The following is a 269,646-nucleotide window of genomic DNA, read 5'->3' on the forward strand; positions in this document are numbered from 1 at the left end:
GATGGTGTTTGTTTTCTCGTGCACTGTAGGATTGCTTTTGGGTTCACCGTGTTAAAGCTGTTTTTAATACATGGTCGTACAAGACTAGTAAGGATGAAATAGCCTTGACATATTTTATTACTTCACTGAAAAGTATAGCAGTAATTTCCAATGATACTAAATTACCAGTAGAATAGTTGATAGATGGATTTACCTACTGAAAATTGTATATTAATTTGTTCCTTTACAGTTTTAGCTAAAATATTCACTCAACATTACCATCTATCACATCCATCCATCATCTGTACACACTAATTTTTTCAGGGTCATGGGGGCGCTGGAGTCTATCCTGACAGTGTTTACAATGCAGAAACACACTCACTGCTGGAATGGACAATATATTTACTCATTCCAAAAGTTGTGATTCATGTCTTTATAACAAAAGTTCCACATGCTCCAAATCAGCATTTTCTAGCACATATGCAGTATATTGCCCATGTAAGTCACTGGTGGAATTATCTCGACTTGCATCTGTTTGTACTATATTTATAATGATCATGATTTGTCAAATGAAAGAATGTCACCCTGTACTTAAGTTTTGAAAATGTTTTGGACAATTGAGCTCTTTGGCACAGGTAAGCAAGCTAATCCAGACTACTAGCTGAGTAAAGAAAATTCTGTGTTGCTTTGAGCATCTGTGGTGATTGGACAGTATGATTCATTTTGAAAATGACTGAAATTTTTAACCATGTGCTGTATACACTTACTTTTAAGTAGACTAGAAGTGAGCAGCAGAGTTGGTTAGTGGTGCCACCTCACAGATAGAAGGTCCACACATCAAAACACCCTGCTAGTTGTGGCCTTTCTGCAAGTTTGCACGTTCTCCCTTTGCTTGTGTGGGTTTTATCCTACAGTCCAAAGACATGGATGATAGGTTAATTGGGAACTCTTTATGTCCTCTTCTGTTGGCCCTGACATAGACTGGTGTGTGGACATAGTGTGTGACCTGCGTCCTGCCCAATGACAGCTGGGATAGGCTCCATACCTCCGTGATCCTCAACAGGATAACGCAGTAAGGTATTACAGATAGTGGACAGTTGTGCAGCTTGGTGGGGAGATGCAGAGTTGAAAGTCCTGGCAAGACCGACAGCTACATCCAAAATAAGGTTGAAGAACTCATCTAAAGCTACTGGAAGCTTTAAGGGATTTGATGTTTTACTTCCCCATCATTCCTGGTTGACAGACTGAGTCTGACACTGCTCTGGTCACTGTGCCAACTTGCATAAATGAATCATCCTGAAAAGCCTGAAAATCTCACTTCTTGGCAAACAGGAAGCCCCCCAAAAAAGAGGGGGGAAACATTGCAGCCGTCCAATAAACCTTCATAGTTAAAAATGACAAACTCTTCCCTATTTTAGAAGAAATATAGGTGGCAGATTCTGAAAGTTCAAAAGGCAGCTAACAAAACAATCAATATCAAGTCTTAGTACCAGTTTCAGAGCGTTTAGCTATGTGACTCCATCTTCCTAAGCAGATGGGAGTAAAATCTAAATATAATCCTCTCAATGCTATGGAAACATAGATGGGAAGTCCTTAAAAGGGCTAAAAGAAATAATTTTCATGTTATATTTATGTCTTTTAAAAAGTGAATCCAACCATACAAGAATTCTCATGGGTATCTGTATCATAGGCAAATAAAGTAGTGGCAGAAATTTAATCTGCTCAACTGAATTTCTTCTATTACTCAGTTAATGTCTTTACTAATGTTTCAGTTAATTTGTATCAGTGATATGGTCATTTAATGTTTTGAGCTTCGCATGTTGCATGTCAAGTCATTTCGGTCCAGGAAGTTACAACCGGTGAGATGTCTATTTAAACTTCTGTCAAACCAACAAACAACCAACCTGCCAGTCGACATCTAAGAAGGTCACAACTAGGTTGTTTATTTTATGATAACTGGTACAGGATAAATGTTATACATTCTATTTTAACACTGATATTTTGCTTTTATTTTCAATGTCAGTATGCAAAAAAAGACAATGCAAAGTAAACATTTGGTGAAATCATGAATGTAATACATAATCTGACTTTATCAATATTAAACCAAATTATTTTAAGGACTCATTGCCCTGGTGATATATTGTTTAGCTACAACACAAAAAAAGAAAAAATACAAAAAACAAAATGCAAACATCAAAAGTTGGCTGACAGCAAACACGGTAAAGAACCACGTGATCTTTAGATGTATCAATCAACTCATGTAGATGCATATATAAAACGACAGGAACCCTTGTTGTATATATGCACATACAGTAATAATGCAATTACTAGAGTTGTAGAGCCTGTACTGGGCATACAAAAGGACAAAATGAAGAGAGCAGGATACACATACATACACACATTTACCATAATCTCTCCATATAAACACACATAAACCAACAAGCAAGCAGAAGGCTCTCTGGCTTTAGAAGCTAAAAACTACACTTGACTTAAAAGAAACAAAACATTCACATTTCTGAAACAAATTTCATGATCTTATAATTCTCACCTGATTAACCATCTCTGTCCATCAGTCTTTTCAACTTTTAGTGCTGCCAGAGAAGCTAGAATGATGATGATGCTGAGGAGCTGTTTGTGCCATTGTGTCCAACTCGATTCATCCATCAGGGCTGAGCTCAGTCCGATTACTGCACTGCCTGTGGAGGTCCTTTCCTTCCCATCACTCCTCTGTGTGCACTCATTCACTCACTGCTTTTCTGCCACTTTCTAGCATCCATGAGTGAAAGCGAATGAGTGAACATGTTGTGAAGGAGGGTGGAGAAGTGGGACTGCAGCTGTTTGTATGTGTTTAGTGTATAAGTGTCCTGTAAGTCCATGCATTTACCTGTGTGTGTGTGTGTCTGTGTGTAGGTTTAGGAGTGCATACTGCATGTCCATCTTTATACAGGTCTCTAAGGTGAGGCGGGGGCTTTGCTACCACTGTAATGAACTTGGTATCTGTTGACAGTCTGCCCTTTCACCTCAGTCGACAGGCAGATGGTCTTGCAGGGGATCATGTCCTCTTCCTCCTCGCCCATGAGCCAGTTCTGCACAGAGCGTTCAGCTGAGGTTGTAACATGATTGGCAAGCCACCCCTGGTGCCACTTGTCAAAGCGTTCATGCTGGCTTGATGCCACTCTGTGCTGCGACTGTGGAGGAAGGGGGGAAAAATAAAATACCATCAGAGCCTCGTCCTCAGGATTTACCTAACAAAAAAAATGTACAAGCAATTTCATTTTCCACAACCGGATTTTAAATGTCACAGCTATTGTTGGAACCACCCTACCTTCCTGGCCTTGACCAGTGCTCCTCTGCGATACATGTAATCCTCAGAGTTCATGACAAACACCATCTTGTGAGTGTTCAGTTTAAATCGACAGTCCAGGCTCCCAGCGTTCTCTACACCCAGCTGGCGATGCCACTCTCTCCTGCAGCGCATTGCCTCCACCTGACGCACCTGCCACCGACGGAAACGTCGCAGGTTCCTGCAAAGAGTCGCATTTAATACGTTTATTAGATCATGAAAATGCTGGTTGGATTACAGTATTAGTCTGATGAAGTGCAATAACAACTGAAATAATAAGACCATGTTGATTTTACTGTTGGATGACCGATAGTTCTTTCAGCCGATTGAGACGATCTTTGGCATTTTTATTTAATTGCTGTTGATTAATTTCTGCACTCATGCTGGCCAATGAACAGAAATTTCTGCAGCCTACACTTCCAGGATTTTACTTTCATACAGTACTGAGAATTAGACTATACTTATGTGTAAAATGATTTGGCCGCATTGTCAGTAATAAACCAGATGCATTTTATTGGCACAAGAAGAAGGCGTGAGTGAGATTAGCGGACCTGAAAATCTAGTTGTGTTCATGCTGTAGTCTCCCCAGTGAGTCTACTTTCTGTGACTGAGGATGGAGCTCTGCTGTTCATCATGCACAGAGCAGATGGGAGGAAGGAGAACTGAGGGAGCCCAGGAGAGATTAGACTTCATGTTGCTACACTTGACTTGTTACTGTACGCGCATTAGAGCAAAAGTGAGAAAAAGGCCAATTTAATAGTTTTAGCACACATCCTGAAAACTCATTAATGGTGATATCAGCTCTGCCTGTGTTCTCCTCTTCAGACATGTCACTCACAAAAAACTTGTTGGCCAATCATTAATTACTGTAAATGTGCTAAAGCACAAGCTGTCAGCCATCAGCTCCCCTGCTCTCTAAAGATTGGCACTGAAAAACTCAAAGGGTTGACCACTAATCTTTACAAAATCATACTGAAGTCACATCAGGAAGTCTCATAATGAGGAAACACAAACAGCCAGACTTAAAACATGCAATGTCCTCAACTACAGTGGCAGATTCTCTGTTGTGCAAATTTAACCTAAAGCTGATATTTTCTGTAATGTCCACTTTGATAATACATACCAGTGATGCTGTCATCACATTTTTTAAAACAACACTGAATCATGGTCTGTTTAATTTGGAGGGCTGAAATTTTTGTCAAAGCATCAAAATGAAAACCGATCTCTACCAAGTAATTGAAATATAAAACAAAGTAACTGACAATATAAATATTAACCCCTTTAAAGTAAGGGACACCGCAATTAAAATTAATTATAATTGAAAAAGGTCATCAAGTGTTCCTTTATTTATAGTTTGTGTATACAATCACTGGCCACTTTATTAGGTACACCTGTACATTCTAATGCAATCCAAAACAGCAGCTCTGCCATGAATTTTACAATGTTATTTCTCAGTCTTTAGATTGAAACAGTCAGAAACGTGATAATTCTACTGTTTATTATTGAAGCCAAAGTGGGTAGTGCATTATATGAAGAGATGGCTCTAATGTTTTGGCCACCTCATTCATTTTAAATAGGGTGGTCATAGAGCTACCTCTTCTTATAATGCACTCCATTAATCACTTCAACCTCGATAATAAACAGTAGAATTGCCGCCTTTCTGACAGCTTAAAAACTGAGAAATAACATGGTAAAAGTACAATTCATGGCAGAGTTGCTGTATTGGATTCCATTCGATTGTCTTCATTATGTTGTTTTTGACCAGGATTCTAATTCACTAATAACTGAATCTTTCAGATACAGGTGTATTTATACTACAGTTCTTGAAACACAGTTAATGCACTCAAGTAAAATCTTTTTAACCTCTTCCATTTTTCCTGTGGCTAATGTAATGCATTTAACTGTTTGTTGTATATTAGTGTGGTATACTACATCTGTGCAACCTAACTATCGGCACTAAACTCATATACGTGGTATCATCACGACTGTGTTAGAAACCTGCTGATCTAACGTTTATGGTGTAATAGATTAGATAGCTATGATAGATATTTCCTTGATCCTGAGAGAAATTACGAAGGAAATTTAAGCTGTAATAATGTTCTTTAGTTGCTGTCGAACACAGAAGGGTGCAGAGTAAAATTGAAGCATGAACTTTTACACACTGAATTGCTACAAATTAGTCATGTAAAAAAGTTTCACATTAAATGTATTGCTGAAAGTGAGCAAGAGTTAAAAATCTAATTTGGTGTTCACTTGTTGAATGAACAAGAAGAAAAGAACTTAAAATGAGAAATAGTGACATTTAACCCTTTAAAAATATGTATCAGATGTTCAAACCTGGGCAGAAATACTGGTTTGAAGAAGTAACCCTCTGCTTGAGAACAAAGACTGGATTCTGTTCCTACAAACTGCTCCATGTAACTCGACAGGCACTGAAAGAGGAAGAGCACAGACTTTAATAACTACACAGCAACGTACATCAATGTTTAACATCAGACAAAACAAAGATTTCAAATGATTCCTACATATGCATTTACCTGTACATCTAGAGGGTCGTCAGCCTGGGCCTCCTCAGTGTCCAGCAGCTCAATAGTCATTGTCACGTGACCCTTGTTTTGGATAAACATCACCTGATGTTTTTTTTTTAAATGCAAAAAAGAACAAGTAAGATTAACTCAAATCAACATTAGGGCTAAATCAAACCAGAATCAAGCTTTTATTAAATAACGAATAGACAGAAGCTCCTTTTCTACAGTTATAGTCAACATGTTCCCGAAAACATCAATTATAAAATACGTTTTAAAATGGCTCTTGGCTTTTCTTGGTTGGATTCAGTTGAGATTTATTTACTAGGAAATTCTTTTACTCTTTCAAAACAGCAAAATGACAGGGTCAAACATTTAATCCAGTACTACTGTGCTCACTTTGAAGCAGTTCTCCTCAGCCATGACTCTCTCAGCTTTCCACTGGTAGCTCGTCTCCCAAGCAGCTCTAACGCACTGTGAGGACAGGTTCCCCCCTGCTGCTCCCCGCTTTCTCTCAGCCAGGTAAAGATCAACCACCTGCAGACACACCTCATCACTCACGAGGTGCTGCAGCTGAAGATAGAGAAGGTGGACAGTTAGAAATTGATGAAGGAGAAGTGTGGAAGAGGAGAAAAGTCAGAGTCAAGTTTGCTTACCTGTCGAATGATGTTGTGGATGACCTTGTCAATAGTGAAGCCTATGTAGGCGTGAATGGTGAACATCTCTCTCAGTGTGTCTTCATACTGTGTAGAGTCCAGGTTGCCATCAAGCAGACTCCGTACCATATCTAGAAAGGCTGGGTAATACTCTTCCAACTCCACCTCACCTATGGGAGAAAGGGACATTGCATCTGTCTCCATATCATTAAGTCATCAGCACAGAGATGAGCATCACTGTGGATCTGTTGAACAAAAAAACCTTGGATAGGATTTGGACAACTGTCTCTACATCCTGTATGAACAAAATCATTGAACTGAAATGCATGTTTAGTTGTTTGTTTACGGCACATGATTAACCTGCAGTCTAATGGACTATAACAAAGAAATAATCTAAAACTGATCAAACAGACAACATACAAATTAAAATGCAATGGCTTTGTAACTAATCTTTCATTTGGCTCAGGACAACAACAAAATGTAGGCACCAAAACAAAACTAGTAACCATGGTCAGTCAGATAAATACCAACTGAGCAGCAAATCTTTAACACCATGAACTCTCAGCACTGGCAAGGCAAAGAATCTGATTTATTTTAGTATTTCCTTTTATCATGCAATACAACTGCAACTCAACATAAAATGATCGATGTATATAATCACTGACTGTTAAAGAAAACTCCTTTTCCGGAGGAGGTAATATTTATATCTTAGTGACAGTTCACGGAAATAAAACATGCCCTCCTTCACAGAACTTACATCGATCTGAAACTGTCAATACATAACTCAGTAGAATTATAACCCATCTAAAATGAATGAGTGGGGCCGAAACATCGGAACGACCTCCTCTTTAACGCATTCCAGTTTAACTCCACTAGCCACTTTGACCTTAATAAACATAGTAGAATTATCACTTGACAGTGTCAATCTAAAAACTGAGAAATTATAACCTTGTAAATGTAGAACTCATGTCGGAGCCACTGTACTGGATTGCATTAAATTGCACAGGTGGTCATAATGTTATTCCTGATTGCAGTTGTGCACATTGAGAGCTAGTTGAACTCTGGTAAAGTATTTAACAGACTTTTCACTTCTATACACCATCATTCTTCTAACTGATCAGCAGCTGAACTTACTTGGCTGTTTGAGGCGTAGCTCCATGGCTAGGTCACACGCCTTCTCCCTCCTTCCCTCAGCCATCAGCAGCCTCTCTCTGCTCTGCTCCGCCCGGTGGTCTAGCAGCTGTCGCTCGGCCTGTCGGTAAACTCGCAGAAGCCGTGAACACAGAGTTTGGTGCAGCCGCAAGAAGAAATACCAGTTGTTGTTGACAAAGAAAAGGTTGTAGACGCCATCAAGCTCCTTCTGGTGCTCTGCTTCAGGGTCACGCAGGTCCACCTTTTCTCCAGCGGCACCTGAGCCCGTCTCCATAGGTGTAGATCCAGGGTTGGATGTAGTGGTCCCTGCCGGCTGGCTCATGCTACTAGAGGTGGTGGAGGCCTCTGTGTCTGCAGGTTGGGATGGGCTGCAGCGCCTTCTTCTGGACTCACCATTCAGCTGTTGCTGGGGCTGGGGCTGGATTTGGTTCTGGGACTGGGAAGGCTGGGGTTGAGACAGACTACCTGCAGCTACTGCTGCATTATTAGAATTTCCATTCCCCCCTCCTGTTGCTGGCACTCCCCCTCTCTCTCCTCCCTCCTCAGGTTCAGCCTCCTCATCCGTCCAATCTTCAGTATCACTAAGCTCGCCGCGGCGGGAGAAGAACAGGTCAGGGACAAAGTGCTGGATGATGCGCTTGATGTGGTCCTTGTCATCTTTGTGGATGGTAGGCTGACGTTTGACATGGTAGATGATGAGTGAGGCAGCGTCCTCTAAAATCTGTTTGTCCTCATATTTAAACACCATGTGAGGCTCACTGGATGAGGCTGAACCAGAGCCGTTACGGTTTTGATGACCAACTCCACCTTCTTCTGTGTTTTGCTCCTGACGCTGAAACAAACATAAAAGTGCAACAAGAATAATGAAAGAAAACTCAGGAAGAGACAAAACATCAAAAGAGTTGTAAACGTTTTCATCCAGTGATTTGACAGTTGCAGTTGCAGTTACTTGCTTCTTCTGGAGCTTTAAAACATATCAAACAATGCTTGTCAGCAGACCGAGTGTAATTGATTAGTATGTACTAAAATATTTGTTTTCAGGATTGTGATCCATCCTTGTGATTGGACTGAGTTGAGGTGGTCATGTGAACTGCTGTTTCAAAGTCAAGAATGATCTGTTAAATTCAACTACTCAAACAGAGCAGGTAATAAAGGGAGAGATCAAATGATTACTTGGTATAAACTCACCCAATCATCACTAATCACCAACAACCACAATGAGGTCAATCCTTTTTGTTTAGTACGATCTGGTTTTAAATGGGGCTTTGGACTTTGGTCGTATTCTAATAAAAAAAAAATATGTAAAAAGTTGCTCTTTAAAATTGGCTATTTTATTGTGTCCACCCATCACACTGTACAAAGTAAAAGTCTAGAATTATAAAAAAAAAAAAAAAAAGAGTGCAATCACACTACAAATCTAATGATCTTTTTATGTCATGGGAGCTCAAATGCTACGTTGCAAAATGGCTTGAAAAGAGGTTGGAAAAGAGGTTTTACCTCATCATAGACACTCTCAATCTCATTGAGAAGACTCTTTGACCGCAGAGCCTTCATGTCATTCTGTTTGAAGTTGACTCCTTGGTGGTCGAGGGACTTCAGGTAGGCCTTCTCATACTGCTCTCTCCATATCTTATTGAAACCCTGCTGAGCCTCTCTCCACTCCTCCTCCTTGGCTTTCAACCTGGAGAGAATGGCACACCTCTGATGTAGATACTTCCCATAATACAGCTGCATTTAATAACGCATCAGTAATGTTACAAAAGTGTTTGTGTACTTGTGGTCATGGCACATTGACTTTAGGGATTAAAGTGCGAGTCTGTGGAAGGTAATGCAAGTTGCTCAGAGCGTAGAATAAAAATACAATTCATTTTTGACATGACTGTTACTTTTGCCACTCAAACGTCACTATTTGTTTATATAGGGATCCTCCTTACGAAGTCAGCAAACCAACATTTCTATCCTACAGTTATCTGGTTAAACCTACCTACTAATGTAATGTAAAAGAGATATGCTCTCTCACTCCAAGTCAGGCACAATATGTATTGACATTGATTGAATTAGGTATATCATATTGTTATAGAATATTTTGCAGTGAGGTTTTTATGGCAGATGCCCTTCATAATGCAACCCTCCTTAATTTGTTTTTTGAGCTTTGGGCTGCTGCATCTTGAGGAACCTTAGCAGCTGGGTATGGTCAGTTTAGGGCTCAAACTACGGGCCCTTCAGTTGACAGGCAGCCACTCTATTACACCCTACGTTATGGCATGTAACTATTATCAATATCACACATTCTTATCATGGGGAAAAAAATTATAATATACTGTAGACAATACATGTGACTTTGCCTACAAGCAGGTGACGTCTTCTGATAATAATCTCAATCTTCCAATTAATTCAATCAGAAACAGAAATTCAGCCTTTGAATTTCTTACATTAAATGCTTAACCAATGACGTAATTCCAAAAACATACAAAATGAAGTCCCAACCTCTTAAGCACCACAGGAACAGCGGTAGCGGGACTCCTCTTCAGTCCCTCAATGATCTCAGGGGCTTTGTCTCCATAGATACGATACACAGCACGACGCTGGATGACCTCAGAGGTGCCCCCCAGACAGTCATCTAATCTGAATCTGTCCTGGTCCTCTGGTGAGAGGCGAGACAGCTTCTTCTGGACACTCTCTAGCACCCGGATGGTGGCTAAATTAGTCTCCAGAACCACATCCAACTGAAAGTGGAGAGTTGGATGTGAAGCATAAGGAAGGCAAAGTTGTAGAGTCAAGTGCTGTATGTGTATGTGTCCTCTTTTACAAGACCAATGACACAAAAAACATTCTGTCATATCAAGTTTTTATGTTTAGTAGGGTGTGGGACCAAAAATAAAAAAGTTTTGATATCCTATGATTTTTCAGTTTGCAAGATGTAATTGATACACTGCCACCAAGTATCAATCTTTTCTTAAGCATACAGTTGATCTTAAGTTAGGCTAAGCCTGCATTTTGGCTTACTGAAGCAGCACCAACAGTGGAGTCCTTGTGGGGGTGCATAACTGACTGGAGACAGATGAACGTCAGATGCAACTGGCAGCAAAGAAGAAATACATGCACAAACAACCTAGCAAAACGAAAACAAATCAGTGATGCAGCAGCGTCTTGTAAAGTTTGGACCCACTTTACAGCGACAAGATTAGGACAATCGCTAAAGATTATTTGTTGTTGAAAAAAAAAATTTATAAAAAAAAAAAAAAAAAAAAAAAAACAATGCTGGCAACGTAACTAATATGGTCACTTGCTCATCCTGGTTTGACTGATAAAACAACCGAACAAATCTGCACTGCAGCCTCAACCTACACTGGTATTTATGCAAGATTCAATACCAGACCCAACATATGCAACTCCCAGTAGGAAATAATTCAAAGAAACTGTTCTTACAGCGTTGTACACAAGCAAAAAAGCAAAAAGGAGAAGGTGCTGAGATCTGCTGTAAGAGCTGCCAAGGTGGATTTAAAGAAGATAACATTAAAATGACATGACAATCACATTTCATTTGTTAAGTAAGGTGAAAATGTAAGCTTATATTCAATAAACTGGAACAATGCATAGGGACACTGGAGCTTTTATGATTAAAGGCTCAGTTATCAAAAAAGATTTTGCAATTTCTTTCTTTTAAAATGCTGTCTATTCCACACAATTTCTATATTAATGTAAACATATTCAGGTTAAAGCTGAGAGTTATATAAAAGTAAACAGAAAACATGTGCCCATAGTTTCCTCTTATATAAATAGAGGACATTTTAGTTTGACAGCTGTCTGTGCTTGTAATGCACAGATTAACTGTTAATATGCATGTTATCAGACCATTGTGATTTTTAAGAAGTACGTGTTTTTTAAAGATACCTTTTTTTTTTCATAATTTGCAGGTATTGTCTTTTTTTTTTTTTTTAAATCAGTGTTATGCATCGATATCATGGTAAATTATCCCAAATGTATCACATCATGAGCTGACCTGCCATTTTTTCCCCAAGTCTTTACAAACCTTTACAAGAAGTGTAAAAACAATCCTTGTTAAAATGTCCAGTACGAACCTCAAATCTTTCATCCTCACAGCGATGCAGCTGTTCTTCGTATGGAGTCTTCTTCGAGCTGACAAAGGTGGAGTCCTCTGACCAGGAGGGGAATGACACCCAGGTGTCATTCAACACCTACACACAAAATTAGTAATAGTAATTAGTATTAGTAAAATTTGTAATTTAGTCAAAATAGACTCCACTCCACATGCACAAGTAAATATCAGTATATCAGGAAAATAAAAGTGGGTTTACCTCCTTGCACAGAGCTGTGCGCCCACTGCATTTTGGCTGCTGGTACGTCTTGGGCAGTGCTCTATAGCTGGACCCCAGGCGCTTGCAAGAGGCATAATCTACCTCCCTGCCCCCTCCCCCCTCCATATAGCGATCTGACAGCCCTGACACTGCATGAGAGAGTTCTTTGTCCCCCAGAAATGACTTGAACTGTGTGTACAGTTCAGGAAACTTCCTGAAAGGAGAAGGATGCAGTCCTTATTGACATAAATCAGGAGAAGAAGGGTTAACCAAAGAACAGAATAAACTTCCTTCAGCTTAATGCAAAAAAATCCCAATGAGCTGTGGATAAATATCTGTTATATAATGCTTTGATAATGGCAACATCATTACCATTCAGATACAATTTTAAAACTTATTATTAATGGAGCTAAAAGTCGGTTACCAAAAAAATAAATAAAATAAAAAATGTGTGCACTGATATCAGAAAGTCTATAGTAATTATAATAAAAAATGTAAAGAAATTAATAAAATCTACACTTCGGTCCCAACGCTACCCATTCTATTGTGCATCTATTTTATCACTTTCTCCAGGCATTTCACACATTTACGCAAATCAGTCACCTCTCCATCAACTCACCCTAGGAAAGGAGTGACTAGTTGGAGCAGCTCTGCTCCTGAAACAACTTCCTGGTTAAACAAGGCGATGCAGCGCAGGAAGTTCTCATACACTTCCTGGCTTTTAAACAGGCGTCGAACCTTAAAGTTGGGTGGGTATGATAAGAAAACCAATTAGATTACAAAGATATGAAAACATGCTAAGTCTGCAATTGAAGAAAAGAGGGAAAAATAAAATACAGTTGCAGTGAGTAACATAACAGTATGAATCACCAGTGCTGGAGCAGAAAAGTATGTCTCACCTTATCAAAGAAGGAGAATTCTCTTAACACTCCATGTTTTCCAACTGAAGCAAAAGACTGATCTTTGGTACATGAATACTTCATCTTTTTCTACATTACAAAAACAAAACAAACAAACAAATAAAACAACATACTTGATATTTTCAAATGTTATTAAAATAATTGTAATTGAAGCAATTTAATTACAATTTTGGGGACAGTACAACATCTTATTAAACAAAGATCAGAATGTGTAGTAATACAAACACTGAGTAGCCACAACATTAGTACTGGTGGTCTTAAAGTCAGGGGGGACAAGGATCAGCATGGCCACTCTGAGCAGTCTGCATTTACGCAGCCCAATACACAGCAAACGTTTGATATACCCTGTGCAGAGGCGGTAGATGTACACAAACGTAATACTCAAGTAAAAATCCAAGTTTTGGCCTAAGTAAATTCTCCACTACAAGTACCATTGCAAATCTTTTACTCAAGTAAAACTACTAAGCAGACCAAGTACAAAAGTAAAATACTCCACTAATAAAACAATATTGAACATTAATCACTATAGTAAAACGTGTAATCAATAAAATCATTGTTGATAAAGGTACAGTTGATTTTAACCACTGTATGTGCTGACAGGTTGTTAACCCATTTTGATACATGGGCATTTATTAATTCATAATACTTTCATAAAAAGCATTTTCTATGAAAACCACCAGGTGGTATTAATTTTGTGGCTGATCAGTGTAAAATGCAATGCCTAAGGGCAAGTATTTTAAATAGAGAGTTTACTTTGAGCAGTGGGGACATGTGCTGCAGTAGTATGGGCCTGGGCCTCTTTTTGTTCTGTTTGGTTACTGTGTCCTCTTCCTCCGGCCTTTTAAGCTGCTCCTTCCCACCTGTCAATGAGCTGCCCGTGAACTACAAGAGACAAAGTCATCTGATGTATTAAGTGTCACATTGTGCAGTTCAAAAACTAAAACTATTCAATTTGCTTTCATTGAAGAGAGGGGTTTTAAAATAATATTAACATAGTAAGTAATATCTTGTCAACTGAAAGTTTATATTTTCAGCTCTACTTTGTATGGCTCTATAATACTTTTGTACTCAGACAAATATGAATATTACAGTTATAATATTTCTGAGCTTTACCATAAAATTACAAATTGTCATTAACATCTCAGCTGTGAGGAGCTTTAGGTCAGATGCCAAGGCTGCCAGATCATTTATGTCCCAGCTATATCAATTGGTTTGTAAATTACATCATTATCTTTTTCTGTGTATCAGAGGTTGACTGACCAGTGATCTCTTGGCATCAGGCAGGAATTGTCCAAACTCAGCCAGCAGGTCTTCTTGTCCCTTAAAGAGACTGGCAACTTTAGAAAACACCTCATCTTCTGTCATCCCGCTGCTGCCACGGGTGCCTCGACTCTCCTTAACCTCCAACTGCTCCTTCTAAAGGGTAGTGTTAAGGGAAGAAAGAAAAATAAGAAAGGTGATCAGTTGTTAATTTAGATGAAACAGAACAAAGATGAAATTAGTTGACCTGGCTTCACAAGGTCAATAGTCTAGCTGCAAAAGCCAAACTGTTCTACAAGACGTGATTAATCTTATACTGGACAGTAAAACTGAAATCATGATCTTTATTTTCTTGGTTAATTCTTAATTGAAGTACCTCTCTACCTCTGCTGAGCTAAAACCCTACAATAAGACTCAACATTTCTAAAGGTGGAATGAAAAAAAATGAAAATGTAATTGAAAGAAATACTTCTATTGCAAGTACCATATGCTAATGAAAAGCAACTTTAATTATCTCAACTGTACCTGATATGTGTGAAGAATCTCTAGAAAGGCTCTGTATATCTCTGGATGATCTAGGAAACGGTTTTTGATCTTGTTAACATAACTGATAGCACTGTCAAACTCTACAGGGCTCGTCTCAGAGGCAGGTGGGGACACCGATGAGGTGTTTGCCTGATTCTGGATTTCTCTGCTGCTCAGTGGAAGAGAGAGTTTGCTGGGAGGCTCTGGAGTTCCTGTTGACGTTGAGGAAGATTGGGACTCTGAAGAGGCCACCTTGGCTTCACTGGTCTGGGTAGCTCCAGCTTCAATGTGTGTGGCAGTGGCACTACCTGAGGTTGCAGACACTCCAGATGCTGCAGGACTCTTCCCCTGTTGGCCTGGGGATACCTACACAGACAAAAAGTAGTAGAAAGAAATGAGCTGGACAATTACAGGACCATTTGCAGCAGTAAAGGTATAGTTCAGTTAAGCTTTTGGTGAAAACATTTGCTAGTAAATGCAAGCCCAGATGGTGGTAAGCAATGATAATGCAATGCTGTCACTACAAGACACCGAATTGTCTTAAATAGGTAAGTCCTAAATAATTTCCTTACTTGCTAATCTCTCTATAACCCACCATGCTAAGCAGTAAGTTGAACTTTTTGACACAATTCATAAATCACTGTTTTGAGATATCAAAGTGCGCTTATTTTCTCATCTCTTTTAAAACATAAAATATTAGTTGCTTTGAAGGTAATGGTAGATAATCTGAAAACAAACTAGTTTTTACTGGGCCCCGCAGCTCATCTTTTAACCATGCAGATTTGGCGTCTCAAACATCAGACCCTTCCTTCGTGAATATGCTACCCAACTCCTTGTGTAGGCTCTATTGACTACTGCAATGCCTACTAACAGGGTTACAAGCTGCACAGTCAAACCCATCCAGAGGATTAAAACTGCAGCTGCATGTATCCTATTTTATTCGCCAAAAGGTGTGCATGTCTCACCTCTGATCATTTCTGCTCTGGCTTCCTGTAGCTCACATCAGGGTCAAAATGTAATACTCCTCTACATAGGGGTCGACTCAACAGCAACTTCCCACCTGAGCACCCACATCTATGTCTACAATATCTTTCGCTTACTGTGCTGTGTCAACCAACAGCCTCAAATTGTTCCTTTAATGGTGAAAGCATTTAAACCCAACAACTATCTAACTGTTAAAGACTGAACTCTTCTGCAACTTCCAATGCACTGCTTGCCATCACTGTAAATTGAAACATTTCTTCTCTCTGCATTTTGCTTTACATGTATTTCTCCCACTTAGGCTGTTTGCTTGCAATTGTATCTTACATTTAAGTTACTTGGATGCGAGCACCTTCCAAAAAAACTCACGCACCACAAATAGGGGAGGGATCTCTCTTCCCATACACTAAACTAAAATAGCAGACAGTAAATGCAGATAAAGTGCGTTCGTGCATGCATTAGGCGACTTACGGTTAGTCAAAAGGTAAAACACTTTAACATACAGTCATTTCATACATATCAGTATGCATCAAACTGTCTAAAAATGATAATTACCACTAGCGATCAATTTTAAATACTTTATATAGAGCATTATACGAATCATATCCATTATTTATGCTAATTTTACTTAAAACATTTAAAACAACAGCTAGCTTGACTTGGTTTCTGTTTTTATCATAGCAATTGTTTGAGGCAAAGTCTCAACTCTGAGTGCAGAAATGGTCTGTGGACATCAAAATATAGTAGTATTCAACACTCCACAAGTCTGTAATGAGCTTGCTGAAGCTTTCATAGGTCTGAACATAAATAAAGCACTAGTTGAAAATTTGTTAACTTTAGCAATTAGGACTGACCTGTGTAGAAAACGGAGACTGGAGAAAAGCCATTCCGTTCTTGGGGATCTCTATCCGATATCCTGGTGGGAGGAAGGCATTAAAGCCTAAGACTAGATCTGGGTGTCCATGGAAGAGTTGTGACACACGGTTTATCACCCCTGGTGTGTCGATGCTAATCAGAAGACCGGACAGAAAATACATTTTATTTATGTGGTTAAAAGAGGCGAACAAAGATTGGTGTCCTGTGCTGCATAAAGACAACCACCTGCCTTAAAAAAACACACTGATCTAAAAGCTTGGATTTGAAGGAAACAGATGGATCACTAATTCTAGCTTTACAATATATGTCACTCCACTGTTACACTTCTAGATAACATGATATTTGCAGAATAAGAGTATGGTGCTAGGTATAACTTCTTACTTCCTGGTAAAAACTTCATGAAGTTTGGTTAATCCCTGGGTAGGTGCATTTTTGCAAACTAATCCAACTCCACACATAAGGTCAATAAGCTATCATCTCAAGAGTATGTATGAGAATACACCTCATTAAAATTGTTTAACTAAAACTATACTGCTGATTACTCTTGCATGGAGGGTGCCAAGTATAAATAGAGTGTAGTATAAGTATAAACCAATAAATACCTCTGTGACTTGAACTCTTTCATGATGTCGAGAAACTTGTTGTATATGCCAGGATCATTTGCAAAACGAATTTTGACTTGGTCCAAATATGACAAGGCATCTTCAACCTAAACACAAACAGAAAAAAATGTAAAGAATAGAACACAATTAGTGTCACCTGGAATTGACAGCATCCTGTGCACGTGTTGATCAATCTACAAAGTGTAGATTCTTTGTGTCTTTACGGATTATATTTGTGCGAGTGTTACTGACGTTATTGATTTCATAGGATTGTTTTGAAATAGGTTATCGTTTTTGGGTGGAGGTTTGGAGGATGTGGACCCTCAGAAAGACTGGCAACAGCAGTGGGGAAGCTAAAAGGGGATACTAACGATTAAACAAATAGTAGTATAATCTTATATTGGCAAGTCTACTATCAACTTCGGTGATGCTACTAACGGTTATACTAGATATCCGCATCACAGAATTACATATTAACACTCTGTGGACATTTGTTGGACTGAGTTATATAAATAGGCGAGGTTTTCTTGCTTTAAGCTTAAGTGCCGTACCAACAAATGCACTAGTTAGCTACACAAGTACGGCTTAATAAATAAATAAAGAAATGGGCGAATACAAGAAAGCCCTAGCAGATTTTGTCCAGTGGACCAGCGCTTCCTTTGAACACAGGATCCTAGCTAGAATGAGGTACAATAAATACGCGTCTAAACAGACCACTGTCAGAAAACATGTCCACATCTGAAGAGGGTTGTTGCAGCTAACGTTAGCCAACAGCCGATAATAAACTCCACTAACACTTAACTACAACACCTACCCACACACAGATTTATACAATAGTTACAGCTGGTCTGTGGCCAACATTGTCGTGTTGGCAAACCCAGGATGAAAATACTGAACGAGTGCGATAACAAAGACATGTGTAATGAAGCTGCTAGTGAACCGAAATAGCCGTTCTTGGCTAGCCTGGCTGACGTCCTCCACTTTGTTCGGGGTGGCTGAAAAAACGAACAAGGAGGAACTTCCCACAGCCGCGGCTTGAGTTACCGTATGCTCACTGTAGCTTTTATTGACATGGCAAATTAGAAACTGCCGCTAACTGTACCTCTCGATTGTCTCTCAGACGTTCGTTACTGAAATACAGTTTACACGTCTAATGTTCGGCTGTTTAGCGATGAATTACTTTTAAAAGGCCAGCGAGCTAACTAACGTTAGCCAGCCGTTTCTTTCACTACTCTCGACGTAGTGCAGAAAGAGAAAAGCCTCAAATCCAGTGCAATGATCAGACAAACAAAATGGTTCTGACTCTCTGGGACTTTTCCCCTGTCGTGTTCGTTGTCTTCTTACCTTCAGCTTCTGGAAGTGCTGCTGCTGCACTTGCTTTTGTGTTATAACGTAAGGCTTGTCTTGAATTTGGTTTATTTGCTTCGCGGTGCTGTGTGCCTGAATCTTCGCCATTATCCCGACGAAAGGAGGCTTGAGAGCCACTACCACACAACTTGAGAGGGAAGCTTTGGTGTTACCTCCAGTTGTTGGCTAGCCGACAAATCTTCCTCTCGGTCGGGAAGCCAGCCTGCCAGCGAGCAACCCTACTTTGCCTGGCTGGACAGTCTCGGCTCAGCGCAGAAAGGACGGAAAATACAGCAGAGTGGACGGTGATGACAGACAAGCTGCTATTCGCTGCGACTTTGAGTAAACATCACCATCGAAATAAATAAGCAGAGGCGAGAAGCGTCGGAAAATAAGCAAAGAGACAATGGTTGCCGTTTATCTTATTTAAAATAACTATTGCCTGTCTCTTTAAATTCGGCGGCAGCGGTCTGTCTTGGCGTCCGGAAGCCAGAGTAGGAGTGAAAACCTGAGAAATAAAAAAAAAAGAAAAAAAAAGTGAAAAATCTAACTGCGCAGCCGCGACGATGGGAGGAGCTAAGCACACAAGAATCAGATTGCTCCACTCCCCCTTCACTGCTACAAAGAAACAACGTTACTCTGTGTAAAACTGTGGCCACATACTTCACTTTATCTACAACTACTATATAAGATCAAAGGTGGCGTGAGCGCCTAGTGTGACAGATCAGCACTAGATGATTTATATATACCTGCATCTCATAAAAAAGGCAGCATCAATAGTTTGTTCTCAAATACAAGCAGCCAGAGAAGCACTTTGCAGCAACTTTGTAATGCATTTTAATGGACGTCTGAAGCGGAAATTTTGATTTAAAATGATTTATTATTGACTAACATCACATGGTAATACATCCAGAGTAGTGATAAAAAACACACCACAGAAAACAGCAGGGTTATTTAATAATAACCACTGCAACGTTACAGTAGGGCTGCAAAAAACAATTATTATTGTTTGTTCTATAAAGTGATAAACAGTTATCGCAATGTCATTCAACACCATGTGATACCGTTTAATGTCTTTTTTTTGTCCAACCAGCATAAAAAACAATGTGTTTCAAAGAAAAACAACACATTCTCACATTTAAGGTGAGTCACATAATAAACTTTTATTAACAGGATCCCAATCACTTCAACAATAGTCAATAAAACAGGTTTTGGTCACTGCAATAATTCCTCCTCCAATAATTCACATTGGTTCATGCTTAATGTACTTTAGCAGTAGCAATGTGGGAAAACTTTCAGTCTTTGTTTATTGCTCGAATGTATTTATTAGTGTATCTGAAGTTCATACAAGGTTAAAACAGGTTGGGTTAATTAAATTGGCAAATTTTTAAGTTAGTCATTTTTTAGCACATAAACTGATCAGACAACAATATGATGGATGTATTTCAATCTTTGTGTTTCTATGTTGAGCTGCAGTGTTATTAATGTACTTGAAAGGCCACAACTTTAGAAAACAGGCACTGAACCCAATAAGCTTAAGCATGACATTACATGGAATTTATTTTAACAAAAAACAATGAAGTGTGTCCTCTGTCAGTTTCAAATTTTTAAATGTACATTAGGACGGGGTGTTTTAATGACTAGCGTATCCGGGACAATAACGGCTAGCAAAACCTGTTTCACTTCTCTTGTGTTAAAGGATAGGTTCACAACATTTACAACTAATTAAATTGCCAAACCATTGAATATGAATGAACACCTTGCATTTGGGGTGTCTCATGGTCTGGAAACTCTGGGCAGTTGCCCACTTTGGCGTTGTGGTACTACAGCCTTAACGGCATGGTTGTTTTGCCAATGAAAAGTGCTGAAAGAATCTCTTTGAGCTGTAAGGTTTCCTTCAAGATGATTTGGGAGCAAGTCTCCACCTTTGTAGCCACTGCTGGAAAGTAAGTCCTTCTTTGGTGAGCTCAGAAAGGACATGCTGTGCCGGCTGATCCCACCTACACGTATGAACACACACAAAAAAAAAGGTCAAACAGAAAGCAAGACTCCTTAATGCTGGAGTGAAGGTATTAAACAAACAAAAAAAAAAATGTATGTTTACAAAAAATAAAAAATAATTCAAATACAATGAAAGCAGCAAAGGCTTAAAGCAAGAATATACTACTATTGACAATGAAAGAAAAGAAGCAGGTTCACTTCACTCAGCATGGGGCTGACCAAAAGGTCTATTTTGGTTCTAAAATACTTTATTATTACAAATAAATGTTTTTTAAAAATTCACATGAAACAATTAAGGTCACTTTTATTTTCACTTGCAGATGTAGTTTAAGGTAACTCAGGTTATACGTGTGTAAAATCTGTTCCTTTACACCATGAACTCCACTGTAAAACTGTGTTAATGTCTGGATGTCACTAATGAATGATCTGATAATAAACAACAACAACAAAAAAAAATCCAAGAAAATAACAAATATATGCTGCTAACTGTTAAATCTGACGCATTTCTTTGGTTTTCTACGTTGTAAATGTGCCTCACCAATAACAGATGGCAGTCTTAACTTGGTCCCCATAAGCAAGGCCCTGTGCACAGCGTTGGGTGAGTCCCCTGACTCTTGGTACTAGAGACTTCATAAGCTTCTGATCTTCCTCCATGACTCTGGACAGCAAGGCTAACAAGCACAGTGAGGACAAACAGTATCTTTGTTGTGACCAACAAGGATCACAGTTCTTAAAAGATATTTTTTGCACAAGTAACAAATTTGTCATCATACACAACCTATACAAACAGCCACATAAAGTATCTGTAATTAATATATTAAACATAACAAGATCTCCACTTCCGATCCATTTTCCAATTACCTTTTTGATCAGATATGTGCAGGAGCTCTGCTTCATTCTGTATTTTCTGAAGTGTAGCAGAATGAAGTTGAAGTAACTGACGGAGAAAACACAACTCAAGTTTCTGAGAGCGGGCATGGGAACACAACTCCTCTGGAGCCTTAAGTATAAAAAGAGAAAGTAATTTCTGTCAAAGTCAGGTAAAAAAGAAAAAACAAATACTATGAAATGACATGCATAGTAAATAATAAAATTACTTAGTGGGTGCATGTAAAACTGGTAAATATTCCTAAAATGAAAACTCAAAATGCCTCAACTGCAGTAAAAGTAATTTTCATGCAGAGAACTGGGGTCCAGTGATGGCAGTGACAATCAACTTAGTAGTCAAAGTCACAATAGAAAATTACGAATAAAGAGCAGGGAGAACTGTGGGAGCTGCAAGCACAACATTTATTTAAATATAGCTAGTGCCCACAGGCAAGCTTCACATGCAAAGTTAGGTGTTAAAATGACAATAAAATAGGAAGTTAAATGCATATACAGTTAAAACGTCACAGTGTGAGATGTGATAAAATACTGGACTTCAGAACTGGTCAGCTACTTCAAGAAAACAGTTTTATATTCTTTTAATAATTCAACACAAACATGTTTTGTTGTTTTTCTTCAGATTTTTTTATTCATATAAAATGAAATGTATTATTTTGTAAATGTATTCAAAAAGTAATTGTCTTGGAAATTACCACTGAGATATATGTAATGTTTCACTGGGCAATAACACAAAGTAGGAGGGCATATAACTTATATACAACAAACTGAAATTATGCCCCGACACTCACCCTGTACAGTGGGAATTCCAGGCTCTGACACAAGTTGCTGAAGGTTGGCGACTTCAAGCGATGGATGGACAATGCTGAAGCAGGGATTCTTTGCATTCTGAAACCGAAGAAATGTCACTTTTTTACGCAATTCTCACCACTTGCTGATAAATACATGCTGACAGATATTTTCAGTCCACTCAGGTGGACTACCTTCTGTGAATTTGTAATTCATCATCAAATGCAACAGTACAATTAAGAGAGAAAAAGTTGGCAGCATCTTTACTGTAACTGTTTTTCATTATTCCCAAATACAACACATAAGGACATGTTGCTGAAGGGAACTGAGGGGGATAAGAATGTGATTGGCAGTTTTGGTCTTAAGGACAGGAACAAATAAGGACAGATGGAGGCAGAAAGCAGAAAGCAAAAAGCATGGAATACTTTCTTTCAGAAGAGGCAGGAGCATAGGGTGACACGTGAGAGCGGAGGTAGAAGCACTCAGGCGGACTACATCTTGTGCCAACATTGTAAAGTAAAAGATCAGTGACTGCAGTCAAGTATTGGTAGGTGTAGCCAAACAACACAGGATGGTGGTGTGTAAAATGACTCTGGTGAGGTGACGAAGATCAAGGAAACTAAGGCAGAGCAGAGGATAAAGCGGTGCAAGTTGAAAAAGGAAGAATGTTGCATAGTTTTCAGGGAGGAGTTGAGACAGGCCCTGGGTGGTCAGGAGGTGCTTGCAAATGACTGGACATCTACAGCTACAGTGATCAGGGAGACAGATAGGAGGGTACTCTGTGTATCATAAGGAAAGAGTAGAGTGGACAAGGAGACTCAGTGGTGGAACGAGGAATTTCAGGAGTGTATACAGAGAAAGAGGTTAGCTAAGGAGAAGTGGGACACAGAGGACTGAAAAGAGTAGACAGGAGTACAGGGAGATGCAGCATAAGGTGAAGGTAGAGGTGGCAAAGGCCAAACAAAGAGCATATGAGGACTTGTATGTTAGGTTGGACAGTAAGGATGGAGGTGGATTTGTACAGAGTGGCGAGGCAGAGAGATAAAGATGGGAAGGATGTGCAGCAGGTTAAGGTGATTAAAGATAAGGATGGAAATGTATTGACAGGTGCCAGGAGTGTGATGGGAAGATGGAAGCAGAACTTTGAAGAGTTGATGAATGAGGAAAATGAAAAGGAACAAAGAGTAGAAGAGGTGACTGGTGTGGAGCAGGAAGTCGCAAAGATTAGTAAGTGTGAAGTGAGGAGGGCGATATAGAGGATTAAGAGTGGAAAGACAGTTGGTCCTGATGACATACCTGTGGAGGTATGAAAGTGTCTAGGAGAGGTGGCAGTAGAGTTTTTGACTAGTTTGTTTAACAAGAGAGTCATGGGGAGTGAGAGGATGCCGAGGAATGGAAAAGAAGTGTAATGGCGCCCATTTTTAAGAACAAGGGAGATGTGCAGAGCTGTGGCAACTACAGAGGAAAAAAGTTGATGAGTCACACAATGAAGCTGTGGGAAAGAGTAGTGGAAGCTAGGGTAAGGGCAGAGGTGAGCAGCAATATGGTTTCATTCTAGAAAGTGTACAACAGATGCAGTATTTGCTTTGAGGATAATGATGGAGAAGCACAGAGAAGGTCATAGGGAGTTGCATTGTGTCTTAGTAAATTCAGAGAAAGCATATGACAGGGTGCAGAGAGAGGAGTTGTGGTATTGTATGAGGGAGTCTGGAGTGGCAGAGAAGTATGTTAGAGTGGTGCAGGACATGTATGAGAGCTGTAAGACCGTGGTGAGGTGTGCTGTAGGTGTGAAAGAGGAATTCAAGGTGGAGGTGGATCTGCATCAAGGATTGGCCCTTAGCTCCTTTTTTGCTCTGGTGATGGACAGGCTGACAGATGAGGTTAGACAGGATATCGCTGTGGTCTATGATGTTTGCAGACCACATCGTGACCTGTAGCGTGTGCAGGGACTTTATGCCCATCCACATAAAATCAGAGAGGCCAGATTAAAGTGGTTTGGACATGTTCAGAAGAGAGATTGTGAATATATCTGTAGGAGGTTGCGGAGATTGGAGCTGCCAGGCAGGAGGTCCAGAGGAAGACCCAAGAGGAGGTTTATGGATGTAGTGAGAGAGGACTTGAAGTTAGTTGGTGCAAGAGAAGAGGACGCAGAGGACAGGGTTAGATGGAGGCAATTTTTTTTTTTTTACCCTTCAATTGTCCTGCGGTCCAGAGCAAAAAGAGAAACAGTTCCCAGCTGTTTGACCTCCTTGGAAATTGAATTTCTTAAACGGCTGGCTGCAGTGGTGAAGTCTTCAAATTGAGGCTGCAACTTCTCCTGAACAAATTCCTGCAACTGCAACAACAGAAATATCTTGAGAAATCCTCACGATATGTTCAAAAAGTTTTTAAAGCATAAAGACATCAAACCAGTGGTAGCCAACTCCTCTATTTCAGTGTGTTAGGTGGAGAACATCCTAACCTCTTTGTGCAGATGCATCAACTCTGTCTTAGCCGTGGAGTTCCCCTTAATCAGGCCTCTGATCTGCTCCTGTTTGAGAACCTGAAAAGGCAAAACATGGCATGTTAAATAATATGCTACAGAGATTATGGCTTCTCTGAAATTTAAGATCTCAATGGTTTGGCCAGTTATTGTTCCAACAAAAATCATGTGAATCACGTTTTTTCTAAGTTCATATAAAATCTGAAACATGATGCAAATGCTTGAACTAAATGTGACATTAGCAAAATGTATGAGAGTCTCATGTTTTCAGTTCACTCTCACCACTAGTTGTCTGAAGTTAAGAATGCTCTGCCACTTGCTGCGGAGGTGTCTAAGAGCCTCTTGTCGACTTCTGGCATTTTGGTCAAGTTGGGTACACCAATCTCTAATGTAATCTCTGGCTGCTGTCTGCATCACACACTGGAGTTCCAGCTCTAATCCTGACCTGACAGTGCAAGAAAACATAAAATGCTGACCTCAGGGTTTCAACTGCCCACATCAAATCTAATTTATGATTAGAATTTTTAGCTAAAATGTGTTTGCAACAAACCTACTGTAAACAAAACAAAGAATAACCAACTATACATAGAATAATTTTTAAAAAAGGAGAATAAATTCATCAAATAACAAAAAGATGAATTAACACTGCCTGATAACTGTCAATAATTCAGTAGCTGTTTTTGAAGTTCCTAGATTATTGTTATAAGACACATTACTGTACATGAATTATAAGTCTCTTTTGACTACTGTTGAGTCAATGTAGAAAAAAATAGTATTATTCCTGAAATTCCTCAAATTCTGTGCATTCCCTCTAAACTACACATTGAGTAAACTCACAATGCCAAGGTATCATCATGTACATCTGCAAGACCAGAGACCTCCTGCTCAGCCTCCTTCTTGCGGGCCAGCAGCTGGTGTTTAAGCTGCTGAACTCTGGCACGAGTCTGTGTCAGTTCCAGTAAGTTCTCTTCCACCTCTTCCCAAGCAGCCTGGAACAACACAAACATATAAAATGAAAATTAAAAATGTCACCAATGACATAAAAACGTTTTCTCCTTCTGTGAATTTCGTAAGTAGTATATGTATCACCTGTAAGAGAGTCTTAACTGGTGGCAACTCATTCTCTTCTTCGGCTGACATGTCCAAGAGGTGACTGCTTTCAAAGCGGTATCTGCAATTAAAAAGCCAGATAAACACTAACACTAAAACCTTTGAGGTCTGAGTCAAAGTGAGAGCACTGTAATAATGTTCAAGTTCGCTATACCGTAGAGCTGTCACATCCCGTGTCACATCCAGAGAAGCTAGTTTGTCCTCTAGTTCCTTCTGTTCTCTTGAAGCTAAATACTGTAATGCTGAAAGGATGTGGTTGGGGGGATATCCACTCAATAGGTTCTAATGCCATGACAAGAAGTGCAAATTAAAGATAGTGTAAACACACAGGTACCAAAATATTTAGTGAAATTGACTGAAATACCAACCTTCACAGAGCTCAACCAGTACTGAAACATAGCAGTCCTCTGTTCATGGGTCATACTGAAATAAAAGAAATTTAAAAAAAATTAAGAAGCCATGAATCTAAAAACATTAAATCTGACGAAATATTCTGAAAAACTGAACAGCTGATTTCACAAAATTATGTCCACTGTATTCCTTACTGTTTGGCTGCAGAGTGTGCTGTTTTTAGTTCACTCTCTTGTAAAGACTGAAAGAAGTGGACCCTGTCATTACAAAGTGCTCGCACTTCACACTGTCAAGAGAAAAACAATTATATTTTTCAATTAGCAGCTGGTGTATTACTGGCATCCTAACTTGTATGATATGTGTAAATAAAGACCAACAAGCTGGTGTATTATCTTTCAGATAATAAAAAAAGAAAGCTATGAGTATGCCTTCACTACCTGTAGTACTATTATCAATATAGCGCAACAAGATAAAAAACAAAACAAAAAGAAACGCAGTAATACACTGGTAATTTAAAAAAAAAGTTTTATTACCATAACCAATTAACATGCTTACCTAACTACACACAATGTGTGGTATTATAAAATCTACCAAATAAAACAGGCCAGATTTAGGCAGTTCTTACCAGGACTTGAGCCTCTGTTGTGGCTTTGGAACTGAGGTTGTTGTCATCACTGCCACCAGAAGACTTGTCATCAAACAGCACTTCAATCTCTGCTTTCCTGCAATACAAAATCCAGTTCCCTATTTTCAAGTTTAACCTACTATAGTACTATAGTAGTATATAGTATAAGTATAAGTACTATATTATGAATTTTGGTGTTTAAATCTAAATTCCCAAAATTCTATTTTGTTTCAGTTAAAGTTTCTGTCTGACCTGACCATCTGTTCCAGCACCTGGCAGTGCTCACTGATGTTTTGTATGTCATCAGATAGCACTTTACGGGCTAAGATGCAATGCTTCCTGAAGGCCTGTAAAAGTAGTGCTCTGCGCTGGCAGTCTTCCACCTGGGTCCAGGTATGGCTGATAGACTTCTCTGTAAAATAATGAGTAAAAAAAAACAATGCATGAGTTCACTAGATGTCCCACGGAAACAGCAAATGGCAACAATAATCTGGTTTTACTCCTAATAATCCTATCAACAGTTAAAGGAAAAATTTGGTCATAACATTTTAAAAAAAAATTGTTGCCAAAAACAATGCAACATTTATACACGGTAGGAATAGTATTTTCACTTATACGCTAGAAATTTAGTGTTGATGCAGTCCAAATACTTCCCAGCCAATACTGTATATAAGACTTACCTTGTGTGGCCAACTGTTCCTCTGTTCCATTGATCTGAAAGTCCAGGTGAATGACTTCAGCTCTCAGCTGCTCTATCTTCCTCCGAAGCTCTTTTTTCTTTGCAGCTTCACTCTGGCCCTCAACCTGCTTCAACTGAGCATGCATAATATAAAGAGATTTAAAATACTTACTCAGTGGTTTTCTTAATGCAATACTTCTTGTCATGTATTATTAGCATGATCACTTAGAGAAGAAAATTACAGCCTACCTCTTTGTCTTGAAGAACTTTGTACCTTAGAAATAATACTGTCAAGGCAATTCCCAAAAAATAGTAAACATGGGGGCATCTAGGTATTCAGCATGCACTGAGCAATACCATAAATACCAACACCAAGACATTTAAAAAATATTTCTCAGGGACTCCAAGACAGCACAGAAGATGCTTTTGTAAGAGAGGATATTGATAGGATTCTATGCATGTCTCCATCTGGGGCTGAAACTGGGATAAGAGGAAAGCATACGGAGACCCCTAAAAAGCACACATGAAGTCGTCATTAGAGCCCATATAATGCAGTTGGTGGCCAATATGGATATTCAAATTTTATAGTTAAAAAAACCCAGTAGTGATATATTTGTTGTAGATACTCAGTAGTCACAGCCATAAATGAACTGGTCAGAACATTTTATGATTGAAAAATAAATTTATCACTATGCCTTGTTGAACATTCTTTAGAATGGTGACATATCTTTAGATTTCCTGCACTTCAATTGCTTGTCATTCTCAGCTGACATATAGGGCAATATAAATGCATCGAGCTAACATCCACTAATATATGTGCCAGGACTATTTAACAGATTCCATCTGCTGTAGCCCGACAAAAGTGTCTTTTCAATCTTCACCCAGGCCAGAAAGGATACCATTGGAGATTGCCACGCATGATCCTCACGTTCCTGTTGTGAACAGATACAGTTAAAATGACTATTTGTTTGTGTTATCCAAAAATGATAAAGACTGACCAGAGGCTACTTACTGTATTTATTATCTATTAGAAATAATTATTAACTATTATTAATAATAGTTAGCGCAGAGCAAGGGCGTACTGACTAACCTCTGCTGAAACACATGCTGGATGACATATTTCCATATTGACTTCCCTGTCCCAACGCAGAGCCTGGAAAACAAATAGTCAGCAATAACGTGAGTTTATTGCTGCAAAAGCTTGACGGCTAGTAGAGGGAAATAAACAAGAAAATACCAACGTTTTGAAATAGCTGTCATTTGGCAGGCTCTCCGGAGGCAGATTGAACTCCTTTGTCGCCCAGCGTTTTAACTCCTGTACTAGATTTCTGTCCGCCATCCTAACAAGCGTTTTGTAACTAGCGAATTAGCGAGCTAGCAGTAACAACCGTGTTAGTTCAACAAATATTAGAGTTAGCTGACCTGAGTCGTTAGCCGCGCTAAGCTACTCACAGTCCTTTAATTTACTCTACTTGAGTGCGAGTTGTTTCTTACTTTAATAGGAATAAATTAACTTGTTAATTTTTTTTCTTTAATCTGAAATATTTAACTTTTCTGTTCCCGCCCGTTGACGACATTTCCGGACAGTACATCCGTTTACGTACCGCCGCCGTTGCCGTAAAGTTTTACCCGTCAACGTTTTGGATTTCTATGGGTGCCATGTAGGGGCAATATACTCAGTTGCAAGTTTATAAGGCATATCTGAGTTTAATTCATTCATTTAGTCCACCCTAATGACAGTTCAGATGTGTAGTTAGTTAGTTTTAGATATTAGTTTTAGGTATTTAGGTATATTTTTTAGATACTAGATTTTAGTTTTAGGTATTAATTCAACCGGATATTTAGACGGCAGTTGTTTCTTATCTTACCTAATTATAAATGGGGTAGACAAACTAATATAAACACCTGTCAGACCACAGCCTTCAGTTCACTCAGCATTTCTCAAAAAAAAAAAAAACTGACGATGATATCTAGGAGGGCAGGATTTATTGCAGGATTAATGTATTAAGTAGCTAAAGCTAGGTACAGTATGTGCTCGCTATAAACTGTAAACTTTATGATGAATTTAGTTCAACTGTATTTTTCAAACTTCTCGTTATTTATATGGACTCGGCTTTGCTTTACATTTAGTTAAATTGTGAAAATAGATTTAAGCATGTTGCATCACACAAAAGCTTCACTTCACAAGAAGTGCTGTGAATAAACCAGAAAATGCAATGCAATGTCGGAAGAACCTGCGGTGCGATTGCTGAAGTCTGAAAAAAGCTTGGCCCAAACTGTGTTGCTGGCTGCTAAAACACTATAGCTGACCTGGAAAAGGTAGGACAAGCAGAAAATGTAAGTGCACTGATGTCTTAACTTTGGAGGAGGAGCAGTGAAGAGCGTTGGAAATTGGAGAGGGGATGTGATTGCAGACCATTTGCAATAAAAATGTGTTTATATGGCAGTCATAGTGAAGACACAGGGGAACCAAATTCTATTGGCTGCTGTGTAGCATAAGCTAAAGTCCAGTGCTTGTACTACCAAAAATGTGAATGCAACTTGGATCCAAGAATGAAGTATTTGTGAAGTGTGAAGGAGCTGAATTCTGTGACTTTTAAGGTATTTAGAGTCCAATTAGCTGAAATCAGATCGTCTGTTCAACTGAAGTTAAACACCGATGACTATGGTGATGGGAAGTGCTTAGTTGCAGCTATCTTATATTGTGTGAGAAATCGTGTGAGAAAAGGAGATAGTTAGTGGTGTGAAAAATGTGGGAGTCAGACAGAAGCCAGTGGGTAAGTGCATTTTTACCAGGATACGGCGAAAGTGCATTTACTTTTCTCCTGGAAAATCATGGTTTAATTTACCACTGGAATAAAATATTTGAGTTGCTTGGTACTTTAATCACTCTGAGGCTCGTAGCACATCCTGTGTGATTCAGTTTGTTTTAAATGGTCTGCACTTATAAAGTGCTTTACACTGCGTCATTCACCTTTTCGCACTCACAATCACACACGCACTCTCACACTGATGGGAGACCTGACCTACACTCACCGGGAGCAACTAAGTTGAGGTTCAGTGTCTTGCTCAAAGACACGTAGACATGTGACCGGATGAGACGGGGATCGTCTCAGACACAAAGCAAGTACTGCACAAACAAGTGCCAGTGGAGAGTCAATAAAAACATACAAACACATAAAAACTATATTAATTATATTGATAGATTTGATTGGTCGGGTCTTGGAGTCTTGACTTGATCTCGCTATGCCTTGAACTTTGAGAGTGCAAATTGCAAGTATGAAAAATATGAATATTTTGCAAAGTACAGTATAAAAGCTATTAACATCAAGGGTAACAGCTCGGTTTGAAATATTCAAAAGTTTTGAGAAATTTTCTAATTTCTTATTTTATATTTGCAAGTTGCATCTCACTGCTAGCGGCTAAAAGTTGGAGCAATCACGCTGTAAATTGCTGGAAAAGCTGGCAGTAGCTCAGTAAAAACAGCTGAATAATGCAAAACATGGTAGAAGTAAATAAAGGTTTTTAAATAATTTGACCTGATGAGAAATTAACTTAATGTAATGGTTGGCTGGAGCTAATCACTACTTCATGGTTAGCTGGTCCAACCTGCATTACCTCATGATTAAATAGTCCAAACTGCACAGGTGGCAAAGAGCTAAACTGCAATTGTGTCTTGATTGCATGGAAATCCCAATAATAAAAAAATATTTTTTAACCTGAGAAGAACATATAAAAGGGAATTGCTAAAACCTAAAAAGGCTCTCTCCACATTTTATATTTGAAAACAATGAAAAATGTATTAATATTTTCAGATACGATCTATGATTGGTTCTCATTGCAAAAGTTTTTTTAAAAAGCTCAACAATGTCGTCGAAAGTAACTGTTGTTCTCACTGCTGTTTCCTCTATGAGACATATCAGAAAGTGTCTTCAATCGTCCTGTATGTCCTTAGAACCATGTTTATGAACTGTCCAGTGATGATGCAGGAGTATTGTATTTGCCTAAAGTTACCGTATCCTGGTGAATAGATTTAAAACTGATACAGATTCCTGAAACAAAAGACGAAGAAAGTTGGTTAATTATTTTGCACACATGACAGGGTCTGTGATGGGAGAAAAGCTATTCCCAAAAGGTGATTTCTCACCTTTGTTGACCTTGTTTTACTAAATACATTCCAGAACCGTAGAGTCTCGTCTCCAGCGCCTGTCACTATTGCCTCACCATCTGGGGACATTGCCTAATATTAAAAAAAATTATGACTTTGAGAATTGTTTTTTCAGTTCTGGCCAGCTTGTCTGTTAACATAATAAACAGCAAGATCACATTTTCATTAGAAAAATAACATACTTAACATATTTACCAAATAGAGTACTCTGTATGAGTGTCCTGTGAGCTTGGCCACTTGAGTAAGAGCTGGGTATTTCCACACCAGGATCTGGTTCTGAGAGTAACCATGGGTGCTCACCTGGCAAAACAGACAGCATAATAATTTAAAGAGCCACATTTATGTTGTGTTGTTTCTTTATAACGTCACTGAATACAGCAAGCAAATCTGTAGTCACTCACCAGCTCATTAGCATGTTTGGACCAGGCCAGGTTGCAGACCTGAGAGCCAGTGTCCATACACTGTAGGGGCTGTGACGTCAGGGTGTTCCAAAATCGAATACACCGGTCAGCAGTGCCACCTCCAGAGGCTAGAAGGCCATGCTGGTGAGGGGACCAGGCAATGGCTTTAACTGCAGCCAGGTGATCCATGTATGTCTGCACTGGGCTCAGCGAGTAGTGGTTCCAAACCAGCAGCTGGGAAAACAAATGAAACACTGACCGATCAACAAAATAAATAAATTGACGTATATGGAAGCAGGTTTAATGAAAACATTGAACTGCACCTTGTTATCATTGCCTCCAGACGCAAGAAGCTGATGATCAGTGCTCCACTTTAAGCCACACACTTCCTGTCTGTGTCCCTGTAGCCTTCTCTCTGAATGCAGTGAAGGTGTCCTCACATCCCTTTGAAGAATCATACGATCACGGCTTCCTGAAGACAACTGGTCTGCACTCCATGCTAATGCTCCTGTACAGAAAGTCAAGTTTAATTCAGGCCTGCTCATATTCTCAACATTTCTCTTAAATGAATAATTTGACTCATTTTATCACAATTGAAAATGTCAAGCTTAGTTCATCTTAATCCTAAATAAGTCTTCTGTTCATTTGTATTAATAATTCCTGTTAAACCACTTTAACGAATGTCAGAGTTTAACACAGCAAAAGTTCTCACCAACTCTTGCAGTGTGTCCCTCCAAAGATAGCAGTCTTTTGCCAGCACCAGCATCCCAGATCTGAATATAACCCTTGTGAGTCCCCACTGCCACCAGGTTACCCTAAAATAAGAATAATCTTTTATTAAGAACAATTACTATAGCTCAACCAAAAACCCAATGTAAGTTTTGAAGGCAGTAAGATTTGTGTACATACCCTTTCAGACCACCCAACCGATGTGACTGAGTCTCCCTCCACTGACAGATCACACAATCTTGTTACCTGGGGAAAAGACAGTTCAAGTTTTTAACTGTTACATTATTTCCAAAAAGCCACAAATATTCATAACAATATACACACATCAAATTGTTCAAAACTGGGTTCACAAAATTTGAAATTTCAAAAGATTATATATAAAAAAAACAGACACACACTGCAGTACCTGACTGGTACAGGCACTCCACAGGTAAACACATGTACCCAGGCCAACACTGAGCACATTGAGAGACGACCAGTCCACTAGATTAAGGTAAAAGTCATCCTGCAGTTCTGGAGCATCAAGGACTTTAAAGGGTATTTTTGAGATCTTGCGAGTTGGCTTCCTTGGTGAACGTAACAACTTTTGACTGCAAAAAGAAAAACATTTTGAAACCCTGATATGGAAATGTACTGTTACGTTTAGGGTGAGCTTCTTTGTTGTGGAAGCAATACTACACGCTCTTGTTTTGTGCTTCTACCTTTTGTTGCTGACAGGTGAGAGCGAATAGGGGGAGATGCTAATGCCATCATCCGGAGACAGCGTTTTGGGATTGTGTGAATACTGTAATAATGCAGACAGAAACCAAATGATCTAGCAACTTTATTAAAATGACATAAACCACTTAAAAAAAAGTACTCTTATTGATTAGTTGTGTTCTGCTCTGTGGCCTGTTAAAGCATTTTGTTAGCATTCTGTGTTCTCTGTTCTGACATTGTCTAAATGTGTTTGGTATGTGTGCGATATTATTTTTGTAAAAGAAGTGTGAAATTAAATGTTTATACAGTGAACAGACTCCTCCTGAATAGCTGTGAACCTCGGTCTTCTGTCTGGGGGTCCTGAATCTTTTCTATTCCTGCTCCCAGCAGTTCATTTTCCAGTAAAGCAGAGTAGGCCAGCCCATCTGCTATGTGCACAAAAGTATAAATTTTATATAAATAAAATCTTAAAACTAAAAGTGCACATACTGTATTGAAAACCAAACAGACTTTTTTTAGAATAACTTCAAAAGGCAAATTAAAAATTAATTTACCTTTGATATTATCAGAAGAGGCATCCTTTGGTTTTCTGTTATGACTTGGTGACTTCTCATTTTCCTAAATAAAAATCACAAACACTATGGTAAATGGTCTGCACTATCACTAATTTGAGGCATAAATTTGTCTCACATCATTCACAGTGTAACTTAAAAACTTCGTCTGCATGTACTGTAACATTTTAAATGTTATAATAAACATAAACACTATTTTTCTTTCCAACGCACAGACAATCGACAAATTCACCCAAAACAAGACAATCATTCATTAACCTTGTGGAAGTTAATATTCCATTTGGCCCCTGCTCTGGTTGGAATGAATCTGTCTCCAAGCTTACTGGGTGAGAATAACTGGGAACCAGTAGATGTTCGAGTGTGCAGGCTCTGTCAATTAAAAAAAAACAAACAAATGTAATTTAAAAATCAGTTTTAATACATATTATTTAACATAATCTGAATACAGGTATGCTAAATTTACATTAATAAGGACGACAGAAAAACAACTAATACGTCAAATTAAAAAAGATCGACAGGACTCACAACAAGATTCACATTGTCACTTTGAATTTTGATTTGGCGAAAGAGGCGATGTTCATACGCTGGATCCATCCTATGCTAAAATCCAGTTCCCATGCCACAGGCTGGAAGAACAAAGACCTGGTCAATAAAGAGACGTTGTTTGTATCAATGTATGTCTGCAAGCGGTTCACAAAGGTTTGTGGGATCAATGGTAGGGTGACTGCTGCATGGTCCAACATGCATGCCTGTGCGGAAATATACATTCTTTCATCACTGTATTACTAATATTACACTCTATGTGAACTGTTGTGAGGCGTATACGCTACAAATGGCCTTATGTGCTGCCTGTTTTCCTTTCGGCCCCCTGGGTACTGGTTCGATGTGCAGGTCTTGTCCCGACCCAGACCATGGTTCATTAAGGAAATTCCTTCCTATGTTTGTTGGTAAGCATTATCTATGTGGACATATAGAATTGAAGTACTGATTATCTTTATAATGTACATATGCTGTTTCTTCAGTATTATTTTACTGACTCTCGATCCAAAACCTTTCTACAACATTTCGTTATATGGTTTGTGTCAATGTTATAACAGTTTCTGTACAGTCTGTTGTAGAGCTTTTTCTTTTAAGGATAACAGTTATCGTATCATGAAGTCTTGTCAAGTTACCAAAGGTTTGCAGTAACTTATTTCGGGGTTTCAAAATATATTCGTTTACCCAATTATGACATGCCTGTCAATTTAGTCGACAAAAGGCAAAACCCTTAATATGTCATAAAAGCGGCGTGTTCGTTGTTCTGTTTAGGTTACAAAAACAAACGCTAAGTAATGAAAACTAGCATTAGCTAACTTAGCTAGTGGCTAACATCTTTAATTATATTTAAAGTAGACAACATTTGTACAACAACCTGCCTGTCTCGGACTACCAACGCCCAAATGCAAGAAGACGGTAGCAGCTCTCGTAGGAGATATCAACTGAATTTATGCCATAAATGTAAAGATATTTACTCTCTGGTTTATGTGTTTTCATGTTAGCTAAGTCGAATAATATTGCATTGTGGGATTGCTAGTGACGTACGTTTGTTGGTCCCCGATCAAAACACGGAAATGCCACCTTTTTTTTAACATGTGCTGTTAGTTGATCACAAACATTTAATTAATGCTGCATATTAATTTTTATGGTATATTATATTTGTTTTCCAAGTTACAGTGCACAGTTTAATTAGTAAATTGGATCAGCATGGACAAATTGTTTCATAGCTTACTTGTTTCCCGTATGTGTCCAAAATTGCAAAAGTATAAAATACAAAAGTGCTCTTAAAGCCACTAAGATTATTAGAAGGTTTAGGTAAATATGTAATGTAAATACTAATAGAGTCTAAAAGAGAACATCCAAGAACAAGCATGTGTTGGCTGAAGTGAGTCCTCCACAAGGAGCATAGGCATGAAGCAAGTCAGACAGGAATTCAGGTGCCTGACTGTGAAGTACTGTAGAAGTAATAATCAGAATTTTAAAGTTAATTCTAAAACTAACAAGGAGCTAATGTAAGGAATCCAAAATTGGGGTAATGTTACAATGTTGTTGTGATTTCTTCAGCATCCTGGTAGCAGCAGCATTGTGCAGCAGCTGGAGATGCTTTATTGATGTGAAAAGAGAATTACAATATTCAAGTCGCAATGATACAAAAGCATGAATAACCGTTTCAACTACAGAGTGTGATACAATAGACCTAAGTTTGGTAATATTTGTACAGACAAGGACTTGATTTTCTTTTCTGAATGCAGTAGCAAGGATGACCATGCTACAAGTGTTTTTTCGAGTCTGTTGTGTCATAACTTTTGTTCCAATCTATGTTCTTCACTCAGACTCAAGCCCCTATGTGTTCATGTATTGACCCGAGCTGACCTGGATTTTATCTAACTGTCACTTGTCTGCTCTTATTTTTATTAAAATGTAATTAAATGTCATCACTGTTAATACATTCACAGCATGATCAAAACACCTGTAACTACAGTTGCGTCTTTAAGGACAAACCCTTGTTATTATTATAGTTATTAATTTTACTAACTCTACTTTCCAGTGCTTGTTTTATGACCAAATGTATAAAACAAAACAAATCACATTTTTTTACATGATTAGTTAGAAATTATTTTAATACTTTACATCCCTAACATTACATCACTTACATATTCAGTCATTGTATGAGCAATAGATGATTTACTAATAACATTACACATACAAATAACATTTTATTCCAAAATCAATGTTTCAATCTGACCTTCCATCTATCCTTTTTACTGTTGAATCTCAGTGTTACTTCCTTTGTGTCTTTGGGGCAATAGGGGTGAAAAAACCAATGTAGTAAATTAATTTCTGGTTCTTCTGATGTTGTTTTTCCCCCCTCTGTTTTCCTCTTTACAATTTGAACCTTCGGGCAATATTTGCTTGGGCATTTTTAAAGGCCTAACCTGGTTCCAGTATTCAGTCCTCTTTTCAGACATGTCTTTAAGACATTTACTTCCCTACCTTTCTGTGTGGGCACGGACCATTGATGTCCAGTTTCTCTGATCACTTTGACACTGCTGGTGCCCTATAGTTGTGCTGTGTGCACAGCTATGTGGGGGGGAGGGAAGTGTGAACTTGTTACATCATTGATTGATGTTAAAACTGTGATGGATCTCTTTGTTGTCCAGTTTGTGTTAGTCAGTCACCCAATTGTATGATGTAGGAAATTCTGAATCATAAAGTTTCCAGATTTCCACAACATCATGGTCTTGACCTTCATGTCATGTCCAAGATTCAAACATAGAGGGCGTACTAGATCTGTTTTCAAACTCACCTAGCATTGCTTAACCTGTACACTTTTTTCATGTATCTTCACATTCTTGGACCTTCTTCTTTATAAATGAACTCAATTTAATCAACAGTTACCTTGCACCCCACCACTTGACTGCAGTGTGACAAACATACATTTCTTTTATGCCACAAACAAAATGCTAGGCTTGTTACACTCTTGTTATATGTATAAATTCAGGTAATCAAAAAAAAATATGTCAAAAGAAACCAAAACAAATGTATACAATACGTGTAAGCAGCTCAAAAATACCTAATGTCCAGCAATATTTATTGTCTTTACCTTTTTTAAAATCTAAAAGGCCATTAAGGTTAGTCATGTCTTTTTCAAATGTTTCCAGGTCCGCTAGGACATGTATAGTGAAACACATTAGTAAAGTCTTAAAGCACAGAAATTGTATTCATCCAGGATAGGTTTTTAATAAGGATCTAGTAAAGAGTAGGAACCTTGAATCCAGGTAGATCTAAGCTCCTGGACAAACTGCTTTTTTTAAGGAAACAAAACGTTTACTTTTTAACTTGATCTATGTTAAACCTCCTGTAACGCAGTAGTATATTTTCAAAGGGGTTTTTGCTAGTTCCAAAAGCAAATAACAGTTTTATAGAGCTATGGTGGCCTTTGATAAACTACTGGCACAGTGATCTAAGTGACTTAATCCAAAGGTGAATGGCCCCATTGGACTCTGGTGTGACTCAAAAACAGATTAGCCGGTACACGATAGAAAATGTGGAATAGAGGATGTATATGTATACAATGTTTTGTCTGTAATTCCCCCAACTACTTCTTGGTCTATGATCTATATTAAAATTACACTGTGAAACACTGAATTCCTGACTTTTCTACAGAGAGGAATCTGATAATGTAATCAGTATTCAAACCTGTTTTTTGGTTCATGACAGGCTAGATACTTTTAGATCTCATGCATGCCCTCCCTCATAATTTAGATTATACTATAACAGGATTATAAATTGTGTGTGTGTATGTGTGTGTGTGAGTTTATCTAAAATGTTGATTGCACTCCCCTGTCAACACCTTCATCTGTATAAGTAGTCTCTGCTCTGTTAACGACATGTAGCTATAACAAAAGACCAAGCACTCTGTCTTCAATACTGGCAAGTGTAGTGGTAATAATCACACACTGAGCACACAGAGAGCCCCCTGTGAACTTTACTGTGTTTTCTGGTGAGTGAGCCTATAGAAACTTACTAAATTAGACACACAACATAGTTCTGCGAGAGTGAAGGAAGCACCCCCCTTAACACACACACACACACACACACACACACACACACACACACACTTGCACACACACCACACACTGTCTGTCTGTCTCTCTCACACAGGCACACCCACATAACACTGGCGCCAACAACCAAATCCCCCCCCACCTCACTCCCCCCCAACTGACCTCTAATTATGTCATGCGAAAAAGCTGTGTCCTATTGAAAAGCTCTCTTAATCAAACCCAATTAATTCTGCTATTTTCCCTTATTATTCTTTGCAGGGATCGCTTCTTTCCAATAAGACTGTTAACTACAGCCATGGCTCTTTCAGATTTACTGGGGTGCAGGAGCGAAATAATAGACTTCACAATTAAACAATTAGTCATTATGGACTCAGTTGTTCTTAATGAATAAAGGAACTGTGTAGTAGTGGTGAGTTAGAATTTCCTTCATCATTTTCATTGTTTGTAAGTAAACAATATCTAACATTAAAGCCATGAAAACAAGGTGCAAATGCTACATTTGTTCACATTTATGATTTATTATTATTATTATTATTATTTATATTTCCAGAGCTACTTGAAATGTCCTTACTTACGTGTTGTTTTTAAGTTTTCAGGGGGTAAGTAGCAAATTTGAAGTCTTTCAGAACAACAGAGAACAGATTATCGTATAGCCAGTTGTTTAAAAACAATTGTCAATCGTTAAAAATTCAATTAGTCCCATTTAATGTGTTTTGTAAGCTCATTCAAAGTCCATTCAGTCTATAAATAAAAGTTTCGAATATTTAAGCTGTGATGCTTGTGTGCTGCAAAGCATTTCTGGTGCTGCAATCGGATTTTATACAAAAAAAAAAAAAGCTTTTATTTTTAGTCTCAAGTCAGGTCTGCTCCCATGGTCTGAAAATTTTAACAGGTAAGTATTTATATATATATTTGTGTATTCCTTTTCGTCGCTTACTTATATGTGACTACCATATAAAAAGCAAAATGCTTTTTTTGTTTGTTTTGTTTTTAGCGGTAATCACTTCACTGTTGTGTGAAAAGACAAATTGATGTTCTAACGAGTCAGGTCAGGAGGATTAACATCTGTTACCACCACAAGACTGAGCATTTTTGCCATCAATTAATATGTGAACAGATTGGGTTTCTGTAAAATCCAGATGTCCAAATTAGATAGGGTTATGTTTTTGGTGAGCACATGTATAATGCTATGGGCTCAGATGATTTGTACTCATAACCCATGTACAAGCTGAATTAATTATGACATTTATTTTTACCCAGATACTTTCTAGAAAATAGGAACTATTTGTAGGTAGTATTGTTTTTTTGTTGTTGTTGTTTTAATCCTATGAGTTCAGGGTTGCCACAGCAGATCACTGTCTGCATGTTTATTTGGCACAGTTTTTACATCGGATGCCCTTCCTGACGCAACCCTCCCAAATTTCTACTGGGCTTGGACCGGCACTGCACGGCTGGGGATGGGAATGGGCTGTTAGGGGTTGAGTGTTTAGCCCAGAGAAACCTTGGCATATAGCCGGGGATCGAACCACTGGGTACTATTTGATAAATATTACGGTAAAACATAATGTACAAAAACAGCACTGCAAATCTCATTTGGTTCACCTTTTAATAAATGGTAAATTGTGCAGGAGACAAACTCTCCCCAGATCTGTTTTTCATGTTGATCTGCTGCTCCTTTTCCCATGCTTTTCATTTGTGCCACTCACTCTAGCTCAACGCATGCCTACCCTGGCCCCTGGCTGTGGCTATAACCCTGACTCGGCCTCAGCTGAGCAGTGCCAAGCAGTCCAGCAGTTAGTTCTGTAAGCGTCTGTTCAGGCTCAGCTCAGTTCAGCCTGGCCCGGGTATTAATCCTTGTGCTGTCAGTGAAGCCCGCTCTGAACTCATCCTGCAACACAGGGAAACGCTCTAATTGGGGGATTTTCTACATCATTAACTCTGATGACCAGCCATCTCACCCTCTCTCTCTCTCTCTCTCTTCACTCTTACTCTCCCTCACTTCATCTCACGCACTCCCACACTTTTCTTTTCTCTGTCTTAATCTCTTTCTTAATGTCTCTCTTTTTTATTTCTCCCACTCTGACTTCCTCACATTCTCTGTCTCATTTCATGGTTTCTTGTCTAATGCATTTTTCCTTCACACAGTATAAGGTTTGTTGAGTTATTCAACAATACCATTGAGACATGACTCCATGAAAAAATAATGCACATGCACTTTTTTCCTTTGAAATATTTAGTTACATGATTCTTACCTGCTATACTAACCCCAGTCTGTAACTATATTTAATTCTAAGAGCTAAGCAATCAAATATTGGAGGATATTTCTTTTTGAGAAAATTGGATGGTTAGCTCTGTGACACGAATGTAAAACTGAGGGTAAACATCAACTCCTAAGTTAGTATGATATAACTTTAGGAGATGTTAAAAAACCTTCAGTGTTACTTCTACTGATCTAAACATATGGCTTTTAAAGTGAGGTCTGTCCAGGCCTCCATCTGTCCAGTAAAGTGACTCACACACTGAGGAGGACAGCTAGCATGGCAGCACAGGTCCCTCTCTAAACATGTGTTACAGTGGCTGAGGCTGTGTGCTGGCTTGGAGGCAATTAAGGAGTTGGGCCCTGTGGTCAGAGGCCCCCCTGGGAAGCCCTGATTGATTGGATTCTCATCTTCCTAACAGGCTGGCACCCTGCCACCAAACAATGGAACAGCAGAGATGATTGGGAGGGGTAACAAAGAGAGTAAGAGCACTTTTATGACAGAGTCACAGAGCACAAGTGTTAGCGAAAAGGAAAGAAAAATGTCTCCCCTCATGTATGTCAGATGATAACGATTAAACTGCAGTAATCTTCATTCTGCCAACCCAAGGACTCTGTGGGAATGAACGCACAGGTCAAAATGAATGAAAGCACTGCAGTGAAAAGGTGGAAATACATTTTCTATCAAACTATATTTATTTACAGTGGATCTTCATTCTTTGCAGAACATGAACATACATTATTCAGTCAAAATAAAAAATGAAGAAAACAATGATATCACTACAACAGGTACTGTATACAATAACTACAACATTTAAGAAACAAATCAGCCATACAGGAAATAATATTCTGTTCGAATTGACATAAAAAACAAAAACATCTAGTGCAGTTTTGTCCATTATCTAACCTTTGGCTTATTCTTGGTCCAAAATCACATTTATGTAGCATCCTAAGCAGCTCTTTATGCAAGGTAATCCTCATTTCCTTTATGGTGCTAGGTCCTGGGATTGTCTATCAAGGAGTCTAGACATAACTAACATGAATAAAATGGAGACGACATAGGAGTAGCAGACATTACACTGCATTTTCCCTCTCTAAGCAGTATAATAATGGACTTTTTTGTTTTTGATGCTGTTGCACCTATAATTACAACAGCATCATTATGTTATATTAAAGTAAAATATATCACAACCACAATATGGGCAGTTGTGAGGAAATTAGCCTAAGTTTTTAGAGAAGTATGGAAAGTAAAAAGGATTTGGAAATTGCACTTCGACATAATTTTATCCCACTTACTTTATAAACAAGAAAAAAATACCATATTCTTTTTTATTACATGCTACTTGTTTATGCTAAAATATCCAAATATCATATACTAATCTATTTAGCTCTACTGTCCATATAAGAAATATTGTGGTTAGATTTGATCTTCCCTACCTTTAAGACAATTAGAGCTTAACTGTGAAACAGATGATAAACAACCAACATTGTGTCACTAGTGACAATACCAGCTATGATCCGTGTTTCTTCTCCTTTGATTGAGAAACAAAACTTTCCATGGCAAAATGTTACTTACTTATTTAGAGCAGCCTGAGACCGTTTCCCCCCCTTCAGCTTCAGACAAAGAGCATACACTTGGATCAATTGGGCCAAACAAAGAGTAAACTATATGGGGTGATGCATCACACAGGGCTCTTTCTGCTGCCCTGCACGTACCCGCAGCCACCCAACACTGAGCTGCCAACAGGTTTTCTACTCCAACAGCCACTCAAGCAAAAGGAGGATTACTCTGCTCACTATTCCTTATTTTTTATTTCAGTTCCTCACATCCTCCCTTCCTTCCTTCTTTAAAGCATCTCAGCACATATCAGAAAAGATTGGGATTGTGCAGCATCATATTTGGTATATTCTTAACCGGTCCATTTAGAAAGTGCCATCATATCTCAGACTCTATTTAATAAACTACCACCAGACAAGTTTCTGTTTTACACTTTGTGATTAAGAGGCTGTTCTTCCCCGTAAACTGAAAATCCTGACACCTCAACAGTCCAACCACTTTTCTTCATTTATAAAAGACTATGTGTTAGCTACAGGCTCAAATTTCTAAAGGAGGCTTCCAGTAAGCAGCAAAAACGTAAACTATAAATAAGAGATGAACTGAAAACCAGTTACACAGCTGTGTAAATAGGAAATCAATCAGTGAGATGTATGTGCATTTACAGTCAAAGCTGCTCTGACATTAAACTGAGACTGGACTTTAATTCAAAAAATTCTCTGAGGCTCTTATCATCTAACCCATGATTTGACCTAAATTTGACACCAACATTTTTATTAATTATTTAAAACACAAACTTACTGATAAAAATGGAGAACAAATAATGGAAAAACAAGATGAGAACAATAATAATAACAACAATGATTTCTATGTTAGTTAGTTAGTGGATGGTCATAAAAATAAACAAAAACAGTGATTTGTTTTAGTAGACAGAAAATAATTGTTTTTCCATGTTCAGAGCTTGTTTGTGGCTGACCTGCCAGGATCAGAAGATATGGTGTTTCTGAAACCATGCAGATTCATCTAATTATATAGAAGCATGCCAGAGAAGATACTGTACAAAACGTGGTTAATAAATAAAGAGTTTTGTGAGCAGCAGCTCCTGGGCTGTAAGTAGTGATTAGAGAAATGTGTCACATTTGCATTTACAGCACCCAAGGTGATGCTAAACACCTAAAAACTGGAGGGGGAACAGATGTCTGGAAGTTTATAGTTAACATGAGCAACTTATCAAGAATGGTCACTTGTCTGCTTCATGTCCTTAAGATGAGAAAAACAGGTAAAATAAAAACAAAGTCCAAAATAAAAGTCCTATAATCCTCAGTTTTCACAGTTCAAAATCCATTTCCTATGCTCATCGCAGCCTTTTGCAATAAGAAAGAAAATTTTCAAGAAGAAACAAGTTCAACATCTCCCTTTCCCAACATCACTCACATGGACCACCATGTTTGTTAGTCACATGGGTTGCCAGGTCTTGTCCATAGATTGGATGTGTTCCTTGGCTTTCATTCTCAGTGCGGCAATACTAGAGCTGCGCTGGTCCATGTCCTCCAGAGGGTATTTATCAGAATATTGTGCTGGACACTGGTAAGGAGGAGGAGCCATATTCTGGATCCCTTGACCCATGGATGGATGAGAATGAGAGTGAGGATGAGAATGAGGATGAGGAGGATGTGGAGAGGAGTTGAGGAAGCTATGGCTGTGGTAGGTTGGCTGTAGGCCTTGAGCTGGGCCCATGAAACCAGGAATGCTGTGGATTGGTGTGGCACTGGACAGGGGTGAGGTCAGCCACGGGTCCAAGGGGAGGGAATTGGTCATTGGACCCATGCTGGTGTGAACCGGTGCCTGGCGGTTAAACGAAAGCATCGGCGAGTCGTGGAGTTTCATGGTGCTGGCATCCATTTTCTCCTGCCGACGCCATTTTGCTCTGCGGTTCTGAAACCAGACCTGGAGAACAACATCATGTTATAATCAAACTATAAGGGCAAAAGAAGGAAAGATACAAAGAAAATACATTATCAATATTACATCACAGTATGTTTTTAACAGTCTGGTCTGAAGCTTCAGTATGTGTCGAAGATCTAAAGATCTGATTGACCATAAATAAATTTGTTGTTTGGGCTCAGGAGTCCCTCTTTACATCAGTGCTGTTTCTCTGACATGATCAGCATCTCAATGAAACATTCTCAGAGAATCACTATTGAAACCAATGTTTTTAGACTGAAATGAGATTCTTATACTACAGGTAGTTGTTACAGTACATGTACATCACCATATTTAGGAGACTATGAGGAGATGAGAATGTTCATTATGTACGGACAAAAACTCTGACCATTGCTATAACATAATTTTTGGTCATATTCTCTGATAATATTGTTGTTCTGCTTTAAGTTACCAACCAGCCTCCTATTGTCAGCTTCAGCTGCTTCTTTCCACACTTTAAGATGTGTCCAGTTTTAAGCCTTGTCATTTTGTTCTGGTTTATTGCAATGCTACATGACTGAAAAACACATCGTAGTTGAGCAACTATTTAGCTCATTATCTTCACCTAAATACTGACAAGCTCAGGGCTTAGTGTCGTTCTTCTGTCCCTTAGTGCACGTCATGATTTGGAGACACACCAATTTAACTCTTGAGGCTAACTGCCAGCAGGTGCTCTGAGTGAGAAGGAAAGATGAATACCTTTTTGAGTTTTAACATAACATGACAACAAAAACTAAATTTATTGCTGTAATCCTAAACTGATTGTAATTGTTGTGGGTAAACTGACTACATTTCTTGAGCTTTAGTAATAAGACCACTCACTTAAGGCTACATGCTATATGTCACAGGCCATGTCTGACAAACTCTGAAGTGTTAGCTCTTCTTACCTGAACTCTGACTTCAGGGAGGTTCACCTTCATGGCCAGCTCCTCTCGGCTGTATACATCTGGGTAGTGGGACTTCTCAAAGGCACGCTCCAGCTCATGCAGCTGGTAGGTGGTGAAGGTGGTGCGGTTGCGTCTGTGTTTCTTCTTGGGCTGAACGTCTTTACATGGCTCTGGAGATTTGCTTTCATCACTGTCTACACTCTTCCTCAGCTCGCTCAGGTCCTCATCACACTTGTTTGTGTATAAGCCAGTGTCTGTTCAGCAAAAACACCAACAGTAGAGAGTATGAAAAATTGTTTATTTGTGCAAATTCAACCAACTACACAGTAAGTGTTGATGCAGTCTGAATATATTGTTAAAATGTAGAAGAAAGGGAAATCAGAATGATTAGCTGATATAAAGAATGTGGATTCACTTTCCGGTAGAGCAGACATTAATTTGACACCTGCAACAATAGGCTACTGTAGGTCAGTGAAGCAAGCAATCCCCTGAACTTCAATGAAGCTCAAAAACATTCCTAATCGGATTTAGCAAAGTTGTTTCCAGTGTTTATCTTCTCCAAAGTTAAACTGTCTTTAAAAAGAAACAAAAGTGTTTCCTTTTTTTTTCAAGCTGAGCTATAAATCACATCACTCTTTCCACTGCATCACACACAGTATGTAACAGTACATTTATAATTAAAGCATTATATACACAACTGTATATATAGCATTTCACATTCATAAAATGCATCCAATAAATGAAAATGTCCACAGCTCTATGAACATTTGACAGCCTCAGCTACTAAGTTACTGTTTAATGACTCAAAACATTTTTATTGCTTTCCCTACTCATAATCCATAAGGTTCAGCTTGTTCTTAATCTTCAGTAGTATATTTTTATATTGCTTCCCCTGCCCATCCACTCTCAAAAAATTAAAAAGCAGACATTTTGACAGAGATCCGAACAAAGTCTTAAACTGTACTGTTGGCTAGACTAGAATAAGTTTTACCAGCGCATAATTTAACTATTAAAGGCAATTCTCTTGGAAATTTTGTGGGAGAAATGAAACCCTGCCAAAACAACTCTGTTTGCTCAGAAGTTGCCAAGTGCTGACATGTTTGTGTATTTGAAGCTAGAAAAACACTTGTTTAGAAGCAGAACAGCACGACAGAAAGAAAGTAACAAAGAAGAAATTGAAAGATAACAAAAAATGAGAGAAGAAAGACTAGAAAGCTTTTAGAGAGTTTTCAATTTACTGATGCTTTCATCACTAAATTCAAATCCTTTCATTTTGTAAATCCAGTGATTTCACAGTATCCTATCAACATCCAGTTGCTCACTATGGCTTTTAGTTTGAAAATCTGTCACATTTACCAAAATCGTAATAACATTGTCACTCAGCAGTATTTCTTTTCAGGTACATTTCACAGCACCCTGTTGCTCACTGGTACTTTTTTTCTGAAAATCTGGCATACTTTGTAACATCTTAGTAACATCTTCTTGGTAATGAGTGCTTTTATTTTGAAGGTCTATGGTATTTTATCTCTTCTTGTGAGTAAGTCAAAGGGCTTGTAATTTGAAATGAAAATCAGAATGTAATTCTGAAGACAGACTCACAAAGTGGAGAAGTAGTATTAGTAGCAGATACATTAGCAATGACAGCGTCGTAGCAGTAACTACATAGATAATACTCCAGAAGTAATAGCTCATTTGAATTATTATATTATACACCAGTTGCTGTAAGTGTTGCTGTAAGTGTCTGTCTGCTGTCTGGTGCTGAGTATAGTGGGTGTTCAGCTTTACTTAAATCCAAAAGCTGCCATCTACAGCCTTAAAACAAGCTGAGCAGAAGACAGTTAGTAAAAACAGTTAAGTGGCTGCAAGAAAGTTGAACAATGAGCTGAAACTCGTTAGGAAGCTCTGTCAGCTGCTGGGGCTGGGGGGGTGGCGGGCTGCAGATTTAAGCTTTATCACTACGATCATTCCCTTTCATGCTACGCTTAATTTTTTAAATTTCAATTGACTTTCTGAAGTCAAGAACAAGCCTTTATGCTCATTCACTGTAGACGTGAATGTTAACATTTTTGATCACTGTAGGTTGACCACGTACACATGAACTACGCTGTCCTTTTATGTCTTCATGAATGTAAATGTGTGCTTGTTTCTGTTAATAGGATGTGTTGATGGAGATGAAGGAGGGGGTCATCGTGGTCTTTCAACTGACAAATGAGACCATAGGCAAATGCAAAGCAGGTTTTTGTAGGTTCATTTATCCACTTCTCATTAAGCAGCTATGACAAAGGCCAGGCTCTGACAAAGGCGGAGGTCAAGTCTGGTTCATTGACCAGCTCTTGGTCTGTCAGCCCATCACAGCCGCTGGTCTGAAGGCTGCCTACTGTTTAGCAGCTAGCAGAACATCTCAGCACAGAGAGGGAGGCCGAATGACACCGACTGTAAAGTTGCTTATTCAGGGGGAACTAAGCAGACTTCACAGGATAGTTACATACAAAAGGGTGATGTCATTGGTGTTGATGTACGTTAATCAAGGACAAAATAGAGTCCTCCTGAATTAATCGCCTGAATCTGAATAACATACTGTATAATAATCTTTCTAGTGGGGATACACCACCTGCCAGATCCTCCATGTGAAAATAGCTTCAGATTAAATGTGATAAATTTGATTTGGACACAGAATGATAACAATACAACCCGAATGAACTACTGTACAATCTAATCTGCACAGAAGAGAAGATTAGGGGAATTCCACAAGGGGATGGGATTGAGCTTGGACACACACCCCTTGCACCATCTTGTTCAGTGATTTATTTCTCAATCTCAGTCCACACAAGCTCTACATGAGCTCTACATAGACATGTAACAAACAGATTCTGAACGTGCTTGTTTAATATTGATGTAAAATGCTACACCAACACATAAACATAACATGCTGTTAAAATGGCCACATTAGAAAATGGTTAGGATTTCAGATTTATTAGCTGCCTTAGTCCAACAAACAATAACCCAAATAACAAGCCATTTAGCAACTACATGACATAACCTGACACCTAAGTGCTAAATAATAATAATGCTGAATGTGCCATAATGCACTGAATATACACTCCACTGTTTGGTTTGTCAATGTGAGTTGTATTTTTTTAAGTAGTTGTTTATGATTTGTTTCAGATCTGTGTTTGATCATTTTTAGAAATAGCATTATCGATAGCACAAAAATGTGTGGCAGTAACATAAAAAAAACTGACTTCCACCTTCTCATAGGCAGGGGTTTTCGGAAATGAACTGCTGTATCCCCTTAGAAAAAAATCACACACAGTCTCAGAAGGAGATACAATACATTTATAAACATTTAGCAGCTTTATTTGGATAATATGGATGCTCTACCTACATTTTACTTACATCAGATATAGAGATATGGCTGCTGAGTCAGACTAAGTGTCTGAACTTGGAAACTTTGTAATGACTCCAGTTTGTTTTTTTCATTATTATTTATTTGTATGTGTGTATTTTTTTCCTGTAATAATTGCTCACTTACTTTGATTGTTTGACAGTGGGTTGTTAGGTAGGTGGAATTTTTGTTCACTGTAAAACCTAAAATAAAATAAAAAAGTGAACTATGTTTTAGCAGATATTTCAGCAGAAACTGCTCTTAAGGAGCCTTAAGTTTTAAAAATGTGTGGATTATTTTGGCTTTGCATTATTTTTCCCAGTTATCCATATCACCAAAATTATGAGTTTGTACTACTACTACTAATACTACGAATTGGTTACAGTTCCTGAAAAGGTTTAGTTTGGACTAGGTTTCAACCTGTGTTGGTGGCCAAAAACTTCCGCATCAGTGTTCAAGTTGTTTGAACTTTTATGATGTTTGCTCAGAGATATCGATATCTTACCTTCAGTGCAGCAATATCAGTTCTGTCCTACCTAAATCAAATGTGTGAAAGATTAAACCTAGAGCTTATATAAATCCAGCCTTTAAAGACCAGCAGTGCTGCCATGTGATCAATATCATTGACTGTTCAAATGTTAGGAGGCAAAAAAGTCCAAGGTTTACCTCTAAGGATATTGACCAGCAACTCACAAGCACAGAATCCAGAGCAAAATTACTATCTGGGGGTGAAATCAAGTGCTCTTAAATGACATATTGCTATAAAGATACTTCAGGGTGGAGGCCTACATCCCCAGGATGACTCACCATGGAACTGCTCCTGCTGGTCTGTGCTGCTGTTTCTCAGAGAAGACAGGTGCCCACTGTAGGACGGGTGTGATGAAGGCTCGTGCTGCTTTCCAGGCTCCGTCAGACCATCTATGTCCACTTTGTGGGGTACGGAGGCCCCAGCAGGACTGAGCAGGGGGTCCTGGTCTTTACTGAAACCTAAAATGACATCAATGCTGTGGACGCGGCCCCCTGCAGCGATGCCCCCACCTTTTCCCATTTCGTGGAAGTTGCTGGGTGAGAGGCAGCTGTCATCCACCATGCTCATGGTATCCAGTGATAAATGCATTCGAGCGTCTGGTAACGGACCCACGCCTGAGGTCATAAGAAAAGAGGTTTAAGTAAAGGTACAGTAGCAAGTTAGAAGCCACCCAGTTGCCTTAGATGACTCTAGATTATCCACTATAGAGGGGGTCGAGAGTTTATCCCTCAGACTCTGAAGGCCACAGTGCATAATGAAAAGTGTGCTGAATGAAAGTATGTGCACACAAGTTATGTCTCATTTCACTTTTTAATGAATGAACAGCACTAGCAGTTATAAAGTGTTAAGTTGTGAATATTAAACACATCCATTAATATTCATATACATTACATTTTGAAATCAAAATTTAAAATTGTTATTGTCTGTATCTCAAAGTCTCTTAGTGTTAGTAAAGAGGTAGTAAGTCATTCAACTGATGTCAGCTTTCTAACGTTTTTCAGACTTTAGCAACAAATCAGTCTCAGTGGTGTCACAACTACATCATTTAAGTTAAAATACTAGAAGAGGGATATCTACCGTTTTAAACGTGTTAAATTCTTGTGTTAGAAACAATAAGTCTCTTTTTTTTGGCCCAAACTGGTACATTTGTTTGATCAAACCAATTATATATGTGTGTCATATACCAAATAAAGTTAAAAGGTAAGCAGGTTAATTTACTGTTCTGGCAGCAAAACGGTTTCTTATTCTTTTACCTATTATTTGTGTTTTGCTGTGTAAGATGAAAACGCAACTCCACAGACGTAGATTTGACACTCCTGCAGGGAGCAGCAGATGATAAAATGTCTTTATTAGATTTATAAGTACTAGCATTTGTTCAGATTCACCTACTGATCACACCACAATCACATCTCCATTTTAGGTACTTTTTGACAAGCTGCAGTGTCAGTGAGCAGTGTGACAGCCTGTGGCAGAGCCTACCTCTTGGAAGTAAATATGTTGAACTGTCGAAGTTGCTGATGCCAATGCTCCACCTGTTCCTCTCAGCGGCTCACCCTCCAACTTCACCCTGCAAGGATCTGTTATATGCTCCGCGTCCAGTCACTCAGCCAGCTTTGCTTATCTCGCATTTCTCTAAAGAATTTCTTTATGTGGGACAAACTGTCCTGACATTAACTCTCCAGTAAAGTACACTTGAATAAAGCAAACCAGTGCAAAGAACATTCAACAACTGAGATTAGACGCCATGCGCTCTGGCTCAGAGAGGAGAGTGTAAGAGGAGAGAGCTGGAGGAGGAGAGGTGGACAAAGCTGAGGGGGCGTAGGAGGTGAAACAAGGGGATTAGGAGAGGGTTATTAATTGGAATCCTTCCCCTTTAAGAGTGATTGGCAGCTGTTCAAATAATTGTTTTTAATGTCATTTCCATTCACCCCCACAGGAGGAGGCCCTAGCTAATGAAGTCTGGACAGGACTTTCTTTTATAAATTTGTTGTTTTAAAGACAAAAGAAAGTTTTCACAAAGCACACCCAGCCCTCCGGCTGTGGAAACTTTAGGATAACATATATAAATAAAGTAAAAACTAATGCAGGAGACAAAAGCTGTTGATTTGGTTTATTACATGTTTTTACTTAACATTACTATGTAAAATAGTCTTTAGTTTCCCACAAAAGTCTCTCAATCTCTGTCCAATTTTATATGCTGGTGTAATGAGAAAAATGTTTTTGTAATACATTTACATACATTATCATTGTTGTAATGTATGTCATGTTGCTACCCTTTCTTATTTGTAAACAAACCCCCAAAATGCCAAACACAACAACATATAGATAAATTCCAGGTGCAGTGGACAATGTAATAAATACCTTTGTTGAATTACCATACTTACAGGGAAACCTATACTATTTCATTAAGTTTACTTGCTCTGTTAATTGTGTATTTATATGCATGATGTTCTTTCCCTCTATTACAATAAATTGTATCTTGTCTTAACTACAATTTGCCTAATGTGAAGTTTCTAATGTTAATTGTGATAAGAATGAATTCATGTAAAGCTGATATGACTTGCTTTTTACGAAAAAATAACACTATTAATAACGAACAGGTTCTTTAACATTGTTATGTTTGATGCTGACTAGGAACAAAACAAAGTCCTACCTGGTCATATTATTATCACTAAATTAGTTTGTCACACCGATTGTTGGGATGTTGTTTCTTTGTGTACCGAAGCACAGAAATGTCTGCTTGTGGCTTTAAATCCGCAGAGGCAGCAGAGTTCAAAGTTGACCTTGGCTTAGTGTCACAGAAATCAGCCACAACTCTAAAGACACTAAAGAGATTTCCTGTGCCCTCGAACATGTCTAAAGTTAGAGAAAGATTGATTTAAAAACACATAGTCTTTAACTGTGAGAATATAATATGTGAAACAGAGGCTACCAAGAGCAAAAAGGTAGTAGTTATAGTAAAAATACGTTTATAACAATATCAACAAAAATAATAATAATAACACTAATAATGATAATAATAATAATAATGATGATGATGATGATGATGATGATGATAAACAGGTAGCAATATACCTTACAGTAATAAGGTAACAGTGGGGTAATATTTCAAATGTAACAAGATATTGGGGTGTAATAGCTAGATAATAACAATTTAACAGGGCGGTGTCAATAATGGGGAATGATTTAGGTGCTATTAAGCAACAGATAAATCTAAGTAATAGGATGCCAAAATAAAAAAATAAAACACATAGGTCATAACACATAAGCCAAAAGCAGGAGTAATTACCCGGAAACACTTCTTGTAGACTCTGTGTCATAAACATGAAACAGAGGTGTAAAATGTTAAAATACCTCTCTTCTTCATTTCATAGTAACATCTGTAACAGTAAAGATGGAAAACAGCTCCCCAAAAGTGAGGCCATCTTAAGCCATGGTTTCAGAATAGGTAAGTGGCTCTACATATCCAGTTTTGTAAGTGTTTCAAATACAAAAATAGCAATTTGGTCTGATAGTTAGGCCTAGTATTACAATCCTATGTGAAAAGAATACATAGAGGAGGAATCTCATTGATTAAGTAGGTTTCAGATGTTAGGGAGTTTCACTTTTTTTTGAAAAATTATGTATAAAGGTATAAATCTGATGAAGTTAAGTTGTAAAGAGTCTTATAAGTCTCTTATAAAGAGCAACAGTTGAGTTTGAAGTTTAAAAAATCTGAGCGTGTGGATTTAGAAAGTCATCGTCAGCAGATATATAGTGCCTACTTCTTATTCATGCAGGAGCTTGAGGCTTGTGGGATATGCAGACATTAGGATATATAACCATAACTTCATTATAACAATGAAGAAGGATCAACAAATAAAAACAAAAATACTGTACTGTTATTTATAAATATGTGCATAGATACACTGGACAAGTGCAAAGTTAAACCGTGCTCTTTGACCTCAAGCCCTTTTGCGCGAGGCGGTTTTGTACATGTGGACTGGAGGAGCTGGGGCTCCACCTCTTAGCCACCATCCTAAACCATCATTCAAAAAGCCACACTGCTCCGATCTATTAAACACAGGACTATCTAAAGCAATGGTGTAAATGCATGAAAGTTAAATAAATAACACAAATTAGATAATTATTATGAACTCATGTAGTGTCACTGAGGATAATCATCTAAATTTCAAACCAGAACAAAAAACTTTTATTCCTCATTATTTCTAAACTCCAACCACCAGACTCCTTGCAAAATGACTCTTACTGCCAATGAGCATCTGGACAAATGAGAGTCAAAGATGCTTGTTGATTGCCATATACATTTATTGCAAATACATTTCTGTCCTTCCAATGTTAATCCTAATTGAGCATGAATTGGTTAAGAAGGAGCAGTGTAGTTATCAAGCTGCTTAGATTTATCAGATGACAATGTAAGTCCCCCTGATCCTATTAGAGGTAAAAGCAGCTAACGTGTAAAGGCGCAGTGTCAGCTTACTGAGGGGGTGGAGATAGACGAAGAGGGAGAGAGAGAGAGAGAGAGGAAGGTTGAGGCAGAAAGAAGAAGGTGGTGGTGTGACAGGGAAGGTGAATTCATGAGGTTCTGCAGTTCATGCACACACACACTCGCACACACACACACACAAACACATTCCATTGCCCTACACTCAATTTGGAGTGTTATCCTAACATAAAGCATGTCACCACTGTAAAACTAACTTCTGAAAAATTTCAGTTCCTCAATATATGTGCACCACAACACTGAAGTCCCCACAAGTGTGCAAATGAAAAATAAAAAAAGAGTTTTGACTTTGGGGTCCCGCCATGTAACAAGCACACACATACACACACATTTCTTACGTTAAAGTTAACTTTTATTACCGTTCAAAACATTCACACAGGAGGTGCAGCAGAACAAAAACTGTAGAACTGGTAAAAACTGTTAAAAAGTAATGAAAACAAACATAATAACAGAATATTAAATGATTGTGAACAGCACTTAGATCTGATGTCACTCGGTAATAATCATATTGAGCAACATCACAAGCTCAGTTTAGGCTCTTTATCTTCCACACTGTGTGACTACGAGGTTTATACAAAGGCCAATGTGTGAACATCACAAATTTGGGTTTATTTTCAAATTTTTCATAATTCCACCTTAGGAGGGTTGGTCACTTGGTTTGTTAGCAAGTGAAACTAGATATAAACTAACTCTATAAAGCCTCTAATTAGCTGCTGTATTAATGTTGATTGTTATTTGGCCATAACTAATGTCTCTTTATCTGGTAAACACCCACTTTTTTATAAATGTTTAACTTTCAGGTCTTGTTTAATAATTACATTTTGTAAAATTTCAGCCACTAAATGATTAACATCCAAGCTTTGGCCAAAACAACTTACGTGTATATGAGAGCAGTCATTAGATCCACTTTCATGGTTATGTTGAACTCTGTTTTATTTTGAAAGCAATTCTGCTTCCTGTCTGTGTCTGCTTCCTACTTGAACTGTAAGTCGCTTGGGATAATTTTTTTTAGCCAGTTTTAAGAAATGGTTCAATACGTAGCACATTTAATTCATGTTTGACTTAGGGAAGTGCAGACAAAAAAGCCATTATTAGACATCTTTGGTAAATACCTTGTCAAACGAGCACTTTCAACATCAGACTTTGATAAAGGGACAGACGGCTGCTCCTAAACTTATTTTCGTAATTGAATTACTGCTGCTCCCAAGCAGATTAAGTTTTGTGTAGATTCATCTTGACTGTTGGGTTAACTGATATATTAGCTGTCTGCACCAACATATCTGCTGCTGTTGTATGGTGATGCGATAGGTTTCATTTGAAAAATGTGTATTCATTTTGCTCTAGCAATATTTTGTCTTTACAGTTAGAGTTTAAGATGTTTCCACACTATAAAGAATTAACCAACTGAAGTTCTACTACTTTTAATATTCTGAGCAAATGATTTTGAAACGCAGTTTTTGACAGACAGTTTTGTGAAAACCAAAATTACCAAAATACTGTCTCAGAGAATTGAACTGCTAAGTTGATCTTGACCTCAGCTCTTCTGATGTGATCACAATCTACTTAAAACTGGCCAAGATTAGCCCTGTTAGGTCAATCTATACCATTCCTCTTCACACTGCCAGGTGTAGCACTGGCATATTTATTAGAAACCCATTAATGTGTTAATCTTATACATAAATGCCAGGTTGTAATACACCCAGTCGGACTCTAATAAATAATTTGGTGAAATTACAATAATGTGTTAGACTTATCTGTTTGGAATATCTTTGTGTTCCCCATTCTGGAGAGAGGCCTAAAAACACTTTAATGCCACTAAGTACGATATCGCCAAGTGCTGGGACGTGTAATTTTTGTTAAAACCTATGAAATTTAATTTAAGAGGAAACTTTTGATTTTCAGCAACAATTTCAGGGCATTTACATCCACATTCAACTGTTACCGGATGTTTGCTTGCCCAGCTGGTTTTTCAATGCAATACTGTCAGTGGCTCTCATTTCATTAGAGGTGAGGAGAAAGTGTAGAGTTGATTCTCAATATGTACATCAAAGGTTTTTTCTTGTTGCAGCACCTGATAAGCCAGGAAAACCAGAAGAAATTAAAAAAGCAAAGGCATACAGATCCAAGATCAGACTGGAGGCATTAAAGCCTCAAAAGTTGTATAAGCCATCATCACCAGTAAGGAAAGTGTACTTTCTATGTTTTTTTTTATTTTTTATTTATTTTGTCCTTTCAGCTTATCATGTGAGTTCAGGAACGCAACAGCCCAACATTGTCCGCATGTTGATTAGGCACAGTTTTTACACTGGATGCCCTTCCTGATGAAACCCCCCCTAATTTCTAACAGGCTTGGACTGGTACTGCACAGCTGGGGATGGGAATGGGTTGCTGGGGGTTCAGTGTTTTGTCCACAGACACTTCGACATATAGCTGGGACCAGGGATTGAACCACTGACCCTGTGTCCCCTGGACAACTGCCTTCACCAACTGACCAATTAAATGTTAAATATTAGAGTTCTAATTATGGTTTAATGTCCAACATGTATGTAAAAAGAGAACATCAGGTGTAAAATGTGAAAATATTATACATAGATTTTATTGAAATATAAATTGGTCCCTGTGACATGACAGCAAACTTGGCTTCACTTTTTGATGAGTTCAAAATATCAGAAAGGTTAATATTTCACTGTGTTATCATTAAATGTAATACTGTGAGCTGGAGTAAAAATATGTAAAGTATTATTCTGCAGTCTGAAACATTTTTTTTAAGAAACATCCTGTTTTTGGAAAAGATCTCAAGAGGACAGTAAATAACACAAAGTCCACCCTAAAATCGCAAGATTAGGAGAGAAAGAAAAGTAGCAATGAATGCCATATTTGAAAAAACGTACATTTGGATTAACTGATTCAAAGCCCAACATGAGTGTGCTGATCAGCAAAGTGAAGTGTGATGAACAAAGTGGCCAAAACATCATCAGAGACAGGTGTTCGCTAATGTCTACGGGTCATAAAGAAAATATTTAGCAAATATCAAAGACAAAGCTGAAAGGCATAAAAATACATCATGATTTTTTTTGCTCCACAAGCAAAATTCTGGACTGTAGCATCCAAATAACAATGTCTAACTTCCCTGCTACTTACAAACTACACTAAATATCTGCCTCTGTCTTGTCTTTCTTTAGTAACAGCTGAAAGCACTAGCTGATAGCTCATTGTTTGCTTCAGCAGATTAGCTCTTCACTAAGCACTGGTAGAAAACACACCTTAGAAGCTATTAGACCTGAGGAAAACATCTCAGCTCAGCTGTTAACATATGGATGACAGGAAAAAAGCTTTGTCCTTAGATCCCTACATCCACACTACAAAACCAAACACTGACAAACAGCATGGAACTAACCACTGATTATCTGAAATCCTTCACTTAATAACGCATTCCTATCAAACACAGCAAATCTTTTATTATGTTTTCTACATTTTTTGTAACATTTGATTCCTTTATAAATCCGTTTGCAGAAAATTGCTGCTCATCCCATTAGAGAGCTTTAAGAAAACACATGGCAGACTGAACAAATCATGGAGGACCTCATTCAAACAGTGATAACAACAGACAGAGGATCAAGCCTCAATTTGGGAACGTCTCCTGGGACATTAAAGACTTAAATCAAATGGTATTTCTAATGTGGACTTGTGATGTGACATCAATCCAGAAGACGCTGTGTTGACTATTAAGATGTTTTAGATGGACCAATATGAAAATTTTACAACATATAAAAAGAACATCTTCAGTTTATAAACCATTTCCCTAGATGAGGAGGGCAGAAAAACCTGCCTGCAAAACTATGTAGTTCAGATCTGTTGTTAGTGCCCGCAATCAATGCATAATGTTGCCATTCTGATTGACCACAGTGTAAGTCTAGGGTGGTGTTGTACACATTATGGGGAGTTCATCTTTATTTGATTCTAGGTTATAATGACAGATACAAATCTAGGGAAGCAAATTTACAATTTGTGAAATATAAACCAAATTTTATTTCATTTGGAAAGCCCGACAGATCCCAAGAGGTAAGTGGATAGCACAAAGTCGATCCTATAATCTCAAACTACTAACCAAGAGGGAAAAGAAACTGGTAATAAACCCCATACTCTTCATGAATTGGTTTTTACAAAACAAATTAAATGTTATTAAATTGAATCTGGGCATAAAATAAATGTAAATAAGATAATGCAAAATTTTGTCCTCATTGTACGTACAGTAGAAGTAGAAGCCTGCACTCTAACACCAATATTCTCTGCAAACAAGTAAAATGTTGGCCAATGTAAACATGAAAAAATCTTAACTTACAATATTGTTGCATTTCAATATATTTTTTAACAGTAAGCCCTTAGTCAGTGACATATTGCTGGGATACAACCAGATTTGGGTGATCTGTGATTAAACCCAAGATAAAGATTTCCCCTACTCCATCTCTCTTCTGTCATCCTCTTTTCTATATATTTGTTTAATCATTTTCAGACATTTCTTGTGAAACACTACATTTTTTGATCATATGGTAATAAACAGACAGAAAAAAAAATCAAGTTGCTGTAACCTGACTGACTTTTTTTCTGTCATTCAGGAAATTTAAAAATCAGTGTACAAAACCATTAAATCACTCTACTGCATCTCATCAGCATGCTTCACATAATGGTTAGGAATAAGACAACAAATCCCATGAAAAGACCAAAGCTAACAATGTGACTAATAAATATGTTTTTATTGTTTTGGACAATAATAAAAATCAATTGCACAGAGTAATACATCATTTCATGCTGGGGTTAGACAGTCAATACTTATTGAAGGAATCCATTCATTTTAGTTTTGGTATTATGGGTGTTTTGTTGCCTATAATAAAATACGTGACTAGACTCACCCTTTAAGCTCACTGAACAGTTAAGACCATGTTGCTTCCTCTGGTATGTCACTACTATACTTTCCAGACATCACAAATAGTATTTGTGTGTGCATTATCAGGTGAGATAGTTTTTAAAAGTGTGGTGTTCTAGTGCTTTGGCTCCACAAGAAGAGTCTCTGTGTATATAGGCACAGTGGTGCTTTGGGCAACATGTTGGCAGGAGCATATTAACACGCTCTTAGCAGCAAAAGTAACATGGTGAGCAGGTGTTTTCCATATCCCAGTCTCATGTAGGTACGCTAAACATTTGCTACTTAGCTGATCAGCCTCATGGCGGTAGATAATCAAATGTAAAGCTTCACAGAGAACAGCTTTCATCTCAATGGAAAGAGGAATATTCGTAAAACAAATCATGACAACCCATCCAACATTTGCTGCAACATTACATTCAAAACTACAATTCTCAACATGCTGATGGCACTGAGGGAGAAGTCAGGACATCATCAAAGTCTGTGAATTATGCCCTTGGGAACATGAATGTCTGTACAAGATTTCATGGAAATGTATGCAGGTGTTTTAGAGTTATGTCGCTCTGGATCAAATTGGTGGATGTGGTCAAAAAGTCATATGAAAAACTCTTTGCTCAGACCCATTAAAGCAAAGTTTATTATGATAATGGCTTTAACAATTAAACCATTAGCTGGTAACCAGAGTCACAGAGCTATCATCCCTTGGACTGGGTCAAAGTTGTGCAGCTGAACTGAGCACTAGAACATTTACACCATTGGTCCATCTTGTGTGATACACACCATCACAGGTGGAGGACATATCTGTGTGTGGACTATATCAGCACTTCATCCAGTGTGAATTCAGGACTCCCAACTATGATCAACATCCAGATCCTGACCTGATCTCACCCTGAGGCTCTGACCCAGGACCAGGAGTGCATTTACCTATTTCCTGCTCAAGTTTCTCCCTCAGTTTGTGGAAGGCGGGCCGTTTGCGTGGCTCCTGCTCCCAGCAAACCCTCATGAGGGCGTAGGCACCGGGAGGACAGTCTTCTGGAGCCTCCATGCGATAACCCCCCTCTACTTTCTCTTTCACCTCCATCAGAGGCTACATGAAGAGAAAAATGAGAGAGGAATGAGGCAGTGGGGACAGAGTTTGTTTGTGAATACTAACTAAGGTTTTATGAGTCTGGCTATTTTGGAAATAAAATAAAACAAAATTAATCAAACACATCCAGATCACAATACGAGAAATTATTTAAAATTAATTATTAATCATAAACACGCACACACAAAGTTCTCTCTCTCTCTGACAGCAGAAAACAAATGATAAGGTGTAGAGTTTAATTGAGGGTAAAATAAACTTAATCCAAATATATCAACCTGTGAATGCGTTAAAGAGGCCGTAATTATGAAGTAATTATCCACATTTAAAGAGACACCAGCTGATGTGAGGTGAAAAAGACACACACACACACACACACACACACACAAGGCTGAGTGTGAGAATCATCCCTTCTTTAATGCTGCATGAGCCTGTCCTCATAGAAACCCCAGCCAAGACACAAATCAGCACTGACTGTCACAAATGCTGCTGCGTTAAGGTGGCATGGCTTCTTCTTCATGCCCCTTTTATCATACGTTTTGTTCTTTACAATAGAGTTAAAGTCCAACTTCTTCCTTCTACTAACACAAACAGTTCAGAAATCAGTTTACACACTAAGAGCAGTGAGATGATGCCCTGTTACAATGCACAGTGAGCTGCCTCTCTGTGCTGAACCACACTGATGCACTACCATGGTCTGAGTGGCCTGTAGTCAATCCACTGAGGATGGCCTAATGACAAATCAACCCCTGCGCTTTTCCAGTGACACACTTGCAATGCAATAGAAATATGAGTCCTTCAATTATGTAACAAGTCTGATACTCTTTACTGGCAGTTTGAGCTGTGAGGGAGGACAGCAGATGACAAATATTCATCAGAAGTCAAGTCTGTTATAAGGTGATCTTTCTCAACACCAGCCTACATAAACAAGTAAGATACAAACAAGATAGCCTACGCTTACTCAGACAAAAATACATTGCAGGTGTTTGACTATGTAGGTTTCAAACTTCAATAAGGTAATATAACTCACATTAATTAAATCTGAAGTGCAAAAGATAAAATAAGTAATAAGGTAAATAAAACTAAATCTGGAGCTAGAAAATCCGATTAGTCCACCGTGTAAACCTCCAAGCAATTCATTTATTTTTACATTTTGGTTGTGTTATAGATTTCCAAACAAGTTATGAAGTGTTAACTTGTGAGCATTAGAGCTGCTGCAAGCTGATTCTGTTAAGTTGGGGAAAGCACAGGCCCTTTCACCTGTTTCAGCTTGTTTCAGGCCTTTATGCTTAACTAATTTAGCTTACCATAAAATAGTATTAATCTTAAAAAAATAAATAAATGTGATAAGCATATTTCCAAAAGATGTTGAACTACTGACACAGGCAATAAACAGAGTTAGGGTTATACATACAATCTTGGGGTAAGGTTGACGACCATAAGAGAAGATTTCCCACAGAAGAACACCGTAGCTCCAAACATCAGACTTTGTAGAGAATTTCTGCATAATGGGAACAAATGCATGTAAATATATATATATATATATATATATATATATATATATATATATATATATATATATATATATATATATATATATATATATATATATATAAACTGAAACCATTCTTTGTGCGGGTTATAAAATGTTATACACTCTAACTTCCTGAGGAATTAAAGAACCAAATAAGATATGAATAAGATTTTTGCACCATCCTGGTCCTTGTTAAAGGATTGTTACTGATTATACAGCATTATACAGCATTCAGAGATGATTAATGAAGCAAATATTGGAACAAGCAAAAACTGAATTAAATCTGAAAAATTAAGCCATGAATTGTTTTATTTTACTTTCAAATTACATTAACTATCTGTGTTAAAGCTAAATGTTGTAACAAGTTAATAAGATAATAACCGCATAACAACAAATTTTTTTTATATTTATTTACTAAATGAAAGTGTTGTGTTGAAGGCTCAAAGAGTAGGACATTACAGTTCAATTCAGATAGTAAGTGAAAACCAACCTCTTTCTTCAGAGCCTCAGGGGCAGTCCATTTAATAGGTAGTTTGGCCTTATCTGACACCTTAGAGTCCAACTTGGTCAGGCCAAAGTCGCTGACCTTGGCCACGTGATCATCAGAGACCAGGACGTTACGAGCGGCCAAATCTCTGTGAACCAGCTTCTTAGACTCCAAGTACTCCATCCCCTCACACACATCCCTGCCCACAAACATACAAATGCATGCCAATAGTTACCATTTAAATTTCATACAACACAAAATTAAAGACACAAGAAAGAGTAATGCAGTTGTAGAGACCATTTGAACCATTATAGACGATTTTTGATGTTTGGACTCACAGTGCAAAGTGGAGTAGCTGAACTGAGTTTACAACCGAACGTCCCCTTGTTCTGAGAAAGTTAACAAGGTTTCCCTGCAACACAAAAACACATATTAAATTTTGTGAACAGGGACCTATAAGAGCATCTCTAAGACAGTCTGTGAGCAATAATACACTTAACAAGAACCAGTGACACTGTGGTGCCACAGCATAACATAAGGAAAACACGTTTAATCATCACCTACAGGAAAGATTTCATACTAATATAGTTAAAGATGAGTCACCAGGGGACTTCTGGATTTTAGTGAAATGTCATTAAAATTGGGAAACCCTGAATCTGACAATGGTTGAAGCTAAATATGACTACCTAAAATCAAAATTAAACCACTCTAGTGAACAAAAGTTCAAATAACTATTCTTTTCTCACAAACCACTTATGTTGAATTATCATAGGAAAAGCAGATTTAATTTTTACAGGTGAGCTTTCTGTTCAGGCAGAGGGTTTCCTTGCAGCTGGAAACACATCTGAAATCATTCTGGTCAAGCAGTGCCAACAAATGGGGCTTCAACTGCTCCATGTGGTTTTATTTTGGGCTGCGCTGTTACATAACAACAGAGTTTCAGTCTACGCTCATTATTTATTTACTGTTACCTACTTGTATAATTATATTCTTGATATAGGAACATATATTATCTACTCTGAGAAAAGTAGATAAGTCAAGTGTTCACTGTACCTTACTCATGAGCTCTGTGACAATTTGAAGACCTTTGTGAAGAATGACACCCAACAACCGCACCAGGTTTTTATGCTGCAGCTTCCTGGATGAATTTAATTTAATAATTAAATGAGCGACAGCAAGTAATAAAATGATGTGATCTGCTACACAGATACTGTACAGCACATGCATACTGGTATTATCACTATGAGATAAAAACGAAGAGCAGTCAAAACAAATTCAACATGATGAAATCCTCAGACTCACGTCATAACTGTGGTCTCCTGCAGAAAGGCCTGAGCCGTAACATCACATTTAATAGTTTTTACTGCCACCCTCTGGCCCATATAGTCTCCTTCATACACAGCTGAAGATGAGAAACAGGCAACGTTTTTTTTTTTATCAGAGTATTTCCTCACTAACTACAACAGCCTTTTTACTTCTTCTGGAATACGTACCATTTTTTTAATTCGAACTCTTAGACAGCTACATTAAGACAGGCCATTTCAAAGAAGAAGAGTAGAGAAAGAAAAAAAAAAGACTTACCACCAAACTCCCCTTCTCCAATGTTCTCTCCTAGTGTGAGTTTTGTAATGTCCAGCAGCCAACCAGCTGGAGAGGAACGAGACATGAAAAACACATTAAATCTGTGATTTACCAGTTTGATAATCATTATTGCATTAAATTATTTCACAGAATCATCTTGTTCAGTCCTACACCAAAGACACACGGGTTGTGGAGATAAAGTTTTGTTCAGACACGTCAAACTTACTCTTAGACAGCTCCAACTCAGCTGACTTAGTTCCTTGTTTCTGTTTGGGCTTCAGAAGAATTGTAGCAATTGAGCCTTTGTTGTTTGAGTAGAACTGCAAAGATTAAAACACAATAACACATGTCCATCAAACACAGTTATTAATAGTATTTTATTTGTAACAGAGGAGTTCCTCTAGTTTGGTCTTACCTGTGTTCTGAAGAATATAGTAACTGCTTTGCTTTTATATATAAGGCTTATAAACGAGCAGCACATTGCTGTTTTCTGAAGCTCTAGAGAGAATATCGAGTTCATTGACACACTGACACAATGCAACTGAGGGGGCGTTGTGTACTCAGGAAGACATTTGAACATTGTGGTCAGGGCTGTGAATTGATGAGAGTACATACAGTAGAGCACTGCAGACAATATGGAGAGATACTCTGGCCCATTGCTCTAAGTTACAAAGTACAAACTGAATTCATGTGTTCATCTGCAGCGTCACATTAAGCCATGTTTTATACGGTAGACAGTCTCAAGCATAAGTACAGAAAAGCTGTGTATAAAGTGATGCCACTCAAACATTTATCGGAACTTTCCTCACTGTGTTTCTCCGCAGCACCTCTCAGTGAGCCCCTCTGACTAAGACCTGAAGACATCTGTGGCTTGCTGATAAGATGCTGCAGAACAAGAGCTGCCATCTTTGTGCTGGCTATCTCCAGCTCTCACTGCACCAAAGCTGCTGGTGCACCATCACACAAACAGGCGAAAGACAGATAAGCAGTGCAAGGGCTGGTTTTCCTGTAACTGTTTCAGTTTGAACTATATATATATAAATATATTTTAGTCTGCTGTCAGTTAAAATGTTATACTGCTTTTTGCAGGCTGGCAAACACTCACAGCAGACAGAGTTGCGCTTTCTCACATGGATTACATATTCTGCTTTGTCTGTTTCTTCTCATTCATGTCCACCTTGACTTTGCTGACTTTCTTATATAGACATAATTTCCCCCTTTTTAAAATGTGTGTTCACTGTCCTGTTGGCTAAAACTTGGCTGGAAATGTTTTCAGTCTGTCTCTATATCACTTGGGTTGAGAGTGGACTTCTACTGAGTTTTTATGAAGACATTCATGGTCCGCAGAGGATGAATCCCACCAGCTTTGGTGACTCCCTTGATTTTTGAGATTGTTATTTGTGGTTTTTCATCAAAAACATATTCATATCAGCCCCTGCTGTGCTTTGTCTTCAACGCTGATTAAAAAGATGCCGTTGGTATTCACGGTCTCGCAGATGACTGTGTTGAATAGTCACTCTCAGGCTTTTTGTTATGATAATATTCTTCAAGAGTAAGAGCAAAATGCTAAGTATGTCTACCTTCTCTTACCTCTATCATGTCAATAAGGTTGTAGAAATACTGTGTGTTATCAATGGTCAGTTTGTTGTCCTGGTAAATCACCCGATAGTGGATGACTCCTCCAGAGACACTGACACACAGGACATAGTCGCCGGGATGGCGGATGGATTCTCGCACCAGGAACAGGCCGTCCTCGGCTGGCTGCAGCTTACCCACTGCTTCTGGCCCAGAGATCTTCCCATGAAACCAACTGATAAAAGACATCATGAGATGACCCACATTACAAAAACCCCACAACAATCTATGAGCTTGTCGTTAACAAATCATGTTGATACAATGAGCATGTGGGATCCTAAACAAGTCTCATGAAGTGAATGTATTGAACTAGTGAAAATTCATAGGCTAATAAATAAATAAAATAAAAAAAGCTGGCCTGATTAATCTTTCTGAGACTAAATGTGTTTCACATGATCAACATCAGCCCACAGTGTTAACAGGATGCATAAATAACAGCTAAATTTAGGATTTAGTACGCCTTTCTGTCACACTCATTTTGCAGGTGAACATTTGTAAAAATAAAGGTGCGAAAAAAACGTAAATGTGTACAAGTTGCAAGAGAAGACGTACGGCATGAGGCTGAGCCTGGGGTCGACACGTAGAGCGTCTCTTTCACGAACACTGCTGGAGTTTATGAGTCCTTCCTCTCCTGAGGTGTTGTGTCTTGCCTTATAATAACCCTTCCTCTGCAAAAGTACAAATGCAGTGTCACATGAATTGGTGACCACTGACAGAGCTTTGGCTAAAAGATCAGTTGCTCAGTGTAAATAGAAATGTCATTAAAACATGGCGTTACCGGGCTTATGTCAACAATAGTCAGGATGTCTCCTTTGTTGTACACCAGCTCCCCAGATCTGGGCTTTCTGTGGTCCCCCTTGGCTACACACTGCGTACCGGCAGGCCAACTCATCTGAGGGGCAAGGAACAGGAATGAAAGAGAATTCGACCCTGGATCTCAGAGTCAGCCTTACATACTGTACCAGGCTTTAATAACCATATTAAACAGCAGCACATGATGATTACTGGCCCAGTAACTGGATTACTGGATTATTTGGTTTAAGTTTAAACAGGAGCATTTACTTCTAAAGAAAGTATCTTGAAAGGAAATCTAAACTTAAACCCATGTAAAGTCAACATAATAGTCATGAATTTTTATATTACACTTTCGTCTTGAATAGCGAAATGTTTCCAACCAAGAAAGAAAGAAGTCCAGATGACATGACTCAACCTTGGGATAACTAAACCTGGAAGACTAAGTACCTTCACAGACACAGACTTCAGATTTTAAAAGTGACTAGATTTTCATTTAATTGGAATTAAGACATTTGAGCTGTAACTTTTAATAAAATCTCTTTCACCTAGAATTAGTGCCCAAGCCCATAGTTCTGATACATTCCTGCTTTTCCCAAGTTACTAAAAAAAAAAAATCACAACGAAAGTTTCAGTGTTTGTTATTGTGTCTCTTTGGACACTTCATGTTTGACCAGACACTTGCAGAAATACACATAGTATACATAATATACATATCAGACATGACTATTTGAATGTAAAAAAAAAAAAAAAACTTGACAGAATTAACTTCAGATTGCAGACTAGGTTTTTAATTTTTAGTAAAGTCACAGCTACTTATAATGTACCACAGCAAAGGAAAATGAATCGGCATGTTTTTTTTTTTTAATCCAGCCAGTCATCTTGTTGTACACATGGGCCTACCTTTGTCACGAGCAGAGCAGCAGTGTTGGATATTTCTGTTTAACTCCTGTCAAAGAGAAATATTTATCTGAATAACAAGATAACATTTGTGTATAGGTTTGTTATTGTCCCTATATGCAAAGGTCTTATTATGGACACTGATGTTGGCTTCTGCCGATCAAACTAGTGCAAACATACCAAAACATTAGGATGAGAAGCAGGTAAAAAGCTGAATCGGTCGTAGGCTTCTGCTTCTGAGCAAACGCCTGAAGAGAAGCGGTGTGAATGTTTCAGTATCTGCGACGTTGTGCCAGATGTTGACCGTCTTTTCACACCTGCGAGAAAACAGCCCGAGGACCACCTGCAGTCATGTGCAGCTGCCGTTCCTCTTTGTTTAAGGCAGCGGTGACATTTTCGGCCAAATTTCTTCATTAAAACTTAGCAGCAGCCGACTGTGTATATTCCTGTGTCAGACACCAGAGCTGAAATCCATCTGAATAGCACTTCCTCAATGTCCGGGAAAATGATGATCGGCGACGCAAGAAGTGACGCTGAAGGTGGCACACACGACTTCTTAATTTTTTTATTTATTTTTTTTAAATCACGTCTCTTAATTTATAAACTGGCTGAAATTTAACAAAGACACACACACAGACACACACACCAAAACTGGAGACAAAATGGCTTAAGTGATTTATTATCTCCCCTTAGTCTTAGGCAACACTACAAAGACATTCAAATAATAGGACAGCAACGCTCACACTTTACGTTTAAACAATACAAAAGAGATTTCAACATCCTTCGGAAATAAAATAAGCAATACTAGTATGATGAATGAAATTCAAACTAAAACTGCACAGTAAGCCTCTCACTTCAGCTTTTATGCCAAAGACTTGTGCAACTGTCCCTTCCTCCCCTTACATCTTTTTGAAACAAGATTAACAATATTAAACCACAACAACAGAGCACATACATGTTTCCCTTACTTCTTGAGCACAAGACATGATGCAGGCACAAGGAAGAAAGTCAATGGGCTTTAACCATTTGATCATTACAGTAGATATTCAGTCTTATTTTCTGACTAAAGTGTCTCTTCTGTTAAACATGGTCTGGAAGAAAAAAAAAAGTTACTAGGCATATTATTCAAATGTTAAAATAATGGCTGCATACAGTAACATTGTCATTTTTTAAGTGCTTCATATCCTCAGCATGCTACAGACTGTGCAACATAAGACTAATCTCATCAAAGACAGATTGACTTTACAGTGTGACCTCCACAGCAAACCTCACGAGGGATGCTGAACAAAGCAAAGCTTCTTTGTCAGTTTTTGATAAAACCCTAATGACACATTTTTAAGGAGGAGTTACTTTAGTGTCACCTTTTAAAGGTGTGATGGCAGAGACTAATGACTAGATTTCATGATTCTTTTTGTCTAAACTCCTTCAAGTTTTTAAAAAGTACCATGAACTAGTGACCACTGGGACATGTCCACAAAGCCTCAGAAGAGACTTTAGATGGAGCAAAAATAATGTCAAGAGTTCAAGGAGGACTGTGTGCCTATAATGTGATATTTTAGGCATACAGTCTAAAATGTGACATTTTAGGCACAATAAAAGTCACAGTACTGTATATATGAAGGTCCTAAATCCATTCAGTCTTCTCTGACGCCCCCCCCCACAAATTTAAGTGTACAAATGCAATAAACCAATGTTGAATCAGTGGCTCAGGAGCTGGGTGGTAGATCTGCACTGGCCTGAGGAGCAGCAGAGTTCAGACTCCTCTTCAAAGAGAAAAGACAGAAATAAAGCTTAAGGTGCTGATTATTTAACGGTACTGAAGGCTTTAATACCATATAAAAACTACATAACTGTAGGCGAAGTTGGCGATTCAAAAAAGGGCAGGGGCATCAGTAGTTAGTGTGCAATTGTACTGAAGTGGAATGACGCAATAAGCATTTTCACGTTTTGCCTTTTAACAGCCAATTTTGTGTGCACACTTGCAAAAAATAAAAATTGAAAATAAAACAAAATCTCAAATGTCAGTCCAGGGTAGACATGTAACAAGTAAAGTCAGTTATAGCTATATGTGTGTAGCTGCATGTTAAGATTGTTTTATTCTACCAGTCTCTATACTAGCAAACTCCTACGTTCTGCGGGCAGAGGTCAAGCATTTCCAGCTTCTTCCTTTTTGTCTTTTTTTCCCTCTCCCTCTCTCTCTCCCTCCCCTGTGTCGCTGACATCCCGTCGACGCTTGCGGTTGCGAGCACCGGCCTTTGATGCTGGCAGGGACTCCATGCCGAGAACCTTGTGGATCTGACGGAAAGCAAGCAGCCGCAAAGCATGCTGGGAACAGAAAAAAAACAGGTGAGAAATTACATGTGTTTGTAGAGCTTTATCTTTGTCTATCGAAAGTTAATGTTAGCGGTCGAACAAGATCAGGTTGGTGTGACATGCAACAAAGTTCCCCCCAGGTAAAATAAAGCTTACAGATGCAAAAAGATGTTGCCAAAACTGTCCAATTGAGATAATGTTAACAAAGCTCTCTCTCTATGACACAGTGTGCACTATGTCAAAGAAATGTCAGCCATCCCATAGTACAAATACCATATATAGGTACCTGTGCACTGGCAGTAATGTCCTCTCTAGCTTGAAACGTCAAACTTTCCAAAGCATCTGTTGGCTCCTTCTCACAAGGGTCCATGAACCCTGGTCCATCTGAGTGAGAGGGAGCAGAACAAAAGAAAATATTAAATCAAATCCAGAAAATAGTGAATCATTCCTCTTTCAAAAGGTTCAGGTTTAACTCCTTGGTTAGCACCACAGGCAGAGACTCACCCAAAAACTGTTTTGGGTGGGTTATGATTAGTTGTGCTACTTTTTAAAACTTTTGACCATTTTTCAGCCAACGTCCCACCTGAGCAGTATGACAACAGTACGGCAGTATGGAAAAAGTAAAAACTGATTAACGCTAAAGCTGCTTCATTTTACTTTTAACTAAAATAAACCTTTTTAAAACTTTATTATTTCACACCTGTGTGAGGACTCCTAATGTATGCCACTACAATTACCATATTCACAGATCATGACAGTTGCCCAACCTGACAGCAGAATGCCTGTGGAGATGCACTCCAGGACTCTGCGCATGGCCTCCCCTGGGCTGAGTGGGCCGGTCGCACTGCTGATCACCTTCTCCACCAGCAGCTCCATCGCCTGAAGGAAAAAATGCACAAAGAGAAAAAGATATGATGACATGAAGACAGGTTCCCTGACGAGATTAATTTTCTATTATAAAAAGAAATACACTTTTTCAAAATTTTATGTCTTAAATTAACTTTACAGTGCAGAAAAGCATAAAACAAAAATTATATTAAAAAGCCAACAGATAACAGACAGAAGAAGCAATTACCCAGCTTGGCATCTTCCCCCAGGTGGGCACCCGTTGACATAAATCTCTCAGCACCCGAATGATGATCACACAGGACTGCAGTCCGTTAGCACGAGCCTTCAGTCATGAATGTAAATAAAGACATTAATAAAAAATACTTAAGGACATTTATTCTAGAGAGAAAACTCAGTTTAAACTTTTCAAAACACAGTTGTAAATGTTAAGTGTAAATCTGGGGGAAAAAAATAAATAAATATGTATAAAAAAGTCAGGCCCACACGACTGTGATATTTTTAATAGCCAGAACTAGCACAGCGATTAAAATGACATGACAAAAATGAATATTTTCTGATTCTGGCAAGAGGGTTTTCTGGTTATAACGTTTTTGGTTATAGGACTCTATTACACTTATGAATGGAGGTTTGGCAGAAAATCTAAACATAACACATAAAGCAGTGCCCTGAGAAAAAAGGAAACTGGAGTAAACTTGAATGTCATAAGAAAACCAACATTTTGTTCTACAGAGACAAACACTGTAACTTCTGCTTAAAAATGTTAACCCTGTAAGTATTTCTTAAATATATTACTCCACAGTTTACGGTTGGCCTAAAAGAAAGAGATACACATGCCCACATATGTATAATAGTCCAGCATAAGCACAATATTTAGCCGGTCTCATTGAAACGCCTTAATGAAACGCAGTCATTATTCATAACTATGTTATCAGTTATGACTAGAGATGTCCCAAATGAATATAAAGCATCAGTATTGGGCTGGTTCAGGTATATTTAAAATATTAGCTAAAAAGGTCTGCGGATGAAACAACAGCTGTCAATCTCATTGAGGTTGAAACGATTCAGGAAACCAACACAAAGTTGAACATCTGGTGTTCTAGTTAAGCCTAAACTGGAGCTAAAAACTCAAGATTGTGGAAATGTGTATTTCACAACTCCCCTCATCATATTCAGCCCTGTGCAAACCTTCAGGTTTCAAGGGGTCCACCACTACCTAAGACTCCGGGTAGGAGAACAACACAATCCTCAACATAGCCCAACAGGGGATGTCCTTTGTGCGGCAGTTTTAATTTATTCTACAACAGGAGCTGTTAATAAAGTTCTACTCTGCTTGATGTCACTGGCGAACCTCTGCCCACTCTCTAGAAAGTGAAGAACTCAGCCAGGAAACGGAAAAGGAAAAGCGCCACAGACCCCTCTCATCATGAAGCCAACCTCTTTGCAGGCATTACAGAGCAAGACACAGTGACACAGTCACAGCTGTGTAAATTGTATTCCAGTATGTAGTAGTAGTAGTAGTAGTAGTAGTAGTAGTATTCTAAAATACAGGTGATTCTGTTTTGCTAAGAAATTCCCAAATGACATATTTCTTAAGCTATGTTTCAATGACAAAAACAGCAAAGATGGGGCTTAAACTCTTGATGCATTTACCTGAAACCATTTGGCATGACGGAGAGCAGCCAGGTATTCCAGACATTTTTTCTTATTCAGAAGATCTTGGGGGTCCTTCTCAGCCACACCTGCCGGAGACAACATGTACTGGCTCACAACTTAAAGTCAAAATTAGGCTAAACCCAAATGATGACTGCAATACATAGCAAGTGCTTTTAGTGAAGATGTACAGTCACTGATTGTTTAGATGTTTGGCACCAGACAATTTCTTGTATCCTAAAACTTTGGGCTTGTGGTCTGTGAAAAATAAGGGGGAAGAGTGTAAAATAGGAAATAAAAGGGAGGGATGTGGCCATCAAATAAACAAAAGACACATTTTCCATGTAAAAAAACTTGCAAAAAAATTATTAAATAGTACCAGTGTAGAGTGGAGGGTTAAAGGCACATGCAAAACAGAAATAAAGTCAAGGCACTTAAAGAGAAGAGTGCCGGTTTTTTGTTTTTATTAATGCTTTTGTACATGCAAAATGACCTAAAAAATTGATCTTTTTCTATGAAATTGATAATAATAGGAGGTGTAACTAATACTTTTTAAAGCTGTCCATATTCCATCTGTGTGTTTTATGCTAGAGCTGAGCACACTGACTATCATGGCTTAGTGGGAAACATCAGTGACACCTATGTTTTTTCTGATACGACAGGTCAAAATTTCCTTTTTCAAAGGCTTTAAAGATTCCTTTGGTACAATAAGGTTTCATCATCACATTATAAACATTTATTAGTTCAGGAACTGAACAACTGTTTTTTAGAAATACACATGGCCAAATTCAGTTTCTTCACTCCACAACTCCCGTTGGACCTATGATTTTTAATTTTATTTCACTTGTATTGCTTTCTAAATGTTTAGAAAAATTAAATAAAATTCTCTCTGCTCTAAACTTCGCAAACAGGCAAAGGTAACAAATCTCTAATTAATGGCTTTACATTTTAAAACTATTAACCTAAAACCTTTTAAGCTCATCTTTAAACAATAAATATAAATAAATGACAATTTCCTTTTTATGTGCAGTTACTTCTTCGTATAAAAAGTCCCTCTTTTTGTTACCTTGTTTAGATGCTCTTTAGGAAGTAGGAAGAGGAAATTCTATGAGAAAAGTGTTTTAACTTTGGGTTGGTACACACTTGGTTTAACTAATCTGGATGTATGGCGCCTCAGTTAACTTCAGATAAACATCAATAGTTTTATCAGTTTTTCCATGGAATGTGGATTTTGGTCCCCTTCACTTAGATTGAAATCACATTAGAAGATCTAACATCCAGTACAAACAGGAGGAATGATTACAGCAGCCAAAACCTGTCTCAATAATGACCGTTTTGAGACAGGCTGGAATAATAATGAACCTACCCTATAAAGCAGCCATAACACAGAAATTCCAACCAATTACAGTGAAGTCAGATATAGTCAATACAATTTGAAGTCAAAAGTGAAATAAATGTTTTTGAAATAGATTTTTTTGTGTGTGAAATGGCATTTATAAAAAGAGCCAAACGTCTGTGGGCAGATTTAAGACATATTTACAACACTGGTGACCTAACAATGACATGGTTCTCCAAAGTATTCAGAGCAGCTATTAGTGACTGTGATGAGGTAATATTTCACAAGATTAGACTCGGGGCTTTCCACACTTCCATATTCACTAAAACTTTAGCAACAACAAACATTATGACATTAGCTTTGTTACAGTGGAAATACACAACAATAACAAAGCCACTTGTTTGAAGTCTACACTACCATACCACTTAGAATCAAAGAGCCAAATTCATAACCACTTTTAATTTAGCAACAACTAAGCCCCTCCGATAATGGTGAACATAAGGGGTTTCCTACTCTGAAAGCTCAATAAACATGGGCAACCTGTTTTAATATGCATTTCTTTACTATTCTTAGTGGTATGTGTACAAGTGTGGCCTTCAGATCAGTTTTTGGCTTGCCTAGGTCTGCTGATACAGAATTCGGGGCACTGATCAACAAACCCAAACAAAATCAAATACAAAAAAAAAGCCACAGAAAACATCTCTACCATGTTTTCCAAATGGGAAAAACACATTAAAATGCTGACAGTTACTGGAGCAGATGTAGGAGTGCTTGCAACACAATGATCTCTCAATTACCAGCATGTTGGGAAATCATAGCAATGGCTTAACTAATGTTATATTATCATGTCAAAACCGATCATTGTGAGGCCCAAAGATTTACACTCCAACACCTTAACGCAGATAATGCCACGTTACATTGCAGGGATGAGAGACAAAGGGATGGGAAGTCACTGAACCTCAAAATCCCCTCATAGGTCTCGTCACCAAAAATTCTACACAAAGGAAAAATATAGTTTTATTTGATTTGTAAAATAATTCAACATTTGATGCGTTTCCATCCCTGGGCATTATCTGAACACTGATCATAACGTCTCTACAATTACAGGTTTTACCTGAGCGTGTGTTCATAAAATAAACACACACCCTGGTGGCACAGAAAGGTCGGAGAGCCCGGCTTTTGATTCCCATGTTGTGGAAAACAAAGAAATTGGGGACGAATGTAACTGCAAAAAATAGGGCAAATGAAAGAAAGTGGGACAAATAAATGTGAGTCAATTCTTATTTAGGGGGTTAAAGAAGAAACCTCTTAAATGTGGGCTTAGTTTAAGTCCCACCTCTTATTCTGTGTGGTTAAAGAGCTTTCAGCCTAAAATGTAGGCTGCTAATGGGTGGAAAGGTGGAGCAAGGCGTGTGTGTATATATAAGTGTATTACACACATTGCTGACATTTCGTAATTTGGTACTGAAAGCTTTGGCTTCTCTAACCTTTCTCAGCCGCTTTTCCTCCTGCCTGCTTGTCCTTCTCAGCAGCAGGGTCCTCCCTCATCAGCGGCGAGGTGAGAGAAATGGTCACCTGCATTTTGGGCTCGTTGCTTGAAACTATCACGATGTTCGCCTCCTCGGGGTGAGCCTGCACCTCATACTGATCTTCAGAAAAAGTCTGCCGGTTAAAAGGACACTCGGGATTACGCACTACAGAGGAGGGGTGTAGGGGCAAAGAACAGCCTTTTTTGGCAGGGTTACAGGGCAATACTGGTATATTCTTAACGTGGAATTTTTTTCTCCAGGCTATTGAGATTTTAGTTCCCTTATTTAAACAGGGCAAAAGCATTTCTCAATGGTATCTTTGCAATAGTCAGGTTAGGAAGAGAAATTGGGGAGGTTGAGGAAATAAAATCCCCACCTCACTCTGTAGGATTCAGGTGTCATAACCAGGCAGTAAATCTAAAGATCAGTGAAAAGCACCTTTAATGAAACACTCAGCTAAAGCAGGAGGGAGGAAGAGTGAGGACACAGGACAACCTTGTATTTGGTACCAAACTTGCTCTGTAGACCTTAAATGGAAATCATATTCATTTTAAGAATTCCCATACGTTTTGTTTTTAAGTCAAGTGGCAGTTTAGTCATTTGTGAACATGGAGGGAAAAAAATAAAATTTAATGTTACAGTTATAATCATTAGAACAAAAAAACCCTTATAATTCTGGCTCTGGGGGGGAAGTGTGTTTGTCTCTCTCGCTCTCCCACTATATATATATTTATCCATACATCTATATAAATATATGTTCACAAATGATGAATTAACTTCTATTCACTCTAGATTATGAGATAACCCCAACTAGTACAATGTGCTAAAACATGTAGAATTACTGTAATTATTGTGTCATGGCATTCAGTTATTGTATTTACATAGCTCTCCTGTATTGCTTTAGGAGAAGAAACCTCTGATTACCATTCCATTTGTTGGTACATAACAAGAATATTGGTGACACACCAAGAATCTGGCTCTTATGACAAGTCACAAGGCTGCGGATGTCAAAGAAGGAGTTCCTCTTTTTAAAATGTCTACTGCACCTGACAAGATGCTATTTTTGTAAACATTTTAATTTCAGTTCTTCTGTATAACCTCACAAAGAATAAATTTAAAAAAAAAAATTATTTTAGGTGTTGTTATTTTTCAGTACAGCACTATGCCTCCCTCCCAGAGAAACTCACACAAAACATGAAAAGTTCCAAATACTACAGTTTCCATTTTATATTACTTACCGCCAGTTCTTTGGGCAGCTGCTTGGTGATACTCTTCAGTAAAGAGATGGTGGGTTTCTTGGCAGTCAGCAGGATGAGCTCTACATTTCTGTCCCCACGAAGAAGCAGGCCTTTGGCCAGGATTCCCACCCTCATCACACCCTTTAGCAGCCGGACTGAGTTCTCAGGACTGTGCAGGGAGAAGAGGCCACATAAAGATGTTCAAGCCTCACAGACAATTTATTAATTTAGATCCCCAGTGGATCTGTTGATCAAACCCAAGTTACTTGCCAGCTGAAGTTGCTGAATTTGCAGCAACATGATGGATCTTCAGAGTCACAATGACCATTTTTGTACGCAAGGCTTTTATTATGGCTTTTAGATTTGATACCTTTGATCTGTATTAGCTCTTCAGTTAAGATGGTACAACAAAAGGGCTGCTCTTCTTAATCTGAGAGGGAAAAATGTTATTTATCTGCCAAAAGTCACTTTTTACCCTTTTTCGTCTCCTTCAGTAGCAGCAGCTGGTGTGTCCTTCTCCAGCAGGGAGTCAGAGACCAGCTTTAGGGCTCTCTCAGAGTGGGAGACAATCCTCTGAACAGCCTGTAGCTCCTCTTCAACTGGATAAATAGTAGAGTGTTTAGCCATGATGTGACGATCGTCAGGAGAGTCAGGCCGACGCACACACGTCGCCTTAAATGGAAAAAAGGAAAATAAAGTGGTACAAGGCTCAATTTTAATTGCATTTTTCATAGCACAAAAAATATTTACTGCAAATGTAACACTTACCAGGAGAGGGGGCACTGGCATACCAGGACGGCTCATCAGTGGTGGGGGAACCATCCTGCGTCTCTGCTCCCCCCAGTACATCTGTTCCTCCTCCATCCTCCTCCAATACATATCTTCCTCATATCGCCTGCGGGGAGGGTTAAAGTGATTCATTAAATCATTTATTCCCACAGGGAATGTTAATGCAGTTGTAGTCTCTAAAAAAACAATACACACTTTAAACGATTTACTGTGAGCTACCTTTCATCACCCAAAATAATTGTTACACAAAAGGTTATTTGCCAAAAGTAGTGGGCTACAAACAAAAATCACAAACCCTGCATGTTATCTTGAAAAATAATTTAATACAGACCTGATATTTCAAAGATTCTTTGTGTAGGAAGCCTACGTGGTAAAACATTTACATTTAATTCATTTAATGATCATCTTCTTGCTGTTGAAAGACTGTATTTTATCAAGCAATCAATACAAATGAACAATTGTGAGGAAAATGAGGCATGAATTTTCCTCTTGTGTGTACGTGTCAGTCTAATAATCAGCTGAACAATGTTACTATTTAAGTCTATTCTTTGCCAACTACTAAAACACGTGTTACTTAACGTCAAAGGGGAAGAAATTTCTGACTAAAGATATCTGACCATGAGTCTGACCTCATCTCCATGTGCCAGTGCTGCTCATCGTCTCTCTGTCTCTTCAGCACCGCTTTCTGCTTTTGCTTCTTCAGCTTGCTCTCTTGCAGCTTCCTGGCTCGGTTACTGGGCTTAATCTCCACAGGAAGCTCCGGATTCACTTTCTTCTACAGAGTGTGATAGGAGGGGAGAGCAAACAGAGAAATATGAAGAGATGATGACAGAATGCACATAGGAATGTGTACTTTGTCATCCCCCCCCATTCGCCCCTGTACTTTATCAAATTATGGTTCAAAATTTTTGTTGCATTCCAAACAAATCTGGAAGAATATTTAGATATTCAGCTGGTTTTCTATTGCTTCAGTGTGGACCTTAAAGCATCTTAATCATACTCATCCTGAATAAGTCAGTATGCAACTCTGGAAAAACCAGTCAGACAGGAATCAGCTCAGTGATATTTCAATTCTCTCACCTTGTATTGCAGTCTGTGCCTTCTTCCCTTCAGGTGCATGTCTTTAGCGTTTGGGTCATTGAAGCTGCACTCACATAGTTTACAGTGGAATCTAATCACTTTGTGGTCTTCATTGCGGACCTGAAATGAACATAAATACATAATAATTGACTGTGGATTATAGGCTTTTCATTTTTAATTTTAATAGTTTAGATCTCTCTTTCTATATCTATCTCCATCTAGATATATACATTTAAGTATATAAACAGGTACAGTATTAGAATCCTGTTTATTATATTATGCATTAATAGACAGTGTACAAATATGTACAGTTTTGAAAAGATGCAAGCAGAGTTCTATAAAAATGTACAATGACATTATTAATTTTAAGACAATTTATTTTTTAAATTTGAAGTCTTGGAAATAAAAGCTGGAGGGCAGACCATGCTAGACGTATTAATTGTACAATAATAATGATAATCATAATCCAAAAGATTTTGAAACTAATCTTCTGTATGAAAGTTTATATTGAATATTATGGTCATTTTCTTCTCATTTCATGCATATTTTACCTCCTCTACATAATCATGTCCCACTGGCTGGATGTCACTCTGGCCTCGAGCTCTGTCTCCATCCTCGTCATCACTGGGCGGCTCGATCTTCTGTAGTGTCTGTTTCATGGGTTCCTCAATCTTTACTGCCACCACAGATGCTGATGTTGCAGTAACTACTGGAGTGCTGGCTGGCCTATTAGCTGTGAGGCAAGAAGGTACGTTATATGTCCATTTTTTAAAAAGCTCCCACTAAACCCTTTACTTCAGTTGTTGATGCAAGTATTTCAGACAATATTAACTTCCAATTCAATTCCACTGTTTAAGTGTTGGGGCCCTGATACACCGAGCCAAAGCCAAACAACTACTAGCGACTTAGACCCACTGCTGTGTAGACTCGATGTTGAATTACTTTTTTTTTTAACCGGATCTCATGCCAATACAACATGTTAAAATGCCTGAAAAGCCACCAACAGGGGTCTGACTAGTGCCAAAGGTGTGGGACACATTATAAAATGTCGGATGACCTGACAGCCAACCATGACCTGGCACATCACAGGCCTTAAAAGGACAGGAAATCCACCTTAAAGAGGATTTCATAGTATTTATGAGAACTAGTTATTTGATTTGTTTGACATTTGTGACATTGCAACATTTTGCTCTACCTAAAAGTGTGTGTATGTTGTTGTTTAAATGCTGTTTTCACTCCAATATGAACACTAGACTACACTCATGAAACATGGTGATATTTATTGTAGTTAGCATGTGAGCTGCATTATGGGCTTGAATTATGAGGTTAAAGTTTAAGTTTAAATCTTGATGACCCAGGAAAGCAAGCAAGAAGAAAAACAGTACCCTGCACTTTTAATTTAGGAAAGTGAAGCAGGAAAAACGCTGCATTTTAAATAACTAATTCAAGTAGTTATGCTAAACTGTATATATATATATCCCTTTGTTAGGAAAAACAAGTAGACTGAAAGCCCATTCTGCAGGTGCACAGTGCTTATCAAGTCCTTCTGGGTTACAAAAATTGCATTAGAATTTTGTTTATGCTGGTCGGTTTGAACCTTACTTATTGTACTGTTTAAGACCAACACTTCTCTCATGAGAAAACAAAAATCATACAAATGATGTGGGCTATAACTGTGACAATTTGAATTTAATGTGCCTAATGGTGCACTGTGTTGTGGGGTAAACTATCAGATTGGTGGTTTGGATTAGTAGTTATTCAATATTAAATGAGTAAGACCCAAATTAAACATATTTCTAGTTATCAACAAACCCACAAACTTACACAAGACAATTATTTTGGAGGGAGCTGGTTTCTTGACTGGCGGTGTAGTTTTAGATGTAGCTGTAGGGTTTACTGTTACGTGTTTGGGTGTCACAATGGAAGGTGATGTGGTTGAGACAGAAGCAGGAGTGGAGACTGGAGGTTTCCCAGCTGTCGAGGTTGTGACAACGGGAACAGAATTTACCAACACAGGCTCAGTGGAGGGTATAGGTTTGCCCAGCTTGGTGTGAAGTTTCACCACCTTTCCAAGGTTGAAAAGGAGAGAAACAGACAGTTAAGACCGCTGATACTTAATCCCATCCCAAATCCCTCAGGGAGGTTTTGTTCCAAGACCTGGCAGCTCAGTTGGAACATTATGAGCAGACCACAGCCATGTCTACTAATGAAAGAATGTCGCCATCCTCTACATCTGCCGTTATTTTCTTAAACAACAAATGCTGAAAGAATGCAGAACTGAAAAGGCATCACAGCTGTGCTAACCTTCTGGTGTTTGGATCCACGGATATGAGCAGCATAGGCATCCACTCCAGTGCAGGAAACATCACATAACTCGCATCGTAACTGAGTCTGTGCCCCTCTGGGCCCATTGCTGGTCCCCGTTTGCCCCCCAGACTTCATGGCTGCCTCTTTTTTTTTATGCTTCTGGCCTTCCAGGTGTTCCCTGTACGTCTGGTGGAGCAAATCAAAGCAGTTAGCAAGATGAAACTTTCGAACCTGTACAAATAAATACATAAATAAAAATAATAAAATAATGATAGCAATAACAGGGATATTATACAGAGTCAATACTATCAAATCAGAACAGAATCACTATTTTATAGACAAATACATACGTCTCAAATGTTAAACAAATACAAAAATGTATGTGTTATGTCTTTAAGTACTCTGTATTACACAACACACTGGTGCCGTGTAGTTCAATGCCCTTTAGAAATTATTCTTCAACCTCTTTTCATTTATAACTCCCTACCTGAGGGCCTGCACAGCTGATCTTGCAAATGTCACAGTAGTGGAGCTGTGGCTGCTTAGGAGGGCCTTTAGGCTTCTGTATCTTGTTCTGGTGAAACGTCTGCTTTTTGTAGGCATTTCCAGCTGGAGCAGTAACCATGTTACTGCCCGAGTTGCTCCAGGATGAGCTGGTCAGTTGCTTGGGTGGTGGCTGGATGGGGGGCTGGGGGGGCTGAGGCTGCTGAGGCTGCTGAGGTGACGGCTGCGGCTGGTTCAGAGTCTGCTGGGCTGGCTGATAATAGGAAGGGGTGGATGTGGATGTATAGCCAGTTGAATCATAACTGGAGTAGTTAATGCCTAAGGAAGAGAGAGCAAAGAAAAGAGAGTGAGGGCAGAGAGTTATTAAAGAAAAGAAAAGCGAGCAACACTCAGCAGTCATGTAAGGTGCACTTTAATTTCACCAGGGGCAATACCCAGACCAAATAAAGACTTGAACAAATTGTACTCTAAAGAACACATGTATCACAGATGTGCAAGTAAATGTGCCATAATAAAATAAGGGGTTTACTGAAATATAGATCATCAGTACATCTAGTTCAAAAGTGTTTTTTACTATTTAAGAGTGTTACATGTATCTTTCTTCAGGGAAGCAATAAAAGCAGGTTCGAGTTTTCAGTATGTTCAGAGTTTAAAAATGTGCGTTATACTAATTACAAAGTATAGATTGAAATACTGCCCTTATCCACTCAGTTCAGACCTTTTCTAACAAATCTGGGTTGCATTATTTGAAATATTCTGTTGCATAAAAAAATTTTTTTTATGACTGTGTGTTTCTTCTTTGGTTTGTTTAAGGGTATCCTAGATTTTGTCCACTTCTGAATATGCCCAAAAAACTAAAATACATTGGGATTTAAGAACAGGAAGTCCTCCTGTTAAAAAGTTTATTTTTGAAATAAGAAAGATAGAACTCTGAGATTTAATTTGTATGGTAAGTACCATTTTACTCTGGGGGGCATAATTGAAAAGGAAAGTTATACGATTATAAGGAAAAACATGGTATAACTTAATTTCAAGACAAGCAAGATTGTTCTGACTTGTGTATACTGTATTATAGTTATTTTATTTTTGTATGCCTAGTATGCTGATATGTTTTGTGGTTGTTGTTGTAAACAGTTATATACAGTATGTATATACTGTTATATACAGTATGTATTGAAAAAAATGTAAATGTTCATTTACATGGATGAATATTTCATTTTGTCCACTCCCTTTGTATTAATTTAGCTAGACCAAAAAGCAATTGTATAATACAATACAGACCAACAACAGACATTCTTCAAAAAAGACCTAACAGTTGAATCAACATACCTGTCAATCGTTTTGAGAAAAAAAGTCAACATTATCACCTTTGAGAAGGAGGATTTATTAAACAAGTGCTGTATTAGACTACATTTGTTTTAGCTAGATATATCTAATAAACAGCCAGCTGAAAATCATAAAGATAAAATAAAACATTCGATAATGTCTTGCCCCTGCCACACTTGTAATACATTTGGGAAGATTTAACTCATCTATTCTCTTGTCCTATATTACCTGAGTAGGAGGTGGCTGAGACGGTGGAACTGAAGGAGGAGCCAAGGGTATAGGATGAAATGGGTGTTGGAGGCTGCTGGACAGTAGTGGACGCTGGGTAGAGGTTGTAGCTGGTGGACACATTGCTGGAGGGGGCCAGAGGCTTCAGGGCAGTTACCTGCCTCTGGGGAGGAGGCTGGTTGTACACAGTTGAGGGTGCTGGACTGTATGCACATTTCACTCCTACAGATGCACAGGGGTGGGGGTAGGGGGAAGAGGAGAGAAAGAAAAGGGAGGACATCAGAGCAAGGAGAGACAAAAACCAAAAAGATTTGAAACACTGAATCCAAAGGGACAGTCTGTCAAAGAGGGTTTTGGCAGGGCAGCAGGATCCTAATTTCACTGGCAAATGATAAGCAGACAAATTTCTCATGTTACGAGTAAATAAATCCACGACTGACATGAAGAGCGTTTGAGCTGCTGTTCTGTCCTCCTATCCTCTTAATACAAGAAAAGTAAAAATATTAGGTTTCTGGGATATTGTACTGTTATTAATATGCTTTAGGCTTGCCGAAATTTTAGAAGAGGAAAGATGTCTGCAATAGGATAGGAGTGGGTTGATGAAGTGGGGGGGCTGCAGTTCTGCCTTACAGAACCGTAAGATGAGAGTTTGGGCTCAGTTTCAAAACCATTACAACCCTCTAATCACTAGATCATGAACATGGAATAAAGTGGTTTTGTTGAGAGAAAAACGTGTAAAACTTTTACTCCTAGTTATACAAACAGAATTTATTTTTGTTCATTTAAAATATGACTTGTACAGTTGGGTGCAAATTTTCACATCCCCTTATTTTGAGAAGGCAAAATAGAGTAAAATAAAGACACATAATAACAAAGCACATTCAGTTGTATAAACGTTCTTTTATCATCAGAAGGAGCAAAAATGGTCAGGGAGTGCTTAAAAATAGTTACCACTAAAAAATGAAGCCAGTATTACTCAAACATAAACCAACCTACCTGTCTGGTAATAATTTTCTGTAGGTGTCCTTTGAGCAGAAGCTATACTTGTTGGGTAGTATTGTTTATTGTCATAGGTAGTCACCGTAGCAGGACGCCCGTAGCTGTAGTTGTCCTGCTGTGTTTGTAAAAGAACATCTCAAATCAAATAGGAAAGCAGTACGTTTTTTATATATATATTTTATTTTTTTATTTTTTTTTTTAAAGCACCGATTTATGACATTACTGGAAAATCAGAAATCAAAAGAGAAGCAGGAAGAGACTGACCGTGTCTGGGTATACCTTGTACGTCTGTGGGGTGGTGGTGGGCTGTGGGGGTGCAGGGGGGTCTGGCTGCCTGTAGGCATAGTCTGGGGGAGGCTGGTGGCTCTGATAGGCAGGGTAAGGGGCAGAGGCCACAGGCCGTGCTGCAGGGACTGGAGCTGGGGAGTAGGACGCAGTTACTGCATGAGCCACAGCAGGAGCCTGCTGGACACTGTAGCTGGCCGTTGAGGGGTGGGAGTAAGCCAGCGGGGGCTGAGTACTGAGAAAGAAGAGAAAGGGGGGAAACAACGAGGTAGTTTTTAAATTTATGAGCTGAAATGAACATAAAAAAAACATGTTGTGCAGATAAACTTTTAAGCTTTGCTCAAAGTAGTATGAAAACCCATTAATTACAATAATACATTTTGAATTAATCGTATACCTAGTCTCTGGGATATTTAAAAGCTGTGCTTCCTAAGGGCAGCTACACACAAACATGACTGAGTTTTTCAAATACAGCATCTTTCCAGTCTGTGAAATCAGCTGAGGATCCCAAACCCATTTGCTACTGCTTTTTAGTCCTTGGTATTGCACAACTCACTGTAGAATGGATTTATAATATATTAAATGTCTTCTGTGTCCGTTAAAAGCAACTCTATAGGGGAAACAGCAAATCCTGCTACAAGCAGCTTTAATCTAGAAAACGTGAAGCTCTAAATTTGTAAAACCTATAACAGGTAAGACCTGGAAATGTTAAACTTGCCTTTGAGCGGCTCCGGAATGCTCACTTAATCGTTTATTCAGCAGACAACTCATTCCTGTGACAAGATTACATACCTTAGCAGGCCCTGAAACTGCTGGATCTCAAGTATTTAAACCACAGCCAACCTGATTTCTAATTAACGGCAGAGCTGGTCATCCATGTACTGCACTAAAAGCAAAAATGAATACTGATTAACTGTATAAATTTTTATGCCCTGACTTTTCTCTCACCTTTAATGTCAAAACACAGAAATACCAAGCAGCAGACTTGTTTAGGATGTACATAGCAGTTACTGGAAACGATGACAGTAAATGATACTATCAGCATCTGTATTGGGCTTTCAGTGTCAAGATGTGCAAGAACATGTGAAGACTACAAGTAGGCTAACAAATGCGTCAATGTCATAAAAGATCACGCAGAGTGACAATATTGCTAATTTATCGTATATAAATATACAAAATCCAGTGCAAATAAAAAACAGCTGCAAAAAAAAAACTGTGTCTGACTAATATATCCAGGGAAACATGTTCTCCAATGTTAGCTTGTCTGTGCTTTGTCCAATAGGCAGCTGAATAATTCCTTCATAGCAATGCCTGTAATTCTACCATGTTATGGAAAGGTTGAGAAAACTAAAGTTAAATTACTTGGATTCCCAAGATCAGATAATTGCATTCTGAGCACTACACTGCGACTAATTTCTAAACATAAGGGTCAGAAGCCATCACAAATACTTCAGATGAAAAAATAAAACCAATCAATAAGTTGGTCACTCATTGTTTGACCTACATGTCTGCTCTGGTTCATCCCTGCTCCCACACAAACTGCGGTGTGAAGCTGTTTAAATAATGCCTAAGCTTTCATACCCTTACTCAGAGGTATTAAAGTTGTCAGTTCACATGCATTTAATCTGCTGGATTCCTGTCAATTTTAACACCATGATAGAAGATTTTATCTATACTGTCTACATGTGCAAGCAGAGATTCCAAACTTCGTGAGCATCACGTAACCATTATAATGCGAGCTGCATTGATTGGTTGTATGGTTTGGTTATTTTCTTAATAATTTACATTTTGTAATATACATCTTTTTAGTAATTACCTAAGAAGACTCTCATATATAAAGATTTCCTAAGTTCATTTTATATAACAGCAAACCAAATATACAGTATTACAGTTTGGACTGCTCGTTGGATAAAACAATATGTTGACAGAAATGATTCTAGAGTTTAGGAAGGAGGAAATAATTATTAATTATAAATTAAATAATTAATTATAAAACCTGTCAGTCACAGGTTTCATTATTCACCTGTCAAACTTGGCAAACACCAAACCATTGTGTGTGTGCTTTCACCTCTGAAGCATCATGTCCCTGTTCAACATATAACCACAACCCATGCGCTGTCTGTAAGGATACGTTTGGATGTTTAGTAATGCGGTTAAATTATTCCTCCTAATCCCAAACACCGGCCAAACTCCCAGCGGTCATCTTTGCAGACAGCTCGGTTAATTTCTCCAGCATTCAGCTGTGGCGTATAGGTTTCTTTTTTATTTATTATTTTTATTTTTTTAAGTACACAGAGTGGTAAAATATTCAGCCATCCGTAGCAGCTTTCCCGGTAAATGTGACCGCACTGGGATTCACTTAATGCCAGGCAGCATGCCATGGAGCGCTGGCCTGCGGTGAGAGCTAGCTAACCTGAGCTAACACAACTAGCGGGTCAGGTTAGCTTGGTCTGCACCGCCACGCAGTGAAGTCACTCCCGAGAGCGTGTCCCCGCCGAGACACACCGCCGACTAATAAATGGAGCACAACCGACACGCTGACAGCACTTAACTTACCTGTATTGCGGACCTGCACCATGTGTAAAGCCGAAGTAATTGCTTGCAGCCATCTTGGTATACAGTAATCTCAGGCAGCAGCAAAGAAGAAGCCGAGCGTCAAGATAGTTCACCCCCTCCCGCAACCACTGCTCAAACACCGGAACTGCGTAACACAAAATTATCTTCCGCATACATTGTGAGAATTAAGTGATGCCTTATTTTTTTCTTTACTCCATCTAATTGATTTGATACTCGCACTTGACATGAAATTACATTTTCAACCGAACCTTGACGTTTATATACTTAGATGAAATATTAGAACATGTAAGGAAATATGTAGTGAATATAAAGATAGGTTGAGTAAATTAACTCAAACCACACATCTTTTGCAGGTCCAAAATCTAAATTATAAATGCAGTGATTAATATTTTTTAAATTAAAAATATAGGAAAATCTAATAAAGTGTATTTTGTTGTCTCTTCCATGTATTTTGTTATCTCCTCTGTGACTAGCAAAAAGTGATAGCTGAACAGTCATTGTTTGACCTATTTGTCCGCGCTTGTTTAAACGAAGACGGAAGTAGATTGAAGCGAATCATCTCGCTCTGTTTAAAAGTCTCTTTTGCGGTATCTTTAGAATGTCAGTGAGGCGTGCAACGATGATAAAGATACAATGCACAGTAGGGAGTCAGATGCCAAAAGGTTTTGACAGGACATCATATTCAGATCCCCGGCGCTGTGTTATCAAACTGCATTCATATGATAATCTCCTTACTGCGGAGGCAAGAACGACCTTGGCAGTACTGCAAGAGTAACGCAAAAAATAGTATAAAGGAGAAGTAGCTGCTATGACTCGTAGAGTGATAGGTATGTTACGTAAAAAAGAAATCTACAAATAACTAATTCTGATCCACCACCACCAGAGGCCCCAAAACCTAAATTAATAAGAGGACTGTTACATGAACCATGCAGAGTAAGTCAGCACAAATGCAAGGAAACTGTACTGATGATATGATTGGTTGAGTGCAAGTAAGGTAGGACTGAATTTTTAATGTGTGTGGGGAGATTGGGGTACAGTGGGTATGAAAGAGACCAGGGTGTGGAGACAGAGAGGTAGGGTGTTGCAGTGGATGGAGGGAGTGATAGATGCTGTTGCCAGGGAACAAGAGCCACATTGAGGACCACTGAAAACAATACCAAAATTATCTAATGGAGTAACGAGACACAGAGATGTGTGCTTGCTTTACATAGGTGCTGTAGGAATAATTATGCTGCTTCCATGGAGAGATTTGGATACAAGAAAATTAAAAGAAGAATTTGACTTGGTTCTGAGGTGAGGGAATACACATTCCAACCACAAGCAGAGAAAAGGGGGAGATAGAGAGGGATCATGTGGGTTGCTTGATCATGATGCCAGGCCAGATGCATTTTCATTAAAGGAATTTTTGTGTCTTGGTGTCGTGAACTAGGAGCTGAGAGGCAGCCTGTCAGCTCACTCTTCACGGCCAGTCTTTCCCCCAACAAAGGTAGCAGAGGCAGAGGAGAGGAGAGGGGAGTTTAGCACAGAGGTGCCCCCTGTCTTCACACACCTGCTGCTGGTTAGTCGCTGCCATTGAGGACACTGTATGTTTGTGTCTGTGCATGAGCGTGTATGTGCACAGGAATTAATGAAAGACAGCGAGAGAAGGGAAAGATTTCCGCTGCCCCCATGCTTTTTTGCTGGTGCAGTGGATCAGGACTTTCTTTCCTCACATCTTTTCATTTGTGACTGAGGAGGAGGGAGGACGTCCAGGCACAGACCAGCAACGTCTTTTGAGGGGATCTCACAATCGCTCATGTAAGTATAACCATTGACATAACGTCCTTACACTTCTGTTCTGCTTGGTGCACAAGGCAGATGCCTCAAACCGGCTGCATTAGACCATCCAGTAACACATGAAGTTGATTTTTTCTTTCATTTGGTCCATTTGGGGTGACCTAGAAATACTCTGGGGCCACTGTACTCTGTGATTATTATGAGCTAAGCCTTTGCAACCCAATACGGCTTTAAAAATCTATTTTTTGCAGAATTTCCCAACCAACAAAGGGAACTGATATATCCATATAACACACATACACACATTTGTGCAGAAATAGGGACTTAGAGCACATGTGTAAGGGGTTTCAGATTTGTATGTCTGCCTTTTTCCATAATATAGTCTCAAGGTTAAAGGTCAATTCCTCTGTACAGCAAATTACATAAATAATAAATGTCACACCTAATGTTTTATCCAGTTATTAAAAGCCCACCAGACATGGTGAGAAGAAGCGACTTCTACAAAATAGTGGTGATGATTTATTCTCTTCTGCCTTTACTCTTGCTGAACTGACACTGGGCACTTCTTTTGTTTTTTCTGGGTTTCATCAAATTTGATAAATGATTGTGACCTGCTGCTATTTGATAAATGAGTTTGAAAGATAAGAATTTGTGGTATCTTTGTGGCTTAAACAACATGCTACAATCTCTTTGCTTGGTTAGCTGTGTAAGTTAAAACCCAAACACATTAATTATTTCCTCTGTGTGAACCATGGTTGTCTAGTTAATACTCGGCCATAAGTGTCACTGACCAAACCACCATAATCAATTATTTCTAATTATATCAAAGCAATCTACTGAATATTACATTTTTTCTCACTGTCATCATTCTGCTGGCAAGCTTTTCATAATCATACATCTCCATGTTTTGGGGTCACAAACCTGATGCACACCATCCTCCTGAGTCTCTGTTTCTAAGTATAACCTTCAGCATGTACTGGGAATCTTCTGTCTCTCAGGAGAACCTGCTCAGACATAGAGGATTTCATCCATAAGTGAAGAGCTACAAAGACAACTGTGATGAACTGTGATGGATTTGGATTTTAGTAGTGAGTCCTGCAATTTAGAAGTTTGGAGTGCGTCCTGAAAATGCCCCTGATTTTGAATTTTCATTGGTATATAAATTCTCTGCAAACTGTTGAGCACAGTTGAGAATGAATACTACTAAAGTGAGGATTTCTGTTAATGCTACTACTAATACAAAGTGTCTTTGTGAATACAGATCAAAAAGGCAGCAGTCACACCACTGAGTTAGGATTAAGGAGCCGTGGGGGGCGATTAGCTCTGAATGTAGTTCTCCACCTTGGCCTCTTGAATTCCTTCCTGTAGCAAATTTCTACATTACATTTGACTATAAGGAGAGCTTAGCTCAGAAAATGGGCTCTTTCTGACTCAGTCACATGCCTCTCACTTTTGCTCCTGGTGGCAGGGGGGAGAAGAACCATGTGACCAACAATGGTTTTAGCTTCTGAATTGTGGTAAAAGAGAGGAAATAATTTTTATAAAATTTCCGTTTCAGTCAAACACGTGTTCCTGCTGTGCAGAATTTCTAGTAAGTACACTCATTTCATGAGACAGTTTTTCGCTGTGATTGTAAAGGAGATTTAGAGTGAAATATTTCTTCTCACATCTGCAGGCCCCTGCTCTCCTCTCTGAGGAATGGGCACCACAGAAGCAACTCTACGAATGGAGAACATGGAAGTGAAAGATGAGTGGCAGGATGAAGACTTCCCAAGGTGGGGTTCCTTTCCTTTTTCCTGATAATCGACGAATAATCTGTTCTACTTATGTCAAATATAGCCACTTCATTTTTGCTAACAATGAATATCTATGAAAATTAAACATCTGTATAGCATCTCTTAGTTTTTTTTGTATTTGTGTTTATGTGTGTCTTTGTGTGTGTGTGTGTGTGTGTACATGTCTGTGTGTGTATCTGTAGGTATATAGTATATTCTCATTAACAGTATTTGTGTGCTAATGAATATGCAGTGCATTTCAATTTACTGATATATATAATATTTTGTTTATCAGCCGGCTGCAACATATTCATTTTAATTCAGTTTACTCTAGTTGGACCATTCATGTTAATCAGCATTTCTTCAATACTCACGAGTGTTCATTTTACAACAGCTGACGTAATAGCCTCCTTATTAATGTGCCATTGTATCTAATGGTTAAATAATTATTGTGTTCATGTAAGAATTATTTGCACAATAAGCTTTGAGCACAGTGTGACATTTAATTTAACTTCACAGTGAGAGGCTTTGAAATGAGACAGCAGATTGATGATCTGCCACAAGATGAAAATAACCAGAGACAAAGGAAAAAAATTTAAATCTAAAGGCAGAAAACTGTGTGCATTTAGTGCAACAAGGACAGCCAAGAATTGTGAGCACTGGGCTCCCTCCTCCCTCCTCTGTCAGATGGGGAGGCAGGAAGCCAGACAGCAGGTGCAGCTCTGTCTGTAAATGGTCTCATGCTACATCATATGACACAACAGCGGTCACCGATCAACAACACAGCATCACCAGGAAAATGGTGGCAGGTTTTGGATAAAGGCAGACAGAGACGAAGGACTAAACAGCAGCAAAGGGATTATTAAGGCAGCCTTTGAGAGATACTCTGTACAAAACTGTCAGTTATAAGCTGAGAAGACAGGGAATGAATAAGCAAACCAAATCTAAACGTGCGTGAGGTGTAAAAGCTAATCGGCTTTGACAAAAGCAGCTCGTTGCTCTCTTCAAAAGGTAAGCATTGTTGGTTCATGCAGATATTGACTTTGTAGCTGGAGGACAGTGTTCCAACAAAGAGAAACAAAAGAGATTATCTTGCTTTTGTTCAGTCTGTTATAAAACGGCCTTCATTTCTGACAAAAGAAGCTTTGGGCTATTGACCAATGCAGGGGTCCTCAGGGAATAGATTCAGAGCGATATATCAGTGCCCTGTTTTTAAATCAGTGTTGTTGCTGCAGTAAGAGCACTCACCGTTACACACTGTTCCCCGGCAGATGGAGAATAAAGCAGCTGGCTTTCACACAAATGCAGTTTACACCCTCTGTGCTGAGCAACACTGCGCTAGAGCACTCTTAAACCTGTGCTTCCTCATCCACAAGCGCACGCGTGCATGTGTGTGAGCACACTTGCTCTTGTGTGCATAGATAGTATACTCTCAAATGACAACACACACATGGGCACGTGCTACTAAAAGACACACAAACGCACACCAAACAAGAGTTGGACCTCCTGTTTGCTTCTGCATAGCGCGTCAACAGTAAATAAGATGCAGCGTGAAGATAAACAGAGCTGGTCCAAAGATTCTCCTTTCCTCTCTCCTCTTCTTCACTCATTCTCTGTCTTACATTCCTCCCCCATTTCTGCTTCTCTTCCTCGGCCCGAAAACCCTGTAATCTTTATGTGTCGCCGAAAGAAGCTAATTATATCTGTGTCATTTTCTGCTTGCTCCTCTTTTTCTCGTTTAGCCAGATCAGTGACGACACCCATGCCTTGAAAGGTCTATTGAACACATTACTAAATTAAAATGTGAGGCAATAGTTATGAACTTTTACATGACAGAGAATATAAATCAGAAAAATGGGAAAGTCTCAGATATATTTACCAAATAATAAAAATGATGGACTGAGTAAGACTTATTATTGTTTGGCTCAGCTCTCAGGAGCATCATGACTTGCTTTATTTTAAATATTTTACAAAGCTGAGTACTATACCTTTGTGTGGTTCCCTTCAGACCACTACCAGAATACGGAGACATGGATTCCTCTTGTGGTCTCACAGATGACAGAACCTGTAAGTATCTGAAGACTCAGTGATCGTTGCTTGGTCAGTAATGAAACGACCACAGCACCCCTGCTCAGTGACATCAGTTCCAGTTGGTCTCTTCTCTTCTGGTCTTCCTGCTGTAGCTCCCCCTAATTCCCTGAACGTGAGCCCACCTGGAGGAGGAGGCAGCGGCATGTCTTCATCACACCATAAACGGCGTACCTTGATTGCTCCAGAGATAAATTTGTCTCTGGATCAGAGTGAGGGTTCACTGCTGTCAGACGACCTCCTAGACACACCAGATGACCTGGACATTAATGTCGATGACATCGATACGCCAGATGAGACAGATTCACTGGAGTTTATCAGCAATGGAAACGACCTGGAGTGGGAAGGTCAAGGATGCATGAAAATAAACATGCTCGTAACATGCTCGTGCATGACTGTCTGTTTTTTTAACCCTGGACTTTATCGTCCAAAACTATTGTAAAAAATATAACATACATACATTGTAAAAGTATAACTCATGGCAAAGCTGCTGTATTGGATTACTTTAGATTGTACAGGTGTACATAATGAAGTGGCCAGTGAGTGTACTTTATAGTAACCAGCAGCAGCATGGTGCAGAATCTGAAACCATCTCTGGCTTTATGTGCAGATGATACACCTGTGGCTTCAGCCAAAGCAGGTCCTGGTGACGGTTCAGGACAAGCTGAGGAGGACAGGAGTGCCAACAACGGACGCCTCTGGAGAACAGTGATCATTGGAGAACAGGAGCATCGTATTGACATGCAGGTCATCAGACCTTATCTCCGGGTCATCACACATGGAGGTCAGTGAAAAGAAACGATGATTTCAAGGTTAAAAACAATTGTATTAATATAAAAAAGTGACAAGGTAAACTGTGTCTCATCCCACTATTCACCAGGATCTATTCACTGTTATCTGAACTTGTGTCTCCCTCATCAGGTTATTATGGCGAAGGCCTTAATGCCATCATTGTGTTCTCTCCCTGTTACCTGCCTGACAGCAACTGTCCAGACTACCACTACATTATGGAGAACCTCTTCCTGTGAGTGGCTGAATTTGATTTTCGAAGCATAGGGTTTGATGATGTACATGAGATTATTACTAAGTGTGCACACTGGGCACAGCCTGCTAAGTCACTATCATCTTAGTGGGATGTGACATAGCTCAGTCAAATCTAGACATGTTGGATCATGTTGTATTGGGTTCCCAGTCCCTACATGTATCTTTACCAAGGGGCCTATTATCTAACAATGCTTCTGCGATGCTGTGTGATTTAATATCACTCATTAACAAATATCCACTTCGCTGCTCCTCTAGATATGTAGTGAGCAGTCTGGAGATGCTGGTGGCTGAAGATTACCTAATCATCTACATGAATGGAGCCACTCCTCGGAGTAAGATGCCTGGGATAAGCTGGCTCAAGAAATGCTACCAAATGATCGACAGAAGGTAGGTTAAAAAAATTTCAGGAGAAACTATGAGAAACTACTAATTGATTTTGTCTGTATACAAACATGTGTAAATATTTACAGTATTCCTTGCTGCTCGGTCCTGTCAGCATAGAAATGTGTGACATCAGTACTGAGGTCCTGACAGATACAGAGAGGGAAGTTGTTTTTAGCTGTCAGTCCGTTGGATGACTCATGGCGCACATTTACATTTTTCTTTAGGCATTATTTTAAAAGATTTTCAATGTTGTGTATTGCACTGCAATCATATTTGTTTTTATATAGAAACAATCAATTAGCACTGACTGTTACAGTATCTGTGTTGTGATGGTAGATTGAGGAAGAACCTGAAGTCTCTGGTCATCGCTCATCCTACATGGTTTATACGCACAGTCCTAGCTATATCCAGGCCCTTTATCAGGTAATATGCACAAACCGGAGGTTAACCAATCAACAAGGTATCTTACAAGGTGACAAATCCACAAAACGTGTTGAACAAGTCTAAGTGCATTTTTAGGAGCTAATTAGAGTACACAAGTTTATTACTATTATTATTTTTTATTTCTAATTGCCACAGCATTATACAAACATAGGTTATAAGCTTTGACCTGAGAAAAACTTTGAATCAGATGACACAAAGAGCACTTCCTGGTTTGCAAACAATGTTTGATGAAATACACAAATGAGCTCCGTTTCACTGACACAAATGTTGTGAAATTTGATGAATTTAGGAGGATTTAACATGCACTGGACAATATGTGTTTCACTGTGTATTAATAGACTCAGTATACTGCTTGTATTGATCTTTAACAAAACCCGGTGAAATATCATTGATGTGGATAATATTTGATATGAGTGGGAAAAAGACGTAGATTGTAAGTGTGACATTTACAACGCATTGTAACTGAAAGTTAGTTTGGGTTGTTATCTCTTTCTCCACAGTGTGAAGTTCATGAACAAGATCCAGTATGTCCACAGCCTGGATGAACTGGCAGAGATTGTCCCTATGGAGCACGTCCATGTGCCTGAGTGTGTTATGCAGTAAGTGTTTTTAACCACAAGATGGAGAAAACGAGCTGCAGATTTGTCTCCCAACCTGCTGCTGTCTGTCTAAAAAAAAATGATAATCCATTCAGCAGAGCATAGGTCTAATGTCACTGTATTTGAATAAATATGACAATATGAAATTGTTGCTCTAATTCTTGAAATGTGAACAGAGTTTGATGGCCTGGATTCATTTTATAGTTGAAAATATAATAATTTTACTCATTTTCAGATTTGATGAGGAGAGGATAAAAGCCCGTAGAGAAAGGTAATATGGACCCATCGCTGCTTGTCAGACTTAGATAACATTATTCACCAGCTGTCACACATTTGTAGTCAAAATTAACTTACTACAGGATTACTGTGTGGCGAATGTAGGATGGAGCAGGAGCAGAGACAGCAGGAGCAGCATCAGTCAGTCCCACAGGAGCCAATTAAAAAGTCTGAGAGGTACTGGATTTTAAAACCGTACTTTATAGGTCATATTTTCACTTAGGACACGACTATTTGACATATTTATATATTTTTGCTTCATTGTTGTTCTAACATTTTGAAATGTTCTGATCATGTTTTGTCTCGTTTCCAGGCCAAAGTCAATGATTGTCAATCAAGGCTCATGAGATCAGATCCGGGTGAGAGTAATATGTATTATTAGCCAAAAGATGGCTCAGTGCTTTGATTTGCATCCACAACACTGGCCTTAATATGTATCCTTAAGTTTTCTTCCTATTCGGAACTATTCAAAGATTGAAAGTGCTAGGTTCCCAGAGTTTAAAAAGTGTTTGTTTGGCTGTATGACATTATTTTGAACTAAGAGGTTACTACAATGCTTTTTATTTAAGACTGCATGTTCTTGACCTAGTAAAAGTGTTCAACAAAAGCTGAAGAGTCTCTATGCATTATTGTTAGCATTATTGTTAACAAAAAGTTAGATTACTGCCTTCACTTAATTTTAAATTTAAGCTGGGAATGACTGCAGTTCATTGTTACATGTTAGGGTCAATAGATTTACTCTGTACGTGATTCCTTCAAGGTAAATCAAGCAGTTTTTCAATTTTAAACAGATTTCGTATTTTGAGGTTTATTGCCATAAAATTGTTAAAAAGCACATACTAACATTTAGATTCATAAAACGATTTTTTATAACACATTGGATTTAATTCTCAAATATATTGATATTAAAGATATTTTAACTACATTTTTGTATCTCTAGGCCTTATAATGTTTAACCCGATCATAGTATTGTTGCATTTATTTACATTTAAAAAGACCAACAGATATGTTTTTGTATCCCTATTATCCCTCAAAAAACATTTTCTTCTCTTAATGCAGGGCGTGACAGAAGTATGGAGCATTAAACCCTAGTAAGCCTTTATATCCATAAGAAGCATCCATAAGCAGCAGCAGTTCAGCAACTCTACGTGTGCTTCCTTGTTTTATTGACAGTCAGCTGACAGTCTGTGCCATCAGTTTCCAATCAAAACACTCCTTTTTAGAGGTGGTTCCCATATATTGGGAACCACCTCTTCCTCTCTCTCAGAGGGATTTATATGGCAACTTGAAGATGTACAATGGAAGATGCTGCTCTGTTGACTAAACGAGTTTGCGAGAACTGTTTCTTATTAGAAACTGTTGCTGAGTTCATTTATTCATTAACCTTCTGTCTGTAGGACCTGTTGTATAGACCATGTTTAAAAGTTTAGTCATTCTCTGTCAGACCAGGACAATGACAGTAAGTCACACTTTAAGATATAATTCAAAATCAATAGCAGAAAGAAGTTGTTTTTTTTTGTTGTTGTTGTTCAGTGAATCTATGCTCTTTCATGCCATATGCACGTTTTTGGGTTTCTACAAGTCTGCAGCTTCTAAATTACAAGCTACATCATCTGAATTACCTAACAAATGCTCATTTCTTAGTGCAAAAAACAGTTTTTATCAATTCAGAACATCTTTTGAAGGTTTCAACACTGGGCAGGATTAGAGCTGTGAACTCAATTTTTATGCTGGTCGATGGTATTAATATGTGCGTTGGCTGTAAATAGCAAGTTTTCATTTTAGTGAACAGATGCCTTCATCCTTAATGTATTTGTTGCCTCATTACTGCTGTATTATAAGGCTTTTTCCAATTGTCCTATGCTGTTCTGATATTTTGAAAATGTCTAACATCACCAACGTAGGCATTATTTGTCCTTTCTGATCCAATCTGCTCTGTGATAGTTTTCCTTGCATCCTTCCATGTGTAATGTACCATGACTCATGGCTTGGCCTTCTTGTATGTGTAATGCAGAGTCAAATTGATAGGCCATTCAAAAACATTTCATACCTGACAGGATTTGTTTATGGCAGTTTCACACAATACTAGACTATATTGTATATTCTTTAAGCATGCAGAATAATATATGAAGTATATAGGAAATTGACTAGAATCAAAACAAATTTCACTAATAATGTACATAAATTTATTTTAGAAAGTTCCTAAAACAAACATTTCAAAAATGTCTCTTACCTAATAACCTATGGTCTGTCAGTGAGCAAAAATTTGTGTTTCTCTTGCATAATTTAATTTTCCTAACCACATATACATCCAGTGTGGATTAGACAAACAAAATTTTTCCTGCTCATATAATATAAACACATATTTCTTTTCAGCTCAGATTGAGAACACATGTTCTAAGCAGCGTCTGGGTCACACTTAAAAAATTCAGATCTTAATACAGACGGACAAGGCTAATGTAGCATAATTGAAGCATTATTTTTTTGTACGTCGTAAAGGATATATTTTAGCAGAATTACGTTGCTCTCTGATTGATTCTTTGATTTTTACTTGTGAATTCCATGTGTTCAGTAGTCACTCAACAGGTAGCAGGAGGGTAGAGGAATAAGAAATTTTATTTTTTTAAAGAGCTTCATACATGTATTGATACTATACTGTTGATATTGTTTACACTATTGAATATGGTTGTCACCTTTGAATGTTATAGGTTTATGCTGTAATTTGTGATTAATGACATGCAGTAGCTGTTCTTTTGCTTGTTTGTTACAGAAAGTAGAATTCAAGAAAGGCCTGTTTCTAAAGTGCCCTCTCACCTCTGATTTTTCACTTTATTTTTACAGGAATGTTACAGATGAGGTTTAACTTTTCATCAGCTCTCAGTCATCTGTGCTTGTTGAAGCACTCCCACATCCACTGCTGCAACTTGTCACTTTTTGTTGTAGGTTGAGTGTCTTTTTTTGAGCCAAATGTCAGAAATACTGAAAATCCTAATAAATGTAAAGCGTAACTGTTCAAGGATTTACAGGTTTGCTATATTAAATTATACTGACCCAGTATTACACACACTTTGGAAATATTTGGCTGATTTGACATTTCACAAATCAAAATGTTCATTTTGACTTCAAAAGCACAATTGGGCTGTAAAGTCTATGCCTACCATTTGCTGTAAAATGTTTCCTCATATTTAAGATGGATTTATCACTTCTTGTGGTTCTTCCATTACTGTTCCTGCCTTGTAAATTTAACGGAATAAATTGTTCCTCCCCAGGGTTTGTTTTTGTTTTCTGTTCACTCACAGGGAGACAATAGGGAAAAAACTATTGTAATTTGGCACATTTTATGCCTGCCTAAAACAGGGTGGGTGCACAGTAAAAGCTTTGAGAGGAGTAACATCATATATGACTGAGCTAAAGTCTTAAACCTGTCTTCTCTTTATTGTAATGTTTTGCGTCTAATAATTCTACAATACATTTAGCAGCCTATTCACAATCCTACATGGAGTTGTAAGCTTTAAATAACTAAAGAGCCTTACAATCACAATGTGAAAGGTAACAAATTTGTGAAATTGACCCAAAAGAAATTTTTAAGTACCAATTAGATTTTCTGTTGCAAACCATTACATGCGTTCGCTTTGCATTTTTCAATTTTATTTAATATTATTTCTATACATACAATTATAGTAGAGACACAGTACTTGTATAATAAAACACAAAGAACATTTCTAATAATAATAATAATAATGATGATGATCTCTGCTGTAATGTAGCAAATGCTAGAATCTATTGCTATTAGTCAAATCTGTGTTTTTCTGTCTGTCATGAGAAAATGTCTTTGAAAAAGGTTTGGTTGATTCATCTGGGGATGTGAAGTGACATGTGAAGCACAAGATGAAAAGTCAAGTCAGTTTTATTTATAGTCTGTGTCCCAAAATGTCAAATTTGCTTCAAAGGGCTTTACAGTCTGCAAGCAACTCCTGTCATTCTCAAAACTCAGAGGGATGAACAGATTTTTGGCAGAGAGAAAAAGAAAAGCTAGTAATGCTCATCAAATAAAACATGACAGTTACATCCAAAATATGAGTTGAATAAGCCTGACCTGTCAAATATCTTTCAAAGAAAAGTCATTTTATAGGCACAAGCCATTTTTAACAGTCCTTTTCATCTTCTGTGTGGAGAATTTGAGCTGTTCCCCTCCTGATTGAGGTTCAAAATGCTGGAGGCTAGGTCCAACCTGGTCAAAATTCTTTTATCTCTCAATTTATGTTTAAATGGTACTGTGGCGCAGTAGTGGCAGTGATCTTGTTGACTGGGGTGATTATACTGGAACCGCAGTTCACAAAACTGCAGCAACTGGCAACTTTTATGTGAGCTGGTGATTGAGATTCAAGAACATGTGTGTATATGGGTATTTGTTCTATGTTTTATGCTTATGTTTTGTGTTTTACACTCCTATGAAAAAGTAAGTAAACCCTTATATTTAAATCACAAAAAAACTAAAACAAAGCCTTTTTCAACATAATATTTAATGCACAATTAGCTATTTCAAAAAATTCTTCATCATCAATGTATTATATGGTGGTATGAATATTTTTCTTTAAACTGTCCACAATGCATTAAACTAGTCTGGTGGAAAATCAGGGGGAATGAGAAAAGGGCTCTGGTCAGATGCGAAGCCCATAATACTCAGAAAAAATGTTTCTGGTTTTTCTTGGATTACGGGAGTCCTGTGGCATCCAAAGCATTACATGAGTCAACACTGGGGCCTTCTCCCTTACACACTAATAGGAGGGAGAGCCACTGACTGTTGACCTCTCATACCTAATGGTTGTGACATAATTCATATTGCACACGGACACATACACAAATAGAAACATGCTTAACACACACAGACTGGAAAGAAGAAGGTCACTTTAGGCATTGTCCACACGGGAATTTACATGAATGCATTATACTATTGAAGCCACACTCAGTTCTATCATAATATTTATCTGATTCATGAATACTACCCCAGTTGGAACGTTAGTGGCAAAATCAAGCATGCAGTAAATTGTCTGATTCTGTTTTGAACTCATGACATCTGTCCCATTTGGATAGTTTTGTTTTAAATTTAGGCTCCATTTGCTGGCTCACACTGGCATGTATACTGCCCTCATACTCCTGACATACTAACACATATTTATTATCCCTACGATGCGATTATATATTTAGATAAAATTCTCATGATCTTTTAGGAGACTACTGACATTTCAACATTAGGTCAAATATAAATACTAAATTGTTGAGATTTTGGCCTTGTGCTAGGACCGACTGGTCATACTTATACTGAGTCCCCATGATCTCAATAAAATGTCTTGCTGACACTGTCTGCAGACTCTGCAGATTTGAATTTAAGATGTGTAACTAAAGTTTTGACCTTGTGACAAAACAACCAAGCTGGAACAAGTTGGTTCAGTCCAGTGTTTGGAAATTAACCTTTCAATAAAATGAAGAAATTCAATTTTTTAACTTTCATTTTACCATTTATAGCCAAACATCAACAGATAAACACTTCTAGACCTACTTGGTTGGTACTTTTCTTGCATTTGTGCTTTTTCCTAAACTTATATTGGCTTCTTGGTTTACTTGCATTTAATGTAATCTTTTCATTATTGACGTAATTTATAGCTTTTTTAAAATAGAGGCCAAAGATAGCTAAATTAATATTTTCTGATTAATGTAGTGCTGTTACCAGCCAGTTAATGTATAAAAAAGAGATGTAGTAGTTGTTGTAACGTATAGTAGTTTTCCACAGTGGATGTGTGATCAGGTGCATTTGCTGATGGACGAGGGTTGACCATTTATCCTTATGACGGGACACAACAGCTGCGGAAATATATAAAGATTAGCGTGATGTGATTGGCTGGTGGCCGCCGCTCAGTTGCGTCTGATTGGCTGCTGGCTAAAGGAACGCAGAACCAGTGGAAAAGAACAAGAGCACAGCCGACCACGAGACCGTCCAGAGCGTACGTGTCTGGTGACGACACCCGACGTAAGTTGTATATAAACCAAACCGCCACGCTCTCACTCAGCACATGGAGTAGTGGTTCAGAAAGGAGGAAGGGAGAAGCTACAAGTTGAATGTATAACTTGTTTGAGTGTTTAATTTCTTGACGTTCTTATCGTCTACGTTTTGAGAAAAGTAGCTTTAGCTTTTTCTTCAGCTGACGTTGCGACCCAGTTGTCAAAAAGCCACAAAAAGATGAAGTACATTATAGGAGTTGGCGGGTAAGTAACGTTAACGTTTTAACATTACTCTTAATTTTGATGACGTCGATTAATTGATTAGGAGAATGTTTGCTAACATCTGATTCTGTATGAAGATAATTTTATCTTTGCCGGAACGCAAGTTTCTATCAGACTTGGCGAAACGTATAAGTCAGTCAAAGACGAAACTACGAATAACGTTAAATCATATCGGTTCTTGTTGTCGGTATGTTGTCGCAGCAGCCCGCCAGAAAGCTGTACCGCAACGTTAAACCAGCTTAAAGCTGCCTCCGCTGTGGGTGGTTTGTTGTCATGAATCGAGCGGGACATTTGAAATTCACCGCGAGTCTCAGTTCAGAAGTGGAGGGAGATCCAGTGTTGTGCCAAACCACAAACACTAGTTACCAACTTTATACAAAAGACCCATTTAATTGCAGCTAATCTCAACCAGAGCCGCGTAGTTTAACTTTTATTTTATTATGTGTACCAAAATAATAAAATGTAATTGAAGATAAAGGAAATCTCATTACTTTTGGATGTTTTAACTTGTGCTTTCTTTCTAATCACAATAATTAACATTTGAGACCTAATGACAGTTGATTTATTTTTTTTCATTATTAATGGTTATCACTTTTAGAGTCACTAATGGTGGCAAAACCACCCTGACGAATAAATTGATCAAGACATTGCCAAACTGCTGTGTGGTGCACCAAGATGACTTTTTCAAGGTGAGTCTTAGCCAATACATGATAAGAGTTTTATATTTTTCCTAGTTGGCTCCCTTTTCTCTGCCACGATTAACATCCCATCCCCCCATACTTACTTCCCAGTCATCTGGTCTTCAGGTCTGTGAAGAGTAGTTTCTTTACCCCATTGTTTTCTTCAATTTCTTTCTTTACCGATTGCCTTCATAACTGTCTAACACTCTTTAAAGAACTGCACATAACCTTTCTTTGGACTTCTCATTTCAAATTTTTTATTAATCTCCTTCAGCACATTTCCTCTATACTGTACAGCCGTTTGCTATGTTTTCCCCTTTAAATAAATCAGCATAGTTTTGCTTGCTTTATTTTATTTTTTATTTTTTTTTCTGTGTATATTCTGGCATGTGAGTGGGACATGCTAGTGTTCGAGCTGTGAGGCTGCAGCAGTGTTTTATTGGTGACTGTTATTTCAGAAACCCGATCAGATAGAAGTCGGGGAGGACGGCTTTAGACAATGGGATGGTAAGCCATCACTGAAGACTACCTGTGAATAGTTTATCCTAAATTCACATACCTGTCCGTTAATGTAATACGCATCACACTCCAAGATTACATACATTATAGCCCTTCAACATGAACACCATTATACTATTGAACTCATAATAATCTCCAGTCACTTGGCAAATGGCACACATTCCCAGTATATTACATTCTTAGCTTGTGTCTATTCTAATGGTTGTCTTTTCCATCATCTATGTTTCTACCAATTTTGGTCTACAGTGATCACAGCTTTGGATATGGAGGCCATGACCAACACAGTAAAAGGCTGGATTGAGAACCCAGTAAAATTTGCCCGTTCTCACGGCGTTCCTCTGTCCCCTGCTTCTGATGTGGACAACCCTGATGAGCAGATCCACATCCTGATTGTGGAGGGCTTTCTGCTGTATAACTATCCGTAAGCTGGCTTTAAAATCATGGTTTGAGGAGAGTTCACTGATGTAGAACATTGTGTTTGCACTCATTGAATGTGGCTCTGAAATTCATGAGTAGCCCTTAATCTCTTCAAATTTCAGTGAATGGGTACATTCTGTCTCGTTCCTCGTAAAGTGATGTAATTTCAGTAGTGTCATGTGATTAAATTTGCACATTTTCCACTGGCCCATACACAAGAGCTCCTTTCTGCAATCTTCAGCAAGTCCTGCAGACAGAGATAAGAGGTTCAGTAGAAAGAGGCTCCTGGAGTTGAATTAAAAGCTGGGTGATTGGCACTCTGTGTGCTATGTATGTTAGGCATACTGCAGGGAATTAGATAAGATAATAACATAGTTGCATAACTATACTCCTTCACTCTGGTTTGGTTGAAGACCTCAGGTGTAGTTGTTGACCTTGTTAAACCTTTGCATCTCCCTTCCAGACCCCTGTGGGATGTTTTCAACAAGTGCTATTACATCGCAATACCCTACGAGGAGTGCAAGAGAAGAAGAAGGTAAATGAACCTTTTTTGTGTGTGTGTTTTACCACTTCACATTATCAGGTTGCAGTTATTTTTTTATTTATTTTCTCTTAAGTGCATGTTTCATAACTTATTTTCAGTACAAGGCAGTACACGGTTCCTGACCCTCCCGGTCTGTTTGATGGTCACGTGTGGCCAATGTACCTAAAGCACAGGAGAGAAATGGAGAACAGCAACTTGAACATTGGTATGCTACAAGTGGGGTTTTATTTTTGTTTTATTGTCAGAATTATTTTTTAAAATGTACTTTTCATTTATTTGGCAATTAAATGTAATACACTTTAGATAAGAATTCTACATTGTACATTTTTCTCTTCAAACTCAGTATGGTATTCAAACATCTGACTAGACAAATTGTATATTGTAGAGTACCTGGACGGTTTGAAATCCAAAGAGGAGATCTACAACAAAGTGTATGAGGACATTCAGAACAACTTGCTAAATCGTTTATAGGTAAGAAAGCAAAGATTTTATGCTTCCTACAAAAGTTACACATTATTGTTTCAAATCCTTCTTTTCTACAGCTAGCATATTTAGCTTTTGTATATTTAATGCATAGGATGCCTGTTATTGTAGGTTTGGTAACTATTGGTAAACTGATGTCTAAACTAAACAAACTTGTCTAACAATACATTTGTTTCTTGCAGCAGGAAGATGCCTCCTCATCCCTGTACAGAATTTGTAAATAGTTCTAAGGATTTTTTTAATTTTTTTTTTTTTTTTTTTTTTTTTTTGTAAATGGAACAAAACAATGTTAACTTATCATTTTTGTTATCATCAATAGATGAGCGGTGTTGTGGAGTTTGTTTCTCATTAAAAAGTAGATTTGAAATGATACTATGTTAAACCCCGGTTTTGTACTGGACCATATTGCATTTGCAAATAAATGTATTCATTGATTTTAAGAAACCTCTGAAAATTGTCTTGGATTTTTGACACATGGTATATGCAGCTAACATAAAGTTTGTATTGAATGTCATAAGTGACATGATGCTAAGTCAAGCTTGAAGTTTAATTTCTGTAATATCACTGTCACATGTAGAGGTGTTCATATTGGTTTATAAATTATATAGGCAGGCAAAGAATTGTGTTCTAGTAGGAATACTTGTACCGGTTTCTTAGAATATAGTACTATTAAATTGTTGACATTATAGTGTACCTAGCTGAATTAAGCTATACAAATGTATAATGTCATTTCTTTATGAATTGATTTTATTAAAGTCCCACAGAACACTGAAGAGGTGCTGTCAAAGCCTCCTGATTTAAAACCACTGGGTGCAGAGCATGGTGTAGGGAGAGGAGTGCATGAAGCAGTTATCTGTCTTGAGTCATGGTAGCACTAGCTTCATATCTTTGCTTTAGGAAGTGTTTTCATTCTCATGTAACATCTGTGAACAGAGGCAAGTGGTTTTCATTCAGGGTGTCTACATTCTTTAAACATTAAAACTACTGGATTTTATATCTGAGGTTTTTCTTGTTAAACTTTCTAATATGAAAGAACACTCTTCATAGCTAACACACTGATTTGATGAGGACATTGCTCAGAGGTACAGTCCAAGCTGGCACGCACTGATAACGATGTTGACCACAGCCTCTTGTGTCAAGGACAAGATGGGTGATATATGGGCAGTTGTGGACTTAGTACAGCTCTGTCTCAAGTGGATCTAATTCAGATGACCTAAATGGTGTGAAGGTCAATAACTTAAGGTTATGGTTCCCTGAAATGCAGTATATAAAGAAGCCATGTGAACTAATAAGTTCAGCTAATTTTACTTATCTATTTTGGAATGAGAAAACTGTCTTCGTGGGCATTGTGATGCGAATTAGCCACCCTCACGTGCCTCAAGTAGATTCCTCAATAGGTCACAAGCTAACCACAAACTTTAGGCTATTAGCACTGGATTTGTCTCACACGAGGAACGTGCTCATATCCTATAACTTATCCAGTTGCACAGACGTTAGTGTGATCTTCAGCTCATCATTCCAACTCTAAATAAAGAACAGGTCAGGTAGGTGTATCTATTTTTAACGATCTTTGTTTCCAAAGTTGATGGGAGTCCAATATTGGAGGAGGACACACTGAGCTAGAGGTCCAACGAATGTTTGTGGAGCATAAAGTATGAGCGACCCCCCCATCTCTGATGACAGATAATCCTCAAACAATTGTTAATCCCTGCTTTCATTTCCTGTTCTGATGAATATATTTGCAAAAATAACCTCACTGTACCCGTATTTTTTTCTTTTGGTTTGTCATGAATTGCACATCTGTTGTGTGTGTGTGTCATGTAGAAATGGAGGGACAAGGTAATTGTTGTGACGCACTAACAGGTGGACGTGGACTACACCACAGTGGCCTCTCCTCCCAGTGCAAAAAATGACAGCAGTATGTTTGACGGATCTTAAAACCATGCTCCCTGTTCAGGGACAAACATGAACCAGAGAAAAGACTTGAATATAGATTATACTATTTGTCTAATTCTGTCATTAACGCAATTGTTACAAACAAACCCAAATAATTTTCAAACATTGTGTCTGCACATATTGTACAATCATCAACTCGTGCACATATAACCAAGCTCAAATTGAAACAGTGAAAACAAATCCAGTTTAAACATCTTTCCTGGAGAAACTTGGCCTCACTACTCATCAGCACCGTGGGCCTGTCTGAGGTTAGTAACATCGGGTATGTAATCTGGCAGAGAGCAGTGTTACACTGAGGATGTCTGCTGGTTTCCCATGTTGTGTTGGCAGTGCCAAGATGATTTTTCATACACAGTGTTTCTACGCACATGCAGAACATGTGAACTATAGGTGGGTTCATGTGAAAGAAATCATTTTGTACCTACTTTGATATCTTAAATACATTGTGTGATTACTGAAGGAGCACAAGGCCAGCAACTACTGTAATTAAGCACTGAAAAAGATCTTCAACCAAACAAAATCATCAAGCACTGAAACAAAGCAACAATTCTGCCAAGTATTTTTGATTTGTTATCATACAGCTGCGCTTTTCAAGGTCAAGAATAAACCTCCGCTTGTGATTTGGTTTCCACTTAAGTGCATAATAAGATATAGAATCGATGTTTTGGTTGTTTTTGATTTACGACCCTGTTCAGCGTGTGTTTATTATGGACAAGCTCTCACGTAGTTGTAGCATGTCATCTTAAGTTCACATTCAGACCCAGTGGTATAATGTAATATAGTACATTTGTCTTTTGTTTTGTCCTTTTTTACTATTATAGCCTTTACTATTATAGCCTCTACATCGTCCACTGTTTTCGCTAAAGCAGTGGTTAAAGAAGTATTTACTTCAGGAATAGTTGAAGGTGTCAGGTATCAGATGTGAGATATTAGGTGGTTTAAATCATGTAGTGACACTGGCTGAGAGATTTTAAGTGCTTACCCAATGAGATACCACCTGACACAGAGGAATGACACTCATTCAGAGTCAGCTTTCCAGAGCCAACTTGACCAGGACCCTGTAATTACCTTCCACAACTCTAACACAACTCTCACACACACAAACAATCTCCTACTTCTGTTTCTCACACTCTCTTATTGATACAGATTGCTGAAAGACTCATAAGTGTTTGCCAATTAATGTTGAATTATTGTTATGCTGGTATAGGAGCAGATAGAGGGGGGTTTATACCCTCTGGCCTCCTCTAATCCTTAGTGCTTGGCACTGCCTTTCTGGCTACCAGTTTGTCAGCACGTCCCTGTGGGCACAGTGGCTGTAGCAGAGGATGAATAAGATAAATGTGGGCAAAGGCAACTCACCTAGTTTAAGGCAACTGGCAACCTCTTCATCATGTGTAATGAGAATGGAGGCATATATTTTAGATGCCCAAATTAATTCCCAGATGCCTGTGACTGGACTTTAGTGAAGATGTTTTCTGTGCTTTGTATTGGGACTGTAAATTGGTTCTGCAGGAACTCAAAAGTATGCGCACTTGAAGAAAGTTTACTTCATGTTATTGTTTTTTTTATACAGAATTGACTTCACTCAACCGGCTCAACTTCTTTTGTGCAAACCAACGTGTTGGAAAGTTAATCATAGAATACACAACAGAGTTGATGTGAAGATCTCTGTAATATGTTTCATATTACACATGCTCCCATGTTGGAGGCTATTTTAAATAAAGGTTCTAAATGAATGATGTTAAATTTGACCTGACTTTGAAGTGTCACAACATAGGGAGGAGATATGAAGTGTATTCATCCCTGTGGCGATATGATAGACTTATTTGGGTGTTCCACCTCTTAAATATACGTTGTCTGATCTCATGCGAGTTTACAAATGAACACAGCTTTGACGAGTAGTCAAGTTCATAGTGGCTTTCGTTTGAACTAAAGAAAAAAGTTTATCTTGATCCCAAATTTCGCAGTATCACCCTGTAACCACCTCATCTCTGTCTTATCTTCATTCATGTTTAAATGCTGACACGTTACGTACTGGCACCAGCAAGACTTCAAATAGCTTTGAGTATCTCGCTGCACTTTGTGTGGGGACTCAGCGCCCCTGTGTGGTGAAGGGGTCATTGGGAATTCAACAGGTTGGATGCGGACTAATGTGGTGCTAAAGACTCCCAACATTGATCCATGTAGTAAACGCAGTGTGCCAAATATAAGCAAATAAAATGTCCTATAGATGGTAATGGACAATTTAACCGTTGGGCAACAGACTGTCATGTGACAATGTGGTCAACAATGCGCCCCCCCTACATCAATATTTCCACATGTGTCATCTTCATACACTGAAAGAGTCATGGAGCTCATATATAATCACTGGAGTTATGATAGATGAAGTTAATAAGTCCATGCTCTGTTGCAAGGTGTTCATGTGAAAGTGAGGTGGATATTTTGGAGAATTTCTCGTTCCTACCTTGTGACTCTTATAAATTTAAAATGCAAACTGCTGAAATAGTCATGTTATGACAAGAGACGGTGAGTGCAGCTACAGCGGATGATTGGATATATATATTTTTTTCCAGAAGCAACTCGCATTAAGCTGCGCTGTGCGCGACTGCGTGACGGAGGAAAGGCTTCTGAAAACACCTCCTTGCCACCCACGCCAGGTTCAAATGTTCGTATAGTTAATGTCTCACACTGAAGCTCTTCAGACACAGACAGCATTGCCTTAAGTCATGGGGAAGCTTGCGTTAACACTCTTTCTACTTGATGTTCTGGTGTATTTGGGAACCGGTCAACAGAATGTACATGTTGGACCGTGGAGACACCGGATTCAGTGGGAGAATAACGGCCAACTATACAGTTTACTGAGCACGGGGACTCAATACCGCTCACCTGCACACACCAGAAGACGCACCCAGCTCTTACTGACATCTAAAAACAGCCGAGTAAACTCTCCTGTTGCACTTAGTAGACCCACCAGATCCCGATCTGAAGATCTTGAGGATGCAAACAGAGCTCGTTCTCAACGAAACGAGCTCAATCAAATAGACACCTCGGTTCTTGGTGCTGATGCGGCTCAGTATTTACTCGCCTTGGGTCGACCTGGGACATCCAGTCAGTCCCTCCCGCGCATCGCCTCTGCCAGAGAGGTTGTGCGTTTGCAATATCGGTCACACCAGGCTTTGTCTAACGGCAGTACAGCCGCTTTCAACACTATCCAGGAGTTTTCCGGCAGCGGAGTCCCACGAGGAGGCCGGAGTACACCTGGAGAGGACCCTGGTGAGCAACAAGCCGTTGCCTCTCCGGTAAGATTGCCGGACTTGACTCAAAGCCGAGGCGGCGGCACGATGTCTGTAAACGCGTTATCAACAGTCCCAACACCTGTCACATCTGGATTCGACATTATGGCCGAGGATAGTGGGAATGCACGGAGAATCGGGCAGCAAACCAGTCTCGGTGATGCTCTCAGCGCACGCAGGGCGCACACACTCACCACACTTACACTGGAGTCAAATGTTTCTCCAACAGCGCTGCCCAGTAACGTTGTAGAAATACGCTTTCCTCGTTCAAGGCCTGGTACAACACGGACTGCCGACACGAGTGACCCACGAAATCCACACAGTATTCATCACAGGAACTCGGTTTTCTATAATATATACCCTGCAGACCGCAGAAATAGGATCGCTGCAGGCCTTCCAGGACCGGGCTACGGGACCAGGATCTTCCACAATGGTGAGGCGGACAGACAAGGCAAAGACACCTTCGGGTATAAAAAGTACAGATAGCAGCAGACCCACAGTTTCAGCCAGTTTAATACAGTGTTTGTTAATTAATAACAAGCCCCACACCAATGAAATTCAAAATAATCATCAAGGACAATCCATTTATGTGAAAAGTTCTGTGTGGAGCTTTGCTGAAGCACAGATGCCCCATAGTCATTTCCAAACACAAATATACCCGCACCCCTTTTTTTCTTAATGCACAGTTTAATGCATTTTTAATGAGAGTCCGAGTTAATGCCCCCTAATGACAAAACTAATGTCGCCAGTTCTAAAGCCTCTGAGAAAAATAAAATTAAATGGTTGATTGAGAGTCATTAGTACTTTGCCAGGAGTGATGGAAAAATTACCTCTTTAAGTTATGACAGAGCAATCTATCCAAAGTTGTCTATTTAATATTCTGCTCAAGTAGGTAGATTATGCTATTAAATTATTTAGTGCAGAATGCAGTTCGGTATGAAAACAACAAATAACATTATGCAGTTATATAATGTGCATAAACGATTCAAATTCACACATAGATCTTTTACTTTAACTGTACAGATACGGGTAAGATATATTAATGTCCACATCTTGACTTCACTTTTCACTTTATTAATTTATGTGTAATGCCCCAACTTTCTGGGAAGCTTCTAATGTGAAAACAAGTCGATGACCCAATGTTTGTGGTTGATTCATAGCACATTTCAGTGATTTATGGTTTGCTTTTCCGCAGGGCTGCCAGACTTAGTTCCTGATCCTTATTACATCCAAGCTGCCTCGTACATTCAGAGAATGCAGATGTATGCACTTCGCTGTGCTGCTGAGGAGAACTGTCTTTCCAGGTGCTCTTTTTTATTTGCCATTAAACTGTGTTCAGTCATCTGTGAGGAAAAAAACTTTTGATATCTGTTATTTTATTAATTTTTAAATCTACATAATGTTAAAGGAATCTTGACTGACATTTGAAATGCATTAGCACTTTACTGGGTAACAAATGATGTTTCTAGATGCAAAGGTCAATGGCTTATAAATGTATAAATAAATAAAAAATCCTCTGAGGTTGCCACATTAGGATGTGTGTTGGCCTCTGTCCCATCTGGAAGCCACAGCTGAGTGACAGAGTGGCTGGACATAAATCTGGCAACCGCCTGAGATTCTCCCCTCTGATCTGAGCAGCCAGTTTGCAGCCAATTTGCCAAATAAAATAAGCTCTGAAATGAATAGCAAAGGATTCCTGAGGTGAATGCAAAAACTACTGAGGCAAGACCAGAGACCACCTCTGTCACTTTGAGAGTAAATCACTAACGCCATTTCTGATGGTCAGAGGAGGCGAAAACAAGTATGATGTGTGGCGAAGTACATGCATGTAGCATGTTTAGTGTCACATAAAGGTGTGTTACAAGCCAAAACCAGCTGTGTGTGATCGACTCATAGTGAAGACACATTATGTTATCAGAGCTCACTCCTTTGCTGCTCAATTTTCTCTCAGGTCTGCTTATCATCCGAGTGTGAGTGACCTCGACTACAGAGTCCTACTTCGGTTCCCACAGCGAGTGAAGAATCAAGGAACAGCAGACTTCCTCCCAGTAAAGCCCAGACATGAGTGGGAATGGCACAGCTGTCACCAGTAAGTTCCCACATATACACGTGAATAAGCACACAACTCAAAACCTCTGTGAGACAATGAAAGGAACCAAAATAGTTGAAGGAAATCCAATATTTACACGCAATGTGCTAAATATTACACACTATTCCTTAAAATTGCAGCTTCAAACACAGTAGCAGCCTGAGCTTAAGTAGCTGGTTCTGAAGAAGAGCACAGTTATTAATCAGCCCCCATTAAGTGAAATAGATACAACTACCTTTTAATGCACATCAACTGATGAACAACAAATGGAAAGCAAAACATTTCTGAATTATATTTCTGACAATCTACCAGCCTGTCAAGTAGCTCTATATTGTCACAGTAAAATGTCCAGGTTGTTTTTTGTGCTCATCTGTGGACAATTAAACTATATTTTAGATGTGGGATATGAGCCAAATCATTTTGGCCTCAAACCATCAGTGTAGGCTGACAAAGACAAAACCAAAGTACTGTCCAGAATATAGCTGTGGTTGGTTACTGTAGTTCTATTTCTCCCTCTGCCCAGACACTATCACAGTATGGATGCCTTTAGTAACTACGACCTGCTGGATATCTCCACTGGACAGAAGGTTGCTGAGGGACACAAGGCCAGTTTCTGTCTGGAGGACACGTCATGTGACCCGGGGATACACCGACGCTTTGCCTGCACTGCACACACACAGGTTAGTCTGCACTGTTTATGATTTATTTCTTTTTTCCCTTTGATGCATGAGTCTGTTATTTTTATTTATTCTTGAGATATTATACGTAGGTTTGGCTGTTTAATTGTTTACATGTGACTGGATGATTTATTACTGTATTTGTAAGTTAGTGACATATTTAGACAAACTTTTCTCAGGGTCTTGGTCCTGGTTGCTACGATACGTATCATGCAAACATCGACTGCCAGTGGATCGACATCACTGATGTACCACCTGGAAACTACATGCTCAAAGTGGGTCTGCTTTAATCAGTAGGACATGATACAGAGCAGTAACAGATCAGCCACAATTGCAAATCGGATTTCTAATTCACATGAGCAGAATTGACAACTTTTAGTTTTTTTATAACTTAATTTGGTTATTTTCCAGGTGACAGTGAACCCCTCTCAGCTTGTCCAGGAGTCAGATTTTTCCAACAATGAGGTGCGGTGTGACATAAGGTACACAGGGAGCTACGTGCAGGCAAGAAACTGCCGAATTACTGTGTAAGTAAAAAATTTATGTCTTCTCCTTATAACTCAGATTGGGCAAAAAATAAAAGCTGACCAGTATTCTTTGTTTTGGCAGAAGCTGACCTGACTGACAACAAACATTTTCCTGCTCAAATATATATTTAATACATTGGTTTTGCTTTTAATGTATGGATGCTCTGTTGTGCAGCGGTTACCTGTTACAGTTACCTGTTATCTTACATTTGTTTGCATTTGTTAAATTTATTGTAGCTGCAGCTGTGCTGACAGATGTTTAGTCATCTTTTTTGTAATAATATGCATTTTCAGCAGATATTTAAGCTGCTAAATACAAAATGATTTTCGATTTCTATGATTATTGTTGTTATTATTATTATTATCATTGTTGTTGTTGCTATTATTATTATTATTGTATTAAAGTTTGTTTCTAAAATTTGCTATTATTTGAATAATCACCAGTGATGGAACAAATATTTTTCCATTTGATGTCATTCTACTGCCCATTTACAGCCTGTCTGTTCACTCCTGACGGTGGAGATGTAGATTTCTTAAATACTGGGAATAACACACCTTAGAGAAATGTGTGAAGTGATTCAACTTAGCACATTCATGTCTCTCGGAAATACCTGCAGCTTCACACCATGAGTCTGATGTTGCTGCATGTTTGTCAAGTTGAGTTATAGCAAATGATTGATTGGGAAAACATTTATTCACCTGGCAATAACTCCACATGCGGTGTTGGGGAACGTCTCACTCTATTTACACTTTGTCACCAGATTTATTAGGGACACTGTGTGAATGGTAGGTGGAAATGTGTAAATAAACAACACAGTCATTTTTTTTCAACAGCTCATTCGTTTTGCACTTTTTTGACAGGGCCGTTTGCTGCCCAGCACAAATACATGGCCTCATATTCTTCTAATGTCAAAAATATAGCATAAAAGGTTTTACTGTTTTTGCTATTTGTTACAGTGGCACATTCCTTTCTTATGATTAACATCACTACTGCAAAGAAAGCCTTGGTGACAAAAGGAAACAGTTCCAGGATGTTTGTTTGATGAATTTGCAGGCAATTAGGAGCTGAGGTCATGGAGGTTGTTCTCTCTACTGCTGTACCTCATCTGTTAGTTTACTCTGAATGCTCTCCTGTTTACACAGCCTGCCTTATAGCATCATACTGATGAGCACCATGCAACAGGGAACCACAGGGTAAAGCTACTTTGTCTGTTTTTTTGGCAGGTTTGCTGTTTTGTTTATGTTTGGTGTTTGCTGTAAAGAGTGGTTGGTGTTGACAATGTGATGTTTCTATTGGTTTTGCATTTTTATAAAGGCATGCAGAAAATTAAAAGAAACTCTTAAGGTTTCTGAAATGAGCGCCAGAGCACGCAGATAAACTGCGACTAAAACTGACCAGAAGAATATAGTTCTTCCACAATAACAGGAAGAAAATGTTCTGCAGCAGTACATTTGTTTCAAGTTATCAATACATTGGACAGTTTTATTCGGTTAGGTCCTAAATTCTGTATTCTATTTAACATTGACGTTTAGTGAAGAAATATTTATTGCTGGAACTGAACACCTGAACCATCTAACAATAGTATCCTGTAAGCTTATATAATTTTTAGGTGAAACCCTAAGTATTAAGTAACTTTATGCCAGAAAAAAAAATGTATGATTACTTTCCATTACTGCACTGATAAAGGTGAATGGTATTAGAGAGTATTAAAGTAATTAGCAATTAAATGAAAACTTCAGTGCACCACATTCTGAATATCCACATCACAATGGGCTGAATACCATTTTACAAAACCCCCAGATCTGATTAATCATCTTAACATGGCCTCTCTGTCAAGCCCACACCATCTTTGGTCAGGGAGACCTCGATGCAAGCCCCTGATGTGAATTTAAGTGTGACAGAGGGTCAAGGCAGAGACTCCTCCACTTCTCCAGGTGCTGTTTGCTCAAGGCAGGTCGACGTGCTAATCCCGCAGGGGCGTGCGGGACGGGCAGAGCTGAGATGGCGTGGAGGAGAGAAATTCCACAGATCCGCAGATGGCCAGGAAAACCTGACTGCAAACTGCTGACATCAGCAGCATCTTATCATGGGCTTAAGCGTCTGTGAGGCTCTGCCCAAAAGGCCCGACTGTCTGAGACGCCAGTCAACAAGAGCCAGAGCCAAGAGGCTAGACTGAAGTAACACGTGTGGTGGTCAGATTGTTTCTTTTGCACAAACTGACCCCTTCAACTTAATCACTCCTGTTGGTCCTCTTAAATCTGATTTCTTTTTAATTTTCAGAACTGAAGTCAAAGTATACGAAGGCTTTTCTTTATTCAGCATTTTCAAATAAAGTAGTCCCATAATTCTACACCTGCTTATTCTAGCACTTTACTAAAATGCACAGTTACAGAACATTAAACCTGCATTAATTGGTTTCTTTGGCCATGGGGCAAAGCAAATGAAGCTATAAAGACACTAGTGATGCATTATCACCATACAGAGCTGTTACAGTGAAACCAGTTCTTATTCACACATTTACATTTATTATGAGCTGTAGTTATGGCCAGTTTTTTATTGGTTCTATTTCATGTCCGCTAAGTCCTGAAGGAGTTGAGTGCTTTTAAGATATTGGGGTGTTTTGTTTGATTAAAACTGTTGTAAATTGTTGTGAAGTGATACGAGTGAAAAACAGTAAGGTAATGACCCAGAAAATCCAAACAATGTGCTGAAAGATGTTAAAATGCTTTACAGATGTTAAAGTCACTGTAGAACAAAGTGATAATTCACTGTGGGTTCAGCTCTGAAAGTGTCTTCTTTAACCTTCCATTCATCTATTATCTGTAACTGCTTATCCTTTTTGGGGTCACATGGGCCCTGGAGCCTATCCCAATAGGGTGAGAGGCAGTGTAAACCCTGGACAGGTCACCAGTCTATCTCAGGGGACAGACAGACAGAAAACCACTCATGCTGTCATTCTGTCAAATTCTTGAGGCTGGCCCTTGTTGCCCTGGTGATCATTGCTTTTCCTCCCTGCTCTGATTCTCTTCTGCCTCCTTCTCTCTCCTGGCTCTTAATCAGCCTCACGGTGTTCACCTGTTGGCTTCCTCATATAAACCCTATTCACCTGTTCCCCTCTGCTAGGTCATCTTCTTGCTGTTCCTGAGTGACCGGTCACTACTCCCAGACCAGTAAGCCATTGTATTGTCCCCAGAAAGTTCTTGTGTCTCTACCTTTACTCACCCTGTCTCTTATCCCCCCTCAGATCGCCCAACTCCCTCCCAGGCCATCTCCTCAGTGTACTCCCATCTGAACCACCACACATGCTGTCCCATCTGTTAAACATATCACCAAATAAACAGTAGTTTGCCTTCCTACCCCTCTGTGTTTTGGTCCTTTCTGGGTCAGAAAAATCCCTCCTTGATGAATTCACACATACAGGCAATTTAGAGTCACGCATTAACCTAACATGCATGTCTTTAGACTGTGGGAAGAAACTGGAGTACCCGGAGGAAACAAACGCCAGGAAAGGGAGATCATGCAAACTCCACCCAGAAAGACAAAGATAGTCGGGATGCAAACACACAACTTCCTAACTGTGTAGCAGCAGTGCTAACCACTCCACCACTGTGCTCTTCTTTAACCTCAAACATTTATAATTAAATCCATTGTTATCCATTGGGTTTTGATCAAAGCTTGCTCATGTGATATACGTTTATGATGATTCACATGCAGAAGAGTCTGTATACGGTTGAATAAGTGAATCTGACACTGTAATCTAGTGTTTACAAGCATTCGTATGAATTAATAATCAAATAAAAATGAACTAATCCTCCTATGTAACAATCACTTAAAGATGTAAAGTCATGGTTTTAATCAATCAGGTAGAAAGCCCACATAGCCAAATCAGATCTAAAGCAGCTGTTTGAAACTATGAAATATGTAAATTAACTTGTAACATAAATCTGTGTATATATAAAACCAGTGACACACTGAAGTGTTGACTTCGACTTTGCTTGACTTTAATGCTTGTAAAGTGTAGAATCTGAACTTGCATCACCAGGGAAATGATTTGTAGCCAACTCTGTGCTTATTTCCTGTTTCTCTGTCTGGATCTTTGGCCTGTATTTACTTTTTTGTTGAATTATTGGTTTAAAGCAAAGAAAGGAAGCTATTTGTGCATGCACAGCACAAATAACTGAATATTTTTCTCTCCTCTTGGTAATACAGACAGCCAAGTGTCTGACATCCTGAGAGAGGGAAAATGTTTACTTGGGCAGGACAGGGACTCCCTGACTCTGACAGTTTACACATCATTACAAATTTAACAGCTTTCCCTGTTTGAAATAGAAGAACATGTGCCTAATGACCCCTGCACTTTCCCTTGAGGAGCTGCAGTATAAATAATAAAATACTCAAGAGGTTGTGTGAATACACGCTCGTATTATTCCTGTTATTGTATTATGTTTGGGCTGGGAAGTGAGATTGGGCAGGAGGACAGTCAGGGTGAGACAAGGGGGCAGATGTGTCGTTCAACTAAAATCCTCCAGAGTTTTTTGCTGCGTTTGGTTCTCATTTGTTTTACAGGTTTTACACATGAGTGTCAGAGAGTGTTCAGGGGTCTCCTCTCATAGTGTAGCACCTGTCACGCTCTATGGCTCCACAGACATGTACACAAACACATTTGGGTCATGTACATAGTAGCAGACAGGAGACTGTTTGTCTATTTTGTAACACAAAATACTGTTTTACACAAGACTGATGTATATTAGAGCTGATGTTGTTACTTACATTTGCTTGCAGACTTGTGTGGTTTTGAGAGTATTTGTTTAAGTAGATGAATCTGTACTACCATTCTGTCCAATGGACCTGAATGCATAAAGCACTCATATCCAGAGCCAGTCATTCATTTAAGTTGTATTATGTTATTTCATACCTCAGAGGAGCAGAGCTTGGTATTTTGATGGTGCTTCATAAAAACAGCCTTGTGTTATGTTTTTTTTAAGAATGTGCACAAAGGGCATTTCCAAATCCATAGTAAATGGTCTGCACTTATATAGCACTTTTCTACCTATTGGCACTCAAAGTACTTTACACTGCTTCTTATTCACCCATTCACACACACATACACTCATACTCATACACCAATGGGGGAGCTGCTATGCAGCTAGCCAACACACAACTAAGTTGGGGTTCAGTGTCTTGCTCAAGGACACTTCAACATATGACTGGAGGAGGTGGGGACTGAACCAACAACTGTGAGATTGGTGGACAACTGCTCCCGCGCCACAGTCGCCCACACATAGTCCTCACCGCTACTAGACCATTTATTATCAGGTTTTATTCAAATATTTCATTTTTTGACAAACCACTATACACCCATTCTGTGTCATTCTGTATGCTTGTGTAGTTATCTGTGTTATCCAGCTAGGATATTGTTTGGGTTTAGGTAAGAGAGTTAGAGGTTGAATATTAAATCTGCTGAGTACAAATTTACTGTAATTTAAAAAACAAAACTTTGTGTACCACATCATCTAAAATGCAATTATGTATAAATATTATTGTAAATGTTGTCAGTATTGTTAAGCATTAATTCACCTATGTTAAATTGTATATGTATTAGTATCAAAATATACTCAAAATACCACAAGTAAAATGACTTAATATGTAAGATGGCCAAATTTAGAATTACACAAATTGTTGAATTATAATTATCAACCCCATTATGTAGCTATTTTGTGTACTACATGGTAGTTTAGTCTAGAATAACAGGTTATATAGGTGATTTTGTCACTTCCAAGGTGTCTGACTTTTACGGGACTGATCTAACATAAAAAACAGCTTTAAAATATACCTTAGCCCACTGAAGCAGCGCTGCACAGTGTGGCCAGGGAAGGTAACGTTACAATAATGTTGCAGTACAAGAATAACAAATAATTATATGTACAGGATGTATACGAATAAATTAGTATGATTTAAAAGCTGAAAAAAGAGCTTTTTTGCTTTTCAGTTTGCTTGCTATGTCAGTGTGCGTGACGACTATCACAAGCGACCGCACACCTGGTTGCCAGGGCTGCCACTCACAGCGAATCACCAGCACACTTCAGCAGAGGAAAACATGGCCAGTCTAACGAAGATTTGTGTTTTTAACTCGGCATTTCTGCTTGTATTCGTGTTGATTTCAGTAGTTGTCCCCAGTGATGCTTCGACTGATCGGACGAAGACAGTGGAGTTCAACGTTAAACCGGGAGGAGTTGTGCACACTTTCACAGAAGGGATTGTAAGTGCTAATTGTTCTTACTTTAAACTGCAACTTTCTTATTTATCAACCATTAGTTGACACACATCTACCGGTAGAATCTTATCGTGTAACATTTACAGTCCTCTGTTTGAATGTAACGTTGGTCTACATTACCGAGTGTTCTGCTGTAAATGTCTCCATTGTTATTGAATAGTTATTAGTTGAGAGAACAGTAAAAGAATTAAACACGCAATTATTTATTTTTTTACTGTGTGAGAGGGGGAGCTACTTCATTTATTAAAGAGTGTTCATTAAACATTTTGATATGTCTAGAATTTTAAAGTGGAAAAACTACATTCCGCTGGTCAGTTTTAGTCGCAGTGTGATGACGACACAGCCTGTGAGATGCTGACACGTCGTTGCCACCACGGGAACAGGGATTGGCTGACAATTGGCTCTGTTCAAAAATCACGTTTGAGCCTATGACTTTGTGATTATTATATCTTAAAATAAAATAAATTAATCATATATTAATAAAAATAAACTAAAATATTAATAATCAAAAAATGTCTTTAAGAACACATTATGTATATACAAAATAAAAACATAACAATACAGATAATTCCCCCTAAGGAGCATTGCATACACAAACACACACCAACATACATTAAAACAATTACAAGTAATACAGTTTTAACTTCTGTCATATAAATTTGTGTTTTTAACATGCTAGTATTAAGGTGTAGAGCAATGGTCTTTCCAGTTCAGAGATGGTATGAGTAACTCTTAAACTTTCAAAACCAGTTCCTTCTGATCTAATTTCATGTTTGTGAGCTCTGATCTCAACCAGGGATGTGCTTCACAAAAATGTGCAATAAACATAAAAATTTGATCATATTAAATTTGGTGTGACCACCCTTTATAAAATCATTTATAACAACACCAACTCTTCTTTTCTTTTAAAGGCAGTTCGCAGGTTAATTCTCCTAAGCACATTGTAAAACTAACAAAAAGCCACAGCTCTTCGTAATGTTATGAATTTGTCTGTCCAATATCACAATGCTGATATCTGTATGATGCATGATTCTTGTTTCAGAAGATAGTTCCTAATGACTCAGGCTATATGTTTGCAGTCATTGCCATGCTGCAAATAATTTCTAAAAATAGTAGAAGTTGTTATTCCCTATAGCTTGAACACCAACTAAGATCAATGTTTCCCTGTCTTATTACAGAGTGAGTACAAATGCTCATTTACTTATGCTTCACAAGGGGGAACCAATGAGGTGAGTTCCTCTCTCTCTCTGTCAGTCTGTTATTGCATTTTAATTTAAGCTGGTTTTAAGCAAAACTATTATTCTGTTTTTGTGCCAAACAGCAATGGCTGATGAGTGTGGGCCTGAGTGACGATGACAAGCTGTTTTCCTGCTCTGTGTGGAGGTTAGACACACACACACACACACACACACACACACACACACACACACACACACACACACACACACACACACACACACACACACACACACACACACACACACACACACACACACAACTCGCTCACTCTGTAAGCCTGATGTTCCAAAAGTTTTAATGTTTTCATGTTTGACTCTAAATGGGTGAGTGAATGCAAATGACCGAAAGCTGATAACAAAAATTTATTTTTCATTTCTGCAGACCTCAGGGAAAATCATACCTGTTTTTCACTCAGTTCAAAGCTGAAATGAAGGGAACCAAAATTGAATATGCCAACGCATATGTAAGTATTAAGGAACATGACCCTCTCAACTGTTATATGCAATTGTTGTCCATCTTGTTCTTGTTTTTATGTTGCGAACTGATGTTAGTCTGCAACAGTGATTGCCAGTTTGACTGTTGGCAGCTTACCATCAGTCCTAGTGTCATTTGGGCAAATTGTGTTTTTTTTCTTCCAACTGCAGCTGAGTTCAATGTAACAAAATATAGGGATTAAGGAAACTATAAAATCATACAAGATGACTTGTGTATTAGTCAGTTACAGGTTAGTCTTCTTTTCCTCTTGGCTGTTCCCTTTCAGGGGTCGCCATAGCGAATCATCTTCCTCCATCTAACCCTGTCCTCTGCATCCTCTTCTCTCACACCAACTAACTTCATGTCCTCTCTCACTACATCCATAAATCTCCATTGAGGTGTCCAAACCACCTCAATCTGTCCTCTCTGACTTTATCCCCGAAACATCTAACATGAGCTGTCCCTCTGATGTCCTCATTCCTGATCCTTTCCATCCTCGTCACTCCCAAAAATAACCTCAACATCTTAAGCTCTGCTACCTCCAGCTCTGGCTCCTGTCTTTTTTTCAGTGCTACTGTCTCTAAGCCGAACAACATCGCTGGTCTCACCACCATCTTGAACACATTTCCTTTCATTCTCGCTGATACTCTTTTATCACACAACACACCTGACACTTTTCACCACCCATTCCAACCTGCTTCACCTCTTCACCTCTTTTTCACACTTTCTGTTGCTCTGAACCGTTGACCCTAAGTACTTAAAGTCCTGCACCTTTTTCACCTCGCTACATATCACAAAGTCCTCTGCAAACATCATAGTCCACAGAAATTCCTGTCTAACCTCATCTGTCAGCCTCCCATAACCAGAGCAAAAGAGAAGGGGCTCAGAGCCAATCCTTGCTGCAGACCCACCTCCACCTTGAGCTCCTCTATCAAACCCACAGCACACTTCACCACGGTCTTACAGCTCTCATACATGTCCTGCACCACTCTAACATACTTCTCTGCCAATCCAGACGTCCTCATACAATACCAAAGCTCCTTTCTCTGCACCCTGTCACACACTTTCTCTAAATCTATGAAGACACAATGCAACTCCCTATGACCTTCTCTGCATCTGTTGTCTCTTTCTAGGCATGTAACCATATTGCTGCTCACAAATGCTCTCTGCCCGGAGCCTAGCTTCCACTACTCTTTCCCACGGCCTCATTGTTTGGCTCATTAACTTTATTCCTCTGTAGTTGCCACAGCTCTGCACATCTCCCTTGTTCTTAAAAATCAGCACCGGTACACTTCTCCTCCAGTCCTCGGATATCCTCTCACTCTCCATGACTCCCTATTTAAACAAACTAGTCAGAAACTCTACTGCCACCTCTCCTAGACACTTCCATACCTCCACAGGTATGTTGTCAGGACCAACTGTCTTTCCACTCTTCATCCTCTTCATCGCCCTCCTCACTTCACTCTTACTAATCTTTGCTACTTCCTGCTCCACACCAGTCACATCTTCTACTCTTTGTTCCATTTCGTTTTCCTCATTCATCAACTCTTCAAAGCTCTCCTTCCATCTTCCCATCACATTCCTGGCACCTTTCAATACATGTCCATCCTTATCTTTAATCACCCTAACCTCCTGCACATCCTTCCTATCTCTATCTCTATCTCTCTGCCTCGCCTCTCGAATACAAATCCACTTCTCCCTCCTTAGTGTCCAACCTAACATACAAGTCCTCTTATGCTCTTTGTTTGGCCTTTGCCACCTCAACCTTCACTTTACGCTGCATCTTCCTGTACTCCTGCCTACTCTCTTCAGTCCTCTCAGTGTCCCACTTCTTCTCAACTGACCTCTTTCTCAGTATAAATTCCTGAAATTCCTCGTTCCACCACCTGCGTTCCACTTTCTTCTTTCCTGATGACACACCGAGTACCATTCTACCTGCGTCCCTGATCACTGTAGCTGTAGTGGTCCAGTCACCTGTCTCAGCTCCTGACTGAAAGCTACACAACATTATTCCTTTATCAACATCCACCACTTAGTCCTCTGTTCTGCCTTAGCCTTCTTCATCTTCCTTACCACCAGAGTCATTTTACACACAACTATCCTGTGTTGTCTGGCTACACTCTCCCCTACCAATATTTTGCAGTCACTAATCTCTTTCAGATTACAACATCTACACAAGATGCAGTCCACCTTTGTGGAGTGTTTCTACCTCTGCTCTTATATGTTCCCTATGTTCCTGTAAACACTTTCTTCTGGAAGAAAGTGTTTACTACAGCCATTTTACATTTAGTCTAACACCATCTGTCCTTCTGTGTTACTGTCCTGGAGATCAAACCTGCCAATCACATTCTCATCACCTCTGTTCTCTTAATCAACATGTCCATTGAAATCTCTTAAATGCTGAATGGTCTGCACTTATATAGCCCTTTTCTACCTATTGGCACTCAAAGCACTTTACACTGCTCCTCATTCACCCATTCGCACTCACACTCATACACTGATGTGGCAGCTGCATCAGCTCACCGGGAGCAACAAAGTTGGGGTTCAGTGTCTTGCTCAAGGACGCTTCAACATGTTACCGGAGGAGCCGGGTTTGAACCAACAACTGTGAGATTGTTGGACAACCCCCCCAGAACATTCCTCACAAACTCTCCCTCTTTCAGGGTAAGTCTTACTCCATTTCTCTTCCTATCTGACCCATAATAAAACAGCTTGAACCATGCTCCTAAGCTTTGAGCCTTACTACCTTTCCATCTGGTCTCCTGGACACACAGTATATCCACTTTCCTTCTCTACATCATCTCAATCAACTCTCTAGTCATAGTCCCAACATTCAAGTCCCTACTGTCAGTCCTACACTCTTGGCTTTCCTCCTCTCTCTTTGCCTACAAATACGCCTTCCTCCTCTCATACTTCGACCAATAGTAGCCCAATTTCCACTGGCACCCTATAGGTCAACAGCACCGGTGGCAGTCGTCGTTAACCGGCCTGCGACCAGTATTGAAGTCTCGATTTGCATGTTTAGTTTAGCATGTGTTTTATGTCAGATGCCCTTTCTTACACAACCCTCTGCATTTATCCAGACTTGGGAATGGCTTAAGAAGATACTGGATTGTGCCCCCTTGCAGTTGAATTAGTCAGTTACAGCTTGGTATTGTTGTGAAATTTTCAGTTTGAGATGCAACTTTATTGTTATTTAGATTTATTTAGTTGTATAATAAAAAGAGTTACGTTGGGAACTTTATTAAACTTAAACATGACAAAAAGAAATTCTTGTCATGTTTAAGTTTAGAAATCTTTAACACGTAAAATACTCTTCTTCTAGCTAATTTAAAATGAAAACCGCACTTTCAGTGCAAGTTCTTTAAAATATCACAGTAACCAATTCACTGTTATGTAGTTAACCTAAAAAAACCAAAAAAAAAACCCAAAATCAATAGTTTTTGGTGTTGTAATTTGTTGAAAGCCCTGGACATGCACAGTATAGTTACAATACTGTTGGTGCAATGGATGATAAACCACTTCCTCAGCTTTTCTCCTGCTGAGTGATTAGATGGAGTATAGCATGTGTTGGACAGAAAGCTCTCAGGACTTTACTACCTAACAAAGATTAAACTGTAGTAAAGGTTTTTTCTTGATACTACTTTGCTGTTTCAGGCCTCCTGTCAGTGCAGAGATGAAAGCTTTTTGGTGTGAGCCCGTCATTTTAGAGGGTACAATTTACAGTGTCTGCACAAATGTCAAAAAATCAAGTCAAAAATATTGTTGACAAATATTTTTGCATAGCCGGCAAGTGAAAACCATGCACCTATGTACCAGCAATACATCAAATACATTTGTCAAGCTAAAGCATTACATTATAGGGAGATTTTTCTGCCTTGCTGTTTACTTTTTAAACTCCATAGCTGTGAGATAGAAACCACTTTCATTGTGTTATATTGGGATCTGATACAGGAAAATGTGCATCACCTGTAATGACACAATTGGTTTGCCACTGTTGGCCTCGGAGTATGCATGCAGCATTTATGTATAAATCCGGTTGGGGTGAATATCAGCACAGCTGCACCTTACTGTTCATCAGATAATTTATTATTTATTTTTGTAATAAGCAATTGGTTGACAGGTTAAGAAAATTTTTGTAGCTCTCGAATCTGTCGACTGACCGACTTCATTGCTTAAGCACAGTAGCCAGTTGGAAAAAGGGGGTGAGAGTTGTCAGTCCTAATACAGATACAGTTTGAGTCTGTCTTTTGCACAATGCCCTCCACTAATACTTATGTCTCCATGGAAACCCGTCACATGCTGCTGTACATTTTTAGATCCATTGTCCTTTAACGGCAATTTGAGCTACATCCCAAATAGTTGCAACTCTGACAAACTAACACAGGCAGAAACAGTCAAAGTAAAAACTTTATTTCTCCTGGAAGTCAAATTTTGCATCATCATTTCTTTGCTCATAATGTTTCATGGAAGGTTAATGTCTGGCCGAGTCACTTAGTGGAGGTCTTCTGTGTTTTCTATGTCTGATGTGGTTGTCGGTGAAGTGAAGCAACACCTTGATACACTTCCTTCCCCCAGCAAGGGCAGTCCTAACACTCTGTCATTAGTGAGAGCATGTGTTTCCTCCTCATTCTCTGCCTCCATTTCTGTGATCTGCAAGTAGAAGACAAACATGAAGAAAATAACTCCACTCAATGATGGGACAAAAATAACCACATACACACAAACAAATGCACCTGCCACCCACACACAGCATCTACTTGACCTTGTTGTCACATCCTCCTACCTCCCTGGCCCATCTGTTGTAAAAAAATTGTCATCTCTTGTGCCGCCTCTCATCCTGTTTTGTTTATTTTTGTCTCTTTCTCCTTGTTTATTCTCCTTTCCTCCTCCACTTCACCACTACTGCGGTATTTGTCTCCAGTCACAGACAGCGGCAGGAGGACAGAGTGACGTGCCTTTGAAGCGGGAGGAAATCACCATAGGAGACTCAACAGGTGAGAAACTGATTGTATTTCTAAGTATTCAATCAACTCCCTCTGCATGTCATGTCAATCTCCCTCTTTCTATGCCTCCCTCCCTCTTGCCGTCACGTTGCGACTTCCCTGCTGATTTCCCTCTAAAGCATATGCTCCAGCTATGAGTGGGTTGCCATTTGTCCCTGTAGCATTTTTTGTTGTTATTCAGTTTCTGCACAAATCCCCACTGTGGCTTCAGTTCCAGACTGTGATTAGCACGATTTGACAAGTCTCACCAAATAGCAATTTACTGTAGCTGTCATTTTTAGCAGTTTACACACCACAGTACAGAAGCTTACAGACCCCAACTATCAGAGACTTAAGGGTAATCTCATCTCTGGATACACCTCTAGTCATAATTTATAGGGATAAACTCCTCAACAGCACTTGCAAAGTACATAAATGAACTCACTTATACACTAAGTCACCTTCAAAACAAAAATATGTTTAAGCTCAGTAGGGGCAGAGCTCAGTAGGTAGCTCAGTTGGTAAGACATTCGTCCACGGACCACAGGGTCAGTGGTTTGATCCCCGGTCCCGGCTATATGTCGAAGTGTCTCTGGGCAGGACACTGAACCCCTAACAGCCCATTCCCATCCCCAGCTGTGCAGTGCCGGTCCAAGCACGGTAGAAATTGGGGAGGGTTGCGTCAGGAAGGGCATCCGGCGTAAAAACTGTGCCAAATCAACATGCGGGCAAAGATCTGCTGTGGCTACCCTGAAATCACGGGATATGCCGAAAAGGACAAAAAGAAACCAAAAAAAAGGCTACAAATTTGCCACAACACCAAGCTGTTGACAAACCAGTTCTGAATATGCAAATCAGCAAATCCCTATAAATATGCAAATCAGCACCACCCATGAGAGAGAGAGATGTACCAGCAGATAAAGACTCATGGGTAGTGCCACCTTCAGGAAAAGAGTAATAGAGAAATGGTTGTTGCTGAACTAAACAAGGAAATAGCTAAACCCCATAACCTCGTAAAACCCACAAAGTAATGTTTCTGCGTATGTGTATGGGTCAAACAAACAACCCCCAGGCCTTTAAGGAATTGGTATGCTGGCAGTATTCTTATGCTAGGTTAACCATGTCTATGAACCTCTTTTTTTATCTCAAAAATGCTGAATTATTCAATTTCAGAAATTGGGCATTAGACTGGTGTTGTTGGACTCAGTAATCACCTGTTCAAAGCTAATCGGTTCTTCTAATAAACAGATGTATATGAATTAATGCAGTAACACCCATATTCAAATTCATGCTCAGCTTACATTACTATATCCGACAAATTTCATGTTTTTTTTCATGGAATAAAACAACTGGTTAGGACTTCCTGCCACTTTCATCTAAAATAATCTGAACACAATATTAGCAGAATGAACACAAAGGCCGTCCTTATTCAGCAAAATATATGCGCTAGTGAACAAAACTATTATATTTTTTTGGGTGAGTAAACGCACAAACAGCAGGTTTAATGAGGAAACAAAGGCAGTTGTACTGCTGTAGCTGTAGCACTTGTTGCCTCCAGGTGGCATAAGTGTCAAAACTGCAGCAGCTGTAGATTGTGCACATTGATGTCTTCAGCCCTCATTTCCTACTGCTGTTACTATTCTTGCCAATATGCACTGCAGGTTCGACTGGACTGCAGGTTTGAAGCTACGACCACTGCAGCTCTCTGTTTAGATGATGTGCTGGTTTCACGTGCATCAGTCACACTGTGTTTTGCTTTTTAACAGTCTGTGAATGTAATTTTCTTTCCCGTCTCATCTGTAGTGACCCATACTGATGGAAAGTTCAACGCCCAGCTATCCAAACTGACTGTGATTGGACGGACAAGACACGATGAGCTGTAATTCGTCTGAAGCTTGATTCGGCTTTGGTCATGTTTTGACCAATCGGAGCAACTTGCTGAGCTCTGAGTCTGGACTCTGTATGGTTCAGCTCACTTAATGAAGGATGGATACTGATATATCAGTACATAGATTACCTGGTACCTTCTTAGCACAATGGATTTATGATACGTGGGACAAAAAGAAAAAAACAGTAAAGTATCCTTTTTTTGTTACATCATGTCCTAATTAAAATTCTGCCATATGATAAAGTGCTTCCATATTTTTTTCTATTCTGATCCTGTAACATCTACAGTATAAATCTTCTCTGATCCACTCAGGTTGTATATGAATATATAGTGGGTTTGTGTCTTGGGTCCTGTAAAGTATAGACAACATTATTGGAGTAGAAAGGGATTTCTCTATGTTTAATCCTGTAAGGACAGTGAGTAATGCCTGATATTGTCATCATAAACACACAAATGATCACATTTTTCTCAGTGTCATTCTGCTTTCAGCTACGGCTTAGCTGAATGCCTCGGTCTCTGTCTTTATCTCTCTGTCTGTTTATCTGTTCCAGATAACTAAGCATCACATTTGATCCCCCCCATATCACGAATCAGTACTATTTGTGATAAGTTTCTTTTCCTTGGCCATAAGCGATACTTGTAATAGAGCAGATGGCAGTTTCATCACATAGTATTAAGAGAAGGATATACAGAATTTCCTTCAGTTTTTGGACAAACTGTATTAAAAGTTTTGATAAAGTCTCTCAAATTAAAGAAAAAGAAGGAAAGTGTGTAACTCACTCTGTCTCAAAACATATTTATCCTTCTGTGTGCACAAAAAAACGCACACCAAAAAATCTTATTGGCATGTTCGATAAAAGACTAAGATAAAAAGAATCATTGTTTAGGACACTTGGGGGGCTCAGGAAAGAAGAAAAAAATGACATTTATTAAAAATTACACTTTCATTGCAAACCTGTAGCTGGTACTGCACTGTCACAAACCTTATTTTGTCCGATTTCCGGTTTAATTTTAGGTTCAGTAAACTTTCAATTACATCATATAAAAATGTTATGAAAAAAATTAAAACGTAGTGCGTGCATGCAGACATTTGGCTGGTAGACAATATGGTTCGAGATGCAGCGACATTCCTCAACCCTTTTTGAACCTTTTGTTTCATCCTTCACTGGCACATGTGTGGATCAGGCAGGATATAGTGCAGGTTTCAGAAGTACGTCATTATTATACGTCCTCTTTTCTCTGCCGGCTTGTGTAGCAAGCAGGATTGCATTTATCTTCCTTCCATTGATCCAGCCCTCCTCGATCCACACAAGTGTCCAGAGGATGAGTTGTGAGAATTGATTTCAGATTGGAGGATTGTGCTGATTCGATTTTGTGGTCGGATTATTTTCAGATTACTCTCTGCAGCTTTTTTACCTTTGGTTTGGTTTCTGTTTGGTTTCTCTCATCTGTCTGATCCTCTGGAATTGAGGAAATTCTCCACAGAGATGTTATGTATCCCCCTGTCACCACTGAGAATCCCTCTGGGGTCACACCAGGAAATAATCACATCCAGATCCTGACCCAGGAAAAAAAAAACATGATGTTATTTATTTTATACGTGTTTCCTTTTTCTACTTGATGATTATTCTGATTCATGATGAAATATGATGGATGTTTCAATAAAGACGTTGTCACTGTTCTGGCGATAACTATGCTTTTTTATCTTGTTGTGTCAGTCATGATCTCCCACAGCCTCATTAGAGGGCAAACATAAGAAGACGGGGAAATTTGAGTGCCAGCATAGAGGCATTTAATATTCTAAGCACCGTCGGGACACAGCGAACATGGTGGAGAGCATTTTTATGCCCCGTCACATCTGACTAATATAATTTTAGTCCCATCACTAATTTATTCCTAATTTAAAGTCCTCTTGTTTGCTTAAATTAATATGAGATTATTAAAATAGGCATTATTAAAAAAATTACTTTAAAATGTATTCTGTAAATGTACTAAATTAACATATAATGTCCTTGGATAAATGATGAAATGAGCTGAGATAAAGAGCTTCCATTATTTCTCCTTAATTTCTTGAATAGAAAGACTTTGCAGAGAGGATGTATTAAAACCAGAGGCACATAGGAGAATGTAAACACATGTATAAGACAAAAAAGTGTTGATTATAATTTTCATCATTGTTTGTAATTCTATGATTCAAGAAATACCCACAAACTGTCTTTTAATGCAAAATATAGACTGTAACTGTATGTCACATCTCAATTTCATGCAAAGAGAATCTGTTGTATAGTAGCACTTTGGCAGAACTGAGTTTCAACAAGATCATAACAAACAGTGCCAGGAAACTCCCACAGACTCTGCTACTTGTAATTAAAGCATTTTATAGCAAAGCTGTGACTATTTCAAAATATAATTTCCTGTTTTTTTCTACTTTTTTTTGGCCTTGTGGAAAAAACGTGGATACTTTGTTCTCAAGATGGTTGTTCCATTGAGTAATATGTCTCTGTAGCACAATAAGTCTTTGTTTATCATTACTTCACTCTGTCTCTGAGACTCAGAGCTGCCTTTATGCTGTTATTCAAGGCCTGAACATGTAAAACTATTGTTTATCATCTAGGCCCACAAGAGATGTTTACTCTACATCCTATAATAAACAATCAGAAAATATAGAAAGTCCAGACCATGGCTCAGATTATAATTACATGCATTTAGGAGCTTTGAACAGAAACTTCTTTAGTCATGCGAAATGCAGATAACTGTTCACCATGTTGGCTCAGCTAGAAGTAGCTCAACAATTGTTGAAATAACTGTTGAATAAAATTATATACAGATGCTCATGGTGCCCACAGGAAGAATCCTGATGCTCTAGTGATTCCATGACTTTCCCAATAGTGTAATGGTTCCTAAACTTGTGACTCACGTTATAAATACCAGAAACATGTAAACCTGTTAGTACAGCAGCGTTAACCTACTTGTACATATTGTTTGTACTGAGAGAGAGTACTGTGTTTTTTTTATCTTTTTAAAAGATTTATTTACAGTTAGAAGTATAGAGAATAACCCAGATACCAGATGGCACTAAAGTACCATAACAAATGAGTAATCAATTTGCTGTGCCTTATTGATTTGATCATTCCATTTCCTCTGTAACACACACCTTCCCTCTACTTCTCTCTTTTGCATCTAATGACATTTGGAGGGGAACAGATGGAAATTGTGACCTGGTGGGTCAAGTGATAGGCAGCATAGGAGATGAGATTTTTGTAACACCAGCAGCCCAGTCAAGGATACAACGAATGGCCAGCTGCCCCTTGTCTCCCCTGATGCGCGCCCCAGTGCTAGGGTGCTGACCCACTCAGCACAGAATGGACTCAGCCTGTTCACTTCTTATTTGGCCTTTCTTCTCGTCATAAGTTTCTCATAAGATGAAACCTTTTCTGTCTCCACATCTATCACAGATCTCTGGTCTCACTTTCTGTTCACTTTTCACACTGCTGAGCCAAAGTAGACTGAGCTGCACTGAGTTCTCATTATACAATCACGACTCCTGACAGCAATTATCTAACCCAGACAAAATACATGTGAGTGGACTTGTTTTGCTGCATGGGGTGAAGTGCATCAGTTCTTACCTTGTCTTTTCATCTTGCGATAATTATACTTTCCCACATATTCCTATATAATTAGGCCTTCTCTTTTGCCCTTTAACGGTGCAGTCTGTGGGAGTCTGAGAGCTTGGGAGCAAAGTGAGCATCTGTAATAGAAGCTCTTGTTACCGGAGCAGTAACCCAGACAGATGTTGTAATGCCCTGTGTATGTTCACTGTATGTACTCAAGAGATTTATCTAAAAGGTGAGAGGGGAAAGGAGGACTGCATTGCCAACCTGTTCTTACTGACATACTCACCCAAGTTTCCTCTACATCCTGTCACCTTGGAAACTTGTTCTAAGCTCAACTTGGCGAGCCTTAAATCACTCTCCGCTCTTGCAGTCTCGTGGCTGGTGCTGTGAATGTGGCTCTGTTTCGATCGGCCTCCCCCCTGCCTCATTGTCTCACACGGTAGTTGAGAGCAGCCTTCTCTTCTCTGGATAAGGAGGAGCTTTCCGGGGCTCCTTCAATTTTTTTGTGTGCTCAGAGAGTCTGTGGTGGGGGTAAGGTGGTGGTTTGCGACCTCTGTGGCCTTGTTTTGAAGGTGGTTTAGCTTTATCTGCAGTGGTTGTGCACAACTTTGGAATTGCACCAACAGACCCTATTGGGGACGCTTGCCTCTCTCTCTCAGCGTTGGACACAGTTTGAGTTTCTATGTCGGTGGGTGGGCAGCTGGCAGACGGAGGCTTGGTTGAAGGGAAGAGTGGGCCAGCAGATGGATGGTGGCTTCGTGGGGTCTGATAAGACCCGACTTTGGTCTCTATAATGACAGAAGGACTAAGGGCTGGAGGTGGGTGAGGCTTTGGAGGCAGAGGGGAGGGAGGAGAGATGGGGCTGAGCCTGATGGAGGAGGAAGACGCAGAAGAGTGAGGCTGAGAGCCAGGACTGCTGGGGGGCTGGAGCTTTACTGTTAGAGGGGAGAGACCAGGAGTGGGAGGACGAGTAGGAAGGCTTCTTTGGGGAGACAAAGTAAAGTCATGGGTGGTGAGGTTCTGAAGTTGAGGTGAGTTGAATAAAGTGAGTGTCTTTTTGTGAGGCCTGGAGGAAGAACCAATACTACAGGTGAACCGAAGAGTTCGGCTCCTCTCTGATGAAAACCCAGAGCTCAGTGGACACAGCTGCACACTATGCTGACCTCCTCTGAGTGTGTTGGATGAGTCTGTGGCTCCTGGCTGCTCTTTAGGTTCTGAAGGCCTGTGGACGGTGCTCCCCACTGTCAACTCGCTGGAGCTGGATCCTGAACTGGAGCTGCTGTTACTGGGAGGCCTTGTGCTGTTGTCTCCTCTGGTCCCCTGATGCTCCTCCTCATTCAGATCAATAGACGAGGTTAGATAGTCAATCTGCTGCACCACCTATAAAACACACACAAGGATGAAGAAATTAATATGGTGACCAATGTAGCACCCTCTCAGATAAACAATATATTCCATTTACAACAATGTTACAAAAAAATTTAAATAACATTAAAGAAATGTTCACATCTGAGAAGCTAGGACCAGAGAATACTTGATATCTCTTCATTCTAAATAAGCCGCTCTATTATGAAAGTTAAAGACAATACATTTTTAGATGATTTCTTTCATCTAAAACTGGCTGATCTTAATAGTAAAAAGAGCAGAGTTTTCTTCGAGCTGGAGACATAACAGTTTGAGAAAAACTCTTAATAACATTAAAAAACTGGTACTTTATCCTTTGCATAATATGGACATCTTAAATTATACCGTTTTAGATAATTCATTTTTCAGCATCTGTATGCATTTATAATTTACAGCATTTCAGAAGTGAACCCCCACCAGATATATAGCTCTAAACCCTAAGCTAAGTATGTCACGTGAGCTTGTACCACTTGGTGCAAAAATGTTTATCTCTGCCTAGAAAGGAGGATATTACTGTTGTGGGAAATGTGTAAAGTGAATGCAGGTTCATTTCCCTTCTGCTAATTCTCTAAATGGTACAAGCACAGTATAAAAGATGCTATAAAAAATGCATACGTTTGGATGCATGTATTGAAATGCCTGCAACGGCTGTGATGTGAAGTGTCTACACAGCACACACAAACACACACACACATAAATGCTTGTAATAAACACACAATCATGTACGTGGACACATACATACTTACAATGACAAAGGCTAAAGAGATTGGAGAAAATTACACTGGGGAAAATGTTTGACCCATCTCTCCACCTGCTCTATGTGCACAGATAAATCCTCAGCCCCCGCTGGAACAGATAAATTATTGTTTTGTTCTCTGTGTTCAACAACATCATTGCTGATGTCATGAGATGGTTTGAATTGTTTTGTTTTTTTTATGCTGTAGCTTTTTGGGCGAGGCATTTCACATTACTTTGAAATACAGTGTGTATGTGCACATTGAGTGGCTCTGGGCAGGTGCTGCTTGATAATGTCAGGAATCAGAGGAGATAAAAGAGCAGAGGACTCTGGTTTTTATCTCCTGCTCCCAAGAGTGTTTATTAAACACATTGTTTTCTGACCCGTCTGGTCCTCACACAGATCACCGACGAGTGCTTAAAGATGTTTGTCGTAAAGCTCAGTTGTTTTAGTTTCACGTAACTCTTCCAGGTTAACTGAGACGTTTTTTTGCTGAAGTTCAGAGTCATAGTGAAATTTTTCATCATCCAACATGCCTTTGTAGTAGATTGTTTTTTTGTGAGAGCTAGCTTTTATGATGATTTTTTTCTCTTGTTGCATGACAGAGAGCTCTTTAGTGTTACTCTAATATTAGTATAGTGTTTATTTGAAATGTTTTAAAGGCTCATTCTAAATCTTTTTTATTACAGGGATTGTTATTAAATAAAAGTGAGGGCGGCTGCTCATTTAAAAAGAATGATAAAAGTCTTTGAAATAAATATGCTGTCACAGACTTCTCTAGTTTCTTATCTTCCTTTGATCTGTTGTCTCTGTTGTGAAAATGTTGGATTTTCTATCACAGTGTCTGCTTGCTACCCCTCCTCCTTAACCTCATTTTGTGTAGCTTATGTGCTCTTTCATCAGTCTTATATTAATACAGTCACACAAAACCTCACAGCCGGGATGAGGAGGTCACTACCTCGGGTTTAGCTGTGACCCTGTAGATACTGATCAAATGCTGAGATGTGAGTTTTACGTGTCACTTTTACTGGATGAGGAATACGAGGCAAGACACTCAAAAATAAATGGATTATAAAAACACGTTATCCAGCTGTGCCTGGAGCAGCATCTGTCCATAAGGAGGGAGAGTGGGGGAGGAGATGGGAGGGGAGAAAAGACAGAAGGAGAGATGCAGAGAGGAAGGTTTGCCTAATGGCAAACAGCATCATCTCAACAACCTCTGAATGCATCAGGCAAATGGGGCATAACTATTTTCACATTCACCTCTATGAAAATTGACACATGAATTGAGCCTGAGTGCTAAAGATGAAAGAGGAGAGGTTGAGAAACACTGCAGACTGTAGTGGATTGTACACTGTATTCTACAACTCTGCAACTGACTTTTAATGCATGTAATATTCTGCTGAGGACATGTATTTGTGGCCTGCATTGTTATCTGTAAGAGTACAAGCCCTCCAGTTATTTTTTTTTTTTTAGAAAAAAGTATGAACATTTCCTGCATGCAGAAATTGTCTAAGCTAATGAGGGAGGTGCACTCGGTCCCTGTTATTTTCAGTCCTGTAAAAGAAATTTGATGATTCAGTCAGCGAAATGTTTGAAAATGCATTGAACTCCTTTTGTTTTGTTGTCTTTATTGTTTCTTCTGCAGAAACAACAAAAGTCTGTCATCTCACCTCTTTCATTTCCTGCTGAACGTCCCTCAGTGCGGTAAGGACCTGTTCCAGGTTGCCCACCACACGTTTAATCTGGTTTCGAACCACCTTCATGCTGCTGACAGCCTCCTTCCTCTGTGAGTCCCCTTCACTATGTTTTCTGTGCTGGACCCACGTCTGGTTCTGGCCCAGAATTGAAATGCGCTCCGAGTTAGTTCTGTGTTTCCTGGGTGCTCCTGGAGTTGCGGTGCAGCTCGGACCTGTCTGAGGAACCTCAGTAGACACAATGACTCCATTGAGGGACCCATTAAAACCCTCCACAGGTGGTTTCCTCAGCACCGTCAGGTCTCTCTGGCTCTGACAGTTACTGCTCTGTTGTTTGATGTAGCTAAAGCTGGAGCTGAACTCACACTGCCTCTCTGTTGGTCCCTGAGTGTCTGAGCTGAGCCAGCTGGATGAATGGAGGTCTCTCTGATTGTAGGTGGTGTGACTGGTGCAGTCCCACGCCTTTCCCCTCCTGTCCTCCATGCACATCACAACAGGCACCTTAGAGTTTGGCTCCTCAGTGAGCACTACATGAACAGGAACAGGTACAGAAGGGGGTCCCGCTAATGGCCCATATTTCCTCACTGGGGGGCTACTCCCATCATTCTTGGACTGAAGGAGACTTGGCTGGTTGTTCCGAACAAAGCTGTGGTTGTCCTGAGCACAGGTGGAGCTGTTGACCCGGCTCTGTGACTCGTCCCCTGGGCTAATCTGTGTGTTAGGGTCGGGTTCCAGCTCTGCAGACTGGTTCCACCTGGCAGGAATGTCCCCCTTTTGCTTTTCCAGGCTCCCTGGCAGGATGTGCTGCCCCCTCAGCACCACTGGCAGCATCCTTGCCATCCCCACGCCATTACAGCGAAGTTCACCCTTTTTTGCTCGGTCCTTTCCCTGGATGGAAAATAATCCAATCCCTTTGGGTCTCTCCAATGGGATCAGGGTGTTTCGGACCTCAGATCCTGATTTGTATGGTCCATTGAGCCCCAGGTCACTGCTGTGGTGGGGCTTTAGATTATTGCGCAGCCATGGGATGAAGTGAGGGGCGTGGGGCTTGAAGCTCTTTTGCTCCCCAGGTGCTGAAGCCCTGCTGTCAGAAAACATGTTGATGGATGACGTCCAGCAGCCTCACAGAAAGAAGAAGGAGCAGAAGAGGAACACGAGGACCCCTGACACACAGAGAGCTTCCTCCTCTTTTTCCATGAATCTCCTCCTATCTTTGCCATTAACATAGACTCTATCTGCTCTGACTTTAGTTGCTTTTCTCCTTCCCTCGCTCTACAAATCTGTCTCAAAAACTTTTATCTGCTTTTCCCCTGCTCAGCTCAGGTCCCACCCACCCACTCCCCTTTTCCTGCTGAACGTCGTCTCTGATTTTATCGCCCTTGCTTTTCCCCTCTGTTGCTTCTTCGCCTCCCACTATCCTCTTCGTTGTAGTGCTCTTGAGCCCCTCACCCCCTCATTGGTCTGGCCTTGGAGATGCCGAGGGTCTCTCTCTCTCTCTGTCTTTGCTCTCTGCCTTCCTGCGTCTCACTGGCTCAGAAGCCGTAGAGGCTTCCTGTCTCTACATCTCTCCCTCTCTCTCTCCCCACACTGCACTGCGCTGCCTATCCTCGCTCTTTCTTCCTCCCACACTCCCTCTCACTGCTCTAACTCCCTTTCTCTATTTCCCTCTCCTCTCCACATCACTGTCTCTTCTCTGTTTTACTCTACTCTCTTCTAAGAACCCTTTATCGTCCTCGCTTTACAACTCCCTGTGTTTTCCTCCTCTTTCTGTGACTCTTTTTCTTTACCCTGTCTTCACTTCCCAATTGCCAGGGAGAGTAGCTGAACTTCAATCAAGACGCCAGTGTTATTAATCTCCCATTAGCCAATGTATACCCACGTGATTCCCCCTGCTTCCATTCTCATCTGATTACTCCTTCCCCCGCTCAGCCCCTCAAATGAAATGCTGCTTAAGATACCAGAGGGGGTTTAAAAAAGTAGCAGGGGAGGACGGCAGCAGGAAGGGATGGAGGAGGAATGTAAAAAGGGCATAATTGTGACCTACAAGATCAGGGATCAGCACCAGTTTGACAGAAACTAACAACAGCCTGTCTGTGGTATGACTCTCCCCAGCTTATTGTAACTGTCAGCAAATAGTGTCATGTTACATCCCAGTTGTTTTCTTGGTTTATTTTCAGCCGCAGATCCAACTTTCATTTGTTCCAATTATGCAGAGACAGCTGCTATTTTCAGGATTCTCATTCAAATTCCAATTCTTGCCTGTCTGGATTAGATTTCTTGTGTCTGACAAGCCCAAATATGCCTCCTAGGTGCTTTTTCACTCATCTGCAGATGCATGGATGGCTCCCTCCCTCTCTGCCAGCATCTGAAATGAAAAGACGGCAGGAGAGCCACACAAAAGCCCTGACAGTTTGCTGTCACTCAGCAGCGAGACACTCAAAGCATCTGTCATTCTGTTAGTCAGTATGGCAATCTATTCCTCTGGTAGTGCCCTGTTAAAATATGACTTCATTCACTTCATTCGTCACTGACATAGCCTACTACACAGGTATACAGAGGGAGGGAAAACAGACACAGGCTTGTGTAATCTGCGGGCTAAGAAGATTCCTGCCTACATGTCGACAGATTGCAGTCAGCCTGTAATGACCACTAGTCTGGATAAAGAAAAAACAATAAAGGTCGGAAGTAATAGAGCAGCCACAGTTAATCCTTTAGAGCTTCTTTTTCCTCACGACATCCTGGTGCACACAACCAAAGACTATCCATGCTCTCACAGGGCTGATTTTGTATTTAAAATATTATCTATATTTATTTATGTCTGGTTTAGGTTTTGAATAATGAGGAACTGCATTTAAATTGAGAATGTAACAAAAGAGCATTCAAAGTGCTGTACAAATAAAATACAAACAGTATAACACACATACATAAATATGCATGTGGACTTTTATTAAAGGTTATACTAAACATATGGGTTGTTTACTTCACAGGATAAATTATCTTTCATTTCTCTTTCAACTTAAACTAAATAAACTAACCAGAACACACCAGTTTTTTTAGATCACAAGAATGTGATGTTTTAGGGAATGCCAAAATGTTTCCCGTTCCCTTTTTTGTACTTAGACCAACACAACTAAATTATTTTGCATTTCAATAACCTTCTAATAGGAATAATTAATTAAAAACAACCTTCCTGAATGTGTTCCTGTCCGAAACCCGTGTCTCTTAAAAGTCTCAGTTTTCTTTCAATCAGCCATCCACTTTGTGAGATCCATAAATAATGTGGCAGTGCAACACAATCACTGCTCATTTTAAAGTCAATGTGGAATAATAAGTAGCTGTCACAGTTGCTGTCCATAAGGCTGGCTGGGCAGCCTCTCGAGTCTGGTTGCCTTTGCTCCATCCATTATATTAATGTGCTGAATATGTGTGTGAGTGATTGAAAGACAACAACAGTAAGTGGTCTAAAGCAGTAGAAAACTCTCCTTTTGAGTGTTTTCATAGATCTACTGTATATTCTTATGCAAACCTTTCCTTCTTTCAATATCCAATATTCAAATATTCTAATTGAATAAGTCCACCAATATCTATATTGGTGAACAAGCTGGGAGCAGGATGAAGACAAACAGAGCATCTAGCCTTTTTCTAACCTTGTCCATATCCTCCTGTGGTGCTCGCTCGCTTGTTTTGAGTCATGTAAGAGGCTGATTGCCCATCGAGGAGCAGCAGAGTGTATGTGCCGGGACACTTCAGCTGCATGCGTGTGTTTGCTGAACCTTACTGCCACTGCAGATACAGTTTCCTGGTTGAATTTCACCAAGCAGGGACTGAGAGAGAGAGAGAGAGAGAGAGAGAACATCACTGCACACCTTACATAACTTGGTGTAAAAGATGTAAAAGCTGTGCTTTGAAAGGCAAAAGGCCCCATGTCTGTCAAAATATACTGTGCAAAATGGCTTTTAGTCACAGTGTGATTGCCTGTGGGCACTTGAAAAACTTCCTATAGCTCTCTACCTGGACAGCAGAAATGTGTAGTTTGGAACGGGGCTTTTGTGTTCCCAAAACTATATTCTGCTTTTGACACTGTATTTACACTAAGTGAAAATGGTAGTTCACAACAGCACAATGTTTCTTTCACAGTATTAAAAATGGAAGTGAGCAGATGTTGTCTTCCCTTAAGTGTCCAGTGTCGCACTCCGTAGGGTTTCAGCACTGAGTTCTGCGTGTGTGTATGGAACTCATGTATATTTTTGTGTTGTTTGCTTTTGGATTCCCCTCTGCTGTGCTTTTCATCCTTGAACAACACGTCAGTCAGGTGCTCTCTGAGGACTAGAGTGAGTGAGGAAGAGAGAGATGTGGGGACACCAGGAAAGAGTAAGAGCGAGACAGAGAAAAGGGGAGGAAGACAGGCAAAAAAGGAGTTTTGAAAGACTTCTAACTTCCAAGCTGACTGTCATAGCTGTGCTTGCCAGAGGGGAGAGCACCTTTAAGCATACAGGATGAGTAACGATGTGGAGGGACTACAAAAGCAAAGTAATACATAATAAGCAGTGCTCGCTCTGTTCTGCTCTGCCAGCTAACCTACATGAGATTGGTGAGGAGAAAAAATATGGAAGTGCTCAAAAGGTCGACAGAGGCCTTGTGTAAAATGGGCTTCTCCTTTAACACTCTGCACAGACTGTAATAAGATTTAGAGAGTACGGACGTTGCTTTTAGATTGGGATGTCGGGCTCAACACATGGATTTCCATAGCAATGAGGAACAAAAAGAGACAATGTGCTGACAAAATACTTTACGTGTATGTGACCTCAGTTATAAGCAGACATCAAGTTACTTTTGTCTGCTTTAGGTATCTGCTGCTTCTTCTTTGTGGGTTTATTTGAAAAGTACAAACTACTGCCACCAATATCATCACAGCACTGGCTTATTTTTTTATTTTGCCACCCATCTTTTGACCGCAGTCCGCTCATTAGGCCAAAAAGGCATTTTCAATGGCAGTGTTGATAAAAGAAATGTAGGAATACGACTTTGTGATGTTGGACGCATGCAGAGAACTGCCTGCTGTTTGAACACAGTGCCCTGTGGTTTGTTTGGTTGCACCACCCAGAACTCAAACATTAGGGTGTTTGTGCCCATATTGACAGGCAGCCAGATTTTGCAGTGTAATGCCAAAGCTAACTGCCTGCACCCTTGTAGTGTTGGACCATGAATATCCAGTTCTGTTTGTCATTTTTTAGCAGGCTGTACATGTAAGCAGCTCAAGAGGTGAGACCTTCCTTGGCAGTTTTTGATTCTCGAGAAAAGCATGATGCTACAACAGCCCTGCTCAACTTACTAAAGTTGAGGTTATGTTTGCTCGGTAAACTGCACTTGAGCATGAGTGGAAAGAGTAATGGGTCCTCTGCATGCTTTGTTTTTTAGGACCCCCCTCTTTAGGATGCAGGACAGCTCCTTTGTAGTCACTTCATTATGTAGAAATGATAATTATGCCTCAGTGGAAGCTAGCTTCACCAAAATGTATTAGAGCCCTCATTCACATCCACTGATAATCAAGTCGTGACTCGCCATATTGAAATTTTAATTTTCACAATGTTTGAGCGAGTCAGACGCAGGACTAAAAAAATACAATCCCAATTCCAAAAAAGTTGGGACAACGTGTAAAATGTAAATAAAAACAGAATGCAATAATTTGCATATCTGTATGTTTTATTCACAATACAACGTAAACATCATAAGGTGTTGAAACTGAGACATTTTACCATTTCATGGAAAATATTAGCTCATTTTGAATTTAATGGCAGCAACACATCTCAAAAAAGATGGAACAGGGGCAACAAACGGCTGGGAAAGTAATTGCTGCACATGAAAAACAAATCAAGGAGCATTTAAAAACTAATCAGGCTAATTGGCAACAGGTCAGTCACTTGACTGGGTATAAAAGGATCATTTTAGACAGACAGAGCCTCTTAAATGTAAAGATTGGCAGAGGTTCATATCTCAGTTCTGTCATATAAACCTCTGAACTCTAGGAAGGGCGCATTAACCAAAAAAGCATGTTGAGATAATGACCATTAGAGTATAATTGAACACTTGCTTCTGCAATAACATCTCAAGTGAGCTGCAGAGGAGGATCTACAAACATGCTAGAGACCAAATTATTATCCTGAGAAGTCTGAGAAGCATTCAAAGTCAAAGTCAAACTAAAAACCGAATGCAGAGTTTTACTCATGCTACACTGAATGTTTGTTTCCAAAAACAGAAGCAAGAAATCTTTGTTTTACTAATTTCCTGTTCTATCTGACCGCTGTGTGACCTGGCAGGAAGTGGAAAAAATTACCTAAACTTGAATTTTTTGGTCAGTCAGATGCTTCCACCCCCCTTGCATAGATATGTAACAATGTTACAGAATGAGGAAAGGATTTCAGTGACAATCCTGGTCAGACATGCTTCAATTACCCACCTGACCTTGCCTGAAAATGACAATATCCAACTTACTAATGGTAAGACATTTGGCATGATCAAGAGATTAAAAAAAAAGACAAGAAATGTATTCTTTAAAAAAAAGTAAATTGTTATTATATTTGTTGTGTCTGGATACAATACACAAAAACACTCATATATACAGAAGTGGGGAAACAAAAAACATTTCAATAGTAAAAATACAACATGAAAAATATGCTTTATTTGAGAGCTTGAGTAAAATAAGTGGGGCTGCTGCAGAGATTCTTAATCTTTCTCTCGTCATGGATTTTAAACCGGGTCAGATTTAAACTATCCCTGAGATGTGTAGGGATTGGAGAAAATGGCATCTAAAGACAATTAAAGTCAACTGTTTTGGGAGACTTAGGGAAAGGATTTACTTTAAAGCCTCCCAAAATGAGTCTGAGTTAAATTGTTCTAAATAACAAGGACACACACAGGAAAGACATTTAAGAATTAAAAAGGTGAAAACAAAACCAATAAAACAAAACAGCCACCACCTTTGTATTTATCTATTATCATTACTAGCAGGGTTATAATTATCAAGTGCATAATGTTTTGGAAGTGTTCCTCTGTAAGAAAAACTACAGCTTGAGTAACACCAGTCTTCTTTTCTTTGGCAGAGATGCTGAGGATGAAGTTAAAGTTTCAGCAATCCTATCTGGAAAAGCACAGCGCTTATTACACGGCTCAATTTCCAATTCTCTCACAGGTATGCACACAAATACACACACACACACGATGCAGACACAGAATACAAAATGAGGCGGCAGCACAAAACAATCACCCAGACAGGCTCAGTGATACAAAAACACAGACAAAAAGGAAAGAGTTATTATGTGAGGTTGAAGAGGGATACTAGTAACTATTCATATGCTGCTTTATAAGAAACACAACAACATCTTTCACTCCATTAAAGGACTTGCATCACACAAATAGAGATGTTATCGCAATCACATTACATGAGGCTACTGTGTGGTGAAATAGAGTAGCTGCTTAACAGAGGCAGGCTGCAGGCCATTATACCACCACAGAGCAGGGAGCTATAATTGCAATAGTAGAGTACAATCAGGTGCTGTGTTTGTCTCTGCTCTAATCTCTATACCATGGCCTGGCTCTTTTCATAGAAACCAAGCTGCAGTTTTCCTCCAGCCTTTCATCTGACTGCTCATGGGGAGTCTTTACAGCTCAGATCTGACAGAATTTGAACCAGAGTTTTAGTGCTTTTAGGATAAACCCGAGGCAATGCTGATAAATCTGAAACAGTGCTGACCCAGGGCTCCTGTATCTGTTATGATGAATACTTGGCCTGGCCTATCCTTTTATGCCTGTGATAAAATGCCAGAGCAATCTTTGCACCATGCACCTGGTGCCACATTGTGCCCCTCCCATACTATGTTTATGGCATTTATAGATGCAAAGTAGAATGTTTTTGAAAGCGGATCAGCGTATCACCAGTTAGACAATCGAGTCAGCACAGAGGCAATCAACATTACCCAGCACAATCAAATTCCTTCATTTTTAAGGCCCCCCCCCAATGACCCAAATACCTTTGTGTTTGTTGTGGTGGCTATAAAGCAGACTATTAAAAACAACACTAGTTTTACAGGTGCCTTCTAATCAAAAGCCTGGCCTCTCTACAAAGTGGAGTTCAGTGCATGATGGCGAGAGGTGTAAAATGCTGGCTAAGCAAGATTACTCCACTGCTGTGCTTCACATGGTTAAACTGTTGTAGAAAAGTTCAGTACAGCGCTTGTTCAGGATTAAGTGAAATACTACTTTTAGGAAACAAAACATAAAACAAAACATTGCTCATTTACGTCAATGGGTATTTGGGATATATGGAAATTCACTTTCTTTCCTCTCTTGGTGCTCACAAAAACATTTTCATCCATTACAAAAGGCATCTAATAGAACTATAACTAAAGGCCTGTCCCTGGATTCAGGTCTTTACTTAAGGAGCAAGCATAGTGCCCCTGGAGTGAATGAATGTAGTGAAAAAATATTTTTTTTAAAGGCACAGCTGTCAAGGCTTTTACGTCTGTATATAGTGATAAGAGTGTGAGGTTTTACATTCATTTAAAAAAATGTGCTGGGTTTTATTTACTTTAAAATAACAGAAAAACAGACTGGAGTAGAAAAAGACTTTGGGCTAACTAGCCAAGAAAACGTCAGTGTTACAGTAATGTCTGAAAGGCACACACAAACCAACAAATTAAAAAAAAGTGTTCATCATCACCACAATAAAAAAACTAAATCTTGCAAGATGTTACATAAGGGGTGACAAGAGGTAAAGGTGCCTGATGATGAGGCAAATAGAGGTCAGAGGTTCCCATCATCAAGCATCTTGTTGACCCCATTACAGATCTTCTGCAGGTGAGCACGATAAACTTCTGAAGGCCCGTAGAGAGCTGCCAGGAAGTCACAGTCGGCAAAGTGATTGAAGACGTGATTGATTCTCGAGTGGCTCTTGGCTGTTAGGTGACGTTTGGTGGCCTGGTGCAGCAATTCACGACAATCATTCAAAATGGCGCTCATAACACGGCGATCAAAGGTGAACTCAATTTGGTGAAAGCTGACCGCTGTCATGGCCAGAGTGTGGGCCTTCTTCCTGTGATACAAGAAGGAGGAAGAGAGGCTGTCAGTTTCTAATTCTGACTGGAACAGCACAAGCAAGTAAAAATAGAAACTGCTGTCTTATGATTTCCTTCAGAAAAGTTCCCCAACCCCCCCTGACATCAGTAATAGTATTGCCCTTCACAGCGATACATCTCCATGCAAATATAATCACCATTCTCCATACTGTGCACTTATGCCTACTTCAGATGCCTCCAAGCTGAGTTTTACTATTTTAGTGGAAAATATATAAACTGATGTAAAAATCAATTTCCTTAATTTGCTTTCATCAGCACACAGCATTGTACTTGAACTGCAGTCAGCCCCACCTGAAACTCTCAACCTTTTCACATGGAACAAAAAATTATTTAAACATATGGGAGGCTGTTTCAAAAGGTTTTCATTTGAGCCACTTTAAAAGACATTTTTTTTGAAAAGTAAATGATATTTGTTTCCTTTCTAAGAGTTTGATGATAAGATTAGGGTGGAGGAAGGAGGTCTAGCTCAGCATAAGTAGATAGGTTATTGGAAAAACAAGTAGTCTGGTCTTGTGCAGTGTTCAGAAGGTGACCAGCACATCTAACGCTCATGCCTAACTTATAAAGCATATATAAATGTCGTTTAACCTGTACACAAACAGAACAGCAAAGTTCTCAACATCTACAAATAAGCAAAACACAAAAAAGTTTAACAAAATTATGTACTTTCTTAATATTAAGCTAAGCTAGTTCTAAATGGTATGGGTCCTCTCATGCAACTCATGAAAAGAGGGCAAACAAAATAAGCACTTTTGCTGTCTACCTAAAGTTCTCCACTAAGATCAGCTCTTCATTGCTGAACTGGTTGTTTCTGTAGAGTACCCCTAGCTTGACCACCATCTTGATCAGGTTCTTGATGATCTTCTGGGATTCCTTGCGGTTGCGAGTGTACTCCTTAGTGACACGGTACAGCTCATCCAGCACTTCACTGCTGGTATCATCAATGAAGAGGTTAGCCATGCTCTTGGTAGCCATCTTGCTCATCACCTTCTTCTGTGCCTGCAAGGCTAAACTCTTGGTACTGAAGGAGTCCATGGTCAAGTCTGTGTCAAAATGAGATAAGCTAAAGAGAGAAAAGAGAAATGCAGTTAAATGGCAACAGACAACGTTTTGCAGAAGTCTTTTAAAATGCATAAAATCTCTTTCACGCAAATGTACAACACCACCAGTGAAATAAACAGTATAGCTATAAGTATAAAGGGAGAGGAACCTTCTCCTTAGATATCCACTTACACTTTCTCATTTCGAAAGCAAAAAGTACCAAAGATATTACCTTGATAGCCTGTAATGTGTGAGGTTATTGCAAATAACATTTACACTGATACTGTTTAAACTGCAAGGCCAAGAACTGTCCCCTTTATCAGATAATGAGCCGTGGCAGCTGTCAAATTAGCTCTGGCTCAGAGCCTGCAAGGTAGTTAACAAAGAATGTGTCGTTACACGTGTAGGTGGAAAGTCAGTTACAACACGACCACGCAAAGCAGACCTTGTTATCTGGGTGTCTCATCTGCTGAATGCAATGAGAGAACAAGGTGTGCACATGTGACAGTGCGCCAATTCGCTTACCGCAAACATGTACGATGCTGTTTCTAACCGTGTGACGGTGTTTTAGTGTTTGTGGACCAGTGCAAGGTGACTCAGTAAAAGCTTTGCACATGACTGAGGTCCATTAAGTGTGTGTGTGTGTGTGTGTGTGTGTGTGTGTGTGGTGGTGGGGGGGGTTCAGGGTCACAGGGGCTGCTACTGCTCACTAGACCTCCCATTTCTTCCTTCTAATGAGGCAGGTGCGCATCATGATTTTAGAAAGTCTCAATGAGTTCTGCAAGTCACTTCTTCAGGTTGTACTTCCGTTCAGTGATTTTGACACCAGCAGCACGACCTTGGGTCAGGCTTGTCCATCACAAATATGTGATGGATGCTACAGTACCAATCTTCAGACAAACTGAAAGACACTTACAAATGGTAACAGTAACTGACCGTTCCACTTAATAAAACACCATAAGCATTAGAGAAGTCTAAGTCACAATCTGGGGCAAGAATTAACTCTCACTATAATATGGGGAGAGTTGCATGCTGGGCTATGTTCTGAGTCTAAATGCTTTTCTGATGCTCTTCCGACCAAAATATGTGTCTATCGCACTGTGTATTGAAGACAGCAAGCACCAAAAGCTGACACTGAATATATGCATTTGTATTCCTCTTGCAAATCATAGACTTTATTTGATCAAAGTTCTTCCTTGTGTTTATACACAAAGATAACATTTAATATTTGACAAGTTCTGCTTCAATTGTTGGATGAAAAAAAATAACATTTGATGAAAACATGTTTGTATTTCTCAAAGTAAGCCATTAGATAAAAGTATTCCTTTGGTGTCGGTATGCAAAGTCAAAGGCACCGGTATGAATAAAATAATGCGTAGCCTCAGGAATCAAGAAAGTATATAAACCAAAAAGTAAACACTTCCTCACCTCAGGGAAAAAAAACATAAACAGTCAGATTGTTTCAGTGATATATCTTCCTGTCACTGAAATGCTAAATATAGTCTAATAGATGACTGGCACAGTGAAAACAAAATAATCCTATTTAGGCAGTGTCCCATTCATACCACAGTAGGTGAATATTATTTATACAATACCCCTCCACATGAAAGAGACCCTAAAGCTTAACTGAAAATCTGTATGACTGGCAAATTGCGTGTCTGTGTGCTGGAGAATAATAAAACTCCAAAGCAGAAGAGGTGCTATTAGTGCCACACACAAAATGAGAGGTGACATATCCCTGCTGGGTGACTTGTGATTTTTACTGTTGTTGGTAGTAGAAGGTAGTGCGCCTGCTGCTACTGTGTGACTTTCATTCCTCTCCTTCCCTCATCCCCCTCTCTTTCTGCAATGCCTCTCTAAGAATATCAATAAGACTCCTTGGAGAGAGTGTCAGCAGGATGCCTCCCAGAGAACAGACACAAGAGGGAAAGGGAGAGATGTTGCAAGAGAGGTCATCTGATGCTGAATCTAGTTTTACTCCCTCTCTTGATGCAGGTGGTGGACAATTAATCGGACCTGTTGCCGTGCTGATTAAGGAGCACTGGCAGATCCTAACAACCATTTCCCCATGACTGTAACTCTAAACTTGCCAAGCTGCACTTGTTGCACAAATCCTATTCTGATGCAACGTGTGTGAAACCGATAACAAGAAGAAATGCACTAATGATCAGACTGAAACTAGATTTAAAAAAGGGGGAACTTGAGAACTCTATTTCTATGTGAAAAACAAACAATTACACAAATAGAGATGCAGCCTCAAAATGAGAATCACTTATCGCAATACTTTAAGTACTCTGTTTTTACCTCCCTCTCTTCCTCTCCATGCCCCTGCCAATGGATGTACAAGAGATTAGAAGTGTGAGTGGATAACAGGCACATTAAGAAAAGCAGCCTCTGTCTGATTAGGAGTTGATTTCATAGTATTCAGTAAATTCAGCTCTTGTAAAGCACCAAAGCAATCATAGCTGTCACCTCTCCATGGACAAAAACACACAAAAAAAAGGAGGAGGGAAAAGAGGTGAGACAAAAATGGAGTGTTTGCTATTCATAGGTATGAAAAGCAAACACTTTAAACCTGGTGGCACTTAGATTGTCCGAGTTTTTACTGAGAGCCAAAGAGAGCCACAACAAAGCTGGGCACTTTTACCTTCATGATGGAGAGTGATTCTCACTGTGACTCTCATCCTCAAGGGACAAGCGCTCGGAGTGATGAAAAGGTTTTCAATCTAGGAATCGTTTTTTTGGTGACTTTGCAGAATGAGATTGGTTAGTGCAAAACCTAAATGGCCTGTGAAGTCCAGTGCCCAGGGAAAGCCTGGCCAACACTGACACAGCATTGCCATAGTATTTAGAGGCAAAATTTTAACAGATTTAAGAGGGAACAAGAAATGACAGCAGCAAACACTCCTGAGTGTTTTAGAGAAATACACAAGCCTTAGTCATCACAGCACGCAGAAGTCACACAAATATCTGCACACTTGTATGCACACACATTACTAACAGGCCTGGCTTGCAGAGCAGCTGAAAATGAAATGAAAAACAAAGACAAAGACAGATTGCAGCAGCTAGAAGCTCCTCAGCATAATTACGGTAGTTAAGACAATCTACAAAATCATCAACTCGCTCACAAAGACTAGCATGCAAAACCTCAGCAAACATGACTCATGAAAATGAAACCAGACCCTACAGTGTTAGATGGATGTCTTATGACAGTGAAGGAGCCTGGCTAATGTACCCAGGGACCTGCCCACTCTCTTTCAGGTGTAGACAGCTCTGTCAAGAGTGTGTGACAGCCTGGCAGAGGTAAAAAGAGGCTGTGATGACGAAGAAATAACCTACATGTCCTCTATAGTCCTAGGAGGATTGTTGATGCACGGCTAGATAAGCTGGAGAGAACCTTTATTATCAAGGTTTCATTTGCTTGGCCTCTAAGGGTTTCAGGGCTGTTAAAGCTGATGTCTGGGGAGTGGATACTTCAGTCAAAGGCTTTTTTCTTAACTTTGGGCAAAGAGCAAGGTGACAACTCCTACAGCTGTCATTTTGATTTAGTGCATCTATAATGTAACTGCTTCAGTGAATAAGCTCTACAATAACTTGACATTTACATTTTACACCCTAGAACCTATTGGCATTGTGTAACCAACTGAATGCCACAATTTGAAATATACTTTAGCTCCAACCATCAGTAAAAAATATGCACTTCACAAATGCCTGGCTATATAATAACTGTTACAAGCAGGCCTCAAGAACTATGTTTGTTCTTATTAGTAAATGCTGAAAATGTTATTTAGTTGTAGGTTTAATCTTTGTTAGTTATGCTGAATGCAAGTGAAGGTTTAAAATACAGGCATTCTGGAAAAAACGCACATACATTTCCTTAAATATAGCCTAAAAGTCAAAATGATATCCTGAAATAATATGGTTTATGGAGAGCTGCAAAGATACCCACTTAGTGTGGCAAAGAGAATTATTAGTTTCAGTGATTAGACAACTGGTCTGTCTCATGAATAATTAACACAAACATTTTCAATATACCTGACTGCAATGTCTGAAAAATGTTTTTCACAAAACTGCAAAATAAGTAAAAAAAAAAAGTATCTGCTTGTGATTTATATTTAGATTCTGAATAGGAAATTAAGTTTGATATGTAATTAGGCTATCTGTAACTTTCAGTTAAACTGTAAATTCAGTGTTAATAAGACAAAGTTAAGAATCAGTCATTCAACTTTTTTCTCAACCTCTACATCTTTGTCAGCTCTGCAGGGGCTACAGATGAAAATTTGCTTTTAGCTATAACTGCTACCATAAATAAAATACATTTTCCCAGTGAAGTAGACAAACAATAAATAAATCGGTAAATATTGTACCATTACACTATTTACCGATTTGTTAATTATTACAGCGTCAATCACAGTTGCAAAGAGTCAAAAATTTCACATTCAAACTGCAGTTCAGAAGTTATTATATTTATCATGAAATAAATCAGAAAAAAATTAAAATTCTCACATTTGAAAAAAAGCTGTTAACAGTAAATGTTTTGATTTTTCTTAACATAAATTAATAAACTATTTGATGATTAATATATCTGTTTTTTAGTGATTTATAATATTTTTCTGCAACTGAAACATTTCCTACATTGAATCAAAAATGTATAAAGCCCAAGAGGAGATGTTAGAACAGAAGATATTGCACAGGTTACTTCATAGAAACATGTTTGCGCCTTTTGGCTGCTCATTTTTGGAATAGGCTCTCCAAGATGGGCATTGAGCATGATCCAGGATGCAGCTTCTGCATTGACTGTACTCACTCATCAGTCAAACTACAGCTAAGATGTGACAGGTGAGAAAAGGGGAAGGAATTGGATACACCTGTGGCTTACACCCACTCCAACCCATGCCACCATGCCTCATGAGGAAGAAGAGGACACAGCTCTCAAAATATCACCCCTCTTCTACCTGCTGCCAATCTAGGCAGCTTGTTGGATTGTGATAACACCCAGAATAAAGAGAAAAACAACAAAGTGTGCGTTTCTACAGTGCTTTGCTGCCACAAGTTGCTAAAAAAGCTTTGGCAGACAGTGCAGAACTTTCCATGACACTTCATCTTTCAAGTGATTGGTTGATGGCAGCAGAAAATGTCACGACTTTTATCCTCTTCAGGGATCACTAGTCACACGGATTGGGGAACTGTGACCCTGAAAGTGACAACACTATCGGCACAGAAAATCTTCGCTGTCTTTGGCTGAAACCTGTTGTTGAAAACACCCCAGTATTTCTAGGGATTTACAATGTACCCTTTCTGAACAGACATAAATCATACACAGTTAAAACAACCCTAATTATCTGCTTTTAAAATAATGTGTATCCACAATTACAACTGATATTTAATGTTGGTATTTAAAAATTTCCAGCCCTATAATATAGTACTGTTTCTTTTTGTAATTCACAAGCAGAAAAGCAGGAAAAATCCATGAACCTAAGTTCCAAGTCACATACTATGGAAATGAAATGTCCAGTTTGAGTCCAGCTGATGCCCGTCCCCTGCAAAACCTCCCTGTTCATCTCTTCTGCTGTTTTCCTGTCACTGCTGATTGTGTAACAAATCCATTTATTTAATCCAATCTATTTTAAAAAGCTGAAAACTGTTCAGAAACTAAAGATTTCTCAAATGTAATTAGCTCATTTTCTCTGGGTATTGGTTCAAAACAAAGTTTGTTAATTACCAGAAATCAACAAAGCCAAAAATTCATACTTGTGAAATTTAAAATTGTGAGGCATTTATTTTATATAAGTAGACAATTATAAACTTACATCTGATTAAACTCTGATTAGCAGAGAACTGAACTAATATTAACACAATTACAAAGCAACATCTGCAGATTTAATCCAATCTTGTAGTAAATAGACTGTATAATAAAAGCTTTGAAAGACACAGTTTAACAGTTGTTGATTTTCATAATTAATCATTTGATTCCAAAATTTTTTTAACTAAAACATATTCAGTGGTCGCATTGCATTTCAGAAGTTGGAATTTGGAAGTGATACAGTGCCAACAAAATTTAAACATGATAAGTATCATAAAGGTAGTATTTATTGCGGAGGTGCACAACTGCATGACATTATGTTTTAAAGTATATACACATTTGCTGCCTTTCAGTTGAAATCTCACAAGTAAAGTGAGTAGAAAAACAAACTATTCCACAACTATTCCATGCTAATCAAAATAAAAGCTTCACAACATTGCACAATTGCTGGGGAAAAAAGAAACAAAACCAAAAAGAAAACAACAAAATTGTGGATGCCTGAGAAAAACTTTCAGTGAAAAAAAAAAAAATAAAGTTTCTTGATCTTGACCAAAAGCATTATGGATGTCATTATAATGAATTCTTACAGGAAAAACTTCCTTCTCCACAAATTCTTCCCAGCTGTATGACACAATCGGTCTCTGATTTGAGAAACAATAGACAATTCGGGTAGTTATATAAGGTGCATCCGTGCTTTGTGTTCACAGAGGACAAGTAACCACTCAAATGAGCTGTACTACTGAAACCACTCTGCTGTTAGCGAATCAACAGCAGGATTTCAGGACAACTGAACACTGCAATTTCAGCTTTCATCAAGTTTTGTCGTGTTTGTCTCCTTCTCTTGAGATGTTGCATAACAGAGGAGGTGCTGACTGCTAATAAGAGAGCTAGTGCTGGGAATGTTATGTCTTTTAACAATCGTATATAGCTTATATTGCGGATGTATATGTCTGTGTAATTGTCTCTTTTATACACACATTCTTCTAGTTCAATACCTCTAACTTAAGTGTCTTAAATGCATCCATAACAGATGTAACACGCATATGGACACATACCACATGCTAAATGCTTTGGATGGAGTGGATTTCTGCACGAGGGTTATGTGCTCTTAATTCTCAACTTCCCACACAATCATCTATAAAGACTTGCACAGATCTGTTGAGAAAGGCGACAATCAGTGCCTTTTCGCTCAGATACTATTCCCCAGCCTCCCCCCCCTTTTTAAAGTTTTCTTACATTTGCCAGATCCTGCTGAACAATTAATATTTAACACATCGGCATATAATGGATTGGGAATTAATAATTTAGCCTGTCGTTTTGGACTAAAATAGACTGGAGGCTAAGAGAAGTCTGCAGTGGTGCAACAGGTTGGAGTAGAGATGTGGGACAAGGATAAAGGGTGGACACTAAGCACATACAGTAAAAGACAGTGGCAGTGAGCTGGTGGCATTAATTTAAGAAGATCAGTCAGTTTTACGCATGTGTAATAAGCTTGGGAATACAGCAGCTGCTGCACTGCTCGGGGGCCAACACAACGCTCACTGACAACATTTGTTCTAGTGTTAAAATTCATAAGTGTGCAGTTGTTTTATGGTTACAACTGCGCTGATTTTAAATAACATGTCTGTTCTTTATTATTCCTTAGTTTTCACAAAGAATACACAACTCATCCACTCTCACAAGACTTCACTTTGACTGCCATGTCCAAGTTTTAATTACATGTTGTTTACAATATTATAGGCATCTTAACACTACTGCTAATAATGTAATACATAATTAAGTGCTAACTGGTGCTGCAGCTATGACCGATGTCTGGCCCCATGACATTTTAATTAAGGCCACCATAAGAACAAGGCACATTATGACAAATTTTCCTCACATCAAGCCTAGAGACCATAATTTGTTAACTCATGTTATTGGAGTGGCAAATACCAGTGTGCTTGGCTACGAGAACGATGGGGATGGAGATCAGGCCTTAACACAACAGGACTTGACTTTGACTCAAGCTCATGAGCCCTGTCTATTGGCAGATAATGCAATACCTCACTCTATTTCAAACAATGCCATGATATTTGGAGGTCATGTGGCTCTGCTCTTTCAGACAGGGCCACATGCTCCGAGTGTTTCAGGTTTCCAGGGAAACTGGAGGCCACCTGCGTGCTAGACTGAACTTTGCAGCCTAGTAAAAGCAGGTCAAACACCTCTCTTGTCTTGCCAATGGGTTACCATGGATTCTCCTCAGCAGGAACAACAGTGTTTTTGGCATTACTGCAGCGCTTTCAAGCTCTGCCCTTAATAATACTGCATGGGGAACGTCTGGCAACGTGACTGTATTGTCCTGACTGTATACGCACTCAGTGGCAGGGAGCTGCATAGATACAGTTACACTGAAATATACATGAATAAGGCTTGCCAGCCTCTGCTTGATGCTGCTGGGCAATTATTGTATATTATTATTTATTGTCATTCAGAATCATAGTGTGCCGAAACAAAGATAAAACTGTTGTGAAGCACAAAGCTATGATTAATGAAGAAGAGCACATACTCATTAAAACCAGTCATGGATGAAATCTAAAACAAATGGACTTTAATTGTACTTCTATTGTATTGTATTGCTATGCTTCACTATATTCCCATGCTGCCAAAAGCAATGGCGACCATTTTTATTATTTTAGAGCTGCAATTAATAATTTTTTAATCAATTATCATATTGATTAACTAATTTATCTTTTATACCACAAAATGTCAAAAATTGTGAAGCTCAAGATGGTGCCTTCATATTGTTAATTATGTCAAACAGGCCAAAACCCAAAGATATTCAATTTACACTAAAGACATTTCTACTTTTTAAAATTCTGACATGCCCATAGGATTCAGCCTATCAGAAAGAATGTGTGAAAAATGCCCATCGCAAGGTCCAAGGAGACAGCTTTAAATTGTCAGTTATCAAACAAGCAGCCAGAAATCCAAAGATATTCATTTAAAAGAATATAAATCAATGTGAAATAGCAAATGATTACAAATGAAAAGCTACTCTCATGTTATTTTTATAATTAATGGATTGTTAGATTAGGTTGTGATTCTGTCTCAGAATTCAGGGTTCAGGGGAATTCAGGGTTTCAAATTTGGATAAGCCTGTATCTTAACATGAGTTACTATTTCAGTTTATATTCTTGGCCGGATTTGTGCCTTGCCATACATTCATTGTGGAAGTGTATAAAGAGTTCCTCGGTTCATTGTTTGTTTTTTTGGTCTGATTAATTATTGACATTACAGGATACAGAGTTATGTGCTTTTCTATACTATAACCAATTTGGCAATTTCAGTTTTCTAAAGGTGGACTCCATTCATGTTGTACAGATGCATCTCGGGGCCATTCAGAGCAAACACGATGCACCTTGCCACAATCTGGAATCCCACAGCAAAGGGATTGAAAACATATGTAAATGTGTGATTCGACTTTTAATATTTGTACTTTTTTTTTAAATAAAAATGTTTTTAGTTTTTAATTAATTTTAATTACACTACAACACAGCAAAGTGTCCAGAGAGTGAAAGGATCAAAATACTTCCTGAAGTGGCCACACACTTATTACGTTATTTATTCTGGCCCTTCCTTAGCTCACTTGACAGCTGCTGCTACTTTACCACCAATAAAGGCACAAAAGAAGCCCTGGTAACTAAAACAAAGTATCATTTCAAAAATCATTCCACCACTCACACAGCTAATGCAAGGAGAGAGGCAGTGGCCATAATTCGTTTCACATGTCTATTGAGGTTGTGCATGATAATCTTTGCTACTACCTGGCTGCAAAGAGAAGCTATTCATTCACAATAAAGCCTTGTTCTGGAAAAGCTTTGCAATGTAAACACTGCACTGTGTTACAGAACATATCATTGTTTGCGAAGCATATGTCATCAGTCTAGGTTTGGGGTGGATTACACTGCAACAACAATGAGGCTTATGAGGTGTCCAAACAAATCAATTCTTTTTACCATTTGTTTGTGTTTTGTTTTTGTTTGTTTTTTGTTCCTCCATGTTTTACTCGATTGTGAGTATGGGAAAGATTGTACATTGTAAATGCAAGAGCGAGATTTCTTTGAAATGTTGTTTTCACTTGCCTTAATCCATTTTCCCTAAGCCCTGGATAATAACATTTAAAATATTATGCAAATGTTTTCTAACCACTGGTTTTACACATGATTTGCCTTCCAACAATATTTCTCATTACCCATCAATAATTATAAAGCTAGGCCAAACTCTCTTCTGATAACATAAATATGCGAAATAGTATGAACGCTGCTGCTGCACTGTTTCTATCTAGCTAACTATGTTACATTAAAAACTGTAAAGCCAAGTCAATATATGAATTTTATTACCATTAGCTTACGTCTTTTCATTACATGTGTTTAAATCATGTATACTATAATCACAGTGCGGAATTGAAATCACGTCGTAACTGATTTCCTTAAAAAGATGATGACCGTTACTTCCGCTAACCTCGTATTGTAAATAAATACCGCCTGTCAAACAAAGACAAGTTATCCCAACAAACAGAACTAAGACTTTTTAAGTAAAACTTTTCCACACGATTCTGAAAACGTTAGTGAGAAGTGAAAAAGGCAAAGTTTTAATGACCTAATGAGTCGGGACTGATTAAGCCACAGGCCTCTGATGCGACCGTTGGGGTTTCATTAAGATCGACCGTTAACGTCGACACTATGGACTCACCTTTCTCGCAGCCCGGTGGGACTCAGCAGCTTTCCGCCAGCAAAATGACAAGTTAATCTCCACCAAATCTCAAGTCTTCATCCTGACGGTGCAGGGAAAGTCACCTCACTGCATGTTGTCTTGTTCGTTTACCCGTAATTTCGGATGTAAAGCGTCCTCCCCTTTGGTTTAGTAACAGTGTATCAGGAACAGATGTGTCAATTATTGAACGACTGTTTCTTCTCTCGGCTGCTGTGAGATCGGTTACAAGAGTTTGTTGTAACCCGATTCCTCCTTCTAAAAAAAAAGTTTCAAACTTCAGTGGGACCTGGCAATGAAGAGATTGATGGTGGCGTGGGCCAATGAAGACGTTACATGAGGAAAAGACCAGCCCAATCAAGCCAAAAGAAAGGACTTTTTACAGCCAACACATTCCCTGCCCCCATTAGGGTTTCCAGTAATTATCCATGTCCAGTCCCAAGGCTGAAAATTTCCCAGAGGAAATGGTGTAAAGGGAACAATGGACAGGAACTGTGCAAAGTAGTTTTTCTGTCACGGCAGAAAAAAAAATCTGTCTGTTGGCTTGTTAAATGATACAGTATTGGGATTTTAATTACATCAACATTTCATCATGCAGTCTGAGAGAAAAACTTCCATAACATTCCTAACATTTATTTCAACAATATTGCCCAGGCTGCTGCTGATTCCTGCGTTTGAGGTTTGGGGGGAGTACAGATTTTTTTTCAGCGGATGTTTTTAGGATATAAGAGGTTTCGTCTCATCTCATTTAATGAGGACACAGGAATCCCCGAGGTCAAAATAGCCTTGCTGTATTATTTTAACCCTGAGGCAATAGGTATTGAAATACCCAACGAGTTGAAACGCCATATTTCCAGGGACCTCTGATCAGCAATTTTGACATTACTAGCCTTTTTATCGTCTCTCAGAATCACATTGTGATCCTGCCCCATAGCCTATCAATATTTCTATTTCTTATTTTAACAATTTTCTATCAAAATAGAATAAGTTGTAAGACACATTAAGTGATTAAATTGTTATGGGGCGACCTCTACTGGTATTTTATAAATATTAGGGTAAACATGCTGAATTCTCTTTTTTTCCCCTACAAAGGTGGGACATCTTCTTTTAATGTCTGGTATTAAGTTTAGAGCTGCAACAACCATTATATTGAGCTATAAATTTTATTTGAAAACACTTTTTTACAAATGTTTCAAACCCAAATCTCTTCTTCATTAATCCGTTCGCAGCCTTTAATGAAAGTGCACGTCTTTTTATATAAGTGCCCACAATTTACACTGCGTGTTGCAGTAAAAGTTTTTCCTGTGCAGGTGGCCAAGAATTGCTTTGAGAAAGCTTTTTGAAGAATTTTTTCAAATAAAGGCAATATTTAACTGTGTGCCTAATGTGTCAAGAAAGGCTTTATTAAGTAGGGGTTTGATTACAGCAACCTTAGATAGATAGATAGATAGATAGATTAATCAGATATAATATGGCCATATTGATATCTTAATAATATAGTAAAATATATTTGACTAGTCTGGTAAGGATGGGGTATGAGAGACATGCTGGTGGATTAGATGAAGCAATAGAAATTAGAACATTGTTTAGGGGGAACAAAGAAGTGCAAATGGTAGTAAGATCTTCAGATTCCCAGGTTGACTCCATATCATTTGGATTTGGTTAATCTTGTTAATAGGAAATTATATATGTTTTAAAATCTATCGTGAACACTTTTATTGTTTTGGTTTGTATAGTTTATTATATAATAAGCCTAGTTGCATAAAATAAGCAAAAACCCAAACAAAGAACACAAAAGAGTAATACGTTTGCAAAGTACATGTAATAGATCCATATTATAGTTTTTGACATAATATAAAGCCTTGCCTGCGCCTTGTGTTGATGTCACTGGTGTTTTTGTTGTTGAACTTCACCTCCCATAATCCTCTATGGAAAGCAGAAAGGTGACGTATTTTTGCTACGTGTCAGGAAGTTCTGCAGTCAAGATGGCCGCACAACAGAGTGATGTTGATGAGCTCTTCGATGTAAAAAATGCGTATTACATTGGTAGTTATCAACAATGTATTAATGAGGCCCAGAAGGTGAAGGTATGTTAATAGTCCAGTGTTTTGAAATGCATTACTTTGGCATCTTGCTGGCTGCCAACAGCCTTGCACTACCTTTGCGGGCAACAGTGCTAACGCTAACGTTCAATATGTTAGCTAATATTTCTTTCACTGGATCAAATTGAGTTGCTTCTTCTTGTGATTTGTCTTCGCAGCCATCATCACCAGAAAAAGAGATTGAGAGGGACATGTTTTTGTACAGAGCATACATTGCCCAGGTAAGACGGATAAAACTCGTGTCACAGCTCAGTTTCTTGTCACAAGCAAGTAACTAACTGTATCTGTATTTTTTCCGCTAGAAGTTATTTGCTTGATTTACAGTGTGATCGCTTTCCCAGTCTGACTTTCTGTGTTCTGTGTTATTGCAGAGGAAGTATGCTGTTGTTCTGGATGACATAAAGGGCATCTCTTCACCAGAGCTTCAAGCTGTTAAGATGTTTGCTGAATATTTGTCCAGTGAAAGCAAAAGGTAAGGTTTTGCATTAGCAGTGCTATAAGATGTCACGTTATTCGAATATTTTCTGTCATTGGAGGATTCTTTTAGCAATGAAGGAAAAATTCACAGGCTGTCCGTCATTTTAACTGATCAGAAAACTGAAGGCAATGTATGATAACTTAAAGTAATTCACCGCTCTGGGTTGTTTGTGGTGAGTGTGCCTATTAAGTACATTCCTCTAGTCTTGACCTTGATCTCACAGAACCTGCTGTCTAGCTGGCTTTAGGCATTGCATTGTTTTGCATTTCAACATGGTAATTTCTGTGGCATCACACTCATGTAGGCAGGTACAGATATTTTTAAATGTGTAAACCTCTAACATGGTGCAGGTAACTTATACTGCAAACAAAAGATTCTTGAGAGTGCCTTGAGATGACTTTGTTGTGAATTGGTGCTATATAAATAAAGTTGAATTTAATTGAATTGAATGGAATTCTCTTCATAGTATGCCGGCATCATCTCCGAACTTAAGACTGCACACAACAAGTTTTGCTATTCAGGTGCTGACATTGCACTGAAGAAACACAGACTACAGGGTTTGGAGCTTATCTTTGACTGTGGGTTACAGAGGGCTGCAGCTTTCATACACCACCCTACTCTGACAAACAATTGTAGAAGCTTATTTTCCTTAACTTATATCTGTAGCAGGATTGACAGGCTAACCATTTTTCTAACATGAAAGGGGGACAGTGTGCAAGTCATCAGTATTAATATATTAAATGTTTTCTGTGGGAAACTCAGTTGATTGGACATGATTTGGAAAGGCATACACCTGTCTATATAAGGTCCCATAGTATAACATTCCCAGTCAGAGCCCAGACTTGAGCCCGATTGAACATCTCTGGAGAGATCTGAAAATAGCTGTGTATGGAGCTTGAGAGGTACTGCAAAGAAGAATGGGAGAAACTGGTCAAAGACAGGTGTGCCAGGTTTGTAGCATCATCACTCAATGAAACTTGAGGCCGTAATTGGTGCTAATTGTGCTTCTACATAGTATTAAGAAAGGCAGTGAATACTTATGTATGTGTGATTTTTATTTATTTTTTTATTTTTTTCTTTTAATGAATTTGCGAAGATTTCAAACAAACTTCCATCACGTTGTCATTATGGGGTATTGCTTGTAGAATGTTGAGGAAAATTATGAACTTGATGGAATAAGGCTGTAACATAACAAAATGTGGAAAAACTAAGCACTGTGAATACTTTCTGGATGCACTGTATCTCAGTTTCAACATCTGATATGTTGTTTATGTTCTCTTGTGAATAACATATGGGTAATGAGATTTGTAAATTATTACCATCAGTTTTATTTATGTTTTACACATCGTCCCAACTTTTTTTGAATTGGGGTTGTACTTGATTGTGATTAAAGTATTCTTTGAGCTCTTTTTATCTGAATTGTTTCCATGTTGCTGTTTTTGTGCAGGGATGCGATTGTTGCTGATCTTGATAAGAAGATGGCAAAGAGCGTGGATGCGGCCAACACCACCTTCCTCCTTATGGCTGCTTCCATCTACTATCATGAGAGGAACACAGATGCTGCTCTCAGGACTCTGCACCAGGGAGAAAGCCTTGAGTGGTAAGAAGAGATCAGGGGTTTATTTTCAGGTTATATAAGGTTAATTCAAAAATTGTTCAGGAACTAAATAGAATTAAAACAAAGGTTTCTTTCTTTCCACCTTGCAATAAAATATATCTTCAACCACCCAGGCAATATGTCCATAAATATAAAGGAAAGTGTAATTATTAAGTTGGACTGCATTTTAAATTATTTGAGTGCATTCTAACAAAAAGGTTGATGCATCTAAGGATCATAGTATGGAAAGTGACTGCTGCTACAGAAAATACAGTTTTTGTGTTTTACCACTTTTGACTATGAAGATGAGGAGAAATATCAGATTATTTGATTATTTGGTATGATTATTGAGAGGCTTCTAAAATAAACTGCTTTGTGACTCATCATGCTATTAAATGTACCCATAGAAGCACAAGCTAATATGTTAACAATGCTATCTGAAGTCATCATATTCTCTAAAGTTTTCTAATTATTGAAAAAAACAACATCTCCACATCACTAACTGATGTCCCACTGGGTTTATTAAGTACCTTCAGTTTTGAAGACATTGGTATAAAACTGACCCAAATGTCCATAATTATTTTTGGTTATTTTTCAGCATTGCCATGACCATTCAGGTGTTGCTGAGTCTGGATCGTGTGGATCTTGCAAGGTAGAGCTCAATTTGATTTCCTCATACAAAAAACGTGATGAACAGATGATTTGCATTGAATTGTTTGGGCAGCTTTGTTATGTGTTGGCTTATGGAAAACCTCCAGGTGCTTTTGGGAAATGTTTAGTAATGTCATTTGGCAGTTTGTTAAAATTTACAATGTGGATGGTTCAGACTTTTATTTACACAATATCTAAATGAAGTCTGGATTCCTGCGTGATTCTAGGCTGTGTCCCTCTAAGAGTAATGACACAACTCTTTTCTCATGGACAGGAAAGAGCTGAAGAAGATGCAGGAGCAAGATGAGGATGCCACTCTAACCCAGCTAGCCACAGCCTGGGTTAATATTGCTGTGGTGAGGAGACAATAATTCTAGCATGTAGTATTACATCTATATCTGTTACAACATCCAAATAAAAATTCTGTTCATTACAATATCATTGTCACCACTAGATTTGTATTGTGATCCACTGAAGCTGCAGGCAGGGTAGTATTTAACAATAATTCAGGTAGTATATAGATTTAAACATAAGAAAATTAATAACTTTATGACCAATGCAGGGCAGTGTAGCAATGAAACTCCAGAAGATGGCTTTTTTAACAGGATCACTGACTAACTCAAATTATACAGTATTTCTTCTCGCCTGCCTTTTATTGCATTTACTTATTGTTCTAGGGTGGAGACAAGCTGCAGGATGCCTACTACATTTTCCAGGAGATGTCTGATAAGTACTCATCTACACTGCTGCTGCTTAATGGGCAGGCAGCCTGTTATATGGCTCAGAATAAGTGGGAGGAAGCTGAAGGAGTACTACAGGAGGCACTTGACAAGGTTAGTTGACAAGTGTCTCTTTTTTCTTACCTTATCTAGGTTCAAAAAGCCTGTTTCTCATCCCATCCTCAAATCCTGTCACATTTAAAATTTTTAAGGTATGTCCAGTATCACAAATCTCAGATATAGGGCCAAAAGCTTCCCATTCTGTGGATGTTTCTCACAAGAAGTATATATGAACTTCCTGAATTGTAACAGCAGATGGCACTACATCTCTTGTTTTCTATGCTACAGTTATTTCAATTTGTAGATGCTAACATCATAATTCCATTATGTGTCACAGGTTGACATTAATAACTGTACTGTACATCACTACAAACAATTTTGATAGTTTTGGTGGAGTGTTTCTTTTTACTTTGTGTATTTTCCTTATTTGCAGTGTTTGACATGCACTGCTCTGTGGTTATAAAAGTTACAAATTACAGTGTGGTTTATGCAGAAATAAAGAAAATTCTAGGCAGTTCACAAAATGCCACTCTAGATGTAGTAATATACACTTTGGGTTTAAAGTTCTAATTTTATGTTAAATGCCAAGATGAAATTGCTGCCAATCAGAATGCATGATTGTCTTTTACTGTGTAGTTTGCACTTGTTCATTTATCTTGGTGAGAAAAGGTGTCTCACTTTCTGTTTATCTCTGTCTTCCCCCTTACAGGACAGCAGTCATCCTGAGACGCTGATCAACCTCATAGTACTGACTCAGCACCTGGGTAAAGCTCCTGAGGTGAGACTTTGACCCTGGAGCTGATAATGAGGGCACTGCTTTAACAGGCATCAGTTTTCTTATAGACAATCTCACCCTCAGTGGTGGCAAGATGGACTTCAAATTGGACTAGTGGACTTCAAAAGTCCACTAACACTCTTAAGAATATTATTTGCATTTGTGTTGATTAAGCTAAGCCTAAGCAGTTAGTGAAGCTATGTCTTAATTGTCTTTGTCTGTTATTGTGAAACTGGCTGTCTAAGCATATCTACTTGTAAAGTGCTTTCTGTGTGAATTACACAACTTGTAAGTCAAAGTTTATGAGATAAAGACTTAGAAGATTATCTCCTGCACCTTAGATAAACTAAATGATAATGCAGTAGAATTTTGACCATTGTATCAAAGGTATCATTTAAAACTGTGATAATAATTGACTAGCAAGACTCACTGAAGGGTAAGTTGAATTACGGTGATAGTTTTACCAAACACCTCTGAAACCAAGATCAACTGTAGAAAGATCATCATGTGGAAAAAAATAAATAGAACTGTTGTACTTTTGAAAGAAATTAGCTTTTTTCAAGCACTGAAATACATATTTTGTTGTTTACAGGTTTTCGTAGACATTGCTTTGTTTTACACTTGAATAGTGTTTTTAGAGGCTTTTGTGTTGTCAATTTCAGACTTTTGCATGACTTTTGTATTTTATGTCTGCAGGTAACCAATCGGTATCTTTCTCAGCTGAAAGATGCACACAAAGCCCATCCATTCCTCAAGGACTATTTAGCCAAGGTACGTTTCTTGTGTCACCATGTTATTGAGTGCTCTTTGTTATGTTATGATTGTGGTAGAATTGTAACCATTCAATCTTGACTGCTCTGCAGCTTTATTATCATGATTGCTTGAAACTATATAATAAGTAAATTAGATACAGGAAAAAATACTTAAACACATTTTCCCAAAGCAAAACATACTCAAAGTGGGAAGCGTCTGACCTGTGGCAAGAGCTGTTTTGATTCAGATCCACTTCGAATTGTTGACTGGCCCTTAAAACCTTTACTCTGTTATAATTTCAATGCTTGGCTTGGTTGTTTTGATGTGGTAGTGGGTTACTTTTGAGTCTAGCTAATGAGAGCATTAAAGTGAATCTTTAGCCTTTTTCACATATTGTATTAGGATCACACAAGATGGATAAAAACATACTAAAGTTGGGTTACACGAATAATAAACAAGCCATGCAATGCACAGCTGTTTCAGCAGTCAGATGTTTCTTTTTAGCTAGGTTAACTGATTCCTCTGCTCTTTGTTTTTCTCCAGGAGAATGAGTTTGACAGACTAGCAATGCAGTATGCTCCTACTGCTACAGCTTAAGACATTCTGCTGAGATGACTCTTCCCTGCTCTCACACAAACACACACCTCTATTTGTTTAGACTTTTACATGTTAGCAAAATTATGGCTGTTTTTTTTAAGCCAGACTAAAAGTTATTATTTCCCTTGGAATTAGAATAAACCTGGCTCTCTGTTCTTTATAAATTTACATTTATTTTATGGATATCAACCGTTTTGTTTGATGTAAACAATACTTATAAATCAAATTAAACATTTAATACCTGTGTTGTGTTTAAAGTGTGTTTTTGTGAGCAAACAGAAGGTACATGTACATACACAAATGTGAAAATACATGAAGTGAATTACCAACTGGGCAAAACGAACAACTGTCCACACCTTCTGATTTGACTAGATCGTTTTATTGATCATACTCTAAGAACTTAGGTGGAATATCCTGGTGGCTTGTTTATTACTCCATTCCTGAAGCCATTCTGCAAGAGGAACATTCTTGTTTTAGCTTATATAGACCGTTGTAATTTGTAATTATTTTTGTTAAAATTGTAAATAAAGACCAAAGCGTACAATGATAAGGATTTATTATTACAGTACATTTTTGGTTGTAGCACGGTAAACTTTCTCGTTAAATCATCCTTTTTAATCCCCATGCTGATCAAAAAAGAAGATCCTCTCCTAACCATGTCACGCTCCCCCTCCCCACGTTTTTCTTCCGCTCAACATAAACGTGCGCTGTCCCCTTTTCAACCGACCAGTTGATTGTCATTGCGAGCGAAGAGGCGCAGACAGCGAGACAATACAAGACAGCCGCCTCCTGACGGGATCATTTATGTCGTAGTTATCATTTTCCTTTCCCTGGGATAACTTGTGTTAGCTTGCCGGTTGATTAATACTGAAAAAGATTCTGTTCGTTATATAAGGCGAATAACGGACCAACGCCGCACGTTACATGGTAGCTGCACAGCGCCTTCGTGTGCTGGCGGGGCTTGACGTAGTTTCAGAATGCACGTTGCATTCATTCATGTAGTTGTGCTCCATCGATTTTGAAGTTGATTTGTTCAACCAGCGAGCTAGCTGGGAAACCGCTGCCATTTATGTTTTTTTATTATTTTGTGCATTTGATTTAACTTAGCTTTCCTGCTAACCGGAACGCGCTAATGCCGTGTGCGGAAGGGTGATTAGAGGAACCCATCACCACAAAAACGCTAATGGCTCCGGCTAGATGTGAGAATCCTGCTTAACTTTTTAATTGGTTTGTATGAATATCAAATCCTGCCACACAGGCGGTGTATGTGGTCCGAGCTGGTGGGCCCTGCGATCATTTAATATATCTTTAACGCGAAGAATGGGCCCATGGCTTCATGTGGAAAACAGAATTAAGCTGGTGAAGAGGGTAACGTTAAGCTGGTTAGATAACTCAAGCTCGTTTTAGCGTTTTCAGGTGAGCTAGCAAGCTGGTTTGACGGATTATCCATCCAGTCTGGACTGTATTGCTCCCTGGAATCCTCTGACCCTCAATTGGAGACCCACGTTTTTGTTCTCCGCGCCGCATCACAATGAGCACTCATACCGGCGGTGCGGGGTCGCTGGCTGTGGAGCCCATGCCGGGATACTTGGACCTCATCACCAGAGCCTCCTCCGTCATGCTGGATGCATGGACAGACTGTGACACTTGCGGTCTGGAGCTCTCCAAACGCACTCTCCTAGAGAACGCATACATCACATGGACCGAAATCGCCCTGTTCTTCTTTTGCGCCTTTTTATGGACGCAAGTCAGACAGGGACTGACAGAAAGTCTGTTTAAGGTAAGTGAAACACAATTATTTATAATTTATTTACACTACACTACACTACAATTTTTCAATTTATTTACACGTATTCATTAATTGGCTTGGAACATCACTTATCTAATTAAAAAACTTCTACAAGTGTGGACCCTGTCAATCCTGTCTTCCTGGAGGTCTTGTTACTGAAACCACACGCTATTTGCAGACACAACTGACGAAACGTGAGCAGGTGGGCGGTGAGTGTAACAGATGTCAGCTTCAAGTGTATGTTTGAAATGAAATAAGTGAGCAGGAACAGAAAGCCCCTACTGCTGCTCACAGTGTCTGAATATATCAACCTGGCCACAGTTTCTCATAAACAGTCCGTGCGTCTTATGAGTCAATCAAGATGGTGGCTGGTTCAAGTTGGGGAAGGAGGTGTACACGTGTAATCCACTTACTCGTTACAAATCTATGTAAAATATTTAGTAAACATCAGTATGGTACTTGTGTTGGGCAAATAATCAAAAGTGTAACAAGGCAAAGTAAGTCTCATTAAAATTGTAACCACTAAACTGTGGTCATCTGTCCGGCAATGTGTCAACAAGTCAGAACCATCTTGTCATTTAGGCCATATTTTCACATATTCCACACTGAGAAACCGTTTCTGTACACACTTTTCAACATAATCTATTTTCTATCAAATTGTATATGTAACATATGCACACTAATTAGAATCCAAAAATACCATAACACAAACTTTTCAGTGTTATGTATTTGGAACTCTAAATTTTATCCTGAAACTTTTAACCTACCTACCCTGTTGGTGTTGCCAGGGAGGGCCACTCTCTCCACAGTCTGGATATGGCTTCTGTCTGATAATGCTGTCATCATTTTGTGTGTGTGTGTGTCTGAGAAACCGACTGTATTGAGCCTATTTGAGACCTTAATGTTAATGTGTGTGTTATATGCTGGTGAGCTTCTGCCAGATACCATTATGACAAAACCAAACCTTGCTAGACATACATGTATGCAACAATAGTCAACCTCTCTGCTGTACAATCAGCAAGAAAGATTCATTCTTCCACTCTGAGGAAAATTATTTTTACAAAAATACATGATGAATCCAATCACATCTAAAGCATCTAGGATTCTGTATCTTCCTCAAAGACATCACAGGACATTGCATAAATGTTGAGTGGGCACTTGATATAGTAGGGCTTTAAATTTGTTCATGAACAAGGCTTTCCAAGAGTAAGGAAACAAGGTCATGATTCTAATCCTTGAGGTTGCATGAGCCACCTTTCTTCTGATTGTGTCACTCTTTTGGTATCGAGGTTATCCAAAGGAGAGAACCCAGGTTGCACATGGTACCATCTTTTGATGTGTCAGTGAGGATGCTATGGGGTGTGTTTGGACTGGGGATGATTCCGTTGCACAGTCTTGTGTGGTTGACTGGTTAGTTTAGTTATATTTCACATACTGTTTAATGCTTGAGTGTACGAGTTACAGCAGGGGCTATTCAGGTTAAATTAAACACAACTGGTTGCTAAACCACTTGAGCTCCACTGTTACATTGACATATTGTGGTGCATTATAAAGTCCTAACACATTCACAAACTGATGTTTTAGAATTTAGACAAAGGCACATGTAGAAGAACTTAACATTTATCTCAGCACCCTACATTTCTCTACAGTCAACATTTTTAAAGAAAATGTACCTAGAAATTTTCTAAATGCCATGTCATACAGAGGCAAGCTTAATGCTTCCTGTTTGTTTTATTCACACTGCAGAAACACGGTTATCAAAATGTGTGAGGGTTTCTGCCTGTTAGTTTGCATAATGTAAATGGGTGTTCACATGATGGTTTATGAGTTGTGTTTTTGAGGTAAAAGAATAAATCAAAATAATGGTGTGAGATTAGAAATGTAAAATGTTTAAATGATCAGAGTTTATGGAATGAATTGAAGAGAGAAGTGGTCTAAAAGGGGCTGTGTAGCTGCTGCTAATAGTGCTGCCTAAGCATGTATCACCTCATTATCACGCTTGCACATATTACACACACACCAACAGACTTGCAGATGTTAGTCTCTCACGCACATGCAACTTCTCTTCATTAACCAACTTTTATAAGCAGAAGTTTCAGGGCATGTAATATTTTGAAAGAGTCAAAACACTCACAGCATAGTTTAAAGAAGCAACGCAGGCAGTGGTTGAACCATCTCTGTAGTAGCACTTTATAAGCACTCTCATAAATACTTCCCATAGCCCCTTAAAGACTTAAACACTGAAGCAGTCATTTAAAGAACCGAGCAGCAGTGTGTGTGCCATCTCCAGCTTTGTAGCAGAGCTAATCCCTCGCATGTACTGTCACAGACCAGCACCTCACTACCCTGCTATTGTCCATTAATGGGAAACAGCCTGACAAGGTTCCCAACCACAGATCCTAGATCACCTTTCACCATGTTTTTACTCATTGTCGTGTGTTAGAGCCACAGAGTGAAACCAAATACTAGATTTGTGATTGAGAGGAAGTGCCATCCATACAGTCAAAAGTGCCCACTCAGGTGAAACTGTCTTGCAATTATGACGCTGATCGCAAGCATTCATACTGAAGCTTGGTTATTAGAAATCTTTATCTCCTCTGCTCTCCTCTCCCCACCACTTGTGACTCAGCTGTCTTATTCATCATCCAATGACATTTAGGCAGGCAGCACTTAGTCTACTGTATGTGTTTAGCAAGTCATATATCAAACAAACAAAGCATGTACAGGGTCACACATCTGACCGCCCAACTGTTTCCTACACAAAGCCCGAGCTGTAATTATTCATTCATGGAATATATATGTAATATATGTAATATATGTAGGGTCATTGGGGAACTGGAGCTTATCCCAGCTGTCATAGGGCAAGAGGTAAGGTACACCCTAAACAGGTCACCAGTCTATCTCAGGGCCAGCACAGAATAAACAGACACAGACGGACAACCATTCACACTCACATTCACAACTACGGGCAATTAAGAGGCACAAGGTAACCCAAAATGCATGTTTTTTAACTGGTGAAGAAAATGAAAGTAAAACATGCAAGCTCCAGACAGAAGGCCCAATTAATAAATTGCAATTTTCTGCAATTAATCAACAGTTGTAATTCTGAGATAACCAGTTTTAAATCTGGTTGAACCCATCATATCTTTTAACATCTACACTAGTAACTTATGAAACAAATGTATAACACAAAACATTTTTGGGTTCCTGCTCCTCAAATGTGAGAACTCTGCTTTTCTCTGTTTCATTTCATAATAAACGGAATATCTATGAGTTTTGAAGAAAACTGGATTCATGGACTAAACAAACAAAAAATGGCAACTGAAAATGAAAGTAAGTTTGTTGCATCCCTGCTCTCCATCAGATAAAAAGAAGACTGCAGCCTCCAAGCATGATATGAACATTTTCATATCTCACACATTCCAAGTTTAATGACACCCTTGTTAAATTGTCTTCACATGCCACATTTTACCATGACCCTGTAGTTCTTGTTATCTCGAAAGGAAACCATCAAGCAGGCCTTTCAGTGATTGCACTTCAGGAAGAAACAGACTAACAAGTTGTGCTCTCTTTAAAACTCTGAATTATAGCTAAAGCAGAATCATGAATCAGCTATGTTTGTGAACTGCGACAGACAGTCTCTCTTCTGTTCAGCTCGAGTGTCCTGCTGGGCCTTGACAGCTATAGAGCTGCTTTGGCGAGCCTCACAATGTTTTGCTTCTACCTCCCCCTCTCTGTCTCACTTATTTTCCTTCAGATAGACACAGTGAGTTAGACACAGGCTTTCATAAGACAAGAACACACTGTGACTGTAGGCTTCACACTTGGCAGTTGTCTCTCTTCTAACAACTCTTGGCCACCTTTCAATTGTGTGAGTGGCAAGAATAGTTAATTTTTGTCTGTAGAGATAACATTTGATGTGCTTTTAGGGCGTATTTTAAAAAGAAAACCCATTTATGTTTTTTTTTTTTTTGTCTTTGCATGCTTGTCATTCAATTAAGTCCACAGCCTGCTGTTAATGAATAGCATACTTCTCTTCAGCATATCACAAGCATCTTGGGTTGCAATTATGTACGTCCGTTTCTCCATCACAGCCCCTCTTTTTGTCTTGCTTTTTTTTTCTACATGTAAAAGAGACAATCAGAAAAGGTTCACTATCCTATGCAAAATGGGATCATAATATTTGCCTGTGGCTTTCTCTTTTGTCTTCTCATTACAATATTAACCTCAGTTCACCTGTCTTTCTATTATATCTATGTCTTTTTTACTGTTCATGTAAGTTTTATCTCTATTATGCTGCTGGGTTTGCATAATCACATCGCTAGTTAGTTCTAAACTAGAGATTGACAGTGGGACCTGTTTTTAGACTTTTAGTCCCACTATGACATGATATTTGGGCAAAGAATGACAAACACCTTTCAGTGAAGTTGGCCAATGTCTAAATCTTTGGCTTTGGGACAGTACCAAACCTTTTTGTTTTGTTAGTAGAGTTGTGTAGACAATAAAAACACACACACAGTATAAACTCTGAAGACTTTAAAAGGCAAATAAAATTGAATTATGTAAACTTCAGGCCATTAGTACAAACTTGTTAATGTTCCTTATTTAAGAGTCATTCTTAAGGAATTGTGAGATAAAATTTTCAAATTATTAAGGTAAAATGAAAGCTATGTGACTGCCTTATTCTAGCTGTAATCCATACCTGAACCAATTACCTAACCACAATCAAGACATCCAGACTGTTAGTGTATTGACACATGCTTGCAACATTGGACAAATAGTATAATTAAAGAACACACAGGCATGCATGTATACATGCATACAAACACTTCCAATCCCCATTGTGTTTGTTGCCACTGGCATAGATACTGCATTATAAATGACAGCCATATGTCTCATGGCTGTCAGTTTGAAAAAGGAGCAGCTTGAGTGAATATGTTAACATTTCACTGCGACTATACCTTTATATTTCATATTTCCTCTGTTTGTGTTGTTTTAACTATTACAGAAGTATGGGGATTTAGAATAGTTTGCACAAAGATAGAAAAACACTGCTATGATTATACATTTACATGGTGGTCAACAGATCCAAATAAACCAAAACATCAAAATGTCCTTGTTCATAGCAGAAATAAAAAGTGTACTGTACTGTGTGCCACATATTTGGTGCAGTTTGTCTGTACTGCTGTTTTTGGTGTGTGTGTGTGTGTGTGTGATATAAATGTAAAACTGTAGGATCTATCTTGCACTTATCTTAGGCCTAGTTTCCGTAGGTTTTGCCTTTCTAAAATTAACTCGGGCCACCCTTAATACTCTGCTCTATCTATACAGTGTATTCATTAAATTAAATAAAACAGCACTATGCAGCCACAGATAAAAAACAAAGAAATTAATAAACTAAAATTTCTATTTCACAAAACTTGTCTATGATTGTGTGCTACACTTTCCCTCTCGACATTGTTAATTCTCTTAAATGTTTGAACTTCACTATACAAAATGAAAGGCAGCATGGTGGTTAACGATGCTGCCCCACAGCTAGAAGGATGCAGGTTTGTGTAAGCTGCAGCCTTTCTGTGTGCAGATTGCTTGTTCTCCATGTGCTTGCGTGGTTTTTCCTCCCACACTCCAAAGATATGCATGATAGATTAATTGGTGATTCTAAATTGTCCGTAGGTGTAAATGGTTGTCTGTCTTTGCCCTAAGATAGATTGGCAACCTGTTCGGTGTCTCCCCTGCCTCTAGCCCTTTGACGGCTAGGATAGGAGTCATCCCACGGTGTCCGACACAGGATAAACAGTTATATGTGATGGATGGATGGATGTACAGAATGACAGATGTGACATACTGTTTCAAACCTTATCTTCCAAAGTGGAAAGTTAGCCTGTGCTTACCGGGATAAAAGTGTTGAGACTTAAAGTCTACATAATACATACTGTACACTGGAACAGGTCTCCACTGCATATACATAATATTTAGGGCAGATACATGTAAAACTAAATAAAAAGATCAACCTGTTTGTTCATTCAAATTAAATGTACATATGTTATGTTTAACTTGTAGCCAAGTATCTCAAGGATCACAGCTTCGGTGGTGTATATAAGCTTGCTGGTGTCAGTGATGGTTGTAGTAGGGATTGTTAGTAGTGTTGCATTCACATCCTCTAATAGACTTTTACAAGGAACTTCAATTCGAATTGGTAATCAGCCACCGAGATTCAAGGCGTCCATCTTAGTCATGATCTTCAATCTCAGGTCAGCTCTTGCATTAAGCTCACCTGGGTTATCCCAGGTTATCCATAGGTCTCACATTCTTTGTATGCAACCCCTTTCACTTGGGTTACTTGTGTAATAGCGTTCCAATAGTTCCCTATTCTCAGCTTTTGTCCATGAATGTCTTGTGAATGTCTTGTCTTGTTCAGTAGCCCACTTCTCATCAGGTTGCCCTTGTTCCCCAACACCTGACGTGGACCTTGTTGAGGCACAATCTGAGCTGGTGTGACTCTTGTGTTTCCAACTCTAATTAGCAGTCATGTAGGAAGGTAGCATTAAGGGCCTTGCCTAAGAGCACACACTGGATATTAACCACCCCTGACCAGGAATCGATGTGCATAACTAGACACTAGAGTTCTATGAGCAGAATACAAAGTTTATTTGAACACCCCATATATACAGTGTGAGATGACTTTCTAAACTAGTTTAGCCTTACATGACAAATCTCAACAGTAGCAACAGCAAAAAGAAGAGTCCTTTCTTATATTTGAGTGAAAAACATGATTAAAATGGAAAAATGAATCTGCATGTGTAAGTGCTTCATGCAAGTGTTGTGGATTCTGAGATAAGTATTACATACCTTTTGATATATGAAAATGTCTGGTTTACTTTACTGGCAGGCCAGACAGTTTGGGCAGAAGCTTTTTTTTTTATTTTTTATTTTTTTGGGTTACAGAGGAGCATCCATAGATAGTCCATCCTGACCCTCACAGGCAATTTACATGAATGAAATAAAGAGTCATAATATGGAGTGCTTATTTGTTTGTTTAAATAGTTAAATATAGTTAAAATAGAAATGTGATTACTCAACTGCTGAATGTATTTATGGATTTACACTAACCTAGTTACTTAAGTGAGTTTAATCTCCTACCACAATTACCCCATTAGCTTGTTTCTCTGAATATTCTCTTGTATATGTATATATAGTCTAAAACACTAGCCAACCACATGATAAGCCTTTGTAAATCTTTGAAAATGTGACACTGATATGGACAGAGTGATGTTAGACCCAAAAAGACAGATTGAAGCCAGACCGCACTAAAGTAGTACAAGGGCGAGTGAAAGAGCAAGCAAGCCTTATTGAACAGTTCCACACATGAGCCAGGAAGCCGCTTCACTGGCCCAATTTGTCTTCTTATGCAGTCCATTCACCCTTCCTCAACACTTGCCTCTTAGGAAGGACAGGGAAGGAATGCTGCAGCTGCAGATAAGCAGGGAAAGAGAGGAAATAGGGGGTAATGATGGATAAAGAAGGACTTGAATGGAGCAGTGATTGACGTAGTTTTAACCACACTGTGGGATTTTGCTAGCAGCCCTGCATGGTTACTCAGGGAACCACTCATTAGTCATTATCTTTCTCATCGAGTCGTTTCCTGTCATACAAATTGTGCCTTTGTAATTTCCCTTTGTTTTCCCTTTTTGTTTCTGTTTCTTTTTTAAGTCAATTATTATTTATGACCTCCAGAAAACGTTTAGCCAGAACCTGTCTATTTGAGATGGAGAGGAAGAGAGGTTGGGAGCCACTGAGAGGCCATAGAATCCTTCTTAGTGTAATTCGAGGTAATGTCATTTATACAACTGAGGATAAGTAAACTCCTTAACCCACTATACTCCTACATCTGTAGACTAGAAAGGAAATCTAAAAGGTAGAAAGACAGTAGGTGGATAGGGTAAAGGAGATAGTGGGGGCATGCAGAGAGACAAGAATGACAGGCAGGGTGATTCATGATCTCTGAATTTGCATTTGAAACAAAGTTTGTGTCCCTGCTGTTTTGTTTTTTTTTGCTTTTTGGGGCCTTCTCTGGACTACAGGCAACACCTCTCCCCAAAACTAACCAGGAGTAAACATTATCAAAACAAATACCGTCACTGGATATCTGCTAGCAGCTATGCCTTAATGGCAGGTAATGTCATTTTGTTGCATTAATTCAATTAAGCTGAGGCTATTGTAATAATCAGCGACACTCTGGGACTGCTTTATATCGAGAGGTTTTTTATAATATTCTGCTGCCCTCCATTATGTGAACAGGGAGAACAAAAAAAAAAAACGAAAAACATTTAGTTCAGTGCAACACTACCTTTACGATAACTCTGACTACTGCATTATTATATTAAATATCATATTAAATTTCCAACAATGTCAACAAAAATTGAACATTATAAACTTTAGCACTCATGAAACAGTGGAATTGAACTGCAAAACAATGAACAGGTACCCCAATTGCAATACATTGTCAGATTTCACCTTGCTTATGGATGATTTGTTGTTTCATGCATTGTTGGTCTGATCCCTTAACACCCTTAGGAGGTGCAACTATCGTGTCCAGGACTAGCCAGAATAAGTACTAATGTGAGTTAATATCATATATAATTGTTAATATATAATATCATATATATAATATCATATATAATTGTTAATATATAATTGTGTTAGACTTAAAGCAGGAGTAGTGAAATGAGTAGAATTTGAGGGTGACTGTGGATCAGGAGGTACAGCAAGGGATGGTGGTTCAATCCCCTGCTCCTCCTATCAAATGCTGGTATTCTTGATGGAAACAGTGAACCCCAAGTTAGTTGCTCCCAGGCGATCGGGCTAGCTGCATGGTAGCTCCCCCATCAGTGTGTGAGTTTGACAAAGGTTACAAAACAATGATGTTGCCAAATGCAAGTTGTCTAGTGCAGTCCGCTTAAATTCCCTATAGAAATGCCCCATAATAACTGTGACTACCTGCCTGTAAATTCTACTTTGGTGGTAAAATGCAATTGACACTCTTTTGCAACTAAATTGTATCCCTTCTTATTAGTTTGGTTGCAGTATAAGGGTCAGAGATGGTGTCAGTACTACAAAAGGAAATAGTATAAAAAAACAGTGCACATGTGATGCAAACAGGAAAAAGTGAAACAGTGTAGAGAAAAATATACTGTAGAAGTAAATACAACCATAGTACATGCTGTATGAGAGCTATTGGTAAGAGATGTAAAAGCAATGAAACAGCAACAGTGGTGAGTAACAAGAAAGAGATGAAGGATGGTCAGTAAGTTGTATCAGCCCCTAGTGTATTTTAGGCTTTGTGAGTGTTCAAAGGCTGTGTGTGCCAGCAGGGGTTGATGTGGTGGAAGACTTGGGGGTATGCTGTGTGCTGACAGCTGGCTTCTATAAATAAATGTCGCATACAGGCGATGGAGACAGGGGAGAGAGAGAGAAAAGACAGGAGGGAGCTAGAAATAGTGAGGAAAAAGGGGGAAGAGGACAGGGATACGGGTAGAGGAAAGGAAGGACTGATAGGACTGATACAGACGTACAGAGAGACCTAAAATAATGAGGGGAGTATGCTGGATGCTGGACAGTGTCCCACTTAGGACTTAGTGAATATGCATGTCACCACATTCTCAGCCGGCCACGGCCTCCGGTGAGATCACATGCCCCCTCTTTGCTGATGTGTGCCTACATATACCACACCCAAGGATCACAAAGTGTCTTTGCTGATACATTTTATTTTACATCAGTGTTGCTCTGTTTGCTTCCTTCTCTGTGGTAGTTTGACTATCTTTTGTGTGACTCAGGGAACTAATTAAATGCAGAGACCAGCACCAAAGAGACAGACATATAGGAAGAATGAAAGAAATAGGAAAAATGCAATCTGTGGGATATGGAATTCTGATGAAAGCCGTCTGAGACAACATAGTTGTCAAAAACAACACTCCCTCCATTAATTTACCATGAAATCAGTCTTATGGGTGGCTTATTGAGATGGACTGTATCACTGACACAGGCAACTTTCTCTTGGCTGCCTCCTGTTACAGCTTCAATGCAAAGTGGTGTGTATCCGAGTGCCTAGCCTTTTGTTTATGAGGCAGTGAGTCATATTTGGTTTCTTGTCATGACAAAGCTATGAAACACTAAACACATGCATCTAAATTCATTTTTATTTTTTTTAATTGAAGAATTACAGGTTTTTTTAAGAAAGATTGATAGAAAGTAAAAACAGGAGGCAAAAGGTGGGCGTGAAGCAGAGAGAGTAACATTGGAAAGGAGGAAGATGTCATAGTCCTACCAATGAGTAGGTGGGGTCATGTAACCAGGCTACATCAGTACATTATTGGCTTAACTTCCTCTATTTCTGCTAGCACAAGAGAGAGTGCCCTGCAAATGTTGATGACATAAGTAAAAGTATATCTGCTGTATCTGTAATCTAGTATCTATACAGTATTCTTGCAGCAGACTGAAATGGGTCTTCCTATACTTTGTATTGATGTCTTAATGAAATTTGTTTTTACTGGTAAATAATATTGGTAAAAGGTGGTTCTTTACAAAAAACTGAACAATTAAATTATTTCATCGCAACTCAGTGCATTAACAGACTGTACATGTAGTAATTTTTTTTGCTTTACCAAACAAACTAAATTGAGACTCATGTATTGATTTTACAGTAGGAAAATGATTTAGTCAGTAATTGTGTCCAAAAGCTTCCTAGCCCTTTGCCCAATCATATGACTAAAGAATGAGCTGAATTCATTCCTAATGTGCCTGTTTTTTCACCTTTTAGCCTCTAGGACAGTGGTGCAGGCTGATGCCCAAAGATGCTGCCAAGATGCCCGAGAGTGCGTGGAAGCTGGTCTTCTACACCATGTCATGGTCCTATAGCACCTACCTGCTCTTCTTCACCTCCTACTCCTTTTTTCATGACCCAGCTTCTGTTTTTTACAGTAAGTTGCACAACATTGCCACCATTTTGTAATATATTTTGTTTTTAGGCTCTGTTAATTTCATCGCTGGACTCCACTCTTCATCAAAACAACATACATTTTATTGGTTAATGTGTTAGTATTTATATGTATATATATGTGGAATTATAATCAAATTACTACATTTTGTCGCTTTTTGAGTGTGTGTAGTTGGTTTGTGTTAGGTAGATGCTGACTTCACTAAATGCATATTTAATAGCACTGTAACAGAGTTAGATTCTTACCTAACCTAGCAGGCTAGCTAAGGAGCTGAAGGTATTTTAATCTAATGAAAGAGAAGGCAGCTAAATCTAATCCTTTAGAGACTCTGTGTGGTTAAAATGGTACTTTGAGTATTCAAATAGATAACTATAAATAGCTATTTAAATACTCAAAGTGAGAAGCTGCACGCAGAAGCCCTAACACCTCCATATTTGATAGACTAGTTAGGGCTTCTGTCCTATCCATCACTGAGTGGGGTTATCAAACCTGGTTAGCAAAAGTCCCCTTGTGTAGTATAGAGTGTTTACATCATGACAAAAAGAGGGAAAGAAGCTTGATTCTCTAGTAGGAGAAAAGAGTTGAGTCTCAATACTTCTCTTTGGCAGCTCTATTTAGCTGCCTTCCTTTCAATGTTTAATGGAAGGTCCCATCAATAAACATTACACAGGCCAAAACGTAATCCCATCCCACTAGAGACAAACCTCACTCACACATCAAAGGGGAGAGTTTCCGTTCAGCATCTGACACATTGGCTACTACCTACATGTAATCTTAAGAGGTGTCATTGTTGTACACATTGTCATTGTTCTACACATTGTAAAGTCCATTGAGGCAATTGATGATTGATATTATCTGATGATTGTTTGGGTGAAATAAGTATATTGTTACTCTCTTATCTGTATTTTTGTAATTTGCTGTCAGGTTGCCCTTGCAGAAGAGATATTGATCTTAGTGAGACTTCCTGATTAAATAAAGCATTAGCAATGAACTAGTGCTTTACTAGAGCATTTTTTTGTTACGGTGTATATGATTTGGCTCAGAAACTAATGTGCTGGGCCATGGGATAATTTTTCTGAAAATTGCACTCAGAACTATCATGTCCTGATAACTAACAGACATAACGCAGACAGAAACAGATCCTAAATGGTGGAGGTAATTAAACAACTAGTCAACAGTTTTCTGATGTAAAGGGCTTAAAATAAATGTTGTCCAAAGTTTGTCAGTTTATCAAGGAACTACAGCTCTGTCCTAAAGCTGCGTAAATTGTTCATTTTAAAGTGAAAGCTGAGTTCTATAATGTTAATGAGCCAACTTCATATGTCCTATCTGTTCCTCAGACTGGAAGAGTGGTATGTCAGTGCCTACAGACATTGCTATAGCCTACCTCATCCAGGGCAGCTTTTATGGCCACTCCATCTATGCTACTATCTACATGGATGCATGGAGGAAGGATTCTGGTGTTATGGTGGTGCACCACATCATCACACTGGCACTCATTAGCTTCTCCTATGCCTTCAGGTATTTCTGACCCTTTATTTTCTATCAACACTTTTACGATTTCAGTACAGCAAGACATGCAGTAAAACTCCACTTGCTAGCATTGATTTTACCTGCAGATGCATTATTGCACCCCAAAATGCAAAACAGAAACTTTGTTTGTATATTTTCATAATTAAGGTTAGACGACAAAGGGTTGAAGAATTAGTATGAAACTTTCAGCTTTCTGTTTGCAAAGTAAATTATTATGCATATAAACAGGAGACAAGAGCCACGGTTCACAGTTGCAAGTCTGCAGAAACTGGTAAAAGATTTACTAGCATTTAACTATTTTTCTGTAATTAGAATAAATTCACAGTAAGAAAGAGAAAACTGATTGTCACGTCTGGGGAGTGAGAAAGTGCTACCTTAGAACAAACCACGAGGATTGTTTTCTATTTACTTATATTGGAAATACAGTAAGCTCCAATATGCACACACTGTACTGTCTGTCCCTCAGGTACCACAATGTTGGGATCCTGGTGTTGTTCCTTCATGACATCAGTGACATTCAGCTGGAGTTCACCAAGCTCAATGTCTACCTAAAGTCCAGAGGTGGAGGCTATCACCTGCTCAATGACGTTCTGTCAAACATGGTCTCTATCAGCTTCAGCATTACTTGGTGAGAACACACATACACATTTGGTCTGTCACCATTTAATGTTGTTTATTTTTGACAGCATCATGATTTTTCTGTATCTGCCTCTCATCTATGTACTGAAGTTGACCTGTAAAATATTTCTATTTCTTGTCCTAATTGTGTTTCTGTCAGGTTCTGGTTCCGCCTCTACTGGTTCCCTCTTAAAGTGCTGTATGCCACATGTCTGTCCAGCCTCCAGTCTGTGCCCAACATCCCCTTCTACTTCTTCTTCAACACTCTTCTCCTTCTGCTTCTGCTCATGAACATCTACTGGTTCTTGGTGAGGATACATTAAGACACAAATACAGAAAGGCTCTTACATGCCTCATAGGTTTAGGATTTTGTTAGTGTAAAGGACTGAATATGCAGGGTTTTTTTTTTTTATTCTGATGATCAGTGTATAAAACCCAGTGCAAATTATCTATGAATAAAGGTTCACTTCCTATGAGTATGAATAAGCATAGCTTGACTAATGGTGCCAGAACACTTATAGTCTAAAATTTTCATCCCCTTTTTGTGTTGTAGTTTATTGTGATTTTCGTAGTGAAGGTGCTAAAGATGAAGGAGGTGAATGATGTCAGGGAGTACGAGGACAAGGACTTGCACCAAGGCCCTCAGGCAGAAAACGATGATGATGCTGGGCATCCAATCTCTTCCCAGGGGTGAGCAACATCTTCAGATCTTTTCCTTTGTGCAGCCTGACAGAGAGACTCGAGCTCAAAGTGGGAGATAGCACCACCCAACTACAGGCCGCTTTTCACTATAAATGCTGAGTTTGTTTTTGGTATCAGAGAGTTTGGCAGACAAAAAGAAAAGTCTGTAGTTATAAAAATGTAGATACCTTTACTGAAACTCTAACCTAATGTGTATGGGTGATTTGAAACCAGATTTTATAATGATCCAAAATTTCACTTCAAATCAAACCATTATTAATAACATAAGACAGTAAGATAAATATAAAGGCAACACTTTAACCAGCACATTGGTGTTTTATTATAAAACATCTGGAATAGACTGTTAGTGCTATTGGCATGGATGTGGCTCTTTAGTATGGCTGTGTTTGCTTATAGTATCACTACTACTTAAATGTACAAAGAAACATAGATGCAAGGAGCTTCAAGTTAGCTTTAGACGGATTGGCTACAGTTTTATTTCCTTATTTGACTGTGTCCAGAGAGCTGCCTTTAACCGTCTAACTGACTGTTATGTGTATGTCTGTAATCTTATCACAGTAGCCTTTGACCACTGCAGCTCTAAAGACCCCTAAACTGTCAACTTCTAAGCAGTCTAAGCAGTCTTTACATGGTACAACCCAGAAATGTAATAATTCAAACTAAAAAAATGTAAAAGATTTAATGCCTTTAGCTTCTCCTCCCCTCCTGAAAGCAACCATAGATGCAAAACAACAGCTGTGCCATGGAGCTTGTGTAACCAGTGACCCTCATAGGGAGATAGGCTCAAAGAGCCTGAGACCACATGTAAATGTGATAATGTCAAAGTCTTCATCTGCGCAGCCTTGAATGCTGCTGATATCCCCTCTGCCTGCTAATGCCACACATTAGCTGATCACACCACCTGAGAAGAATATTTTCTCCTTTTCATTCCCAGGCTCCTTTGTTTCATGCTCTGTTGTCTCTTTGCAGGAAACATGTGCAGAACGGGGTCACCAAGGAGAAGCATCTATAGCAAGCTCTCTGTTGCCACCACCTGGCACTAGGCTACAAGTACAAGAGAAAAGCCCTCTGGGACGGCCCCCACTCTGAAGGGAAGAGAGTCACAGAAAGAAAAAGAAAAGGAAATAGCGCAATAAGTTTTTCTTGTTTTTCTTAGATTATTTAATTTCATTACTATCAATCTGTTTTGTTTCATTAGAGCACTGTGAATGTTATTTCAGGTGCCCTTTTTTTGCTAACCCTGCATTTGATAGATCCAGTAAAACTATAACCGTTTGAGTGAGAGTTACCCCGCAGTTGTTACGTACGAGGTGTAGGCCTGTAGAGGGGCTACAGCTAGGCTGCAGCTCTCTTTAGTTACCTGCTGAATCTACAGGGGTAATGTTTACAGTCAGTGAAATATGTTTTCTGATAACCCTTCTTCTCCTCCATCAATCCTGTCTGATGAGGAGAATAAACATGATTGAAAAGGGAAAAATGACGATACGTTGTTCTCAGTATTGGTCACATGGCTGCTATGATAGATTCAGCCTGGCATTTGTCTGTTGGACCACATGTATGATTTTCATATCATTGCACAAGTTTGTGGTGGCAGCTGCCCCCGTGTCTATAAGCTTAAATGAAACACCTCACTGGTGTGTGTTTGTGTGCATGTGTCTAGCCTTTACTGCCCTTTGTTTGACAACATTTCACCTCTGTTTGTCTCATGTTCTGATGATCAATATTCACTCGTCATTCTCGTACGGAAGAAGCTTTAGTTTGTTTCCTCTGTATCTTGCAAAGCATCTGTTTCTGCACTGACATGAAGGCATACAAGCTGATTGCTGGTTTAATGACAGCAAATGGCTTGAATTGGTTGACAAGTATTCAGGGTCTTCCTCATAATCTTGTTTGCTTAATCTATATGGATTTGAAAGAAATGTATAGCCAGTACATGAGCTGTGTTGGCTATGACATTAGGGGTCGGAGAGATGTAGCCCAGAATCTGTGTAAAGATAAAAGTGAGTATAAAAAAACATTGTACGTCCACAATATGGTATTCACAAATGCATGACTTTGGAATGCTTTGAAATTGTCTTAAAAACAAATAATGAAGAAAAATCCTCCAGCTATTTAACTGTAACATCTTTTCTAATGAGTGATCTTAAAAAAATCTTTCTGAAGCCGCAGTGACCACTGAACACACATAAACAAGGCAAACATACAAACCAAGGTGTCATAAACCTTTATCTGGCATTAAAAGGTGTGTCTTTTAGATATATTTCACACTTTACGTAATGTGAAGGCATATTTATTCTATTTGTCTACATATGGGAAGATAAGTCACATCATCTGTAATTTGAACACGTTAAAGTGTCAGGAAACATGCATGGTTTGCTATGTGTGTTCAATGGTATAAAGCTGCTCCTCTCAAAGAAAATAAGGGACACTTCTTTTCATCCTACCTTCTCGATCAAATTCAAGCTCTTGTTTTTGATGAACAGCATGCTTGTGCTGCTTGAGCAGGATTGCAGGTGAAATCTGTCTATAGGAGAAGCACCCGTTCTGTTTTAGTTCGTCTTCTACCTTCTCCAAGTCAAGTTTTAATTTGACACTTAACCATTGATGTTATTGCTGTAGTTGAGGTTATGATTGTTCATTTTGCTGCTTTTTTAAAACAAATGAGAGCACTGTACTCCATGTATGTTTCAACTGTATGTAAGTCAGTGATAATCTGATCAGTTACCTCCAGGGACCAGTTTTGTTCATCTGCGTTAGAAACAGCAGGATTTTACAAGCATGATGTTATTGGCAGGAAGTCACCTATGAGGTGAAGTCTGCTCAATTGTGACTAAACTGAAGTATTCATAGTTTGCTGATATTTCTGTTGTGAGATAAGAGGTGAATGAAGCTTGCAGTAAACTCACAAAGACCTGTGATCTGATTTGATATTTGGGTTTATTGAACAATAAATGATTTGGGAAGTAAACATTATTTTCACACACCAGGTACATCTACCAGGTACTGCACTAGAAAACTGTTTTATGTTTTTGTTTTTTAAGAAAATGTAACATGTCAAAAGACAATTGATCCATTCCACCCACCCTAAATTACTACTCAGAGTTGACGAAACAAATTTGAGGGATTTTGTGACATCAGTTTTTGTTTCTGTCTGTGTGGATTTGGGTCATTCTTATTCAAACAATAGATAAAACACTGGCCTATAGGTAAGGTGATGTTTGTCAAAATTCCTGGATACATGTTGCAGGTGAACCCCTGTTCATTCAGACAACTTTTCAGAAACAGATTTATTATGTGAATGTATATTTCTCAGTCAGTGTTTGAAATTTAAGATCTGACATTTGTGACTCATCATTCATGTACACTAATGGATCAGCACAGTGACTCTGTGTTAGAAATTAAAGTACGATGTGATTTGTCCATCTTAACTGGTGGACAGGTTTCCGTTATGGCACAAACTATCTCCATTAATATTTTGAATGTGCCAAAATCTCCATCCAAACTATGAGGCAATTATTTGTGTGATTAGCAAAGAAAATAGTGAGTAGTAGAGGAAGGGCAGAAAGCCCTGCAGGTATTTCTTTTAAACTGCACTGTAATTTATTTGTATTACTTTTACTCTTCAAATCTAACTTGGAAAAGGGTATTTATGAATTTTTATGGCTTTCTTCAAAGAATTGCTAACTAAATATTTTAATTAAAAGCATATTTTAACAACACATTTTTGGACGACTGATGTGCACTGTAATTGTTACAAATTGCCCCACTTTTTTCCCCAAACTGTTTAAAGTCTGACTTCTTCATAGACATATACTTGACCTTTTGTAACAGAATTGTGTCACTCAGCCAATGCTAGCATTTAAATTTTCCCCAGCATAAAATAAAATGTCAGTAATCAAGACACGTTCTTTGTGATTTTTAAAAACATTTTTAATCATATCTGATTTTTCATTGCAAAGATCAAGTGTTGTGGATGAGGTGAAAGAGGTCAGACCAGAGGAGAGTTGATTTCAGTGCACAAATGAAAACTGCTTCAATAAATTAAATATACACTTTCTTTTGTGTTGGTTATTAAAACATCTTGTCATTGTTGCCATGATGGCTGGAAAGATTTCATGCAGTAACACACATGGAAAATACTATAAAAAGAAGAAAACACTCAACCCCAAAAAGGCAAGACCAGGGTAGAGAGAAGTCATTGAAACGTTGGAATTATAAATTCTTTCTAAGCTAATATTGATTTCACACATTTGTCCCCATTTAACCAGACACCTTTTGTGTTACTGCTTTTAAGACATCTAATGTATAAGTAATGCAGTTCTGGCTTGACCAAACTCATACAGCTTCCTGATTTATACTTTTCTACACTCAGCACCACATTTTCTGCTGTTAAAAAAAGACGCAAATGGCGAGTTTCATCTTGTCATGTGTCACTACTGCACTACTAAGCACATGCTCTGATTAGATAAGAAAACAAGCTTGATGCATGTCACTTTCTCAATTTAATTGAAGGGGGAAAATAGAGCAGTAAAATCAGTCACACAGCAACAGTGAATCAAACCTCACCCACTGAAAGATCTTACACAAAAAGCAAAAGGTGGAATCTACATTTACCATTAAGTTCAATTTTTCTTTTAATAAATTTACTACAATCTGGATTAACACTACTTCACATTTTATTTAAACAACTTCTCTTTTATGTAAACGGTTTATAAGCCATAAAGGATAAGTTCACATTATTTAGGATTTTAACATAGAACTTGGCCACATTTACAATAACACGAGTGGTGGTTGCTGTGATCTTTTATGTCCAATTCAGATCTCCATTCCTACAGTGAGTATATGGAGACAAATAGGCCTAAGCAATATGTGAAAAGATAATTAAACTGCAGTTATCAATTTTAAAATGTGAACCTATCCTTCAATAATAATGGGCTAAACTCTGTATAGTCTGTTTCTTCCTCTAGCTGCCGAGACAACACACGTTGTCGGTTTGGCAGAAAGATCACTTGTATGCTGAGAACAGGAATGTACAGTGATCAGTGATACAGCAACATCATAGACTCGCACTAAATCTCAACCAACATCTCTGAGGTCAGGGCAGATGTTTTGCATCTCTCATAAGAGCCAAATGATGAAATATTCCAATGTGAGGGATTATCTGAAATGAGTGACAAGACATCTGCTGAGACGAGAGGATTCCTGATTATTCTGGCCCATGAGACCATGTGGGTTAAGCTGGCAGCAGGACAGGATCTGACATCATACTGTAGTTTGTGGATTATGAAGGAAATTAAACTGATTCTGCTGGTTCAAAAACAATCCGGAGAACAGCAACTTGGACCAGTGTCTGTGTTCTTCCTGGCTAGAGTTTTATTAATTTAAGAAAAAGGTGAAGTCTTGAGGAAAAAAAACAAGTGTTGGGTTGGTTTAGTGAGCCTTGGCCTTGGGCTGGGTGATTTTGCGTACAACACCATACAGGAATCCGAAGTTCTGCAAAGAGACAGTTTTCATTTTAATGATTCCAAAGAAGAGAAAACATTACCAGACATCTGCACATTTACAGTGCATTCGGAAAGTTTTTCAGACCCCTTCACCTTATATATATTTTGGTATTCTGACACACATCCTTGTTTTTGAGGAAGTACACATCCACCATAATATTACCAAAGAGTAACTGTATGACTGTGTTTTTGTCTAATGAATCGACTACCCACGTACAGACATATCCCCATAACTTGGCCACATCGTAGTCACTGGTGCATATCAATTTTGACATGTTGCAGCCTTAATCTATAGTTGTTTGAATTCATTATTTTTGTCATTCATTTACACTCAGTACCCCATAATGTGAAAGTGAAAACAGAATTTTAGAAATGTTTGTAAATGTATTAAATATAAAAAACTGAAATATCACATGTAGATAAGTATGTGCTTAATACTTTATTAAAGCACCTTTGGCAGCAAGTGTGGAATTAACCTTTGTGTACCTAGTGTACCTAACATGTGGCTGCAGCCTTTAAGATGATCTACTGGCAATGAATTTATTCATTTCAACTATTGTCATGGTCAAAGTTTGCAAAAGAGTCTGTAGTGCAACATGAAATAGATGGGGAAAAATCATCACGTACAATGTGACAGCAAGTTCGAAAGTTACAGACCACTGCATGACTACAAAGACTTACCTGGATAGCCAGATACATTGCCCCTAAGTAGGCTGCAATGCAGACTGCCAGCAGCAGGTCAAAAATAGCAGGCTTCACTCTGAGGCAGAGAGGTAAAAACAGAGTGAGCATAAAAAAGTACTTCAATTAGACATGGCTTTATTGCCAATTTGTAAATTTTTGGACTTTAAAAGAAGACTGAAGATAAATTGAAACCAGATGAGGCTGCTTCACTACTTCACTGTCAGTTGTGAGCTGGAGATATTTTATAAAGTAGATAAATCAATATGAGCTGGACTAAAAGCTCATATTGCCTCTAAAGCTTTTTAGAGGCAAAGGACAAGTTCATCAAAGTGTACCTGTAAGCATTCATCGTCTGCTTGAGCTGGTCGTAGAAAACAAACTCTGGATCCCTGAGGGAGAGAAAAGTAAAGCGGTCACTTATATATTATGAGCAGAAACTCAGCAGAATGTAAATTAAATAGTAAAACATTCCAGTCATTCCAGGAAATTAGCCGAAGAGATTCTGCAAGTTGAAATTTTCAATATTGTGATTGTGATTCAAGAATATGTTAGATGAAATGAAAAATATTATAAAATGAAAAAGAGACTCCATATTTAAATGTGTGGCAGATACTTCTGAAGAATATGAAAAACGTCTCTTTTCTGTAAACGTCATTGTAGACACATAATTATATGTTTATCTTGACTTTACCTTTTGTCAGCTTTGACGTAGTGTCTCTTGACATCCTTAAGGTAGCGACCAAGGTGATATTCCAGAGTGGACACTACACTGCTGTCTTTGTCCACCAGCTGGGCAGCTCGGGGCTGCGCAGTGAGCCAGTCCACCACAGCTGAAAGCTGCTCCTCCTGCACCTGCTGATGTTACAGAACTCATATTCAACTGATGTTCTTGAATTAACCAGAAACCTAAACCACCACTGCTTTAACCTGCACCACTGACTACATCTGAATGGATTATCAGAAGGGCAGGTACGTTTTGTGACTTACCATTTGCTCAGTGAATATCTGCAGGTCTCCAGGAGCTCCCTGTGAAGTCAAGGCCCAGGACAACAAAAAGGTCACAACACAGGCAGAAAGCAGGTATAATGTTCAGTGTTTCTGATACATTCAGCTCATACCTTCTCTGTGAGGTTGTAGATGACCCTGGCTAGCGCCTCAGCTACCACCTTGGTGTTCCTACTGAGCTTCTTCACATCTACATGAGGCCTGTAAACCAAGTTCAGAGACAGTCAGAGCTTCAAACTGTTTGAGGTGGAACTAGAAACCCTTAGCAACAAGGGAGAGATGGGAAATTGCTTTGGTAGTTCAAGTGCAAACACAACAGATAAAATGGTTTACTCGCAGACACGCTAAAAGATATAGGAGCATTAATAAGGTAATGGATGATCAACACTATTTGCTGATTTGATCCTTAAAGCACATCAATCCATGAGGGGAGGTAAAGATCATGACAAAGCACAATGGATCAGGAGGGGTGGGTGGAAATGGTTTTCTAATACTTATGACATAAATGAATGCAGCTTTAACAAAAGCTAATTATTTTGGGTGATTCAGAGACTTCCAGTAATGAACCCACCCAGCAGTGGGCTCTCCCGCCCCGTGGCGAGAGGAGGGGGACACTGACCGCACGTCCATGATGCTGGAGCGCTGAGCCAGACGGTGTGAAGGCAGATGGGACAGAGTAAAGGCCGGCAGCCGGCGGATCCCGAAGCGCTCGTGCTCCCAGGCCAGCATGTCATCGGCCAGATTGATTTTCTTGTGGACCATGGAGAACTTGACCTCTGGGAACTGACTAACCACCTATAAGGAAGTGATAGCGTCACATACTTGTGCCACACATTATTGTTTCTAATTGGATTATTCTTGACATTAAGAAATTAAAAACTTTATCTTTTGTCTAGTTTGATTAATTGAGTTCCTTTTATCTGGGTTCAGACTTTATCTGGCCATGATGATGTAATAAAGAAAACTCTAAAAGAATCACAAACTCTCAAACACCACTGTAAATTATATGCTACAAACACAAATGGACTTTATTGTGTTGAATGCAGGATTCTAGTGGGAGATTAAAGGTCCCAGGTGACTGAGTGACAGAAAACTGGTGATTAGACTGAAGTGTATGAAGTCTCACTAGTACTCACCATCTCAAGCTCTTTAAGCAGAGAAAACTGAGGAGTTCCCTCTTTAGGAGGTTTGGACACATGGAGGTGCAACGAGTCACCATTCCCTAGTGTGTCCAAACACAACACGAAGGCTACATTGTCCTGCAGCAGACTAGAGTCTGTTGTTGAAGACAGCAAGAGGTACAACAGAAAAGTTAATGAATATTGACAATGTGAGAAAGGAAAGGCCAGAAGTTATGTTACACAAGTTACTGTAAGTGAAAGGAAAGGAAAATAGAGTCATTCTGCTCTGTTACAACTTGAGTTTTCAGTGAGTTCAGTCATTTAGTGGAATAAAACTGGTACTGAAATTTACTTTCACATCAAAAAGCTTAAATAATCTTCACAATAATTGAGACACGAATAATGTTTTGACCAAATCTAGCTAAAAAACAAACAAACATTATATTATCCTCTATATTCAACTTAGTATGGGACAATATTATACAGTACCTGTGTGGTCCAGATTCTCCTCCAGCCAACGTTTTGTGCCCTGGTAGTTAAACTTCCCTCCACCAGACACAAAGAAAAGCAGATTATACCTGGAAAAGCAACAAAACTGATTCATGAGTTGAAGACAATAATATTGTAAAAATCCAATGAAGGATCATGTGTGAAACTATAACCCCAATTCCAAAAAAGTTAAGATGTGTAAAACCTAAATACAAATGCAATGATTTGCAAATCTCATCGACCCATATTTTATTCATGATAGATACCTCATTTTGGATTTGATGGCAGCAACACATCTCAAAAAAGTTGGAACAAGGGGAACAAACATTTCTAAACTAATTAGGTTAATTGGCAACAGGTCAGCCACATGACTGGGTACAAAAGGAGCATTTCAGAGAGACAGAGCCTTTCAAATGTAAAGATGGACAGAGGTTCTCCAATCTGTGATAAACTGCACCAGAAATGTTCAATGTAAAATTGAGAACACTTTGAATATCACACCATCTACAGTAAATAATATCATCAAAAGATTCAGAGAATCAGGAGGAATCTGTGTGCGCAAGGGGACAAGGCCAAAGGTCAATATTCACCCAGCATGTGTCCTTTTGTAGGTATAGAGTTTCGAGAAGAGACGAGCCAGCTCTAGCAACATGGACACTCCACTGGCGTTTGAGTCTGCTCCGTATGACAACCACTGAAAACGAATGAACAAACACCCACACAGAGATTAAATTTGATTGGATTTGTACTTCTATTCATATTACAACTCGCGATGCGTACATGTACACACATGCACACTGAAAAACATGATGGCAACTTTAGACAATGGCCATGTCATGAAGAAGAGCTCTTTTTGTTTGTCGTAAATGAAGGATATGGAATAATGAAAAAAAAAAAGTATAAACAGTATTTAAAAAATATAACTTTACTTTTTTACTTATAACTTTACTTTTCAGATACAGGTATAGACAATGCACAAGTCCCTTTTTTAGGCTGCACGGGGTTTACAGTCTGTTCTCATCCTCATGGACTTATACAACAACAAATTGAATTCACAGATACTGGAGAGAACATGCAGACATGAACAGTATGAACTGGCCTTTGCTGTTATTTTCTGAACTTTTAGAATAAAAAGTTTGACTTTTTGCACTCATCAGCTAATGCCAAAAAATTCCCTAAATCGTTTAAAGGTGTCAGGGATGACATGTTAAAAATGAACATACTGGAGCAACACCAAAGGAGTCATAGTGAGCCACCACAACTATAGTGGGCAAGTCCTCTCCTCCAACTCCAGCTAAACGACCCTGGAAAATAGCAAGAATAGACTCATTAGGCCAAAGACAGCAGAAACAGAATGTATTTAGTTCTGCAGTTTTAAACCAGTGTCAATTTGTTTATAAAACTGTGCAATGTTGCAGTGACTGAAAGTGACAGTTAAGCTCCTAAACACAGAAAAACCTCAGCCTGTCCTCAACGCTCAAGCTTAATAAACAAATCTTGAGGTAACACCAGTTTGTCTACTTCACGTCTCCAATTGTTCAATTAAAAACAATGAGCAAAGCAAAATCTCTTCATGAACAGCAATGATTTGGAACAGCAAACAAATGGGAAAGTTGCCACATGATTTGAAATATTGCCTAAAAAAAGTGTTTTGATTTCATGTTTCATGTTTCTCACCTCCAAACTGGTGATGGCCCAGTCACTTACAGCTTTACTCTGGGCTCCACTGGTGACCATTTGGAAGCCATTGGCTGTGGCCGTGTGCAGCAGCACTATAGAAAAGACAACATAAATTAAGAAATCCATCTTCCTTTATTGTACTCAAATGTCTGAAATAAGCCCAAAACACAAGCCCTATGACTTTAAGAGTGGACTTTTTACATTCTAAATGTCTTCCTATTCATCTACTTTACATAAAAGCAGTGAAACAGAAACAATCAGAAAACAGTATTTCATAAGCGCAAGTTTAGTCAAACGGGACTCAGGGTCTACCTTCAGCTGCTGATAAAGAGCCCTGGGATGATGAAGAGGTTAGTGTTTGGGTGTAGATGGACAGAAGCTCTTCATCCTCCATGGCAAAATAAACCGGGACAATGGTCTCAGTAGCGAGTAGCTCGGGCTCCAGCTCCATAAACTGCTACAAAGGAAAAGCAATTTGACAATCTTATGGATTAAAAGTGAGATGTCAAATCTGATGAAAGTTCTGTTTCAACGATCTTAAATGAAGACACTAACAAGAGAAACCATATTTTCCTAGGATTTTACCTGTAAAATCTGTCTCTGCAATGATTCAAAATAAAAAGCTTTAGGCTATGATACCAAATGAGTAACTCATCAAATGCCTACTGCTGCAGTTTTTCAGAAAGACTCATAATCCAACTCATGCAGTGGGGAGTATAGTTCCAATGTGTGCAGTGTGCTTTTCAAAGCTAACATTCACACTGTACGTTGCAAATTCAAGGTGGGATGATGTTGGATGATGATTGTACATTAGCATGGCATACACAAAAATAAGGAAGAAGGTGCTGTCAAAATAATTTAAAAACCAAGTGCCCTAGAAAAAGACAATTAAATCCAAAAAAAAACAATCTTGTAGTTGATGAGTAATTGTGGTTCAGTCACTGTTTTGTGACTGACAAATACAAGGTTGTAGCTGGAACTCCCACGCATTATCAAATGCTGAGGGCAAAACAGAAAGCATGTATAAAGAATATCAGAAAAACACAAATGGCAATGTTTTTTTCTTGTTCTTTAGCTACAAATATATAAATTACTACCACTCAGTCGGGCGCCAAAGCTTTCATCCCCTTATTTTACAAAGGCAGAAAGCCTAAAACGAAGACTCAACATAATTCTCAATGCAATTTCAATTAGTTCAATTGTCATTTCACCAAAAAAAGATTTTAATTATTAGAGGGAGTGCAAACCTTTTCACTATTATAATTTCATTATTTTATTTCTTATCACGAAAGAACATTTTCCCTAACATAACAAGAGTGCACAACTAGCTAATACAAATACCATCATAAGAAAAAAAAAAAAAATCGAGGAGTGTATAAACAAAAGTAATAGTAAAATAATGAAAATCGTATTGGTGCAAAAGCTGGCTTCATAAATTAATAAAACAATAAGTTACATTTCTGATGTAATAACAATTGTATTAACTGAATGTGTAGATATTATGTTCATGAAGGAAAATCTTTTAGTTTATTTGACATTTTAAAACAGTAGGATGCAAACTTTTGCACCCAACTGTAAAAGTTGCACCCACACCCACATATGAACCTATTTCTTTTTGGTTGTTCACATATCACAGGTAGCTTTCAAAATATCACACAATTTCCTTTCTGAATTTTAAAGGGCTCCTCCTCGGCTCCTCCCGTCTCATGTCGAAATGTCCTTGAGCAAGACACGAACTTAGCTGCTCCCCGTGAGTGTTGGCCAGCTGCACAGCAGCTCCCCCATTGGTGTGCGAGTGCGTATGTGATTATGAGTGCAAATGGGTGAATGAGAAGCAGTGTAAAGTAGTTTGAGAGCCAATAGGTAGTAAAGGGTTATATAAAATACTGTATTTTACTTAAACACACAATAAAATGAGAAACTAACACTGAGTTTTAAAAAACTGTTGTTACCTGCACTATGTCCTGGGGCATAGCAGACATGTTTTTGGGCAGGATAATGACCACAGCCCCTGCTGACTGGCGCAGGGCTTTCTGGTATTTTTCATAGGAGAAGTCTGCCAACCGCATGATAACACAGCGACGACTTAGTACCTCTGCCTCCACAGTACGAGCCTCAGTGTTCAGGATGGCATTTCTGGTACCTGAAGAAACCAGATACAATGATCAGAAATGATACATTAATTCCTGTCTTTATGGAAACATGAAAGGGCACAGATCACATGCCCTTACTATTACTCTGAAACAAATACTTAAAACAAATACTTTTTCTCAAGGATGATGATAAAATATACTGTGTTTCTTGACAAAGATGTTAAATAAAGACTTGGGAAAAGCAGATTCCATTCATTTCCATCCAAAACTTTCCAGAAACAATGGACATAAGTGTCAAAGTGCGTCCCCAGTAGGCAATTCCTTCCCGACTAGAAAGCTTAATATCAATAATTAAACTCACTCTCACTTTATAAATAGTATTAAAATATCCTTCTCCACCTTTCACAATCTTACAAACCATTCCATTATAATAAAAAGCGGGATTAGAAAACGGAACCAATCTGATCTGCTTTATGCCCACATTAAGGAAGATGTTTAGTTGGTTATCTGTATAACAAATTAGGTAATCGTTTAGTTTATTAAAAGCTTATAAATGTAGGGACTCGAGTTTGAGAATGTATAATCTAAAGAATTAATGATGTACTAGCGTAATTCTGCCTCGTAGCAAGCTAAGCTACATTAGCTGCTAGCTGTTGCGACCCTGCATGTTGTCATTGAAATGCTACTTCAGGAAACTTAACGCTAGATGAAAACGACAACAAGGCTAGATTCAGAGGTCTGTTGTTTGCCGATCTAATAGCTGTGCAAGTGAATATGGTAGGGTTTAAATGCCTTCTCGAGTAATACGCTGCAGAAACAGCTGACTTACCGTAGGGCTGCCCCTGCAGGTCGTACTGCTGCATGCGGTAAACCGTGAACTCATGTGCCGCCTCGGCCGGGAGCGGTGACACCAAGATCAAAACCGCGGGTATAAACACAATGAAAGTAAGGGGAAACGACGATTTAAACATGTTATCAAACACTTCGCTGGCCTCTTCGAACATTGTGGCGGCTGTAATGAGCTCAGACAGCAGGATACAATAATATTTTCAGCTGTCACCGCTCTCAGTAACCGACAGCAGAGGAAACTCTGTTTAGCAACCGGAGCTACTGACAAATAATTCTAATCAGGCAAAAACCTGGACGACCTGTTACTCGGACCGTGACAAAAACACATTCAACACTGCATGTTTTCGAAAATGAAGAAATATATTATAATGTGTACAAAAAAATACTATTTTATGTGTAAACTATTAATTGAATCATTAGAAATTTCAAACTGAGGTAATTTAAGGGTCCTTCAGAAATATTTTAGGACAGCTATAAACGCAGGCTGGTGTATTATTTTGCGACACTAAGGGGCGCTGTTCCACCAGACAACCAGAACCAATCAACTCATTTCAGTATCCCTTTTTGTCCACATCAAACGCACTCCGAGCACAAACAGGGATTTAACCAGGTTTTCAAAAATACTTGAAATACTTTCATTTTACCTTTTCAAAAAATTTATATATTTCCATCAATATAAATGTTTCAAACAGTTAATCCATAGAAAACCCTTCATTTTAGGATTTCTGTTCGGTTCAGCTGCAATCATTAGTTAATTAACCATTGTTAGTTCCTATGTTTGTTAACCACAAGATCTGACATTAGAGCTAAGGCAAAAAAATTATATTATAATATACATTTATACTTTGTCCACTAATAAACTAAATATGACAGTATAGTCTGTAGCACTAGGCTATGGACGCGTGAATTGCCATTAGAATTATGAGCATGATGCACATTCATACTAGGCCAAGTTTTACCTTGAGAACAAATACTAAGACAATGAGACAATGTGAATTAAAAAATAGTTTGAACTTTAACATTTGTAACTTTTAAGGTAATAGTTTTCATAGGAGAACTGTGATTTCAAACTAAGGAACAGAAACTAGAAATGTAGTATTTCCATTTGAAAACACAATCTGGCCTATCCTAGTGGAAAGATGATATGATCACCAAACTCTACTTGTTTTCACCAGGCCTTCTGCCTAAAGCTTTATAATAATAAAAAATAGCAGTAGAAATTGAAAGCCTCAGTTCAGGTGGGAAGAGCTGAAAATCATGCTCTCCCTTTCTCCCCTCTCTCCGCCTCTCCCTCTCTCTTTCTCCTGGGGCTGCTCTGCTAAGTGGGAGATTAATGCTGATATGATGTCCTGCCATCCAACTTAATGGACATTGGCGTCATTATTTCCTGTTGTATGAGTCTTCCATGCCCAGGCTGGTGAGAGGGCAAGCAGCAAACAAAGCACAAAACCAATTTAGCGTGGACGTTGAAGTCACTGTAATGATCATCTGGTGAGCCACTCGGATGACTTGCCATCTGAGTGAAGGAAAAACTACAGCTCAACATAAAGACATGAGTAGAAAAGAACAATTGCTACAACTGGGAAATTATATTCTAGTGTGGATCGTGCTTGAGAGGTACAGGGGCAGTCATGTCACAAGACACTAATTCCTCAAAATTCAAATTCATGAGGGTCACTTTTGCACATATTGTCGCCCTGTGCAATAATGTAAACATTATTTCAAAACATGATAGTGTGTACAGCACAGCGAAGACTCAGAAGAACACACACACAGACACACACTGTACAAACAATACTTGAGCTGTTCAGTGCCCTCATTTCTTTCGAGGACTCCTGGGAATGTCCTGAATCACACCAGCCTTAGCTCCTGACCCCCGACCGCAGTAAAACACTTTCTCTGTGTGAACATACAAAAGGTGCAGTCAGTGTGTGTGTGTATGTGGGTAAGTACCGGATTAATGAGAGATTAGCTAACCAGTAGTAAGTTAGCAATTCTTGTGTAGCATGCCTATGTAAGAACCTCCCCTTACTCCTCCCTTTATGGACCCTTCCCATTCTCGGAGGATGCTGTCATTTTCTCACCACACTGGCAGGTTGCTCAAACACTGGCCACACTGAGGTGTTTAAATCGTTCAACGACAAGGTCAGAATCACACAATACCAAAGATATACTGTAAGAGGGAGCGCTCTTCACACAGACACCACCATCTGCACACAATAGTGGTCTTTCAAAACCTATGGAGCAGGTCCTCCATGTCATTACCATGCCATCTTAACGTTCTAGGCAACTGATTTACCAATCATTTTTATTAAAGCGAGTGGATATAAGACAAAGAAAAAGGGAAAAGATAGTGTACGACAGTTGAGCTGTAGCCACTGAGACCGTGAACCTATTTGGTTGCGCGGGACAACAGTCAGATAATGGATGACGGGGCCTCTTGGAGCCAGCCGTTCCATTAGGTTTTGTTAATGTGGTCAGAGGAGGCTGGCGTGGCTCATCCGCCTTCATATCCATTTTCAGAGACACTCACTCATGCTGGCCAGTGGCTTGGATCTCTCTCTCTCACTCTCTCTCTCTTTCTCTCTCTGTCTCTATCTTCCTGTTTTCTACCGTTACCTTCCTTATGTCATAAAGTATAATTCTATGTTTCTTATTTCTTTTTCCAGATTTTCTGTCTTGCTCTCTTACTCATTGTCTATATTGCTTACTTTCCTCTGTGGTTCTCATGAGGTTTTGAGAAGATTCACTTAGTGCTGCTGTTTTAGATTAGTTGGTGTTTTTCTTACAGTATGAACACAGCCATTGCACAAGAATAAAGGGTACATATTGTCTCTGAATTTCAACACAGAGGGATTTGAGGAGGATTCACCCTTTTGCAACAAGAATTCTTAGAAACCTATTTTTAACTGTCCTTGTTTCTCCAGTCCTGTACATACATCTCATTGCAAAAATGTTTAGCAAACTGGGAACTTTAGATTTATGAAAGAGATGTGTGTGTCATGACAGATTGTGAGCACTGTGTGAACTTTACATTTAGTGGGCTGGACAGTGACAAATTCATGAATGGACCCATGCGTGTGTGCTTGTGCATGTCGTAATCACTTTCTACATCATGCTGGGAATGTAAGCATAGAGTTGGGAGAGGCTAATGTACAATTCTTTCCTCTGTCTTTCTTTGTGTCTGGACTACCAGCCAAACAATGGATGCAACTGCTCCTATAAGTATACCATTCACAGCATGGCTATTGGTCTTTGGTGATCTGATTTATTGGAGTTTTGTTAGTTCACTGCCAAAGTAAAGCCGTTTCCAAAAACATAGGGATGCTGTGTAACATGTAAACAAATTACACAATGCAATAATGCAAATCATAAAACAATGTTGCCTGCTGCCTGGCTAAATAGTTCAACAACTTTAGAATAATGTGAAAATGTAAAGAATTTCATCATTCACAGTACATAATATCGCTGAAACAGAAACCTACAGAAGCACATTCCTAGCTCTAAGATTTGGATGTCGTAATTATGAGAATGCTTCAAAATCTGCCGTAGAATATTCAGATTTTCTACTATACAGTAGTACAGTTGTCAAAACTAGGTAGGTAAATAGGTAAATTTCACAGGTTTTACAACAGCCTGGCCTGAAACTGGCCTGGCCTGCAAATGTATTAATACGACCATAACAAAAATCACAATTTGCATTTTCAACATTGGAAATTTTGTCTTTGTAGTATCTTCAATTTACATGCGTTTAATTGATTTAATTGATTAATTGCAATGCAGTCTGTTTTTACAAAGCCCACATTTCCCAACAACTTTGGAAATTTGGTTGTACAATATAAAATATCTTGGCTGCAATATCAGTTTTGTAGCCTGCGCTGTAGAGCTGAATTGTCAAAATATTAATAAAAGACCGTTTTTTATGATGTTACCAAAGGACCACATTGCTCACGTGTGTGGTCATGTAATGCTTTGAACGACTAGTGTTGAACCACCTGAAAGACTTTATAGGGCCCCTGCTAGGCCCCCTGCAAATGACACAGTTGATTTCAGGGAGCTCAGCAGAGGATGTACTTTGATTTCATTGATACTTTTATTGTACATTAATTTCACTGGTGCTCCACTGCCAGGATGTGCACAAATAAAATCCCCACTGACCAATCTCACCCTTCACACAACAACCAGTAGCTTCTCCCTTTCTGGCAGGAGCTACACAGCCCTGTCTGCCAAAACCACAACACTGAAACAGTTTCTTTCCTCAGGCCATCACACTCATTAACACTCATACTGCCACATTGCTCTTATCCATGCTAAACTCTACACACTGCTCATATTAATACTCAACCACCACATCGCCACACACAGATTAAATATTGGCGCGCGCGCGCGCACACACACACACACACACACACACACACACACACACACACACACACACACACACACACACACACACAGTGTACCTGGGTTTGCGTTCTTCATGTCATTCTTGGGTTGTGTTGTAGCTGTTATTCTGGTCTATAATTTAATTTTCTCGGTTAGATATTACTAAATTAATTCTGATATTTTAATATAATATTTCTAAAAAACAAAACAAAACAAACAGTGCAGGCTTATTGCTCATGCAAAGTTTCCACAGTGTTGTTACTGTTGATTATGTATAGACAGGAAATATTTGTACTGTTGTTTATAATAGTCCACTACCTTTTGTTGTTGGTGATTTAGCAGGAAGAGAAAAACATCCTTAGGGGAAGCAAAAGAGAGACGGTTCTTGGAGGATCTGACTCATATGTTGTTGGGATTAAGACAGGTTTCAACACATATTTAGGTGTGTATAATTAATGCTGCTTTATTTGTGGAATAAAATAGCATTAACAAATTTTGGGCAATTGAGGACCGCAGAACAAGCTGCAAAAAACATTATCAGCTTATAAAATATTTAAGGAGATCCTGTTAGTAAACACATGCCAAATTACAATCCAGGACACACATAACTATTAAGTTTAACTTGTGTTTCTGGCCCCATAGCTAACATAAGTTAAACATTTACTCTTCTTTTAATACTACTTTGTCCTCTACCTGAAAGAAAAACGTGTTTTTCAGCTGATAAATTCTCCACTGTGTTCGCTGGCAAGATGATAACTTTGTTTGTTGTCTGTTGGTTGGTGAAAGCCGCAAGCATGAACCAAAACAGGAAAAGATGAAGTCCTAAAATGAAAACAACAAGCACATTAGTACATTTCATTCATTGGTAATTGACAATTATTCTAAAAGTCAAATGTGATGCTTACACCTTGCCTGTAACCTGCTCCTCATTGTTCCTTCACCTCTTCATCCACATAAGTGACCCTAATTTTGTGTAAAACAAGTGGGCCTTGCGTTCCTTGCCCATACGTCCTTGTCATGTTTTCACTTACCCAACTGGTGAATCACAATTGGTTGCCTGTGCCTGCCGATGTCCCTCTGACCTTCTCCCTTACCCAGCCACAATCGCTCTCTCTCCCCCAGCTGAGCGGGAAGTCGCCACTCTGCCAGCCTAATAAATACAAAAACAAATTGCCGCATGTTAGAAGTATGCCGTGTGGGCTGTAGCTGTTAATGTAATGAACTTGGCTTCGTGGAAATAGGAGGCAATTAAACTCCCACGGTGCCTCCCTCTGGCCCAGACAGTGAGACTGAGGAGAGGGGGAGTTAGAGAGCCTAAAGGGAGAGAGACAAAGAGCTTAGAGGCAATAGAGAGAGAGAGAGAGAAATGGGAGCTTGACACAGAGAATGGAGCCATTTAAAAGGCCCACAGGAGTAGGAAGTGTGCTGACTGTGACTGAGCCTAAACACCAATTAGTCATGAGGCCGCCTCATCCAGAGGTCAAACTGAGCCTATGGGAGCACTGTCCAAACATCGCTCACCCTCCTGCTGTTTGTTTTGGTTGTTTGCCAGCCTGATTGGCCTAATTGCTGACTGATTGCCAGGCAGGTTTAAGTTGTTAAGAAGGCAAGAAAAAAAACAAGAATCAATATGGTGTTTAGTGTTGTCATGATCTGGGCCTTTGACCCTGGTGTTTAGGTTTGGTTGGGTCCTTGTTCTTCCCATAATTGACCTCATGTTTGATCTGATTTTTCCTAGTCCCAGTTCTTTATCGTGGCTTAACATCCTTAAGATCAAATGAGTAGTACTGGATGTTCTAATCCTGGAAGTTATCCAGCTATGTCAGTTCTTGAAACCCTCTTGAGAAATGAATTTGAAAAGTTGTATTTGACCATCTGAGGTACTGTAACTGTGCACTCTCTGGTTTGTTGACTAGACGAAATACCGATCAGCCATCACATTGTGACCACTAATAGGTGAAATGAACAACATTCATATCTCACTACAGTGGCACCTGGAAGTTGGTGGGATATATTAAGCAACAAGTGAACCTTTTTGTTTCTGAAGTTGAGCTATGTGTAACTTCCTGAGCAAGCATAAGGATTTCAGCAACTTGGAGAGGGAACAAATTGTGATGGCTAGAGAACGGGTCCGAGCAAGTCGTGCAACAAAAGTGCCCATGTTTGACCAGGAAACAGCAAAAGAAGGTGTCCTGGTCTGATGAATCACGTTTAGTTTTATATTGTGTAAAATCCTGGCATGCCAGGTCTATGGAGACCCCACCTTGCAGCTTACAGGTCTTAAAGAATATGCTAATGAGAGCTTGGTGCCATATACCACAACATACCCTCAGAATTAGGCAGGTGGTCATATTGCTATGGCTGACTGGTGTTGTTGATGCTAGAAACTATGATCAGCATGTTTCTCATGTCACCTACATGCTAATGAGAAAAGACAGAGAGAAAGAATAAAAAAGTAAGTTAGCAAAGTGGAGGTGGAAACAAAGGTGTCTGCCTGTCTCTCTCCATTAAAGTATACATTTTATAAACACATATCTTTTTTTATCTTTGCCCTGATTTCAAAGGTTTTCTCACATAAGAAACCGCATAGACTTCCTGATCCAACACAGTTCAAATCTGAGAGGTTACTCTGTTTACATTGACTAGACCTGAGAATAACCCTGCTCCTGAATAGGTTTGAGATTGTAGACTGTTACCAGGACAATAAGCTCAACATGACTTTTGGAAAAACCAACAGGTCCAGGATCATGTTGTATCATCAAGAAAATTATCTAACCTGTTAATCCACGTTCAAAGAACAGGCCCCACACAGGTCCACTATTACTTGCCAGTCACTCTCAGCTGGTTCCACTCTCCTGATTAACCCACACACACACACACACACACACACACACACACACACACACACACACACACACACACACACACACACACACACACACACACACACACACACACACACACACACACACACACACACTCTCTTTCTCTCTCTCTCTCTCTCTCTTTCAACACCCTTTGCTGGCCTTTGACACTTCTCCAACTGGTCCTTTGTTAAGCATTTTGTTGAAATGAAAGGTTGAAATTGACTTGTGTTCATGATTTTGGAGAGAAATTTGACAAATTTGTTAATATAAAGATGCTTCTAAAAATAGAAGGTAATGAACATGGTTTTAATGTGGCATTTTATTGATGTACTTACCTAACCTCATGTCAGAATCCATGTTCTCCATGTTCTAATGCTCCCACACCCTCTCTGCTATGTAAGATAGCATGTCTTACCTGTTTAATCTGTATCTGTGGAGGAGAATTATTGCACTCCTACTTATATGTAAACTGTTTAATAGCTATGCTACTTATACTGTGATGACGCTTTTTAATGAGGAGAAGTGTTTATTAGAACTCTTGTTGTAGAGTTTTGGATTGTTGCGGTTCATTTTCTTCCATCTGTTGAAAGACAAATACTCTATTGTACTACTTCCATTACGTTTAATGCTGCTGTTTAAATCTGACCACAAAACAGAGAGCTGAATGCAACAAGCTCTGTGGGCATTGTGAGACACGTGAGACATAATTTATTTGAGTGGAACAGGCTAAAGGAGACATGGAAGAAAGAAAAATGCACTCTTACAATATAAATGTCTGGAGCAGGATTCCTCTCATATGGTGCGTGTTCAGTATGTCCATTCAATAGGAAGCTGGAGCCTACAGCTAGTTTAGCATAAAGAATGGAAAATGCTGTTAATGGTTTAAAATAATCATTTGTGGGTTTACAGAGGTTTTTGTGCCACTTTATACTGTAGGCATAGTGACTTCCTGGAACTTGCACGCCAACCCGAAGGAACACACTGGCTATAATTTCTCAAGTTGTTTCCCTGTTTCCAATTTCTAAGTGAAGCTAATATAAGCATCTAATGGCTGCATAGCTTTCTATTTTTGTTTTATGGCACAATATTGTCAATCTTTTAATTCTGCAGTGCGGTGAATTACTTTATTTCCCAGAGTGTTCAATTTTCTCAACATGTACTTCACCTACTGTAGTCACCTACTCCTACTGTACTGCAGACCACAGATGTGCTCTGCAGAACTCAAATCAAGAGCCAGAATCAAACTTGAGATGTTGATCTGCGCCAATCAGGAAGCCTGATCCCCCGGCTTTTGTCACATCTGGTTTCTAATTGACCATGCTGCTGTAAGGATGATGCAGAGGGTTGAATGGACTGTAGGAGGCTTTGTCTTCCATCCAGCCAGGCTTTGGAGGTTTATAAAGGAAGTACTCTCTCTGCCAGCAATCCAGCATGGTTGTTACAGTGTAGTGTATCTGTGTCCTTAACCCCACTGCCTGAGTTATTCTATATCATTCTCTCTTTTCCCTGTGGGTTCATTGTCTGTTATGAATATAAACATCATCTGGCCAATGCCAGATGCCCAAGAGTAAAATATGAAGGAGGAGGGGGACACGATTGAAATTCTAATGAACCTTCAGAAAGTAATCTGGACCAGGGCAAACAGCAGAGAGAGAATGGCTTCAGTCTGCTTCTGTTCACACTTGCCCTGAGATTTCTCTCTACATGGTCCTCACTCTGTCTGTGGATATCACAGTTCTGATCCATAATTTATCAATCTTACTACATACATTGGGTATGCAGCACGAGGTGTTAACCTGATCTTTTCACAAAAACAAGAAACACCTGTGCTGCTGTCTCTCATAAAGCTGACTGACCACCTCAGTGAGAAATTGTATACATGATAACAGGGGGGCTCACTCACAATCTGCTGGCTTTGAAGCTAGTAGGAAGCCCATCTCTCACTCAGCACAGATAACACTCTAGCCTTAGCCAAAAACCCAGCTCCATCTGCTTGCTGCACACAGGAAATGAAGAAAATGTGATGAAATAAGTGTGGAAAGCAAAGAGCGTGAAGGTCAAACAGTTAAAACCAAAGCTGATCTGTTCTTTGAGTAGGGTTTCTCTCAGCTGTGGACAGAGATTCCTTATTTTATAAATAATACCACAAATCATCTGAAAGTGTGTTGATGTGTTACCATGCCAGAAATGAAAAAGTCAGAGACACACTCAACTGTAACATTAGCCGATGAGTTCAAAAGCACAACATTCTTTTCAGGTAAGGCTTTGTAGAATTATTTGAATAATCATCACTCTCACAACTCTGCTAAAATACCAGAGGGCCAGAAATACACAATACCGTATAAAGAAATTTAGGCTCCACACAGTTTTTGCTGTATTGTTAATGACAGTCAGCTACAGGTGGTAATGGTCCTCTCTGTGTTTAGCCATCACTAAATATGTAAAATATGCATTATTATTAATCTGTCATTTGTGATCATGTTGGTACACGTGGTAGGCTGTTTAGAGGATTACTCCACAAACAAAAGCGGAAAAAATATAGAAAATAAACAAGGAAATCGAAATGAACAAAATGAAGGGGAAATATTGTGCATTAGTCAGCATCTACAAACCTCCAAAGCATCAGTAATTTCATCATCTCCACATTTATATCCCTAACGTGTGTATACAGCAAATTTACTGCATCCCAGTGTTAGAAATTGTTTAACAGACAACCAAGCAGTTCTTCCATCTGAAGTGATGGTTCATTAGTGATAATCTCATTCACACTGCATTCCATCATTACTACATAAAACATAACAGCAACAGAAGTTACACTGTTTGTTATTGTAATAACTATCATGCTCCAGAACATACGAGCTGTATTTTAAACTACAATGCAGGCTGGTGACCCTCCTCTCTCCTTATGGTTCTTAGATGAGGATGTGTTGAGAACATGACAGGAGTCGTTTCATCACCCTTTACAGCTCATCCATTACCAGCAACCAGCAGAGGAGCCCTGCTGGGTTGAGGGAGAGCACAGGAGCATCTGTGAGGGACACTCCGCTCTTGGTGCCCCCAATGTGGTGTCTGTCCAACATGTGGTTTGGTGTGCTTCCTGTAGCGGAGTGCAGAGATTACTTCGATCTGTGCAATGGCCACGTGTTAAAGTGATAGATGAAGACAAACAGAAAACAGGCAAAGTTTACAGGATATGTATTAATGTCAGCAACATGAATGCAGGATGCAAGAAATTAAGCGTACAGGTAGACTGACTTTAACAGAATATTATTTCAGCAAGGGCTTTGATTCTCTAAATTAACAAGCTTTTCAAGAGAAGAAAAGAGGTTTTAAGTGTTGAAGAATGTTTTTAAAAGAAATCAGTGGGAGGTTTTGAAGTGATTATCAAACCTTTTGTCCAATGAACTCTGTTCAGGAAATATTCAAAAATGTTTTTCAGTCATATTTCCACGTATGATTCAAACAAAGTATCCATTGTACACCCTTCCCAAAAACCTTTCTGATATAGGAATTGGTGTCTGGTGAATTTTGCTTTCTAAAACTGACCTATTAAAAAAGCCCACTTCATGCAGTGACTAACCAACTGTGCAGGTCTAAGACACTTTCATGCTCTTTTTCATTACCTACACAGTTGCATTTGTGTGCAGATGTACAACCCTATGAATGCCATTGGGAAACAACATCACAGTATCTGAAGGTTTATATCATTATGCTCATTTGAACAATTATCACATCTTATTTCTATCCACTAGATACATAAAATGAGAGAAAACAAAAAGAAAGGTTTTTGCTCTTGGCTGAGGTGAGAATGTTGTTTTTTGAATAAAAGCAAAATGCAAAAAAGTGGACACACTTGCATCTGTATCTATGCATCCGACTTGGTTTCATGTGTTTTAAATATCCAATAAAGGACATTTGGATTAATTTCCATTTTTCTTTGAAGCCTATTAAGAAGTTTAATTTTATTTGCTCTAAATGTGGATGGCAGCTGGCTTTTGATAGCAAGCTTTTCACCTGGTCTGTTGTCATTTGGAAAAGATTAAGAGACTGTGGGCTTCAATTGGGTCTGTTGAGTTCAGTTCAGTTATTGGGTTAAAAATCCCAGTAGAAATTTGAACATGAGTGAGTATTTGTTCATGCATAATGTTATGTGCACATGTGTACACCAGCCCATAGGTTCGATTTCTTGTTATGTATATATGTACATACAGTATGAGTACTGGCAGTACACACTACCCCTTCCTTTGATGCCAGGCGGTGGTGTGCCACCCAGATGTGGTGACAGAGGAGGGAGGAGTCTCTGGAGATTTTCTCCTCTGAGCTGCTTGCACAGGTGGGACCAGTGGTGTATGTGTGTGTATCTTCACTTGCCTCATCCTTGCCTCTAGTCTCTCATACCTTTACTTTCAATTTTTTGCTTCTTCCTCCCCCCTTCAAGTTCATCAACCTTCCCCTTTTTCCTCTGTTTTCTTGACTAGCAGCTGCAGTTGATTTTTGACATCCTCAGTTACTTATCACAAAGAGGTCAGTTGTAGTAGATTAATGGTGGTACAACCTTTGGGATTCTCTGCTGTAACTAATCTCTTTATTCAATACCTCCTTTCTTTGTGCCATTCAAAAAAAAAAAGAAAAAGAAATTATTAACATCTATAATTCCCAGGCCCTGGTTCACTAAGACATAGAGTCATTGTTAAAGTTATTAGTTACAGCTTTGCTTTTCCTGCCTTCAACATGTCTGTTTCTGTCTGAATAAAACAGAAAATGATCTCATAAAATAAAAAACAGTGTGTAATTCATTGCATTAGACAAAGGAGAAGTGACCGCAATGACTGTGAACTCACATTTGCTGTGTAGTTTGTTACAAGTCGAGCTACAGATGACCTTATAGCTGAAAAGTATGGGAATAAGAGTGAGAACAGAAAGCCCTCAGGGCAGCATGCATCACCCACAATCCCTCTATTTAAGGGCTTACAGCAAGAGGTCCATGAGCTAAGGGAACATATGTGTCTATTTTCACTTAAGAGCCATTGATTGTGGTACACTTAGTAAATGTGCATGTGTAGGAGTGTGTATGGCTCATATTTGTTACTTTTTCTAATTATATCTGGCTAACAATTGAGTGTAGCTGGAAAAACTGTGTTCAAATGGTCAATGAAGTTACTGATGTTTTAAAAAGGCGTAGTAGTGTAAAAACTGTATTAGGTCTGAGCTCAGGTTCTGCCAGGATGTGGCCTTGAGCATCAAAATAAATCTAAGTCTCTGCAACTGCATTCACATGCAGGCTGGCACCCATTTGTACAGAGCTGCTGTAAATTACTCAGGATTGAGGTAAATTTTGTATTTAGGGAGAAAAACAAAAATTATAAACATACGAAAACTCTTTTTCATTACTGTCAGTTTCCATCTGCGGCTACGCTGCTGTCCTGTGTGAAGAAGTGAGCGCCGGTTCAGTCTGGAAACAGAATGTGGGCAGAAGAACTGGACATCTGCCACATGCCATGGAGCCTCTGGAGCTTATTTACATAGGTTATGTATGGGTGGGTGTGTGTGTGTGTGTGTTCATGACTTAACTTTGCAGCTGGACTTTCATTAAAATTCTTGTGTGTAGGTTTGTATGTTTGTTTAATTTTTTGGTCATGTATGTCCTGTGTCATTGTAAGTTTTTAAATGTGCAGGCTGGCAAATATAGTGTGTGTGTGTCTGTGTGTGTATAAGTGTGTGTGTTCCCTACCCTAGTTCTTGAGTAGGCTTCTTTTCCCAGCACAGCAACATGCATGGCATCTACGCTGGCACTGTCTTCAGCCCACCCTGGAAAAGTCAAAAACAGTCAGTCTGTCTGGCTCAATCTGTCGTCAGCCTCACCTTTCCATCTTTCCTCTCCAGCAGTGTGTGCTTCAGTACCAAAGCATGTAGATGGTCAGGACAGGGGCAACATGCAGCAGAAATATTTACCCTAATAAATCTTGCTGTGAGTCTTGCAAGCACGTTTCAGAAACACCCATTTAGCAACGACGGGCAGAAAATACAGAACTGAGTCATCGGTGAGTCACAAAACTTTGAACATGATACTTGACTTGGATTTGCTTGCTGTGATTTACTTGACAGTTAAACTCCAAGCCTTACCATTTGATTATTTGAGTGCAAAACAATTTCTCATTGTTGTCCCCTCATCATTGTCTGCACACAACATACCAAGTTTGTTTTCATGCACAAACATTCTGCATTGGACTTTGTGCATGACATGCACTGTGCAGACAGACTGAGGTTGCTTCTGCTCTGCTAACATGTGTGCACTGTGCGGTCTGTGTAGACCATATGTTACTGGTAAAACACTGACCTTAAACCAGAGCGTTCCCAGTTCAAGTCCAAAATGTCACCCCTCATCTTTCTCTCTGTCACTCTTTATTCTCTGTCATGGCTCTGCAAACATCTCTAATAAATGCATAGAATGCCCCGCTCAAAAAACTTGAAATTTGATTAGAAGTCTTAAAATCTTAGATACACATCATGGATACTCATGTGTGTATGCTCTAACATAAAACTACGAAACAAAATGACACTAATTGCATGCAATGAAATGACTCTACTCGGCTTTCAAGTGACTGTTTGGTTTAAATCACTGAAAATGAGGGTACGATCCCAATCGGTCACCCTGCCTCTTTTATTCTGGCTCAGTCTGCTGGAAAACCTGAAGGCTTCAGACTAGTTTAAACAAACAAATATATAAGTAATACAGATGACCATCAGCACCTAAGCTTGAGTAATGAGCACCCACAACTGCCTTAAATGACGGTTTGTTTTGTGCTCAGACAGCTCTACATACATATTCTGTGATTAATGTTGTCATGCCACCTCTGTCTTCTCTCTGTGAGGCTTTTCTCTTATGAGCGCTGATTACTTATCTGCAGTTTTAAGAGTGGGTAGTGATTTCTTGCAATCTTTCTTTCTTTTTCTTTTTCCAGCATTAATATCTGCGATTTCTCCACTGCAGTGGAAGTGAAAGGCTTTTTATTTGTGGGGCTGCAAAAGCATAAAAAATACTTTAACATCTCTCTTTCTAGCCCTTCAAGACCCCTTTGTGTCATCACTTTTTGACAATGGTGTTTAGGTAAACAGTCACGGTCACTTGATGGTGGCTTGAAATTTTAATTTGCACTGTGCTGTCTTCAGCTTGTTTGTTACGTGTTATACGTGGTGCTCATACAGTTATTAAATCATTGTTACAGAAAAAAATATATAATCAATGCAGCTATCAGGACCACAAACCAAATTCCACCCACCTATTGCATGCGAGTGATTTATTTAAGAATCTTTTGATCCTTTGCTTTTTCATAAGTCCTTTGCTATTAGCTGAGAAATAAAGAAATCCAAGCCTGAAGTCTAATTCTGTGCAGTGAATAGATCCCTATTATACAGTAGCTGTGAGTTATAAGACAGACAGTCGGCTCCAAGAACATTGCAGGGGCTGCAGTTCTTGTCCCCAAAACTGCCTTTGTAAGATATTATCCAACTTCAAAGAGAACACAAGAGTTTAATTAATGAATGTTATGTCTGGACATGTAATACTCTTTGAAATACAGACTAATCTTTGCTGCTGCCCTCTAATCATTTTAGATTTAGAGCAGGGAACAGTTGAAGTTACTGCAAGCCATGTTTCTACCTCAGAGGGACATCATCAGGATGGCCTAGTCATGCATTTTCTACTTGTTCACATATTACGCTGTGTTTTACTGGCAGTAAATTCATCTTTTTACCAAACTGACTTTTTGCGTGGTACATATGTATGAGGGTTCACCATTTTATAGACACTTCAAAAGGACAGAGAAGCTGTTTTGGACACATTGTGGGGATACAATTCGTGACTATCTACTTACAGGATTTCTCTGCTGGGCCCCTTGTCACTCTCCAGTGTCAGACTTAAAGGCTAAGTCCAAAACTGCTGCATCACCCCTGCTGATGAAACACTGTCACTGCTCCTCTGGCTTTGTTGACAGATTGATTTTGAACATATTGATCCCTGGGCCTTTGAGACAAGAGGGGATCTAATCTCTAGAATATAGTTTTTCTTAAATTTCTGTGGCACAAAATGTTTTAAAACAATGTTGTATGATTAATCATTAAGGTTAATTTTAAAAGCTCTTGTCATGTTAAAACTGAGACCAAAAAGTCTGAAGATAAGTTTAAAGGATACACAGCCCAACAGAATTTAGAACAACATTTAAGACAACAACAATGCCAGAATTCAAAGTTGCTGGCTAAAAATTCAGACAGCTTTTGTCTGCCTGCTTGAAATCAAGAACCCACTTTTTCAAACATTATGTAATTGCTAAACATCAGAAAATAAGCTTTGAGATGGGTTAGGCTGATGGCGTACTCTTGTGCTGTAAAATTACTGAACTGAAAAATGTTAATTCTGTCCCGAATTATTGAACAAATTTCAAACTCATAACTCGAATAAGTAATTATTAACAGTTTGGAAGTTACATCTGGATGTGAATTTATACATGAGAAGATAAATCCACCTATACTCAGCGCTACACTCATATGAAACTGCTGTTGTTGGAAGCACATATTATACTTCTGATTACGTTTGGTGGGTCAAATCTGCTTTGTCTGAAATTAAAATATATAGTTTCATGAACTGTACTCACAGGATGCTGAGAAATACGTGGCCCAGGAAGGGACATGGTTGGAAAAAATTAACATAATAACCAGATAAACTTTTCCGAGATCTCGCAACCAACCATCAAAATTTTTTTCTCTTACATGTCCGATTAGCTTTTGCAAGATCTCGCAAAAGTTTTCAGAGATCTCGCAAGCTTTTTTCTGGGATCTCGCAACTTTTTCCAAGACTCACCAAAGTTTATCTGTGTTTTTTTTTTCTCCCAACCATGTCCGTACACTGCCCATTGCTGTCTCATTAATCTTAGATACAGTATACATCTACTGCTGCACCACAGTTGAACATTAGTCCAGTAACAGCAGGTTAACATGTAAGACAGTCACAAGGAAAACAGACATATATATATACAATCAATGCCTCAAATAAATGGGATCCTGCACCTGGACTCCCTCAAAGTACTACAGTTACTCTAAGGAAGAGAAACAAGTAGGACAGTGTTCCTTTAAGGGATAAGTCACAGAGGAAGAAGAAAAGCTGCAAGGAAGGAAGGAGAGGTGTGTATGTGTATGTGTACGTGTCAAACTGATAGACACTTGGGAGAGAGACAAAGAAATAGAGAAAAAGAGAGAGAGACAGAGGAGAGAGAAGAAAAAGAGAGATAAGGAGAAAGAGTCAAAGAGGGAGAGACACAACATTGCATTAAGCACTAAGAGCCATTCCTTGCTCGCTAAAGACTAATGCAATTGCAACATTAAGTGTCTCAGTGGACGCTGTAAAATAGAGAGGGGAATGAAAGAAGAGGAGGGAGGGAAGAATGAAGGGAGGGCTGGAAAGAGGAGGGAGGAAGGAGAACTGGCAGCTCTGCCTCCAGGCTCTCATATGGACAGTGGATCTCTTGGGACAACTGGTTGAAAGTCTCTCTCTGTCTCCACTGTTACTCCTGGCTGTGTGAGAGTGGCTCGGTGCTCTGCCGTCTCTCCAGATTGATTTGTCAGGTTTGCAGGGGGGACAGACAGAGAGGGGGAGACAACTCCGGTAGCAGACAGGCAGCAGTTACCAGCCAGCTGGCTGGCCACATATGACCTCTATGGGAACAGAGCAGCCTCCACTTCTCTCCTCTCCTCCTGACAGGCTGTGGGAACAAGGGTGGACAGATTTTAATTTTTATCCCTCTCTCCGTTTCTCCATGGGCTGTTGAGCACAGGGAACTGGCCCTGGACAGTGCAAGAAATCGCAAGATAGGACAGCTTTGGCAGCAAGAGCTCGGCAGGAGACCTGGGCTCTGAGGATTGCACTGAGTCTTGGATCTGAGATGGCACAGTTGGCACAGTTAAGTTGTCAGTCAGTCATTAGGCAGTCAGATGTTTAGTTAGTTAATCAGTCATTGGGCTCTTTCCCAAAAAGCCAACTTTTCCACTTTGTGCAAAGCAGTCTGGGAACTCTGCGATGACTCAGATTTACCGAGCAGCACATCGGACCTGTGGGCATGGTGAGTGGCAAACACCCCTCTCTGTTTCTCACATGCTTTTTTCGTACACATTTTTTTCTTTTGACTCTTTTTACTCATGTGGGTGTAGCTTTCCAAATTGTATTAAATTTCCTCACTTGTGCCTGTCCTTATTTTTCCATCCTTTTTTTTTCCTCTGGCAGCTGACTTGTCAGAAAACACAAGACACGAGGTTCAAAGCATCAGAGTGAGTTTCTGCAGTTGTCGTAATCTCTCTTTGATCTCCTAGTGATAACACTTGGGATGACAGTGCATCTGCTTGTATGACAAACAAGTCGTTGGTTTAGAGCCCTCATTGACTCTTTAAAGAAATTTCACATGGGTGATTAAATACTGTTTATGAGGGTTCAATTAAAAATTACATCTTTATTCACTCATGGGTATTTTAGAGCGTGAAATAGAGAATTGTGTGATGCCAAGTCAATAATAATCTCAATAACATTGAAGAAACTTCTACTTATTCACAGTGAAATAAAAAGCAGAAAGAATTTCACACACACGCACATACACATACACACACACACGCACACCTGCGTGACTTTTGGCTGCTGTACCAGCACTTTTTCTCAGCAAACACATGACTTTGGGGGGTTTTGTAAACAGCCATACTCTCACCAATATTTGGAAAAGGAGTTTGATTTGATAAACATTTTTGGACACATAGTTGAAATATTTGAACATGCTTCAAGGCGTTATCTCGGTCGGTTAAATCAGTGAGTTGTTCCCCTGTGTAAGAGATGTGTTACTCAAGGGCACAGCGATGCATTTAGAAAGGTTTTGTACCTGTGGGCACACAAATCCACACCCAACTCTGCAGCACTATAAATCTTTTAGCTTTTTTTTTTATGACTTTTTGCTCGTTATTGTTATGTGTTGTCTGTTCCCAGATAAGCTGTGTAGTTGAATGGTGAAAAATGGTAAGTGTAACTTGGCAACAACAGCCTTTAATTTTTAGTATTCAGGAATCAAAAGGAGAGATAACATTGCTAGTACTGGCTGCTCTGTGTGCTTAAAAAAAAAAAATACAAGTTACCCACAACACCCTCACAACTTTCTAACCTCTAGTGGTCAAATATCTTTTAATTCCGCTTTAAACTTGAGCTGTGCTTCAGAATAGGACAAACTCTGCATACTCACTGTCTGTTGCAGATGTTGACATGGGCGTTGTCTCGCAAACAGTAAACAGATGTTTGATATTTGGTTGTGGCTGATAATTTTGCTGTCATGGATAGCGCTTATGGTGAGCACATGTCTCTGAGTACAGTCCTGTTTGATGTGTGTTTTCTTGCAAGAAGTGCACCTGTGTGACTCTCTATGTGCTGCCACATTGCCTCCTCCTCATCATGGTTTCCCTGCACTTTGTGTGCTTGCTGGTTCCCTTCAGATCAACAGCAGTAGGTTTAGGTGCACAGGACAGCATGGTTTGCCTCAACTCTTTCAGCCCAGCCATGCATCTACCACGAAAAATTTCTGTGAGCTGTTGCAATTACAGCACACATTCAAAGCCATCTTAGCCAGGAACTGGATGAAGGAGCCTTTGATGGGCCTCGACTGATGCATATTTACTTTTTACGACCCACCAAGTAATAAACAGCTTGCCTTGTTGGCACGGGAGCAAGACATTAAATACAGGACTGTTCACACACAAACATACAAATAGCTCACATGTATAAATGAAAGCATCCCTACAAATAGGAAATAATAGGAATAGAAATAAAATAAATAACATGTGCATGTGCATTTCTTCTCCTTTCAGTTCAGTGAACATCCCAGAAACATCCACATCTTAGTGACAATAGCAGCTCATGCGCCAATCACTGATTTCATAATCAGGTCTGTCGAGACATGCCTGGCTGTTTTTGGTTTGGGTTTTTTTGTTTGTTTGGTTGTTTTTTTTTTTTTTTCTCAGAGCTGCAGACACAGCAGTGGCGGTAGCTTTCAATTGAAGCCATGTGTGGTGGAAAAACAGGCCTCAGTTTGTGGAGAGATTGCATGCTTAGAGTGGGAGGGAGCCTGCTGGCTACAGAGGTCACAATCTGAACACACCAACTCCTCTTAGCCTTCTCACACGGCATGCTGACAGATGCATCTCAGTAGTCAGTCAGGAATCCCCTCCCCACCTCCTTCCCTCCCTCCTTACCTTAGCCTGAATTAACTGGAAATGTTTATCTCCACCCTCTGCTGCAGGTATCTTCAGCTATTTTTAAATGTGTGTGTTTTACAACTTCAATGTGTCACATTTAATAATAAATTAGACTGAATAAAAGCAACCTAGAAAGGGCTCTTAGTGATCTTTTGTTCTTGTAGGTGTTGTCTGTAGGTGCTGGAATGCTGCGCTCAGGGTGTGCCACAAACAAAAAAAGCAGTTTGTATCTGGTATCAGACTTTATTAGAGTTAGAAATGCTGACAACCACTTGTCCTCAGATGAACCCAGCCATCTAACATAGTTATGTCTGAGTGTATTTCCTAAATCCCTACGTCACCTAAGCACACTCAACTCAACTACGTATTTTTCTGTATATTTTTCTTTTGTGCCTCACTTTCTCTGACCTGAGCTACACCTTCCTTGGCTTTTCTCGGCGTTTTGTGGAGAATTTTTCCCTTCGAGTCAAACTGTTATCGGCGTAGCCACAGCTATTAGCTAATAGCTGAGATAGCTGCTAATATCAGATTCAGACTTTAATGCAGCTGTGCCATTTCCCCTCATGCATTATAATCAATCATATTCCTGTCAGAGTGTAGAGACATATCTTTTTGTCACTACTCTATTGTTCTTATAAGAGATGAGTCAGTGAGTCTGTACAATAACATTCAAACGATAGAATTTCAAGTATTTTTTGACATAAAATTCACACGGGTTTAGTTTCATGTGTCTTATTCTGTTTCATTTCAAAGGAAGGTTGGTAGTGATTGATTTTGCATGTAACTACATCCCCACAAATTGAATTACCATGATGCAAAGTGGATTATTGTTAATGGGACACGTGGAAAAAAGCTTGTGCTTGATGATGCCTGCTTCCTTCATCAGTCACGTGTGGCTTGGTTTATCAAGAATGAGTGATCTAATGAGCTGAATAATGATGCTCAGACCCACCCGACACTGGTAATGACTTTTTAATGCTCATGGGCTCTTTAGTTACCTGCAGAGGCCTGGTTGCCAGTTGTCTCATGAGTTTTCAAAAAGCGGTTGTGTCCTGCGTAGAAAAAGTTTGCACATAAAATATATGGGCATTATTACTGTATTAAAACAGTTAGAAAAAAAAGAAAGGAGTCTTGTGAAAAAGTCAGACCTTTCTTACCTCCACTCAGCTGGCTAATCAGTGTGTGAAGTGGATGTGAACATCACTGCAATTGTCACTGTCAGGGAAAGAGATGTATACAGTGTGTGAGGTGTTCAGTTGTTATTTGATGATTTGATAAGTACACAGTGACCCCTTTAAGGGACATTTATATCTAAAAAGAGTTAAGTTTTACCACATCAGAAAACAAAGGTATTTATACGTGTACCTAATGGCCACACTGGAGGGCGGGAGGAAAATGAGTTACGGTTGTTCACATGAAAAGTAGAAGTTAAGTGAGGAATTATACTGTAGAAGGGAGTTTTAAGTTAAGCCCCTGCATACTTTGACATATCCACAAACATCTCTGGTCCTTCTGTAAACTTGGCATGATATTCAGTGTCATACAAGTGTAACCAATCGTTGCACATAGATCTCTCACATGTTTAGCCACCCAAGATCAATTCTGGTTGGAGCTGCCAACATTCAAAGCATTATCTCCAAAGGCTCTGTGTTAAAAAAAAAGCTTCATATGCCTTAAGACCTTAGCACACTTTATGTAGCATGATAGTAAGCCTCCGTAAAACCAAGGCTTTCCTAATGCTATTAGGGAGGATATTGTTCTCTCTTTCTCACTTATGTTTCTCTCCATCTCTTGCTTCTCCATCTCCCTCTCAACACTTTGCCTGTTTTCTGTGAGAGCGGGGTGACAAATTACAGTGGCACTTATGTGTTAGATGCAGGGTGACGTCAGAGGTGTACAGCTGAGTTCAGATGTGAATCTTATGTCTGTGGTCACCACCACATATATCACAGCTCCTGTGTAAACACTGGCAACTGCAGGAGAGTAAAATTTCAGGAGAAACTGCCTTTCAGCGAATGGTGTGCGGTCTTGCCACATTTGACAGAAAAAGGGGGGAAGCACTTATTGAAGCAAAAAACTTGTGGAAGACAATTGTGGATTTTTATCATTGCATATATTTTGAGTACCGAATGCCACTTGTGCTGTGTTTTTTGGCCCTCATTTGGCCTTTTGCCCAACAAGCAGTTTCTCCCGGCTCCGTGAATGAGGTCATTTTGTTCAGCCGAGGGTGCAAACCTTGCACATTCTAAATGTGGTGACTTGTTCACACTTTCATCCTCGTGTACAATAATAAATCCCATTAGGCGTTTAGTAAGGTTCATATGTACTCTCACAAACCCGAGACAAGACATTATTCTTTCACAAACCACAAACAAATGACACTGGCAATCAACTTTAGTTGCTATGGATATATAAAAATGATGATCTGATCACTGTCCAGCTGCTGTTATGTTTAAAAAGTACATACTTCTTAATTTTTCTACTGTAGAGCTGAAATTATTAGTGTTAACAAAAGTCAACCGGAAACTAATTTGAATATAAATTCATATATTAAGTTATTTTTCAACCCAAATTTTTATTTTTAGACTAAAGGACAAAATAAAAAAGCTGAATCCAATGTTTCACATTTTAAAAGTATTTTTTGACACATGCAAACACACATACACAAAACAATTTTAATCCTTTATGAAAAATGTTGCAGTTCTAATCAACTGCACATGTTAGCTTTTAGGCCAACTTTGCATTTTTAAAAAGGTTTATGGGATATATGTCAATGATTATTTTGAAAGATTTTCAATGTTATCATTTCCACATTGAACCTTTGTTTGCTATTCTGTAATTCATCATCACTGCCAAAAATATGTCACACAATTTAATCTAACCTGACAATAATTTACCCAATCAAAAATTTCCCATATCGAGCCTTCACACCCTGCAAACAAACACTGACTCATATACATGTCAGACGACCACTCCCTTTGAATCACTCTTTTTGTCTTTCACACACAACACCTCATGCATACAAATGAACACACAGACACACACACACACACACACACAGGCAAAGCAATGCTTCATTCTTCTTTCCTCCAACTGCTCAGTGAAGCACAACTTTAAGTTCCACATCTCGCAACCTAGACAAACATATTTATTCATGGATCTTGTTTAGGGAGGGGCCCACTGTTAACGCTGCATGACAGGATTGACATATTTTGGAGTCTAGAAGGATTCTGCATGGCTGGGTTGGGTTGTACTACATGAACTGTGTCTCTGCACGTAAACGCCAGGGCTGTGAAGATGCATATTTCCTTTGTAAAAGGATGTACAGATGCCACCTGGATCTTGTCACAAGCCACTCTAAGTGCACACAGAAGACTGGAAAAGATGTCTGTGTGATATTTGTTTCTGTTTAGCGAGATTTCAAAATCCGCTAATGATAGTTTTGCCATAGCTTTGATATGGGATCTCCGGCAGTTTTAAATATACATGAGTCTCTACAGTGTATCCTTCACTCTTTCTCCTCAACCTTTCAAAAGATTGGAAACACAAGTTGGTAATACAAAATAAGAAATTAAACCTGAACTAAAGCATACAGCACAGTTAATGCAAAAGTAATAATTAAAGCAATGGTTTTAATATTGTGGTGGACAGAGCTCAGGATGGGCACTCCAATCAGTCTGTGGTTAAGCAGCCAGACTAAACATAGTAAGCTGCAATTCAAAGTGTGTAAGTGTGTTTTTACATTGGTTGATCACAGCAGCAACATTTTGGTCACGATGAAGATACATATCACTCCCAGCCAAGAAACCGTCAAATTAAATGTTGTAGCCAAGACGTGCAAAATGTTAATCAGCCAGTTTTTAAGATTTTAAATGAATTTGGTTGCTTTTTTTCTAGGATAAACAAATTGACTTTTAGATTTATATTTAAAAAATATGTGGGAGAGTGATATTAAACTTCTCATCAAACATTCCACTAGTATTGCTCAAATGTTCCTATTCCTTTAAGTCCAAAAATGTAAGAAAGTAATTACAGTAACAAAACAACATCTGATCATAGCTGTTTTAAATGTTCAAATGGAAGTTAAGGTTTAAAAATGTCTTACTGTACTGTAAAACTTAAAAAGTAAAAAAAAAAATAAATCTGAATTGTTATTGTGGGATTTATGGATATGGTTCTCCAGTAATGCCAAATCTCAAATTAAGGGAGAGGAGACGCTGACAGTGTAGGAAAAGAAATCAAAGAGAGATTGTTGAGACTCAGCCCTAACCTCCTCCTCACTGCTCAACAATCCTGTTATTATTTCTTCCCCACCAGGGTGGGCCAGGAATTTTCCCTGCAAAACAGCATAAACAACAACAACAAAAGGTAATAACACATGGTTAGATTCTTATTATTTAAGAAGTAAGTTGTAAAAAGAGCTGGAGCTTGTGTTTTTTTCTATTCCTCCCTTTGTGGACCCACCCAGCAATGTCACACCGTCTACAATGGGAAAACAAATAAAACAGTTCTCTGTGACTTGAAGAGCACTAGTTTGATGCGAGACAGAGACAAAGCAGAACCAAGTCCATTAGCTTATTATTCACAAAAACAAGACCCAGAGCACCTTCTGCTGCCTGTTCTCCTCGGCTGACATTTTATAGAGAGAGTATGGACGTCTCCCCTTGCCTTTTCAAACAAACTGTGTTTTGTTTTTTGCCCTGGAGTTGCTTTAAACAAACTGACCAGGTAGCTGGCTCTGCATGTTCAAGCCAGACATCTGCTGCTTCTTGCTGATCTGTGCAACAGAAAAGTCTGCAGAGTCATTCCTCTCATCCTATAAAGTTAATATTTTTCCATGCAGAGATTCGTTTTATCATCTTTGATCCCAGGGCTACACAAGTGTTTTGCAGTGCATCATAAATTATCAGATGCATTTAAATTCTAATGTAAAGGTTTTGCTCAGACTGTCTGCCGAGTAATGTCTGCATCTTTCTTTCTCCTTCTTTCAGGTCACAGGTGCTCCACAGCTGCTGTGGAAGAAAGCATCTGGAGCCCAGGAGGATGTTGGAGAAGATACCAAGGGCAAGAAAGGGCAGAGCGGTGACGAGGGGATCCAGCTTGTGCCATGGCTGTGGTGGGGAGGGTTCCTGGCACCGTGATTTGATAAACAAAGAGAAACAAAAATCACATTGCCAGGGATTTCCACTCCTCCACAGCTCAGCAGGTGACCCTGACACATTGTTGTATTACCATTGTGAGAAATTATTCTGTGTTTGTTTTGGCTGCTCTGATTTTTTTCATCAAATATTTGATAATAGAGTTGCCATGGAAATAAATATTAGAGAGGATATTCTGATCAACTCTCAGTGGGCTTGCAAGAGGTTGATGTGGAATCATATCTTTGCACGGAAAACAAAACAAACAACATGTTTTTTGTTCGGTGTGTGTCTCCCAGCAAGTGTTTAAATGCATTTAAAACTGTCGTTAAGTGTGCAGCTGTCTTCAGGATTCTCCTCTATCAAATCTGCCAGGAAGTGGATGTAAATGCATATGAAAGCCATGCAGCTTTACACAACAGAAGAAAGTTCTGGAGGCGGATCATGTTTCAGCTTCATGGACTTTAACTCGCTAAACAAGGAGATGATTTTGATGCATAAAAAGAAGGCTGGGATCCTCCACTGGAAGTACACTTTGAAACACAATACAAATGAGCTGCTCTGAAACTTTAACATCATAAGAATTGCAGACTTTGAAACTTTACCGCTGAGGAGTCACGTAAAGGTCTATGTGAGTCTCTGTTCCCTCAAAAGCCAGCCACCAACTTGCTAAAGGCACAGAGCTTAGCTAATTGGTGAGCATTGATCCCTGCTATGTGTTGTTCACAGTGGCTAAGTTCAGTGCCTGAGGTGAAATAGTTGATTCGAGTGAGGGGATTTGTTCCAGTGAATGGAAGGAACTTGATGATCTCGGATATGAGGGAAGAAGGAGGGAGAAGGAGGGGGGTGGTGAGAGATTACGTGGAGGAGGCAGTAGGGAGGCTGGGAGACTATGGATCAAGCCCTATGTGGAGTTAAATGTACCTCTGTGGACCGAAGCAAGTCTCATTTGTGCCATACAGTCCAGACGTGAGACAAGCTTTGTTTTTTTATTGTGTTTGCCTGAAGCAACAACAGTTTTACCTTACCTGCATCTGGCAGGAATTATCATGAATGCCGAATATATTTGAAAGTGTTTCAGTCAGACAGTTTGAGCCAGGTTTAATGTGGACTTTAAAAATGCCACAGGTTGGATTGGGATTTTAGGAATGTGGTGCTTAATACCAGGCCCGTCTGGGCATGCCCAGTTCAAGTCCAACTAAGTCAAATGAGGACCAGTGTACTTCACTGACCGTGACCTAAACATGTGAGATAATTGGGAGATTCTGGAGATTTGAGTTTTTTGTTTTTTTTTTGTTTGTTTTTTTGTGAGGTAAAAGTGTGAGGAAAGGATTAAACAGCTTTCCTGCTCTAAGTGTATTTGAGTACTTAGATAACGCTCCTTATTAATTAATTATTAACAAGACCAAGTAGCAAATAACTAACTAGCATTGTATGTCTGTGGACTTAAAAGCTACAAATGCCTTTTCAGAACTAGCTGTTAGCAGCAATTACAATGGAAATGAGCAAAGTGAATCCTTTAAAATTAAAAACACTAAAAATACAAACAGGTATGTGAGCGAAACATCTCGAATTTTTTGGTTTGACATTATTCTTTGTCATGCTAAAGCTTTCTAAGTTAGTGTATCCCTACACGGCAATACGATAATAATTCTTTATTTCCCAGTCTTCTGTGTGAAATGTCATTTTGTCTTGTACATTAGCCTCAGCCTTTAACACCCTTTATGTACCTATAACATGGACAGCCATCTTTCCTTCTTTTTTGTTTTGATTTGCCGGAAACTCAGAAAAGCCTCAGCTGAAAATAGTGTTTTAAAGCCAACTATATAAATAATGTTAGTTAGGGATAGTTATTGTTAAGTGTATCTGGTCCTCCACCAATGGGCTAAGGCTTTAAAATGGGCCCTACATGAATGCGTTGATTGTGTCGATCCATTGTGTATGCTATGCTTATACCTTCCATTTTGCCAAGCATGATGTCCTTTTCCATTTTTTCCCACATGATGTGTTCAAAGTTTGGTTTATTCTACTGCAATAACAATGCATTTGTTGTCTGGGCCACCCAGAGTAAATGCAGGTAATTAAGTTTCAGCAGTCAAAATGAGTGGTTGCTGGACAAAAATTATAAATCCATGTAAATTTTTGTCCACCTCTGTCTGAAACTGAGTTGCTGTTTGCAAGAATGGCTAACAATTTGTCATCAATGTCAGCAAGAATGAAAAACTTGACATGCACAGCAACAGTAACACTCAGAGATTAATTTCATGGTTTATTACGCTGCATGTTGCATGTCATATAAGTTTTTCTGTTGGATTTAAAAATGCTTTTTTAAAAGCATATAGACTGAACCCAGCCTTGTGACAGTGATGACAGTGTCTGGGCTGTGCCCTCCCGTGCCTACTGAACTGGTATCAGTGTTTTCCTGAAAAACTGGCTCAGTTCAGCAGGAACAGGAGTGGAGCCCTCTTACTACAAAGAAGTTACTTTTGCATCCTTCAACCTATCTTCCATTCAACAAGGCAGCCTATCCTGTCTTTTAACGTTTTAGTTCTTAAACAAGAGAGCAGCATTGAATGTTTGCCTTGAGTCACTGGCCCTGATAAAAATCAAACCCAAGCTATCTAACCTGTCAGATGATGGCACTGAACCCTAAAGTATATGCAAAGTAGTGCAGCTTGAGTTTAATGACTGTCCTTTTCTTTGCTAAAATATGAATGTTTCATAAGGACATTTACCATATTTTGTGTGATAGGTAGGCCCTGGCATCCTGAGCTGTTCTGTAACATACTGTTACATACATACTGATGCAGTCCATTCTTCTGCTCAGCCTTCATGTTTATTTCAGCATCCTTCTCCTGACAATGCTGCAAACACATCTCTCACTCTTCGCCTATGTGTCTCTCTCCATCTCTCTGTCAAAGACTGCTTTTTTTCTTTTCTTTCTGTGCTTTCAAAGGCCAGACTGAGACTGGAGTTCATTGTGAGGTAATCCCAGTAAAATGTCTGCTATGCCTGTGCAACTGATGTCACCCAGCAGCCCTCATTACTCATTTTCAGGGATTGGGAATGTGTGCACTTCTTCTTCCTCCCTACTTTCCAGATAACCCACAGTCTCCAGGAAAAGTGCTTCATCTTGAAGATTTCGTGCCCCCGGGAAAGTGAAAGCTCATTAGCGAGCATGATGAATCTGTTCTTATCCAGCAACTATTCTGATTGTGGTTGACAGCACAAAATGATGTTTCTTTAACTCTGGATTTCTGCAGATAAATGTTCCATTCAAACGTTGAGAAGATTATTCACTTGAAGGTTAGAAAGTTGTTTTGCTCATGGTGTCAGCTCTCTTATATTGTCTTCAGGGCATTGTTCCAGCGAGGTGGTACCAGTGACACGTTAACCATAATTTCTAAAAGCCTTTAATCTAACTTGTGGGATACACTGGTATATGAAGTACATTATTTCAAAAGTTTCTAACCACCATTTGATCATAATTTATTTTGATGTTACTGGTGCAACCAAAGTTTAATTTTGTTACTAATTGAGCCATGATTTACAGTAACCGAATAAACTTTAAATAAGTCTGAGAAGAAATTGTAGCGATCTTTGTTTATCCATATAATAATATAACATCACCTTTCCCTCCGTAAAACATGTTGCAGCCTAACAAGAAAACTAATCATAAAGGCATGGCGTAATTAACATGTATAAAAAATGTGTACCAAAGTCCTGAGAAATAAAGAAAATATTTGTTTAATTACTTATAATTACAATTTTATATATGTCAGGGTCAACACTGGCTTTTGAGGAAACTGAAGTTCTCATGAGGTTGTGGGTGTTATGGGTGTTACAAATCTCAGACCTTTTTTGGTCAAAAGAAAAGAAAGTCAATTTGAGCTGGTAAAAATAGGTGTTATCAATAGGGGTTGATTAAAATGGTGACACCAGATCTTCAGAGAATCAGCATCAATGCGACTTGATTTAAATCGTGAGGGGGGAGGGATAAAGCTTGTGGTGAAAGAGCAGGGAATGAATTAACTTTTACGTGACACCAGGGTATTTAGGAAAAGCAAACCTAAGCCGAGGTTTTTACATATTGGCATATTGTTGCTTCTTTTTGCCCTCTCAAATAAACAGAAATTGTATAGATTCCTAATACCTTTACATAGGATTTGATGTATAAAATCAGTTCTCCTTTAATGTTTACTTATGGGTTGAGAATTTTGAGATACATGTTTTATGTAATATGTTATTCATCTAAACTTCCCTTTAAATTCATCTTTCCAACTAATTTCATAGTTAGGTGTGACATCACGGTGGGAGGGGGTTCAACACTGCTTCCTCTGTGCTAGGTGACCGATTAAAAACCCAATCGCTTAAAAAAATTCCAATACGTAACATAGTTTCACCAGGGCCTCACAGTAGAAAATAATTTTAGACAATGCAAATGTCCCTAATGAAATGTTTTGTCATTTCCAGGAAATTGCAAAAGTTCAAAGGTTCAACTTTCTTTTTGAATTTCACTTTTTACAGCCTGTTACAGGCTGCTTGTTTCATACACTGAAATAAAAAACAAGACAACTTTCTCTCACAACTCTCATATCCCACATCCTCAGCCAAAGATGGGCACCCAGACTCCAGCTCTTTTCTTTAGTCTCAATTGTGATATTAAGACCTCTTTCATCTTCAGGTCTCAAAGGCTGACCAGATTTCATGATGTGGCTGCTTTACTGAGCCTGATCTGCTTTTGTTGACCTCTCTACCCTTCAATCATCATCTGTGTGGTTCTGGCCCATGGCTGTGTGCTTGGCTGTGTAATTTGGTTTGGAGCTGAGCAGGAACATCTGTTCTTCAAAGCTTAAGCTCTTTCCGTTCCTCAGGCCTTGTGGAAGAAAAGAAAAACAATGGCATCAGTCGTGCTTTTAGTGTGGCACTTCCAAAGCAAAGAGTCACAGCCTCGACTCCAGACCTTCTCAAGAGTAATTTCATCAATAAATAAAAGTAAAAGAGAGGCAGCTCTGTTAAATAAAGGTTTTATATGTTTGAAGTCAGAACTATCACAAAACAAGCATTTATTTATTAGGAGATAAGTTCAATCCCCTGCACCGTATGCAAGTCACTGAACCCCAAATGCCCAAGGTTTGTGTTCCCTTTTTATGAGATATGTTATGATAAAATTAAGATTTGGCAGGTACATTTATATTTTATATTTAATGTAGTAAGTATAAATGTAAAGAATTAGTTCTTATGAGTATCAACTCATGAGATCATCGGGTGTTACAATAAAAACTCTCCACGAATTCCACAGTGAAGAGGAATTTACAAAACATACATAACATATAATACAAAAGGCTACTAAACCCAGCGGACCTTTCAGTGACACTTAATGTAAACAAATGGTGACGAACACCTTCAAATTACACCATTATACAAAGGAATACTTTGACATGCTTATTTGCTTTCTTAACAAAGTTGGATCAGAGGACACCAGTCTAGTTTGAAACAAGGCTGGAACCAGGATGCAGTTTACCAGGGCTTGGTATGGTACATGAATGGAAACAGCAAGTCTCAAAAGAAACCAGCTTCCAGAACCTTGAAGGCCAACAAATTAAGGGATCCATTCACAACCTTCAAAATTATAATTTAACAAGACAAACTAGTACTTGTGGTGATAGTTATTAGATGCAATGCCTTAAAATATGATACTAACATTCATGTTCCCCACAAACCTAATACCTCTGGTGAACCTTTACTCTCAAAAATGGTGGTACAGTAGGAGTCTGTTTCTATGCCCCATATTTAAAACATTAGACCCACATATTCTTATAATGCACTCCAGTATGGCTCCACTAAGGACTTTAAACTCAATTACAAACACATAGTAATATTTTCACCTTTCTGCCAGTTTCAACCTAAAAACTGAGAAATTATAACCTTGTAAAAGAGAATTTGTGGCAGAGCCGATGTATTGAATTGCTTGAATTGCACAGGTGCTCTTAATGTTATGTCCAATATACATAATGTTAATAATGGAATAAATATGTACAGTATACGCTAATGTAGAACTAATTATTGGACCTTAAGGTAACCAAGTTCCTGTAAGAGGAGGTCAAAGGTAGATATGTACCATTTATTCAATTAAGGTACAATTCCAGGAGACCTTCTAGAGGGTACTGCCCCAGTGACAAGCTTTTACACTTAAAGGTATAACAATGTAATTTATTATTTGAGCGTGTCATATGGCCCCATCAACTCAGAATTTAAAAATCTACAGTACTGCTGGTTTACAACTAAATACTTGACATCACCATCAACTTCAGATATATTTGTGTTTAGTGCTGATTTGTATATGTTAATGCGTTAAACTAAGATGTGACTTGGACTGTACTTGCATCCTGCTGTCAGGATTTCACACAGAGTACAGCCTCACAGAGCTACTAGAATGGTTGTAGATCCTCAAAAGGGTCCCCTGCATGGCCAACTTTGAAGAAAACCTGTGTCTTCACTTTGGAAACTTTGGAAAACCTAAGCCGAATCATCACCCTTGGAACATCTTTCACAATACAATTAGTTAAGTGGTCACGGTACTCAGCCAAAGCACAGCAAGAATGAACGAGGGGATTAAGGAAAGAGAGAAAACATGCTCACATACGTTCCCAAGGTTGAGAGCAAAGTCACTGCAGATGGCTCACATCCAGCCCTCAAGAGAAAACTTGTGTTGTTTTTGGTAATTGTCTTCTACATGCACTGTGAAAGAGGACAGAAAAAAACACTTTGGTATGCATGTGGCAATGTTTCATCTTGTTGGAACATGTTTTTTAATACCATCTTTACCAACAGTTAATAACAGAATTTGTGTTGACATTGTGTCTGTCTCTATAAGTTTATATGTCATAACCTCTGACCTGTTCTTCTTTGTATCCGTTCTCCTAATATCTACAATCTGATATGAAGAGGAAACAGCTGGGCCCAGAGGTGGCGTAAACTTGCCTCGTCCACATGAACCCAAATTGGTATCTGGGTAAATCTCTTCAGAATGGGCTCTTCTTTTTACCCCTGAGCGATTCTTCTGTTCAGATACTGAGGGGGGAAAAAGCAGAATGAGAATGATGTGGCAGTGCATTCCCCTCTAATTAGGAAACAACTGCACAGAATTTGCCTTACTCTGTTGTGTTCTGTTGTATACTGTGTTTTTCTTCTTCAGCTCTAATTTTTCCACTTGCTTACAAATGGTACAGAGACAAACAGACATGTGTGGCATGCATTTATGAACTACAGAGACTACTACAGTGCAGTAGTCTGTATAACTCATAGGTGCATAACTTTAAATTGTAGCACATAAATAGTGCTTCTCAAAGTAACAAACATGTGATTAAGAAAATGGGCTCATGTGCAATTGTCTGATTTGTTCATGGAGACGTGCAGCGAGTACGCCCTTCCTGTTCTTTTGTTCTCATTGTGGGCAAGTGTGTGATGTAAGATGCCCAAAGGAAAAGGGAAAACACACTGATTGATTGATAACACTGGATATTTGCACAGCACAACAGGACAGTCAGTAACAGAAACAGTAAAAACAGTAACTAAGAAAAGAGCCACCCGTTCATGAACGCATCCTCTGTGTTAGGACCAGATAACAACTGACTGCTTCAATGGACACCTGGCTTCTTTGTCATAATGTGTATATCTAAATATGTGCACAGATTGCACAAACCGTACAATAGGTGAAAAGTTCACTCCCCACCAGCCCCACCCCAATTTATCAGTTCCCAAAGTTGTCAAATATGTCCATATTTGACAACTTTCCTGTGATTTGTCAGATCACAGAAACAAAACGTAAAAAATAACATAAGTAAATAAAAGATGCATTCTCTCAGAGCCTCACAGCCTCTCACAACCTCAAGGAAAAGTTCTTACTGTAGATCCAGTACTGATCTGACAAATGCCTTCAGTTATATCAGTAATGATGTTCCTCCTCTTTTTTTTCAGTGAGCTACATAACATGCAACAATTCTCCCCTTTACACTTTTCCACTCCCATGTGATCTGCATATATTTAGGTAAGAACCTGCTACCATACCAGGAATGATAATCTTTCCTCCACTGAATACAGTGTCACTTGTGTGGGTCAGTGTATTCTTGTACTTTCAGACGTTTACTACATTGGAGGACTGTTTCTTTAAATTACCCCACCTCATTTCTGTCAGTGTTGTGAGCTGAGTCTTTCATTACTCCTGGTTAGAGTGTGGTGTCACTTAGGGAACTTATACTATCTATACCTTTTCTCTGGCTACTGTCTGCCTTAAATATCCATTGTGTTTTTGTCTTTTCTGTGGACAGCAGTAAAATTACATCTTTGGAGGTGATGAATAACTTTCTATAGCTTCTGTGGTGCTGCTGCTCCAAGGTTTTCCCTTTATAGACTCAAGTGGTTTGTGATCACAGTTTCAACACCAACTTAACAGTGTTTAATACAGTAGATTGAATGTGGAAAATCACCATACACTGTTATTCCTTTAGAACTCGCAGTAAGTAACTTTAAAGTCCAGACAACAGGCCTTTCGGCCAGTATACTGTGTACAGTCCATATTTTGTAACGTGCAATATGTAGTGTGAGTTGTTTGGTAAGATGAAATTTGGGCTAATACTGGAACTGGATTGTGACTTCTTTGATTTCTTTAAATGCACGATCATAGTTTACATCCTGAACGAACTCAGTCAAAAGCTGACAGAGATGTGCTTTTAGGTTGAAAGGTGTGGTGATTTCCTTGTCTAAAACAACCTCGCTTTGTCTTCGGGTGGTTTATTGCTCTACATAATCACATGGGATCTATCCTAAGCTATAAGAAGCTCACATTTCTTGCCCACACAGTGCTTTTTTTCCACCGTTGAGGTTAATTCCACACTGTAAAACACTGTAATAGAAAGACTGCTGAATTGGAGGTGCTTTGAATCAATCCAGTGAGGGTCGTATCTGAGTATTGAAAACAAAAGCAATGCATTTAGCCATATTTGGAAAAAAATGAGTTAGAGATTTCTAAAAAAGTGGCTGCAGGGTTGATTTAAAAGAAATTTTAAAGTACAGGAAACTTGGTCATATTGTAACTGAAACATGTCAACCTCCACCCTGAAGAAGCAAGCCACAAACATTTTAAAACCACCCTTTTAGCTGTGAACCTAGAATATTTTTTTGATAAATGATAAAAACAAACACAGCATGCTTAGAATAAAACACGTTTAACCCAACAGAGGACAAAGACTCATCCATGATGATTTATCCAAGATTTTATCCTTATTGAGTTTTTGTTCTTACAGGCTGTTTTGTTGCACTGAGCACTGGTGCAGCCCCCGTTTTGTCACAAGGTTCATAGTAACGTAGCACGCTTTCCCCCATGTTTGCTTCCCCTCTCCTCAAACAGTACATCACTAGCTGTCTGGTGAACACCTGGAGGCAAAGCCAGCAAGGTAATTATTGAGGGCATAGCCACGTCTGCACGCAACCGTCATTAGCCCATCGCACCTCATTTAGAGCACAGAAAAGGTCTTGCTGTTGTAAGGGGAGAAGCAGCATGGATTTGTGATCAGCCCCTTACATGTCAAATATGATACAACAAATGTCTCTGAGCCAAGAGCTAATAAAGCCTGGAATTTGCTGTTGGTTTTTCATTAGGCACTGGACCTGGAGCTGTGCCAGGACCAGGGATGAGGGAGGCTTATCCCCTACATTTAACTGCAAAGATGCAGGAATTTATGAGAGGGGAACTCACACAAACACACACACACAACCACCAATGATGTGTTTGCTTCAAACAGGAAAAGATTCTGAGAAGAACCCGGCCTCAGAAATCCTTACAGTACTTATAAGAAACCTCATAAATGGCAGAGACTGGATTTATGTGTGCACAAGTGGGTGAACAGTATAGGGTTTGCATGGGCATTAGCAACTGCACAATCACCTCAGACGCTGCGTGGGAGGCTGTTTTATGTCTAAGGATAAAAGCAGAGTTTTTCCTTTCTCACCTTAACGCCTCATTTCCTTCTTTGAGGCGTCACTGACGAGCCTGTGCAGCTCACACACGTCAGCGACAGGAATGCCTACATGACAGACTGCCAGGATAGGCCAACAATGCAGAAGTCACTATTGATAAGAAAGTGAATTGTTAAGACAACATATTTTAATTCTAGTTTTTAAAATGTTTGCCCTATAGGAACAAAGTTGAATTGCATTATGGTGTATATCTAAAAATCTTGAACAAATTAAACTGATTATTTCTTACATGCAAATTGGAGAGGTTGTGTAATATTTTCTTTCTGCAGCTCAGAAGCACTAGAGAAGGTTTGTTACTAAGACCCATGTTGTTTTCAAGTATTGGCTGTTTTACAGCTGCTGCTGATGGGTTGGGAATAATAGTAAATTACAACAGCAAATGAAGATTCATTTGACTATGGACAGAAAATTACAGTATCGTGTTTCAGCTTTTTATAAAAACCCTCTATGAGGAAAAAACACTTCCTAAATAAGCTAATGGATGGGGCTTCGGTGTTCTGGTCTACAGGGACACTTCATGGCATTTAGATCTATTATGCAAATTTTGGCTAAGGAAAGGGATTAAGGATATTTTCCCCACCTGCTTAATCTTGTCATCAGCTATGCTTTGTGAACCTGACTCACACACATGCAAACAAAAAGCTTATCAGTACATCAAGCTGTTGAATACAATATCTGATAATGAATTAGCTATGACTTGTAATCATTGTCGAAACGTCCAATGATCTGACATGGTTGTCTATTTGATTTTATGCTATACAAATTTCACCGTATTTGAATATATTTTTATGTTTTTATGATGTATATTACTACATTACTACATACTACATATTTGATTTTGCAATTCTCATCACCTGTTAGAAAACTCCACACATTATTCTGAAAGTGGGAACTTTCAAATCTTTAACCTTTAAATAGCATTTAGTACATTTGAATAGGAACTCTACTGTAGCTAGTGGGAATGCACCTCTATTGCAATGCCCGTTTTAGTAAAATACATAGTGAAACAGCCAGAGAAGCACACTTTGCATACTCTTGCATTTGCAGAATAGGTGTACGTTGGTTTTGTAAAAATACCTCCTACAATCTCAGGCCCAGACAAAACAAGTTGTTCCGCTATGCAGCAGCAGAGGTACAATGCAGTAGTCTGTATAACTCATAGGTGCATAAAGTCTCCTAACTTTTATCTCTCTACCCTGCCATACAGTCATAATGAATTTATCAATTAGCCTGGGCTATGTGTGTCCCTCGGGCTGCAGTCCCACTCCTCACCTCCTTTACACTGAACTTCAATCAGTCATCCTATCACAAAGAAGCGAGGTACAGCAGGTACAAAAAATGTCTTTGAGAAGTCTGGTAAGTCAGTGTAAATCTATTGCAAGAAAAATTTCACCTCATGCATGTCACATTTTGGATCAAACTGATGAATGAATAAAAAAAAAGATTTTTAGAAGACCTGTAAAAACGGCCCTTTTCCATGTGGTGTAATATGTTAAAAAGGTAGATATGGTAAATCTAGAAAACTACTAAGCATTTATGTTGAGGTTAATCTATTCTATAACAAGTCAGTCATAGCTTTGACAATTTGTCTCCCTCAAGAGGAAAGCAGTGGTAGCGTCCTTACAGATGTCATGCATACAGCAAAATAAACTTTATTTATATTTTGATCAGTTTCCATCAATGAAAAATGAGGCTCAGTACAAAATGTTACAATGCAATGTATTACACATAAATATACATTTTTTTCTATTTAAGTTTATGTAAATAATAATTCTTGTTATCTGTGGTAGAATTCATAAAAATATATACTTCTCAAAAGGTAAACTTAGTAATAACATAATAACAGTGCAACATAGTAACAATACAATACAGCAAGTATATATATAATCCTAATATATTACTGCAAAACCTAAGGATACCTTTATATTCTTACTACTTTTTTAACAGAGCTGGGACAGGCTGGTAAAACAGTGAACATTCAAACCAAAACTCAGGGGAAACAGTTAGATGTGTATCAGTGCACACAGGTCTTGGGAGGGGAGCACTTTGTGGTTTAACCACTTGAAACCGACAAGCAGCTGGTGGTGGAGCTCAGCCTGTATTTTTTGCGAGGTTTGCTTGGGGTTGATGGTGGAGAGGCCACACTCAGACTCCTGACCTTGTTAAAGCTGTTCCTCAGACTGTCCCTTCTCAGCTCAGAGGTGCTGCTGGTCTCCTTGGATGTGAATGCATCTGGGTGACAGACGCCGGCCTTCAAGCAGCAGCAGAACAGCAAATCAGCAATGGCCTTCCTCATCTCACTGCTGCCCAGAGCGTAAATGACGGGGTTAAGGCCAGAGTTGAGGACAGCTAGAGAGATGAAATAGTCAGCGCTGAAGAGCAGCGCACACTGGCGGGAGGTGCAGAAGAAATCCACAAGTAACAGCAGGAACAGTGGCCCCCAGCAAAGCATGAAAACCCCAACAATGGTGATAACAGTTTTAAGCAGAGCTAAGGAACGCACACGACTGCGGTGAGGGCCCAGCTGTGCACTCTTGTGCACATGGCAATAGATGGCACCGTAGAGTGCGCCAATTGCCAGAAGGATGACAAAGAAGATGAAGAGAGAGAAAAGGATATAGGTCTTAGAGTAGAGAGGCAGGAGAGTGGAGCATTCATCTAGGCTGCACACACAGTTCCATCCCAACAAGGGAAGAAAGCCAATCACCAGTGCCAAAACCCAGCAGACAGCCACCAAGCCATAGATCCTATAGTAGGTCTTCCTGGTCGACTTTTGGGGCAATGGTTTCATCATGGTGGTGTAACGCTCCACAGCAATGAGCAACAAACTGAAGATAGAGGCTGCCAGAGCCACAAACAGCATCCCTTCCCTGAAGAGCCACAGAGCAGGGGTAAGGCGGAACGTCTTGTTGCCAGACATGCAAATGTTGACAAGATAGGCTGCACCAGTAAGAAGGTCACTGAGAGTGATGTTGGCAATGCAGACATAAACCCAGCGTCGGCTGCTGCGGATGCGGGAGATGACGGCCACCAGCACAAGGAGATTCTCCAGGATGATGAAAACACTGAAGAAGAGGAAGATGGCTACAGAAACACTGATGTTTTTCTGGGTGTTTGAGATGGTTCTGTTCTGCAGGCGGCCGGTGTGGTTGTAATGCCGCAGAATCACATCGCTGATATCAGCATCCGTATTGGTGGCGTTTGGTGTGGTGACATTGCTGGGGTAACTGGGTAAGTGGTACAAGTGAGGGCAGGAGGAGCAGGAAGTGAGGGAGGAGAAGACATCCATGGCAATAGCTGGGATATTCAAACTCAAGTCTGTGGGTGTGAACAGGCTGAAGTGAGACGGTACAAGCTGCACGGGAATTAGTGTGGCACTCCTGCAATCAAACAGGCTACCATCACACTCTAACCACTAGAGCTCTTTACTGCCCTCAACACCAACCTTAAAAGGAAGAAGAAATAAGAACAGTTTCAGTACCCAGTATGTGAAAATTGAGGCAATAAAAAACATTCTCTTCACTCTCATTACTCTGCTTCAGCCAATTTAAAAGGCATTCTTTAAATGGGTCCCTCTTGCTACTACACTACGCCTAGTTGTGGTTAACACAGGATGAGTGAGCACCTGCCGAGGGCATTTAAATCGCCCCATGCAGGAAATACACACATTTATCATAATAAGAATGCTGGAAAATGATTTCTTTAAATTCCCAAGCAGAGATGTTGACTGAATTACTACACTGTAGCAATAAATAATTGCACAGTAACAGAAAGCATCATGTAAGTTCTGTGTTTTTTAACCCCTCTTCAGTGGAATCAATCAAAATCAATCAATCAATCGAAAGACTCAACTAATATTAAGATTTAGACTGTTTGAAATAAAACCAACAACCTTTAGAGAAGAAAACAAATTTTCCCACGACCAAGATACTACATGCCATACCACAAGAGAAATTCAGAAATATTTAAAAACAGTTTAAATCAAAATAAATGCATTTTATTCTACTTATATTATCTTGTAAGGTAAGAAAATCCACTGCAGTTACTATGTTAACTCTAGAGTAAATTGAATTCTGTGCAGTGGTGAGGACTTACTCAGGCTGCTGGTGGTGATGCTGAATGTCTGAGTAGTTGTAGCTGACTACAGATGTTTGCAACTTATTTTTAATGGGGAAGTAAGACAAGGTTTGGCATTATACCACCACACCCAAAACACACACACACACACACACACACACACACACACACACTCACACATACACAATATGCAATATGCTTGTCATCACACTTGTTCCATCAGCTTGTTAAAAGGCAGCTGCAATTTCACAGTTTTCATGTACGTTTTTTTAAAAATTTTAAATCCGAACAAATAAAATGTTACTACTTGTTTCAGAATATGTAGTTTTCTTCTAGCAATTACCATTTCATAGTTTACCTTTTCTGGTTCTTCAAGATCCTCACGTTTTCCTGGGGCATCACACAGATTTTACTACAACTAAACATCAAAGTTGCTCAAGATGTCTGTGATAACTTATACGGGAAAAGGCTCTTTCAAAATACTGTTTTAATGCAGATGAAAACACATGACTCAATGATAGGAAATGTAGCAAGAATTTTCACTGCACTTACGAGATCTAGACAAGGCATTAATCTCTTTTGTTGTTTTTTGTCTCAATTTTTTTTACAAAAAGAAAAACAGGAACTCCCAATCTGATGGAAACGTGCCCCTCCCTCTAGCTTTAGAGTTTCATGTATCTCATCACACAGCTGTGTTTGCCAGTTTGTGAGTAGAAGGCTACAGTCACATTATTCCCAACATGCTCTTGTTGTCACCATGCACGGCACTCTTGACATCAGTAAACCTCCAAACATGCCAGCAGACCCTAACCACATATCATAAGACAGACAGTGTTACTGAGGCCATGATCACTTTCAAGTCAACCGTAGAAACATAATATACTGAGAACCAGCACACGAGGCATCTTGCAAGCACCAGAACGTGATGCCAGAACGCAAAATCAAGAAACCACTTACCAAATATGATCAAAACCAGAGCTCGTGGCTGAATTTGTGCTTCTGAGTGGAGTTTTCAAAAAGCTATGATTATATATTTTAGACTTTCAGCAAAGTGGGCACTAATTCACTGCACTGTAATTATCATTTATCAAAGTATGCTTGAGTGACCTGAAAAAGGTCACATGAAACCTTGTAGAAAACTATATTCGTGCCAATCAGCCTGAATGTTTATTCATCTTAAGAACATACTGTTGCTCATAGCAAATGTTATGTTAGTAATATGAAACATTGCAAGAGGGTTTTATTTATCATCGTATATGACTCTCACAAATAGATTTGTGAGATCTGTGATTCTATATCCTTCTTCAGATGGCAAATTGTCTCCATTCAGAAGCAAGGCAATGCTGTGCATGTAAATAAAAAAACAATTCCAATGTAGAACTGTGGAACTGTGAGACACCTGACCTACATTACTGCATGTGTAAATTTAATCGAGCATAACATAAAAACATGGCAGCAAATTTTTTACTCAACTTCTGCTTTTTGTCAAGAGATGTACAAGAAAAGCAGGCGTGCCTTAATAAAACATTGATAGATACTGATCAGTTTACAGACTATCAGATTATGTGGTGGTGAGGATGTTGCTGCAAAATTAAATTAGGAAAAAGAAAAACAGTCAAAACAAAAACTCAACAAGCAACTGCGATCTGAGGTGTTAACAACACCCATGACTGTTGAGAACGCCCTTAGTCTGAAAATGTAACTTCAAACAGAAAACCCACCACAAAGTACGTATTCAAAACCGCAAGAGTGTTTTTTTTTTCACTGATAAGCACCAGCCCTGTAAACCTATAATGTAGAGTCTATAAACAAGGTCATGTCAAGTAAGTTCAGTAAAATTATTGTTTGTCCTATGGTGTCCATCAAGTTACTCTCACCACAGTGTTTTATACTTGTTTATTCTGTTCAGGGTGACAGAGCATGTGCACCTATTCCAGCATGCCTAGATAGCATAGAAGATTGTGCAGACGCTATACCTTCACTTACACACACAACACATCAACAACACATCCACACCTACAGTTTCAAATTCCTTTACATTGCATGTCGTCAGCGTGAAGGATGAATCAAATGCCAGCATACAATCTCCACACAGAAGAGCCCATGTGGCCAGCAGAATTTGAACCCACCACCCACCACCCACCACACCTCCTCTGAATACAGAGGTGTGTAATCCTAAATAGTTTAGTTTAGTTGAAACATATAGTTGATTTTGTGTAGACTTTGTTCTCCCCATCCTCGCGTGGGTTTCCTCCAGATACTCCAATTTCCCCGCACAGTCCAAAGACATGCATTTTCAGTTAACACGTGGTTCTAAATTGCTTGTACATGTAAATGTTGGTGTGAATAGTTGCCTGGTTGTGTTTGTCTCTGTGTGTTGGCCCTGAGATAGACTGGCGAACTGTTTTGCCTAATGACAGATTCGATAGTTAACACCCTCCCACAACCCTGAAAAGGATAAGCTGTTACAGATAATGGATGGATGGATGATAAAAGTAACAGAACAAGGCTGTGTCCCCCATATCTGCAAGATGTCAATCATATAACAGTGAAGTCCAGGCCTTATATTCTTTGTAGCCTTAAATCTTAATGAGGAATAGCTTGGGTGTAACTTATCTGTTGCTCATTTAATGTGGCAATTGCTCCGACAAGGCTTTTTAGTGAGAGTACTATAAATTGTATTAACAACACTTAGTCACATAGGGTGAGAAAGCTCGATGAAGTACTGTAATGGTAGCCCAAAATTGTTAAAAGAGATTTTGACAACATTACTCCTACAGCACATGTATAGCTTCACTAATTATAACAATAGTTATAAGTTGTGTTTGAAATGATCACCCTGTGCACCTTCAATATATTCCCAAATCCTATCTTCGACCAAGCAAATAGCAGATATTTGGCAGCATGACCTAGCCCCACATCTAGATTGTATTGTATTTAGGTGAAGGGTTGGTGGTCCGAGTGGCTTATTAGGCTGCTTCATTAAGGGCCAAAACTGCTAAGAAGATCGACCACTGTCACTGTGTGATGTAATCCAATGATGTAAATCTCAGCAATAGCCAGTAGTTAACAAAAAAGATCTACTGCTTCTGGCTTGTCCCTTCAGGGGTCGCCACAGCGGAGCATGTTAAGCACGTTGATTTGGCATGTGATTTTACACCGGATGCCCTTCCTGCCACAACCCCCCGATTTTTAACTAGGCTAGGGACTGGCACTAAGGTTGCCATTGTTGGCTGGGTGGAGCCACAACTGGTGGGGTGGGATTTGAACCTGTGGCTTTCTGCATCCCAACCCAATGCAGTACAGCTGATCCACCAGGCATCGGACACTAGTTAACAAATTCTCTGAATTAATTATGGTCCAATTTCTTGTCCTGGAACTGCTACGACACCTACTCTGCAGTTTGCAGTATGGTTCCCAGTATACAGTGCACCCAGAAAGTATTCACAGCACTTAACTTTTTTCACATTTTGTTATGTTACAGCCATCATCCAAAATTGATCCAATTCATTATTTTCCTCAAAATTCTACAAACATTGCCCCATAATGACAACGTGAAAGAAGTAGGTTTGAAATCTTTGCAAAGTTATTACAAATAAAAAACGCAGTAATCACCGCCTTTGCTTAATACTCTTTAGCACCTTTAGCACCAATTACAGCCTCAGGTCTACAGACAGTTCCTTGGACTTCACAGTTTGGTTTGTGCTCTAACATGCACTGTTAACCGTGGGACCTTATATAGACAGGTGTAAGCTTTTCCAAATCATGTCCAATCAACTGAATTTCCCACAAGTAAACTCCAATCAAGTTGTAGAAACATCTCTTGGATGATCTGTGGAAACAGGATTCACCAGAGCTCTATTTTGAGTGTAAAGGCCATGAATACTAATGTACATGTGATTTGTACGTGTAACATAATAAAACATGAAAAAAGGTAAGAGCTGTGATTACTTTCTGGATGCACAGTAATATAAATATCTCCAACAACAAGTCTTCAGTGTCACAGACTTTGTATGTTATAATCCGAAATTCTGTGACAAAGTTCTAAGGGCTCAGGACAACTCAGTCAAAGACAACTCAGTCTGTAAGAGTTAGTTTTCATCTAGTGTGTATTATAGACACTTGGAACAGAGACTATTATAGAGGTTTTCATTACCAATGAAGCTTCCAACAAGTGATTAGCACTCTTTTAAAGAGGGGGAAAGAGCTAATAGTGAGATCGCTGATTGCAATGGGAACCCGCGGAGAGTTGACTAGTCATGGCACACACAATCCCTGGATATTGCCTTAAAGCTCACATACGGCTTAAACAAACACCTGCCCCCTTACGCGTCCACAACCTCAGCAGTATTTTGATAACTTCACACAACTTCTTGATTCACTGTTAATATAAGAAAAAGTAATAACAGCTATATATGTCAGAAATGTTTAAAAATCTGATGATAATTATAAATTATAGACACAGCACCCACAGACACAAAGAGTCTGAATAAAAAAAATAAGAAATACATAATACCTAATCTTGAGTTTGACAAGTGATTCATCAAAATGTAGAAAATGTATGGTGACACCATCTGGTCATTTGGTACAATTTATTAAAAAAAGTAAATTATTTCTATTAAATATGGCTCTTGGAGTCTAGTTTGGGTACAGATGACTGACTTGCATGGTGTCAAGCAGTCAGCATCTAGTGGACACAATGCAGTATTACACCCGTTATATTTTCCTCCTTTGATGGTAATAAATGGCAATATGGTATACCATAATGGTAAAAACACATTATGATTATCATTGAAAAACGTAATTGAATGTCTTGTTTTGAAAAATGCAATTTTGTAACAAAGTGATGACTGACAAGTCACAACCTTTTTTAAATAGAACATAAATCTATTTTGATCATCTTTTGACCTCTGTGTCAACCTTACATTTTGCACACTAGGTTTTTTAATTATCTGTTTTGTAATATAAAAAGACTTTATCCCATCAACATTATACACTGACTAATTTTGTTTAAGTACTGCCTATCAAGGTTGATGACAGAAGTTATACAGGAGAACAATGGCAAAACTATAACAGATAAGACATATTCAGTGAAAACTGTTACAAATCAGAATAAGGATGACATAACAATAACAGTAGTGTATAGTTCTAATTAATCTAGTAAAAAAAAACACAGTGTCAAACAAATTTTTTAAAAAATAGGCTTCACAATTGAATAGAATGCATAATAAGATTAAGCCCAAATTTGGCAGCGTACAAAGAATTTTTTTTAATAAACATTTTTGCTCATGAAACATGTTCAGCTTGATATATTATGATATAAAGTAATTGCAATGAATAACTAGCCTTTGTAACTCGAGTTTGTGAGTTCACAGTAAGAACAGTATGGAACAAGTGACATCTCTCCTGTGAAGGGATTGAAGTGTGGCAAAAAAATGAATGCATATAAAAATGTAATTATAAAGTAAATGTTTTCTGGTAATTCATACAATCTCATCCAGTACTTAGGAAAATAATGTCCACCTGCTGAAGACAATGGCTCAAAGTATTTAATGTTAAATCAGTTGTTCAACGTCAACCCGGAGAGAGGTGTAGCCACCTGTATCTTTGGCCCAGTTCTGCACTGAATAACTAACACTCAATAAATCTCTACTTTTAAAATAGAGACAGCACAAGGTGTTCACAACCTTGCAGATACAACCTGAAAATTAGATTAAACATTATTCATCCTCAAAGACACTATTGTGTCAAAGATGCTCAGAGTCTGATGCCTGGGACTATGGGACCAGCGCAAAGAAATAAAATGCAGCAACCACCCTGTGGACCCACTCCTTGCAGGGACAGAAATCAGGGTCAGAAGTGATGCAAGCTGGGTGGCAGGCAAAGTCTGTCTGGCTCATTAATAGGTCCATAAAAGGTCAAGTATGCTCACTAGATAGCAGTGAGATGGCACCCCCTGTTGGGGGTGCATGTTCACTTTTGTTTTGAGTGTTTATTTAAAAAATGCAAAGATCGTTTAATGAAACTGGAAATCACTTCATCTTCATTGTCACCTTTTTAGCACAGCATAAGTCTTGTCTTAAAACTGTGTTTTCCACTGGTTTCCCACTGTTTCTTTTTTTTTTTTACATCCTTTTTTAAAACAGTTAACATTCAGTGACGCAAGAACTCTGTGTTGCAGAGTCTGGATCAAAGAAGAGGGAAACTGTCTCTTCTTTGATCCAGACTTTTGTCCAGATAAGAACCTGTGGACAAAATATAAAAGAGTATTTGATGTTGATATTTAGATATTTTTGGATATTTCCAATGACTAGTTTTATTTGATTTCTTTTTAATTTTCTGTATTTTCACAACATCAGTTACAATGTACAGTATAGAAAAAAGAAATCTAATACAGTGCAGTAAAAAATTATTTCAAATAGGGTTTTTTTTTAATTGAAGAAACAGAACAAAGTCTGCCATATTGAGGGCCTGAATTGATCCAGTCTAGATGCTCACTGTAGGTCTTTCATGTCAAAGACAGTTGAGTGTAGAAATGACTGTTTGAATGAACATACTGGGTTGTGTTGCATATTTTTAATGTGTTGTTAGTGTAAGAAAATATTGCAAACAAAATGTTTCATTTTGCAGTGAGCAGTGAGCTTCTGCGTGTGTTGAATGTGTGACTCCAGAGTTGACACAAGCGTCTGAACAAATGTGAGAAACTGCAACTGTATTTTTCTGTAATTCAGACCTGCGGTGCCACCGACACTATCGTCCTGCAGAGGGCGCCGTTCTTCAACATTAGAGCAGAGCAACAGGGTCTTTCATTGCAGAGAATCTGGCTCGTGCCTTCTTCCTCAACTTTTTTTTTCTCACCACTCAGCCTGCTGCTGTTATTCAGGCGGAGAGAAAGGAAGTAAGGACGGGCTAGCTCGTTAGCCGGTGGGAAACCACACTGTTCATCAGAAAAGATTGAATTTAGTTTTATCCCTTCGTTTTATATTCGTGTATAAGTAGGCTTCGTTTTTTTTTGTCCGTTCGTTACATTTTGTTTCCGCGTCGGTTTCAAACAAAACTGTGGCAACTCTGAGCTTTGTGTGTGCGGGGCTCCGCCGTTGTTAGCCTGTGATTGGTAACTAACGTTACAAGTCTTGTTCTCACAAGGGGTGGTGTGTGTCTGTGGGGGGGAAAGAAAACTAGCCACACACGGACAACCTGTGACCAAATTACATTTTATTTGTTCACCGGTGGCTGAATCGCGGGTTTATGCAGTAACGGATTTCAACGGGACAATGAGAAAACCAGCCGAAGAAGGTACGTTAACGTTACATGTCGTGTTTGTTCCGCGCTGGGGTTTGTACGAGTAAAGGTTAACACAGCAGCATAATGTGGAAATATATTGTATTATTGTGTCATTCCAATGTCTGTCGGACAGTGCATCGATAGAGCTGTTATAGGAAGTTAAGTTACTGTGAAGTAGGTTAACGTTAACGTCAGTCAATGGATATTTGCCCCTGTTAACCCGGCCCTCCTGTAGTTCTAAGCGGTGTTCAGTCTTCCCTTTTTGAGCCCAAATGGAGCCTTCTGCTGAATTTTCCATTCGTCTTAGCTGACGAAGTAAGTTAGTTAATGATAATAGGTGATAACAGCATATGGGCTGTGTGGTCAGTCACACACACACTCGCAGTATTAGTGCTGCATCCAGTGTGTGAATGGGCTGACTTGTTGCAGAGCAGTGTCCCCAGGCCTGGTGGCCTTATGTGACTACATGTCCGTGTTGCTTTTTGTTGTGATGGAGTAAATAAATAGCTCTACATTGTTGAGTTTGACGCAGCCGTCCCTCTCATAAATCCACCTAGGATGGTCTAGAAGGGGATAACTTCAGCCCATCCAAATTACCATTACTATAATCGAGATTATGTGCCCTCCATGTGGCACAATTTATGGATGAGTGCAGCTATGATTTCAGCCTTATGTGAAGCAGTAAAATACAGCAATAATGAATCAATAGATTAACTACTATCTGGGAGATAGGGTATTGTTATTGTAAAATGTGTTGTCAGTAACGGTTATTATGACATCACAACGTTTTCCCCAGACACACACAGCTGTTTTCCCAGCAGCTGATAATTTTCTGAGCTTATTTGACTGTCTAAGTAATATTAGCAGTGACTGCCTCTGCCTACTCTTCCTGGCATTGGAATATAGTATTAATGCCACCCACCTTTGATTTTTGTTTTTGATCTTGTCAGATACTGCCTCTCGATCAATTTACAGGTAAACCATTAGACTGTGAGATATACTCACTTATAAATCAGTTTCATTGTATTTACAATAGTGTTTTTCTATTTTACCAATATCGCAATGGGGCAAATGTATTGAGAACCAGCTATAGAATAATCACACTGATGTGATCATTATGGCATGTTTTACAATTTAACCCACTGGTCAAATGTCTTCCACACAAGCTGCTGGACCAAGGTCTTGCTACATAAATAAGGTGTCAGTGGTGGAAATAACTAATCATAACTTCTGAATATACAATATACTTCATTTAGAAGTTTTTTTTCTGATTGACTGATTGCACTGGAAGAATAAAAGACTTCATAGTACTGTATAATGTAGTTCTAGTTCCTCTTCTCAGACTTGAATCTCTGTGGCCCTGTCAGCCATGTTTTGACATAGACCCTCAGGCATGGTTTGAAATGATCTGCTAGACCCAAGAATGAAACATTATTAACTGTACCTATACTGGATCATTTAGAGATGTATAGCAGAAGTACTGAATGTTGTTTTCTGTTGCCAAGGACTGCGTTAGCCTATAGTGTTAGAAGCTAAATACTGGTTTGTATTGTATTTGTATGTACCGCTATTTACTGATTTGAATTTTAAATGAATCCTTCACAAACTATAATATACTTGACTTATATAAAATAAATATCAAGAATATCAAGGTCCCCCCATCTGTCAAATTCAAAATCTATTATTAAAATTATTTCTGTCTCACAGGTTCAATTATAGTATCTATGTAAAAAGTTAAAAGTTAAAATATAAATAGAGAGAGATTTTTACATATGAACACATAATGTTCTTTAAACCTATTATTAATGGGATTCACAATGGACCAGTCACATTCATTAAACTAGTCAACCCATGTTAAGGCCTCAACCCAAATCTTCTGAGTAGTGCAAACAGATAATACCTAAAGTTATGTTGCTGTGCAGCTCATTTTTAAAATCCCTTAAACTACTCAGGCAGCGCACAGAATGGGTCTCACTTGTTTTTAAGAAAAGGACCATATGGACCACTTCTAATGATTGGTACTCTGCAAGCCCCACTGCAGAGCTGACGGTGGTTGAGGACGTGAGGGGGGAGGGGGAATGAAGACCAATTACTTCTCCAGTTCAGCCTGGAGTTGTAATTGGTCCACACTTCCTGTGGGATGTAGTTGTGTAAAACTAGGTATGAAAAGATAATTGCTTCAATCATGGCTATGCCAGTATTTCTCGAAGAGACTGGAGGAGAGATTCAAGGCTTTCCCCAGACCAGGCGTTCACATGCAGTTTCATTTTGTTTATTTTTATCTACTAAATCTCACCATGTGTTATGAAGTATTAATTTACTCAGAGATAGGGCTATCAGTCAGTCTAAGCCAAGCATTGTGTGCTTCACACTTCCACAGAGCTGTCAGTGTTATCTGTAAACGTCCTGTTCACCGTAATGATGCCTGTGTTATTATTACATTTACGTCTGTTGCAGTTTTGGATCATTAACCTGAACCACAATAGAGGAACTGTTGTTGTTGGCACTTTTCAGACAAGCTTCTCTCTGCTGTAAAACACTACAACTACAGCCAGCGAAGTAGGTTTTGAAAATGTAAAGATATTTTTAAGGCAACAACACTGAAGTAGGGGTCAAAGATGGCCTGTTTTACATAGATGTTGTAATCTTTCTTTGTTGTAGGTGTTGTGTGAAAACCTACATTTAGGCGTTTTATTTTTAGCTGTAGACTTAAAAGGTGTGGGTGTTGTTTTCACATTGTAGATAGCAAAAGCAAGTTTGCAGAAGCTGCAGTAGTTCTGTCAACAGCTCTCTTTACTGTCCATCTTATCTTTTGTGTTTTCAGGTTTAGATCTTTTGGGGGTATCTACACTTGGAAATGCTTGGAAACAACTTTAAAGAGTTTCTCACATCTGTTGATGAATAATAATCATTGAAAGAAATTAGGTTAATCTGGGATGCTGTTCATCTATGGTGCTAACCACAGTGGTTTCAGCTCCACTGTTTAGTGAAAAATTCTCCCTTTTTGTGGGGTTGATGATAAATATATTATGATTATGAAAACGTAAAATTGATGCAAAATGTCTTGCGCTATTTTGTCTGCCTAGTTCAAAGTGCTATGAATGTTGGGTACTTGGTTTTAACTCTCTTTATGTAAGTCCAGTATAAAGCTGTTGTTAGATTACAGTGTTCCTCCTTTTGCGTTTTGCTTAGAGTCTCACTAATTTAGGTCTTTCACAAAATAAGGAGAAAATAAAAGGCTGAGCTGTGGTGTATTGTGGCAGTGCAGTGATTCCTAATGACTCCCTTTGCAGCATGTGTTGTCTCTGTGCAGCTGGTGTACAGTACTAGGCTATGATGATGTAGGCCAACCATGGAATAGTGCAGACCCTTGTAGTCCCGTGGCCCTGCAGAACAGCCTCAGTAGGACATATGGGCTGGCTAGCTAACCTGTCCTGAATCAAACAGTTTATTTTAATCAAATCACAAATTACAAAGCCATTTACAATTTTCTCTTTCAGTATATATTTGACCTCAATCTCTTTACAATTATCTTTCTTTAGCAGAGCTGTATTATTTCAGATTATATATTTTTTAGATTGCCAGATGCACACAAGGAGGAAGATTGCTTCATTGATTTATCAATGTTATAAATAGCAGTATAATAACATAGAGCTGCATTATATTGACAAACTAGTAGAATGATATGGCCTATAATATGGCTATGCGGATTGGACAAAATTATTATAATTTTGTTATTTTATCACCCATCTCTAGAATATTGCATTTCTGTATATTTCATTACACTTTTCTTTTAAAAGATGAGGCCCTGTAACTGTCAGATTGTTAACTAGTTATTGAGTAATGATGCACATTGCCAAGGGCTTGGCAAGGATTTATTTGACGTGTATAAGCTTGTATGCACATTTACCTGTGGTTTCATAAGGAACACTGTTAAGGGTTTGGCTAACCCTCATTCAGTCTTTTAAAGCCGATGAGCTTGTTCAGGTGATAGTATTTCAGCTCCAGGATAGCAAAAGCCAAAGTTGCATATTAGTTCACAACAGCACTTCATATCTTTTTATCACATATGATGACTTTTTACTCCATAAAGCAAGCTAAGTAGATGTATGAACAGAAAAGAAGGCATGAATGGAACTGAAGTAAGAAAGGAATAATGTCTAAATACACTATGAATGTGCTTTAATTTACATAATGTGTGTTAGTCAAATAAAAAAAGGACAGGAATTCTCCAAGGTCATTTCTGTGGGCAAAGACAGGGAGAAAAAAAAAAGTCCTACTTCTTCTGAACAGAAGGCCTCTAACTGAGCTTTTGCAGTGTGGATTTGCATGACCTGTATTAGTAGAGACTAGAGCAGATGGTGAGGACAAGCAAAGGAAAGTTTTTGAGTGAGCAAGGCAGTCTGTTTAAGTAGACAAGGACAGGCAAAAGGAGGGAGAGTGAGGTTTTTCAGTCATCAATTCCACAAACTTTTTGGTAACTTGGCAATGTGGCAAACTGGATTTCTGGGCGTTTAAATAGATCCAGCTATAATGATAGTGTATAAGTGAGGAAAAAAGTAGAGCAGGGATGGCCTACTTACAGTTCATTTGCTTGCCTAAGTTTTCACCCAGCTGTTTCTGCATCATCTAAACACATTGAGTCGTGATGATCGAGATCAAAGTTTGATTGTGATGATTAGATCAAATCTGCATATTTACTTTCTTATGATAGGCACAGTTATAAGTCAAGCAAAACTGAAAATGTTCCACAGTGCAGTGAAAACTTGCGTGTCACATCATGGAATCATGTTTTTATCACTTTCAGGCTTCCAGATTTCATATGGCATAGACATTAAAATCTACAACTCTATTCTTTTGTTTAGTAACAGATTTAACATTATCGGGCTTTTATCGTATTCAAATGTAGGCCATGTGTAAGAAGAGATAACATTTTTTGGGGATGCTAAAGCAATTGTTCTACTTTTTTGACTTGAACCGGTATGAGTTTTTTTGATCAGGGTCGCCACAGCGATCATTGTCCGCACTTTGATTTGGCACAGTTACTCTCCGGAAATTGTTACACAGGTTTTAGCAAAGGTTTTTATGTTTTTTGAGATCTCCTAGTGGCAGCCTGCATAGACTGAACAGTAAACGACTCTGTTTACTGAAGTGTAGCATGATCCATGCATTTTTAAAAAAGACAAGTCACTGAAAGTGTATGTGCAGCTGTCCAAAAACATTTTCACCATGTGGACCCAATAAAGCATTTATTGCTATTATTATTACTATTATTGTGTTGGAGCCTTTTTCTTGTTCACTACCATCTCCTCAGCTGGAGTGGTTACCCACAGGGGGTGTGTGTGTTGGGGAGGATACAAATTGACTAGTTGATGGTTGTGGTAAGTGTCACAACCTCCCCCTCCATCCTCCTTGTGGTCACTCATACTGTCCTTGCAATGTGCAAAGAGAGGGCCCGCCCTGAGGCTCTATTTATTGTTGTGCTGCACAGCCCAGCTCTAAGTATGTATATAATGGGATTGTAAGACATAAGTGTGCAGGTGCTGGTGCCCTGCGTGAGTATCTGTCATTATTACAACTAAATTGATTTCATAATAACATTCCTGTTAGTTCTCCCAATAGTTGAAACAACAGAAATGGTCAACTACTTACACTCCTACCAACCAAATCAAAAACAACCCCTTACCTGCCTCATCTCACCTGTTTTAGTCCCACAGTTGCCATGTGTACCTGCCTGTTACATCCTGAATTGCAATAGGAAGTTTGGTTTGTTTAATGCACTTCCATCCTGCCAAACATGAACTCTTGCCTGACTCATACACACACTGTTTGGTGACTATGTAATGACTGGGGATACATCAGTTTGGTTTCCCCTGGAGATGGAAATACAAAGGAAGAAAGAAATGTATGACTGACCCTGAAGTCTCCAGAGCCTGGAGTAATACTTAGTTCACCAGAGTCCTCTAATTTTGAAATGGGTATACTGACACAATTCAGGATGGACTTCTTTACATGTTGGTTAAAGAGAGACAGTTTTAAGTAAATGGTCTTCAGCATAATTCTTTACTTACGCCTTTTGAAATTATGTAATGAAAAAAATGGATAATCTCAGCCAGGGAAGGACGGAGAGGTGACAGACCATTGCCATTAAATGTTTCATGGCAGAACCACGTCAGTGTTTATTAAAGACACTGGATTTATATTGGACAAGTCAATATAAAATTCACGTACTGTAGTGCCACATGAATCTCAAGATGTCTAAGTATGGTGTTTACTAAATGTAGTCATATTATTACCTTGATTACAGTTTGAGCTTTTTTTTTTTCATGCATTGTACATATATACAACATGGCTGGCTGCCTGCCATGGCAACAAGACCCCCCGCCATGCACAACAGGCAAAAAAATAATTTGTATCTTGTGATGTTGTGTTCACGACCAATCTGTTTCTTTTTAACGTTCATTGGCAGATACAAAGGTTTTTTTCTGTAAGCCATTCTTGGTAATGTGCCCGAATTTCACTGGCTGTCCTACAGCTATTCAGGTCCCTTTTTTACTTAAAGAATGAGAACCAGCTGTTGCAAAGAGGCAACTGTTGTTGACTTACTAAAGGCCTAATGTAATGTTTAATATATACAGACATTAGGTCTGACATTATAATTTTGTGCTGTTAAACCAAGTCTACACATAAGCGAAACTAAATTATATTAATGGGATATTAATGAGACTACCCATGGTAAGTTTCAGTTTGTTGGCCTCATAAATTTGAAACAAAGTTTTAAATAGAAAAATGCTAAACTTATTTTTATTGAAATCCATTTTTTAAAAAGCAATATTTATGAAAATAGTGCCGCTAATCATTGTCTTTCATAACTGGCAGGATTGGCAGGAATATTCTGTTGTATATGCCATCAGGATAAGCAGCCTGTTAGAAGAGTAACATCCCAGAGGGCTTTAACTGAGGCCACCAGTGAGACATACAGGAGAAATTATTTGGTTGCATAAATATATCTTATAAATATAAACTTTGTTTTACTTGACCCTTACATGGAATTTACTAACCAGAGGTGCTGCATGAGAAATAATTACCCCACATTTTTATGTCGCCATGCCTGAACATTTTTTAAGGGGAAGCACAGTCATGCAAACATAGCTATTAAAATATCTTGGCATTTTATATGTTTGGCCTTGGTTTTGTCTTTGAAAAATATTGATTTATATTCTGTGACAAACACAATTTTTGTGATGTTGGCCCTTGACATACATTTCCAGACCAAGGGTTTTATTTTGGGCACTTTTTGTGTTCAGCATTATGCTTGTCACAGTGTGCTGACTGTAGTCTGATCTCAACAGCAGATGCCTGAAGGGCTGTGGAGAGTGACAAGGGAAGGGAAAGAGGGGGAAAAAACAGCACAGAAGACTATAGGCAAGGGAGGTGCAGATGGGGAAAGAGATGGAAAGAAACAGACAAGCTGAGGTTAGAAGGAGAAAGAGATGGAGTGGGAACAGTAAACCTTGGCTGTGTGCTTTCATTTGGCTGGGCTTTGCTCTGTTCTGTTTGTTTTTGTTCTATTTTTACCAAGCAGTCTGACTCTGGTCACTGATGAATGACTCCATATGCAAGTTACATTTCATTGGAGAGAAATCACTCACAATGTCTGGCTCAGGTGGGGAGGGGGAGTTTTAAGAAACATGATGTGATCTGTGCAAAATAAATGAAAGAGACTATAGGAGAATAGGCATTAACATTTGGAAAATAGCTTTAGTAGGGGTTTTTCCTTTTGAAATTTATTTTTGAGGAGGTACATATGAGATTTTCACATAATTCTTTTTGTACTTTCCTGTTGTTACTATCTAGTCCATTTCTTTTAAAAAGATGTAGATGAGTACATTTATTAAAAAAAAAGTCATCTTAGGTCTAGATATTAGAACATTATCACTTCTAAGATGTATGTGAATCTGGGAAGATATTTTAATAGATACTATCTTTTCTACATGCAGTTTAATCTATTTTATGTTTGTTGCTCGCCTTCACTACAAATCCCCATCACAAGCTTGTTATAGCAAGTTTAAGTTGAGGTCAAAGCATCTTTGATGAGTAATAGTATTATTGTTGAGGTTTTTCCAGTTGGTAGAACATGATGCTGGCATCGCTTGAGCCACCCACAAAAAAATGTGGTGTCACGCCAGAGAGAACAGAGGCTTTAGACAGCGTTAGTGGTTACACTTAGTTCTTGTTACCTATGTTGTCGTACTCATCACTTTTGTGTGTGGCATATGTAAATGATGGCAATGGTAAGAGATTTGAAATGAGTATTAACATGGTGCAGCGCAGGATTAACTATTCTAGTGCTACAATGGAGTCATGTGTTTGGGAATGGTTTAGAGCAGAGTAGCCCACATGAGTGAACGTGTACAATAATCCCCTCTGTCTGCCTCCTTCCCCTCACTTCCTCTTCTCATCCTCATTCTGCCTGCTGCTGCCCCACATCTGCAGACAGCATATTGTATGTTTGTGCATTTTATTCGGCTGAATGGGAAGGAAGTGTTTGCGTAACTGGAGACCATCCAGACCAAATGCACCTTAATCAAATAAGCGATTTTTTTCAGAATGATCTTCTTGATGCTAGAAGGAGCAAACAGCTTTCTTATGACACATAAAAAGAGATCAACAGCTTTCAGCTTGACCCTTTTTTTTTTTTTTTTTGCTGTTATGTTATTTTGCCCAACACCTACGCTGTAAACTGTAAATACCAGTTTAATACATGTAGACACTTTAAGGTATTTGTAAAATACTGATCTCCACTGGTGTATTATTCCATCATAATACATAATTCCCCCCCTCCCCCCAATCACCACAAGCCACGATTGAATCTGCAACAGCCAATCAGACAAAGCAGAGCTTTCTGGCTTGCATTTAGTCAGACATGCCATGGCCTCAATACTCTGGTGTATTTCATGTGGATTCTACTGCTTTGAATCTGAAGTTTCAGCTCATCACACTAATTGAAAACACACATTCTTTGTTGCCATCTTGGTTGCTCTGCGTAGTCTTATTCCTGCATTCATTTCTGGATGAAAGATTCTTAGGGCCTGAGTCTCTGCAAGGTAGATGTTTAAGATTGGGATATAATTGCATATATGTTTAAATGTGAGGACCAGTTTTTTCTGGTGCAGGTTTGGAGTGGTTAGAAAAAGAAAGCACTCATTTTTTTGTTTAATTCAAATCTGTGCTGTCCTGTTCACTGAGGCCTGCCCAAAGGTTTGAGTGAATGATTAAAAAAAGAGAATAGTAAAGGGGAATCATATGTAAATCAAGGCCATGGGTGTTTATGGTAAGTAGAGTTTCCTCAAGACTGAGCTTCTCTTCCACTCTGTGTGCCTTGGCATCTGGACTGAGTTAAAACAGCAGTTCCAAATGTTAGATGGTGGGGAAAAGAAGGGGGTGACCAGTGGGGAGTCCAAAGGAGGAGGTACTGGAGGGTAGTGCTTTGGGAGATTGCATAAAAGACAGTGATATGAAAGAAGTGAAAGGGGCACAGTTAAGGAAGCAGTTAAAACACTAAAGTATAGTGGAGGAAGGCGGGCAGCGAGTCACAGGGGAGTAGTGTAAGGCTGTATTCGGGCCTCTTGGATTTCTGACCTGCTGTGAAATGTGTATAAAATAAGAGTTCATAAAGCTGTGGCTAAAAGTAATGTTGGCCTTCCCCAGCTGACACCTGTAAACCTTAAAGAAGTGATACAGTACAGCCATAATTTTGATTTGTTATAAAGTAGGTTGGGCCATGTGTTTGTGACCAGCCTGAGGTCATATACAGCTCTGAGTGATGTCAAATGAACAGCAGCCCACTTCAACTTGTCAATACATGAGAAAGACGCATGATATTGAGAGTAGCCAATCAATGCGATGTACTCAGATGACCATGTAATAATTGATTAGCATTGCCCAATACAGTTATGGTAATTTATTGTGACTGTAAGCTGGCTAGCTGCAGTAACTGCAGTATATGTGTGTGGGGGGGGGGGGGGGGGGGATATATGAAATGTAACCAGTGTACTGGAAATGTGCGTTTACATGCAGAAGTAATCTGTTTTCTCCTCCACCTCAGACTTATTTTGGAAGCCTGGCGCACTTATTTTAACTGTATAGTTACAGAAAACACTGTTTTCTGACTTTTGTTTTTTGTGTGTGTTCGTGTTTCAGCAGAGTGACAGCGCTGGGGGAGAGATAGGAAAAAATAAGGGGAGACACAGACAGCTGATCCAGAAATGGAACTGTGTGAATTCCATTTTGAATGAATATAATATATTAATAAGTCAAAGATTAGATCCCTTTACCTCCTGACTGCTTTATTCTCTTCCACAGACAGAGGCAGCAGATGCTCCTAAGCTCAGGTTTTATTGTTGGTGGCTGAACAGCCTTTGAGCTGACTTACAGACAGGGGGGAGGAGATGAGCTTTTAGGCCCTTTTTTTTCCTCACTCTCTCCCCAGTTCTCTCCCTATCTGTCGTGTTATTGAGCTCACTTGGTGTCTGCTGGGTGCATTAATTCCCTGATTGAGGTTTTGGATCCCTTTGGAAACAAAGGGCTGCATCTTTGAATAGGCCACATGGCTGTAGTGGAAGGGCTCTGCTCTATTCACAGCTCTTTCGGAGCATCTGCACTTCCTGTAGAGCTTTAACCCTGAGGCTGATTTACCAACACACAGCAGCAACAAGAACGGTCTCTGCCTGTATCACACAAGTCCTAAGTACATTTATGAATCTCTCACACACACAACGAAAGCCCCAGAGAGCATACACAAACAAACATGCACGTATTCTGTTTGTACTTCCCTTCTGCTTCTTCTCATTGCACCAAGAGGACAATGCACCCTGTCTTGGCAGTGAGCCTGCCCATCTCATCTCCATTAGGTCATTAAAAAAGAGTTATAGTGGTGATGGATACTTTGGTGGCCCCAGCTCCATTTTCCCTGGGGACAGAAAAGAGCTGGGTCTACAACAATCCTGCCAGGCACACAGATGTACCCTGGAAGTAGTGAAAGTAGATGTGGAGATTTTGAACTGTTTGAAATCCAGTGTACAACAAAATTATTACTTTTAACTTAAAAACAGATGTTCAGACAGTTAACCCTCTGAATCCTGCAAATTATTTGGCTGTTCTGTCATCACACACACAAGTCGCTGAAACAAAGTTAAACCTGTTTCTAGTCAAGATCTTAGGATTTTCAAAAAAACACAATTATAAAACAGTTGGTGGAATGGGTTTGAACAATTAATTCTTTAGTAAGAAACTCCTGCGAAAAAGCCTTTAAACAAGCTATAGTGGACACAGTATGAATGTTATTTTTGTCTAAATAAATTTTTTTTTTTTACATGTTATTAGACTTTCTGCGTTAGGAACGTTGGTGATATTAGTACTGACACAGCTTTAGCCTTTATCACAAGTTTAGTAACATTTACAGGTTGCTCAGGCTTAGTGATTCAAGTCATTATTTACATATTTACTCATAATTTACGCTTTTTCAGTACATGGGGTGGGTCCTCCACAACACAGAAGAGATTTCTGTTGCTCCAATAAAAGTGCTCTTAGTGCCTTAAAACAGCTTTTTCAGGGATGCTACATACCTCCATCAGCTGTCTGTGTAAACCTTATGAACTCACTGTTGAGTGGTTTATGAAGCCCTTGCTGAATCCTCTTTATCCCCTTACCCTCTTTCTCTTCAGTAGATTTTGTCTTAGATGTGACATGATGATTAACATAATCCTTCTTGAGAATAGAGGGAGCCTTTTGATTCTAACTCTTTTGGAGCAATTTTTTTCAATACATTTGTTAATTTTACTGAAATATTTGGAATTAATCTTTAGGGAAATTTGTAATTGTGTCAGTAATTCCTTATACATAAACATTTGACCTGCATAGCTTGGGTAGTTTAAGTAGTTACTATTATGATTATTGGCTTTTGGTTCTATCCTTTGCTTCTTTGATCGCTAGTGTATTCTCCCTATATAGTTGTATTTGGCAGCAAGTGGACAGTCAGTTCTTGTCAAGTTCATGTGTTGAAAACGGGCAAATGTAAGGATCTGAGTGACTTTGACAAGGGCCAAATTGTGATTGCTAGATGATTGGGTCAGAGCATCTCCAGCAGTCTTGTGGGGTCTATCCAGTGTGCAGTGGTCACTACCTACTAGCTGTTGTCCAAGGCACGACAACTGGGCACAGTCATGGGGTTCACATGACTTGAAAGCAAAGGGTTGCTTGTCTAGAGCTTCTGGAGCCCACATTACTGAAACATTTAATGCCTGTTTTGATGAACTAATGTGAGATGACACAGTGCATTGCAGTTCACTGTGCAGCTGCAGGCTGAATAAAGTACCTATGGTGGTTTTAGTGTTGTAACTTCATATCCATATCTAAAGATGCTCTACTTTAATGTTGGCACAGATGTATACACTGAATGCATTCAAAGCTGCATTTTGCCTTATAGTTTTCATAATAATTATATTTGATTGATCACCTAGGTTAATCTAATCTTCTGGGTTCCTTAACTGCTGTTACTGTTTTGTACATGACTAAAGCTTCCTGTAGCCCTGATTAGGCATCCTCTTGTGATGTAGAGAAGGAATGCAGGGAGTCACCAAATCTTTGGCCCACACATGCCGGTCATATAACAACCCCCCTCTGGTTTGTATATGTGTGCATCACTGTGTGAGACATACAGCTGAGAGCTGAGAGACGTGCAAATGAGAGTTCACATTAGTGAGAAGTAGAGAGAATATTCCAGCTTACCCAGTATGTGTCACTGGGTCATTCACTTCCTGCCACATAATAGAGTCATAGTGATAGAGGCAGTGGTGTCTCAATACTGACTGTCTGCTCTGTTAAACAGTGTATATACTATATTTATATGAGTGTGAGTGTCTGCCAGTCTGAGGAAATCCATTTGGAAGAACATTTACTGTCTGGAACACAACATTAGAGTCTTAACACTCAAGACTTTCACTTATCTCAAGTGAGGTAATAAACACTACAACTAAAGTCCATATACAGGCAAAATATTTCTTTTCTCTGTTCACTAATTGGCACCGTAGGCTGACTATCTCTCCGGCTCCTCCACTTCCCTGGGTGGAGCTTTAGATATATTTTGAATGTGGGCGAGGAAGAGGGCACAAGAGCTGGGAGAAAGGAGAGATTAAGACTTGGTTGGCTTGTCAATCAGTGAGTGTTTAAAAAAAATAAAGGCAGCTCAATCCCTATTTCTGCATTTTAAGCTACAGTTATAATGGAGTTGGGAGAGTGCTTGTCCTATAAGGCTGTATTCTCACTTCCTAATGTGGCTATAGGGTATTTAATGTTCTTCGTTGTTTATGTATGTGTGCATTCTTAAACTTTTACTCAGTGTGTACACTACTGGTGTTTTAATGGTTTACTTACACATTGACCCCAGATGACAGTTTCTGTTCATTGCAATAATAGAAAATCAAAGGGCCTTTGTGAACAAGTGTGTTCTAGTTGAATCTAAAAAATTGAATGAGGTACAAAACAATAAACCTTATCAGTATGCTAATAGATGTCTTTATACAGGCCAATCTTATTGATAAATGTACAGTAGAATTAAATTATTGCAAACCTATTCTACATGACTTGATAATGAGGGTTTAGGTGGGATGGAGTTAACAAGGATAAGTGGTGCATCTTGTTAGCTTGTTAGTTGTTAATGCCTCCTGCTGAACACAGTAATCAGCTAAAGAGCCCTGCTCTACCTTTAGCTGTAGTGCTGTGCTCTGGTCCCTAAACATCTACCCCCAGTAAGCAGCTTCAGTGCCGGGCTAAGCCTGTGCAAAGCATACAACCCCAGGTCTTATCTGTGGAATGCTGGGCTTCCTCATAGAGGGTCTCCTTTGCTGGCAGGAAACTGTATTATGTCAAAGCCCCTGTTTCCTTTGATGGTCTCCTGGGACATCTTTTCTGTCTGTCTTTACAGATATTTGGCTCTTTTACTTTCTCTCTCTCTGTGTATCATTTCCTCTTTTTATTCTGTCTTCTCTTTGACACAAGTTCAAATGAAATGCCTTGTGTCTGATACTAAAGCCTTATGTATAAAACTAATTGAAAGAGCAGCTCTGAAGTTAGAGGGACTGATTTAAACCATGATGGCGGATAATGATGATGGTGTCTTTTGTGGTCTGTGTAGTTTTGCATGCTTTGGCATATTACAGGCCTCCATGTTTTTGGGACTGTGGTCAGCCAGCTTGGCAGAGGCACAAGCACATGAGTCTCAAGTTGCTCTATTTTTTCCCCCTAATTCTCTACTGTGACCTAAGTGATTCCAGAGTTAGCTTACCATTGTTATGCATGGCTATGCAGTTTAATCCATCTTTGTTTTTTTCATTGCTTCTTATTAATGTAAAGCTACAAATAATAGAATATTAATAATGAAGAATCAGTTAAAGCTACAATAAGCAACTATGCAAGAATCAAGCTAATAGTAGCATGAGACTCAAAATCTGTCCACTCTACACTGCCAGGCCACCCATATCCCTGGACAGGCTGTTCAGTAACTCTTTGTCATAGTAGTCTTTGTCAGCCTACTCCATGTTATTCTACAAACAAATTAGGGAAAAGTAATATACTGTGGCTCTAAGGCACCTACAGATATATTGGAAAAACACATACAACCAGTTACTAGAAGCTAGCAGCACTTTGTGGTATGCTATCCATGTTGGTAAACTGGGGAATGTTTTGTGAAAATAAGCTTTACTAATGTGATATCATGCATGCAAATGTCTGAGACTTTATTTATCTATGCCTGCTTATTTTAGCAAAAATCTCAAATATCCGTTTCTTATTTTTCAGGTTGAGAAAATAAACTATTTCCTTGAATGGTAAAAGTGATAAAATAAAGCCTGCCATGCCTACAAGACTTGACTTTGGATTAGGTTACCATAGCAGTTCAATCTGCCTGCCATACAGTGATTTAAACCTAGTCCTTGTCACATGAATTATTTTTATTTTGCATTGCTCCAGTAGGATGTTAGACTTTAAAAATAATCCACTAGAACAAGTTAACTAGTTTCTGTTAAATGGTAATCATATAAATCTGTCATCATGTCAGTCTGGAAAAGTAACCACTGGAATTGACAATGTTTGTAATTTTGGTGTTTGTTGAACTGAATGTGTAGTTTTACTATGGTATATCATTGTGCAATGACTTGAGTGCTAATTACAGAGTAGTGTTAGCCCTACGTTGTTTTTTTTTAATCAACACTAACTACTGTACAGTAGATTGTTGTGTGTAAATAAACAAACAAACAATCATACATGAATGAAGCCATGTGAACACAATTTGACCTTTGTGCAGTCTCTTTGTAGCCACATGTGTATGGAAAAGCTAGTGAGTTTCTTTTTTCTTGAGATAAAAACACGAGACCATTTAGTACAGATATTTGATGTATTTCTTTTATTAATTCTTGTGTAATTTAATATTATAGGTGTAAAACTGTTACAATGATGGACATAGTTGGCACTGAAGAGAGGTTCTTAGATAATTGTCAGTTCAGTTCGCTGTGATGTTGCAAGTCCTTTTGTATGGGACTTTGCAGGGCAGAGGAAATTGAGACATTTTTGGATAGAGAGATAATTTGTTGTGGTGAACAGTTGCTAAATGTCTATACATCACACATCACTGTAGTTTTTTTTTTTTTTTTTATCTGTGAGAGTGAATACTGTGCTCACATTAAACCCTGTGTGGTTTAACTTAGGTCGACAACCAAGAAACAAAAACAGAAACTTTCCGCTATCATTGAGCGGAAGGGTTCAGTTTCTTTGCAGCATCTGCAGTTGCAACTCATGGTAAAGCTTCAGTTACAAGTGATGTGAGAAGAATGCACTGCATTGTTAACAAATATGTCATCACTATAACTGATTCATCAGTGAATGTATTTCAGCCCTGCTGTCTAATATACTTTTAACCATAGGTATAAAATAGTTTCATTTCATTTAACTTGCTTTAAACATTTAAGCCTAGTTTTTAAGGAAAGTCACAAACTTGGCTTTATTCTCTCCATTTAAACCTCATCACTAAACACTAAACAACGTTTTTGTGTCTGACATATTTTTTGTTGTTGTTACTTAATGTCACATTTTTACAAGACATTATCTGATTTGGCAAAGCTGTTTAAGAAGTTTAGCATTCCCATTTATTTTTCAGAAGACTACAATATGTAATTTATTTGGGTAAGACAAGACATCATTGAGTTCTGACAGTATATCCTGTCTTAAAAATCTTGTGGGATTATTCTCCTTACTTATTTATAATGCAAATACTATGCTCTTTCCATGGAATGGTTTTCACATTATTTCTTTGCCTATCGGTCAGCCACAGGGATGGGTAGCTCATGCATCATGGCTATTAAAAGACTCAACAGAGTACCAGTAGTTTGCAACGTTAAAACCTCTCTATCTTGTGGTATAATTGGCCACCAATTATCGGTGGCCACTTTGCCACCGATTGTTTCTGAAATTATTTCAACTCATGCTAGCCTATTTTGTGACAGGGTGGCATTTTTGCATAAGTGCAGCATTTTTGGAAATGACGTCAATGCTTATAAGGATTTTATTATTATTATTATTATTATTATTATTATTATTATGAGTTATACTATACTTTACCCAGCAGGGTGGAGAGGACCATACCGGGCAATTTTAGCTATATGAGTTATAGTTTACATGAATTTTATATGTTTATTATCATTTCAGTGGTGACTGGTACACCTTTATCATTCTGGATTAGGTAGTATTTTATTTGGAGTAAATTGATCACATTGCTCAGGTCTACAGACCTCAAACATATTTTAAAACTATGATAAAACTAAAACTGATAAAACGGACTACAAGGAAAGATGCGGAGACAAGTACTTAACTTGATAGGACACAGGCCTCACTGATGATCTTTCTTATCCATAAAGCCTGTGTCCTGTAAGTCTTTCCTAATTACTTGTCTAGCGCTCTTTTTAGGCTAATCAGAGACATTCCTTTGGCAGAGCTGCATTACATGCAGAATCAAATATTTTAGTGGATCTAAACGATGACCGTTCCATAGGGTTTGAGACTTTGTTTTAAAATCACCTGTTTTGATTGAATTTAAAATGCTTGCTCAGAGCTACAATGACACATTGCTTGGCTTTTGATCAGTAATTTTTTATACTTAATACCATTACTATCTGAGGTTTCACTGTGTGTTTACTGTCAATTCAAAACTACTGACTGTTCATATGAATAAATAGTTGTTGGTGTGACAGTCTTTTTTTCTTTCATCCCCGATGTTTTTACTCTAAACTGGGTTGTGCATTCCATTTGTCATGGTTCACTGTCAATATGCAAAATGATTAGGAAGATAATGGTTTATGTAATAGTGCAAATAACTGTCAATTATCCATCAACCTGTCCTGTCCAGGTGCTGCTTGGTGAGAGGGAGGTAGTGGGTGCGGCATGCTGAAGCCACCCCCCTTGGCTCATGATGAGTGTCAGAGATGGCGCTGCCCCCACAGCAACGAACACAGGTAGAGGAAAAAGGGGAGGTGGGCCAGCTAACTCTAACGACCACGATGGCCGCCTATACCTGCTCCAGATTTATCCGAGGCTGGCTGCCCAGTCCTCCACCTGCTGCAGCCTTAGGTAAGTGTGTCACAAAGATGTACATATTTTGTATTTGTTTCCTAAGTAAAGAAGCTACTGTAACTCAGCATTGATAAAATAAATAAGACTTTTATCTACTCATCAGAGTACAGAAAGAAGCAACAGCATCATCTGTGATCTCAGATGCTGCTTTGGCACTGGGGCTGGACCCTTGCCGGCAGTATGTTCTCGCCGAGGTGAAGGAATGTGGAGGGGAAGAGTGGGTACTGGAGGCCGGAGACTTGCCTGTACAGAGGTTTCTGCTGTGGCCTCGGAAAGCCCAGGATAAACATCCTCAGAGCCTTGGCTTTTACTTCTTACTACAGGTAGATTTCACAGCACACAATTCAATATGCAGTCGGACTCTAGATGTGCACAGTGGAAAAATAAGTCCTCTCTGAGGCATTGTGCTTATGTATGTTCTTTTTTTGCCATTTTCATTAAAAAATGTGTCAATCTTGGTACTGTATTAAAAATGGGAAATAAACAGCTAGCATGTGAACTAGCAAAATGTATAATGCTTCCAAATGGATTTCTCCCTCGCAGTACAATGTGTAAGAGAAACACCTTCAAGGTCAATGTAATTTGAATGTGTCCAAATCAGTAGTGTCTTGTTTTAAAAAATTTAACCACCCTCCCTTTCCTTTATCTAGGAGAGGAACAATGATGGCTCTATTCACTATGTTCACCTTCCACCTGTGTCCAAGGAGCAGGAAACACAGCGGTTAGCTGCAAGGGGCTTCCTTCCCCCTCCTCAAGATGACTTTGCAGACCTCTGCAACCTTCCCGTCCTCAGTGAGGACAGCATATTAAACAACTTGCGGACACGCTTCTACAAGAAAAAGATCTACACCTATGCAGGCAGCATACTCATTGCCATCAACCCCTTTAAATTCCTGCCCATCTACAACCCTAAGTATGTCAAGATGTACGAGAAGCACCAGCTGGGCAAACTGGAGCCTCATATTTTTGCGATCGCAGATGTGGCCTATTACACCATGCTCAGGAAAAGGGTCAACCAATGCATTGTCATTTCGGGGGAAAGTGGCTCAGGCAAGACCCAAAGCACCAACTTCCTGATCCACTGTTTGACAGCACTTAGCCAGAAAGGCTATGCCAGCGGGGTTGAGAGGACTATACTGGGGGCTGGACCAGTCCTGGAGGTAAGATGCAGTGTGACAACAAATTTGGGCAATAACCAGTTAATCTGAGAATATTTCTCTTTCAAAATGTAGATAAATAGTAAATATATGTAACCCTCTGCGGCTCAGTTTGAGTTGGTGACTCAAACCTCAACCATCTGGTCTTGTTGGAGAAACAGATAAATGCCTGTAAAAGGCTGAAAGACTGGATTTACTCTGGTATAAAAGTCAGTGGCACAATAAAATTTACATTATGCCAGTGCACAGGTGAGTTTAGTGATTTACCTGTCTGATCAATTCAGTTGAATTCAATTCAACTTTATTTACATAGTGCCAATTCACAACAAAGTCATCTCAGGGCACTTTACAGAATAAAGTCAAGATTATAATTTATAATATTTTTGATCAGTCACTTAAAAAAAATGATATGGTGTAGTAATTAATGCTTAGTTTATGTTATGCACCAACTTCAATGAGTGTTGTTACAGTATTTTGAGTTAATGATACTCATCAATGACAGTGACTCTTCCTGTTGCTATAGCATTGAAATTCAAATATAGTTGGAAAACATAATAGCACTGTTTGCAAATTCCTTCTGCAAAAAATGGTTTAAAAATGTGATCTGATCTTTACCAGAGCCACAAATATTATTAAACACAATATTTATAAGCAGATAAAACACGGCCATGATTTTTGTATGTTTTCAAGAAATACATTAAAGTAAAAATGGAAAAAAGTAATTGCAACACAGGCTTACTTAGGTCAGTAAAAGTCAGCTGGAGTTAGGTGCTAGCAAACCTGGAATCCAGTCAATGAAACAAGAATGGACATGTGATTTAGAGCTAAATTGACTTATAAAACAACTCAAACAGTGTCATTGTGCTATTCACAAGCAGCATCCACTGGTTTAAGTCATAACTCACAAGAAAGATCTCAGAAAACTTAATTCAATTCAATTCAATTCAACTTTATTTATATAGCGCCAATTCACAACAAAGTCATCTCAGGGCACTTTACAGAATAAAGTCAAGATTATAAAGATGTATAAAGAGAACCCAACAATTCCCCCTGGAGCAAGCCATAGGCAACAGTGGAGAGGAAAAACTCCCTTTAACGGAAGAAACCTCCAGTAGAACCAGGCTCAGGGTGGACGGCCATCTGCCTCGACCGGTTGGGGTGAGTGGAAAGGGGAGAGAGAAAAGAACAGAGCAACAAAAAGCAACAACAAAACATCGGGCAGATTGGTAGGACCAGTAGCTTCACGCTGGAAGACACACAGCTTCAAAGCCGGGGGACACCTGCAGAAAGGGACAGAGAGAAGGGGACAGAGGAGGACAAAGACAACTACGGGAGAGAACACACAGAGTTAATGACATACAGTGGTGACAATTGCGGGATGAGAGGAGAGGAGAGATGGTCAAGAGGAGGAAAGGAGCTCAGTGCATTGGGGGGTGGGTCCCCCAGCAGTCTAAGCCTATGGCAGCATAACTATAACTAACTATATGCTTTATTAAAAAGGAAGGTTTTAAGCCTAGACTTAAAAGTAGAGAGGGTGTCTGCTTCCCGAATCTGAACTGGGAGCTGGTTCCACAAGAGAGGAGCTTGATAGCTAAAGGCTCTACCTCCCATTCTACTTTTGGAAATTCTGGGAACCACAAGTAGGCCTGCATTCTGAGAGCGAAGTGGTCTACTGGGATGATATGGTGCTATGAGGTCTTCTAAATATGATGGAGCCTGACCATTCAGAGCTTTATATGTAAGAAGCAGGTTTTAAATTCTATTCTACATTTAATTGGAAGCCAATGGAGAGAAGCTAGTGAAGGTGAAATATGATCTCTCTTGCTAGTTCCAGTCAGCACTCTTGCTGCAGCATTTTGGATTAATTGCAGGCTCTTCAGGGAGGTACTGGGGCATCCTGAAAGTAGGGAATTACAGTAGTCCAACCTAGAGGTAACAAATGCATGGACCAGTTTTTCGGCATCACTTTGAGACAGGATGCTCCTAATTTTGGCAATGTTCCGTAGGTGGAAGAAGGCTGTTCTAGAGATTTGTTTTATATGTGAGTTAAAGGACAGATCCTGATCAAACATAACTCCAAGGTTCCTTGCAGTAGTACTGGAGGCCAGACTTATGCCATCTAGTGTAACAATATGGTTGGACATCATATCTCTGAGATTTTTGGGCCCAAATACTATGACTTCAGTTTTGTCTGAGTTTAAAAGTAAAAAATTGTGGGACATCCAGGCCTTTATGTCTTGTAGGCATGCTTGAAGCTTTATTAACTGATTATTTTCATCTGGTTCCATAGATAAATATAGCTGGGTATCATCAGCATAACAGTGGAAATTGTGTGTTTTCTAATAATGTTGCCTAAAGGAGACATATATAAAGTAAAAAGTATTGGTCCTAACACAGAGCCTTGTGGAACTCCATAGCTAACCTTTGTGTGCATGGAGGATTCATCATTAACATGAACAAATTGAAATCTATCAGATAGATAAGATTTAAACCAACCTAGTGCAGTTCCTGTAATTCCAATTTCATGTTCCAATCTCTGTAATAAAATGTTATGATCAATGGTATCAAATGCAGCACTAAGATCTAACAGAACAAGTATAGAGATGAGTCCAGTATCTGAGGCCATGAGAAGATCGTTGGTGACTTTTACCAGTGCTGTTTCTGTACTATGATGAACTCTAAATCCTGACTGAAAGTCTTCATACAAATTATTCCTATGAAGGTGATCACATAATTGTTTTGCGACTACTTTTTCAATTATTTTAGAAATAAAGGGGAGATTAGATATTGGTCTGTAATTGGCTAAAACACCTGGGTCAAGACAGGGTTTTTTAAGTAATGGTTTAATTACAGCTACCTTATAGGCCTGTGGTACATAGCCTGTTTCTAAAGATAGATTTATGATATCTAATATGAACGTATCTATTAAGGGTAAAGCTTCCTTGAGCAGCTTAGTTGGAATAGGGTCTAGCAGACAGGTTGTTGGTTTAGATGAGGTAATAATTGAAGTTAGCTCAGAGAGATCTATGGGTAAAAAGCAGTCTAACAGGGAGTGGGGCCTTATCGATGACTCTAGCACTGCTGTACATGAAGATCTATCTGTAATTTTTGGGGGGAGGATCTGGTGAATTCGTTCTCTAATAGCTACAATTTTATTCATAAAGAAGGTCATGAAGTCATTGCTGCTCAAAGTTAAGGGAATAGTAGGCTCAACAGAACTATGGCTCTTAGTCAGCCTGGCTACAGTGCTGAACAGAAACCGGGGGTTGTTCTTGTTTTCTTCTATTAATGATGAATAATATGCTGTTCTGGCATCACTGAGAGCTTTTTTTGTACATTTTTAAACTATTTTTCCAGGCTAAATGAGATTCTTCTAAATTTCTGGAACGCCACTTCCTTTCTAACTTTCGTGTTGCCTGTTTAAAGTTGCGTGTTTGTGAACTATACTATGGAGATCGCCTCTTCTGGTTTACTGCCTTCTTTTCCAGAGGGGCAACACTATCGAGTATTGTACGTAATGAGGCTGCAGAATTGTCAACAAGATAATCTATTTGTGCAGGAGTAACATTAAGGAGACTACTTTCTATTGTATTAACATATGGTGAAGCAAATGATGAAGAAATAATTTCTTTAAATTTGTTGACAGCTTTTTCACTTAAGCATCTGCTATAGTGGAATTTTTCCCTAACTGCTATATAGTCTGTTATTGTAAATTCAAATGTTATTAAAAAATGGTCAGACAGAAGAGAGTTGTGAGGAAATATGGTTAAATTATCCGCTTCAATTCCATACGTAATGACAAGGTCTAACGTGTGACTAAAACAGTGAGTGGGTTTATTTACATTTTGGGAAAAAACAATTGAATCTAGTAATGAATTAAACGCAGTGCTCAGGCAAATAAGAGTTAAATTACATCTAGCTTGAAAGAGTTACAGAGTAATCTTAAAGATTTTAGATATTTATCAGTCCACAATTAGACATTTTGTCCATAAATAGTAGTGATTTGTTAGTATTGTTGTTCTCGCTGAAGTAATGCACATACACAAAATGTTGAACAGGACATGGCAGGACACCATGGAGTAAGCCATTGCTCTCCAAAAACAACATTGCAGTACACAAAGTTTGACAAAAACCACCTTGACACTACACAACACTACTGGGAAAATGTCTTGTGGATAAAACAAATGTAAAATGGTTTAGGAAGAACACAAAGCACTATGAATGGGATAAAAATAGCATACTAAGAAAAAACATTATCCCAACAGTGAAGTGCGGTGGAGTGAGCATCATGATATGGGGCTAGTTTGCTGCCTCTAGACCTGGACCGCATGCCATTGTGGAGGAGAAAATTAATTCCAAAGTTTATCAAGCTATCCTACTGGACAATTTCAGAGTGGCTGTCCACAAGCAGAAGTTTAGAAAAAGCTAGGTAATGCAGCAGGACAATTGGCCTAAACACCAAAGAAGAGCCCACATTTCATCCCTATAGAGATGCTGGGTAATGACCTCAAAAGAGTCGTTTCTATCAGACGTCTTAAGAATATGACTGAGCTGAAGCAGTTCTGCAAGGACGACCGGCCCAAAATTCCTCCTTAACCTTGTGCACGTCTAATCCACGGCTACACGAAGCACTTGCTTACGGTTATTGTTGCCAAAAGTGGTTCAACCTGTTATTAGCTGTAACACTATTGACATCACTTTTTCCACCTCCACGTTGTATATTTTATGGGCGTGTTACATGAAGACATGAAAGGCCGTGAGTGGCTGAGTTTCATTAGTTTACAAATACCATGTTTGTTTGTTTTATATTTGTGGCTCTGGTGAAGATCAGATCACATTTTATGGCCAATTTATGCAGAAACTCAGGAAATTGCACAGTGCTATTACTTTTTCTCGTGCCTATATAGGCAGAAGATGCAAAATACAATTGCAGAAAGATATGCATTTTTTGGTATTAGGTATTTTCACTATGTCTCTAGTTACCAATGAAGAAACATCTTATGAAAGTGTCAGTTCCCCAGTAGTACTGAGCAAATGTGTACTGCACTTCTGTGCGTGGGCTAATGGAGCAAATGGTAGACTGTACACAATTTAAAAAACTTGAACGTAAAGACTATGGTTTCCCCAGAAAGAAGAAGTGAAAAAGAGGATGGGAAGTTGCTCCAATAACCCTTTCATGTAAACCCTTATCTTTGAAAATGTTGTGGGAATCTTGACAGGATAGTGCAACTTCCTGGTTTCTTTACCTACTTTTAAGCAAACTGATATGTCTGATGGTTTATTTGGCTAATTGTTTAACGCTGTTTCCAGTCTGGTCTGTAGCATTGAATAATCAACAACTTGACTTTTGTTCATCAAAACTAGTATAACTGTTGGCCTTCCAGGCAGGATATTGTGCCCCTCCTCCTGCTTTCTTCTCTCTAAGAAATTAGATGCTTGTACAGACTTGTTCTTTGTAGCTTCTCACAGAGCATAATAAACCAAAAAGACAGCCAAACTAAACCAAAAAAGTCTGATCTGTCTAAACTAGTAATAGCTAATAGGGAACTACCTTTCTTGAGTATGGACAGGCAGACTGACCAACAGTCTGATATTCTTTGTCACATCGGCTCTGAATGGATACAGTGTGTCTCCTTTGGTAAGTTGTACGAGAGTAAGCAACAAGGCAGGGCTCAGCACGTAAGAAGGCACATAGGAAGTTCTTATTTTCATGCTTTTAGTAAATCAAGCCACAACATAAAGAATATATTTACAATTTTTTATTTGCTGCTTTCTGACAGCAAATGTGACTGTATATGCTTACAGGCTTTAGGAAAATGATGCATGTAGTGTCATCAGTAAGTGAAGGCTTCTGTCCCTTATGGCTAACGCTGTCTTGATGCTGCAGACAGCTAAATAGCCAGGGCTTCTTGCAAAATATGGCTCTGTCTTTGGTGACAAGGTAGACATCTTTTAGCTTTGTGATTTAATAAATAAAGCCAGATTCACATATGAATGAACTAGAGAATTTGAAGGAAAAAGTCCGGATAATGTCTTAGCGTCTCATTTGTTTACGTTCTCAACCCCTCCAGACAAAGTCAAGAGAGTGTCATAATTCCAGTGCATCTGTGAAAGGGATTTAAGTAAGTTATTACATAATATTGTTTTTGAGTTTAATCCCTGAGCTACATGGCAAAGAACAAAGTGAATTCATGTTGTTTATTTTTCATCTCTGTAATGTGAAACTGGGTCTCTTCTACTTTCACATATGGAAAAACTTACCTCTGCTCAGACCTCAAGCGGGGTTGTCGTTGTGATGCCATTTTCAGAGTCCACATCAATACCACTCTCTCATAAGCAACAACAGCCTGTGGCAGTTTTGTCACATTGCAAGCTGTATATGGTGTAAGTATATGGTGTCCTGGGTGGCATTAAAGATTGTGACCTTTGAGTAAATACAATTGAAATGCAAAAAGTAGAAATGATTTTATTTCTGTGTAATAACCTTCTGTAGTGTGAGGAACTAATTACTCCCAGTTGTGAACTAGAAGTAAATTTTCTCTTCTCATAGTTGTTTTTATTTCACAACATGTCTAAAAATAGACCTTTTTAGTCAGAAAAAGTGTACGTAGAAAGTAGTACAAAATATGCTAAGCAGTAAAAAAATAACCTAATCAGTTGAAAGAAAATTCAAAAAAACAAAAACGTTATGCTGAGAAACAGTATAGAATGAAACAGAGGTCACAGGGGAACTGGCCCCAAGCTATTGCCTTGAGCAGGAATACACAATTGACAGATACAGTAACTTAGAATTACAGTAAATACTGTCTATCCACCACTGGCTGCATCCCTATCATACCCCATGACCTAGTATTGGAGTTTTGCTGCTGCTTTTAGATACATTTAAATAAGTGCAGCGTTGGTCCCTTAATGGTTATGTCAGTCTGTTTGAGTCTTTGGTTCTGGAAGAAGGGGAAGGCGAAGGAGACCATTTTCCCTCCATCAGCAGAGTTCTGGTTCCTTTGGCAGACACACAACCATTATGTCGCTCACTCCCATAATGCTGTGTGTGTGTGTGTGTGTGTGTGTGTGTGTGTTAGCCCAGTCCAAGAGCTGTGGTTGCAGTGGTAGACAGGGAGTCGGGTTCAGTCTTTACAGGCCTGGTCAGTGAAGGAAGTGGCTTCAATCTGGGATCAGTCTGTCAAATATCCTATGCACATTTGTGCATTTCTTCTTGTAAGAATGATTATATCTTATTATTTGCTATACAGAGAAAACAGTAACTCCTCAGAAATATGCTCATTGCTGTTACTTTCCACATGAATGGTCAACCTGTGACGGGTTCTCCCTTACAGTTTCCAGTATTGTAAGGATTGCAGAAATCTATTTTTAGACAGTTACAAAAATGCAGTTGTTGCTTTGACAAAAGGATTATACATAAGTGATGTAAATACTTTTTATTTAATAATTTATGTGCCTTCTCTCTTTGTATTTTTAAACTATAGGTTTGTAGCTGTAGGCTACATTTTGAGCAGATTACATCATTGTTTGCAGCGCTAAACTCTGACTGGCTGTATTAGTGGCAAATTCAATTTACCCCTGTCTTACTTTACTTTGCATAGACTCCTCTGCTTTATGCCAGTCACCACTTTCTTTTTCTTTCTTTTGAACAAATAGTGCTTCTACCCACAAAATGCTCCCTGCCCCCAAATGAGTGTTTCACTTATAAACTGGTCAAACTGGTTGATCCTCTATTACGTGATTCTTTGGGTGTCTCTGTTTTCTTTTGTCAGGCTTTAAAATCAGTTTATTACTAATGTTAACAGAGCCCTCACCTGGTGTAGAAAGTTGGCTAAAATATGACAGGCAGCTTATTGAAGGAATGAATAATGGGGAGATACTGAACAGTTTTTTTCTTGTTTTAAATGTAATAAAAATTAATATATTTATATTTTATGTTGAGGAACAACATAGAATATATAGTTAATTTGACCATCCATGTGTGGCATTCTATATTAATTCCATCATCAGAAAGCAACACATTGTCCAACACATTGGAATAAAAGCTTGATTTAATTGTTCAGTCATGTAAAGATAAAATGGACTTGCCATATGATCTATTCCTAATGAGAAAGTTATTTTAGCCTCTGTGGTCTCTGTCCACACCTTAGTTTTTGCTCATCAGCATTAAGGAGTTTTGTTGTAAGGTCTGATGTTATTGATTTGGTGGGTTACAGGTAAATAATGTGTATATGCTTGAGTAGCATGACTCCCACTCCAAAAATTTAACACATAATTAAGTAAATTCGTAGAATTAAATTGTAGAATAAGACAATGAATCCATTATATTATTCCAAGTGACATGGGAGTAAAATAGTATTAAACTTTCAATATATGTCTAACCCGCACAGTGCTGTTAAACCTAAGATTTCAGTCTCCTTCATCCATTCTGTCTTACAACTTCAGACAGGAAGCTCCTATCATCCGGAACCCTCATTTACAGGAAGTAGCTACAACTCAGAAAGTAATGGCATTAGTTCTTTTTGCCATTAGGTCAGAGCCTCGAGGGGTGTGGATAGACCAAAGTACTGTATTGTTGTTCAGGAAGTGCAGAGGAGTAGCTGCCCATTCTGTTATTCCATTGTTCATCTTCTAGTTTGGTTGCACCTTTTTATTCCATAGCTATATTTGGTCATGGTGGGTTGAATTGTGTATGGGTCTGGGAAAAGCTTGCATTGCTTTGTGCATTGCTTTGTCATGCGTGTTTTATTCATCTCTTACATACTCATAGTTTATTTAAATCCAAGTCAGAATCTTGTTGAACAGTAGGATGTATCGTTCCTATAGGCCAATACTTGTAGCATCATGCTGCAGGGATTTATAGGGTCTATTCATGGTAGGTGGACAACACGCTGGGGTTTGATGTGGTGCACATCTGGGTGAAGCAGCTTAAAGTGGCTGATTAAACTGATTAAACTGATAAAATACTAGACCTAAGGAGGAGGAAAAACTTACTTACTTTTCCAGCTTTTTATTTCTTACATGTATCTTGTCATTCTGCTTGCATTATTGTACATGTACATTAGCTCTGGCAACTCACCTCTGTATATATTGTTTAGATGGTCCTAAAGTAGGCTGTAGGGGTCCAGAGAAGCAAAATGGCAAATATATATCGACAAAATGTTTGGTTTTTTACCATAGCAAAGATTTTTTTTTAAAAATTACACACATTGTCAAACATGAAGACATAAACAGAGACATTACAGTTCTATACATTGGAAAAGTGTTAAGTCTTCTAAAAGAATTTAGAAGACTTAACAGAGAAGGGTATCAATTCTATAGACTCTAAGATTTTGTATGTCAAATAACCTCTAACAAAATTTTAATACTACAGAAATGTTAGAATTTGACTTCTGCATTGGTGTACAGTTCATAGGCATCATTCATATTGCTATTGCAAGTTGCTGCTGCAATGCTCCACCTGATACCACATTAACATCTAGTAGGTCGGTGGAGATATTGTACTTTAGAGCTGTTTAGAGATAATTGATAACATCAAAAATAAAGCCAAATGCAAGCTGTGCTGTGCTAAATCTTAAGATCAAGTTACTATTTTAAAAATAATTAGAACCTGATATTCACTTTTTTACAGAGTCGCTTTAGTTTACCTTCATATTCCTTTGTAGACTCTGACTTCTATGTTGTCTGCAAATACACCAAAACACCAAATACCTCCATATTTGTTTTGGCAGGATTATGCTCGAATTTTTGTTCTGGCAAAATATGTTTAACTGCAGTGGATTGATGAGGATTTTACTTTCCAGCAACTCATTCTAGAAGCAAAAGAGTTTGATACTTGTATGGGCACACTGCATCAGCAAGTACTCAGATCTGATGTGTGTTTTTTTATTTATTTTTTTATTTTTTTGTAACTGCTATAAAGCTGTTTCATTATTTTGAATCTGATTCAAAACCAGGGTCCATGGCAACCTGTAGCACAAAAGGTTAAACAGTTAGTGCAGTACATATAGCTGTTTTTGACTTCCAGCTTTTAGGTGGATGTAAGCTAATGTGTTCATTCTAGTTAGTGATTAGCCAACAAGCTTGTTATGGTTAACACATGGCAGTGGATTGGGATCTGCAGGCACAGCTGAAATTATTTTTCTGCCAGTTTATGATTGTTTAATGAGTGTTCTGACAGACAGGCAGGGACACTTAGCTGAGCTTCGCCCTCACTCAGTATCCAAGAGAAGAAGCTGTGCCAAAAGTTTATTTTCTAATTTGCTAATCTCAGTGGTGTCTTGAAGAATTTTTATCTGATGATGAACACAAATATTTATGTTTTTGTGTTATTTTCCGCGCACTGTGAGATAGTTTCTTTATTGTCCCAGGTACCAAATCTTTGTTTACTGTAAACTTGTAGCCCAATTTATAATCATTGAAGTAATTCGTCGCACCAGCCCTGGTTTGTACAAAGATGTCTCTGATCTGCTTTGCAGCCTTAGACGGTAATGATTGAGTAACAATCAAACTTTGTATTGAAACCATTGTATTTTTTTCCTCCCAGCCACTACTACCACGACTTTTTTCCACTATACTAAATTTAGTTTTCACAGTTGCTCTCAGCTCATTCTTTTTAAATAGGGTGGCCAAAACATTAAAACCACATCTTCTTAAATGCACAAGAATGATCACCTTTCTTACAGTTTCAACCTAAAAACTCCGAAATTGTAGCCTCGTAAAAGTAGAATTCATGCCAGAGCCACTGTATTGGATTGCATTAAATTGAACAGGTGGTCAAAATATCAGGCCTAATCGTTATATTGTTGCTTTTTATGCGTTTACCGTTTGTCACTATTTACTATTTTCAGTATATAATCTTTATAATGTGTGTGTGTGTGTGTGTATATATATATATATATATATATGTGTGTGTGTGTATGTGTATATATATATATATATATATATATATATATATATATATATATATATATATATATATATATATATATATATATATATATATATATATATATATATATATATATAATGTAATATTAAATTGAAGCCCCAACCCCCTTCCTATTATTATACCTCAAAGAATTATCTCTATGTTTACAGTTTTGTTGATTTTAGCTGAAGTTAGTTTAATATAGTGGCAGTGTGAAGCAAGGCCAAGCCTAGAGGAGGAACTGTGTAGAGACGTGGTTGCATTCAATTTCTGCAAACATCATGTGATTTACTAAAGCATTTTTGTCATTCAGAACAACAAACAATAATTATTTTGTCACCAAGTACCATTGGTGTTTTACCTCAAAATTGCAGGTCCTTCTGATTATACAGTGTATTACTGTACTGCTTGTTCGGACACTTAAAAAATAAATAAATAAATAAATGAAGTTGGACTTTTTAAACTTGGTTGACAAGGTCTGCCAGTGAACATTTGTCCATCTATAGGGTTTTAAGTTTTGCATGAGTGCCTGACATTATCCCTTTGAATTTAGGAACTGTCTTTGTGATGGTTGGACTATGTAGTCCTTTGAGAGTGTATCCATGCTGTAGTGAGGTGTCAGTGTCAGGGTCTTGGCATTGCCTATGGAAAAATTTAACTGAACCTCTTTTGAGCAGCAAGGAATAAAATTATGCAGCAATGCCTCAGTTTTATAGCAACAAACACCAGCATTTTTTACTGATTACTAATACTTTTTCTCTTGCCTTCAGTTTTAGTAGCAATAGGCATATTGAAATTTTGTTAAATAAATTGCCAATAGCTGTAATGCTTCCAGATGATCACAGACGGAAGGTAACCAGAGTGGAAACTACATAAATATTGGGAAAAGTATGGTAGCTTACAGTGCATATATAGTTATTTCTGTGGAGTCAACTTTTTTTTTTATTTTCACAACAACAATTTAAATGTATTTGTGTAAATAGCTTTTCCTTAAATATGCAATTGTAAGAAGTGTATAATTTGTACTTTCTTATGTCTGTCCTATTTGCTTGTTGAGACAAACAACTCTTAAACCGCATTGTCTTAGAGACACAAGCCTAGTTTTGTTTGTAAGGAGAAGTGTGTGTGTGCCTGTGTGTGTGCGCGTTTGATTGACAGGGGTGAATGGGGATATGAGACTTCAATCTGGTACAGTAGGTCACCTCTGTTGAGGTGGAAATGCACAAAGGAGTTAAGACTACATTGTGCATCATGAGGTTGTCACTGGATCCACGCAGCGTGCAGATCACTGCATTCTCTCTGTGTATCTCTCCCCCCCCTCCTTTGCACTCAGCCTTTATTCTCCTTTTTTTTTTTTTTTTTTTTTTTTTTTTTTTTTTTTTTTTTTACAAAACTTGTTGAGTGCAACCCTTATTTTGTAAGAATGCAGATTAGACCATGTCTCTCCATGGACACAGTTTGGAAACCTGTCAGACCTCTTCGTCAGACTTAATAAGCCATTTAGCCAATCACATCATCTGGTGAACACCGATGTTGCTGTGACATGTTTAGCATTCCCTCTATGGTGCAGCAGCCTGCATTTTGCAGAGGTTTCCCAGGGCTTTGTGTGTGTTTATGCAGAATGGTACTAGGCACAGTTGGCACCGTTGAGCAGTGAGTCCCAAAACAAAACAGACCCTATATCCTGAAACATAAGTGATCGCTCTGTTCTAAATGTACAGTTTTACAGATAAAATATTTGCTTTTAAACACACTTAGGTGTGCATAATAAAATGCCAACTAACTAAAGTTCATGCAGGTTAATATAGCAGTCTTGCAGTAAATCCACCCGTTTGGAATGTGATGATGTTCAATTTTATCGAACCTGTTTTTAGAGGGTATTGATTAAACTCCATGTTAATTTTGGAAGATGTAGTTTAAAATTTTCTGTTTTATTGTATAGAATTATTTCCTATCAGGGAGGCTCAAAATCAAAATGAATCCTCCACAGTTTAGAACAGTACACTTCAACAGCACGTAAACTTCATCCTCTGAAATTATCATGTAGCTTAATCTACACCTTTCTAAAACCATCTAAATAATAACTGAACTTTTTATTGTCGTGTGGTTCAATTGCAACACTTGCTTTTTTTATTATTTATTTATTTTTTTTTTGCTATACCCTGTACTACATATACTGCTATCTCTGTATAAAATGCAGCATATGTGGGGAATAATGCAGAGCAAAAGTGGGTGGGTAGGAGGCTTGTCTGAGCAAGCCCAGTTTAAACTGAAGATGCATGACTGTGGTCACGGAAAAGAGAAAACTGAGCTTTTGCATTCATCATCCACCAACAAGCAACAACTCTTGCCTTTTACTTAGCAAGTCTCAAAACTATTTTAAAATCACCTTTTGGTTTGAAGATTTTAGTGGACTCAAAAAATAGAGGTAAATGACGTATTGTAGCAGGAGAGAAAACCAAAGACAAATTACAGTAATACATAAACTAAATAAACGATGGGTGTGCTGGA

The 269,646-nt window shown here is 38.8% G+C and overlaps 17 protein-coding genes and 2 long non-coding RNA genes across 52 annotated transcripts in view; 8 read left to right on the plus strand and 11 right to left on the minus strand.

The window, feature by feature from the left end:
• Positions 1 to 1,898: 1,898 nt before the first annotated feature.
• sin3b (SIN3 transcription regulator family member B) lies at positions 1,899 to 18,995 on the minus strand. The gene is made up of 19 exons (XM_067513407.1): positions 18,483 to 18,995; positions 17,139 to 17,245; positions 16,515 to 16,668; positions 14,680 to 15,045; positions 14,155 to 14,310; positions 13,648 to 13,776; positions 12,874 to 12,963; positions 12,594 to 12,712; positions 11,975 to 12,188; positions 11,738 to 11,854; positions 10,143 to 10,381; positions 9,153 to 9,336; positions 7,638 to 8,487; positions 6,504 to 6,673; positions 6,247 to 6,420; positions 5,860 to 5,952; positions 5,660 to 5,754; positions 3,305 to 3,503; positions 1,899 to 3,167 (listed from the first exon to the last, which is right to left on the minus strand). Exons 1-19 carry the CDS (start codon positions 18,591 to 18,593, stop codon positions 2,931 to 2,933), a joined length of 3,804 nt encoding a protein of 1,267 aa, XP_067369508.1. The 5' UTR covers positions 18,594 to 18,995; the 3' UTR covers positions 1,899 to 2,930.
• A 350-nt stretch (positions 18,996 to 19,345) lies between these two features.
• On the minus strand, positions 19,346 to 30,587 carry haus5 (HAUS augmin-like complex, subunit 5). 2 transcript variants are annotated; one of them, XM_067513410.1, is made up of 19 exons: positions 28,649 to 30,587; positions 28,498 to 28,560; positions 28,307 to 28,339; positions 27,657 to 27,681; positions 27,409 to 27,541; positions 26,981 to 27,140; positions 26,729 to 26,825; positions 26,298 to 26,389; positions 26,121 to 26,175; positions 25,907 to 26,034; positions 25,732 to 25,813; positions 25,480 to 25,631; positions 24,925 to 25,087; positions 24,622 to 24,702; positions 24,350 to 24,495; positions 22,163 to 22,259; positions 21,348 to 21,486; positions 21,025 to 21,157; positions 19,346 to 20,485 (listed from the first exon to the last, which is right to left on the minus strand). In XM_067513410.1, exons 1-19 carry the CDS (start codon positions 28,744 to 28,746, stop codon positions 20,383 to 20,385), a joined length of 1,980 nt encoding a protein of 659 aa, XP_067369511.1. In that variant the 5' UTR covers positions 28,747 to 30,587; the 3' UTR covers positions 19,346 to 20,382. The 2 variants fall into 2 exon arrangements, with proteins under 2 accessions (XP_067369511.1, XP_067369510.1); XM_067513409.1 differs by having other exon boundaries at positions 30,444 to 30,586.
• On the minus strand, positions 30,586 to 35,541 carry LOC137131726 (fizzy-related protein homolog). Of its 7 annotated transcripts, none has more exons than XM_067513416.1 (14): positions 35,392 to 35,541; positions 34,502 to 34,602; positions 34,235 to 34,345; positions 33,959 to 34,022; positions 33,711 to 33,832; positions 33,407 to 33,489; positions 33,112 to 33,295; positions 32,886 to 32,951; positions 32,689 to 32,791; positions 32,300 to 32,484; positions 31,977 to 32,210; positions 31,771 to 31,875; positions 31,555 to 31,647; positions 30,586 to 31,459 (listed from the first exon to the last, which is right to left on the minus strand). In XM_067513416.1, exons 2-14 carry the CDS (start codon positions 34,568 to 34,570, stop codon positions 31,418 to 31,420), a joined length of 1,461 nt encoding a protein of 486 aa, XP_067369517.1. In that variant the 5' UTR covers positions 34,571 to 34,602; positions 35,392 to 35,541; the 3' UTR covers positions 30,586 to 31,417. The 7 variants fall into 7 exon arrangements, with proteins under 7 accessions (XP_067369517.1, XP_067369514.1, XP_067369513.1 ...); XM_067513413.1 differs by having other exon boundaries at positions 34,502 to 34,618; XM_067513412.1 differs by having other exon boundaries at positions 35,388 to 35,541.
• A 6,079-nt stretch (positions 35,542 to 41,620) lies between these two features.
• On the minus strand, positions 41,621 to 58,273 carry rx1 (retinal homeobox gene 1). Of its 2 annotated transcripts, XM_067512196.1 has the most exons (4): positions 50,656 to 58,273; positions 49,455 to 49,790; positions 45,263 to 45,516; positions 41,621 to 44,339 (listed from the first exon to the last, which is right to left on the minus strand). In XM_067512196.1, exons 2-4 carry the CDS (start codon positions 49,762 to 49,764, stop codon positions 43,848 to 43,850), a joined length of 1,056 nt encoding a protein of 351 aa, XP_067368297.1. In that variant the 5' UTR covers positions 49,765 to 49,790; positions 50,656 to 58,273; the 3' UTR covers positions 41,621 to 43,847. The 2 variants fall into 2 exon arrangements, with proteins under 2 accessions (XP_067368297.1, XP_067368296.1); XM_067512195.1 differs by having other exon boundaries at positions 49,455 to 58,273.
• A 142-nt stretch (positions 58,274 to 58,415) lies between these two features.
• Positions 58,416 to 67,126, minus strand: matk (megakaryocyte-associated tyrosine kinase). 3 transcript variants are annotated; one of them, XM_067512186.1, is made up of 13 exons: positions 66,795 to 67,126; positions 66,618 to 66,663; positions 65,701 to 65,814; positions 65,475 to 65,590; positions 64,950 to 65,097; positions 63,514 to 63,607; positions 63,288 to 63,353; positions 63,009 to 63,108; positions 62,760 to 62,844; positions 62,045 to 62,118; positions 61,710 to 61,905; positions 61,100 to 61,186; positions 58,416 to 59,688 (listed from the first exon to the last, which is right to left on the minus strand). In XM_067512186.1, exons 3-13 carry the CDS (start codon positions 65,812 to 65,814, stop codon positions 59,461 to 59,463), a joined length of 1,308 nt encoding a protein of 435 aa, XP_067368287.1. In that variant the 5' UTR covers positions 66,618 to 66,663; positions 66,795 to 67,126; the 3' UTR covers positions 58,416 to 59,460. The 3 variants fall into 3 exon arrangements, with proteins under 3 accessions (XP_067368287.1, XP_067368286.1, XP_067368288.1); XM_067512185.1 differs by having other exon boundaries at positions 64,878 to 65,097; positions 66,795 to 67,125; XM_067512187.1 differs by lacking the exons at positions 64,950 to 65,097; positions 65,475 to 65,590; positions 65,701 to 65,814; positions 66,618 to 66,663; positions 66,795 to 67,126 and adding an exon at positions 63,703 to 64,852.
• A 151-nt stretch (positions 67,127 to 67,277) lies between these two features.
• Positions 67,278 to 91,222, minus strand: zfr2 (zinc finger RNA binding protein 2). 5 transcript variants are annotated; one of them, XM_067512182.1, is made up of 19 exons: positions 91,164 to 91,222; positions 83,027 to 83,282; positions 82,760 to 82,877; positions 81,764 to 81,985; positions 80,193 to 80,527; positions 79,703 to 79,891; positions 79,223 to 79,463; positions 77,950 to 78,131; positions 77,399 to 77,518; positions 76,948 to 77,093; positions 76,298 to 76,424; positions 76,005 to 76,201; positions 75,530 to 75,698; positions 74,250 to 74,424; positions 71,427 to 71,515; positions 70,003 to 70,098; positions 69,695 to 69,806; positions 69,214 to 69,311; positions 67,278 to 68,939 (listed from the first exon to the last, which is right to left on the minus strand). In XM_067512182.1, exons 1-19 carry the CDS (start codon positions 91,205 to 91,207, stop codon positions 68,760 to 68,762), a joined length of 3,096 nt encoding a protein of 1,031 aa, XP_067368283.1. In that variant the 5' UTR covers positions 91,208 to 91,222; the 3' UTR covers positions 67,278 to 68,759. The 5 variants fall into 5 exon arrangements, with proteins under 5 accessions (XP_067368283.1, XP_067368285.1, XP_067368284.1 ...); XM_067512184.1 differs by lacking the exon at positions 91,164 to 91,222 and adding an exon at positions 85,604 to 85,737 and having other exon boundaries at positions 82,760 to 82,874; positions 83,042 to 83,282; XM_067512183.1 differs by lacking the exon at positions 91,164 to 91,222 and adding an exon at positions 85,604 to 85,737 and having other exon boundaries at positions 83,042 to 83,282.
• Positions 86,671 to 97,278, plus strand: atcaya (ATCAY kinesin light chain interacting caytaxin a). Of its 6 annotated transcripts, none has more exons than XM_067512192.1 (15): positions 86,674 to 87,421; positions 88,959 to 88,991; positions 89,076 to 89,175; positions 91,184 to 91,242; positions 91,359 to 91,610; positions 91,874 to 92,047; positions 92,185 to 92,287; positions 92,563 to 92,694; positions 93,028 to 93,114; positions 93,636 to 93,734; positions 93,970 to 94,005; positions 94,116 to 94,187; positions 94,324 to 94,369; positions 95,070 to 95,101; positions 96,852 to 97,278. In XM_067512192.1, the coding sequence occupies exons 3-13, from the start codon at positions 89,099 to 89,101 to the stop codon at positions 94,355 to 94,357; spliced, it is 1,125 nt and encodes a 374-aa protein (XP_067368293.1). In that variant the 5' UTR covers positions 86,674 to 87,421; positions 88,959 to 88,991; positions 89,076 to 89,098; the 3' UTR covers positions 94,358 to 94,369; positions 95,070 to 95,101; positions 96,852 to 97,278. The 6 variants fall into 6 exon arrangements, with proteins under 6 accessions (XP_067368294.1, XP_067368293.1, XP_067368291.1 ...); XM_067512189.1 differs by having other exon boundaries at positions 86,675 to 86,917; positions 87,054 to 87,421; positions 95,070 to 97,278; XM_067512188.1 differs by having other exon boundaries at positions 86,675 to 87,421; positions 95,070 to 97,278.
• A 2,776-nt stretch (positions 97,279 to 100,054) lies between these two features.
• Positions 100,055 to 103,379, plus strand: mibp (muscle-specific beta 1 integrin binding protein). Of its 2 annotated transcripts, XM_067512197.1 has the most exons (8): positions 100,055 to 100,274; positions 100,891 to 100,981; positions 101,431 to 101,479; positions 101,738 to 101,912; positions 102,372 to 102,443; positions 102,551 to 102,657; positions 102,838 to 102,923; positions 103,118 to 103,379. In XM_067512197.1, exons 1-7 carry the CDS (start codon positions 100,249 to 100,251, stop codon positions 102,921 to 102,923), a joined length of 606 nt encoding a protein of 201 aa, XP_067368298.1. In that variant the 5' UTR covers positions 100,055 to 100,248; the 3' UTR covers positions 103,118 to 103,379. The 2 variants fall into 2 exon arrangements, with proteins under 2 accessions (XP_067368298.1, XP_067368299.1); XM_067512198.1 differs by lacking the exon at positions 101,431 to 101,479.
• Positions 103,380 to 107,460: 4,081 nt separating this feature from the next.
• Positions 107,461 to 114,983, plus strand: loxl5a (lysyl oxidase-like 5a). Of its 2 annotated transcripts, none has more exons than XM_067514552.1 (7): positions 107,461 to 108,617; positions 109,380 to 109,488; positions 110,136 to 110,273; positions 110,797 to 110,953; positions 111,130 to 111,225; positions 111,362 to 111,477; positions 114,602 to 114,983. In XM_067514552.1, exons 1-7 carry the CDS (start codon positions 107,618 to 107,620, stop codon positions 114,621 to 114,623), a joined length of 1,638 nt encoding a protein of 545 aa, XP_067370653.1. In that variant the 5' UTR covers positions 107,461 to 107,617; the 3' UTR covers positions 114,624 to 114,983. The 2 variants fall into 2 exon arrangements, with proteins under 2 accessions (XP_067370653.1, XP_067370654.1); XM_067514553.1 differs by lacking the exon at positions 114,602 to 114,983 and adding an exon at positions 111,560 to 112,069 and having other exon boundaries at positions 107,462 to 108,617.
• A 2,511-nt stretch (positions 114,984 to 117,494) lies between these two features.
• On the plus strand, positions 117,495 to 128,019 carry mydgf (myeloid-derived growth factor). Its single transcript, XM_067512358.1, has 6 exons — positions 117,495 to 117,737; positions 118,931 to 118,981; positions 119,074 to 119,135; positions 119,373 to 119,454; positions 124,390 to 124,462; positions 126,254 to 128,019. Exons 1-6 carry the CDS (start codon positions 117,576 to 117,578, stop codon positions 126,331 to 126,333), a joined length of 510 nt encoding a protein of 169 aa, XP_067368459.1. The 5' UTR covers positions 117,495 to 117,575; the 3' UTR covers positions 126,334 to 128,019.
• LOC137131291 (serine/threonine-protein kinase pakG) lies at positions 123,863 to 137,600 on the minus strand. Of its 2 annotated transcripts, XM_067512355.1 has the most exons (4): positions 133,766 to 137,600; positions 130,239 to 131,332; positions 127,755 to 127,896; positions 123,863 to 124,118 (listed from the first exon to the last, which is right to left on the minus strand). In XM_067512355.1, exons 1-2 carry the CDS (start codon positions 134,885 to 134,887, stop codon positions 130,385 to 130,387), a joined length of 2,070 nt encoding a protein of 689 aa, XP_067368456.1. In that variant the 5' UTR covers positions 134,888 to 137,600; the 3' UTR covers positions 123,863 to 124,118; positions 127,755 to 127,896; positions 130,239 to 130,384. The 2 variants fall into 2 exon arrangements, with proteins under 2 accessions (XP_067368456.1, XP_067368458.1); XM_067512357.1 differs by lacking the exon at positions 127,755 to 127,896.
• A 2,734-nt stretch (positions 137,601 to 140,334) lies between these two features.
• Positions 140,335 to 154,847, minus strand: tnfaip8l1 (tumor necrosis factor, alpha-induced protein 8-like 1). Its single transcript, XM_067512359.1, has 3 exons — positions 154,496 to 154,847; positions 143,684 to 143,983; positions 140,335 to 142,877 (listed from the first exon to the last, which is right to left on the minus strand). Exons 2-3 carry the CDS (start codon positions 143,953 to 143,955, stop codon positions 142,589 to 142,591), a joined length of 561 nt encoding a protein of 186 aa, XP_067368460.1. The 5' UTR covers positions 143,956 to 143,983; positions 154,496 to 154,847; the 3' UTR covers positions 140,335 to 142,588.
• Positions 154,848 to 156,442: 1,595 nt separating this feature from the next.
• cope (COPI coat complex subunit epsilon) lies at positions 156,443 to 162,490 on the plus strand. The gene is made up of 10 exons (XM_067512488.1): positions 156,443 to 156,600; positions 156,774 to 156,836; positions 156,987 to 157,087; positions 158,541 to 158,693; positions 159,289 to 159,342; positions 159,616 to 159,697; positions 160,019 to 160,174; positions 160,830 to 160,898; positions 161,592 to 161,666; positions 162,192 to 162,490. The coding sequence occupies exons 1-10, from the start codon at positions 156,499 to 156,501 to the stop codon at positions 162,243 to 162,245; spliced, it is 909 nt and encodes a 302-aa protein (XP_067368589.1). The 5' UTR covers positions 156,443 to 156,498; the 3' UTR covers positions 162,246 to 162,490.
• Positions 162,491 to 162,635: 145 nt separating this feature from the next.
• On the plus strand, positions 162,636 to 181,937 carry cers1 (ceramide synthase 1). Its single transcript, XM_067512486.1, has 7 exons — positions 162,636 to 164,025; positions 174,851 to 175,010; positions 176,369 to 176,549; positions 177,028 to 177,189; positions 177,340 to 177,487; positions 177,733 to 177,869; positions 178,851 to 181,937. Exons 1-7 carry the CDS (start codon positions 163,777 to 163,779, stop codon positions 178,891 to 178,893), a joined length of 1,080 nt encoding a protein of 359 aa, XP_067368587.1. The 5' UTR covers positions 162,636 to 163,776; the 3' UTR covers positions 178,894 to 181,937.
• A 427-nt stretch (positions 181,938 to 182,364) lies between these two features.
• Positions 182,365 to 191,580, minus strand: ncln (nicalin). Of its 3 annotated transcripts, none has more exons than XM_067512484.1 (15): positions 191,287 to 191,580; positions 190,317 to 190,507; positions 188,677 to 188,818; positions 188,362 to 188,456; positions 187,908 to 187,988; positions 187,275 to 187,378; positions 186,685 to 186,773; positions 186,211 to 186,350; positions 185,646 to 185,869; positions 185,188 to 185,275; positions 185,057 to 185,095; positions 184,761 to 184,924; positions 184,405 to 184,458; positions 184,067 to 184,145; positions 182,365 to 183,374 (listed from the first exon to the last, which is right to left on the minus strand). In XM_067512484.1, exons 1-15 carry the CDS (start codon positions 191,459 to 191,461, stop codon positions 183,312 to 183,314), a joined length of 1,728 nt encoding a protein of 575 aa, XP_067368585.1. In that variant the 5' UTR covers positions 191,462 to 191,580; the 3' UTR covers positions 182,365 to 183,311. The 3 variants fall into 3 exon arrangements, with proteins under 3 accessions (XP_067368585.1, XP_067368586.1, XP_067368584.1); XM_067512485.1 differs by having other exon boundaries at positions 185,694 to 185,869; positions 188,677 to 188,821; positions 191,287 to 191,579; XM_067512483.1 differs by having other exon boundaries at positions 188,677 to 188,821; positions 191,287 to 191,578.
• A 14,430-nt stretch (positions 191,581 to 206,010) lies between these two features.
• LOC137132103 (uncharacterized) lies at positions 206,011 to 218,363 on the plus strand. The gene is made up of 2 exons (XR_010915068.1): positions 206,011 to 208,671; positions 215,824 to 218,363. It is a non-coding gene; the product is annotated as an uncharacterized lncRNA (long non-coding RNA).
• Positions 218,364 to 220,595: 2,232 nt separating this feature from the next.
• LOC137132104 (uncharacterized) lies at positions 220,596 to 223,007 on the minus strand. Its single transcript, XR_010915069.1, has 3 exons — positions 222,870 to 223,007; positions 222,617 to 222,711; positions 220,596 to 220,846 (listed from the first exon to the last, which is right to left on the minus strand). It is a non-coding gene; the product is annotated as an uncharacterized lncRNA (long non-coding RNA).
• Positions 223,008 to 227,637: 4,630 nt separating this feature from the next.
• On the minus strand, positions 227,638 to 230,552 carry s1pr4 (sphingosine-1-phosphate receptor 4). Of its 2 annotated transcripts, none has more exons than XM_067514298.1 (2): positions 230,444 to 230,552; positions 227,638 to 229,453 (listed from the first exon to the last, which is right to left on the minus strand). In XM_067514298.1, the coding sequence occupies exon 2, from the start codon at positions 229,295 to 229,297 to the stop codon at positions 228,062 to 228,064; it is 1,236 nt and encodes a 411-aa protein (XP_067370399.1). In that variant the 5' UTR covers positions 229,298 to 229,453; positions 230,444 to 230,552; the 3' UTR covers positions 227,638 to 228,061. The 2 variants fall into 2 exon arrangements, with proteins under 2 accessions (XP_067370399.1, XP_067370398.1); XM_067514297.1 differs by lacking the exon at positions 230,444 to 230,552 and adding an exon at positions 230,104 to 230,190.
• A 6,399-nt stretch (positions 230,553 to 236,951) lies between these two features.
• Positions 236,952 to 269,646, plus strand: part of si:zfos-588f8.1 — a 59,516-nt gene continuing 26,821 nt past the window's right edge. For 6 of the 9 annotated variants that reach the window (XR_010914969.1, XM_067512121.1, XM_067512122.1 and 3 more), the window contains exons 1-4: positions 236,952 to 237,381; positions 254,825 to 255,045; positions 255,152 to 255,371; positions 255,699 to 256,208. Coding sequence is in view for 8 of the 9 variants with exons in the window: in XM_067512121.1 (XP_067368222.1) it covers positions 254,885 to 255,045; positions 255,152 to 255,371; positions 255,699 to 256,208 (891 nt within the window). In the remaining variant the exon portion in view is untranslated. The remainder of the gene's footprint in view (positions 237,382 to 254,824; positions 255,046 to 255,151; positions 255,372 to 255,698; positions 256,209 to 269,646) is intronic. The other 3 variants (XM_067512124.1, XM_067512123.1, XM_067512125.1) reach the window with 1 other exon arrangement.

Source organism: Channa argus, chromosome 8 (assembly GCF_033026475.1).
Source record: "Channa argus isolate prfri chromosome 8, Channa argus male v1.0, whole genome shotgun sequence".
NCBI lineage: Eukaryota > Metazoa > Chordata > Actinopteri > Anabantiformes > Channidae > Channa > Channa argus.

Bases quoted from the DNA above. Each gene is read 5' to 3' on its own strand.
- cope (XM_067512488.1), top strand. From the start codon at position 156,499: ATGGCCGCACAACAGAGTGATGTTGATGAGCTCTTCGATGTAAAAAAT. The intron at 158,694-159,288 runs GTAAGAAGAGAT...GTTATTTTTCAG, and splicing joins CAGGGAGAAAGCCTTGAGTG to CATTGCCATGACCATTCAGG. The intron at 159,698-160,018 runs GTGAGGAGACAA...TTATTGTTCTAG, and splicing joins CCTGGGTTAATATTGCTGTG to GGTGGAGACAAGCTGCAGGA.
- ncln (XM_067512483.1), bottom strand. From the start codon at position 191,461: ATGTTCGAAGAGGCCAGCGAAGTGTTTGATAACATGTTTAAATCGTCG. The intron at 188,822-190,316 runs GTAACAACAGTT...TTTCCTTTGTAG, and splicing joins TGCCCCAGGACATAGTGCAG to CAGTTTATGGAGCTGGAGCC. The intron at 185,276-185,645 runs GTGGGTTCATTA...CTTGGTTTACAG, and splicing joins GCGGGAGAGCCCACTGCTGG to GCCTCATGTAGATGTGAAGA.
- mydgf (XM_067512358.1), top strand. From the start codon at position 117,576: ATGGCCAGTCTAACGAAGATTTGTGTTTTTAACTCGGCATTTCTGCTT. The intron at 117,738-118,930 runs GTAAGTGCTAAT...GTCTTATTACAG, and splicing joins ACACTTTCACAGAAGGGATT to AGTGAGTACAAATGCTCATT. The intron at 124,463-126,253 runs GTGAGAAACTGA...TCTCATCTGTAG, and splicing joins CACCATAGGAGACTCAACAG to TGACCCATACTGATGGAAAG.
- atcaya (XM_067512192.1), top strand. From the start codon at position 89,099: ATGGGCACCACAGAAGCAACTCTACGAATGGAGAACATGGAAGTGAAA. The intron at 91,243-91,358 runs GTAAGTATCTGA...TTCCTGCTGTAG, and splicing joins TCTCACAGATGACAGAACCT to CTCCCCCTAATTCCCTGAAC. The intron at 91,611-91,873 runs GTCAAGGATGCA...CTTTATGTGCAG, and splicing joins AAACGACCTGGAGTGGGAAG to ATGATACACCTGTGGCTTCA.
- LOC137131291 (XM_067512357.1), bottom strand. From the start codon at position 134,887: ATGTTTTCTGACAGCAGGGCTTCAGCACCTGGGGAGCAAAAGAGCTTC. The intron at 131,333-133,765 runs GTGAGATGACAG...TGTGTTTTATAG, and splicing joins TTCAGCAGGAAATGAAAGAG to GTGGTGCAGCAGATTGACTA.
- matk (XM_067512185.1), bottom strand. From the start codon at position 65,814: ATGAGTTGGCCTGCCGGTACGCAGTGTGTAGCCAAGGGGGACCACAGA. The intron at 63,109-63,287 runs GTAAGTCTTTTT...TCTCATCTTCAG, and splicing joins TGGAGAAGGGGAGTTTGGTG to CTGTGTATGAAGGAGACTAT. The intron at 59,689-61,099 runs GTATGTATAACC...CTCTTCATGTAG, and splicing joins GTCAACCTTACCCCAAGATT to CCTCTGATGGAGGTGAAAGA.
- rx1 (XM_067512195.1), bottom strand. From the start codon at position 49,800: ATGACCTCAGGCGTGGGTCCGTTACCAGACGCTCGAATGCATTTATCA. The intron at 45,517-49,454 runs GTGAGTCATCCT...TTTGCTGAACAG, and splicing joins CCAGCAGGAGCAGTTCCATG to ACACTGGCTTATACACAAAC. The intron at 44,340-45,262 runs GTAAGAAGAGCT...GTTGTTCTCCAG, and splicing joins TCCCTGAAGTCAGAGTTCAG to GTCTGGTTTCAGAACCGCAG.
- cers1 (XM_067512486.1), top strand. From the start codon at position 163,777: ATGAGCACTCATACCGGCGGTGCGGGGTCGCTGGCTGTGGAGCCCATG. The intron at 164,026-174,850 runs GTAAGTGAAACA...TTCACCTTTTAG, and splicing joins TGACAGAAAGTCTGTTTAAG to CCTCTAGGACAGTGGTGCAG. The intron at 176,550-177,027 runs GTATTTCTGACC...TCTGTCCCTCAG, and splicing joins AGCTTCTCCTATGCCTTCAG to GTACCACAATGTTGGGATCC.
- zfr2 (XM_067512180.1), bottom strand. From the start codon at position 85,656: ATGGCTGCAAGCAATTACTTCGGCTTTACACATGGTGCAGGTCCGCAA. The intron at 82,878-83,026 runs GTCAGTCTCTTC...TTACAAACACAG, and splicing joins ACAAGGTATACCCAGACACG to CAGGACAACTACAGCTACGG. The intron at 70,099-71,426 runs GTAAATGCATCA...TCATGACTGAAG, and splicing joins GTCATGCCAAATGGTTTCAG to GCTCGTGCTAACGGACTGCA.
- haus5 (XM_067513409.1), bottom strand. From the start codon at position 30,586: ATGTGTTTGTATGTTTTTATTGACTCTCCACTGGCACTTGTTTGTGCA. The intron at 28,340-28,497 runs GTTAGTCAGTAC...TGTTCACAACAG, and splicing joins CAGCATGTGTTTCAGCAGAG to GAACGTGAGGATCATGCGTG. The intron at 21,487-22,162 runs GTGAGTGTCGGG...TTTATACTTAAG, and splicing joins TGGAATTCCCACTGTACAGG to GCTCCAGAGGAGTTGTGTTC.
- loxl5a (XM_067514552.1), top strand. From the start codon at position 107,618: ATGGGGAAGCTTGCGTTAACACTCTTTCTACTTGATGTTCTGGTGTAT. The intron at 108,618-109,379 runs GTGAGGCGGACA...GCTTTTCCGCAG, and splicing joins GACCAGGATCTTCCACAATG to GGCTGCCAGACTTAGTTCCT. The intron at 110,954-111,129 runs GTTAGTCTGCAC...AACTTTTCTCAG, and splicing joins CCTGCACTGCACACACACAG to GGTCTTGGTCCTGGTTGCTA.
- sin3b (XM_067513407.1), bottom strand. From the start codon at position 18,593: ATGGCGAAGATTCAGGCACACAGCACCGCGAAGCAAATAAACCAAATT. The intron at 16,669-17,138 runs GTATTTATTGGT...TCTTCTGATTAG, and splicing joins AAAGAGTTCAAGTCACAGAG to CATCGACACACCAGGGGTGA. The intron at 3,504-5,659 runs GTTTGAACATCT...GACTCTTTGCAG, and splicing joins AAACCAGTATTTCTGCCCAG to GAACCTGCGACGTTTCCGTC.
- tnfaip8l1 (XM_067512359.1), bottom strand. From the start codon at position 143,955: ATGGACTCCTTCAGTACCAAGAGTTTAGCCTTGCAGGCACAGAAGAAG. The intron at 142,878-143,683 runs GTAGACAGCAAA...CTTGTATCACAG, and splicing joins ATCTTAGTGGAGAACTTTAG to GAAGAAGGCCCACACTCTGG.
- mibp (XM_067512197.1), top strand. From the start codon at position 100,249: ATGAAGTACATTATAGGAGTTGGCGG. The intron at 100,982-101,430 runs GTGAGTCTTAGC...CTGTTATTTCAG, and splicing joins ACCAAGATGACTTTTTCAAG to AAACCCGATCAGATAGAAGT. The intron at 101,913-102,371 runs GTAAGCTGGCTT...TCTCCCTTCCAG, and splicing joins TTTCTGCTGTATAACTATCC to ACCCCTGTGGGATGTTTTCA.
- LOC137131726 (XM_067513416.1), bottom strand. From the start codon at position 34,570: ATGGATCCAGCGTATGAACATCGCCTCTTTCGCCAAATCAAAATTCAA. The intron at 34,023-34,234 runs GTTAATGAATGA...ATTTTTATTTAG, and splicing joins GGAATATTAACTTCCACAAG to GAAAATGAGAAGTCACCAAG. The intron at 32,211-32,299 runs GTGCAGTTCAAT...TTGTTTTCCCAG, and splicing joins CTGGAGGCAATGATAACAAG to CTGCTGGTTTGGAACCACTA.
- s1pr4 (XM_067514298.1), bottom strand. From the start codon at position 229,297: ATGGATGTCTTCTCCTCCCTCACTTCCTGCTCCTCCTGCCCTCACTTG.